The following is a 248,980-nucleotide window of genomic DNA, read 5'->3' on the forward strand; positions in this document are numbered from 1 at the left end:
GAACCCGGAGCTCGCGGGGCGCCTCCCGCCGCTCCAGGTGAGCTGGGGGCGCGCCGGCCCCCGAAACCCAGCGCGGGAAGCCGGCCGGGCTTTTAACATCTCCAAACTTGCAGCAGCTGGAGACACTAAACGCCGGAGCGCCCGGGATCCCAGCAGCGGCAGTGGGAGCAGAGGCAAAGCCTGAGACCGCCGCCTACCCGCACAGCCCTGCCCGGCGCTGGCTCGTCCAGGTGCGGAGTAGGCGGAGGAGCCCGGGAGGCGCATCTCGGCCCCGCCTCCGAGGGACCCAGGGCGCCTGAATGGGCCGGCGGGACGTCAGTCAGGCGACAGGGGCGGGTCCTGAGTGCGCCCGCCCCCTGGCCGGGCTATAATCGCCGGCCCCGCGCCGCGCCGCGGGCGGGTGGAGGTGTGCGCGGAGCCGGGGTGAGGCTGAGGGCGCGCGCGGCTGGTGCAGCCGGTGCAGCTGGTGCAGCTGGTGCAGCTGCCGCAGCTGCCGGGCGCCGACCCGCAGCGGAGACGCGGGGAGGAGAGGGAGGAGCGGGTGGCGGGATGGAAGGCACCCCAGGCTGTGCCCGTGTTCCGGCTGCACTAACTCCCGAAGGTGTTGCTTCCAACTTTTGCCTCCTTAGGCAGCAGGGAACGGTAGTGTCGGGAGATCTGACGCTAGACTGTCAGTGCCCCGGGCTAGTAACGTGCACACCAGCTCCCCACCGGCCCCATCCCCTTCCTTGCGGGGTCTCAGCTTGATTATCCTTTTTATTCATCTCTAGAACATGGACTTCGCCCGCCTCTGGCTAGGGCTGCTGCTGCCTTTGGTGGCCGCGCTGGATTTCAGCTACCACCACCAGGAAGAGATGGAAACGTTTATGAAGAATGTTGCCCAAAACTACAGTTCTATCACTCACTTACACAGTATTGGGAAGTCTGTGAAAGGTAGGGTCCGTCTCGTGCGCCTTTCCAAACCTTGCTTTCATTTAATACATAGACCTTAGCTTCGGGACCCCGCGCTATGAAGCTGCTGAGGAGCTCCAGGCGGGTGCACCACTGCCTTGCGTGTGGTGGCCTTGTGCTTTTGTGTGTTGTGTAATTTTATCTTGTTAGAGGAGTAGCAATAGGACGACCTGAGTTTTGCTGAATGTCTCCGCCGTCATTCGGAGTCATTCAGTCCTAGGAGTGGATGGTGTTCTGTCATTTTGGATCTTGCAGACATTGGTTGGCTGGGGTGTGTATTTCGGTTCCTTTTGTAGATAAGCTGCCAAGGAAGTCCATCTCAGGTTTCCCTTTTAGTTGACTTCTTTAAATATGACTCGGACTGTTAGTATCAAGTCTAAAGGTCTCTTTTAAACTGAAACAGTGCAGTTCTGTTGGTGAGATTTCTATGTCTTGTATAATTAGCCCAAATGCTTAAAGTGCAAAAAAAAAAAAAAGTGGCTCTGACACTGTTAAAGGCTGTTTTTATAATTATCCATTTGAATAAGACAGTTGCTGGATAAGAAATACGTTAGTAGTGATTGGCACTGCCTCTGCATTCACGTCTGTGGTTTCATTGCTTTCGTGATTTAATTTAGAAACTATATGTTAAGTATAAATATATAACTTTATATTAAGTAGTTGTCATTTTTATAGACAGGGATGTTGAATCATAAAGATATTAAGGATTTTGCCCCAGGTCACCCAGTTGATAAGTTTTACAACCAGGATTGGCTCTGAGATCAGTACTTCAGGGCTCGGACATTTGGGGGCAAGATAAATAATGTTATTGCCTATTCTTTTTTAATCTTCATTGTTGAAAGTATTACATAGGTCCTCCTTTTCCCCTCATTAACCTCTTCCAGCCCACTCCCATCCCTTCCCCACCCCCACCCCCACCCCCAGGCGCTCACCACACCATCGTCTGTGTCCAGGGTAGATATTACTTCTTAATCCCCTTTTATTGTACTGGTACCTACAAAGAGATTACCAAGAAAACTTGACCCTTAAATCAAAAGATTGTCAAGTTTATGCAGTTTTGTTGTGGGCAGCAGGAACCAGCACCAGGTGTCTGACTGGTGGGTGAGGCCAAACCTGGGTTCAGCAACCTCCGTACTTAGGTTCTGGCTAGGAAAGAATTCAGAGCAAGACCCACACTGTAAGAGAACATTTATGGGGTAAAGTACAGAGGTAGAAACAGGAATTCCTAGAAGAAATGGGCTCAGGAATCAAGTTATAGAGCTAAAGGAAGGGCCCTGGGAGCTTGGGAGTGAAGGGGCTAATGGTAACAGGCCGGGGGCGAGGAGGAGAAGAGGGAAGGGAAGGGAACAGAAAGGCCGGCGTGTGCTCCCAAGGGCCAGAGAGCCCTGGGTCCTTGGTCCTAAGGTTTTAAGGGTGGATATTTTAGGGGAGGTCCCAAGGGGAGATCTTAATAGAATTTTCAGCAGTTTTCCAGGTGTGTCCTTTCGGGGTTGTGGTCTCCACACTGATTGGCCGGCACTAGGGCGGGTGGTCATTACTCAATGCAGGTGGTTCTGACGGGGCTGTTTGTGTCGCTTATCTGATCCTGACAACTGAGGCATAGATGTTATCTCTGGGGAGGAAAGGTCAGAGGGCCCAAGCTCCTGACCTTCCATAGGGGAGGAAAAGTTACCCTGGGGGCAAGGTCCCTCCCTCCCAGTGACTGTCCACTAGGCACCTGAGGCTTTCCATCCCCATGACCTTCTGTACTCGGCTCATTGTTCTTGCTCTGCTCATGTATGTCTAATGCAGTGGTTCTCAACCTTCCTAATGCCGCGACCCTTTAATACAGTGCCTCATGTGGTGGTGACCCCCAACCATAAAATTATTTTCGTTGCTACTTCATAACTGTCATTTTGCTACTGTTATGAATCGTAATGTAAATATCTGATATGCAGGATGTATTTTCATTGTTACAAATTGAACATAGTTAAAGCATAGTGATTAATCACAAAAACAATATGTAATTATATATGTGTTTTCCGATGGTCTTAGGCGACCCCTGTGAAAGGGTCGTTTGACCCCCAAAGGAGTCGAGACCCACAGGTTGAGAACCGCTGGTCTAATGCCTACAACAGTTTGGATCTCAATTTTGTATCTTCAAACCCTACCTAGGTTTTACTCTGAGCTTTTCAGCCCTTGGGAGTCCCTTAATGACCCTATTCTTATTCCTTCCCCCCAAGGTTTATATTAAAGAAGTATTACATACATTTTGCTCATGTGCAATGCAAAATATAAATAAAAATCCTGGGCTTATGTGTATAATAGTGCCTTTGTTTTAAAACAACATTGCCAAAAGAGTTGGTGCTAGAATTGCTCTGTAATCCAAAATTATAGAGGTAGGATGCATGAGAAAGCATATCTTGAATCAGCATATGTATTCAACCTTTTGAAATCATTTCCCCTAAGGTTAGAGAAGGACAATTTTAGAAGACCTAAGAATACTAATTATATTAATAAAGAAAATTCAGACCACAGCTAGCTTGAGTCATTGTTTGGTCATCATTTAAACCACAAGGTGAGAGGGATGTTGTTAATTTTAATACTGGATTAAGTACTAGATTTGGTAAGTTCTTATTTCTTCAAGCACAAAGTGTTCTTGAAAGCTGGGGAGTCTCGCCGAAACCGGTTTGGCTCAGTGGATAGAGTGTCGGCCTGCAGACTGAAAGGTCCCAGGTTTGATTCTGGTCAAGGGCATGTACCTGGGTTGCAGACACATCCCCAGTGGGAGATGTGCAGGAGGCAGCTGATTGATGTTTCTCTCTCATCGATGTTTCTAACTCTCTATCCCTCTCCCTTCCTCTCTGTAAGAAATAAATAAAATATATATTAAAAAAAAAAAAAAAAGCTGGGGAGTCTCTTAATGCAAGCCAGCTATTTTGATCTGTCCTGTGTGATACCAGACCATAGACTATTATAGAATAGTAAGAAGCTAGGAAAATTCCAGGACAAACAGAATTGGGAAACTAAGTTACTTAAGCAGCAGTTTGCAGCCACCTAATAAATCTTATCTTCCTTAAACCAAGGACACTTAAGAGTAAATGGTTTGCACTTCTCCTCCCCAACCAGAGAGTAAATAGTTTAAATAGCCCTACTCAGGGAGACAGATAACAGAAATCCAAGTAGTGCCATTTTCCAACCACACCCAAGGACAGACAAATTAAGAGACTAAATCTCATTTTGGTACCTCAGCATAAAGCTGATGAATATTCTATTGATCTGCCCCTAAGACCTCGTCTAAACACTCGGCCTTTATTTATTTTTTTAAATATTTGTGTTGATTTCAGAGAGGAAGGGAGAGGGAGAGATAGAAACATCAATGGTAAGAGAGAATCATTGATTGGCTGCTTCTTGCATGTCCCCTACTGGGGATTGAGCCCGAAACCCAGGCAACACTCAGCTTTTAAAACCCCTAAAAGTGAAGGTCCCAGGGCACTCACCCTCCGAGGAGCATGCCCGTGCCATTCCCTCCCCCCACCTCCCACTTATCTGCTAATCTCTAAGGGACCCTATGATACTTGCAACCAGGGAGCAATGGGGAGCAGCAGCTAATCCAGGGCTAGCCCCTTGAACCTGTCTCCAAGGCCCCCTGTTCTCTGACTTCCCAGTGAGCCAAGGCAGCCCAGCCTGGGCTCTCCTGTTGCTTCCTCTAGGCCAGTGGTTCTCAACCTTCCTAATGCCGAGACCCTTTAATACAGTTCCTCATGTTGTGGTGACCCCCAATTTCACTGTTACAAATTAACATAATTAAAGCATAGTGATTAATCACAGAAACAACATGTAATTATATATGTGTTTTCCGATGGTCTTAGGCAACCCCTGTGAAAGGGTCGTTCGACCCCCAAAGGGGTCGCAACCCACAGGTTGAGAACCGCTGCTCTATGCCCTTCCTTGTTTCACTCTCCTGAGTATATTTTTGCTGCGCTCAATAAATTCTTGCCTGCTTGTGTACACTTTGTCTCTTGACTGAGATCTTTCCCGCAAGAAAACAAGAACGAAGATCTTCTTGTCTCTCCAGTGACAGGACCAGCAGGCTTTCTGTTGGTGTTGTTGTTTGTTATACGAGTTCCTGTGGTTAAAGAACTGAGGAGTTATCCTGTGAAGAGAACATCTGACACTGGCGGCCAAACGTTTGCACTGAGTATGTTCTGAGTAATTCACTCAGCTTGAGAAAAACCCCAAATCTGCTCTTGGATTCCAAGTGAACCTACACACTGGTAGCTGGGAGTCCGTGGCCGCGGCCGCAGCCTCTCTGCGTGTTAGTGGGGGCATTAAGGACAGTGCTCCTTTGTTGGCGCTCTTCACTAGATAGGCAGTTTCTCCCGGCCAATCTGCCCTCTAGTGTAAGATAAGTTTACTTAGCAAACAGGATCTATTATACGTGATGTTTATTTTTTCTTTTTCTGTTATGAACATGGGCAACCTACCCAGAAGGGGAAGTAATATTCCTACCTCACCAAATACATTTTTTTATTTTTGTAAATGCATATTTTATATATTTTCATTGTTGTAATGGATTCTACTCTGCCACCCCCCCCTTCTCATTATTTCATTGCATATTTTTATGAATTGACAAAATCTGCAGATGTGAATTGGTTGCTATATAGTATTTTATACATTTGGTTATCTGGATTTTCTTAGTCATTCACCTTTTTCGGGCATCAGTATAGTTTCTGATCTTTTTTTTTAAATAAACAGTGATGTTATAAAACCATTGATGCATGTCATAAGAATTGACTTCTGTTATATTTTTCAGTTTTTAATTTTGAAGTGTTTGAAAACCACACAAAGTTGAATGCACGTATACCCTTCACCTAGATTCAGACATAGTAGACTGACCATATTTCAGTTGAATCTTTTGGAGAAACCCCACTACCTAATGCCATAGTAAAAGAAAATCTACATGAAACGAGAGAAGCAACTCAAAACAAACAAGCAAAACAACCTGGCAAGTGAGTTGGGAAAAATCAGTAAAAGTACAATGGTCATTGGTTCATCCCTCCATTCAGTTAAGGAAGCTTCTCTCCCCGCCCCTTTTTAAAAATTCCTAATGCCCCTTGTGTAGCCGGATACCTGGTACATACTCAGTAATCTATGTTTACTTAATGAATATTTGCTGGGCAGGTACTGTGTGAAGCAATCAAAGATGCGTGCCATTTGTTCCTTGCCATCAGGTAGCCTGCTTTAAAATACAAATGTATTTATTGTGGGTTCCCACTGCTTGGCTCTTCACACTACCACCCCCCCCCCCCCCCAAAAAAAAAATTAGTTCTGGGACCTTTTATCTGATTAAGGAAGGTTGCAAAGGTCAAGGGGTAATAATAAAAATCTCTGTTATCAAGTGTTTTCTATGTATTAGGTATTTTAATACATTATTTCAATCTCAACAACTGAAAGTAGGCATTATCCTCATTTATAGAGCGGGTCAAATGAGACACAGAGAAGTTAACGTGCTGAAAATGACACAGCTGACAAGTGTTAGAGGGAGGGTTCAAACTCAGCTTCACCTGTCGCCCAAGCTCGTCTTTTCTCTTTAAAGAAGCAGCTTGACACGGATGTAGATGGTTACATGTCCACGGAGGCTGTGAGTGAAGGGTTTTAGGTCCGTGGTTTGGGCACATCTGATGTGAGAGTGCAGCTTCCGCCAAAGACCTGTAGCTGTGTTGTCCATTACACTACCCATTCGCCACTTGGTAATTGAGCAGCTGAAATGTGACTGTACTAAACTGAGATGCCCTGAAGTCACTTTGAAGACTTAGCACAGAAAAGTAAATTACTCCATTAATAGGTTATATAGATTAAATATTGAAATGATAATATTTTAATATGTAGTTTAAATAAGAAACACAATTTCATCTGTTTCTTTTTACCTTTGTTAATGTGGTTATGGTTACTAGAGCAGTTTAAATTACATATGTAACTATATTTTGATGGGCTGTGCTGATCTAGACAGAAATTTCTTTAAAAAAATATTTTTATTGATTTCAGAGAGGAAGGGAGAGGGAGAGAGAGATAGAAACATCAGTGATGAGAGAGAATCTTGATCAGCTGCCTCCTGCACACTCCCTACTAGGGATCGAGCTAGCAACCCCGGCATCAGCTCTTGACCAGAATCGAACCCGGGACCCTTCAGTGCACAAGCTGATGCTCTAGTCACTGAGCCAAACCAGCTAGGGCGAGAGAAATTTCTTAGTAATATTTTTCTGGGTACAAAAATTCAAGTTCATTTAGAAAATTTGGAAGATACAACAAAACACCAAAAAAGAAAATTAAAATCTCACCATCCAAAGATAACACGTGCCTTCCCCTCTCCCACTGAGCCACACATCTTGTTTGTCCATGAAAACATGTTATCTAGAAAACTTGGTATTTTAAAAAATATATATTTTTATTGATTTCAGAGAGGGAGGGAGAGGGAGAAAGAGATGGAAACACCAATGATGAGAGAGAATCATTGATTGGCTGCCTCCTGCATGCCCCCTACTGGGGATAGAGCCTGCAACCTAGGCATGTGCCCTGACCAGGAATTGAACTGTGACCTCCTGGTTCACAGGTCGATGCTCAACCACAGAGCCACGACGGCCGGGAGAAAACTTGATTTTTGATACCTGCTTTGTGTCCTATCGATAGATGTACTATTGCCTATTTAACTCATACCCCACTGATGGGCTTTTAGTTTGCGTCTAAACTTTTCCTATTATAAACAATGCCATAGTGAACATCTTTGTAGCTAAGACAGCAAAAGTTGACAGAGCACAGGCTTTGGAACCAAAGAGTCCAAGTTCAACTTCTAGATTCTTTACTTTGTAGGCAGTGTGACCCTGGGTTGTTAGAGTAACTCCTGGCACATAATAAGCACTACGTAAGAGCTACTGTTGGGGATACATTAGCTGCTATTAGGGATACATTTCCAAAAAGGGAATTACTGGGTCTTAAGCAGTTTTATGTATTTGATACATGTAACCAAATTGCCTTCCAAAAGGATTGTATTGATTTATAATCTCAGGAGAAATGTATGCTAAGAAAAAAACAACTCTAAATCTTATACCACTCATAAATCAATACTGGCCTTAATGGTTTGAAAGATTACTGTAGTATTTGTCAAAAGGTACAAAAGTTTTGGTTATATACGATGAATACATCTTAAAGATCTACTGTAAAACATAGTGCCTATATTTAGTAATACTGGAGTATATGCTTAACAATTTCTAAGAGGATAGATCTTGTGCTGAGGTGATGATGATGATGATGATGATGGAAGATTACTGTACTATCAATTTTTCATTGTGTTTAATGTGTAAGGAAGAATTTATTTCTCATGCTTTCCTCCCCAAGTGCTCTCACCTTCATGTATCCATTGAACAGATATTTATTTCATTCCTCTGCCAGGAATCTTTATACAATTTCAGATGCTCAAAAGCCTCCCAAGATTTGACTTAGATTCCTACCCCTAAGAGACACGTACTGTGTTCACATACACTGATCTCTCATTGTCTACTGCCCTCAACTGTGTAGATTTTGGCTGACGATTTGTTCTAGGCGGGTGGGGCATGTGTGTTAAATTTTGCCACAACACTTAGTTTAATGTGATCCTCATTTCTCAAGTGTGGTCACAAAGCCAGTTTGCTTGAGATCCTGTATAAATGCTCTTTGTGATGTAAAAGATCGGGACATATTGAGGAATGAATATCAAGAAAACTACTAAAATCTAGGAATTGCAGCTGTAATACACATGTTTGTGATTTAAAGTTACACTGATTTAGCAAGTCTTTCCCCTTGTTTAACTTGAAATGCAAATTTTCCCCCTGAAACATCTTTTTGGATATTGGCCTTGTTTTATAATTATTCAGGTTTGTTTTTTTTAAAGACACTGCTCTTTTTCTTTTCTTATAAGGAAACTAGAGGCCCGGTGCACGAAATCTAGCATGGGTACGGTCCCCAGGCCTAGCCTGCGATCAGGGCCATCTTCCCCAGCTGCCCGCAGCTGGCCCCGCCCCCCACCACCACCCACTCCGGTTCCCTGTTCACCATCAGTGGCAATCGGAGCCTGTGGGCTGGGGGAGGGACCAAGACGTTGGCCGGTCTGCCTGCTTGCCAGTCCCGCCCCCAGCTGCCACCCACCCCAGTTCCCTGTTCCCCATCTGGTGATGGGAGCCTGACGGCCAGGGGAGGGACTGAGAGGTCGGCGTTCCGCCCACTCGCCGGCCCCACCCCTGCCGCCAGTTGCCCTCTGTGTGTGGGGCGACCAGCTGGGCAGGGGCCTTGGCCTGGTACCACCCACATCCCCCGCCACCCACCCCAGGTCCCCGTTCGCCGCCAGCAATCAGAGCCTGCCGGTTGGGGAAAGGGACCAAGAGGTGGTCAGTGCAACTTATAGTGACTGGTCGGGCAGTCGTTCTGGTCATTCTGCCGTTATAGTTGCTGGGCTTTTATAATATAGGATGATTTAGATTTATCCTGTTTGTAGTATAATTTAAAAGAGAAAATTGAGACAGAATATCCTCTGTGCTTATACCTAGTAACCATTTTCTTTTTAATCCTCACCTGAGGATATTTTTCCAGTGATTTTTAGAGAGACTGCAAGAGAGAGGGAAAGACAGAGAGAAATATTGATGTGAGAGAAACATATTGATTGATTGCCTCCTGAGTGCGCCTTGACCAGGGCCCAGAACGGGGAAGAGCCTGCAACCAAGGTTCGTGCCCTTGACCATAATTGAACCCCAGACCCTTCAGTCCACAGGCCAATGCTCTATCCACTGAGCCAAACTGGCTAGGGCCATTTTTATTTCAAATCTCAAATATATCTAAACAGAAATAGTCTAGATACAAGTGGCATTTGAAACTTCAAAGAAAAATAATGACAGCCAACAAACATCAAGTGATTTTACTATTTGCCTGGCACTTTACATTTATGTTTCACTTAATCATGTTCATGATAGTATGAAATACCATCATTACCCCCATAGTAACATGTGAAGAACTGAGATAAAAATGAATTGTTTATAGTTTGTAAATGACAGAAGTGGTGATTGGAGCTAGTCTGTCTTGTGCCAATAGTGAATAAACCCTTAAATCTCTTTGCTGTAGAGAAAATTTTCTCGTTATCTTTTATTGCCTACCCTCTTCTACACATCTTGCCCCTAACCCCTGTGATTCTGAAAAAGTTGACAAGTATCTTCTATCATCCAAGCAAAAGCCTATATTAAATGTTTGTGTTTTGTTTTTAAGTATATTTTTATTGATTTCAGAGAGAAACGGAGATGGAGAGAGAGACAGAAACATCAATGATGAGAGAGAATCATTGATCGGCTGCCTTCTGCACATCCCCTACTGGGGATCGAGCCCGCAACCGGGCATGTGCCCTTGGCCAGAATCGAACCTGGGACCCTTCAGTCCACAGGCCAACACTCTAACCACTGAGCCAAACCGGCTAGGGCTTGTTTTTGTTTTTTGTGAGTGATCTGTGGAATTTCTTGAACCCTTTTTGGTATTCACAGTTTCATCCAAAGCAGTTTGAATTCCATTTTTTTTATAAACCTAATTTTTTTCTAAATGCAAAACTTTTGGATTGTGAGACAGAAGGCAGAGGTTCTGGTTTACACACCCACAGGACAGACAGAACACCATCCAACAAACTGCCTTCTTCTGAAAACAGTGGTTCTCATTAAGAGCAGTAGCCCCCCCTAGAGGGACCTTTGGGAATTGAGAGGAGTTTTAGGCCACATGAGTAGGAGGTTCATTCCTTGATGTATCCTCCTGATCTTGTTAGCAAGGCACAGAATAGCAAGGCACATGCATAGTGAAAAATGGCCCCCTACATTTTTTTAATGCCCTCCATAGAGGAAAGACCAGCTTACAATGACCTGAGCTGAAAACCATACTCTGTTTTATGTACAAACACAAAAATATTTCCCCCCCACAACCTTAATATATACTAAACTTTTCAGGAATCTAACTAGATAAAAAGGAAAATTTTGATTTTTGTTTTTCTCTGAACTTGACTGAGAGGTATTTCACATTCATAAAATTCTGACACCAGTGACCATACAGCTGAATTAGCCTGCATTTGTAATAGATGCATTCACCGTGATTCTCAGGAATAGTCAGCCCTCCTTATTATCGGGTTCTGCATTCCTGGATTCAACCAACTGCAGAGCAAAAATATTCAGTGGTGTGTGGTGGTGGTGGTGCGGGGGGGAGTTACATTGTTGCTGATGTGTACTGCATAGTTAGGCCTACCATGGCTGCATCTGTACTGAACATATACAGACTTTTGTTTTCTTGTCATTATTCCTTAAACAACTATTTACACAGCATTCATATTGTATTAAGTATTATAAATAATCTTGAGATGATTTAAAGTATTTAGGAGAATATGTAGGTTATATGCAAATATTACACCATTTTATATAAGGGGCTTGAGAATTCTTGGATTTTGTTATCCTCAGGAGTCCTGGAACCAATCACCCACCATACAGAGGGAGGATCATATAGATATGAGCATCTGATTTTTCTTTTCTTTTTTTCACTTTTAATCTAGTGCCCCTTTCTTTTCTTTTTTTATTGTTTAAAGTATTACAAATAGTAGTACATATGTCTCCTTTCCCTCCCATTGACCTCCCCCCGGCCTCCCCCACCCCTAGGTCTCCCCCACCCCCTAGTGTCTGTGTGCATTGGTTATGTTTATATGCAGAGCATCTGATTTTTTCATCATGTCTACTGGACCATGCCCAAATTTTTGCATACTGATATCATTTTTTATTATAAGTTGCCTTCCTTTTATTTCTCCTTTATATACAGCTTGAACATTAAATTGATCTTTTCAAAATTATGTTTATAAATATGTTATATTTTCTATGCACTTAATGCCAGCATGGTGAAGGGAAAGTTGTAAAATATTGGACATAGACTGATAGGTTAGGAACTGTTAGTCCACAATCACAGAGAGAGCTGGTCGGGACCCACTGCACATTTACGTAGCAGCGTCCAAAGGTGTTTGGTTTCTGTTCTTAATCAGCGAACATGTGTGTCTGGAGGTAACAGTGGTGACGGCAGGGTCTGGAGTTGAGAGATGATAACCACCATTAGCTGTTTCCTTCTTTTCGTTTGCATAGTTAGAATTTCCCTTTCTCTAAGAGTACAAAGCAAGAAAGTAAAGAAATAATTTTAAAGTAAAAAATTTAAAAAATATTATATTAAATACCAACATGCTTTTGGGTGAGGGGGAGGGGATTAAATGAACTCTTCCTATCTAGTGATTTGAAACCATCGATATGCTCCCTAACTTCTTAGCAGTTCGATGGAATGCAGTATAGCAGTTCACTGAGCGGTTTGTAAGTCCTCATTTGAGTATGTGTTAAAATAAAACAGACATGGATTGCACATTCAAAATGTTTCTTATCGCCGCGTGTCAGGTGTTTAAATTAAAGCACAAAATTTCTAGCCTGTGACCTTTCACATACGTAACTTCACACCGGAGGGCTTAGTCTTCACTGCGTCAGGAAAAGTGTGGCCAACTTCAAACACGTTGCCTTCAAACTGGCCCCACAGACTTATCATGAATTTACCCAGAGCTACAGATAACGGCCTTTTTGGTGGGGTATGCAGGCATTAACAACAGCGCTCACATATTTGGAGGGTTTACCCTATCGCTGAGCTCACCAGACGAAACCACCTAAGTAACTCTTCTATTTGTTTAAACAAAGAGCTTTCAATTAGTTGCTTTCCAAGTTTTTTACTTTCTCTGACAGGAATCTCTCTGAGGAAACTAGACCTACATTATGAAGCGTAGCTACGTCACAGGAACGGACAGTTACCCAAATGCATACCTAAGACGCCTTTCTGACAAAGTGCACAGGTGTATTATGAACACAGCAGGTGTGGCTGTGACAGACGATTTGATCATTTACTCAGTTAATTGAGGCTTATTTGTAAATGGCACCTCCTCCTGGAAGCCTTTTCCTAGTCCCCGGGGCAGAGTTAGAATCCCGCGCTCCTCTTCCCGAGCATCTTCCATCTATACGTTGCACCTGGAGAGCAGGGACCAGGCTCTGCCCATCTTTGTACTCAAGACCAATATGTGCTTATATGTAACACGCACTCTACGGGTCAAAGTTGAAGAGATTTTCTATATGTGGCAAGTGAAACATGAATGCACATATGCTTTTATACAGTATCTATATATATAAAAGCCTAAGCGACTGGTTGACTGGTTGCTATGACACACACTGACCACCGGGGGCAGACGCTCAACGCAGGAGCTGCCCCCGGTGGTCAGTGCACTCCCACAGTGGGAGCTGACCGATGGGCTCCAGATGCCGGGCTCACGGCTGGCAAGCACAGCTGCGGCAGCGCAGCTTGGCCTGCGGGGATCCAGCCGAAACCAGCAGTCCGACATCCCCTGAGGGGTCCCGGATTGCAAGAGGGCGCAGGCCAGGCTGAGGGACCCCATCAGTGCACTAGACCTCTAGTAGTATATAATATGTTATATTGTATAAGTATATTGTATAGGATGTGTATCTCTATGTATATTTCTATATAGTTACATATGCTGTGTGTAACTTTATATATAACTTTACTAGTGACACATATCGTAGGTAGTAAGTACTTCAGTCTCTCAAGAAAATGAACTTGTTTTTTGGCAATGTAAACTTTTTGGCTGCAGCTATTTTATGGTCAGTAATAGGATAACTTGGAGAGGTAGACGTGGAGGACTCATTATGCCACAGCTCAGTACGCTCCAGGAGTGGAGGAGGAGGCAGCAGGGAAGTTGGTGTGTCTCAGGCAGGAAAGGGCCTCATTCAGCTGTTCACTGACAGGTCTGAAGTGGTTCTTTCCTCCCCCGCAGCCCCCCAAACCTAACCAAACATGTCTCTAAGGAAGAGAGAGTAAATAGAGGATATACACACACCTCTGTTAAGCAGAGTTTAAGTAAATATCCCTGGTTTTATTTGAACAGCACAAGAATAATTCTCCAAATAATTTTATTTGGAGTTCTAAAAAGAAAAAAGCCTTTCTCTTTCTTCATGTGATGAAGACTTTCCCCCCAAAAAAGTTAAACAGATCTGAAGCCCCTCAATTTTAAGTCTTTTTTTTCTTTCTCTCTCTCTCTCCATACTCAGGAATGTTGTACAGGTTTAAGATGAAGGCAGTCGGCTTGCTTAATCATTCTTGCTGTGAGTGGTTCAGAAACACGCAGGTTTGGGGAAGACACATGTAGATAGACTGTTGAAGGTATCTTAACTTTAATTTTCAGGCCCTATTAAGTATCCACTCTCTTGCCATTGTTGGTAACTCGGTTGAGCCCAACCACTAAAATCCTCTTAATGTGTATGTGGGGTATTCACTCTGTGAAAGTGTAGAGACCTGGGACGCGGGGCACAGGTCATTTTAACATGTGGTAATTCCACAGGAGCTTTGCCATCAGTTTTATTTAGAGAAATTTATTTATACCTTAATAATAACACTATGTGCACATGGAGTTAAATTTCAGATATAGGTTGCTCCCCTGGGGAACACTTTTGTTTTTTTTCTGTTACCCGTAGGAGCTCAGAGGGATAGTCTTACTGTACTAGAGATAAGCCTAGCGGGTTTATCATTTGTTACTGGTGAGTTCCCTTCTGTTTATGAAGAAGCAGAAAGATAAGTTGGGAAAATACCTCGTTCTAGCCTTAACAAACATTTAATTGGGTTTGGTCATGTTTTGAGTTTTAAGAACATGTACTTCTAAATGTACAAAATCTGTTGTCAGGCTCTACAGCATCCACTGGTTCAAAGTGGAGAGGCGGGCGGTGAGCACAGAGGCCCGAAGGTGGAAAGGTGTGCTGTGCTCTGTAGAAAGGAGAGCAGAGGGCCCTAACTGGTTTGGCTCAGTGGATAGAGCGTCGGCCTGTGGACTGAAAGGTCCCAGGTTCGACTCCGGTCAAGGGCATGTACCTTGGTTGCAGGCACATCCCCAGTAGAGGGTGTACAAGAGGCAGCTGATTGATGTTTCTCTCTCGTCGGTATTTCTAACTCTCTATCCCTCTCCCTTCCTCTCTGTAAAAAATCAATAAAACATATTTAAAAAAAGAAAGAAAGGAAAGCAGAGGGGCTGAAGCCCACTGAGCGGGGGACAGGTGCTGGGTGGAGGGGGATGTGTGTGGGGACAGTTCATAGAGTGCCTTAGGAGCCAATCAAACATGGAGAGTTTGAATTCTGTTCTGAGAATAGAATCGAAGGGTTTCAAGCAGAATGCTGTAGTCCGATGTAGGTCTGAAAAAAGATAACTTTGGCTGCAGATTGAAGATTACTTAGGGGCCAGAATAGAGGCAGGGAGAATGATCCAATTAGAGTCATCCAGGCAAATGGTGATGGTGATATAGATTAGAAAAGGGGAGAAGTGGAGGGATCCCACTTCTGGAGATTTGTTTTGGGAATAAAACCAACAGTACTTGCTCACAGATTGGAAGGTGGGTGGGCAGGAAAAGATTGAAAAGCTAGGATGACCTTTAGGATTCACGCGTGGGCAACTGAGAGTATCAGGCTTTACTTACCCAGATGGGGAAAACTAGAAGAGAACACGCTTGAAGTGAAATCAAGAGCTCTGATTTAGGCAGTTTTTTATAACATTGAAATCCTTATTTCAAACAATGGACATCCCCACTGTAGACATACAATGGGGATGTCCAGTGGGCAGTGGGTGTGTGTGTGGAGTCTCGGGGAGCTGTTGGGCTGTAGAAGTAAAATTGAGATTCAGCCACATAGAGATGATATTGAAAGCCCTGGGACTAATAAAATAGTCTAGAGCGTGGAGATAAAAGGCCAGAATTAGAGCTGCAGGACCTTATGTCGTTTAGAGGCTGGTAGAGATAGAAGCCAGCAAAGGGGGCTGAAAGGAAGTCAGCAGGGAGGCAGGAGCATACAGCGCGGTATCACAGTCATCAAGGAAGGGCCACAGGTCAAGAAGGAGGCTGTTTCAGGGTCCCATGACCACCCCCTAGGGAACTGCCAGAAGCACTAATGACTCAGCATAAAGTCACACTCCCAGCTGAGAGTTACTAAGCAAAGGATGCAGCGCAGGAACCGCAGGATAATGACATACAGGGTGTTCCCAGAAATGTATACGCACTTTGAATGAATGATTATAAAGTCGTCGTTTATTGACATACAGTTCGTTATCTATTTATTTTTATTCTTTTTTTAAAATAATCTTTTATTGTTGAAAGTGTGACATATGCCCCCTTTTCCCCCCTTGACCCCCTCCACCCCGCCCCTGCCTCCCACCCCAGACCTTACCACCCTATAGTCTGTGTCCATGGGTTATGCATATATGCATACAAGGTCTTTAGTTGATTAAATTTCTACCCACCCTCCCTCCCCCGCCTTCCCTCTGAGATTCTACAATCTGTTCCATGCTTCCGTGATATACAGTTCATTTTCAAAATTTAAAAGATTCTACAGAAATGAATAATTTTGTGTGTGTGTCAATGCCTGTTTTCAAACTGATGACCATTCTGGTCCAGGCACTGCTGATAACTCGAAGCAGTGGAATCGCAAACATCAAGAATCATTTTGTTCGGTATTTGTGCCCCCTCAATTCGTCGGCTGTTGCCGGTTTTGTGCCATAAACTTTATTTTTTATATATCCCCATTAAAAAAGGTCTAGTGGCACGTTAGAGTAAATTTTCTTTGTTTAAAGCTTAGTTGGCTTCACCCATTATTTCAAATCAGTTAAACCTGAAAAGAAGTGAACATGGAATGAATTACCAGCTGTTAAAGTGTATATACATTTTGAGGGGGGAGGGGACCTTATATGTAGGCAAAGATGAGAGAAGTCAGCATAGGCTTTCTTCTCCCTCGGTGAGGATCCCACAAATGCACGTTTCTCTCTAGCCGTGCCTCCACCCGGGGAAGACAATTTAAGTGTTGGCCGTGCAGAGTTCTTCAAGGCTGTGCGACCAGCCAGGTGCCGGCCCACCATAGGCACCAGGTGCACGTCATGAATCTTCATGTTTACCTTAGTGCTCTCGGTTCAGTACAGCCCGACCACTGACTCGGGGGTACAAAGTAATGTCATTAACTAGTGCACATTTCAGGACTTGAGTGCTCAGTTTGGGTAAGGGTCCTTACTGTGACTGCAGGTGTTCCCGGAGATAAGCCAGGAGTGAACAGAACAGACTGGCCGTGTTAACACGTTAAGCGCCCAGCCTGTTTTGTCTTCCGGACGGAAAGCACAGTGTCAGTCACTGGTGACTGATTGGGCACTTAACGTGTTAACTCTTTCCTTGCTGAGGGCATGGTTAACCGTGTTGAATGCTGCAGTAAGTGAAAACCGAGAGCCATAAAGTTAAGTGACATGTCTCAAAGGATAGTTAGTTACTTTCTGTGTTTGTCTAGACAGGATTGATTTAATTTCCTCAGCGCACATTTGTTGAATGCCCGATATGGTTTGTGGCATGTGCTGGCCTAGGCATATGGAGGTAAAAGATTGGCCCCTGCCCTGATGGAGTTGACAGTCTGAGGGGTGGGTGGAAGAGTCATTCAATAAATACAGATGTGATTGGCCCTGCAGAGGGGAGGGGTTCTGTAGAGGGGGAGGGCTTACCCTGACTGATGCCAAAAAGATAAATAGAAGCAGCCAGGTGAGAGGGAGAAAGCAGAAAGCAAGGCAGTAAATAGCATGTTCAAAGACCTGGTCATGAGGGAGCATATTGCCCTTGAGGAACAAAAGGAATTCAGGGTGGCTGGAGAGGGGGAGGAGGCGGGAGGGGAGAGCACAGGCCGGGTGGGCAGATCGTGGAAGACCTTGTGCCATGGTTAAAGACTTTCTGCTTCATCCAAGGGGAGCCATAATCATCCTAGGGACTCATGGGTGATCAGAAAATGGGACATTTTTCTGGTGGAAAACTTTCCAATCATTTTATAATTCATCCTGCATCACAATAAAGATTCCCTTAAAAAAAAAAAAGGCAAAGCAGCCTTTTCTGCGATTTAAAAAAGTGAGAAAATATAAACACCCCAGGGTGAGAAAAGCAAAGCACCAACAAAATTCAATATTAAATCTGTAAAACTAGTAACAGCTCCTAAGAACAGGCAGTGTGAAGAGTTCTGATTTAAATACCATACTTAGATCATGTTGTTTGCTTAAATCAATACTGTGTTATACATGGTGTCTTTTCTTTTTGTCCTCACAGAGCACAGATCACACACACACACACACACACACACACACAAGGTTCTTTAATCGGTGATTTTGGAGACAAATTCTGTGTATGCCAACCATGCAGAAACTGATGAATATGAACTGAGCCTATAATTCAAAGAGAAAGCCAGAGTCCTAGGAACAGATACTTTTCCCCAGCTGTATCTATCTATCTATCTATCTATCTATCTATTTATATAAAGAGGTAATATGCAAATTTTCCAGGATGCCTTAATGTCACGACCGCTTAGGAGGAGGCTGCATGCGCAGGTGGGTGGGAGGGGACTGCGTGTATGGTAAGGCAAGCCACGGATGGCCCAGGCCTGGAGAGAAGAGGGCCTGCCAGCCGCGGCATGCCGGCAGTCCCACCTATGCATGTGAGCTGCAGAGGAAACACCTTTTCTGACCGCCCATTGGCTAAACTCCCGGTACGCCACTTGCAGTGTTCTTGGTAACTTGGGTAATAAGAATCCAAGAAGGTGATCTAGGGTTTTTCCACCTCACTCCTGGAGGAAAAAATGAAGGTCTGCTGCTGGAGGGGCTAAGAAATATCATATCCTGCCCTAGCTGGTTTTGCTCAGTGGATAGAGCCTCGGCCTGCGGACCGCAAGCTCTGGGGTTCAATTCTGGTCAAGGGCATGTACCTAGGTTGCAGGCTCCTCCCTGGCTGGGGCCCAGGTCAGGGCTCATGCAGGAGGCAACCAATCAAAGTGTTCCTCTCACATTGATATTTCTCTCTGTCTTTCTCTCTCTCTTCTATGTTCTCTAAAAATCAATGAAAAAATATCCTCAGGTGAGGATAAAAAAGAAAGAAAAATGTCGTATCCTGTGAAAGAGACATCTTGAAAATGCCTAAAGAAAGTTGTCATTTTTTTTGTGGTGAAGGGACTGGACTCCGTGTTGATGAAAACACCTTGGCAGCTGTGGCAGCCGGCAGTGGCAGCAGCAGTGGGTTGATGGGGGTGGTGCCTTCCCCTGATCAGCCTGGTCTCCTCCTGCAGAGGGAGGCCAGACTGCAGCTTAAGCCATCAATAGGACATCCCCTGAGGGCTCCCAGACTGTGAGAGGGGGCAGGCTGGGCTGAGAGACCCCCCCCCCCCCCCCCAGTGTGTGAATTTTCATGCACCGGGCCTCTAGTTGAGCTATAATTGTGTAAGCTTAAAGTGTAGGATGTGGTGATTTGATACACACGTGTATTATAAAATTGCCAAAACCGGTTTGGCTCAGTGGATAGAGCGTCGGCCTGCGGACTGAAGGGTCCCAGGTTCGATTCCGGTCAAGGGCATGTACCTTGGTTGCGGGCACATCCCCAGTGGGGGATGTGCAGGAGGCAGCTGATCGATGTTTCTCTCTCATCGATGTTTCTAACTCTCTATCTCTCTCCCTTCCTCTCTGTAAAAAAATCAATAAAATATATTAAAAAAAAATAATAATAATAAAAAAAAATAATAAAATTATCATAAGGTTAGTTAAGACATCCTTCCCTCACATAATTATTATTTTGTTGTTCTGATGGTAAGAACATTTAAGCACATAATGCAGTTTTGTTAACCATGGTCACCATGCTGTACATGAGCTCCTCGGAACTTATTCATCTTATAACTGGAAGTTTGTTCCCTTTGACCAATACCTTCCCATTGGCCCCACCCTCCATCCCCTGGTAACCACCATTCTACTCTCTGTTTCTGAGGTCAGCTTTTTTAGATTCCACATGTAAGTAAGTCATGCAGTATTTGTCTTTCTCTGACTTATTTCATTTAGCATAATGCTAAGTTTCATCCATATGGTAGCAAATGGCAGGATTTCCTTTTTTATGGCTGAAGTATTGTGTGTGTGTGTGTGTATGTGTATTTGCTTTCTTAACCATTTATCCATCTATGAACTCTTGGTTGTTTCCATGCTTCCATGCCTTGGCCTTTGTGAATAATGCTGCAATGAACATAGGGGTGTAGATAATCTCTTGGAGATAGTGAGTTTATTTTCTTTGGATATATACCCAGAGGTGGGATTGCTGGATCATACAATAGTTCTAGTTTTAAATTTTTTTGAGAGGCCTCCATACTGTTTTCCATTTACATTCCCACCATCAGTGCACAAGATAGGAACAGATACTTTCTACTTAAGAATAATTTTGGAACATTATTATTATGAAATACAACCCCTTGTATTTCAGCACTGAGAGGGCACTTAATCTTGGTCTCATGCTCTAGGTAAGCTATTCAGCACGAGCAACAAGGGTGGGAAAATGAAAGAAAAGCAACTCCTGTTCATTGAGTACCTATTATATGCCTGGCACCGGGCTAGGCCCTTTACAAATTTTTCTCCTTCAAGCTATACAAAAACTCTGTGACATGTTATTCACATTCCCAGGTTGGGGCCAAGAACAAATCGATTTTATAGATGAAGTAAATGAAGGATCCAAAATGGTATCTTGGTCACTGATAGATTTGAGTCATTAACCCAAATTTGTCTTTTTAAATTCATTTACATATTTGTTCAACACATATTTACTGAGCTCCTGTTGTCTATCAGAATCTGTGTGGAAGGATACAGAGGAGAACATGGACCTCCTCTTTAGGAACCAAGGCTGGGAGCCTTAGGCACCATCACTGTGGTGGGAAAAGCACTGAAACAGGCCTGGCCTCTAGGATGCTTGGTCCAGTTGAGAAAGGCTTTTCAGGGAAGCTGATGCTTGAACGGAGCTTTGAATGTTACCAGGCAGATTGGTGAGGGGTAGGGATTCCAGGTGAAGCGAAAGGGGAAACAGACTGGAGCCTAGGGGCCCGGTGGGCTGGTGCGGCAGGAAGCAGCCGGAGCCCTGTGTGCTGAGGAGAGGGAACTGCCCTTGTGCATATGGACAAGGATAAAGACTGGACGGCAGTTTCTAATGGATCTTAGCAGGGAGGGAACTGAGTCTGTGCTCACTGGAAAATATAACGTTTTAGGAGGATTTTCATCGTCATGGTGGTTTTCTTTTTTAAAACGGATTGTTCAAAGAACAGTGATAAATAGAGAAAATATTTTGACTCACGTAACTCTTCATTAGAAATGCAATATTTGCAGCCCCAAGAGAACTGTTTACATAGGACATTCTGTTCTCTATCCTTGGGAAAATGTTTTAAAAGGAATTAAAAGGGGTGTCTGAGGATTGGTAACGAAGTTGGACATTTTATTGAATGTTTACTGTGTACTAGCGACTTTCACATGGTATTTGAAATCCTGGCATCGGGGAATGAGGTAGTGTTGTCCCGGTTTTACAGATGGGAAACTGAAGCTTAGGGAAAGGTGACTTGCCCAGGACAACTTAGCTAGAAAGTGACAGAGGTGGAAACGCACACCCAGGTATGTCAGTATTCAAGGCCCCAGTTCCTTCAGTTTTCAAACGCTCTCCAGAGCCTACAGGCTTCTGTTGGGGAGACTTGGGGCACTTGAGCGGGTGAGGAGACTGGCAGTGTGGGGTTCCCTTCCTTAAACCAGAGCAGCTCAACTTTAACTTTCTACATTGGATTTTCACATAGACCTGATTATATAAAGGTTCCATGAACAGGAGTGGGTAGCATGAAAACTACCATTGACCATGGTACCTTTGCAAGAACAGACCGAGGAAGTGCCATAGGCTAGGCAGTGTGCCAGGCGCTCTGGCGTGTGCCCAGGGTATCAGTTTCCACCTTTTGGAACGTAATAGTCTTGTGGGACGTGTATAAGTGATGCTTTACAAAGGTTCAGTGCCCTCTGAAATGGATCGAAACAAGATTGTATCTATTAGAAAATATTGAATGTATTCTACATGTCAAGCCGAATGCTAGGAGCTTGTGTAAATAGCAGAGTGTCTCAGCTGATCATCTGTATGTTGAGTTGAGCAAAAGATCCCTTGACCTTCCCCTCATCCACTTCCTTGCTTTGCTCGGAGCAGGTACAGTCTCTCTGAATATCTCAAAATGCTCAGAAACACTTCACCACCTTTACTGGTTTTCTTGGGCTGAGGAGCTCCCTCCGCACAACTGAGACTCAGACTTACACAGGCTCTGTTGATTGACAAGGTGGAGCTGGAGAGTAGGGAGCAGAACCTGGCCATCAGGAACTTGGGTTTTCCAATGAGCACAGTCTAAGTAAGATACCTCAGATGCCAAGGCTGCAGAACACCTGAGGGAAGACATCAAAATTGATAGGACAGATTCCACTCAGCATCCTTAACATCTGGGAAGAGAAGATGGCGGTGCAGGATAGGGGCATTTGAGCTATGCTGACCAGCCTTACTCCTGTGCATCCTGTGAGTGAGATGGCCGGGTTAACACGTAACTGTCATTCCTCGCCACGGGGGTCCCACTTGCTAGCAGCGGAAAGCTTTTCCCTGCGTGCTAGAGATGGAGCTAGAAATGAGTTAAAGAACGAAAACAGAATAACCTTTTACATTGGGTAAATTAACAGAATGCCAGGCTGCCCGACACTGGGGCATGCTCCATGCAGCAGCAGGCCAGACTATATTTCCTCTGAGGGACACATCATGAGCTGGTATAATAGTGCATGTGGTCTAGTGAGAACCATTCCATTTTGAGGTGGGAACTCTAGGGAAATAGTCGGCTAATGGACCAGAGTGCTGTCCATTATGAGAGATGGTAACTCTCCAAGCATTTGAGTTCCAAAACATCTTAGGCTCCTAGGAATCCGGGTGTGATCTTAAAGTCATAAGTGACCAATGGAAGTGGAAAAATGCACTTTCCTATATTCATTGTTTACTGTCGCCACCTTTAAACAAGTTATCATCTGGCAGTCATTTTAAACATAGATTGAGTGCTTAGCAAAAACAATCTTAATTTTTAAAATCGTGGTAAGAAAAAGGTCTGGGTATCAGGTATTGAAATTGGGGTCTTTCCGAATAGGGGGAAATGCCATATTTATACCCACACCCGTAACTACACAGATATCTGTGAAACAATGATATGCCAGTTTAATAGTGGTTAAGGACGCAGACTCTGAAGAGTTCAAATTCTGGGTTCAAATCCTGGTTTGGCTATTTAGTCACTGTGTTTCTGGACCAGCTTCTTGCCTTCTGTGTGCCTATTTCCTCTTTTGTAAAATGGAAATAATAGTGTTTACATCACAGGTTGATAAGATCGTTGACTAAGTTAATAGATGTTAAATGCTCAAAATGTGATTGGCACATGGTAAATGCTACAGAGGTCTGTGCTACTGGTATTGCTATTACAGGAATAGGATACTTGGCAACCTGGAAGAGTGGCACTGCCACATGCTTTGGTGTTTAAAATACTTGAAGCTGCTGTTTACTGAGGGCATCTTTGGTGTCAGGCGCAGGAGAGGCAAAAATGTGTGCTTTATCTCCTTGAATTTCACAGCGACCTGTAAGATAAGTACCAACTGACAGCTTGAGAGACTGACTTGCTGGTGACTTGCCCAGGGCCCTAAAACAAGTAGCTGGCAGATTCAGACCTGAACTCCCAGTCTGCACAGCTCGGCTCCTACTCCCACCACACCTGCAGGTTTAGGCTGACCTCATTCCTGTCAGCACACCTACAGCCATACCAGCTACAGCATCCAGGCTAGACCCTCCATTTTTCAGAAGAGGAACATGAGACCACTGGAGTTTAAGTGAATTGCCGAGTGTCACCCTCTAATAAGACTGAAGTCCACAGTAGGAAACCAGATCTAATATTAAGGTGGTGTCTCTCTCTCTGAGGGGCCAGTTGGGCAAAAAGACAGATAAGCTGCCACATACCAGATAACTGATTCCACTGGGGTCTAGCATATGTACACTCAGATACTGGGTAACAAATCATCTTTTGCTTTTATTGGCTTGTATTTCTACACTTGACAATGTGAATGAACATAGAAAAATAAGAGTTTTTTTGTTTTTCCACTTTTGCATTTGCTTTGGAAAATTCCCTATGTTTTTACGAGGGTTCAAAGTCATGTGTAACAATAATGTAGTCATCAGGAAAAAAACAGCCCAAGGTTCTTCTTATCACTGGCCCTCAGCAGATGAGTTTTCCCTCCAATAGAAAACACATTTCTACAAAATATGTATGAGGGATAGATCTAGAGCATTATTTATAATAGTATGAAATAAAAGAGATAGTTACCTAATGAATGCTATTGAATTGTATACTTTAAATAGTTAAAATGACAAGTTTTATGTTGTACGATTTACACAATTTTTAAAAACTAATGTAACACATACCAAAACCATTGACTTGTACACTTTAAATGGATGAATTGTACGGTGTGTGAATTCTATCTCAATAAAGCTGTTAAAAAGAGTCAGCAATAGAGATTTGATTAGTTTATGCTATACCCAGCCAATAGAGCTTTATACAACCTTTCTAAAAAAGAATGAGGAAGCCCTAACCGATTTGGCTCAGTGGATAGAGCATCAGCCTGCAAACTGAACAGTCTCCCAGGTTCGATTCCGGTCAAGGGCACATGCCCAGGTTGTAGGCTCGATCCCCAGTAGGGGGCATTCAGGAGGCAGCCAATCAATGAATCTCTCTCATCATTAATGTTTCTATCTCTCTCTCCTTCTAACCTTCCTCTCTGAAATCAATGAAAATATATTTTTAAAAGAATGCGGTATATTTTTATGTTTTGACATGGGAAATGTCCAGATTGTGAAGGGAAAAAAGTTCACATGCAAACTTTTTTCTATGCATTTACCTAGATGCACTTGAGTATAGTTTCACTGTATCTGTGTCACTCAACTTACCTTTTTTTCTCTCTGTGTGTGGGGGGTTGGTACATGTAGGCATACCTCACTATTTTTAACTACTTCATACTATTTTCGATCTGATTTTATCATAGCTTATTTAATCATTTCCATAGTGATGCGTATTTAGGGCGTTTACAACTTTCAAGTATTCCAGCAATGCTGTGATCAATACCCTTGAACAAGCACATGAGCTCAGTCATTCCCTGAGGTAGGCATTGCTACGTCAAAAGGTACGTGCATTTTTGTTCTTGGTAGATACCGACAAATTGCTCTTCGATGAGATATTATTTCACTCCCAGTGCCACATGAGTATGCACATTTCCCCACATCCTAATTTCCAATCCAAGGGTGAAAATCAAAATCTCCATTTGAAATTGTATTTTCATTTTTAAAAATCAAAATGGGCATGTTTTTACTCTATTTCACATTCTATAAATATTGAGGTTGTGCTGTAGATGCTGGAGAGACATCAGTGAGCACACACAGATCCCTGCCCTTGTGGAACCTACTTGCAAAGCCTATTGGTCATTTATACTTCCTTGTGCCCCTAGCCCATTTTTCTAATTTGTAGGCTTTCTTAGACATTATTATATATGTGGCAAATATTTTCACCCATCCTGTGGCTTGTCTTTTAAACTTTCTTTTCAATGTCTTTTGCGTTACTGAACTTTTAAACTTTTATGAGGTCATATTCATCAACCTTTTTATTTATGCTTTTAAGTTTTATGTCTCATTTTAAAAGGCCTTTTTTTTTACCCCAAGGTCATAAATATAGCCTGTACTTTTTTTTCAATATTTTTATAGTTTTCGTATTTATATTTAGCACCTGAATCCATCTGGAATCTATTTTTGTGAGTTGAGTGGTGTATGGATAGATTTCATATCCTACAGTATATATTTTTTGAATGTTCACATTTTTAAAAAGCACGTATGATTTCTGTAAGCAGAAGGAGCTGTGAAGATTTTGAAAAGACACTTAGAGAGTGACTGTCCAGGGGCACAAAGGTGAAGTGATGGGGAAAGTAGGCTGTGTGCCTGTGGAATAGATTTGGGTCATAAGGGATCTAGATAGGGACAGGGGCAGAAAGATGAGCCCATGCCCGGCCTTGTGTCCTGGTTGTCACAGCGGCTCAGGAAATAATGAAACATCTCAAATATATAAAATGTCATAGCTTCAGAAAACAAGATAAAATGAACCAGAGATTGGATGCTGCAGTATTTCCAGTTGTAACAGAATTGTGAATCCACCATCTGGGACAAAATCGAGTTTGGAATAACAGCCTATTTAAAAATAACCCAACCCTGGATTAATGATTGACTTGATTCCCATTGGTTCTGGCTACCAGAGGTTAATAAAAGTACATTCCTAAAGTGTGTAGGCATGTTCATTAACACCTTTTAGATTTAAGAAAGAGAATGTTGTGTGACAGAAATATGGGTGACAAATGAGCAAACCTTCAGAAGATATAATTCTTTAAAGGGGAACTGGTCTGGGCTAATCCACTCAATCATCTCAGTACCTTTCTTCCTTTGGCACGAAACCCATAGGACCCTGTAGTCACTGGTGTCCATGTGACACCAGTGAGTTTAGAAATGCCAATTCATCTATCAGACACGCTTGCCTGCTTGCTACGTGCCAGACCCTGTTCTACGTGTTTTTCGAATGTTAGCTCATTTACTCCCTATAACAACCCCAAGAGGTACAAACGTAGCCTTATTTTGTGTGTGTGTGGGGGGGGGGGTGCATTTTTTCAAACTTTATTGAGATATAAATTATAGCCTTATTTTACTTACGTGGAAACTGAGGCTCCAAAGAGGTCAGTAGGGTGCCCAGGGCCACATAAGATGCAGCAGAATTACAGTTTGGAACTAGATAGTCTGGCTCCAAGTAAGCATAACCACTGTGTTAATTTAATGCCTCCAATGGGCTGGTTTGGCAGTTGCAATGAGCAGAACAGAATTCTACTCTGATGAGCCCTCCTGAGGCAGAGCTGAAAAGCCCGTGTCAGGAAAGGGTATGTGTTCCGCCTCTATGGTTATCAGACCACCTGGAAGGAGCCTGTGTGAAGTTGGAAGACAGCTGCTGCCATGGCCCATGTGACTTCAGTCACAGTGTGAGTTCCATAGTTCCTGGCGGAGCTTGACCTTGTGGCAAAAGGGGAGGAGAGTGCCTTCTGATATGAGTGGTGGCACATCCATGCAGGGACGGCTCCTTGCACTTCATTCTGGAAGGCAGTGGCTCTCAATTTGCTTTGCATCACACAATGGAATACTATACAGCCCTGAGAATGAGTGATTTGCATTTACACAACAGCATGAATGAATCCACAACAGGGAGTCGTGCCTGTAAGTAGGATAAAGGTACTTCTAGGGTGCTGGCTGCACAACTGTATGTCCACTTTATAAAATCCACAGTGAGCTGTATAATGTACCCTCTTCTATATGTACACTAGAGGCCCGGTGCACAAAATTTGTGTGTGTGTGTGTGTGGGGGGGGGGGGGGGGCGGTGGTCCCCTCAGCCCAGCCTGTACCTTCTCCAATCTGGGAAATGTTGATTTTGAGGTCATGGCATCCAAGAAAAGATGATCACTGTGGGATCAGGCCTAAACTGGTAGTCGGACATCCCTCTCACAATCCAGGACCACTGGCTCCTAACTGCTCACCTGCCCACCTGCCTGATCACCCCTAACCGCCCTCACCTGCTGGACTGATCGCCCCTAACTGCCCTCTCCTGCTGGCCTGATCTCCCCTAACTGCCCTCTCCTGCTGGCCTGATCGCCACTAACTGCCCTCTCCTGCTGGCCTGATCTCCCCTAACTGCCCTCTCCTGCTGGCCTGATCGCCACTAACTGCCTCTGCCTTGGCCCCCGCCACCATGGCTTTGTCCAGAAGGAGCACTGGATGACCTGGTCTAATTAGCATATTACCCTTTTATTAGTATAGATTATTTTACTAAAGAGTTTTTAAAAATAGTATATTCTGTAGTTAGCTGAGGTGTTGTAAAACACTCAAGCTCCTGAACTCACATCCAGAGAGTCCCATTCTGGGTGGAGCCCAAGAGTCTGCAGTTGTGATAAATGCCTCAGGTAATTCTGCGGCAGGTAGTGCAGAGATATGCCTGTAAGAAACACGGTGATGCTACTGACCTTGTCTGCTGTTGGTCAGCTTAACTCTGGCCGGCAGCAGGACTGCATAAGCCGAGCAAAAGATTGTTTGAGAATGACTGAATCCACACTATAAGATACAGCTTACATGAAACATCCACAACAATTCAGAAACACTAAAATGCCTGCAACAAGATTTCTCTGAATCCCTCTGATGCTTATATGAGAGCTGTTTAAAAATCTTCCTGCATTTTTTAAATATATTTTATTGATTTTTTTACAGAGAGGAAGGGAGAAGGATCGAGAGTTAGAAACATCGATGAGAGAGAAACATTGATCAGCTGCCTCCTGCACACCCCCTACTGGGGATGTGCCCGCAACCCAAGTACATGCCCTTGACCGGAATCGAACCTGGGACCCTTCAGTCCACAGGCCGACACTCTATCCACTGAGCCAAACCAGCTTCGGTGAGGAACTTTCCTGCATTTTAATGGTGTGGCTCTAGCCTACCAAAGTTTATCTCCATTAGATAGAAGTCATCCTTGTGTGACTAAATCACCATCCACACCCTCCACGGTTTCTTCTTCCCCTTCCACCCAAATGCAAAAGCCGTGGCTAAACTGATTCTCCCAGCTTTTCCCCGCTGGGCCTTCGTCATACCATTTTATGCCAACTTACATGTGTGGCTTGAACCGTACCTTATTATTGGCCTGTAAGAGCACATCTAATTCTGAGTGATGGTTGGGCATGTCTCAAGGTATTGCCCTATTAGTAATTCTTTGAGTATTGCCGATGTGTTGAGCAATGAGAAAACCCTGGAAAATCTTGTTGCCCGTCTTCTCTTAAGAATCTGCCTCATCCTTTCAGTCCAATCATTTGATTGAGTGTACGTGAATAAGGTCCCTGTCTACCAATTTCTTAAACTCAATTGAGGTAAACAGAGGCGCACTGTCAGAAAGGATAATGTCTGGCCTACACGTGCTGCAAATGATGGGTGCAGAGCTGTGACTGTGAGATGAACCAAGGCTACCTCCACCCATTGTGAGAAAGTGTCTAATAGAGTCAAAAAGCACAGCTGGAGTGGCTGCTAATGTTTATGTGGACTTTTCAGTCAGGTTCCTGTGTCACAGCCCTTGGAAACGTAGGTGCCTTTTAAGTGGCCTGACTTGCATCATACATTTATGTGCATGAAATCAATTCTAGGCATCTGGCCCACTCTTTCTTGGGAATAGTTTGCCAGTGAGCAATGTGCTATGTGACCAAGCTGTCTCATATCCTTTGTGAAATTGGCAGGGCATGAATCATTCATTAAATATATACAAACTAGCAAAGATCAAGATAAGATGTGCTTTAATGGGTGAGTAAGCTCAGGTGGCTTATTAACAACTGCATTTCCTCATGCTTCTTCTGAAATGGACCTAGCTCAACCCATATTTTCAGCGAGGAGCTGATACGAGATGAAGCTAATTATAGTATTGGATGAAGCTAAAGAGTTGGGCTTGGGAGATGTTTTGACCTTACGATGTTCATTGGCGGTGGCCCGGGTAACCTTGGGTCTGCTCTGACAGGCAGTTCAGAGCCTAAGCATTCAGTGTTGCTCCTAGAGACAGATTGAGCAAAAGGCAAGTTGGGGGTCATTGTTGAAGCTAAGATCTTCAGTGCAGGAAAGACTTACGATCAATGAATTGTAAATACACAGCCAGAGAAACTGTTGGGAAACTTAGTATCTTCCAAAATAAATGCTGGTTTCTTTGTCTTTGTGTGCACAGGCCTACTTTGCAGATAACATCGGCTTTGAGTGATGGCCAGTTAGTGTCTCAGAGCTCTTATAGACACAAAAGTAAGCCCATGGCATTCCAGAAAGCATCTTCTCATTGATGAATCTAGTGACACTGTTGAAGAAGTGACTTAGTAATAGTTGTTTTTGTCTGGTGGGGAGATGGACCTGGGAGACGAAGCTCTTGCTTTGTTTTGGGACTTAGAGATATCTCATGAATTTGGGAGTTAGATGCCTCAAGTTTTTGTTCTCAGAAAGACAAATACCTATTGCACCAAGGTGATTACAGAGGAAGTTATGTTTAACATTGGAGCAATGTGGAACAAACATTAATCTTAGAGTTAAATAAACAGAAAACCAGTTCAAAGCTACTGGTTTGAACTCAGTGTTCTCATCTGTAAAGTGAGGATAATAACATCTGCTTTACCTATCTCATAGGGTTTCTCTTGAAGATAAATAAGATGAAGTATATGAAAATACTTTGGAAATTATGTTAAATATCAGCATTTTAGGCAGATATGATTTCCTGAAATCTTTGAGGTTTTCCTCAGATTCCATGATTATGACATCATTTAAATATGCCACCCCCTTCATAATGCTAATAATAAAATTCTCAGTGAAATGCTGGCAATGTCCCAAATCATGAAAATTCCTCCTAAAGCAGCTCATCTTCTAATGCTCCTCTGAGTGACCATTGTCAATGGGTCTGCTGAAAGCATCGTTACCAATTGTTTCGTAAGCTTGAGAAATCTGTTGATAATTTTTAAAAGGTAAGGTGTTGTGATGAAATGAATGTGTAGGCACTGGTTCTTTTTTAAAAAATATTTTTTTTTATTGATTTCAGAGAGGAAGGGAGAGGGAGAGAGAGATAGAAACATCAATGATGAGAGAGAATCATTGATCGATTGCCTCCATGCCCACACTGAAATCGAGCTGGCAACCTGGTCATGTGCCCTGACTGGGAATGGAACCATGACCTCCTGGTTCATAGGTCGACACTCAACCACTAGGCCACAATGGCTGGGCCTTTTTTTAAAAAGTCAATATATTTGTATTGACTTGGCAATAGTAAATACAGTGGGGCCTTGACTTACGAGTGTCCTGACTAACGAGTTTTTTGAGATACCACCTGTCTCTGGGCTGATTTTTTGTATTGAGTTGATAGAGTAATTTGAGTTAACGAGCTCGGTCTCGGAACGAATTAAACTCGTAAGTCAAGGCCCCACTGTACAGCAAATTTAACAAGCTACTTTGTTATAGAAATTTGTTAATTGGTTTAAATGATCTAGGACTGTAGTGTTAAAGTCTGCTCATATTCTTGGCTTTATTAAAAATGAACAACAGGCCCAGCCAGCCTGGCTCAGTGGCTGAGCGTCGACCCAGGAACCAGCAGGCCATGGTTCGATTCCCAGTCAGGGCACATGCTCAGGTTGCCAGCATGATCCCCAGTGTGGGGCATGAAGGAGGCAGCCGATCAATGATTCTCTCTCATCATTGATGTTTCTATCTCCTTCTCCCTCTCCCTTCCTCTCTGAAATCAATAAAAATAAGTTTGATTATTTTGAACAACAACAAAAATGAGTAACAGAAAGGAAGTAAATCTCATTTTTAACACTCATTTGAAGGAGGTTGAGTAACTATCATATAGCTTCTTAAGTTTGTTGACAACAAATGTAGGCTATGACTTTGTTAAGGGATAAATTGAAAGAATCCTGGAAAGTCACAAATATGTGGCCCTTCATTGATGTCCTCTGGATAAAGCAGGGCTTCTCCTGAGTCTGCATACACAGGCTGGGTGATAGTCAGGCCCTACTTTCTCACACTCTCCTCCTCAGTAGCCACTGATGCTGCCTCGCCTCCCTCCCTCTCCTGTAATAGTCTTGCTGATCTGTTCTAACCAACGCCCAAGGGGGAGTGGTGATAGAATTGAGGCAGAGAGAACAATTTCAAGCATCTACATTTCTCTTTCTGAGACCCAAAGTCCAATCTTAAGGAAGAGATGAAAGTCATGATTAAATTGCCCAATCTCCGGCTTTACTGATTCCTTATTCATATCCTATGTTAATCGCTTGGACTTGGTTAGATTAATGAGTTGGTGACCAGAAGGCTCAATGATCACATAAATCATATAATCTAAAAATATTTTTATAGTGTTTTTTTTTCTGATTGCATAAAAATAAGAAATGTCTGTTCTTTAGTCAACATTCACATTTGCATCAAGATGATTTTTCTTTCTGAATCTGTAGGGAGATTAATCAGCTAAGGTGCCTTCATTTTGGATAATTTACATAGTAATGTCTACCCCTTCTCTAGTACAGTTCTGTGTTTTCCAAGGGAAGAGGCAGCCTGTGAATTTCTCACCTGGGGCTTCATTCCCTACGCATGACTTCTCGTTTCCGGTGATCAGCTCTGACTTCTCTTGATCCTGCATTTCACCTTTACAAGCTACGGAAGCCAGAAGCCAGATCAAACCATAATTTTTTTACCTTTACCTTTTTTAAACTTCCCTCTCCTCCCGTCAGCTTTTTATTTAAAAAATTTTCAAACCTATAGAAAATTTGTAAAAATAGTAAAATAAATAGTCTTCATGTAGATCCTCCAGGTCACATTTACTTTCTCTCTCTCATAAGCTCCATCTACAGATTTTGCTAAACTATTAGAAATGGTAAATGGCATGCTTATTTACTAAATCCTTCAGCATGCACCATCTAAAAATGACTTTTCTCTACCTAACCACAACACACCATTATTAAATTAAGAAAAACAATGATCATTCAATAAACCATTTTAAAGTTCTCCAGTGTTTCCAAGAATGCCTTTTATAACTTTTTTCCCCTCTTAGAATCCAAACAAGGATTGGAAACACATTGCATAGAGTGTCACATCTCTTTAGTCTTATAACCTGGGATAGTTGCCCTGCCTTTTGTTGCCATTGACCGGCTCGTATTGAGCCAGTTTTATGTCATTGACTGATTCCTAATGAACCAATTCCTCATTGCCAAGTTCCCAGGCTGTCCTCTCACAGTAACGAGGTGAAATCTCTCCTCCACGGCAGGGCCAGACTGGAAATCTTACATGGGTGAGCCTGGAGATAGTTAAAAATCTATGCAATGGCTTCAATCACTTTGGCAACAGACCCTGTAGGGAAATGTTGTGAAAGACGTGTTTATGGTTAATGTTTCAGCACAATTTGCCAAGGAGACCTGCTCCCGGGCCCAGCACTGTCCTCGGGCATTCTGTCCTGGGAATTCTCTGTGAGGGATTCTCCTGCTGTCAGGGATTCAGTCCTTGGGCTTAAAAAATAAACCCACCTGGATGTTTGTGTGCTAACACAAAGGACATGCTCTCAAGGTAGCCCCTTCTGCTTCCTGAATCCACGCTTCACTTTTTAAAAATCTTCCATGTGTCTGGTCTATCTGAACTGATCTGCAGACCCTCTGGAACATGCCTCTCTGCTGACTGTTGACATGTGACCTCTATCTATATTTTATGGACACAGTTTATATTTGAATTTTTAAAAAATTGCTCTAATACTGTGTCATCTGCTAGGGCCTATAGTTTTTCATCAGCCAATTCGGTGCTCTCAAGCCTCCAAACAAATGTGAGCTTACCATGTTTCTGGCACTCTTTGTAAAAAGTGTGAGGATTAAATGAGATCGAAACCCCATCATGCACAAGTGAAATTAATCCCATAACACAGATGAGAAAACTGATTCACTCAGAGAGATTTAACAACTTGCCTACTACCACATGGCTAGGGGTTTAAACTGGATTCTAGAACCTGCATACTTCAACTTTTTATGAGATGCCACTAAACAGGCACTGCATATCTTTTAAAAAATTTTTTTAAAATATATTTTATTGATTTTTTACAGAGAGGAAGGGAGAGGGATAGAGAGTTGGAAACATCCATGAGAGAGAAACAACTATCAGCTAGCTGCCTCCTGCACACCCCCTACTGGGGATGTGCCCGCAACCAAGGTACATGCCCTTGACCGGAATCAAACCTGGGACTCTTCAGTTCACAAGCCGACACTCTAGCCACTGAGCCAAACTGGTCAGGGCTCTTTTGAAAAATTTTAGATGCTGTTTTGAGATAGTGTGCTGCTGAAATACTGGTTTTGATGTCATTACTAAACTATTGAGCCATTGGTGGATTTAAACCTCAGAGCAATGGTACTAGTGAGAAGTCCACCGTTGTTGAGTTGAGCTCTTGAAGGAACCTCATGTTGGCAATGCCAGGGCTTCTCCTGCTGTCAGGGGCTCAGCACCCTAGTCTGGACCCTGGCTTGCTTCACTTTCAAATGAAAGCCTTTTAGGGCACAGACACAGGGAGTAGGATAATGGAGAGAAAAAGTTTTATTCTCCAAAGCAGTCTATGAGGACACTAGAAATTACCTTTTTTTTTTTTTTTTGCCACTAAAAAATGAGCCCTATGGTAGCAAAATATAGGCAATAAGGATAAGCACCTCCAACAAACTGCCTTTTCTTTGGGTCAAATGGCTATGAATTGACCTCGTCATAAACTATAGCCATGTGACACCTGCAGGAACTCACAAGAGATAAAACACCAAGTGGGGAGAAAGACCCAAAACATCAACACTGATCCAGAATGGCCCTGACCGACCATAAAAGAGAACCTTTAAGTGGACAATCAGTGTATAGGGTAATTGTCATATCTTTTAAAATAACATTTAAAAAAATCTCTTTAAGTACTTGTTGTACTTTGGGATAAGATGATGTGATTACATTTGCCTTCTCTCCCCAGGGACGGAAAACAGAAGTTCTCAGCTTTTTATAGCAGGCGGCCTCTAGGGGTTTTCACTTCGGTGACTTAAAAACAAGTTTCCTGTCTCTATGAAAAAAAAAAAAAAGATGAGAAGGGAACATGGGGAAATTATGATGGTTGGGACATGAGAATTGTGGCTGGTTTTCAGAACTCAATTTTTAAAAATTTCTTATAATGTCCTAATTTATAGCTTACAAATTAAAAATTTTAGAGGGAGGGGAACAGATTCATCAGCCTCTGACCTGGGAATAGAGTGGGAGGAAGAGAGAGGGTGGAGCTGGCAGAGGAGGAAGGCAGAGGAATTTTCTAGAGTCCCGTTTTGGTTGATGGTTGGTGATTAATGAGACAAGCCACTTCTCCGGGAGTCTTGACTGTCTTAAAATCAAAAAAGAAGAAAAGAAAATGTATTCCAGCTCAATGCATCTTCAAATTTTTCCTTTCTTTTTTTCAATTGAAAAAGAATCCCTGGTTTAGAAGTGGAGATTCCCTAAGCCTCTCTACTCACTTGTTCAGGAAGAAATAAAGCAGAATCTGACATCTGCATTTCTCGGGGATTGAAAAACATTAGTGCCCCAGGGCAAATGTGTAAGCAAATGAAATTTCATCTCCCCCTGAAGTCGGAAGAGTCTAACCCAAAGCCATATCGTTGGTTTAGATCTCGGCACTCTCTCACACGGAAACGCTCCAAGAAGGTGCCTTGCTCTGGGATTGACCTGTGTTCTTTTCAGAGACCACCTCAGTGTGGCTGTAGACTTTTTCATCAATACTGGCAAATAATCTAATCTAATTACTTAGATTAGAGGTGACCCCGCATCCAACTGGACTTCCTCGGTTGTTTATTATTTCATCCCGTCATTCCATCATTTAGCAATATTGGTCAATCAACTATGTATGTGGCAGGCTACTCTCAGTGCTGCCAGCACAGACATGCACAATCCCTGGCTGCAGGGAAGCCTGTGGCTTCCGGAAGTGTTAGGAGCAGGGTTGCAGAAGTGGCATCAGGGTTCAGAAGGGAGAGTAACAGGCTGTAAGAGATGGACCCAGGGAGGAGGAGGGTCAGAAAGGTGTTGGATGGAGGGGGCTTTTGGTTGAGCCTTGAAAAGGCAAGTGGACGTTGGCCCCTTTGATTGGGTGGACAACGGACTATTCATGCAGAAGAAAGAGAATGCATTAAAGGTAAGGCCGATGGTTGGCTCTTTCTGGAAATACACATAATTAAGAATGGCAGGCCGAGTCCCCTCTCCCCCAGAGGGACAAAAGGATCCCGGGGGCCCTGTCGGCCAGCAGCCTCTTGGAGCAGAGACCAAAAGGTCAAGGAAACAAAGGACAAATGGATCTGTACCCAAAAGGATGGATGAGATGGTGATGATTTGGAACCTTGCTTGAGCCCACAGGCCACGCCCCAATCATGCGTATACTGCCGTGTCAGATTGGCACTTCCCTAGTCACTACGCCTGCATCTGCATATCCAAACGGGGGAAAAAATGATCGTCAAGAGAATTAGGACTTTTTTCTTAATTTCATTGACTTCAGAAATAATTGTAGACTTGCAGTGTATTGGAATTTCACAAAAGACATAGGACTTAACTGGAAAATGGGGAAAAAAGAAAAAGAAATCCCTCTAGGTAGCTTAGGTGAAAAAAAATGTCCCTTCTGTTTTGCCGTTGGTTATGATTTCAGAGCATAATGCTTTGGGTTTTTGTTTGTTTGGTTTTTTTTACTATTATTTTTCGGATTTTAAAATCTGTATACGTACATACAGTTTTCTCTTGTTTTTAAACCCTTTCCTCCCCCATTGTGACATTTGCACTTGGAGAACACCCCAGAAAGTGGGAATTCCGTTTTTCCCTTCCAAACTGGAAGAACATTCTTACAAAGAATTTTTGTCTTGGAGAATTTAACAGTGTTCCCCAAGGCTGGGTCTTCAAGCGTGGTTCATTTTCTCTGACACTTGTTACTCACAGTAAAGTACGAGGAGTCCTCAGAAACGATCTGTTCCTGTACATTACACTGCTTGAGTCAGGATTAGTTTTGTTCCACAGCTAAGAACAGTGGTAAATTGTTGACAGAAATGCATTTGGGAGAGAAAAATCTTGTAAAGCGCAGTGAATGTTTCTTCAATTTCTTGTTCAGCCAACGAGGAAAAGACATTGCCTTTATTTTACCATTAGTCACTTCTCAATCAATGTAAGATCCTGTTGAGCATTAAAAATAAGAGAGAGCGCGAGGCTAGAGCCTGGTGTGTGGGGAGGACGGCGCTGAGGGGCCTGTGTGCCCCGGGAGGGGCTTTGCTCCAGCTCCATGCCCTGGAGCCGCCGCGGGATAAGCCGTGGAGCCCAAGGGCCGTTCACATTTGATTAACCCCCAATAATGGAGTCTTTACTACCAAACATTGTGCTGCTTTTGGACTTTATATTTTTCAAACGATGAAAGTGATGTCAGAAATACAAAATTGGTGTTTTTCTTGGCAATAAATGAGTGAGGGATTTACATTTGTTTCAGCCGACTAGAACTGGCTTGGGATAGGTAGTCAGTACCTATTGTTGAATGAGTGTGTGAGAAAACCAAGAGTTAAGCTTTTGTGTAGGATGGTTGCTTACACAATGGAAATGTATCTGATTTTTTTGAAAATTCACACCCAGATTTACCAATGAGTCTATTCACCTTGGGAAGCTGCGTTCAACCCCTCAAGGCTTCGGTGCAGGCGACAGTGTAAGTGCCACGCTCAGCTTTGTCTCGGACCTGTGGTCAGCCCGTCTTTGCTGTCCAGTTCCTGATTCCTGAGGTCAGGCACTGTGTTCCAGCACGTTCCTGGACTACCCTTGCCTGCCACCGTGTCTCAGAGCATCCTTAGAGGGCCTCCCTGCCCACCTCGCTCGAGATCGCCCCCTTTCCTTAACCATGGGGCAAGTGTTTAGGAGCTTTGGGTATCTTTTTTTATTTTCTCTTCATGCCCAACTTTGCACTCCTAGAATTGAAAGCATTACCTCAGCTCTGGAGTCATATCTGTCCACATACAAATACTATTTGATGGTGCATGTAGATATAATGAGATTATCCAGGGAAAAAATTCCAAGAGATAGGCTTTGCCAGTGAGGCCTTACTTACTATGTGGTATTTTTTCTTAATATAGTGTTTCCGTACCTTTAATAGTAATATATTGACTGTCCATGATCAGTCGACAAGTACAATGGATGTGCACGACACCTTACGGTGCTATAAGAACAAATCTGTACAACATGTTTGGCAGGTGATCATTTGGAATAGAGTCGCCCTGGGCAAAAAAAAAAAAAACTGCCCAGCCCCATGCTGCTTCCAGGCAGAGCAGAGCAGATCACTGGCTTTTATAACAGTAGCAGCAGGACTCCTGGGACCCCCGATTCCCTTCCAAACCCCTTCTTGACAAGTTCCTGTGTTCATGAACAAGGTCGGGAATTCCAGGCCCAGTGCATAGGAAACGACAGTGAAGCTTCATGGGATTACATGGCTGACTTGGGGGCTGTGTTTGCGGGGGGAGCATTGCATCTGTGTAAGTGTGGGTTCTCCGCTTTGCAAGTATGGAAACGGGCTGGGAGTTCACATGGGCTGGCCAGAACCCTTCGATTCCGTGCAGAAGCCACAGTGAGCCCTGGGCAGTTTGCCACAAAGCAGACATTTGCATGAATTTCGGGTTGCAGAAACAGGATATATAGGCTGCATATGGGTTTTGTCTATGTCTTTTCTTCTGTTGCTGCTTCATTCACTCTACTTTTTTAGCCTCTTTGTTGACCAGAGGCCAAACATATGGCGGGGAAAACACCTAGCAGCCATATCCCGTGAGGCGCAGCCACTCCAGACTCCACGACTGTGGGGCTTGCTGTGTCCTTACATAGAGGGCAACTTGGGGGACACGCCGATATACAAGCTTGCAAACCCCTTTTGGGTTTGCACACCAACGGGAGCAAACAATAGCTTTAACTTCTCAAAGACTCCTCAAGGGTCTTCTCAGCCTTCTCCTTCCTGGTCTTCGGTTGAGGGGAAAGAGAAATATCTCAGCACCAGAAGTGGTACAGAGCAAGCTTGGGTCAGGTTTCCTTAATTTTGTCTTTGATATTTTCCATCCCTCAGGTGAGTAGAGCATGCAGCTGAGGGGTTAAGAACTGAGCAGATTCTGTGGGTAGGTTACCCAACTTCATGCCTGGTTACAGTGGTTCTTACTAGTGGGAATGCGAGTCTCCTGGATTCTGATTAAAACGCAGGCTGCTGGTCCTTACCGCCCCCACCCCCACCCCCCCGCCGCCCCAGTGTCTGATTCGGTGCCTGAGGGGTGGAGCTCAAGAATGTACATTTCTGACGAGGTGCCAGGTGGTGCGGATGGACCACACTTGGAGAACCACTGCCTTAGGTCACTTAAGACTGTGTCCGCCCGTGTGAAAGGTAATGCCAGTACCTCCTGCTCATGGCTATCATTGTCAAGTGGATGTAGGTGAAATGCGTTGAGCTGTGAATACTGCTCTGCAAGCATAGCCATTCTGGAAACTTTTGCTGGTGCTTTTTGTCCTTGTTTTGTGTGTCAGTGTTTGGTGTGGGTTTTTTTTGTAATGAGCCATTAGCAGGTGTGAACTTTGGAAGCTGAGTTTATAACCTGACATAAGTAATGTGCTATTTTCAATTCTTTCTTCTTTCTTTCTTTTTTTTTGTAGCATAATTTATACAGTTATTTAAATACATCATTTAAAAAAAATTCTTGTAAGGGACTCATCCATTATTTAATTTAAGGCTTAATATGCTATGGCGCTATTTCCTTCCCTCGTATTTTTAAAACAGTCTGTTTCAGGTGGTTGTCATATAATTTTGTGTTCTGATTTCTTTCGCATGATAAAATGTTTTTATGTTATAAATTCTGTGCATAATCTCAGTGGACTTGCTGACATTTATATAAAATCATTTCTTATTGGACACGTACCAACAGAGCATTGGTTGAGTAAATGGTAGTGCATTTATGTATAAGACATTAAGCAGCTATTTAAAAAGATATAGAAGTATATTTGTTAACATAGAGACATTTTCATGATTATATGTAAAATGAGATGATTTTACCAAAAGATCAACTGCCTCCCAGATCTATTAGGTCATTTACCACCCCAATCTCAGCAGCTTTCAAACTTTAATGGGCCTCAGAATCACCAAGGAAGCCTAGTAAATGCAGGTTTCAGGCTTCCTGCCTTGAGTTTGATGTAGGAGACGGGACTCAGGGGCTGGCATTTTTACAAGGACCCAGGCGATTCTTTTTTTTTTTTTTTTTTTTTAAGGACCCAGGTGATTCTGATGTGGGAGTGACACTCCTCCCATTTCTACCTGTGGGAGCTAAACTTAATTTTCCGAGCTTCTCCTGCTTTCTTCTCAACACCTAGAGAACTTTGTGGCATTTCTTGCCTGCTTTCTTGTGTCATGTGGATCTTGATGAAGCCTTCTGAATGCTAAGACTTCCCAGTCCTCCAAGCAGGCCCCGTCGGGCTCCCCTGTTAGAGCCCTGGGGTTTGTGTCAAGCCCCACATGAGTCCCTGAATACAGATATTGAAATATTTGGAATCCAGTGTTGTTTACTTTGTAACGAGGCGAAAGAGTCCCAGCGTTTCAGAACTCTTAAGCACACCTGCTACTAGCAATAATCACCTTTCCAACCTTGATAGAGAGAAAAAAAAATCTTGTTTAAATGACCTTGGCAGTCAGGCTGTGAAAAGTAAATAGTTTGTCCTTTGCATATTAATTCTGGTCTAAGCCAGACATCCGGTGTTCATTGAGAGGGTGGTCAAAACCCTTCACGAGGCTTGTCGTTCCTAAAGCTTTGTGGGAGTACTGGTATCTTCCGGATTTATTGCCTGGTTTCTTTCTTAGACTTTGTGCCCTTGAGGTTTATTCAAGGTGAGTGTCACATCTTGTAGTTCACTTAGGGGCCATCTGTGCTAAAAGTGAGTTTCCCATTAAAGTATTTCGTAGGTTTTATAGGTTTGGTTTCTCTCCTTCCTTAAACCAAATCGTATTGGCTATCCATATCAGGTCAGGTTCTGTGTCTGACACTCTCCTTTGTGTAAGCAGGCCAGCTGTCACAGATGTAGTGTGATCAGTATAACAATTGGTAAATATTTTGTTGAGATTATTTTGAAATTTTCCCTTACCTATGAGGGGACTAGACCACATTTTGTACAAACCTGTGATTATCCTAGCCTTAAAAGCACAAATTGCCACCTAAAAGCATTCCCCAGGAGGAAACCTGAAGAGCCAGGTTTGATAGCTCGCTTCTCAGAAAAAGTTCTTTCTTGCTTCACGTGCAAATGTTAACTTTGTACAATTAACTCCAGATGACCTGCAAATTGGCATCATGGCCAAATAGGAGGTACTGGTTAATGAAATAATTCTGGCGGATTGTACTTGTCCATATGGCAAACTCAGAACCCTGTTCAGACATCAGATCTAAAACCCTACACCTGTAGAGTTTTACATGCTCCCCTTCCTTGGAAAAAGTTAATCATTTCTTTTATTCTACATCCACAACAATACCTTTCACACGGTTCTGTGATCAACTATCACAGTCTAGTGTAGTTATATGTTTGCATGTTGCTCTTGTCCACCAGGTCAGAAACTCACTGGGCATAGAGTGTGACCTACTTATCTGTACGAGCTAATCACCTGGATAAATGCCTGGGTAGAGCAGAATTCAATAAGTGCATGTATGAATGAGTAATCTGCAATGAACAAGTGGCATCAATCAGATAAACTGCATTTTGGGGTTGTTTTCTGAGAATTCCTGCCGTTACCAGATTTAAAGCTATCACCTTGTCATGACAAATTTCTCTAAAATATTGTTATAGTAAGGATAAATGGTGAAGCCCTAGCTCATCTGGCTCAGTGGATGGAGTGTCAGACTGCGGACTGAAGGGTCCCAGGTTCGATTCCGGTCAAGGGCATGTATCTCAATTGTAGGCTCCAGTGCTGGCCCTGGTCAGGGCACGTGCAGGAGGCAACCAATTGATTGATGTGTCTCTCTCACATCGATGTTTCTTTCTCTCTCTCTCTCTCTCTCTCTCTCTCTTTCTCTCTCTCTCTAAAAGTCAGTGGAAGAGTATCTTTGGGTGAGAATTAACAACAAAAAGAATAAATCGCTTCTTCCTGTATTCCTCACGGCAACTGTGTGTTCCCAGCCTGTGGGACCCCTGATTTAAGGAATAGAGCTGAAATTCTGTGGAAACCTGCTCTACATTAGCCCATTAGGTGCTATTAAATTCCTTTCCTGGGCTCTTGAATTCCACAGAAGGCTTAGCTATCACAGATATTTGAAGCATGTGTATATGTGGTAGACATCAAACACACAATCCCCAATCTCTAATCCTAAAATGTAAGCATTGAAAGAGCCAGATGATATAGAATTGAAAGGGACCTCTTCCTTTTCCTGACTAGGAAACCAAGCCTCTTGAGAGGGGCATTTTCGTTAGTGGAAGGAGCGCCAGAATTGTAATCAAATAGGCAGGATTCCGGTCTTGGCTCTCAGGCTCAAATCACTGTCTCCTCCTGGCTGGCTGTGCTATCATAAGCAGTTTACTTCATATTTTTTGAAGATCAGTGTTCTCATTTGTAAAGTTTGGTTGAAGACCCACCTCAGTGAGTTATGACAAGGGATGACCTGAGATGCTCTGGGCCGGGGTATAGACTGGTGTCTGCACAGAGCGAATCCCCAGAGACTGCAGTCTCTGTCCTTCCTGCCCACATCACACCCTCTGTGACACAGTTAGGACCTAGAGGTTCTCCTGGGGGTATTATTAGGGTATGTGTGGTTCCCAGTTTACAAGACGCCTGCACATCAAAGATGAACGTCAAAGATACGCGGACACTCACCGCAAAGGAGCAGTGTCCCACCAGCATTTGAATACAAGAGTCAGTTTCTCACCTTAAGAACAAGCTCCCTTCGGAGTTACATGTTTACTGGCTGTTGATTTTTTTTTTTTAATCTATTTTTCCCTTTCCTTGCCCTGAGAATTATGGCACCTCCCAGTCAACCATCAACTACAATTGAAGTTTGTGTAATTGTGTAAATTAGCAAGATTATATATATATATATATATATATATATATATATATATATATATATGATAAAAGTGTAATATGCAAATCAACCGAACAGCAGGACGACCTTCTGGACCACCATGTTATGACATGCACTGGCACCAGGCCAGCCAAGGCGGGTGCGATGCAATTGGTCAGGGGAGCCCTGCCATCACCCCCACGGTCGCCCTGCAGAGGGAGGCCCAGGCCACCCTCTGCACAGCGATCGATTGTGGAGCCTGGGCCGGGTGGGCAGGGCCTCCCTCTTTGGGGCAATCGATCTGGGGCCCCCACAATCGATCGCCCCACAGAGGGAGGCCCAGGCCAGCCAAGAAATCGCACCCCATGCCTGTCGCCTGCAGAGAGAGGCAACCAGTGGTGGGGAAGGGGGAAAACACCACTAGATGGCAAGCAGTGGCAGCGGCGGGGGTGGGGCCAGCTGCCAGCAGCCAGGGGAAGGAAAGCCCCAATAGGCCCTGATCACCAGCCAGGCCTAGGGACCCTACCTGATGGGTCCCAGATTGCAAGAGGGCACAGACTGGGCTGAGGGACATCCCTCCAACCCACGCCCCCTTGCATGAATTTCGTGCACCGGGCCTCTAGTGCACCAGGGGGCAGACGTTCCAACCAGTGGCTATGACATGCATTCACCACCAGGGGGCAGATGCTCAACGCAGAAGCTGCTGAGCTGCGGTGACTTGGTAACTGTGGTTCTTGGGTGACACACCTGGAACCAGAGAGGAGGGAGGCCAGTTCTGTGGTGCGTCACCTGAGAACCACCCTCTCACAATCCAGGACCCCTCGGGGTATGTTGGAGAGCTGGTTTCGACCCAATCCCTGCAGGCCAGGCCAAGGGACCCCACCGGTGCACGAATCTGTGCACCTGGCCTCTAGTTTTCTATAAAGCACTAGAAACTCAGAGCAAAGCATATAATAAGCATTTTGGAAAAACAAGATCTATGTCACCCAACAAGTCTTCAGTTTTTTTTAGTTTTGGTTGGGGTTTTTTTAAAATATATTTTTATTGATTTCAGAGAGGAAAGGAGAGGGAGAGAGAGATAGAAACATCAATGATGAGAGAATCATTGATCAGCTTTCTCCTGCACCTGCCCCCCCGCCCCCCCCCCCCCCCCCCCCCCCCCACTGGGCATGTGGCCTAACGGGAATCAAACCTGGGACCTTTCAGTCCGCAGGCCGACACTCTATCCACTGAGCCAAACCAGCTAGGGCTAGCCTTCAGTTTTTAAATATCACATTGTAAAATAGTAAGTTAAATATTTGTGCTGAAGTGAAGGGTCTGGGCTGGCAGCACACTGGGGGCCCTTTAAGCACAGCGGTGCTAGTCGTGAACTGGAGCATCATGAAGCTTTAATCAGGGGGAGAAGCAGTGGTTGTTTCCCTTGGTCATTCTCCCAGAGTCCATTTGTCATTTTAAAAGACAACTTATTTTTCGGTCTTTTTTTTTCCTTATAAAGGCAGAAACCTGTGGGTTCTTGTCGTGGGACGCTCACCAAAGGAACACAGAATCGGGATTCCAGAGTTCAAGTACGTGGCGAATATGCACGGAGATGAGGTATGTATGGGGCCTAAGTAGGTGAAATGTCACCACAGAAACTCCTCTGAGGTCTTTTGAGCTCTGCCTAAGTGCCAAGAGGCAGCACAAATTACAGCAAAGAATCTGGAAAGGTCTTCCTGTTGGGCCTTCTGAGAGAATCAAGCAACCAGAACCCAACAACCATCGCAGGCATTTGGTTGTTTACCCAGTGTCCTGCAAGGGTAGCTTGAGCTTCCATTGTATTGGGGCTGGAAGACCAACCGTGCCTGTACTCAACTGCCAGCCAAGTCCCTGAGCACCTTCCTGGGTTGATCCCTGCACCCCACTCCCCACATCAGCAACAAGGTAACCCAGCAAAGGAGCTACATTCTGCTTCACTTCCAAGCAATCGCTTGGAAGATCCCAAATCGCTATCCAAACTCATAATATCTGGGTTTTTAATGCTTTTGTCATTTGCTCTTCATCTAATACTCAATGTTTTCCATGCTCAAGTTTAGACAAAGTTAGGGTTCTCTATTAGCCACCATTCTACAAACATTCTAAAATTCCATTAATGCCTTGTCTCTTTTCCAACTTAGCAGGGATAAACTCTATTTTTATTTTGTTTTCTGTTATTTATTTTATATTTTGCAAAATACCCTTTTACTGCTCCTACCTGCCCTGCCATTCTTGCTAGGCATTTGAAAATGCTCACTGCTATTTCTCACCTTACATCTCAGAGTATTTTAAGAATATGATAGGTGGCCCTAGCTGGTTTGGCTCAGTGGCTAGAGCATCGGCCTGCAGACTGAAAGGTCCCAGGTTCGATTCCGGTCAAGGGCACATGCCCAGGTTACAGGCTCAATCCCCAGTAGGGGGTGTGCAGGAGGCAGCCAAGCAGTGAATCTCTCTCATCATTGATGTTTCTATCTCTCCCTCCCTTTCTGAAATTAATGTAAAATTAATTAATTTTTTTTAAAGAATATGACAACTGTAGTATTTTTTGTTCTCCAGGACTTCCTACAACTAGGCAATCAGATAGAAGGCAAAGATAGTTTATAGTCATCACATTCAGGAAAGTTTACGTAGGAATAATAAGTAACGCCCTGTAAAACACACTTAACTTCAAGGAATGTCAAAGTAAACGCATATCCAGTAAGTACAACCGGCAGGCTTGTTAAAACACTTCTGAAGTTGCAATCGTGTGGGTGGCTTGTCTAATCGAATGCTGAGCTTCCTGTTGTGGCTTAGCCCTCCCCGAACTTGGGCTCTACAGGGACAGGACACACGCACACACGCAGGCAGGCAGGCATGCTGCCCAACCTGTCCTGCCACAGACGGTTCTTCTGGAATCTGCAGCTATGATACAAACGCTTGCCTCCAAGAAAGAGGCTGATCTTTGAACCTGATTTGTAGTTGGGTGGAAGTTCAATCCCTCGGTGACTTTTTGAGCATAATGGGCTGCGCTTTAAAAGACTTGGTATTGCTGGGAGTCTGACCAAAGTTGTTTTTAGTAAAACAACCATTCATTATAGACAGCAGCCCAGAGTTCCTTTGCCTTTGCTATCTGGCCTATTGATCAAGGTCCTGTGCAATCCCTTTCTAATAAGAGACACATGACACTCATTGGCTTCCGTCATTTATTACTGAATTCCTGACATTTCAGAGGTTGCAGCCTGTTGCTCCAAAATTAATTCTCTGAACCCAAACTTCCAAAGGTAAACAGAGTCCTTTCCCTCGCTCACCTCTGACCATGCTTATTCCTTCCATGCACTTTCCCAAATTTCTGGCACCTTGCTCTCCAGGTAGTCAGTGTACCCCTCAGATCAGGGCTCTCTGGTTCACTTTGATCTGAGGACTGAGATCAGACAGGGGAAAGTCCCAGGGTGTTTTGGGGTGAGGACCTGAAGTCCTGTTTCCCCCTGTGTGTTCCTGCTGGGAACAGTGTTTGTGGTTCTCTAGGGGCCATTGAGAACCTTGTTATTCTGACTTTGAGGTCTTGCCTGTTCTGCCCTCCTGGTGCCACTAGGAGCTGGGCGACGTGGAGGCTTAACCCAGGAGCAGACGAGTCACTTGAGGTTGAGGTCTGTCACTTTACTCATCCTTCTTCTTCTCCCAGATCTTTTGGAATGAACATTTCAAAACCCACTATTAAAAAGCACCATAGTTAATCTCTTAGGGCCGTGACTCCTAACCTTCTTAGGATGGAGTCCTCTCTCTTCTGGCACAGACTTTGAATGCTGACCTCAGGGACTGTGCTCTTCCAGGATTTGTGGGCCCCGTGCGGAGAATCCCACAGGGGCACATGTGCATGGAGTAGTGTGGTGGACAGAATTAACCACACTGTATTATAAAATGTTTCCTCTTGCCTGGCTGGTGTGGCTCAGTGGTTGAGTGCCAATCTATGAACCAGGAGATCAATCAGTTCCCTGGAGATCAGGGCACATTCCTGGGTTGTGGGCTCGATCCCCAGTCTGGGGCATGCAGGAGGCAGCCAATCAATGATTCTCTCTCATTGTTGATGTTTCTATCTCTCTCCCTCTCTTCCCTTCCTCTCTGAAATAAATAAATATATTTTTAAAAAGAAAGAATCCTATATAATAAAGCGATTGTATGCAAATTGACCATCACACCCTCACAAGATGGCTGCCTATGACCAGGCCGGCAGGGGGGTTAGTGAGGGATGACCAAACGACTGAACAAGCAGGCTGCATGGGGCAGCCAGGTTGGCAGGGGGGTTAGTGAGGGATGACCAAACGACTGAACAAGCAGGCTGCATGGGGCAACCAGGCTGGCGGGGGGCCAGTTAGAGGCAACCAGGCCACCAGAGGGAGGCAGGTGGGGGCAACCAGGCTGGCAGGGAGGGCAGTTGGAGGTAACCAGGCCAGCGAGGGGGGGTACAGTTGGGGGCAACCAGGCTGGCAGGGAGGGTGATTAGGCTGGCGGGGGGGGGCAGTTAGGGGTGACCAGGCTGGGGGAGGGGTGGGGGGCAGGGGGCATTTAGGAGCAACCAGGCCGGCAGGGAGGGGGCAGTTGGGGGCAACCTGGCCAGCAGCGGGGGGGCAGTTAAGGGTGACCAGGCCGACATGGGGGCAGTTAGGGGTGATCAGCCTGGCACGCAGAGGCAGTGAGGGGCGATCAGGCCAGCAGGGGGGGCAGTTAGGGGTGACCAGGCAGGCAGGCAGGTAAGCAATTAGGAGCCAGCAGTCCAGTATTGTGAGTGGGATGCCTGACTGCCGGTTTAGGCTCAATCAAGTGGGATGTCCAACTGCCGGTTTAGGCCCAATCCCTGTGATTGGGCCTAAACCGGCAGTTGGACATACCCCAGGAGTCCAGATTGGAGAGGGTGCAGGCTGGGCTGCACCTTCCCCCCCCCCCATGTGTGTGTGTTTCCACCCCACCCCCCGCCCCGTGTGTGTGTGTGTGTGTGTGTGTGTGTGTTTCCACCCCCCCCCCCCCCCCGTGTGTGTGTGTGTGTTTCCACACTAAGGCCATGGCTACATGACAGTGGCATCAGCAGCATCAGGAAGACACAATTCTGTTGATTAGATCTGCCATGAATTTTTACTTTACCTCATTTTGCCTTGTTTTATAATCTGATCATTTTTAAATTAAAAATAAGCTGTTATTACAAAACCAACATATGTGCACCTTAGTAAAAAATACAGATATGCAAACAAACCTTGTATACTCACCTTCCAAAAATTAGGACTGTTAATTCCTTGCTATTTATGGTTCCAGATATTTGCATGTGCATTTATGTGCCTGTACTTTTACCAAATGAGCTACACTAATTTGCTATTTAAAATATTTTAAGTTAACACAACTCTCACTTCATGTCTCTAAATCTTTATCCTATTCTCCACTTTGTAGTTCCTCCAGTTTTTCTCAGAACATCCCCCAAATTGCCCAAATGAGGATCCAGTCTGAGACCATGTATCACATTTCGTTGATGTATCCCTTAAATCTCTTTTATTTCTAGGATTTAAAGAATCTTTTCATGACATTAGATTTAATAAAGAGCCAATCATTTGTCGGCCCTGCAGAATGTCCCACATTCTGAATATTTTGTTTCCTTCCTTACTGTAGTACTGAGCTAGTATATCTGGTTCCTCTATTTACTTCAAACAAGAAGTTAGATCTAAAGGTTTCTTGAATTTAGGTGAAATATATTTGGCTAATATATATCTTAGTAATTGTGAAGATGGGTTTATTTGACTGATAGCCTGCCTACACTCAGGAATGCAGAAAGCAAGTTGTGAGTAGCAAAATCAACTCTAAGTGGCCCATCTCCCAGCAAGTATTGTAACAGAAGCAGTGAAGTTAAATCTGCTCTTGTCTGATACTTGTCTCAGTCGCCTTGCCGTTGGCTCATATCCTGTTGACGGCACTGCTCGCTGTGCCACATTGAGCAGCTGGCCAGTCAGCTTCTGTGCAGTGCTTTACAGGACAGTCATAGAAGCAGCCTGCACGTATGGCGCACAGGCTACACTGAGTGCTTTGTGGGCGTTGCTTCTTCTGCTCACCTCTGCAGGTGGCGTGTTTGTTAGCACATTGGCCAGGAACGGAGTCCCGGTTTGTGTCTGGTCATAAGCTGTCTGAACCCAGAGCCCTGAGCTCTGCTTCCTTTATTCTCTCTGCTGCTTTTAGAATGTTCTGTTTTTATTTTCACATATAGGTCTAGGATTTACTTTTACATATAGATCAGATTAATTTTGTTTGTATGGATACCTAGTTGTTTCAGTGCCATTAACAAGATTTGGGCTAGCAAGCTCAGAGAATACTGGAATCAACAACTCCCAGTCACCTCTCTCTGTTCTTTTCTTTTATTGATTGATTGATTGATTTCAGAGAGGAAAGGAAAGGGAAAGAGACATCAATAATGAGAGAGAATCATTGATCAGCTGCCTCCTGCACACCCCACACTGGGGATTGAGCCTGCAATCCAGACATGTGCCCTGACCAGGAATCCAGCCATGGCCTCCTGGGCGACACTAACCACTGAGCTAAGCTGGCCAGGCTGTCTGCCCCTTTTTTCTCCCTACTCCGCCCCCCCCCCCCGCCCTCCTGCCGACTGCAGCGAAGTCACACTAGGTAGCTAACTGACATTTGATAAGCCTTGTCACCTGATGTTCATGCTGTTTCAGAATATGGGAGAAATATTTCTGAGTTTCTACCTTTCTCATTTTAATGAGACTAGCAGTGTTTTTCCAGACAACCCAGCCTCTCCTTGCACATCCTTTGGGGTGGTGCATTGTAGAAGCCCGATTCTAGGTTCACTTTATGCAAGCGCCTAAGTGGCAGTGCTGGCACACCTGAAGTCTAAGAATTGCTTTTAATCGCGAGGGATGATACCAGCGCGCACTGAGCGGGGCTCTGGGCCATTCTCTCACTCCACAGATATTCCCAGTGTTTGCGAGTGGGGCCTTTGCCTCCTTGCCCTGTCCCTCCACCTCATCCTGCTACTGGCTGGCTTTGTGGTAAACTGTAACCCAGTCTCTACAATCAGAGCTCTACTGAGAACTGGGACCATGCCCTGACACTGGGACAGCTAATACCCGCAGCCTAAACAGGGTGCCGGAGAGGAGCTGGGAAATCGCTGCTGCCTCCTTCCTCAAGTCCCCACCCCCCACCCACCCACCCACCCACCCGCCCCGTTTTGTGCCTATCTTCTATCCCATTTTATAAAAACCTTTGTAGAAAAAGATGTTATACTTGGGTAATCTCCAGACTGTTAATACTTGTCTAATTCCTCTCTAATACAAATATTGAAGTGAAGCCTCACTATGCGCTTAAAAAGTTGGGTGCCAGTAGATTTAAACTAATCCAGTAATAGGCAGAGCACAGGTCAGAAGCTGGGTTCACAAGGTGCCCTTGACCTCAGGACCCATGGTTGTAAGTAGTATTGGAGTAGGTGTTCAGAATAGGTTTGTTAAGCTTAACTGCATTACCAATTCTAATTTTTTTTGAGGGGGGGGGGGGAGTTTTTTAAAAACTTCTGTTTCTTAAACATCAATGCTTTTTTTTTTTTTTTTTACTATGATGGTTTATTTGGGTATAGACTTTTGAAATATCCACATCACACTTAGAATTTCACATTTGGTAGCATTAAGTTATATAATCAATTTGTATTCCAGATATATGGGTTGAAGGGAAAAACATTCCCTGCGTAATAGTGACCCTATTTTTCAACTTTAAAGACAAGTGATTTTCACACGCTCTCTAGATATGAGACAGCCTATGAGATGCAGTTGGTATGTCTAAATGTTTGCATTTAGAGGATATGCTCATGTTTCCCTGAACAACAGGACATACTATCTGAAGCCGTGCCTGTCCCGGAAGGTCTGGGATGTGTAGCCAGCATGCAGCAGAGGTTCCAAACTTAGTAAAACAAAACAAAAGATTAAAGCGTGAGAGCTTGTCCTTCCAAATGCCACTTCCCACATTTTCCCTCCACCCCATCCCAGATGGTAGGAGAATATCCTCAGTTTTGCAGTGTGGCTCTGGATAATTAATTCTTCTTTTTATTTTTGTTTTTTAAATATATTTTATTGATTTTTTTACAGAGAGGAAGGGAGAGGGATAGAGAGTTAGAAACATCGATGAGAGAGAAGCATCAATCAGCTGCCTCCTGCACACCCCCTACTGGGGATGTGCCCGCAACCAAGGTACATGCCCTTGACCGGAATCGAACCTGGGATCCTTCAGTCTGCAGGCCGATGCTCTATTCACTGAGCCAAACCAGTTAGGTCTTCTTTTTGGTTTTTGTTTGCTTGTTTTTTATTGTTTTTAATCCTCACCTGAGGATATTTTTCCATTGATTTTTAGAGAGAGTGGAAAAAAAGGGGAGAGATAGAAACATCGATGTGAAAGAGACACATCCATTGGTTGCCTCCCGCACATGCCCCGAGAGGGGCCAGGGATCGAGACTGCAACTGAGGTATGTGCCTTTGATCGGAATCAAACCCAGGATCCTCAGTCCACGGGCCGACACTCTATCCACTGAGCCAAATCAGCTAGGGCTAAATCTTCTTTTTGGATTTAGATAGAACTAATCTTTACTCCAGATGAAGTATCTCATCCCTTTTAGGCATATATTTTATATATATATCCCTTTTGGTGAGGCTGGGCTGGGTGACCAGAAATTCTGAGCCTTCAGCATGAGCAGAACTGTTAGCCCCATCCCTGTGCAGTTTGTTTAATATTGAAAATCCTTCAAAGGAAATAACTTGAGCGTTTGTATGTCTCCCCTCACTAAGGGACTGAAGTCCTCATGTTTTCAGAAAATTCCTCCTGGCATAGTTTTGACCTTGGAACAGACTTGTCGACAGTAATTTTTGAGTCCATGATATACCAGGAGCTGGGTAAGATCCCAGGGCTACCGAGAAAGCGAGCAGGATCCCTGCCCCCAGGTCTAGATGGTGGAGTGGGGCAGGGTGGCCAGTCAGGGTCGGTCAGGCCATTGTACCTATGTGAGCAGTGTTGGGATAGCACACATGTGCAGAGCTGTGGGACCACATAGGCTGGGAGGCCGGGTAAAAGTGTGCCGACACAGTCATCTTTAGGCTGTTTGAAGAGGATTTAGTCAGTCAATTGTAAATTAAATCTGTAACACCACTGTGGCACCTCAGAGCTAAGAGTGTACCATTTCCCAGACAGACTCCAGCAGGGGATCGCTGACGCTCCTGTGCTGCTCACACTCCCTCTCACACAGCACTGCCTGTGTCATGGGTTGCTCCTACAAAAATGTTTTCATTGTTTATAAACATTCTTGAAAGAGCTCACACACTCAGTTTTATCTGTCTAAATTCCAGCATGACCGAATTGAATGGAAACGGATGGGGCATTATTTTCTGTTTTCTGTGTTATGGCCGGTTCAATGGCCGGATGAGTTATGAGGGAAAGGCTGCCGGAGCTGGTGTGTTCAGCCTTTCGCTTTCTTAATTAGGGATTCTCTCCTTAAGTCCACCCTCCCCAGAAGGAAGTGAGCGGCCGAATGAAAGGCTGCTTAAGCTACTGGACACTGTTTTGACCACATTCTTTCTTAATATTTGAACTCTCTAAGGTTTCATATCCAAAGACTTAATTTTAAATGAAGGGAAGTTTATACATAAAACATGAGTGTTTGAGACATTTATATTAAAGTTGGGAAGAATTAATTTGAATATTATTTGGCATAAATCTGCTGTTACAGAGGCAGCAAAAATAGGGCCCAGCCAAAAAAAGAGGACTTTGTTTAACTCCCTCTGAAATTTCATCTGTTTACCTCAGCATTTTTTAAATCATCTGACTCTTTGCTAGTGTTTTATTGTATTTCCAAGATTTTTATTTACCCTCTGCAGTGAAGAACTTGGGGTTTGTTTTGGCATATGGAAACAAACAGAAAAGCATGGGGTTTTTTTTCCTCCAGTAACATAGGTTTTCTTTCATTTAAAAGTGACACTGGAGGCCTGGCCAGTGTTGCTCAGTGGTTGGAATGTCGACCTATGAACCAGGAGGTCATGGTTCAATTCCCAGTCAGAGAACATGTCCAGGTTTCCGGCCCGATCCCGAGTAGAGGGCATGCAGGAGGCAGCCGATCAACGATTCTCTCTCATCATTGATGTTTCTATCTCTCCCTTCCTCTCTGAAATCAATAAAAACTCTATTTTTTTAAAAAGAAAAGAAAATGAAAGTCCCCAGCCCCCTCTCACTGGTTTTAGGGTAGCCAGTAGAAGGCTCATGGAGGTTGCTTCCAAAAGTGCTTGAATTTCCAAAGCACAGAATTGGAAACCCAGTGTATGACTCGCTTAACTTTTCTGGTTATTAGGTTGTAAGGACTTTCTCAAGTGACAATTTTTATTGTAAAAACAAAAATCACAGTAGGGGGAAAAGATAGAAACTAGCAGGAAGAATTCGAAGCCAGAATTGAATATTTCCACTCTGAATGTCATGGCTACCTGTGAATAAATAATTGGCCTATGCCAAATTTTCTCAGTCCCAATTATTTTGTGTTTATTCATTCAGATAAAAAATTCATAAAAAGAGGTCTCTTTGCTTGCTTGCCAGTGAGGAGCAAAGGAATTGCTCATCCTTTGTCACAGCAATGCATTCCCACAGTGGGGTTGTAATGGAAGGGTCTTTTCTTCACTGCCTACATTAATGCCTCCTCAGCACTATCTCTATTTAATCTCCTGCTGCCCGGCTTCCCATCTCCAAACCCTCAGCAGCACCTGATCTTATGTAAGAGGTAGACATTCCTTACTCAGAAACAGGCTCCTTGAAGCCAGGGTTACAGGGAGAAATTGATAATCAAATCTTTCCATAATAAGGCTAAAATGTGAATTACTTAAAAAAAAAACAAAACAGTAAATCTCTCCAATCATTGCTGCATAAGATAATTTTAGGTGGATGTGATGACCAGAGTCATGCCTTTATTTTATTTTAATTGTAGTTTTTGTTAATCCTCACCCGAGGATGTTTTTCCATTGATTTTTAGAGAGAGAGTGGAAGGGGGAGAAAGAGACAGAGAGAGAAACATCGATGTGAGAGAGACACATCGATTGGTTGCCTCCTGCATGCTCCCTGGCTCCCTGACCAGGGCCAGGGACCAAGCCTGCAACCGAGGTATGTACCCTTCATTAGAATAAAAATTGGACCCTTCCATCTAATGGCTGATGCTCTCTTCACTGAGCCAAAACTGGCTAGTGCTTTTATTTTAATGTACATTAGAAACATACCCAGCAAAATGGTAGTGACACAGAGTTTTTAGTTATTTTAATTTATTTTGACATTCAATATTATTTTGTATTCATTTCAGGTGTACAGCATAGTGGTTAGACAGTGATATACTTTACAAAGTGTTCCCCCAACATCTCAAGTACCTACCTGGCACCATATATAATTATTAGCTATATTCCCTATGCTGTATTGTATATCCTCGTGACTATAACTATCATTTGTACTTCTTAATTTCTTCATCTTTTTCACCCAGATCCCCAGGCCCCCACGCCTCTGGCAACCTCAGTCTGTTCTCTGTATCTATTAGTCTGTTTCTATTTTGTTTGTTCATTTATTTTGCTCTTTAGATTCTACATGCATATACGTGAAATAATATGGTATTTGTTTTTCCCTTTTTAAAATATTTATTTATTAAATGTATTGGGGTAACATTGGTCAACATGAACATATAGGTTTCAGGTGTGGGTTGCTATGCCACAAGATCTGTATATTGCACCATGTGCCCGCCATCCAAAGTCAAATCTTCTCCTGTCACCATATGTTAGGACCCCACCCACCCACCCCACGTCTGGCAATGTATTTGTTTTTCTCTGACTTATTTCACTTAGCATAATACCCTCAAGGTCCATCCATGCTGTCGCAAATGGTAATATTTCATTCTTTTTCATGACTAAGTAATATATATATTACAGTTTCTTTATTTATTGGTCTATCGAGTTGGGTCACTTCCGTAGCTTGGCTATTGTAAATAATGCTGCAGTGAACATTGGGGTGCACATATTCTTTCAAATTAGTGTTTTGGGTTCACTCTAATCCTTTTTAAAAAAATAAATTATTTACAGATGGGTATTTTTAAATTAACTTTTAAAAGAACTTCTACTAATGAATAATTTCCTGCATCCCGTGATTGACGGCCACTCGCCAGTGTCGATGTGCTTGAGAAACGGGTCTCTCTCACAACTGGTTTTGGTAACATTACCACGTGTAGAGCCCCTTGCTGGGGGATTTGAACTGTTCTCCTCTGACCTAATGATACCCCCTTTCCCACATGCAGACTGTAGGGCGGGAACTGCTGCTCCATTTAATTGACTATCTTGTAACCAACGATGGAAAAGACCTTGAAATCACCCGTTTAATCAATAGTACCCGGATACACATCATGCCTTCAATGAACCCAGATGGATTCGAAGCTGTCAAAAAGCCTGACTGTTTTTACACTAATGGAAGGTAAGGAGGGACTAGTCGATCTTTATTTAAAATACAACAAAAAGCTCTCCACTCCCACCCCCTTTAAGAGAGTCCCTGGGCCCTGTGCGAGGAGTTAGGGGACCATCTCAGAGCTGAAACCTCTCCAGGGCTGCCTGCCCACTGCTTTCAGGATGAAAAGTGAAATCCAAATATGGCTGCTTTACTCCTGTGCCCTCCTTACTGCTGCGTTCGCCACTCCTCCTCCCTCACCTGCTTCAGCAGCTCTGGCAGCCTGTCTTCTGGACCTTGCGGTTCTTTCTCACCTCAGGCACTCTGCACTTCCCACTCCTCAAACAGCACGTCCTCAAAGACTCCTGCCCTGGCCTAGCGGGCATTAGGTCCCTAATGATGCCCATATCACCTGCACTTTATTCTCAGAGCACCATCTTCAATGTCCCATTTCCTGTGTAGTCTAAACTATACGCTCCCTGAGGTCAGGAATCCTGTCCATTGTGTTCATCAATCCCCAGGGCCCAGCATAGTACCGAGGCCCTCAATAATGACCACTGGGTTTATTAAGCCAGTACAAGAACTAATCAAAAAGAAGAGTGAGTCTTACAGTATTTTTTTTTAAGTGAACAGATCCTCAAGATTTTTCCTTCATCATAAAACAAAATATGAAGCTTAGAACCGGATCACTTGGCCCTTTCTCTCATCTCCTCCCAGTTCAAAATGCTTGCATCTCTTAATGGCCAGCGTTCTTTCAGATCCGCAGTTGGGTTCATCACATTTAATCCTCAGCACAATCTTCTTTGTAGTGTTAGTCTGCCCACCGTAGCCATTCTGCTGCCTGTCCCACGCCGCTGCCCCCGCGCACCCGGAGAACCCTGGCCTCGCCCTGTGTCACTTTGTGGGGTTGGTGCTGGCCACTTACAGAGTCCGGCGGGTTTTAGGAACATTCGCCATCTTGGTGAGAGCGCTGTCGGGATGGAAAGAAGTATTTCTGACTTAAACAGTTTATTTGGTTTCAAGCTGCCTCGGGCAGTTTGGAATTTCTCAAATGTCTAATATACATTTATATTCGTGCAACTAAAAGTTTGGTTGCTTCTACCCAAAATAAATAAAATCTCACCATGTGACCCCTTCAAGGTTCTCTAGCATATTTAAACACGGCCAGAACCCTTTCCAAGTAGCACCTTCCAGTGGTTTCTGTTATCAAGTACTTTGTAACAAACCACCCCAAAATGTTGGGTTTTAAAGCAACCTCTTTTTTATTTACTCTCAATTCTGTGAGTTAGGGATTTGGGCAGCGCAGCAGAGATTAGGGTTGGCTAAGCTTCGTGCATGGTGTCTGGGCCTCCGCTGGGGTCTGGCTGAGACAGCTAACGTGGGACCACGTGTCTGGAGTCTCGCTTCCGATTGTCCCCTGGGTTCCTCATTTCTCTGTGTGGACTCTCCACGTGGCTAACGTTGGGATCTCGGGGTTCCAAAAGGGAGTGAAAGAGCAACAGCCCCCAAATGGAAATACTCATCAAACCTCTGCTTACATCCCAGTAGCTACTGTCCGCTGGTGAGAGCAAGTCACAGGAGAGGGGGCTGCATGTTTTGTGAATGCCAGGTGTGGCTCCCTGGAGGCGGCCAAGGCAACCGTCCAGCGCCCTGCACTCATATTTGGAAAATCCCCTGGAGCCCAAACAAAATGTTTACACATTGCACGAATCCACTCCCGCACATGCCATCAGTAAACCCCCCAAAATTCTTTCTTTTAAAGGGAAAATAATAACTTCTATGACCTGAATAGAAATTTCCCAGATGCTTTTGAATTTAATAATGAATCAAGGCAGCCTGAAACTGTGGCAATCATGGAGTGGCTGAAAACAGAGACGTTTGTCCTCTCGGCAAACCTCCACGGTGGTGCCCTGGTGGCCAGTTACCCATTCGATAACGGTGTTTCAGGTAAGCAAACTCGGGCTGAGTCTCTGTCTCTGAATGGGGATTAGCTCTCTCCCTAGTAACTTCGCTGGCAGGGGTAGAAAGAACCTCATTTTGTCAACCCTGAGCCATCCTTCCTACAACTTATAAACAGTAACTGGACAGTATGGCTGAATTGACAAGCAACAACAGGATTGCTTGACATTCACCAGTGAAACAGTAAAATTGGGATTTCGATGACCTCACAAGAGGCAGCATAGCTAAGGGAAAATAAAACTAGAACAACTTACCTTTCTTTGCTAATCATCCTATATAATAAAAGCCTAACATGCTAAGTATCCAACCATTCATTCGACCCTTTGACCGGTTGCTGTGATGCACACTGACCACCAGGGGGCAGACACTCCAACCAGTAGGTTAGCTTGCTGATGGGGTCTGACCAATCGGGACTGGGCGAGATGGGCTGGACATGCCCTGGAGCCCTCCCACAGTCCCTCCCCTGCCCCCAAAGGCCCCAATCTGGATGGTCAAGTCAGGCTGGACACGCCCTGGAGCCCTCCCACAGTCCCTCCCTGGCCCAATCGTGCACTGGTGGGGTCCCTCGGCCTGGCCTGCACCCTCTTGCAATCTGGGACCGCTCGGGGGATGTCAGAGAGCTGGTTTTGGCCCGATCCCCACAGGCCAGGCCAAGGGACCCCACTGGTGCACAAATCTGTGCACCGGGCCTCTAGTATGAGTAATAATTGCTGACTCCTCTTAAAACTCTGCAGGATGAGGTATACCCAGGACCTAAAACATGACAGCAGTTTCATTTAACCCCTACAGCACCCAAGGAAACTTGGCCAAGCTCAGAAAATCGGCAGGAGTGACTAAGAGGATACTTAACTGTTTAGCTGAGGGAGGAGGAGTTTGGATTTATACATGGCTTATTCTGTGTGCTGTCACCTCATGTGTGCTCATTATACATTGGGAAGGAAGGGGAGGGGGCATTCACAGACGTGGGTAGAGGATTTCTCTCTAAGCAATGAGAGCCTTGGAGTGTGAAGTGCTGGTGTTCCTGCTCATGGCACTGTGTGCTGCCTCTGACCCTATGTCAGCACAGTGGTCTTGGTTTGTCTTTCACATACAGCAACGGGGACATTACACTCCCGGAGCTTGACCCCCGATGATGATGTCTTTCAATATCTTGCAAATGCCTACGCCTCAAAAAATGTCAACATGAAGAAAGGAGATCAGTGTAAAAACAAAATGAACTTTCCGAATGGGATTACAAATGGGTACTCTTGGTATCCTCTCAAAGGTGAGTTTCTCTCCATTTCTACCAGCTCCTAGTGCCTGCACCAGGGCTACCAGCTGGTTGTCATGTGTGTTAGGCACCGTGCGGTCCCTTCCATCACGAGAGCAGTGGGGGTGATGGCCGATTGAGAGATGCCCAGACATGTTCCTCACTGCCAAGGCCGCCTTCACTCACTCAGATGCTTGTTCAGCGTTTTCTATGATGAGTCAGGAAGGGGTGCCAAGAAAGATGAACAGGCCACAGCTCTTCACCCCCAGTTTGATAGGGAAGGGTGACATGCAAATAAGTCATTGCAATGGCAGTATAATTAAAATGAAAATAGAATTGAGAAAAGGTACAGTGTACTGGGGTGTAGAGCCAAAACACAGGAGGAAGTGGGAAAGACCTTGGAGAAACGTAATGCTTACGTCTCATCTGATGGGACAGCTGCGGCTTAGAGCCAGGGAACTGTTGTCAGGCCACAGCGAGTCCCAGTGCTGCCAGATCTTCCAGTTGATAGAACAAGCTGGATTCGGACATGAGGGCTCATGGTTTTAAAGCCACTTTGCAAGCTAAACAAAATACTCTTCAGACTGGATGCAGTGGGAGGGGGCCTCCAGTTTTCCAACCTCGGGACAGGATGGCCAGTGAGGGAGGGAAGGGAAGGAGACTGCCAGGTAGGGAACATGGGAGGAGGGATGCTCTATCAGAAGGAATAATATAGCCCTAGCTGGTTTGGCTCAGTGGATAGAGTGTCAGCCTTCGGATGGAAGAGTCCCGGGTTTGATTCCAGTCAAGGGCACATGCCAGGGTTTCAGGCTTGATCCCCAGTGGGGGGACGTGCAGGAGGCAGCCAATATGATTCTTTCTCATCATTGATGTTTCCATCTCTCCCTCCTCCCTTCCTCTCTGAAATCAATAAAAATATTTAAAAATAAAATAAATAAAAATAATAAAAATTTGAAAAGAAGGAATAATATAATCAGAAGCCCTAATATAAGGGATGTCAGAGAACTCATCTTAGTCTGGGAACTGAGAGATAATAGGGACCTAGGATGGAAGGACGAGAGGGAAAACAGGGTGCTGGAGCGGGTTTCCATGGCCTCAGTGGAAAGTGCCCCCTTTGAGGCTGGCTGGTCTGACTCTCCCAGCTGCAAACTTCTGCACACAGGCCACTTCCCCGGTTGTTCCTCTGGGTGCAGAGGTATCAGAAGTCTTGCATACGCTGGCACTGCGGTGTCTGGGTGCCTTCCTCCAGCTTTCCAGGTAATAGAAATAAGCATAGACCACGAGTGTTAGGCAGCAGGACCACCTAGATACCACGACATCCCAGACTTCTCTGCACTGTCCTACAGCCTCCCCACCTCCAGCTCGGGGCTCCAGCTTCATCCCTGCTCATCGCAGGGAGGAGAGGGCCCCTCCTGCCCAGTGGCAGAGCTGTGCCTCGGATTCACTGTGTGCACATTTCCTGGCAGATCCAGATGTGTGGGAAATTAGCGAGGAACCCGATCTTGCTGCCAGGAATTGTTCCAAGTGTGCCTGTGTGTGAGCTGTGTATCCTTCGGAGAGGAAAAGGCAGGCAGAGCCAGCTACTTTAAGGAGCTTGAAACAAAGCATTCCGGCTCGGCCTGGATGCTTGGCAGCCAGGCCTGACGGGCCTTGTCCAGAGGTGCACACACTCTCCACACTGGGCATTCTCAGTCCCCCGTGCTTTGCACACCTGTTTTACCCTTAAAGTCCTACCTACCTGAGACATAGCCATCCGCCAAGCACTTTTGTTTTGATTCTCTCTCCATTTTTTCCCCTCTTCTATTTCACAGTGAAAATGAGGTCGGAGAAATACAAAACTCTATTTTAAAAAATAGAAAGGACAGAGAAATTCTTCCTGGCTGGAATCTGAACCTACATAGATACTATTTAATATTCAAATAATATTTTGATTTATTTTGACCATTTTTTTTAGCATGAAATTTTTTTCTACTTTAGTACTTCCCAAATACCCTGATGGAGTTGAGAATATATATATTTTATTGGGCAGATATCAAGTATAACAAATTAAAATCTGGCAGAAACTACTTCCTTCAGAGTTACTATATGTTATCTCATCAAATCAAAAATGCCATTGATTGTAAAATACGATATACTGCCGAGAAAGAAAGAAAGAAATACTTCCAGCCAAACTAATGACACAATGATATTTTTTTAGCCATCAAATTTTAGACACATCCCAATTCAGAGATCTTAAAATATGAAAAGTTTTGCATCTTAGAAAAGATGAAATATGATTATAACCCGTTGAAAACAGGCTCTCCAGAGAGAAGAACTGGAAAGTGTGGGTACCAGCAACCCCGGAGCAGGAGGGCCTGGGCCTCTTGCCTCTTGAGAGTCAGCACAGCGCCCTTTTCCTTCCCAGAAACAGCTTGATGTCATGGCTGAGAGCACGGCGGCTTGAGCAGGAGCCTGTGCCCTGGTCTGTCACCCTCTGGCTAGAATCCCTGGGCATGTTACTCACCATCGCTGATTAAGTTTCCTCATCTATAAAATATGGGTAACAATTGCTCTGAGGCTTAGATGAGTTGATACAAAGCTCTTTAGGCAGTACCTAGCAATAGTGAACACTCATTAAATGTTGGCCGTGATTATTCCTCCAAATTAGTGTACTACTTAGCTTAAAAAAATTTTTTTAAGTATTTTTATTGATTTCAGAGAGGAAGGGAGAGGGAGAGAGAGATAGTAACATCAATGATGAGAGAGAATCATTGATCAGCTGCCTCCTTCCGCCCCCCGCCCCCCCGACCATTGGCCCGAAACCTGGGCAGTGTGACCTTGACTGGACTTGAACCAGGGACCCTTCAGTCCACAGGCTGATACTCTATCCACTGAGCCAAACCAGCTAGGGCTGTATGAATATTTTTAAAGAAGTGTCACTGTAGTGTACATTTGTTTAAAATGTAATTTAGGAAAGAAAGATAATTTGAAGCATCCTCCCTGCCCCTCACTTAATTTTAGGCACAGTTGAACTGCAATCAGCTGTGATCTGGTTACCCATATGGGAAGATTTAGGGTTGCCCGGTCATGCCTGGGTAATGAGCTGCCAAGCCCTGATTTTATATGCTAATATGCCAACTTCACCTTTTCCTGTTTACGTGTACTTTCCGTGCAACTGTCTGATTCATTGGTCCTCAAGGGCTGGGACTCTTGGCTCCACTCCAATTTTAGACCTTAAAAATATTGACTATGCTTGTGCTTAGGTGGAATGCAGGATTATAACTACATCTGGGCCCAGTGCTTTGAAATTACGTTGGAGCTGTCTTGCTGTAAATATCCTCGCGAGGAGAAGCTTCCATTCTTCTGGGATTCCAACAAAGCCTCGCTGATTGAATACATAAAACAGGTGCACCTAGGTTTGTACGATTTCCTGATTAGTTCCTGTTACAAAATATAACATCTAGCAGAACCTCTGGGCTGAGAAAATGCAAGCCCCTATTTGTGTTTTCTCAGTCCAGCCCCACTTTCTTACAGAACTAACGATTGAAAATTCTCTGTGTGAGCATCTGCACCGTGTGAGAAATGCAGTGCCCGTAGGTTCATATAAGAGAGAGTATGGTGTATGCTGCTTTAATGTGGGGATGTGATATCGAGTACTTCTCATTGTACATGTTGAGTGACCTGGAGAGCTGGGAAAAGATCGGGAAACGGGTTGTTACATCATCACCCAGTTAGAAAAGAGCCAAGTTTGCTTGTCACCCGCCAGGCCATGTCACAGACTGAGAGAACATCGGACATGCCGATGCTCCGTTAGCTCTCACCCCTCCCACCCTTCACGCTGCCAAATGGCCTGGCACCGGGCATCCTCCCAGCCCGTTTTTTGACAGCTCTCTGGCCTTGATCACAGATGGACAGACCGAATGTGGGGAGAGTGGTCGTTCTCAAACGCCAGCAGTCGACTCACCGAGGGGTCTGTTAAAACACGGATTTCCAGGTCCCTCCCAGGGTGTGTGTGATTCCGTGGGTCCTGCATGGTTACCATCTCCCAGGGGGATGCCGACGCTGTGGATCCAGAGAAACACCCGCTGGTGGTGGTGATGGAGTCACACACAGTTCACTGGAGCTCATTTGACAGCCTGTGTCTCTCTGGGCGGGGTGGGTGTGGAAGGCTCTTCATTGCCAGAGTTAAAGTTATTTTTCTCCATTCACAACAGCTTAGGGGAAGAAATATCGAGAATTGACACAAAAGTTATGCTACCACATCAAGCCACGGGGCGGGGGGAGTATGTTTGTGTTGAAGAGGCTTGTACTGTGTGCCTGCTGCATAATTGCATCATTCCTGTGACTTTGTAGATGCTTCCCACCTGCTACCAAGGAGGGAAAAGTAAGAAGCACAGAGGTACAGCACTGAGTACCAGGAGAATTAAGAGCTCTCCTTGACCACTAATCCAAAAAATGGGTGGCCCTCCATCTTTCATACCTATTTTCCCATTCCCATGCCCCCTGCCCAACACGAGTACACAGAGGTTACTGGTGACCTCCCAGGACTGTGTCTAACTGGCTGAGACATATATGGGATACGTCGATTCCCTGTGGCAGATGCTACAAAATTTCATCTTTCTTTTTCACTAGCATATACCATTTATTTATTTATTGTTAATCCTCCCCCGAGGATATTTCTTCCATTTGAATTTTAGAGACTGGGAGATGGGGGGGAGAGGGGCGAGAGAGAGAGAGACAGACAGACAGACAGACATTGATGTGAGCGAGACGCATAGATTGGTTGCCTCCCATACATGCCCCCAACCGGGACCGGGGACCGAACCCGCAACCCAGGTGTGTGCCTTGACCAGGAATCAAACCTGAGACTCTTCGGTGCACAGGCCCACGCTCTACCACTGAGCCACACTGGCCAGGGCATAACATTTATTAAGCTTATTATTGTGCCTTTCTCCTTTCTAACTGTCATCAAAGTTTGCTTGGGGTGCTCTCTTGCTTAATATTCTAGTATTTATCCACTAGATTTTCCTCATGAGACACATACCAGCTTAACCTTTCTACTGTATTTCTGACTGAATCAGTCCTTTAGTATGTACTCTGCCTACCTTTTCCAAAATTCCTCCTCACCAGCATCAACGGCAGAGGGTCACTGAACATGCACTGTGCCCCACGGAACTGCACCAATATTTTTGGAATTTCAACCTACTTGTCGAGGTTACTTACCAAGCACGGAATTAAGGCAGGCCCTGAAGGAGCTCATCGAGCTGACATAACATTGCCAAGTGAAGGGGCTTTGTAAACTGTTGAATAGCATGCAAACTATAGCATAGCTGTTGCCATTATTAATTTGGAAGGCGTACAAGTCCCTTTACACGAGGTCTTATAAAGAATCTGTATCTGTCTGGCTGGCTCTATAATGAGATATGCACAACTCACTTAAAAATGTATTCATCGGCACATCAACCCTGCCCCCTTGTGGTTTAACACAGAGGTGTCATTTTTTTGTTTTTTGGGTTTTTTTTTAGCTTAACATGAAACCCTATTTCAAAACACTGATACAGTGTCGTTATTGTTACTTGATAGACAGAAAGAAAGGTTCTCTTCATACTGGTGCCCAATAGGCAGCCAAAGAATATCCTTGTTTGTGGGTGATGGGAGCAAACACCTCCTTCTTGGTATTGTTCTGGTTTAAGGAAATTGTTGGTATTTGTCAGTCGCACTTGCTGGTACAGTTTCACCACTTGCTAAGGAAGATGCCTCAGCTTTTGATCCGCCTGACGCCTCTGGCCTGTCTTGCTGTAATGGAGGGGCCTGGCCAAGAGGACAGGAAGGCCCACGCTGTTTTGTCATCTGCCCATGTAAAACCTTGAGCACGCCACTTGTCCAAATGCAGTTCCAGTCGTTCTAGGCTCTCTCTTCTACCCCCTTGACCTATATATCTGTTAGGCCATATTGTTTTGATACTTATACCTTTCTTGGTACAGTTTGAAATCAGAAAGCGTGATCCCTCCCACTTTTTTTCTCAAGGCTTCTTTGTCTATTCAGGGTCTTCTGTGATCCCATATACATTTCAGGGTTCGTTCTAGTTGAGAAGAACGCCATTCGTATTTTAATAGGGATTGCAGACTTTCAGGCCAAGACAGCAAAAGAGGGCGAGTCTGATTCTAGGGGCCTGGCATGCTTGTCCCCCTCTCTGGGGAGAAGCAAAGATGAGCAGGACACCATGTTACCTGTTGCTGTCCTCTCTCCCCAAAGCAGACCTGAACCCTGAGGTTTGGGGGATGGCCTGCAGCACCCAGAAACCTAAGCAACCTGTCCTAAGAGAACCTGGTACGTGCTGAGTTCCGGAAGCCTGTGGGTCACAGATAGCTATCTGTCAATCTGTCACCCGATGCAGAGTAGGTGGCAACTGGTCATCCGGGGGAACAGGGAGTGGACACGCCGTCTCTGAGTCCCACCCAGCGTGGACTCTGCATTGTGCCCGGCAGATGCAGTTCTAGTTCTTGCCAGACACAGGCTTTCCATTCTCGAAGGTGATACATTTCCAAGGGAAGGGGAGCTTTACATTTCTCTACCTTGTTTTCAGCTGGGCCCACAAAACTCAAGTCTCAGATTTTATTCTCCTTTGTTTATTATCTGAGCTTTTCCCAGAATTTTCCTTTTTTGTTCCCCTGATGTAATAGTACCGGCTCTCTCTGCATCTCTTTGGAGCTACTGGTCTTTTTCCAATATTTCAATTTCAACATATAAAAATAAATTGTGTCTTCTGGTAAAACAATTACTCCCCTCTAAAGGAAAGGTTTGATGGTGCCTGGACAGAATATTGTAAAGATGTGTAAGGTATGAAGACAGCTTTTATTTGGCTGATGTATGGGGTTTCCCTCCAATAGAAATTCCATATTTAATCATGGTCTGTGTTTGTTCAGCAACAGTGACATTCAAATACCCCCAGCCTTCCCTAGCTTGAAGAACTGTCTCTAGGTTAGGAATGTGAAATATAGGATTTAAAATGAGAAGAGTTTAAAATGTAAATGGCCTTTTATTAACTAACCATAGTTCTGAAAAAAATTTTAAAATATATTTTATTGATTTTTTTACAGAGAGAAAGGGAGAGGGATAGAGAGTTAGAAACATCAATGAGAGAGAAACATCAATCAGCTGCCTCCTGCACACTCCCCACTGGGGATGTGCCTGAAACCAAGGTACATGCCCTTGACCAGAATCGAACCTGGGGCCCTTGAGTCCGCAGGCCGACGCTCTATCCACTGAGCCAAACTGGTTAGGGCCATAGTTCTGAAATTTTGAGGTAAGGGATATGGTGTTGGTTCAGTGTGGGCTCTGGAGACTAGCATGGGCTCACAGCTAGGCTATGCCACATAGTTGGTTATGTGAGTTTGAGAAGGTTGTTGAATAAGCCAATACCTTAGTTTCCTCACTGTGTAAAGCTGTGGTAATAATATTGCCTACCTCATACAGTTGATGTGAGGATTCAATGAGAAAATGCACATTAAGCACTTAGCATAGAACCTGAAATATACTAACTGATCAATAAATATTCAGTTATTAGTAATGATAAGACTCCATCAATCGATTCCATGCTCCCAAGCAACCCTGTGATTGTAATTTTGTTACCCATGTAGTTTGCCTTACGGCAAGACACTATTGAATCCCTTGCATAGATAATTACCCTGTTGTAAAGTAATACATTGGTGTTGTTGAGTTTTGTTTAGGATTTTATGGAATCTACCTGTGGCAAAGTCACAGTGCAGTTTGGTGACTGAGAAAACAACTTGAAAATGACAGGAATGGATTTAGGATTTTATGCTTTCTAATTTTGATATAACATACTTAACCTCTAAATCAGATTGGTAGCTTGATTGTATTTTAATTACATTAAACATAAGTTTACCAAGTTCTGGATCAAGGTGGTGATGTAGGAGGATCCTGAACTCGCCTCCTCCCACAGACACCAAATCTGCAGCTACAAATGAAACAAATTCCTCTGAAAGAAACTCAAAAACTACCTGACAGACTCCTACATATTGAATGAATGAGAAAAAAAAAAAACACATTGAAACTATTGGAGAGGCTGAGACACAATCTTGCCATAAACCTTATTCCAAGTACAGCACCCACAATCAAGAAGGAACTCACAACTCTGTTCCCTGAGGTGTGAAAGGTTTGAACCCCACACCTGGCACCCCATCTTTTAAGAACTGCACTAGAGAGATGAGCCCCCAAAACATCTAACTTTGAAAGATGAGGGTCTTGCATCCATGAAACCCACAAGGATATAGAAAACTAAAAAACAGTTCTTAGAGGCTCATAAGACTCACCTGGCTATCCACCCGCAGAGACAGCCAACTGAGAAATGCCCAGTCTCTCTTTCTCTTTGAAAGAAGCCTGTTTGCTTGTCTTAAAGCTTCAACCCAAGGGGCAGGCCTCTAATTTAACCCACATCCAGGTACCTACTGAAATATTCTCCATAGATGGAGACTAGCAGGTATCATCATTCCACCTCCCTCCTAGTTGCCAGTATCTCCAACCACACCCCCGCCCCCGCCAAAAAAAAAAAAAAAAAAAAAAATGTGACTAAAAAATTGGCAGAGGATCTAAATAGAGGTTTTTTCAAAGAAAAATAATAGCCAACAGGTACATGAAAAGGTGCACAACATCAATAATCATCAGAGAAAAGCAAATCAAAACCACAGTGAAGTGTATTGCCTCCCACCTGTTAGAATGGCTATTACCAAAAAGACCAGAAATGACATGTGGGTGAGGATGTGGAGAAAAAGGAACCCTTTTGCACTGTTTGTGGGAATGTAAACTGGTGCAGTCTCTGTGTAAAAACAGCATGGGGGTTCCTAAGAAAGTTAGCATAGAATTACTGTATGATCTGGAAATTCTACTTCACGGGGAAACACTAACTCGAAGAGATCTCTGCACCCCCATGTTCACTGCGGCATTACTTACAATAGCCAAGACATAGAAGCAACCTAAGTGTCCATCAACAGATGAATAAAGAAAATGTGGTATATATTTACTATGGAATATTATCCAGCCATAGAAAAAGGGTGAAATCTTACAACATGGATTGACCTTGAAGGTGTGATGCTAAGTGAAATAAGTCAGACAGAGAGATACCGAGAACACCTTGGTAGCTGCCAGAGGCAGGGGGTGGGAGAAATGTAGGGTCAAAAGGTACAGACTTCCAGTTCAAAAATAAATTAAGTCCTGGAGATGTAGTGCAGTGTGGTGAATATAGTTAAGAATACTGTATTGTCATTTGAAACTTGCTAAGAGAGTAAATCTTAAAAGTTCTCATGATAAGGAAAAAATTGTAACTGTTAACTAGACATATTATGGTGATCATTTCACAACATATACATACGTCAAATCATTATGTTGCATACCTGAAACTAGTATGTTAAATGTCAATTATATCTCAATTTTTTAAAAAGTTTTTCTTCTCAAACATTTTATTAACTCAAAACAGCTCATAAATATTGGGCATATTTTACTTAAGTAATTACAAGAAATTTTTTTCATATGCCATAATACATAGTATTAACATTTAATTCTCGTTTTGTCTTACAGGTATAAAGGGTCAAGTTTTTGATCAAAAGGGAAATCCATTACCCAATGTGATTGTAGAAGTCCAAGACAGAAAACATATCTGCCCCTATAAAACCAACAAATTTGGAGAGTATTACCTCCTTCTCTTGCCTGGCTCATATACGTTAAATGTAAGTACACAGTTCTAGTTATTGGTATTAAAATACTATAAAATTCACAATACTCACTCACCTAGAAGGAATATAAAATATGTCTGGCAAGTCCAAAAGTAGGACATGAGGACAAAGGAAAAGACAACATCAGACCTGCCTGTGGCCGGGACTGAGAGAGCATGATAGGAACAATCCAAAAAAAACTTGTTTTTTTCCCAACTGGCAGTTAATATTTTCAATAAAGGCTAAATCCTATTTCTTGTGATACTTTTTATGATAAAAAAAAGAAAAACAACCTCATTAATAATAATTAAACAATGTAGCTAGATTACTTGCAAGCTTTATGAAATACCATTTTAATGCCCATTTCATGAGACATCATTTCTGCTATTAAAAAATAGATTTGGCCCGGCCAGTGTTGCTCAGTGGTTGAGCGTTGACCCATGAACCAGGAGGTCGGTTGATTCCCCATCAGGGCTCATGCCTGGGTTGTGGGCTCCATCCCCAGCAGGGGGTATGCAGGAAGCAGCCAGTCAACAATAATTCTCTCTCATCATTGATGTTTCTCTCTCTCTCTCTCTCTCTTTCTCTCTCTCTCTCTCTTCCTCTCTGAAATCAATGAAAATATACTTTAAAAAATATATTTGGATACAATTTCCTTAGGATTCATTATAAGTAAAATTTGATGCACAATATTTAGCACTATATTAAGCGATAGACATATTTTACAGACTTTTCAAAAGCAAATGATAAGTTTTCCAACCAATGCAAGTAAAAGTTCAGGTTTTAATTTTAATTTAAGATGCATGTTTCTGGCCGTAACCGGTTTGGCTCAGTGGATAGAGCGTCGGCCTGCGGACTCAAAGGTCCCAGGTTCGATTCCGGTCAAGGGCATGTACCTTGGTTGCGGGCACATCCCCAGTGGGCAGTGTGCAGGAGGCAGCTGAGTGGTGTTTCTCTCTCATCGATGTTTCTAACTCTCTATCTCTCTCCCTTCCTCTCTGTAAAAAATCAATAAAATACATTTTAAAAAAATAAATAAAATAAGATGCATGTTTCTGAGTCATTTCTTCCTGGTAGGAAGCATGCACTGGTTTGAGCCCAGGTAAGCTTATGTAAATGAACTAAATGAATAAGTGTCTGATTTAGTTGTCCAGATTGTGTCTCTTATTCTTTGATGATATGACTTTCCTCTAAGAAATTCAAGATTCTCCACTTTGCTTAGTGGGTCTAATGTCAAGTGTAGCAGTTGTTCTGAGCAGAGCTACTCCTAGGAGAAGGTAGTCTATTCTGTAGGAAAAAATGGCTTTGCATTTCATTATTTCATCTTCAGGACATAATAAAGGCATGGCTTTCAGTTTATAAAACTATAGAATTCAGAGCCTCCCTGCTCCACAGGTTATTCCTACAGTGCCCAGCAGTGGAGCTCATCAATTGCTAATCCTTTTAAGAATCTCTCCTCCTACTGAGTGGCTAGAGCTGGAAACCTCAACTCACTGTGACTCTTTGTATAAAAAAGGCCCTTTACGCCCTAACCGGTTTGGCTCAGTGGATAGAGCGTCGGCCTGCGGACTCAAAGGTCCCAGGTTGGATTCCGGTCAAGGGCATGTACCTTGGTTGCGGGCACATCCCCAGTAGGGAGTGTGCAGGAGGCAGCTGATTGATGTTTCTCTCTCATGGATGTTTCTAACTCTCTATCCCTCTCCCTTCTTCTCTGTAAAAAAAATCAATAAAATATATATATATAAAAAAAGGCCCTTTATTTTCCTGTCGTGTGCTGTGACATTTCCATTCTATGGGGGGAGGGGGTTTCTTTGTAGTAAATTACTTTTATGTAATCCCATAAGTAAGCCACACCTTCATAGAACAGTTATGAATAGTTCATTTCCAATTAGACCAATACAGTACATGTTGGCTTTACCTACCAGTTCTAGGACAAGATTGCAAGGTTAGACTTTGGAAATGGAAATGAATGGCTAAAATACATACTGATTAATGGTTATGTAAATGTTCCATTCTTCTCTCTCTTCATCATATATATTAAAAGCATCTCTCAGTGGACATGATCTATAATTAGTTTAGCATTTGTTCTATTTTTGCTGATCATTTCCCCCAACAACAACAAAAAGTCTAGCTAAAGATTCAGACACACATGAACAAAACCAGGTAAAATTAAAGCTTTATAAGGAAACAGTAAACTTGTACACTTAGATCAGCTGCAAGGAAATGGAATAAATTAAGAAAATAATAATCCCACTTACAAAGGATCTTGATACCCAATCAGGATATCAAGTACAGACTTGGGATAAGAGAAACAGCTCTTTACCTTTAATCTCCATGAAAATGATGGGGCAGGATCAGTCTACCGCTTCCTCCTGCTGACTTACACCTCTAGAGGAAGGACCTGTCTTTATTTCACTTTGTAATCCTTGGCAACAGCATTAACAACTATGGTCCATATCAACCGACATTGGGTAACTCTTTCAATGAGCAGAACTGAAGTGGTTACTAGCCTGGGAGGCCTGGCAGGTTGTTCTATGTGTTTCATAAAGGCAGCATTTGAGTGGTGGATATTAGTGTTTGCACCACAAAACATCTGAAATCATTCAAATAATTGTTTCTTGTTTCTTCTCAGGTTACAGTCCCTGGACAAGAGCCACACCTCACAAAGGTGATTATCCCAAAAAAATCCCAGGACTTCAGTGCTCTTAAAAAGGATATTGTATTTCCACTCAGAGGGCAATTGGATTCTATCCTAGTATCAAATCCTTCATGTCCTATGATTCCTCTATACAGTATTTTGCCAAGCCACTCGGCCGCAACAAAGCCTAGTCTGTTCTTATTTTTAGTGACTCTTTTTCACATATTGTTCAAATAAAGCAAAATGTGAAACTCAACCCCACCACCACCTGGAATCAGGGATTACACACGCCAGGTTACTGCAAATCTAACTCCCTCTGTGAGACAAATGGCCAAACGCCACCGTCCTTCCCTAAGAAGACAAATGGTTAAATCCTGTAACGAGAAATGTGTGGTGATAACGAAAGGAATGATTTCGTTTTGATGATGACTAGAAGACACCCACCTATCAAGTACTGCCCACTTACACTTCATTTTAAAGTCATCTTAGAAATTTGTAAGAAGTTAAACTTGAGGAGCAAAAATGAAGCTCCTGCAAGAAGAAGAAAAAAAAAACAAGCTAATTCTGGATACAGAGAGACAGAAGAATATAAGCAACGAACATGAACATTTATTGATCACCTATCATATACAAGACCTTGCTATGAGTGCTATATATGAAGAGATAGTGCCATATATCATTAGTTCTCAGGACAGGGAAAAATGATAACAAGACTGGGAATATTTAGCTTTGCAAATGTTCTAAGGAAATATGAGAGAAAATAGGCAGCCATGTCTCAGTGGCCCCAGAAAATATGGGCCTAATAGGATGACAAGGTGTTGCCTACAGAGTCCCAAAAATATGGGTCCTTTAAGTGTCCCTGCCGTTCTGCACCTGGATGCCACAGTCCTCTGTCATGCTGATAACCCCCAAATGTGTAATCCTAGCCTCTCGCCTGAGCTTCAGACTCACATCCAACTGCCCACTGGATATATATCCACCTGGATGTGACCAGAGGTACCTCAAACTCATGCAAAAATGGAACATACTTTTCTCCCTAGAGCTGCTCTTCCTCCTGTATCCTGTCTCAATTCTTGGTACCACCAAACCTGGGAGTTCTCCTTGATACTTCTTCCTCCTCTGTCATCCCATATATTCCATCAATCACTAAAGACTATAATTATCGATTCTACCCTCCCTCCAGGACTACTAACACTGCCAAGTTCCGGCCGTCACAGCTCACCTGCACCACTGCAACAGCTGTACCGTCACTTGCTCCCAGCTTCCTCCTCTTCAGATCCATCCTCCACACGGCACTGGGGAAGGGGGTCTCTTTAAAAGAAAAGTCAACAACCTACTGACACCTAATTTCCTGCTGTGTCCCTGTGCCTGGAATGCCATTCTGACTCACATTTTCTGTCTCCTCCCTCTTTTACAACTCGGTTTAGGCATCGACTCCTCCAGGAAGCCTTTGCTGACCATCATTCCATTCCTTTCCATCTCACCTCCTCCCAGTCAATCTGGGAACCCTCCTCTTTGCTACCCAAATAGAACAGGTTACCTCTACTATTATAACACTGTGTTATAATCTTCTACTTCCAGGTACGAGTTTTCTCTAGTAGAGTGAGCTCTTTGGGACCGAGGGGCTAATTTGTTTGAAAAATGCATTTTTATATCCTCAGAACACATATTAGAAATTGAATGAATGAACAAAGGGTTCCAGCAATCTGCTACTCCCAGTCTCTCCCAGAAACTGTATAGGGCTTTGAGTTAAACTAGATCCCATGCTTTGGCAATTTCTGGTTCCTAGTAATGCTGACAGAAGAGTGTTTTCATATATGTATCAAGAAATAAATTCAAATACGGTGCTTTTACTGGACTTTGCATTTATCCTAAGCTTCATAGTAAAGGTATGTTACCTGTTAACTCTAAGGCTACCTTTTTTATTATTGGAAAACAAAATTTTTATCATTAGTACTCAATATGAAGCATTTATTCTCCACTATAATGACAGTTAACCTAACTTAAAACATTATATAAGGGGAAGTATCAAACAGAAAATGAAACTATACTTGGCTTGGAACATGGTGAATGCTTGAGAACCATACATGAATGGGAGGAACATAGGCATTTAGGACCTATTCTCGTGCCAAGCTTATTCTGTCTATACAAAATCACACATGTTTAATATAAACAAAATTTATAATCTTTTAATCACTTCTTTAAAATCTGTCAATAACCTAAATATCTTGATCATTTTTATTTAAATAAACCATAACTTATTATACTTGAAAGCATATGTTAATATATTACAGAAAATGATTTGGTATATTACATATAAAAGTATATGAAATTTGGCTTGATTTGCCATTAAGCCCTAAAGAATTTTTCAATCAGGCATTCTGAGTTCTAACTTTTCCTTTCCCAAGACAGCAAATTTTTTTTCTTTTTAATCTTATTTTTTACTCTTTTATTGTTAATTTCTAAATTAAATTTATTAGGGTGACATTGATGAACAAAATTATGGTAGCAATTTTTGAAGAAACATGAACCAAAATCTGAATTGGTTCATGAGCCATAATGTTAAGGAAATGTTTTTTAAATCAGAAATTTTATCAGAATCAAAGTTCTTTAGAGATGAGCAAAACAATTACAATAATCTCCAAGCCGAATCCACGCCAAACCTGAACTTAATTCTGAGCAGGTTTGGGGTACATATTTTCAGCAATGCCCTACGGTTTGTAGCAAGAGTTAGTAAGTACAGCTACACCCTCCACTAATCCAGTAAAGTGTCCAAGAGGAGAAACAACTATGGAATTCTGACCAGATCCCCACATCTCCCTGCAGAACAGCTTCCCTACTATTCCCACCCTCCTATGTTCCTCAGGTTCTATCTTCAGATATAACTTCTTTCATAGAGAAACCGATATGGTAAAGGTTTGCAAGATAGAAGAAAAGATAGCAGGTGGCAGTAAAATGATACTTAGGTGGGAGCCCTGGGTGCAAGCCCACCCTGCATTCAGTTCCCTTACCTGTAAAATGGATGCCTCTGCCTGCCTGATTCTGTGACTGTCAGAAGCGGCAGTGTGAGGGCCGCACTGGTGCTGTCTTTGGTGCTTGCTTGCTCAGGTGGAGGAAGGATAATTAACACGAAAGTGGTCAATATTTTGAAGGCTGTGTAACTTATCTAGGACCAAGTCTTTTGCCTCAGATACAAACAGAATTGGTCTGAAAACAAATGAAACGTTGGTTAGCTAGAACGATCATTTAATTACACTTAAGGAAACTTGCATGAAGTAACAGATTTTCTGATGTAGGTACTCGAATTATGTAAACATGAGCGAATCTTTAAAGAAATGTTGCTAAATCTCTGCAGGTAAGTGTCAGTGTTAATTTTGGTGCCTCATTTACCACATTCAGACTTGAGTGGTTGGATGTACTTGATGTTTTGTTCCAGGAGCAAATTTGCGTGTTGTACCTGTAGAAAGTAAAAATATCTGGCACTTGATTGGAAATAGCGTTTCCTTGGAAATCCAGAAAAATGAGCCTAGCATATTGTCTCACAGCAACAGGATAAGTTGCTCCCTGAGAAGTTTGATTCTTATTGTACACAGTGAAAACACAGTTAATGCCTATTTTATGACAGATCCCTTATACCTTCCTCGTGACTTTAGATTGAGAGAGAGGGAGAAAATGGTTAAAGAGAAACAAAAAAGTTAATAACACCTAAAACAGAAGTTTGGGGAAAGTCTAACTTTATTATATACTTTATGTCACCAACAAGCAGGTATTGTACTGTATTACTTACAAACTTTTATCATGCTTTAGCATATTAACTATTCCACAGTCTTTTATAGATATCTCTAAATGATTTTTGAAGTTTTCTCAGTGACTTTCTAATTAAGAACTTTAAGTGTACAAATTAAGAATGTAAACTTTTATTGGGTATTGGCCATGACTACCTCTGAACTCAGTAAATCTAAAATGTATCTTATTCTCAATAAATTAATATTCATGTAAACCATGGATGCTGTTTCTTTCCATTACACTACCTTGAAAACAAATACTTACACAAGTGTAACAAAGTCCACATACTAGAGAACTGATTGCTACCAAAGAAAGTCTGGTAAAGACCAGATTTAATGACCCTTTATGAAGCAATACTATAACTCTTCAAAGCCCAGGTAGTTCTTTCATAACTTTATGATATACTAGAAGCCTAGTGCATGAAATTTGTGCACGGGTAGGCCTGGCCGGCGATCAGGGCTGATCTGTGGGTGATCGGGGTGATGGGGGGGTCCCCCACTGGCACCCGCCTTGGCTGGCCTGGGGCCTGCGGGCTGGGGGCAGCTCCTGCATTGAGCATCTGCCCCTTGGTGGTCAGTGCACATCATAGTGACCAGTTGTTCCGCCATTCGGTTTATTTGCATATTAGGCTTTTATTATATAGGATACTCACCCTAATGTTATATTCCAAATTAATTTGTACCATGGGGTAGATAATGAAAAATGTGTCTTCTGGTAAAAAGAAAACAAAAAAACTGGAAAATTCACAATGCACATGAATGTAGTTAAAAGGTCTGAGAGCCCTGGCCGGTTTGGCTCAGTGGATAGAGCGTCAGCCTGCGGACTGAAAGGTCCTAGGTTAGATTCAGGTCAAGGGCATGTACCTTGGCTGCAGGCACATCCCCAGTAGGGGGCGTGCAGAAGGCAGCTGATCGATGTTTCTCGCTCATTGATGTTTCTAACTCTCTATCCCTCTCCCTTCCTCTCTGTAAAAAAATCAATAAAATATATTTAAAAAAAAAAAAAAAAAGGTCTGAGAAATCATACAACAAAGAAATAGGATTTCCCAAACATACTGAGCCACAGAACCATGCATAAATAATTTAGCCCAGTACCATCACTTTGAGCTTACTTTTCCTAGATTTCCAAACACACTTTGGGAAATGCTGATATAGAAAGAAGTCTTTAGTCCTAATTGCTAAATAAATAAATAAATGTCCTAAATAATAAAGTACTTTTGAAACACAGAGCATACTTGTAACTTGCCTCCTACAGGAATTGGAAAATAGCCCTTACCCTATGTCCATGTAACCCGATACAAATTTCTAGTCACAGAGAAATTGGGCTTGAGTATGTCTGCCCTCGGAAACATGCTAAAAAAAGGTTAAGTTTAAATGAGGAAAGGCCAGTAGGAAACAGCTAATTTACAGGTACCAATTTCTAAAAGTGATAACTCTTTCAATTTAGAAAATAAATTGGGAACAGTTTTCTTATTTACAAAAGAGAATTCATTTGCAGAAATTTCCTAGTATATTTTAGATAGACTTCAACATTTAAATTTGTGAGAGAAACCAAGATGGCGGCCTAGGTTAACACCGGAGATTGCTGCCTCACACAACCACTTCAAAAATACAACTAAAAGACGGAACGGACATCACCCAGAACCACAGGAAGGCTGGCTGAGTGGAAATTCCACAACTAGAAGGAAAGAGAAAAGCATACCGAGACTCAGAGGAGGCGCAGTGCGGAAGTGAAATACTAAGGTGCGGAGGTGCGCGCGGAGCGGGCTGGCGGCTGAGGGCACGGTTGTCTGTTTCAATCGGGAGGGAGTCTCAGGCTCTGAGCTCCAGATCCAGGCGAGTCTCTAGGGACCCAGACTCAAACGGGAGAAGCGGGACTGTCTGGCATCGGTCGGATCTCGAGGGCAGCTTTCTCTCTGAGGTTTGCAGCGGTTGCTGGGACACTGAGAGGCAGAGCCTCTGGGGACGGGACTGAGAGCAGCCATAACTGCTCGTTCCGCCTGCCCTGTTGATCCCCTGGGACCCGCCCCGCCCAAGCCCTGCACAGAGGCATTTGTGGGATAGCCTCAGGCAAAGGCTAGATTAGCACCTCCCTAGAGGACAGAAGTTCTCCCACTGCAGACACAGCTGATTCTCACAGCCAGTTGGCATGGAGGTCAAATCTCTCCCAGTGATAACTACAACAATCAAGGCTTAGCTACAACAAGACTGCGCACAAAGACCATAAGGGGGTGCACCAAGAGTGTCTACCTCAGGTAATTGGGACACTTAGCACAGAAAGCCACTCTATCGACACAGCGAAGCATAAAAAAATGCCCAGACAAAGAAACAGGACACAAATGACAGAACTGGAGGAAAGCAGGCTGCTGGATATAGAATTCAAAACCACACTTTTGAGGTCTTTCAAGAGTCTTCTAGAGTCTGCCGATAAACTTAATGAGATGTACAAGAAATCTAATGAGACCCTCGATGTTGTGATAAAGGACCAGCTAGAAATTAAGCATACACCTACTGAAATAAAGAATATTATACAGACTCCCAACAGCAGACCAGAGGAGCACAAGAATCAAGTCAAAGATTGGAAATGCGAAGAAGCAAAAAACACCCAACTGGAAAAGCAAAATGAAAAAAGAATCTGAAAATACGAAGATAGTGTAAGGAGCCTCTGGGACAGCTTCAAGTGTACCAACATCAGAATTATAGGGTGCCAGAAGATGAGAGAGAGCAAGATATTGAAAACCTATTTGAAGAAATAATGACAGAAAACTTCCCCTACCTGGTGAAAGAAATAGACTTACAAGTCCAGGAAGCGCAGAGAACCCCAAACAAAAGGAATCCAAAGAGGACCACACCAAGACACATCATAATTAAAATGCCAAGAGCAAAAGACAAAGAGAGAATCTTAAAAGCAGCAAGAGAAAGAAACTCAGTTACCTACAAGGGAATATCCATACGACTGTCAGCTGATTTCTCAACAAAAACCATGCAGGCCAGAAGGGAGTGGCAAGAAATATTCAAAGTGATGAATGCCAAGAACCTACAACCAAGATTACTTTATCCAGCAAAGCTATCATTCAGAATTGAAGGTCAGATAAAGAGCTTCACAGATAAGGAAAAGCTAAAGGAGTTCATCACCACCAAACCAGTATTATATGAAATGCTGAAAGGTATCCTTTAAGAAGAGGAAGAAGAAGAAAAAGGTAAAGATACAAATTATGAACAACAAATATGCATCTATCAACAAGTGAATCTATGAATCAAGTGAATAAATAATCTGATGAACAGAATGAACTGGTGATTATAATAGAATCAGGGACAGAGAAAGGGAATGGACTGACTATTCTTGGGGGGGCAAGGGGTGTGGGAGATGCGGGAAGAGACTGGACAAAAATTGTGCACCTATGGATGAGGACAGTGGGTGGGGAGTGAGGGCAGAGGGTGGGGTGGGAACTGGGAGGAGGGGAGTTATGGGGGGAAAAAAGAGGAACAAATGTAATAATCTGAATAATAAAGATTTAATTTAAAAAAAACATTTGCAACTCAGAGAATCCATTACTTCCTATCCCGACTCCACCCCCCAAAACAAGGCACAATCTTTTTCAAAATGTTTCAAGACCATGTTTTTATTTATTTTTAATTTATTGTTGAAAGTATTACAGATGTCCTCCTTATTTCCCCTCCACCCCACCCCCACCCCCAGGCTTTCACCACACTATTGTCTGTGTCCATGGGCTATGCATATAAGCATATAAATTCTTTGGTTAATCTCTCCCTCACCCACCCCCACCTTCCCTCAGACTCATCAATCTATTCCATGCTTTTATGTTCTGAATCTACTTTGTTCATCACTTTGTTTTGTTCATTAGATTCTACATATGATTGAGATCATGTGATACTTATCTTTCTCTTGGCTTAGTCCACTTAGCATAATAATCTCCAGGTCCCTTTATGCTATCTCAAAGGGTAAGAAATCCCTCTTTTTTACTGCTGTATAGTATTCCATGGTGTAAATGTACCACAGCTTTTTTATTCACTCATCTACTATGGGCACTTGGGCTATTTCCAGATCTTAGCTATTGTAAATTGCCCTACTATGAACATAGGGGTGCATATATTCTTTTTTTGTTGTTTTTGTTTTTAAAACTCTTTTATGTACATATAAACAGGTATTTAAGTGTTGAAAAATGAGTTTTGCACTTAAGAAAAAAACATACCTCTAGAACTTCGGGTTGGCCGTGGAAAATCATCATAGTACATCATCTCAACTTTCTACAAGAAGCTTTTATTTTATTTTATTTTTTTATTATTAAGGTATTACATATGTGTCCTTATCCCCCCCATGCCCCCCCCAGACCCATATATTCTTTCTGATTGGTGTTTCGGGTTTCTTAGGATATATGCCTAGAATCAGGATCACTGGGTCAAATGGGAGTTCCATTTTTAATTTTTTGAGGAAACTAGTGTTTTCTATAGTGGCTGCACCAGTCTGCATTCCCACCAGCGGTGAACTAGGGTTCTCTTTTCTTCACATCCTCGCCAGCACTTGTTATTTGTTGATTTGTTGATGGTAGCCATTCTGACAGGTGTGATGTGATACCTCATTGTTGTTTTAATTTGCATCTCTCTGATGATTACTGACTTTGAGCATTTTTTCATGTCTCTTGGCCTTCTGTATGTCCACCCTGGAGAAGTGTCTGTTAGGTCCTTTGCCAATTTTTTAATTGGATTGTTTGTCTTCCTTTTGTTAAATTGTATGAGTTCCTTATAAACTTTGGATATCAACCCCCTCTCGGGTGTATCATTGGCAAATATGTTCTCCCATGCAGTGGGCTCCCTTTTCATTTTGTTGACAGTTTCTTTTGCAGTGCAGAAGCTTTTTATTTTGATGTAGTCCCATTGGTTTATTTTCTCCTTAGTTTCCCTTGCCCTATGAGATGTTTCAGCAAACATATTGCTACAAGAGATGACTGAGATTTTGCTGCTTATAGTTTTTTCTAAGATTTTTATGGTTTCATGATTTACATTTAAGTCTTTCATCCATTTTGAGTTTATTCTTGTGTATGGTGTTTGTTGGTGGTCTAGTTTCAATTTTTTGCATGTAAAAACAAGGTACAACTTTTCAATCAACTAAATTTTAAAATATTAAACATAGTGGAAAAGGTAAAAGAAAATTAAGTATAAACAAGTGATTAGTCCATTTTTTAAAAAACTTCTATTTACTAGTTTTATAATGAAAAGCAACTGATTTAAAGAATGGAACCCCAAATTTTAGAAGCACCAGTTTACACAATCACTACACCTTCTTGCATATTCACTAAAGATTTCCAGACTTTATACTAGTGATTAACTTAGGTCAAAGTTAGTAAATTTTCTAATTGATCTCTCTCAATGCCAAAGCATAGTATTTTTATGCATAGTGAGTGTCTTATGAAACTCTGAAGGATAAACAGTAAAGGATTTCAGGACTGAAATGTGAAGCTTGCTTTACCTGGGAACAGAATTTTCATCATTTCTTTTCTCTCTAGCTCAGCAATCTCTCTCCTGGAGTAGTCTGCCCATAGTCAGGTCTACTCTGAATGCCTTCAGAGAACCCAATGTGGTGCTTCCACCTTGTGGTTTAAAACATGCGTAACTACGGACCTAAATAGATACTTTTCGAAAGAAGACAGAAGAAAGGCCAAAAGACATATGAAAACATGCTCAAAGTCACTAATCATCTGAGAGATGCAAATCAAAATGACAATGCGGTACCATCTCACACCTGTCAGAATGGCTATCATCAACAAATTAACAAATGACAAGTGCTGGCGAGGATGCAGAGAAAAAGGAACCCTTCTGCACTGCTGGTGGGAATGCAGACTGGTGCAGCCACTATGGAAGATAGTATGGAGTTTCCTCAAAAAACAAAAAATGGAACTCCCATTTGACCCTGTGATCCCACTTCTAGGAATATATCCCAAGAAACCAGAAACACCAATCAGAAAGGATATATGCACCCCTATGTTCATAGCAGCACAATTCACCATAGCTAAGATCTGGAAACAGCCTAAGTGCCCATCAGTAGATGAGTGGATTAAAAAACTGTGGTACATCTGCACAATGGAATACTACGCTGCGGTAAAAAAAGAAAGAATTCTTACCATTTGCAACAGCATGGATGGACCTGGAGAACATTATGCTAAGTGAAGTAAGCCAGTCAGAGAAAGATAAATACCATATGATCTCACTCATTTATGGAATATAATGAACAAAAACAGATCCAGAGACAAAGAAGCATCGAACAGACCGTCAAACTTTAGAGGGAAGGTAGGGGAGGGTGGGGGTAAGGGAGAGAGATCAACCAAAGGACTTATATGCAAGCATATAGGCCTAACCAATGGACACAGACAACAGGGGGGGTGAGGGCATGAGTGTGGAGGATAGGGGGTAATGTGGGGATAAGGACATATATGTAATAACTTAATAAAAAAATTAAAAAATAATAAATAAATAAATAAATAAATAAAGCATAACTAAACACTTGGTCTTCTCATGCCACTAAAAAATGATTGTGATAGAAGATGAAAAGTTTTTAATTTCAGAGGGATGTTTTGCTTTTTAAGAAAAGCTTTTCCAAATCAAAACAGCACAAGAAGAACCAAGATGGCAGCCTAGGTAAATGCCTGGACTCGCTGCCTCCCACAACTACATCAAAATTACGACTAAAATAAGAACAACCATCATTCAGAACCACCTGAAAGCTGGCTGAATGGAAGCCCTACAACCAGAGAAGTAAAAAAGAAAGCACATTAGACTGGTGATAGGGGTGGAGGTGCAGAACAGGCTGGCCCGACGTCCAGGTGTGCTATATTTTTCATCAGGAAGGAGACTGTCTGTGCAGAGGCCACCTGTGAGAAGCGCGGGGTCCCAGCCATATACCAGACCCCCACCGCAGGGCTCCAGAGCTGGGAAGAGAAGTCCCCACAACTACAGGCTATAAAAACCAGCGAGGATTGTGGGCTGAGAGACACGGAGGCTGCTGGAGACTCAGCTATTCCTTTCAAAGAGCCAGCACATGAGCTTACATGGCCCCACTTCTTCCAAGCCCCAGAGTCAGGGGATCCAGACACATACAGGGAGAAACTGAATTGTCTGGCATAAAGGCAGGAACTAGGGGGGTGGCTTTCTCCCAGACTGGAGTGCTCTCTGGGGTCATTGTTTCTGTGCTGGGACCTCCCCTGTCACAGGGCTGACTGGCACCCATATCTGAGTTTCCATCAGCTTGGCTCACACTGTTTGCTCTGCCTGGGGATTCCCTGAGACCCCACCCCATCCAATTTGCAGCCGCACCCAAGCTGCTATAGCAGCTTTTCCATATGGATGGCTTGTCCTGGCTCAGGCTTCAGACTTTGCTAAAAATTTCTCAAACAAGCTGCAGCTGGGGACAGCACGCCCCAAGCCTATCAATAAAAGGCCCAAGCCCCAGTTGGTTTGGCTCAGTGGATAGAGCGTTGGTCCACGGACTGAAGGGTACTGGGTTTGATTCTGGTCAAGTGCATGTACCTTGGTTGCAAGGGTGTGCAGGAGTCAACCAATCCATGTGTCTCTCTCACATAGATGTTTCTCTCTGTCTCTCCCTTTCCCTTCCACTCTCTCTAAAAATCAATGGGAAAATATCCTCAGGTGAGGATTAACAAAAAATAATAACAAATTTTTAAAAAATGGGAAGGGTCTATATTTAAAAAATAAAAATATAAATAAATAAATAGCCCAAGACCCAGCACTTGCTTCATAGCAGCCATCTACAGATCCCTCTGTAACCCCTACTGGTGGCCTCAGGCAGTGGCTGACTTTGTACCTCCCTGGAGGCCCTAAAGCCAGTGTACCCAATGGACAGCTTCAGCCCATAGCAAATTACAACTCTACATAGCCGTAAGTGATACACTCAAGAGGCAGACTCAGAGAGCATCAAAGCCCCATTATAGCAAGTCCTGCTCCATAGGGGTGTTTTCTGCACAGCAGCTCTCCTACTGTGGTCACAGCTGGTCCTCACAGCCAATTGACCTGGAGGTCAACTCCTCCCAGTGATGCCAACAGCAATCAAAGATAACTACAAAAAGACTGTGCACACAACCCACACAGGGGAACACCTAGAGTGCACAGGTCAGGTGACTGGGGGGACTAAGCCACTGGGCCCTACAGGACACCTACTACATAAGGCCACTTTAACAAATCCAGGAGACATAGCAGCTCTACCTAATACATAGAAACAAACAAAAGGAAGCAGCCAAAATGCGAAAACAAAGGAACATGTCACAAATGAAAGAAATGGAAGCAAGCAAACTACTGGACACAGAATTTAAAACCATGGTTATAAGGTTACTCAAGGATCTTTATGAGACTTTCAAGGATCTTAGTGAGAATGTCAAAGACATGAAAAAGGACCAGTCAGAAATTAAGCATACACTAACTGAAATAAAAAATAATTTACAGGGACTCAACAGTAGAGTAGAGGAGTCCAAGAATCAAACCAACAATTTGGAATATGAGGAAGCAAAAAACATCCAATCAGAAAAGCAAAAAAGAAAAATGAATGCAAAAATATGAAGATAAGTGTAAGGAGCCTCTGGGACAACTTCCAACATACCAACGTTCACATTATGGTGATGCCAGAAGGAAAAGAGAGAGAGCAAGTTATTAAAAACCTATTTGAAGAAATAATGACAGAAAACTTCCCCTACCTGGTAAAATAAATAGACTTACAAGTCCAGGAAGCACAGAGTACCAAACAAGAGGAACCCAAAGAGGACCACACCAAGACCCAAAGAGGACCACATCATAATTAAAATGGCAAGGGCTAAAGACAAAGAGAGAATCTTAAAAGCAGCAAGAGAAAAGGAGTTAGTTACCTACAAGGGAGCGCCCATACAACTGTCGACTGATTTCTCAACAGAAACCATGCAGGCCAGAAGGGAGTGGTAAGAAATATTCAAATTGATGAATAGCAAGAACCTACAACCAAGATTACTCTACCCAGCTAAGCTCTCATTTAGAATTGAGGGTCAGATAAAGAGCTTCACAAACAAGGAAAAGTTAAAGGAGTTCATCACCACCAAATATGAAATGTTGAAGGGTCTTCTTTAAGAAGAGGAAGAAGAAAAGATAAAAAATGTGACAAATAAAATAGCAACAAATACATCTCTAACAATTGAATTTAAAAATTAAATGAACAGGAAATTTAATGAACAAAATAAACTGGTGAATAAAATAGAATCAAAGGCATGAAAGCATAGAACAGACTGACGAATCTCAGAGGAGAGGGGGCTGCAGGTGGGCAGGGTGTGTGTGTGGGAAGAGGTTAACCCAGGGGTGGGCAAACTCTTTGACTCGAGGGCCACAATGGGTTCTTAAACTGGACCGGAGGGCCGGAACAAAAGCATGGATGGAGTGTTTGTGTGAACAATATAAATTCAAAGTAAACATCATTACATGAAAGGGTACGGTCTTTTTTTTTTAGTTTTATTCATTTCAAATGGGCCGGATCCGGCCCGCGGGCCGTAGTTTGCCCACGGCTGGGTTAACCAAAGATCTTATCTATGGACACAGACAATAGGGTGGTGAAGGCCTGCGGTGGGGTGGGAACCAAGTGAAGGGGAGAATTTGGGGGGAAAAAGGGAGATATCTGTAATACTATCAGCAATAAAGATTTAAAATTGAAAAGAAAAATGAAAAGCTTTCCCAATTGTTACAAATCTGACACCACACTGACTTTTAAAGATTACTGCTTCCAGCCAGTGTGGCTCCATGGTTGAGCTTTGACCCATGAACCAGGAGCTCACAGTTCAATTCCCCAGCAGGGCACAGGCCTGGGTTGCAGGCTCGATCCCCAGTAGGGGGTGTGCAGGAGGCGGCCAATCAATGATTGATCATTGATGTTTCTATCTCTTCCTCTCTGAAATCAATCTACACTAATAAAAAAGAAAGATGCAAATTGACCGTACCTTCACGACACCCACCATCCAACAAAGATGGTGGGTTAATTTGCATACACAGGCACCAAGCGACCAAGGATAGGGTGGGACACTTGTGTCATCGCCATGGTGACGACAAAGGTGGTCTGCACCGCCCCAGCCACTCCGAGCCTCTGGGCAGCGTGGGAAGGCGGAAAGGTGTCTCCAAGCCGGAATGAAGGCAGAAAGGTGGCTTCAGGCTGGAGCCAAGGCAGAAAGGTGGCTCTGGGGTGGAGCAAAGGTGGTGCCAGAAGCCAGGGGAAGGAAGGCCCATTCTTGCACAAATCTTTGTGCATCAGGCTTCTAGTAAAAATATATTTAAAAAATAAAGATCAGTTTCTTTATTTTTAGGAATTTTTGTAAACTGCCTCTTTTCCTAGTATAAACTAGGAAAAACTGCTTAGTGGCTTTCCTTGCCAATCAGTATCCTTTACTGAATGCCTACTGTCACACAATGCATAGACTAGGCACCTGAGGGAAGGTGACATGAAAGGATGTTATATTCATCTACTGTGGGAGAGTACAAAGAAACACATCAGCGAATGTGAAGAGCACTGAGTTGAAACAATGCAGGAAAAAAGATAGGGTTAACTCAACTGAGTTTTGGAATAGTAGTCATGAATGGATACAATGAAATTAAACAACTGTGATTTATTGGAAGTCCTTACTACCTGCCAGACCCCATCCTAGGCTTTATTATGCACTATTGTCTCTAATTCTGAGGGCACAGAGCAAGTAGCAGAAGTGCTATTAGAACTTAGCTCTTCCCACTCTACAGAATAAAAATTAAAACTCTTGGGAGAGTCAGGATGTAAATGAACTTTGTTGCACTAAAAATGGTGAGATTATGGTGAAAAGAAAGCACGTATTTGATAGAGCTCTAGAAGTCTAAAATGATCATGTAGAACATTTGAGATAATACCTAACAAGCAATGAAATTAAAGATATTTTTCCCTGTAAATGAACAAAAAAATGGGGGAGACCAAAGGAAGTGAAGTCAATTTAGGCAGATATTACTGTATTCTTGAAAAAAAGCCTAGCCGAAGCCGGTTTGGCTCAGTGGATAGAGCGTCGGCCTGCGGACTGAAAGGTCCCAGGTTCGATTCCGGTCAAGGGCATGTACCTGGGTTGTGGGCACATCCCCGGTAGGAGATGTGCAGGAGGCAGCTGATCGATGTTTCTCTCTCATCGATGTTTCTGACTCTCTATCTCTCTCCCTTCCTCTCTGTAAAAAATCAATAAAATATATTAAAAAAAAAAAAAAAAAAGAAAAAAAGCCTAATTTGGGGTGGCCTGGGTTCGGGTGTGAATCAAAAACACACAAGAGTACTAAAATTGAGCCAAAAAATGAATGAAATTCACCTAACATGACAGTAATGGAAAAATTGAACAATTATTATGGTTCTCTTATCCCAAATAGCATTATTCTAACAATATTTTTAAAGATATCATTCCAAGTACATTACCTACATGGGGTTTTCTACCTGCTTGTCACTTTACTACACTGTTCTTGTCCTATTTTCTGTTGGTTTTTATTAGATTCTGTTTATAGTCTATTTTACAATTTAACATATTCAACACTTCTGAATACTGATGCTTTTGGATATTTATCTTTTCAAAGCAGTGGTTCTCAACCTTCCTAATGCCGCAACCCTTTAATATAGTTCCTCATGTTGTGGTGACCCCCAATTTCATTGTTACAAACTGAACATAATTAAAGCATAGTGATTAATCACAAAAACAATATGTAATTATATATGTGTTTTGCGATGGTCTTAGGCGACCCCTGTGAAAGGATCGTTCAACCCCCAAAGGGGTGGCGAACCACAAGTTGAGAACTGCTGTTTTATTTTATTTTTTTAAATTAAATCTTTATTGTTCAGATTATTATAGTTGTTCCTCTTTTTTCCCCCATAGCTCCCTCCACCTGGTTCCCACCCCACCCTCTGCCCTTACCCCGCCCCCTCCGCACTGTCCTCATCCATAGGTGTACGATTTTTGTCCAGTCTCTTCCCGTACCTCCGACACCCCTTTCCCCACCGAGAATAGTCAGTCCACTCCCCTTCTATGTCCCTGATTCTATTATATTCACCACTCCCTTCTGGCCTGCATAGTTTCTGTTGAGAAATCAGCTAATAGTCGTATGGGTACCCCTGTGTAGGTAACTGATTGTTTTTCTCTTGCTGCTTTTAAGATTCTCTCTTTGTCTTTTGCTCTTGGCATTTTAATTATGATGTGTCTTGGTGTGGTCCTCTTTGTATTCCTTTAGTTTGGGGTTCTCTGCGCTTCCTGGACTTGGGAGGGAGATACAAGCTCCCGCTTGCTCTGAACTCCAGTTCCAGGTGAGACTTTGGGGGACCCAGACACATACGGGGAGAAACTGGACTAAATGGCATCAGGGCATGAACATGAGGGCGGCTTTCTTTCAGACAAAGGTGCTCTCAGAGGTCATTGTTCTTGTGCTGGGACCTCTCCGGTGCAGGGCTGACTGGCAATCATTGCTGTTTGCCCACCTTGGTGATTCCCTGAGACCCTGCTCCACCCAATTTACCCCACCCAAGCTGTGTGCAGCAGCTTTTGCATACAAATGGGAAAGAGAGAAAAATGTGAGAGAAAAACATTGATTGGTTTTATTCCACCCCTACATGGAATTGAACCTGCAACGTAGGTATGTGCCCTAACTGGGAATCGAACCCACAACTTTTTGATGTATAGGACAATGCTCCTGGCCAGGGCTGGTGGTTTCTTGAAGTGAGTCATTTTCTTTCTATCTCGATGTGGCTTCTTCTGTAAGTTATAAGACTTCTGCACAGTTGGTTATTCAGGTTGATCTTTCCATATTTCAGTTGTAATTCCAGTTTGGTACTGGGAGGTGAATGTGGTTAACATCCACCTAGTCTGCCACCATCTTGAATCTCTAAAGTATTTTTTTTAAAAGATCAGACACTTCTCATTTAAGAGAAAGTGGAAATTATTATCAAAATGAGGGCCAGGGTAAAGAATGAGCAATATATCCAATTAAAATTACATTAAAACTTAAATATCTACAGTAATAAAAGAGAAACATGGTAATTAGCGTACGACCGCTACCCTTCCCATTGGCTAATCAGCATATCCTTATGCAAATTAACTGTCAGCCAAGATGGCGGCCGGCAGCCATGCACTGAAGCGAACAGGGAGGCTTGCTTGCTCCAGTGACTGCGGACTCCAACGTTCCCCGCCTCACTTGCTGGCCTCTCAGCTGCAACTCTAAGCAACTATGTTGCAAATATAGAAGCTAAACAAAACCCCAGAAACCTGCGTTAGTCAGCCAGGCTTCAGCCAGCCGGACCGCAACATTGTATCAAATACAGAAAGAAAAACAAAGGCCAGAAACCGACTTTCAGCAGCCAAGGCCTCAGAGCTAAAGCTGGCCCAGAATAAAAAGAAAAAAGAAAAAAAGGAGCGGTTGGGAGCTTCAGTCAACCCACCAGCCTGAAAACAGCCCTCAGCCCCTCACCCAGACTGGCCAGGCACCCCAGTGGGGACCCCCACCCTGATCCAGGACACCCTTCAGGGCAAACCAGCCAGCCCCAACCCGTGCACCAGGCCTCTATGCTATATAGTAAAAGGGTAATATGCCTCCCGGCACCAGGATCAGCAGAGCAGCGAGGCCTCCCTGCACCGGGATGAGCGTGACAGGGGGCAGCGCCCAAACCCCCTGATCACCCTGCGGCTCTGTGTGTGACAGGGGGCGGGGCCACAACCTCCCTATCTGCCCTGCTCTGTTCGTGACAGGGGAAGGCGGCCCAACCCCCTGATCAGCCCTACTCTGTGCCTGATCGGGGGAGCTCCCCAAACCTCTGATCACCCTGTGGCTCTGTGTGTGACAGGGTGCGGTCCCCCCAACGCCGCCCCCCCCCCCCCCACGGGCCCTGCTCTGTGTGTGACAGGGTAGAGTCATAACCTCTCCATCGGCCTTGCCCTGAGTGTGACAGTGGTGGCGCCCAACCCCCTGATTGGCCCTGCTCTGTGGGTGATAGAGGGTGGCGCCCCAACCCCCCTCCACGGGCCTTGCTCTGTGTATAACGGGGTAGAGCCATAACCTCCCCATTGGCCCTGCCCTGAGTGTGACAGGGTGCAGCTCCCCAACCCCCTGATGGGCCCTGCTCTGTGTGTGACAGGGGGTGGTGCCCCAACTCCCCTATCGGCCCTACTCTGTGAGTGACAGGGGGGAGCTCCTCAACCCCCTGATGGGCCCTGCTCTGTGCGTGACAGGGGGTGGCGCCCCAACTCCCTGATTGACCCTGCTCTGTGTGTGACAGGGTATGGAGCCCCAACCCCCCTGATCGGCCCTGCTCTGTGAGTGACAGGGGGTGGCGCCGCAACCTCCCCATCGACCCTGCCTTGAGTGTGACAGGGGGCAGTGCCCCAACCCCCCAATCGGCCCTACCTTGAGCGTGACTGAGGGTGGCATCGCAACCTCCCGATCCGCCCTGCTCTGTGCATGACAGGGGGCGGTGCCCCAACTCCCCAATCGGCCCTGCTCTGAGCCTGACCAGGGGTTGCACCTAGGGATTGGGCGTGCCCTCTGCCACCCGGGAGCAGGCCTAAGCCAGCAGGTCGTTATCTCCCGAGGGGTCCCAGACTGCGAGAGGGCACAGGCCGGGCTGGGGGACCCCCCTGCCCAAGTGCACAAATTTTTGTGCACCGGGCCTCTAGTAAAATATAAACAGAAGTGAAATTTTCCCTCTCTCAAAGTAGGGAAATTACACAACACAAAACAAATTCACATGTACTATGATAATTTCTCCTTCTTTTTTTTTTTTTTTTTTTTAGTTAGGAGTCTTTATTACGTGTGGGCTCAGAGGGAGGTGTCTTCCAAAGACATAGAGGAAGTTTTCCTTATTTATACCTTTTGAGCTCTTTGTCTGCAGATTTTACAAAGAGCTCCGTGTAAGTTATTTTTGCAGACAGTTTGTAATCTTAGATACATAATGAACAAACACTTGGCATAAGAATATGGGAATTATTATCAGTATTTGCCTATTACATTAGACGGCTAACTTGCAAGGTCAGACAGTTAAGTTTTTATCTTTTTCTATTATTCAAACTAAAACAGTTATTTTACGAGAACCAAGATGGCAGCATGGGAAAGCTGGCTGAGTGGAAGTTCTATAACTAGAAGGAAAGAAAAAAGCGCATTTAGACTGGGTAGGAAGTGCGGAGGCGCCAAGAGCAGAGCCTAACCTAACAAACTGCAGCTGGGTCAGAGAGCTCCAAAACTTCCAAACCCCAAACAAAGAGGAGAAATCTGCAGATCTTGCTGTAGCTCCTGCTGGGTGGACTTACGCAGCAGCTGACTGCACCTCCTTGGAGATCCAGGAGCCAGTGTACCCAGTGGTCAGATACCAGATTTCAACTCCTCACATCCATAAGTGACACACTCAAGAGGCAGACTCAGTGAGCACCAAAGCCCCACTGAAGCAAGTCCTACCCAATAAGGGTGTCTCCAGCACAGCAGTTCTTCCACTATAGACACAGGGGGTCCTCGCAGTCAATTGGACTGGAGGTCATTTCCTCCCAGGGATACCAACAGCAATCAAGGCTTAACTACAACAAGACTGTGCAACCAGCCCACAAAGGGGTGCACCAAGAGTGTCTACCTCAGGTGATTGGGGAGGTTGAGCCACCGGGCCCAATCGGACACCTACCACACAAAGCCACTCTATCAACACAGGGAAGCAGCCAAAATGTGGAAACAAAGAAACATGTCACAAATGAAAGAAATGGAAGAAAGTAAACAACTGGATATAGAGTTCAAAACCACAGTTATAAGGTCATTCAAGAATCTTCTACAAACCCCCGAGAAACTTAGTAAGACCTCTGAGGAACTTAGTGAGACCTTTAAGGATCTTAATGAGAATGCCAAAAAAAATGGAAAAGGACCAGTCAGAAATTAAGCATACACTGACTGAAATCAAGAATAATATACAGAGATCCAACAGCAGACTAGAGGATCCCAAGAATGAAGTCAAAGATTCGAAATATGAGGAAGCAAAAAACACCCATTCTGAAAAGCAAAAAGAAAAAAGAATCTGAAAATATGAAGATAAGTGTAAGGAGCCTCTGGGACAACTTCAAACATACCAACATCTGTACTATGGGGGTGCCAGAAGAAGAGAGAGAGCAAGATATTGAAAGCCTATTAGAAGAAATAATGACAGAAAACTTCCCCTACCTGGTGAAAGAAATAGACTTACAAGTCCAGGAAGCGAAGAGAACCCCAAATAAGAGGAATCCAAAGAGGACCACACCAAGACACATCATAATTAAAATGCCAAGAGCAAAAGACAAAAAGAGAATCTTAAAAGCGGCAAGAGAAAAACAGTTAGTTACCTACAACAGAGTACCCATAAGACTGTCAACTGATTTCTCAACAGAAACCATGCAGGCCAGAAGGGAGTGGCAAGAAATATTCAAAGTGATGAATAGCAAGAACCTACAACCAAGACTACTCTACCCAGCAAAGCTATCATGTAGAATTGAAGGTCAGATAAAGAGCTTCAAAGACAAGAAAAAGCTAAAGGAGTTCATCACCACCAAACCAGGATTATATGAAATGCTAAAGGGTATTCTTTAAGAAGAGGAAGAAGAAAAAGGTAAAGATAAAAATTATGAACAACAAAGCAAAAACAAATACATATCTAAAACAGTTATTTTACAAAGTAAGGGACTGTCTAAAAATAACAGAGTTTGACCTATAGAACAAGGGACTGTCTAAAAATAACAGAGTAGTTTAAACATCAGTTTCAAACAGCAGTTTTCCAAAGGAGGGATTACTATGCTTAAGTATCACAGTTGTGTGGATTGCTCAGCTCCAAGATTAGATGCAGGTACAGCCTCCTGTCAGACCCCATGCTTTGCAGGAACTTCACTTACCATGGTCGTCCTCTCCTCTGCATCTAAGGGACTTCATGTATATACATGGGCAGCCCTATGAGCTTTATAGCCCCCTGCAGCTTCAGGCCGCCGTGCACCTCGGCGCGCTGCCGTGGCACGGCGTCCTCCTTCCCCATCTCCTTGCAGCCGCAGCGGCACGTGGGGGAGCTCGGAGACTCCGCGCCCCCTTTCGTGGGGCTGGGCTGGCCCTCCGCGAGGCGGTGCTCCGCCCGGGGCGGCAGCCAGTGGCGAGCCGCGCGGCTCCACGTGCTGCCCAAGGACGCGGTCCGCGGCAGGAGCGGGTACACGGGGGGCGGCATGGCAGGAGAAGGCGGGGGACTCGGGCACGGGGACGGTGATGAAGCGCCCGAGGGTTCAGGCGAGGCGCGCGGCTGCACCCACAGGCTTCACGCGCATGTCTACCTGCAGCTCCATGGGCGCCCAGCTGCCCGGCGCCGGCTCCCACGGCGCGGCCCAGGGCACCAGCTCGGTTCCCGCCGCCTCGCCGTCCCGGGGTTGCTCGGCTGCAGAGGCCACGGCGACCGCTGCTCGGGGCCAGCGGACAACTGGCGCGCGGGGCGAGGCGAGGGCAGCTTCTTCCCGCCCGAGAGGTCCTGGCCCGCTCCGGTCGCCACCTGCACGGCCGCAGCCGTGCTGCTCCCAGGACTTTCTGGCCGTCGCTCCTCCGCGGGGGCCTGCGGCTGCGCCAGCCCGGGCACCTGGCTTTCCAAGGGCTCCATTGGCACCTCGGCCCCGGCTTGGTCTTCTCCGGATGCCGCCGGACTCCCTCTATCCCGAGCGCGGAGCCACTGAGACGCACAGTGGAGCTCACCTGGGCCCAGGTAGGGTGTCCGTTTCGCCTCTCGGGTCGGAATTGGTCCAGCTGAGTGGAAGTTGTAGATCCACGCCCCTCCCCGTGATGCCCCACCCTCCAACCAGCTCCCCTCGGGGATTGGCTGTAGTTGGGGCTGGCCACGCCCTTCCAGGCCACCCGCCCTTCCTTCACCAGGCCCCGGGGAATGAGTGGATGAGAGGGGCCTGGGCGTGTGGTTTTCCGGGGAAAGGTCTGCAAATAGACTTGAGGGAGAACCCAGAGCCCCGCCTGAGTCTTCGCTCTTCTTTGTCCTGACTCCCACCCACTTCCTCTCCCACCCCAGCCCTCAGCCTTCAGCGGATTTGGAAAGTTACAACTTGGGCGGAGGGGGGTTGGTCAAGTCTTGTAGAGATCCTCAGACCTCAGAAAAACCATGGGCTCCAAAAGAAATGGGGCGGCCTGCGGAAAAGTTGCAAAGCGAATTGTCCGGACAATGTAGTGAGAAGGGGCCCACACCTGAGAGGACTCCCGACCCCCTCCCGCACAAGTCCCAGGGACAGCTCCTCTGGGGGCCTGACTCCTACTAGCCTAGTGGTCCGCAAACTGCAGTTGGCGAGCCACATGCGGCTCTGTGGCCCCTTGAGTGTGGCTCTTCCTCAAAATACCACGTGCAGGCACGCATGTACAGTGCGATTGAAACTTCGTGGCCCATGCGCAGAAGTATTTTGTGGAAGAGCCACACTCAAGGGGCCAGAGAGTCGAATGTGGCTCGTGAGCCGCAGTTTGCCAACCACTGGCCTAGCTCATTAAAGACTGAGGAATGAAAATGTGTCTTACCATGGTGACAGGAGCTGGTCCCCCACCAGCCTGGTGAAACGGAATTTTTGGACTGGAACCTGGATTCTTTGACCGCCAGAGTCGAAGAATGAATCCATGGACAGAGAGTAGTATAGCAAAGGTGGAGACTTATCGAAGAACAAGTACAGACTCCCATGTGTTGAGAGGGAAAGAGTCCCACAGAATGGACTCCCAAGTGGGGAGGGGGAAAAGGGTCCCCTATGATTTCTTGTTTTTATAGATGTAAAAAAATAAAATTTCATTTCTAAATTTTGTTTAAAAAAATTTATAGGTAGGTCGACTAGGAGAAATAAGTTAGCACAATCATTTGAATTGGTTGTCTACACACTGGACAGGGCTTATTTCTTTTTTTTAGCTTTTTTGCACATGTAAAGCATGCCATAAGATGTCCTGTTTTGCCATGGACGATGCAACCATTTTTAGGTCGGCCTTGGCAAATCACACAAGGCTCGATGGCATTATTGGGAAAATTAGAATCCACACATTCTTTGTCTTGTGTTTCTTCCCTCTCATACTCTTTGACATCTTCTTGGCTGCTATAAATGATGCTACCAGAAGTTGATGGCTGAGAATAGTCCTCACTTTCTTGGGATAGGGAGGCTTGTGTGATCTTTTCATCATTTTCCTCAACACATGATTCTTGGGAATCACTCACTGTACTTTTTTTACAATCAGGGACATCAAAGCCCTCTTCTACTTGTGTGGGGTTTTCTAGTTTGGTTTTCTCAGGCATGCTTCCTTTTTCTTTCCCTTTGTCCTCAGGAAGCCAATTCTCACGAAGGGCCCAACATCTGTTGCAATGTGATGGCAGGGGAGGATTCATTTCATTGCACGAAGTACACTTCCAATAATCCTTCAATGAAATAAGACAGTTAGTCTCTGTTACCCTCTAATGACTAGTCATATTAACACTAACTTTAATATGTCTAGGTCAAGGGTGGGCAACCCCTGGCACGCGTGCCAAACATGGCACGCCAGTAACTTTTGCTGGCACGTGAAACCCTCTCTTACAATCTTCCATTTACAATTTTTTTCTTAATCTCGACTTTTTTATTTTTCAGATAAATTCAGTGTAGGTGCATCTTAAATAATTTTACAGAACATGTATACATTAAAAAATAAATGTATTTTTCATCATCATATACTGTGTTTTTGTCGCTCAAATGAATTTTATTATTTCTTTAAGGTTCTTCACATATGTACACCTTAAGAGATATCAAGTAGGCGTAACATGTTCTCAAAAAATTAGGGTTGGCACGTAGAAGAATTTTGAATCAGAGATTTTGCTAGTTTTGGCACTCACAAAAAGATTGCCCATCCCTGGTCTAGGTAAAATGTATCACAAGGCCTAATTTTCAGCATTTCATGTTTTATAGAAAACATTCAACATTTAAACAGTCTTTCCTCAAATATGAGATTTTAAGTACTTTTTTTTTTCCAGCTAACCTCTTAACCATGCATCTCAAGTTATCTGTTGGAGGACACAGATACATAGTTCGTTCTGAGTTGAAACAAGTGCCAACTACTGGCATCAACTACTACTCTGTAATGAGACCTGTAACCACTCCACTCCCTTAAAGGCTCAATCCTGGATACTGTGCCAGAGTCCACCCATCGATCTAGATGAAACTCTCTCTCAATCCACCATGGACTCCCTCAGCAGTGCTCTAAAATTCAGGGCTCAGCTGAGTGTTCCCTAACTTCACCCACAAAAGCAATGTGGAAACATTCTTCAATAATCACTGTCAGCTAAAATCTGTCGTCATTGTCACTATCCAAAATGTATGCCCTTTACTTGTTTATCCTTTCCTGTGTTCTCACTCTGTAACTGCTCATTGCTTTTTCTTTATCCCAACTTATTTGCCAAAACTTTCCACCATCTTCAGCCTCTTCACTGAACATATCCTTATCTCCCTATCTTAACTGAAGCATGGTTTTCCCTGAGGACCCTGTATATGTAACACTTGCCACAAAAGGTCCTGCCTATCTTGCCATGAATAATGTACCATTTCTAAGTTGCCTAACAAATGACATAATACATTAGCAACAAGGGTGGAGAATGTTCATTCTTCCACATTGGTTCTTTCAAGTTGTTAAAGTAGGTTTCTTATAACTGATAAAACCGAAGACAAACATTTCGTAATATTAGGGGTTGAGATGCTTCAAAAAGTCCAAAAATTTGCAAGATCTATGTCTGAAACATTTCACTCAATTTGATATCAAATGAGTCTAGTTACTTGAATTATTTTCTAACTAGAGACTCGTACATGAATTCATGCACTAGTGGAGTCCCTCAGCCTGGCCTGCGGGATGGGGCCAAAACTGGCTCTCCGACATCCCCTGAGGGGTCCCAGATTGCAAGAGGGTGCAGGCCAGGCCAAGGGATCTCACCAGTACACGATCGGGCATGGGAGAGATGCGGAGGTTGGCCAGCCAGGAAGGGACTGCGGGAGGGTTCCAGGGTGTGTCCAGGCCCTCTCACTCAGTCCTGATCAGCAGGAACCCAGCAGCAAGCTAACCTACAGGTCGGAGTGTCTGTCCCTTGGTGGCCAGTGCACATCATAGCAAGTGGTTGAGTAGCCTTAGCATATCATTAGCATATTTCACTTTGATTGGTTGACTGGTTGACCAGACACTTAGCATATTAGGCTTTTATTATATAGAATATAGCAAAAAAATTTTCAAAATTTTTACAATTTTACTTTTGCATCTGGGTAATTGTTTCAACCCAGAAAAGAAAAATGAGATTTCCTATTCAAATAGAAATGGCAACATTAGCAGAAGTTAAAGCAAATATTCAGTTAAAAATACCTCAGGGGCCCAGTAAAGCATATAATATTTAAGTTCTGATTTCTTCTTTTCTGAAAATATATTTTTATTGATTTCAGAGAGGAAGGGAGAGGGATAGAAACATCAATGATGAGAATCACTGATCAGCTGCCTCCTAGACACCTGCCACTGGGGATCGAGCCCGCAACTTGGGCATGTGCCCTGACTGGGAATCAAACCACAACCTCCTGGTTCATAGGTCGACACTCAACCACTGAGCCATGCTGGCCAGGCAAATCCTGATTTCTTTAATGCATATCTTACTACATTCTAATGCCAAAATGTTTATATTCAACAAGACTGGCAAAATGTTGGTAACTATTAGAAGTTGGTGATTAGTACACTTGAGATTATGTATGCTATACATACTTAAAATTTTCTATAATAGTGTTCTTTTGCTGCTCTGGTTGGGTGTTTTCCTTTTACCTTGTCTTCCAAATTGTTTTGATCCTCTTCATCATCCAACCTTCTGTTTATTTCTTTGGTGTAGTCTTCATTTCTGACTGGTTCTTTTTTATGGTTTCTATGTACCTTTTATGTTTACTATCTTCTAGGTTAAGTCCTAATTGATTTCATCCATTCTCCTCCTAAGTCCCTTGTGCATTCTTATAGCCATTTTGAACGCTGTATCTGGTAAACTGCTTGCCTCCATTTCATTTAGCTTTTTCTGGGGATTTTTCCTGTTCTTTCATTTGGGGCAGGTTTGTCTCCCCATTATGTCTGCCTCTTTGTGTTTGCTTCTACATATTAGGTAGACCTGCTATGACTCTGTGTTGGTAGAGTGGCCTTCCCTAGTAGGTGTCCTGTGGGATCTTGTGGCACAGAGTCCTTGATCACCTGAGCTGGATGCTCCAGAAATGTCCCTTGTGGGAATTATGTGGGCCCTCCTGTTGTAACTGTCTCGACTGCTACTGGCCCATTCATGTGTGGGGTCAACCCTTAGACTGGCTGTGAGGATCGATCCCAACCACAGAGCATGAGCTGCTGTGCAGGTGCTGACCACTCAGAGTGGAATTTGCCTCAGTAGAATCTGGTGCCTGCTGAGATCTTTGGATATGCTGCTTTTGAAGCTAATTGAATCCTGCTCTGATGTTGTCTGACACTGGCACTGGGTATACTGGATCTGGGGACTCTTGGGAGGGACTCTGGTACAGGTCAATGTCAGACGCTGCCAATGACTGGCCCTGGGCAACCTGTTTAAAGCTGCAAAGTGATTCATAGTTTGTGGCTGCCTATCCTGGGATTGAGTGTGCTCGGGGAGGATTAAGCTGTGTACCAAGGCTTACTTATACCAGCACTGTACCTAGGGGCCAGTCAGCGAAAGTCGCTAGGAACCTCCAGGTCTGCCTCCACCTGCCTCCAACTGTTAGGCTCAGTCACTGAAAGGGCCTCTAGCAGTACTCAAGTTGCATGCAACAGGTTCTCAGTGAGTGACAAGGTGAGAGGTGTTCTCCATATCTATATGAGTCCAATCATGGTGCCAGAGCTGGGTCGGAGAACACTCAGCAAATGTCCCAGGGTATACCAAGTCTAGCTGCTCCTGCTGGGTGCTCGCATACCTTTGTGGTGGGCAGGGTCTCAGGGAGTCGTCAGGGTGAGGCCAGCAGAGTTTATCAGGCCTAAACAAGCCAAGATTTGGCCCTGTGAAAGGAAGGCTCTGCACCAGTTGGACGTGTGAGAAAAAAATTTCCCCCGTCCAAGAGCCATGCAACAAAATTTGCCTGAATCCTGCCTCTCCCTGGCAGACAGAAATCCCGCTGCTTTTCACAGCCAGATGTTATATGGGCAGCTCTTCCTGGCTCTGGTGCTCTGGGCTTAAGACCCCATACTTATCAGGGAATCCCCCTGCAGCTGAGATACTCCCCTGGAACCTCAATTGCCGCCTGTGGGAGCAGGGTCAGTCCTTTTACTCTCTGCACTTCCTACGAGTCTCGAGTCTTGATGTGGACTCTTCTGTAAATCCTTGGTTATAAGACTTCTCTTCAGCTGGTCTTCAGTTAGTTATTCAGGTTGATTGCTCTATATTTAATTGTTTGGTCCTGGGAGGAGGTGGGTGTACCTCCCACCTATTCCACCACCATCTTGGATCACCTTTCATAATAATGTTCTTTAAGTTTCAGCTCAAAAGTTAAAAAAATGTAGCAACATATCCCAACACAACAAATAAAAGAACAAAACACTTTAAATAATTAAAATTTTAAAGATTTTAACTTTATAAAAATTGCCTCGTCAGGAAGTAGACTAGATATATTCTAATCTTGATTTCAATGTTATTTTTTGATACCTTAAAAACAGATGTATACTTACAGCTAAGGAAATTTCAGGATCATCTTCAAATGAGTCTGTATCACTCTCCCCTGCGTGATACACAGTAACTTGATATACCTAATAAAATAAACCCATTATTTTTTTTTCAACCAGAAAGGTTTCTTAATGGTAAGTCCTAAATGAATAACATGTGCTACTATATATCGGAAATTCTGAGACAACGGTCAAATGGAATAAGAGCATAAAGGGGGAAAAATGGAGATCACTGAGCCAATATGGTAAAAACTCAGATAAGATAATATGCAGTACAAGCATCTTATTTTATAAATAAGGTATTAAATAACAATGAAACAGCTAAAAATGTAGGCAACAGATCTAGAGATACTATGTGACTTTATATAACTGCATGCATGCGTCACTTTTATAAAAAGTAAATTAATATTAACAGAGGGGAACTGAGTTAAATATTTTTAATGAGCTGACTATTATAACAATGCTCATTAAGGCCTACATACTTCTTGGCATATTTATAAAAATATAAATCAGACAAGGAACTACAAAGCCTCATTTCCACATAACAATATTCCAGTTTGAATAAATCAAGTTCAAGTATTTCAAGTAAAATCTGAATACATTCTTTCAATCTCATCAGTCAACAAATTAAAAAAAATTTTAGAATATAATTAGAGAAAATAAAACTACCTCATCATCTTCATCTGAGAGTTCTTGTCCTTCTTCACTGAGGTTATAATCTTCTGAATTAAAAGACTCAACTTCAAATTCTACACTGAATCGATCTGAAACTGAATCTTGATCCAACCAATCACCTGATTGTTCACTTACACCAGCATCAAGATCCTAAAATCAGGGGTTGAGGGGGTGACATTGTACATTACTTGTTGGCCTATATAACAGCTTCCTAAATCATCCCTGTGCCCCTAACTCTTCCTTAATTCTATTCTGCACACTGACACTAAACTAAGATTCTGGATCCCCCAGCCAGTGGGGCTTAGCAATTGAGTGTCGACCCAGGAACCAAGATGGTCTATCTTCCCATGAGGACAAGGATCATATCTACCTTGACTACCACAGTATCTCTAGTGCCAAATAAAACCTGGAAAAGAAGACACTTAAATATCTACTGAATAAACTTGTTCTACTCATGCCATCTAGTGGCCTACATAAGTAACAGCTCTTCTAAATACTAACTGTAAAGTTCACATCTGTATCCATAAAATTACTGCTTTGGAAGAGAAAAACAAATACTAGCAACAAGAATACATAAAAAGAATAGGGTTAATATCATAATTGGTTCAGTCCCTTATATATTCTAGAAAACTAAAAAATGATCATTTGGATCCAGAATAGTGATCAGGAGAAACTGTCATATCACAAATAAATGTTCTAATTTTAATTACATTTTAAAGACCATGTTAAATGACAAGAAAGAAAATATTCCATTTTTCAAGTACTCTTGCTAGCAAAAACTTCTTTACAAAACTTCTTTCAGTGACATCGCTTAAGAATTTTACTCCTGGATTTTTATCAATCCAACACTTCAGATTTTTATCAATCAAAATGTACTGATATGTCATCCATGCAATATTACACCCATTTCACAGCATTAGTATCAGACCTTCTTGATGTCTAGTCCTACATATCGCAAATGTAAAGCTCAGACTCTGCCAATTTACTTGCTGACAACTATAGTAAAAAAAATTTATTCTAAATATTTAACACAAATTTGCCTTAGAATCTAAAATATCTAACTAAATCAAATTTCCATTTTTGTTCCCTTACTTTATTTTTTATTTTTTTATTGATTTCAGAGAGGACGGGAGAGGGAGAGAGAAACATCAATGATGAGAGAGAGCCCTAGCTGGTTTGGCTCAGTGGATAGAGCAGGGATCCTCAAACTTTTTAAACAGGGGGCCAGTTCACTGTCCCTCAGACCGTTGGAGGGCCGGACTATAGTTTAAAAAAAAACTATGAACAAATTCCTATGCACACTGCACATGACTTATTTTGAAGTAAAAAAACAAAACGGGAACAAATACAATATTTGTATTTGCATGTGGCCCACGAGCCGTAGTTTGAGGACCCCTGGGATAGAGCGTCGGCCTGCAGACTGAAGGGTCCTGGGTTTGATTCCAGTAAAGGGATTATGTCCAGGTTTCGGGCTCGATTCCCAGTAGGGGGCGTGCAGGAAGCAGCCAATCAATGGTTCTCTCTTAACATTGATGTTTCTATCTTTCCTTCCCCCTTCCTCTCTGAAATCAATAAAAATGTATTTTTTTTAAAAAAATGATGAGAGAGAATTATTGACACTAGTTCATTGACACTCAACCACTGAGCCACACCAGCCAGGCTATTCTCTTATTTAAAAAAAAAATTCTAAATTCTCAGACTATCCTATATTCCAATTTAATTGAACTTATATTGGTGTAGTGGCCTACAAGATTCTCTAACATATAGGATGACATTAATAACTATTAATATTGGTACTAATTTTACCAACCCACCTCAATGCTACTCTGCTATCTTACACCATTCTCCCTAAATCTAGGGTTGGAGTAGGGAAGAGCTATACTTGTTTATTTGGAAAAAAAAAAAAAAAACTTACCGGGAGCATTTGAGATCTTGCTCCCTGGCATATGTCACCAGTTTGGCTTAAACAAACTCATAAAAATAAAAATTACCACTGTATAGCAGTAATCACAAATACATGTACATCCTACCTGAATGCTTATTAGAACTGCCAAAATTAGATTGAAAAAACAAGTCTTATTAAGTCATTTTTTACTTAAGCAAGAAGATTACCGGATTTGATGAAGTCCCTGTTGATTCACTACTACTACTGCTTCTTTCACAGCGTATCTCCCTTATTACACACAGAGCAAGGCTTTCATCAAAGGAAAAGGAAATACTATCAGATCTGTGGCGCTTTCTTTGACGTTCACCAGATAATTCATCTGAGTTTTCTTCTGGATATGTAAGGAAAAACAAATTAATTAAATTACTACACAGTTTATTTTAGAAATTAAGCTGTCATGAGTACCTATTTGTACTGAAATTTAGTTCCAATGAAATTAAACCTGTTTCAACAGTTAATACTTTCATTGGATCTGTACAAAATAATAGCACAATACTATTTTTAAAAGCTTTTTAAGCTTCTTTCAGAATGTTATCCCCATTAAATCACAATTTAATCTATCCCTAGCTTGTATTAAACAATCTAGGATTTCTGTCATAAGTCAATATACTCAGAAGGTACATCTGCAATTCACTTCAGCATAAGTTAATAAAAATATAAATTGATTCTCTCCCCCCAAAATAACTAACCTTTTGTTCCATTCCCATATATTTACTAAGACTCCTCTGCCCTTACTACCCTCACATACAGGATTTTAGTCTGGGTTTAACTATTTCATTGATCTTCTTTCACCTGATTCATATACTTTTGGTTATAATGACTTTTGATTAGGCAACAGCCTCCTCATCCACTATCTTTTAGCTGCAAAACTGTTCAGCTATTTTCTTTATCTTGTTTTTATTTCTAAGACGGTATTTACCGTTTTTAAACTCACTGATATTTTATTACTTATTAAAAACAATTACAATACTTTAACTACTAAGGTGACTAAGAATAATGAGTTTATATCTTTGTCCTCTATTATCTTGAATGGAAAACTGGCTAACTATAAAATCCAGGGGGGGCGGCAAAGTAAACTGCAGTCAACCAGAAAAATGTTGCTCAGAAAGCAATTTTTAAAATCAAACAAATCACATAAAACTGAGACTAAAACTCAGAAATTAATTCATCTAAATCAAAAAAAGCACAATTTAATTAAGCCAAAGTGTATTAATTTCCTAAGAAAATGAACACTGAAAAGCTGTTTGAAAATGACAATTAAATATTCACATATACCTGTCTCACTAATTGTTCTCCTTCTAGATGAGGTAGATGGTCTAGAAACCAAATCTGAAGATGAAGGTTTCTCTTCCTGAAGCTCTCGTACAGAGTCCTAAGAATTCAAGGGGAAAAAGACACACAAACTTAACTTGTAACACCAGAAAGCTAATTCCCCGTTGTAATAACATTTCCTATTTTCAAGAATTATACTAGAATGAGTTAATTTCAAAATTACCTTTTGATCACTCCCACCTTCAAGGTGACATCTGTTTTCACTCACAGATGTACCTGAATCTGATGGTTCTGGTGGAAAATAAAAACAGAAAAACACAAACTAAGAAAGGGCTACTCAATATATAGTCCAGGACAAAATGCTCACACAATTTAACCTTTCAACAAATATTAAACATGTGTCTCCCAGCCTGGCTGGCATGGCTCAGTGGTTGAGAGTCAACAAATGAACCTGGTCATGGTTTGATTCCCAGTCAGGGCACATGCCCAGGTTTTGGGCTCGACCCCCAGTGGGGATCAATTAAAAATATACATATTAAAAACTAAAAAATATTTTTTAAAAAAACTGACTTTCTAGTGCACAGCAAGTATTTTATCCAACAAGCAATAAGAAACCCTTCCCTAAATGGTCTTTTTATAAATTATTTTATTTATTTCAGAAAGGAAGGAAAAGGGAGGGAGAGAGAGAGAGAAACATCAATGATGAGAGAGAATCATTGACTGGCTGCCTCCTACACACCCCACACTGGGGATCAAGCCTGCAACCCCGACATGTGGCACCCCACCCCCCACCTCCCGCCCACCCGCCAATCCCACTGGGAATCAAATCTCAATCTCCTGGTTCTAGCTGGACCACCAGCAATGCCAGCTGGGCCTAAATGGTCTTTTTATGCACAGGAGTGACAAATCACTCAGGCAAAATATAAGGAAAAGAGAGCAGAGGCAGGAAAACCAGTATTGGACAGCAACTGCAATACTACATATAAAAAAGTATTAAAACCTAAACTAAGCCATGGAAAAAAGATAAATTCCAGAGAAATTAAAAAGGTAAAAACCAGGGTGTCTGACACACAAGGCAAAAGGAGAAAGGAGTTAAGGATTCCAAGATTCTACCCGGGATGGATAAATGGGTGGTGCTATTCATCAAGACAGAAACTGGAAAAGATGAATAGACTTGGATGGGAAGATAGTGAACTAAAGGGGATGAAACTCAGGTAGGTAATTTTAGTTTTTAACTGGATGTGTAGACATGGAGCTCAAAAAGTCAGTTTCAGTTACAGAAATTACCAAACATCATAATCAAATGCGCTTTACTGCTCCCTGAGACATTTTCACCTTAGTAGGGAAGTCAGGACTGAGCATTAACAATTTGAAATGATATACAATGTCGTAACAGTTTATTTCTTCTTTATATTATGAGCAAGGTATTATACTTATTTTAAGTTGTACGTGTACATTTTATATTTTTAGTGTAACAGGTATTACAAAGCAGATATAATAAAAAAGGAAGCACTAGATATGACAAGGTTTAGAACACTATGAGTTCTACAGTTAATGCAACTAAACTGAAACCTGAAACTCAGAATGGAAATAACATAAGAAATTTACGAATTACCATCTCATTAACATAATGTTCCTAGTAATCCACCAAGGTTTATTTACTTTTTTGTCCTTTTCAAAATGTATTTTTATTGATTTCAGAGAGGGAGAAGGAGAGAGAGATAGAAACATCAATGACAGAGAACCATTGGTCAGCTGCCTCCTGCACGCCCCCTAGTGGGGGTTGAGCCTGCAACCTGGCACGTGCCTGGACTAAGAATCAACTGACATCCTGGTTCACAGATGTAAGCTCAACCACTGAGCCACAATGGCCGGGCTTACCAAGATTAATTTACATGAATGAAAACATCAGAGATAATACTTCAGAAAACTGAAAACACTACTACAGATACTATCTATAGTTGTTTATGTGCCCTCATTTGATTTCATAAAGAGCTTTGTAAAACAATAAAGTCACCAGACTAATAATCACCTCTATTCCAAATAAGATAGATGGTGATGCCCTTTTCTGGGTCTTGAATCCTAACTTTGGAAGAATAAGTATTCAACACATTTACTAAGCACCATATTAATAAAACACTACTATGTGTGTGATGCAGAATATAGACCTGAACAGGACATAAGAAAGCAATATAAACAATTATAAAAAGAAACATATCAATAAAATTTAAGTACAGAATAGTAGGAACATAAAGGAATGGTCTGTTCATTCTGGGAAATAAGCTTCTGAGAACAGTTTTTTGTTTTTGTTTTTTGAGAAGAGTTCTTAACTGACTTTCTAGGATGGGCTTTAAGAAATCTGTGGTGTACTGGAGCCAGCTCCTACCATCACTCAAACCCAGACTGTGCACCTTTCTTCCCAATTCTGTGTTTGTACCCTAAAAATGGCCATGGTGGGAGTATTTACACCATGGAAATCAGCAACCAATATAAATCAGGCCTTTTCCCCTGGAGAGTGGATTAAAACACTTACCAACATACCACTATCCTATATAATAAAAGGATAATATGCAAATGGACCCTAACAGCAGAACAACTGGGAATGACTGGTCACTATGACACACACTGACCACCAGGGGGCAGACGCTCAATGCAGGAGATGCCCCCTGGTGGTCAGTGCGCTCCCACAGAGGGAGCTCCGCTCAGCCACAAGCCAGGCTAACAGCTGCCAGTACAGCGGTGGTGGTGGGAGCCTCTCCCACCTCCTCAGCAGCACTAAGGATGTCCAACTACAGCTTAGGTCTGCTCCCTGCTGGCAAGTGGACATCCCCCGAGGGCTCCCGGCTGCCAGAGGGATGTCTGACTGCCAGCTTAGGCCTGATTCCCTGGGGAACAGGCTTAAGCCAGCAGGTGGACTTCCCCCGAGGGGTCCCAGACTGCGAGGGCACAGGCCGGGCTTAGGGACACCCCCGAGTGCACAAATTTTTGTGCACTGGGCCTTTAGTATATGTATATTTTTCCAGAATGAGAATCCAGTGCTTTTGTCACATTATAAAGGGGTAAGTGACCCAAAAATAACCTGTTAAGAACAATACGTCTAAAGGCAAGAAAGTACAATGCCACTTACCTAAACAAATTGGTAAACAAAGCTTTGTCTATTATAAAAGTAAAAGCACACACACACACACACACACACACACAAATACCCATCCTTTCAAATGGTCCTATCTAGGTATATACATTACTTCCCGAAGCCTTTCAATACATTTCAGGTTTGATCACATCTCTACTTAGCAATAACTTTTGAAATTATACACATTTCAAAACAAATACTAACCCTCATATCCCAAGGCCTAAACAGAGGTAACAAGACATTTAACCTTACATATCATAAATCTGCATTAGAGCCTTAGTGTTACGATGTTTTAGTTCAGTGGTCGACAACCGGTGGTCTGTGGACCACTGGTGGTCCATGAGGTCCGAACGGTTGATGACCACTGTTTTAGTTCATATGTAGTTCTTCCCATTAAATTTATCATATTCTTTTATTACAGTTAAACGTATCATTAAAGCAACTTTTAAAGAGAATCACAATTACAAAATGACTAAACATACACAAAATGTCTTAAAATATTTTCATGGTATATGTTTATGATATTCAAAAATTAACTTACCTGCCTGATTGACTATTACCAAGTTTTTGTAGATCATTGTGTATATTTTCCTTGTAGGGAGAAGAAATAAGAAATGTACATTTTAAAATAAATGTATCAAATTGGCCTTAACCAGACTTTTAAAAGTATTATTATATTTAAGTGCACAAAGACCAAATTTTAAATCATTGAATTCATATTATATCAATGTTCTAGGTCTTAAAAGCACCATAATTAGTTGTAGAATGATTACATACAGCTACCTTTTACAATCACTAAAGTCTCTCTAGTTGAAAGATTTTATGTTTCCATCTCTTGAAATGTGCCTTGTTTGGACTTTACCAAACAATTCCAGAGAATGGGTATAAATGCAGAAAGCGGGTTAACATATGTACTTATTTTCAAAGAGAAATTTTCTAGCTTTGTTTAGAAATAGACTACCTAAAAAAAGTAGTGTGTTATAAAAACCCCACTATAGAAACTTGATTCTAATTTTGACTCTCATCAACGCTTGACCAGTCATCTAATGGATTTTCTTTCTTGACCTTAAAATTTGTTGAAGATAAAACAGTATTATTCATCTTGTAAATACAGACTGAGAACCTACTATGTACCAATCACTGTTCTAGAAACTGGGGGGAAAGAATACAAAAACCCCACCAATCTCTGCTCTCATTGAACTTACATCTTAAAAGGAAGGCAATTCACTTATTCCAGTCTTCATTGATATCATAGTGTTTTTTGTTTTTTTTTAAACCAATGATTTTAGAGAATGTTTTTGGTCACAAGACATCATTTCTAATTCTCAAGGTTAAGAGAGAAGTGCCAAATCCAACTATTTCTTTTTACCCTTGGGACTGATGATACAGCTCCTTAAACTCACAAGTCAACATTTTTATTCATATCCTTTTTCTAAGTCAGCAATTTCCCCAGTATGTAACCTCTCAACATATCAGAATTCAAGTCAAAGATAACTTTAATACCAGAAATTACATCTCCAAATAATACAAGAATAAACTGTGTTTCTCGTACTCACAACTAAAAACCTACTTTTGCCCCCCCCCATATGCTATATTGCTAAGAAATTAAAATTTAGCATCTTTTACATATAACAATTTTTCTCTGACAAAAAGGAGGGTGGAGGTGAACTGAAACATTTAGCCAGCTTGTTTTTTACAATAGACTAAACTGAAAAACTCACCTGTGTTCTTTCACAGAGAAACTTGGCACTCCAAACAAATCCCCTAGAAGGTCATTTGAACAATATACAATATGCTGTTGCTTCTCATCATATAATCGCTTCTTCATAATATACTGGCCAAGATAAAATATAACCTGAAACAGAAATATGATTTCTGAGGATTAATGAAAATTAAATGTTAGTTTCAAATACATTCAATATCATTTATCTGAAGAGGGTTAAACCAGCAACCATATTCACAACCATCAAAAATAACAACCCTATAAAAAGCTGCTTTTAAATCTTTTCCTTTTAATTTGATGGATGCAGAGACATTGCTTCTGATTTAAATAAAACTTTAAAATGTATTTTTTCAGACCTTAACTGCTCAGATATCTAGGTACTACACATTAGGAAAAGAAAAGGCAGCAAAATGCTAGTAAGACATTAGTTATCTCATTAACTCTTAGTTCAGCTTACCTCTTTCATAGTATAAGTGTCTTTTTGTGCACCAACAGATTTTAACAACTTCAAAAGCAATGGCTTTGGTCTAACCTATGAAAAAGAGTTGCTATTATACTTCCAAATTTATTACAGAACTATAAGCCCCATTGCAAACATGTCCATAATTTCAATAAAGATAGCAGACACTACATTTAACAATCTCACAAGGTTATACTTCAAAAAATAAGTCACAATGTTTTCACTAAATATAATAGACTATATAAACTGAATACCAGACTGTCTGAACAGTTTGAAAAAAAATGCTGGGACCTAATTATTACACAGTCAGACTTCTCAACTGTTACCAGTTGTCATCAAAACAGGTATCCATGCCGATGCAGTGAAAATTATGTTTTTTCCCTCCAGCTGTTTCTGTCATCAGCTTATTATCTTACAAACTCAGCCACATAAATGGAATACCCCTATGAGCTTACTGTAAACTAAATTACAAAACCCAAGAAAAATAAACCTTTAGTGTGGGGCCTTTTACCAATCTTTTCCTTCTACAGATTAGGTTCCTGAAGATTGGAGAATTTAAATAACCAAACCAAGGTGACAAGATAATTAAGAGCAGATCTGAGACTGCCACTTATGCCCCTCAATTACAAGCCACCATTTTCTTCTGACTCTATCATGCTGCCTCTTAGTTCAGCGGTTCTCAACCTGTGGGTCGAGACCCCTTTGGCGGTCGAATGACCCTTTCACAGGGGTCGCCTCAGACCATCCTGCATATCAGATATTTACATTACGATTCATAACAGTAGCAACATTACAGTTAAGAAGTAGCAACGAAAATAATTTTATGGTTGGGGTCACAACATGAGGAACTGTATTTAAAGGGCCAGAAGGTTGAGAACCACTGTCTTAGTTGGTCTTCATTTCAATTATCTACTTGATAAACATTTACTGAGTTTCTACCATGCACCAAACAGTGACAGGTATTGGCAAAAAATAAATAAATAAATAAAGGAAAACATATGACCTGTATTCCAGGGGCAGTTAACTACACTGAAGGGAACCAAAGTTTTGCTACCCTGAAGCTGCTTTGGGGGATACTGATTTTAAGCTGTTTATTAAAAAACAAAAGATTCAGAAAGACTTTCTGACCCTCCCCTTCTTTCCTTCCCAAGAGATTCAGAAAGAAAAACCTGCTTCAGGAAGGAGATCGCAGGATGTGTCTTAGCCTCATTGAACTGAGGGGGTAGTAAGAGGTATCAGGCAGGGGCCGGTTAGTAGCTGCCCTCCGTGCCCCACTGTTTCTGAGTTGCCTAGCAAGAATTTTCTGTTAAAGTAAGGGAAATAGCCGAAACCGGTTTGGCTCAGTGGATAGAGCGTCGGCCTGCGGACTGAAAGGTCCCAGGTTCGATTCCGGTCAAGGGCATGTACCTGGGTTGCAGGCACATCCCCGGTGGGGGATGTGCAGGAGGCAGCTGATCGATGTTTCTCTCTCATCAATGTTTCTAACTCTCTATCCTTCTCCCTTCCTCTCTGTAAAAAATCAATAAAATATATTTAAAAAAAAAAAAAAAAAAGTAAGGGAAATAAGTGCGCTCCGCTCTTCCTCAACTACTTATAAATGGCCCATTCTCACTTCTGAAATCTAATACCCCATCCCCCGTTTTCTCCTTCGTCCAAAAATGTCTTATTCACCCCATGTTGCCTCACTGTCTTTGGAACTTTCATACCCATGCCCATGCATTAAAACTTTGATTTTTCTCCTGTTGATCTGTCTGTTAATTAGCCCAGCCAGAAGAACTTAGAAGGTGCGAAGAAAAGTGTTAATATTTTTTAGCCTCACACTATTAACAGTCTTTCGGTGAGCTAGCAAGTTATCAGTAGCAATCAAATAGTATGCATATAATTCAAGACCCATGAGTTCTCCCATAAAATACTTTTACAGAAATATTCAAAAATAAGTCATAACCTTTTCATTAAATGTATCCTAACACAAAGCAGCACTATGTGTAATACTCAAAAATTAAAAGGCAATTAAAACAGTCAAGGCATAAATTTTTTAAATGGCATACTGTTAAGAAATACTATACAGCTGATAAAAAACAATTCTGTAATTTTATTTGACAGAGATGTACCTCTAACTTAATGTCATCTCACTAGAACAAAACAATACCATTAAAATTCACACGTGCACATATGTATGTGGTTATCTACACTTTAAAAAAATCTAAAAGACATAGTCAAAAGGCTAGGATTTTCGGTTGTGACTTGTCTTCATTTCTGCCCATGCCTCAACTCTACCGGCATGAATTACTTTTGTGACTTCTAGGAACCATTTAAAAAGTTAAATACTAACGAGTCAACACGGGGAAAACCTCTGTCACATAATACATGCCACCACCTAGCAGAATCTAAGCTACGTACACACCATCCCACTCTTAAGGGGCCCGGCAATTTTGGGTGGGTCGACCTAATTCAGCTGATCACATCACCAAGGAAAATATTCTTAAAAGTTACCCTTTGAGACAAAATACCAACCAGGGTCTCTTGTTCAGAAGCCGGAATCTGTGAGGTGCTCACAGCACCATCCGTAGACACAGACATACTGGTATTGCACATCTGCCTGAGAGTAGGGGGAAAAGATAAAACACCGTCAATACTTAAAACAATACCTTTCGATAGCAACGCGTTTACAGAAACTGAGGCCACCTGCAAGCGGGTCCTCACCTGGTTCGCTAGAGATGGAGCTCCGTGTGTGCGCCCGGTGCCAAAGTGCGCACAGCTGGCAGAGGTCCGGTTTAAATCCCCAGCTGCAGACAAGTCGGGGCTTAGCTCCGGGACTGCGGGCTCGGAATGTGTCCGAACTTGACCGGCCCAGCAAACAGCTGAGTCAACCTGCCCGAGACCCAGCCCACTCGCGCCCAGGCTCCCCGCCCGCTGCAGGCGGGGGGGCCACGGAGCAGGCACCTGTCATTACGCTCACCCCCGCCCGGGCCGCCGGACCGCCGGCGCCGCAGGGCCCCCAGCCCCGCGACCTCCGCCCCGCCGCCCGCACAGCCCTCCGCCCGCCGGTCCCCGCCCCCCCAGGCCGGGAGCGCGCGCGGCCTGGAACCCAGATGGCAACCAGCTCGCCTCCTTCCAACAAAACCTCCCCGAACCCACGTGCTCTGCACCCCCCACCACCAAGTGCACAAAGCCTGCGTGCAAGGGGGCAGGCTGGCAGCCACGGCAGCGAGACCGAGTCCCGGCGCCAACCCAGGACTGCCCGCGCGCTTCCCGGCTGGAACCTGTTCTCACCCAGCCCGGGCGGTCCGCGCCGGGAGTGGGGTGGGGCGTCCCCAAGGTGACCCAGGGCCCTTCGCGAGCGCGCGGCAGCCCTCCACCCGGGGCGTCCACTCGCGGGCCCGGCCGCTCCACTTACTCTGTGCGGAGGAGCAGGCCCCTGGCGTCGGAAGCGGCCGGGCCTCGGTCCGCGGGCTTAGGACCGCCCCTCGGGCTCGGCTTCTTGCTCCATTTCCTTCTGGACGCACAAGCCCGCACATGCCCCACGGGGAGCGCAGCTGGACTAGGGGCACCGAAACTGCGACCCCTACCGCCCGAGGGCGCCGCGCCGGAAACCGCGGCCCATCCGGGCCTTCCAGCGCGCGCGGCCCGGACCCGCCGCCTCGGCCAATGGGGGCCGGGCCGGGGCGGGGCGGGGCAGGGCCTCCGCGAGGGCGGGCGGCGGGCTCTGCGCGCCCCCGGCAGGTGGCGAGGGGCGCGGGGCGCCGGGCGCCTGCAACGGGCACCCCCGGGCGCCCCTTTCCGCTGCCGCCCGGTTCGGCGCGAGACGCTGGGACGCCTTTGTCCGTGGTGCTGTTTTTTGTATTTCTTCTCTTTTTCTCCGCCCGACCGGGGTGGAAACTACAGGCAAATGCATAGCTTCGTGCGGTCACCGAAAGGGAAACCAGAACTGACAGCTGTGGGATATATTCAGCTGCGCGCCCGCCGCCGGAGCCGGATGCGAGGGAGTTATTTCGAGACTTGCGTTTTTTCAAAAGTACGACTGACATTAGCGCCATGTGGCCTTGTACCGCGGATGCACACAGACGGCCCGGTTACAGAAATGAGAGACCGGCGGGATGAAGAAGAGCGGTCACTTTTCATTTATGCTTCCAGAATATTTGGCTTTGTTTGTACAACATCTGCGTTCATCCCCATTACAAATGTACACGTATGAAGCACTCATACTGACTCGCCGACTTGCCCCTTGGGGCCACGCAGACGTGGCCATCTCGACAATGAACAAGGACGTGAGAATTGAGTGGGTTCAGCCTAGAAAGCGCGGTCATTGGCAAAGGCCAGCCGCTGCTTCTTCGCCCAGAAGCGATTAGTTGCTTGTGAACAAGGACCTTTTATATCTTTCCCTTCTTCCATGCCCTCGCTTTCTAGAAAAGAATCTTCCTTAAACATAGTGGCCACTCAGTTGATTTAATCAGCATTATTTAAGGATGATTGGGTTTGGTTTAAAAAAAAAAAACTATAACAAAAATAAACAAAGAGCCAGCCAGTTGCTTAGTTGGTTGGAGCATGTCCCAGACACCAGAAAGGTTGCAAGGTTGCAGCTGGGCTCCAGGTCAGGGCACATACCTAGGGTGTCGGTCCATCCTTGGTCCAGGCATGTACTGGAGGCAGCCAATCTCTCTGTCTCTCGCTGTCTGTCTGTCTGTCTATATGTCTCTCCCTCCCTCTCTCTCATCAATAAAAACATATTCTCAGATGAGGGTAAAATAAACAATAAACTAATAAACCAAACTCATACAAGGAACAAATTGTTAGTCCCCAGACTGGGGAGTGTATGTGAAAAATGTGAAAGGGATTAAGAAGTACAAATGACCAGTTATTAAAATAGTCACAGGGATGTACAGTACAGCATACAGAATATAGTCAATAATGTTGTAATAACTTTGTATGGTGTCTCATGGATATTATACATCCCGGGCTGATTGCTTCATAAGTCTAATCACTATATGGTACACCTGAAACTAATGTAATATTGTATGTCAGCTGTAATTGAAAAATAAAAGTTATTTTTAAAATACTTTTTTATTAAAAAAAATTACAAACTTGAGAAAATAAACAAATGGGACTATATCACAATAAAATGCTTCTACACAGCAAAAGAAACCATCAACAAAACAACAAGAAAGCCCATGGGAGAACATATTTGCCAATGTTATCACCGACAAGGGTTTAATTTCCAACATTTACAGGGAACTCATACAACTTAACAAAAGGAAGATAAACAATCCAATCAAAAACTGGGCAAAGGACCTAAATAGACACTTTTCAAAAGAGGACATTCAGAAAGCCAAGAGACACATGAAAACATGCTCAAAGTCCCTAATCATCCAAGAGATGCAGATCAAAACAACAATGAGGTACCATCTCACACCAGTCAGAATGACTATCATCAACAAATCAACAAAGGACAAGTGCTGGCAAGTATGCAGAGAAAAAGGAACACTCATGCACTGCTGGTGGGAATGCAGACTGGTGCAGCCACTGTGGAAGACAGTATGGAGTTTCCTCAAAAAACTAAAAATGGAACTCCCATTTGACCCAGTTATCCCACTCCTAGGAATATATCCCAAGAAATCAGAAACACTAATCAGAAAGGATATATGCACCCCAATGTTCATAACAGCACAATCTGCAATAGCTAGGATTTGGAAACAGCCTAAGTGCCCATCAGCAGATGAGTGGATTAGAAAACTATGGTACATCTACACCAGCGGTTTTCAACCTGTGGGTCGAGACCCCTTTGGGGGTCGAACGACCCTGCCGGAAGCCGGTCCATCCTTGCTGCTTGACACAGTCGCTGCAGGGAAGAAACATCTGCACAGCATGTTTCAAGGGACCTGGCGTATATGGCATACTGTTCTTAATATGTTTGCTCCCCTTCTTGGCGCTATGTGTTTTAACCAAGGTCACCTCTCTGAGAAAGGTTGCTTCCCCAGGTAGGGATTTTTCCCTGAAGTTAGGGAGGGAATAAAACCCCTTAACTAAGTGCCAGTGGGGTAGTTAATCACTTTACGAACAATCACGATTAAGCTACATAATCTTTACTGCCTGGAATGGAGATAAGAAACGCCCTAACCTTTGGAATAGAAATTGATAGGATTAAAATCAACTGGTATAAATACAGATGTAAAAAGACAATAAAAGACAGCACTTGGCTGGAGATCCTGGCTAGGCTGCTGATCAACTGAACGCTGTCTCCGTGTCATTCCTTCTTCGCTGACTCCATCCACACCTTTGGGAACCCCTGGACCTGCTGGGGCTGGACCCCAACACGACCCTTTCGCCAGGGTCGCCTAAGACCAGGGGTCCTCAAACTTTTTAAACAGGGGGCCAATTCACTGTCCCTCAGATCGTGGGAGGGCCGGACTATAGTTTAAAAAAACTATGAACAAATTCCTATGCACACTGCACATATCTTATTTTGAAGTAAAAAAACAAAACGGGAACAAATACAATATTTGTATTTGCATGTGGCCCACGGGCCGTAGTTTGAGGACCCCTGCCTAAGACCATCGGAAAACACATATATAATTACATATTGTTTTTGTGATTAATCACTATGTTTTAATTATGTTCAATTTGTAACAATGAAATTGGGGGTCACCACAACATGAGGAACTGTATTAAAGTGTCGCAGCATTAGGAAGGTTTAGAACCACTGAACACAATGGAATACTAGGCTGCTATAAAAAAGAAGGAACTTTTACCATTTGCAACAGCATGGAAGGACCTGGAGAGCATTATGCTAAGGGAAATAAGCCAGTTGGAGAAAGATAAATATCACATGATCTCACTCATTTGTGGAATATAATGAACAACATAGACTGATGAACAAAAATGGATCCAGAGACAGAGAAGCAGCACTGAACGGACTGTCAAACCTCAGAGGGAAGGCAGGGAAGGATGGGGAGAGTGATGTAAGAGGTCAACCGAAGGACTTGTATGCATACATATTAGCATAACCAGTGGACATGGACACTGGGGCGGTGGGGGCTTGTCCTGGGGGTGGGAGTGGCCAGGGAGGAGTCGATGGGGGGAATAAAGAGACATATGTAACACTTTAAACAATAAAAAAAGAAATTTAAAAAAATTTACAAACTCTGACCTTTATCACAACAAATATAATGAAGTTTCTGATTGTGAGAGCATGTGCTTGACACAGGAGAAGAGAAAATCACAAGAGATGAAGAAAAATAAGCATAAAAATATAAATTACACAAGTTGGCATTTGTTAAATGAAGAAACAGGTGTGTGATGTAAAGTTCAAAGTCAGGATTGATCAGTGAATATCCGGGTAGTTCACAAAGGCCTCAGAAAGGATCAGAGTATTTTGGGCTTTGAAGGACCGTGAGACTTAAAACAGAGGAGAATATTATAGGCACAAGAGAAATATTATTTAAAAAGTCCAGAAATGAAAGTGTAAAGAGCTGTTGGTGAGACAATAAATTAATTTGACTTGCACAAAAGTCAAGAAAAAAAGTTTTAAGAACCTGGAGGCTCCTTTAAATTCAAAGCAAGGGAATGGGGGCTTTGGACAGGGAAGGTAATAGACAGGTTGGGGGAATGTAAACAGGAGAATTGCTTCCAATTGTGTTTCTCAAAAGACCACCATAAACAGATTCAAGCTCTGAATAATCTGGCCAGCCCTTTCTGGACCAACTTCCCCCCTTCTCATTAGCCCTGGGTTTTGAAAAAAATTTTGTTCAAAAAGTTTTGTAAAGCAGAAACAAAGGGCAGAAGTGATGGGATTAGTGCTCTCCTAGTGGTGGAACCATAAATGAAGGAAGAAGTGATCATATTTACAGCGTTGGGGAAAGAGATATGGCTGAGGCAAGGATTCTATCTATGGAGGAATTGGTATTGACAAGGAGAAAATTCTGAGATGTCCTAAATTAAATTATAGCAGGACAGAGGGTGGAAGGAAGAGACAAAAAGGGGTTAGTCATTAACAACTGCAGTGCAAAAGCAACAGAAGACGGCAAACACTCCTTAATGTATGTTTGAATTATTAAATTAGCCTGCAGGTGGCTAGTTCTGAAATTATCTAAAAGGCAAGACTAGCCGGGCACCATAGAACCCAAGGAGCCTCTGCTGCTTGTTTACACAGGAGTTTTACAGACTCTGCTGCCCAACTCCCAGAACGAGACCCGATTCACCTTCTCCTACCTCTTTGTTTATAGATAATGTAAATGCTTTCTGAAAGGCGTTCTCCCTGCTACTTAATGTATAAAAAACACTTGCAAAGTCCTCCAGAATCAGACATGTTGTCTTTCCTACATGGCCATGCTGCTGGTGGTTTAGACTCCATGTGCCAAGACCGATCTTTTTTTGCTAGCAATGGCCTAATAAACTTTTTCTTTAAAAAACAAAATAACAAAACAACTTTCAGCCGTGTAAGTTAAAATATTTTTTAACAATATTAAAAATTTTATTAACCAATATCACCACAACAAATTCAGTTAAAAAAGAAAGAGCCTGGTCAGATTCTATGCCAGTCAGCATCAAAAGCTCTACCTCCTAGGCAGCCATTGGCTCCTTGCAATTTACCCAGATTTGGTTCTCAATGGTTGGTTTCTATGCCAGTCAGCGTCTCTGGGCCTATCTCAGGGCCTGATCGGAGAGGCAGGGCTGATCAGCAGCCGCTCCAGGCTGCTGGCTAGCAGGCTGAACTGCTGACCTCTTGGGGAGAGAGAGAGGCAAGGCTGCTGTTGAGGCCCTGGGAGAGAGAGAGGCAAGGGCGAATCAACAGCTGCCACGAAGGCTGCGGATCAGACCCTGCTTCTGTCTCCGGGCCTCAACTGCCTCTGCCTGCCTGCCTGATCGCCCCTAACTGCCAGTTTGATAACTTTTACCAAAGAAAGTTTTAAGGGAGGACCAGGAGCAATATAGGTCACCTTTTGGAGGAATAAGGAGTTTATATCCCCCACATCCCCCAACCAAATCTGACACTTATAATCATGTAACCTCAGAATCATGTAATGCTCAAATGTTGCTATTCTGTTTAATGAAACACTGAGTTGCTTTTTGGAGACAACAGACCAAAACTTCAAGTCATGCAGCTAAAGCATCTGCAGAGGAGAGATCTTTGATCTCCAGCAGCCAGGAACCAAAGTCTTGCTTCACCACCCCTCACTTCACCCCCACACTCCCCCACACATGGAATCAAAGGATTAGCAGTGGTTCTCAACCTTCTGGCCCTTTAAATACAGTTTCTCATGTTGTGACCCAACCATAAAATTATTTTCGTTGCTACTTCTTAACTGTAATGTTGCTACTGTTATGAATCGTAATGTAAATATCTAATATGCAGGATGGTCTTAGGCGACCCCTGTGAAAGAGTCATTCAACCGCCAAAGGGATCGCGACCCACAGGTTGAGAACCGCTGGATTAGGGTATAACTAGACCTTGAACACCAGAACACTTTCAGAAGCAGAGGGTCTGGTTGTCCAGGAAGATCCTGTGTTGGTGCTCCTTATCATAAATGGCCAAGCTCCAAGGTCCTCCGATAAAACTTGCCTCACCAATGCTTCCACATACCACAGTGTTCCACTGAAACCCTTTAAATCCCTGTCCGAACCCTGGATCAGGGAGCTTGGACTTCGAGCATCAGATTCCTTTTCTCCTGGGTGGTGCCATCTCTATATAGAAAAGCCTAAGCAACCATTATGACCAAACGACCAAAACAACTGGAATGACCAGATGACCAGCGGTAGCTATGACGCGCACTGACCCAGATCTTGCTGCTGGGGCCCTGACAGCCCCAAATCTGGTTCACCCACACCCCGGACCCAGACAGGAGGGAGGAGGGAGCCCAATTCCTTGTGGAATTGGCCATTGGTCAGCTTGCTGCCAACGCTAACCTCCCTCGGTCCCTTCCCTCAGCAGGCTGCCCCCCAACCCCCATCAGCCTCGATTGCTGGCCAGGCCAAGGGACCCCACCCATGCACAAATTCATACACTGGGCTTCTAGTTCATAATAAAATAACCAATCTTTCTCCACTGCAATTCTTAGTGTTTACTGTTTGGCTTTGCTAGCGCAAGATGAACGAACTCTTTCTGTTCTGTAACAATCATATCTTGTATGAAAGTTGCTGAGCTAGTTAACTGGCAAAAAAGACAAGTGAGTTTGGGTAGCCTCCACCCTCCTTCAGTGTGGAGTGGTTGCTAGAGTTTCCTGCAGAAAATGGCAAGGTTTAAGGAATTTTGCTGGTAGTCCCAAAGAGGACCACTGCTTTGGCAATAGAATCTTGGCGGCAGCAGGAGTTCTATTTGATCATGGCATTGGAATGTCTATTGGTGGGATGTTCTGAGTTGGGGCAAAATTTCAGCTTCATTTGGATCCCTGTTTTCCCTCCCTCTCACCTCTCCACCCTGCCCCATTCCTCTTCTCTCCTGACAATAAAGAAAATATAGTACAGACATGCTTGATCAATTTTCTACCTCTGACTTTTGTAATACTTGATAGAGACTATAAGCTCCACAAGGCCTAGGTCTTGTCTGTTTCTGTTCACCTTTGTACCCCCAGGACAGACACAGTGCCTGGCGTGCAGCATGTTTTCAATGATTATCTGTTGAATGATTGAATGCTTAAATGAGTGGTTTTACTGGACACATGAAAATAAACATACATGTAGTAAAAAAATTATTTATTCACTTGCTTTTTATTCACTCTTCCACAAATATTTACTGAGCACTTATGACAGACACACAGTTAGATGCTAGGAGTACAAAATCCCTGAGTGAAATAATCTAACCCAGGGGTCTTTCCCAACGAGGTAAAGTGAAAGAAATAGTTCTCTATTCAGTTGGTAGAATGACTCGAGTCCTCTGCATATAACTGTACTAACCCCAGAAAAGTGGAAAGAAATGGAATACATTTCCTTTCATCACAGCACTCTCAATCTGCAGTCCAGAGAACACAGCCGGGTGCAAAATACTAAACTTTCATGCAATGACACATTCACGAACAAGAAAATTATTAATATACCAACAACTGGACCAAAACACTGGAGCTCTCTGAGTAATTCAGTGATCATTACTCATAATGTGTCTGTCAGAGTTTCCATCTGCCCACCAAGCTCACCCCACCCTCTGCCACAATGACTCCTCTCATGCTGAGCTCACAGTCTGTGTCTACATCTGTGTCTACAGGCCCCTGTTAGTCTCTCTTTCAAGAAACCAGTTTTTTTCCTTCTGAAAAAAAACGCAAATTGTATTTCCTTTGGAAAAATACAATATGCAATTACATATATATATATATATATATATATATATATATATTTTTATTGATTTTTTTCAGGTGAAGTTTTTAATTCAAAGATAAATCAGTCCTTTTAAGAAACCAAAAATATTTTGACAGGTTTATGTTTGACTTTCAAAATCAATACCACTTTTGTATACTGAAAAATAAAATCTTTAAATTGGACTTGTTGGTCCCATTCTTCATCTAGTAATTAATTTATTTGCTACTATTTTTTTTAAAATATTTTTTTTAATATATTTTATTGATTTTTCACAGAGAAGAAGGGAGAGAGAGATAGAGAGCTAGAAACATCGATGAGAGAGAAACATCGATCAGCTGCCTCCTGCACATCTCCTACTGGGGATGTGCCCGCAACCCAGGTACATGCCCTTGACCAGAATTGAACCTGGGACCTTTCAGTCCGCAGGCTGATGCTCTATCCACTGAGCCAAACCGGTTTCGGTTATTTGCTACTATTTACAAATAAAAATGTATCTTTTTAATTCCTTTGCTAAATCCTAGTCCTCTATGTATTAACCTGAATAAGATGCATATTTTAATTTTTAAGGCAGATGGTAAACTTTTCAATAGGTCTTGTTAGATTTCATTTCATCATGGGGCAAACACTTTTACAAAATGTAATAATTCCTTTTTTAAGGTTGATGTAAAGAGAACTTGAGCAACTAAATAGCAAAAGTACATAGGCAGTATATATGTTGCCTAAGATGCTATGATTATGTTCTCTGCTTTTCCATTTGGCCAGGGTGGCTACAGTTGACAACAGGAACTGGTACAAAGCCTGAAAATAAAATGTAAATCCAAATCTCAAGTGCATTTTAGGAAAAGTACCAATTGCCCAGCTACCTCTTCACAGCAGCTGCAAAGGAAGAAATGTTCTTCTCTCATAAGACTTTCAATTCCATGACGTTACATTCACACCTGCTAACCTGGGTGAAGAGCTTTAGACCAACTTAAACAGCAAACTACTTTTGTTAATACTAAATACTATTTTTCTCTCTCTCTCTTTTTTTTTTTTTTTTTTGCTGAGTGGTGATAAGCTTCCTACTTAACTTTTTTATAATTTATTTCTTAAAGTATTACAAAGAGTATTACACATGTCTCCTTTTTCCCCCTCTTGACATTCCCCCGGCTTCCCCCACCCCCCAGTGTCTTGTGTCCATTAGTTATTCTCATATGCATGCATATAAGTCCTTCAGTTGATATCCTACTCCCCCCAACCCTCCCCAGGGTTCCCACTGTAGTTTGACATTCTGCTCAATGCTGCTCTGCCTCTGTATCCATTTTTGTTCATCAGTCTATAATGTTTCTTATTATCCATAAATGAGTGAGTTCATATGGTATTTTTCTCAGCTTCCCAGGGGCCGTCTCAGTCTCACAGGGGCCATCTCAGCCTCACAGGGGCCGTCCCAGCCTCACAGGGGCTGTCCCAGCCTCATGGGGGCTGTTTCAACCTCACCGGGGCCGTTTTGACCCCACCAGGGCCGTCTTGACCTCACCTGGGCCATCTCGACCTCACAGGGGCCGATTCAACCTCACAGGGGCCGTTTCAACCTCACCAGGGCAGTTGCAACCTCACTGGGGCCGATTCAACCTCACCGGGGCCGTCTCAACCTCACCGGGGCCATTTCTGCCTCATCAGGGCCGTTTCAGCCTCACTGGGTCCGTTTCAACCTCACCAGGGCTGTTTCAACCTCACTGGGGTGTCTCAACCCCACTGGCTATTTTTCTCTTAAAGCAAGAAAATTCTGGCATTTCCAGTGTCAGGAAGCACAAATACTATTAATCATTCTTTGCACTTAGAAGTTCCTCTTTATCCTGTCCTGAAGGATGAACAAAAGCTTGAGGTGTACGGTTCAGAAGGTAAACTGCAGCATGAAGACCGCCTATGTACACCCAGACAGTGTGCACTTTACACCATACCATGTTCCATTCCAGATAATGCCTTTGTAAAGCATTTCTTGTCCTGAGTAAGTAGTGCAGCTCGGCCTGTCCCTGGTTTACAGATACGGCTCATCTCCTATAGGCAAGCTGGGTAAAGGTTCCAGTTTCTTTTCTTGGAGCCCATCCTTTTTCCAAATGGCATGTCTGTTACAATAATGTCCACAGAGCCAGTTCTTAATGGCAGATTGCAGATATCCCACTGAATAGCATCTATGGGCAAGCCCCCGGACAATTTGCCTTCTTTAATTTGGCTCTTTGTCAGTAAAGATGAGATGTTATTTGCTGCTCTATTCACAGCTAATGGATTATTATCACCAGCAATATGAAAGCAGTTAGACTATTCAGTAGCCCCCTCTATTGGTATTGCCCCTGTTCCACACATCGGATCAACTATTATATCAGAAGGTTGAGGAGCACAGAGCCGGAGCATCCCATAAGCAAGAGTAGATCTTAGAGTTGTAGGTCCAAAATGTGTGATATTTCTTCGGTGGAGACTCTCTTCTGTCAATGCGATGCCCACAATGACTTCATTATCATGGATATTCAAAAGCACCTCCACATCAAAGTTGGTCATGTCAGCCTTCCACTTAAAATAATCTTGAACAGCACCCCCAAAATCTCTTGCAGTCTCATTTGAGGAAAAGCAATGTTTCTCTCCTGCCCTTTTTTATTGATTTTTTTACAGAGAGGAAGGGAGAGGGATACAGAGTTAGAAACATCGATGAGAGAGAAACATCGATCAGCTGCCTCCTGCACACCTCCTTGTCAGGACCAGCCTGACAGGTTGAGCCGGGCTGAGGTAGGGAGGTGGGAATTGAGAAAAGAAAGAAAGACAGGAGAGTGAGATTGGGAGGACTGCAGCTCAATCGAGGAACTGCAGCAAGTTTATTAATCACACAATGCTATTTATACACAAGACACTGAATAGGAGGTCTGTCAAGAGGAATATATTCTTTGTTCCTCTTAATCTCTAAGGGAGAGACAGAGCAGAAGGACAAATTCTCGGTACAGCAAATCTCAGTAAATAGTTACAGATTTCTTGGTAAGCCATGAAAGGCTGTTCTCATTCTACAAAGGTTGCTCTCATTCTACTGATAACTGCCATCCAAACAAGCCTGGGAAAACTGTGGGTAAGGGTCCCAGCCTTGCTAGCCCCTTCAGGTGCAAGGACCCTGTCAGCTTACACCTGGTCTCCAACACCTCCTACTGGGGATGTACCCACAACCAAGGTACATGCCTTGACCGGAATTGAACCTGGGACCCTTCAGTCTGCAGGCCAACACTCTATTCACTGAGCCAAACCGGTTAGAGCCATATATATATATATATATATATATATATATATATATATATATATATATATATTTGTTTCTAGTCTTTCTACTTTACTAACCTACAAGCTCCAAAAACAGGAAAACTTTGTTTTAATCAGGCTATCTTTCAATTGCCTTGCACTGTGCCAATAAATATTTGTTAAAGATATGAATTAAAGATCACAGCCAGATCTGCAGCTGGCTGGGCACCGTTCTGGGATCCCCGTGCCCCACCACGACAGCACACTCCTTCGCTCTCAGGTCATCATCTTCACCACTTTCTGGGGCCTCATCAGCATCAAGGCATCCAACCGCCGAGAGATCATCACCACGCTGGTAGCCACCGCTGTCTGCTGTTACCTCTTCTGGCTCATTGCCATGCTGGCAGCTGACTTCCCTGTTTGGGCTGCAGCTGAAGAACAGACCATCTGGTATGTGCACTTCCTGTGGGAGTGACCACTGCCACTTCAGCCCAGGTGCCCCAGCTCTCTGGGTGACCTCGGCTCAATGGTCCCTGTAGACCCCTTTGTCCCCACCCCCACAGCTGTACCCTGGTCCCTCTGTGCTCCCTCACCCAGGGCCTTCCTGGTTCCCAGAGGTACCCCTTCCCCAGCCAATCGGACTGAGCTCAGAGTCAGGCTGGATCAGGAGAGAGCCACCCTCGCACTTTCACCTCCCCTTTCCAGCAGAACCTGCCCAGGAGTTGACAAACCTGGGATCTTCCCTGAGCAATGGGGAGCCCATGGAAGGCCATGTGTCCTGTGGAGAAGGGCCACCAGCCCAGGGAGATCTGAGCCTGGGGTGGCCAGACCAAAGAAAAAGCTCTGGGTGGGAAGCAGGGGCGCAGTTACCAGGTCTGTCCCATTCCGGAAGCCCCTCTGCCTCCAGGCCTCCTTACCTGGGCAGTGGAGGGAGGGGCTCCTTCCAGGGTGGCAAAGACCTTTCTGGGAATTCTTGAATTTTCTGTCACAGCCAGATGTGGAATTTCTGAAAATGTTGAAGTAATGGAAAAACATTCACACCAAGAGCACCATAGTAATTTGGGTCCAGACTGAAACTTGTATGTTTAATATTCTTTATAGTTGTAAAGTCACTTAAATTGTCCTGCTCAGAAAGTTGTACCTTCTCAGAATATCTGGTTCCATTCTCCTCCCACACCTGCCCGCCCCGCTCTGGGGATAAGACCCCACCTCCCCCAGAGACTCAAAAACAGGCAGCTCCTGCACCTGGGGGGGGAGTAGGATGGTGGGGGAGGGAAAGAATCACTGCCATATTCCTTCTTTAGTTATCTTGATACCTGTCTGAGAAGACTGCAGTGCTATTGCAAGAAACTCCCAATGTGACGGTTAGCATAGGATTTATCCTTCCACATTGAGCTAAATGACTGTTTTCACCTATGCTGGACAAAGACATCTTATTTATTTATTTATTTATTTATTCATTTATAATTGCGATAAAGACTCTAGTTTGCTTTTCAAAATTGGTATTTAAATTTTAAATGATTCATTTCCACATTTAAGTGATATTGGCTTTACTAAAATTTTAGAAAAAAATTTTTAAAGGTCCACTGACTTAGAAGAACATATCACAAATCAAGCAAATTATATAATTACTAGTGGCCCGGTGCATGAAATTCATGCATATTAATAGGGGATTAATTAGAGGAAATATTTTAATATTGCTATTTGCCCTTTCTCTATAATAGAAGTGTCAGAGATGAAAGAAAATTAGTAAAATGTATATGAAAATCTTTCTCCTGTCAGAGTCTGGGGTGCACCGCGGGACCTAGAGTCAAGTCCCTGCCCAACCGCGGTGCCTCAAAATCACGCGAGACCCAGACCCAGCCGGCCCCACCCCCATTGGGCGAGATCCAGACCCAGGCGGCCCCACCCTTGTCAAGCCCCACTGTACAAGGGGCGGGGCTTGAGGTCCCCCAGCCAGGCCCAGGGCGGAGGGAGCACCTTGAGGTCCCCCGTCAAGCCCCGCTGGGTGGGGGCATGGTCTGAGATCCCCCATCAAGCCTCGCTGGGTGGGGGGCATGGTCTGAGATCCCTCGTCAAGCCCTGCTGGGTGGGGGGCATGGCCTGCGGTCCCCCATCAAGCCCCGCTGGGTGGGGGGCATGGTCTGAGGTCCCCTGTCAAGCCCTGCCAAGCAAGGGGTGCAGCCTCAGGTCCCCCGGCCTGGCGCCAGATGGGGGGTGCAGCTTCAGGGCTCCCATCAAGTCCCACCTGGTGGGGGGCAGAGCCTCAGGTCCCCCAGCGCCAGGGTGGGGGGCGCCACCTGAGGTCCCCGGGCCTGGGGCAGGGGGAGCAGCCTATGGTCCCCCAGCCCAGCACCGGGGAGGGGAGTGCACCTTGAGGTCCCCTGTCAAGCCCCACTGGGCGGCGGGGGGGGGGGGGGGGGGCGGGGCGCGCAGCCTCAGGTCCTCTGTCTCAGCCCAGCGCCACACAGCCTCAGGTCCCTGCTGATTGCTCATTAAGGCTCGTTACGGGAACTCAGCCTGTGCTGTGGGTGCAGCCCTCTTGTGTTACAGCAACCCCACCTCCGCTGTGGGCACAGCCTCTTTGTGATGGTGTGATGGTCAATTTGCATATTCCTTCTTCATTAGATAGGATATATTAAATAAATACCATTGGGTTGTTTGTTTTCTTTTTTACTTTTCTTTTTATTGAGATAGAAATGACATATAACATTGTGTAAGTTTAAGGTATACAGTGTGTGGGTTTAACACATTTATATATTGCAATAGGATGACCACCATAGTGTTGGCTAGCCTTCGCCTCACATAATTATCATTCTGTGTGTGTGATGTGAACATTGAATATCAAGTCTCTCAGCAACTTTGAAGTACACGATACAGCACTGTTGATTGCAATCACTATGCTGTGCCTTCGAGCTCCAAAACTTATTCATCTTCTAAATGCAAATTCCTACCCTTTGACCAACTCTCCAATTGCCCCAGTCCTACTTAAAAAACCCCCAGAATCATTTCATTAAAACAACAACCCCATTAATTTTTGTTCCTATTGTAATGTGGTGTATTTGTGGGTTTATGTCTTTAAATAACTTACATATGATGAGGACACTTGTAGGTAAGGTGATGAGAGAAAACATCTATTCTTTACTGAGATTTTAAAAACAGACCACAGCCTCTAAGCTTGAAAACAAAACCACAGTTAGATTGTGCCATATTCTGGTCTTTAGAGGGAGCCATTGCTACCATTGGCTTTCTAAATCTTAAACTTGTTTATAGAAAAAATTCTCTCTGTTTTCTTAAAACCAAAGCCTTTTGAAAGTATTTAAATTAGATTTTAGCTCAGTGACTTCCCTTAAATGGCAACAATCCTAAGAGGTAGGAAGAAGTAAAAAAATTAGTCGATTGACTAACATTGTAAAATACAGGAACGCTGCCTATTAGAATTTGAATTTATGTTTAGATTTTTTTCAGAGAGGTTTAAAGGTCCTGCTGTATTCACTAACAAAACATACCACCAGTTAGAAAATGAGGAAGAGAACCTTTTGAAAGGAAGATGACTAACCTCTCAGGGTCACAGCCTTAAGATCGTGGTGAATTAGCAAATTGCAACACATGGATTTTGCCCTAAAAAACAAAACAAAACACAACACAAAGAAACATTCTGTACTGACTTCTCATTTTGACCCCAGTAATTACTTCTCAGCCTATAATTGTGCTTGCCCTTTAATTTCCTCCTCTGGTGATAAAGGAAGCTGCAGTTGGTAAACGTTTGAGTTGAAAACATCAAACAGGACAATTACATGAGAAAATGGACAAGCTGGGGCAGAGATGAAGGCAGGAGTCTGTGCCCTCTTGTTCCTCCATTTTCCTTTCTCTTGTTCTTTTTGCCATCATTTCTTATCATATTACCTTTTTTTCTTAACCTTTTCTGCCAGTCTTTTTCCCTTCTATCACACCTCTTCCTTAAGCTCACCAGTTAAAGCGCTGGAGAACACTTTCAACTTGGACCCCAGTGGTAACTACAATATAACATAAAGCACATTCCTTTCTGTAGAAACATAACCCACAGGTTATTCTGTCTACAATAGCCCTGAAATGAGAATTTTTAACCTATAAAATTGTTTAACATTTTGTTTTACTTTTCATGAAAACCTGCAAATCCATATCTTTACAATTTAGTATAACCAAGGGTATGGTAAAACAAATAACCTCTTACATCAGTCGTAGCACTGTAAATTGGCATACCCTTTCTTTGATCCAGAGAATCCACTTGTAGGAAGGAGTTGGTCGTAGGGAAGTTAAGATGTACACAAGGGTTTTTGTCCAGGGAAGTTTATCCCAGAACTACTGATAATAGCAAAAAATTGGAAATCACCTAAATGTCCAATAGTTCTTGGTCCAGTGATCTTTGAGATTCCCCAGTTTTCTGGAAAGGCCTGGGGTTTTTACTTTGTACTTAGCACCTGAAGCTCAGTCGGTTAGGTGAAACCCCGGACGCCATGCATCTTACAGTTAATGACTGCTGGTCTTCTGAGTACTTAGAACTTCCAAATACTTTCAGTTTTAGCCCCCACTACTAATATAAAAAGCTAGTTCTTTCAAGCCACAGAAAAGCCTGGGAATTTTTATGTATTTCTCTTGTGAATTGATTATTCCCATGCCAGACAATCATGATCAAATTCTTACTATTTAATTTCCCCTTTTACATACTTCCTGTATATAAACATAACCCACCTTTACTATATATTATTCCATACAGGCTCTAAAATAACTAAGTTACAATTTTCATTTTAAAGACACATCCTGCTCACTTAGATGAGTCCTGGGTATTTGTCTTATTTCAGCACTCTATGTGTGTGCCTTTAGTGGGTGATTCCTGAAGATGCTAGTTCACCCAAGTTAGGGAAATACTAACAGTTCAGTAAATGGCATTGGAGCAATTGATCATTTGTTTGGTAAAAATAAAGTTAGATTCTCTACCTAACACTGTTCAAAAAATAAATGCTGGAAAGATTAAAGACCCAAACATAAACTACAAAATCCTAAATATATCAGAAAAAAAATAGGAGACTATGTTTATGACATTGAGAAACTTGAAGTCCTTATAAACCAGACCCTAAGTGCAAAAGACATAAAGGGATTCAATAAGTTTGACTCCATTGCGACTGATATATTTGAAGTGCATGTAACGCTTCTCTACTCCAAAAAGCATCATAAGCAAAGTTACAAGATTGATAAATTTCAACAACACGAACAACATGTTTAAGCAAAGTTAAAAGACAAGTGACAAATTAGGAGATAATATTTGCCACATGTACCATACAGAAAGAACTAGTATTTAGATCTATAGAGCACTCTTACAAAAAAGAAAAAAGGAAAAAATACTCAAACCAATGGAAATATGGAAAAATAATAGGATAAGTTATTTATAGGAAAATAAATACAATTGGCCAATGAACATATGATAGCTGATCCTCACCAATTATCAAGAAAAATTGATTGATTATATATATTTTTAAATGCTTATTTATTGATTTTTGGAGAGAGAGAGAAAGGTGGGGAGAGAGAACATTGATTTGTTGTTCCACTTACTTATGCATTCATTGATTCATTCTTGTATGCGCCCTGACTGGGGATCAAACCCAAAACCATAGAGTAGGTAGACAAGACTCTAACCAACTGAGCTACCCAGTCAGGGAAAAATTGATTATATTTAGAACACTGAGGTAATTTTCAACCATTACATTGGCAAAAATGAAACACATTAATAAAATATTGACATGGGTGTGGGAAAGCATGCAGACACTGCTAATGGGAATATTAAATTGATATAGCCATGTTGAAGGGCAGTTTAGCAATATTGAGTAAAATAAAAGTACAAAGTAGATTATGATCCAGCAATTCCAGATATCAGTGTCTACTTTTGCAAAACACTGACATTTTGCACAGGAAAACATGTACAAGCATGTCCATTGCAGAGTTCCTCATAAGGAGAAACTGGAAAAACTGAACCACGAATAGACAAATGACTAAGAAAGGGGACATTCAAACTATGTATGCAGTGGTATGAGGCAGCTAAAAGAATGTGGTAGGTCTGTGTCAAACTGGATAGCTCTTCACAGCGTCCAGCTGGGCAAAAAAAGCAAGTTATAGATATATTTTTCTATGTAAAAAGAAAATAAAGGGCACTACAGAATGAAATTACATATTTCCTAAGGGACACGTGTAAATATAGGTAAATGTTGAAAGAAGCACTGAGAGGATGCTAACCTAATTGATAACCCAGATTTCCTCTGGGGGAATGGGGTGGGGCTTGAAGGGGATTTGTCCTTAGCTATAATGTGTGGGGGCTATAAAATATGAATACTTTTCCTCCCACCTTTTAGTTCTTCTGGCTGGGCCAATACAAAATTAACAAGACACATTAACAGGAGAAAATCTAGTATGCATGGGGAATTCACATCAGCATGGAAATGCCAAAGACAGTGAGGCAAAGATAGTGGACAAAAGGAAAAGAGGTGTCAGAAGTGAGAATGGGCAATTTACAGGGAGCTGAGGAAGAACAGAACACACATGGCAGAAAAGTTCCTCCTAGGCAACTCAGAAACATGGAACACAGGGTTATCTGAGGCCCCTGTGTGAAGCCCTCTACCTACCATACTTAATTCAAATTAGGCTGAGGGGACAGCCAAAGGTCTCCTTCCTGAAGCAGGTTGCTCTGTCTGAATCTGTTAGCCAGGAAAGAGAGGAAGGATTAAAGGTTCTTTCTCAGTCTTGTTTCTTAATAACTAGCTTAAAATCAATATCCCCAAAAGTAGCACTAGGATGGCAAAACTTTGGTCCCCTTTAAATGTAATTCTCTTTTATCACAAGGAGAATTTATGTATTACTTATTTAAAACTAGAGGCCCGGTACATGAAATTTGAGTGCGGGTACAGTCCCTAGGACTGGCCTGTGATCAAGGCCATCTTCCCCGGCTGCCAGCAGCTGACCCTGCCCCTCACCGCCACCCACCCCTGGTTCCCCATTCACCATCAGGAGATCAGAGCCTGCTGGCCAGGGGGAGGGACAAAGAGGTCAGCTGTTCCCACCCGCTCTCCAGCCCCACCCCCACCACGGGTCTCCCTCTGTGTGTGAGGTGACCCGCGGGGGCCTTGGCCTGGTGCTGCCTGCGTCCCTTGCCATCCACCCCGGTTCCCTGTTTGCCATTGGGCGATGGGAGCCTGCCGTCCAGGGGAAGGGACCAAGAGGTGGTCAGTGCGCCTCATAGTGACTGTTTGAATGGTCGTTCTGGTCATTTTGCTGTTAGGGTCAATTTGCATATTACCCTTTTGTTATATAGGATTTATTTGTTTAATTAAGTCAATTTTCTGGTTAATAACTGGTATAAATAAAATATGTATACTCCCTTTAAACATATAAAGATGCTGACTAAAATGTCAGATAAAATTTAAATAGTATAAACTTATAAATATTAATTTAAATATATACACATATACATGTATAGCATAAATTGAAATAGATTTTTTCATTTTTATTTATTTTTTATTTTTTACTTATTTTTTTTGTTCTTGTTAATCCTCAACCGAGGATATTTTTTCATTGATTTTTAGGGAGAGTAGAAGAGAGAGGGAAAGACAGAGAGAAACACTGATGTGAGAGAAAAACATCGATTGGTTGCCACCTGCCGAGCGCTGACCAGGGTCCAGGCCGAAGAGGAGCCTGCAACCGAGGTATGTGCCCCAACCACAACTGATCCTGGACTCCAGGTTCGTAGGTTGATCAATCAATGCTCAACCACCGAGACACACCGGCCAGATTAGATGTTTTCTTTAAAAAAAATTTTTTTTTTTTAATTTGAGAGAGAGAGGAAGGGAGATAGAAGCATCAATGTGAGAAAAGAAACATTGATGAGCTACCTCCTGCACACCCCGTACTGGGGATCAAGCCCATAACCTGGGCATGTGCTCTGACCAGAAATCGAACCTGAGACCTTCTAGTACATGGGATGACACCTGACCAATGGAGTCACACCGGCCAGGGCTAGAGATTTTCTTTTGTAGCAGAAATAAAAAGGGAATAGGATTAGACTTCATTAGTAGGGACTGGACATTCACTGTGGGCTGCAGTGTCAGAAGCCAACAGAGTGTGGATTAACCAGGTAGACAAGAACATCAGGCTGGAAAAGTGGATGAGAGCAGAATTGACAAAGAACAGCACATGGCTAAGAGCAACTCCCAACCCCAAATTCTAGAATAGCAACTTAGAAAAGCAGGGGATGGGAGAAATTTAAACCAAAGACTGAACATTTCTTCCTATCTATCTATCATCTATCTATCTATCTATCTATCTATCTATCTATCTATCTATCATCTATCTATCTATCTATTAAAAACCAGAACATTTATTGCACAGCTAATTATTAAAATCCTTAAGATAAACTGTTAAATATCACAAGCATCTATGAATATTCCTATTTAAAAGAGACTGGACATTGTCTAAATGGACCATTTAAATCAGGGGTCCTCAAACTACGGCCCATGGGCCACATGTGGCCCCGCCGGGTGTTTTTGCCGTGGCTGCCTGTCCTGCTTAGTAGCCGACTCGTCCAGGGCCCGCAGTGCGCATGTGTGGAATGTCTGAGGGACAGTGAACTGACCCCCTGTTTAAAAAGTTTGAGGACCTCTGAAAATGATCAGATCCAACCAGATTTAAATAATTAGTTTTCCTATTAAGTTCCAGGTTCAGCCTCAGGAATAATTGTAGGCAAAATTAAAGTGTTATATTTTTATTTGCCTGAGTTGTAATGAGTTGAATGTGCAACCCCACGTAGTTTTCAGAAGCTTAGAGCAGGGCTCCTGGGTGAGCGGGAACCACAGTCTACTACCAGGGCTAAGTACAGATGGCGAAACCCTGGGCTGAGATGAGTTTGTTAGTAAGGAACGTGATTCTGTTGCAATCCAGATGCCAGAGTGCCTAGAACCAGGAACTAAGGCAGACCTTGGATGGTAACCTTTGAGCTAGGTTTGACCCTTCACTCTGTGCCTGTGGGTTGGCACTCAAGAATGTGACAAGGGTGGTCTCATTGTCTTTGTTTGGGAGAAGGCTGCACTTTCATACCAAAGCTGACAGTTAGGTCCCCTTACCTGTGGGTCTAAGGTGAGGTTTGCTCCTAGAGAGGGAGTTACACAACCTTCTGCCTCCCTGCATATATTAGTGTAGGTAGCTAGTTAGTATTAATAAGGAAAGGAGCAAAGGGAATCAGACCTTAAACATCATAAACTAGGGACCTGAACTGGACAGTAAGCCTGCTTCACTAGGAAGTTGCAGCCTAGACTACTGCATCTTCTGCCCTGGGGACCTCATACCCATGTGGGCAGGATTGTTACTGGTCATTAGCTGTGATTAGCTAGTGAGAAATAAAAACAGCAGAGAAATTCCTCTGCTAGGCGCACGCTCAGGGGTGTGGGGAAGAGATTAAACAAAGACTTTACATGCATATATGCATAACCCATGGACACAGACAATAGTGCAATGAATCCCTAAAAGCGGGGGAGGGTACACGGTGCAGGGTGGGGCCGGTCAATGGGGAAAAGGGGGGCTTATCTGTAATACTTTCAACAATAAAGAAGAAAAATGTTTCTAAAGCAAGTGACTCCAGCTCACAGCACAGTTAGGGAGGTTGCTCCTTGCACACTTCGGTGTGCAGCAGAGTGCTTTCTGTGTACTTCCCATGATATCACACAGAATACTGGCGAGCTGTATATTCAAGGGTCAAGGCGAAGTGCAATGAATACTTTTGACTGCTTCTAGGACATTCTTAGTTGACTCTTAAGGAAAACTCTTTTTTTCTTTTTCTTTTTTAACTGTGAGTGTGTGATGGTGAGGAATAATACAATGACTGCTAGTAGAGCTGGTGCCACAGCCTTGATTTATGCCAGGTGCCAAGCATTCTACCCACCATCGGTGTAAATGTCAACAAGGTAAAAAGAAGCAAATAAAGGCTTAATATTATTATGAAAACAATTTAGACTTTACAAAAGACCACACTTTGAGAACCTCTGCCCTCAGCTTTCAGGATGTCACAGTGAACAAAACAACGAAGTCCCTGCCCCGGGTGGAGCTCAAATCCCAGGGATGGTAGACAATCAAGAAGTAGAGAAGTAACAAGGTGATTTCAGAGGTAATGAATTCCATGAAGAGAATAAGCAAGGGCAGTGAGAGCAGGGGACTAGGCATGGGGGAGGGGCTGCCTTGGCGAAGGCCCTCCCAGGTGGTGACATCTGAGAGGAGAGCTCAGTGATGAAAGGGATCCACCATCAGGAGCATGTGGGAGAGATTTCTGGAAACATGATACAGCAAGGCCCACAGCCCTGGGGCAGGAATTGGTATTTGAGAGATGGAGGAAGGCAGACAGCCAGGTCTGGACAGGGAAGTATTTTTTATGGTCCTTACCATTTCTTTTGGGGATTTCATGTTATTATTCTGAAAAATGGTAACAGTATATGCATTAACTTTAATTTTAGCAACAATCTTGTTATTATCCCCCATTTTACAGATGAGGAAACTGAGGCATGCAGAGAATAGGAAAGTAGGTGTCAGAGCTAGAACACCGAGGCAGTTTGGCCACAGAACCTATACTCATAATGTTTAGAGACTCTTTTTGAGAAAACAACCGCTCACTAGGTTAAAAACTTCCTTGTTAGTGCATATAAAAGCTACTGTGTGTGTGTGTGTGTGTGTGTGTGTGTACTTTATCTAATGCAGTGGTTCCCAAACTTATTTGGCCTACCGCCCCCTTTCCAGAAAAAATATTACTCAGCCCCTGGAAATTAATTTTTTTTAAATTTTAATAGCAGTTACTCATCGCCCCCAAATGCACCTGTGGCCATCACCACCCCCCTGGATCGCTGCAGCACCTAGCAGGGGGCGGTAGCGCCCTCTTTGGGAATCACTGATCAAATGTATCCCTTTTCACTTTGGGTTTGGGAGCTGGAAGCTCAATCACTTGAGGAGTAGCCAAAGCAGTGGAAAGGAGTTTCTCTGAATAATTACCCTGAAAAGTGTCTCAGCTTGAGCAGTCAGTCACCTTTGCATTGATTCTTTGAAGCTTTTGTCTTATCTTTATATTATAAAAGCCTAATATGCAAATTGTCCCCACAGGAGTTCAACCGGGAGACCAAGCGCTCACTATGATGTGCGCTGACTACCAGGGTGTGGTGCAGAACTAAGGAAGGCCCTGGCCAGCAGCTGAGGGGGCAATTTGCATATTGGGCTTTTATTATATAGGATAGCCAAATTAAGACTAATTTATTTATTGCATTCAGGATATTTTAATTATTTGCATAAACATAACAAGAATAGCAATTGATCATAAAGGCTCCCTTAAATCAGCTTTACTGCAATCTCACAAGGAATCTCCAGACTGAACTTTAATTAAACTCTCAAGACTAAGAAGTCCATCCACATAGTTGCCATCAGGCTTTGCCTGAAATACCTGTAGATATTTTACTTGTCTAAATCTCTCGGGCAGGAAAGGGGGGAAGGTCAAAGGGTCTTTCTGAGTCTTTTGTTTCTTAATAAAACAGCTTAACGTCAATATCTTAAAAAGCAACTTCATGGAGGCAGAGTTTTGGTTTCTTCTCTACTTATACTAACACTTTAAGGATTTTGCTTTTTCCCTTTAATAGAGAATTCTTGCTTATACAGAGAATTTTCAACATGAAGGCATTTAGAATTAATTGGAAAGAGGCAACACCACAGATATTCCTAATTCTAAAGATTTTGTCAAATTTGCAATGAGAACGCTAATTAGCTTTTTGTGCCTCTGTACACGTATTGTCATATTCATCCCCAAAGTCACTTAAGTTTATATTGCAATCACAAATCTTATACTTTTGAAAATAATGCTCTTAATAAATTCAACCTGAATTCCTCAAGGATGTTCACCGCAACCACAGTTTAAACAAGATTTTTCTTCTTTCTCCCTTCTGTGTTGTGAATGCGCATTTATTCTGGGTTAGCCCAGAGTCTAGGTTTGTTGCCTCTGAATCAATGCTCTGTCTAGGAGGTAGGTGCTAGAGAAGACAAGCCTCCCTTTCATAGATTGAGGGCAGCAAAATAAACTCTTTCAACCTTAGGTCTGATGGCGAAAGTTCTCCAAATTAAAAAAAAAAAAAAAGAAAACAAGGCTTTCAGAATAGCATACTAATTTTTATTTTATTTTAATAAAAAGTGTGACTTTAAAAATCATGTATTGATATTTTAAAACAAAATTATAGGACTAATTTAAGTAAAAGTGTTAGCATAGATAGCTAGACATTAATAAAGGAAGAGAGCAAAGGGAATCGGGGAGAATATGCTTCCCTAGGAGTTTACAGCTCCACACACTTCCCAGGGAACCACCGGTCCACTCCCCACAGGTCACTGAAGGAAGGGATAGAACAATGAAGGAGGAGTAAGCACCTGTGCAGTGAGAACCAAGATGGCACCAGAGAGGCCTATCAGTCTAGCATGGAAAAGGGATCAGATTGGATAAAAGAAACAACCCAGAAGATCTAGGAAAAAGATTTGTTAGAAGGTGGACCCATCAGAAGCCCATGAAAGCTTGGGAAGTTGATTAGTTATTTTGGAAAAGCACCTCACTGCCCTGGCAGGTATGGCTCAGTGCGTTGGGCATTGTCCCATGCACCAAAAGGTTGCCGGAATGTCAATTTCAGGTCAGGGCACATGCCCTGGTTGTGGACTTGATTCCTGGTGGGGGGCGTGCAGGAGGTAGCCGATTGATGTTCTGCTCTTGTGTCAATGTTTCTCTCTCTCTCCCTCTCTTTCTAAAATTCATTAAAAAATGTGTATATTTTATAATGCACCTGGACCTTCCCAAGCCTGAGAGAATATAATCCCAGTTAACAAAACCCCTTTTTCTCTCTCACTCCGTAACTGGTGCTCATCCATTTGTTCGCATGTTTTCTTTATAGTGGCCATGTGACCCTAGCAGCCTCCTGGGGCCTTCAGACACCACACAGGCTCCAAGTGAGGGCCTGGACCCAGTGCCAGCCAGGGCACAGACTAAGCTGGGTGGCCGGGGAGAAAGACTGGACTAGCTTTGGCATGGAATCTCTGGACACTGGCCCTATTTTGGGGCCTGATGAAGGCAAGCTGGGACTTTTCCCATGGCGAGACGGATGGAAATGGGACATTGGAAACGCAGGGAAATTCCTTTGATTTTTGCATCTGGTGCCACAAGTAAATCTTACCACCTCCTCCCCCACCCCCTCCCCATGAGTCTCCTGGAAGGCTTTCCTGCGACACTGAAACCCCACTTCCACCAGCCACAAAAGGAGGAACTGATCTATAACAATCAGATGTCCTGCATTAGAAATAATCTATCTATATATATATATAAAGCCAGTGACCGGGACGCCGTAATGACCAGAACAAATGGTCACTATGACGCCCTCTGCGGCCAGGAGACCAGCCCGATCGGTGGGGTGGGGCCGCAGCCAAACTCCCATGGCCGATCAGGGGTGGGCTGGCCCGCTCCAATTGGTCCGATCATGGCCTGGCCAGCTGGGGGGAGGGGCCCCCCAGCCAGCCCACCCCTGATCGGCCTCTCCCACCCTGATTGAGGGTGGGGTGGCCAGCCAACCCCGCCATGGACCTTTCCCCCAGCCCGCCCCACCCTGATCGGCCTGCAGCCCCTCTCACCTGACGGCCCCACCTCTGATTTCACTCCCCACCCCAATAGGGGGCAGGGCCGGCTGGCCAACCTCCTGCAGCCCCTCCCCTCGCCTGGCCCCAATCCAGATCAGCCCCCTCACCCCAATTAGGGGCAGGGCTGGCCAGCAACCGCCTGTGGCACCTCCCCCTGGCTAGCCCCATCCCCAGTGGGCCCCCACCAACCCGATTGTCCCATGGCTCCTCACCCCAGTCAGCTCCACCCCTGATCAGCCCCCCACTCCCATCAGGGGCAGGGCCAGCTGGCTAACCACCCATGGCCCCTCCCCCAGGCTGCTGGCCCCCAGTCAACCCCTCCACTGCAAACAGGGGTGAGGCTGGCCAGCCAACCTCTCACGGCCCCTCCCCCTGGCTGCTGACCCCTGATTGGCTCCCCCCACCTCATTTGGGGGTGGGGCCTACCAGCCCACTGCCTACAGCCCCTCCCTATGGCCAGCCCCACCCCCAATAAGCCCCCCAACTCCAATTGGGGGCAGGGCCCACTGGCCAATCACCCTCAGCCCCTCCCCCCAGCTGGCCAGGCCATGATCGGACCAATTGGAGCGGGCCAGCCAGCCAACCTCCAGCCATCTCCTCTGCCCTGATCCACCCCAAGTGGGGCTTGGTGAGCCGGATCCCCCCATGCACGAATTCGTGCACTGGGCCTCTAGTACTAGATAATGGAAACAGCCCCAAAGATTCACCAAAAAACTATTAGAATTAATAAATGAATTCAGTAAAATAGCAGAATACAAAATTAATATTCAGAAATTGGTTCTATTTTATACACCAATTAATGAGCTATCAGAAAGAGAAATTAATAAAGTAATTCCATTTACAATTGCATAAAATGAATAAAATATCTATGAATAAATTTAACTAAAATGGTAAAAGACCTATACTTGGAAAATTATAAGACTTTGAGGAAAGAAATGAAGAAGATACAAATAAATGGAAGCATAAGCCGTGCTTATGGATAGGAAAAATTAACATCATTACAATGTCCATACTACCCAAAGTAATCTACAGATTCAAGGTAATCTCTACCTAAATACCAGTGGCATCTTTCACAGAACAAATAATCCAAAAATTTATAGGGAACCACAAAAGAACCCCCAAAAGCCAAAGCAATATTGAGAAAGAAGAACAAAATTGGAGCTACCTGATATCAAACTATACTACAAGACTATATAGTAAGCAAACAGCATGGTACTGACATAAAAACAGACACACAGATCAGTGAAAGATAAAAGAAAGCCCAGAAATAAACTCATGCTTATGTGGTCAACTAATCAATGTCAAAGGAGGTCAGAATATACAATGAGTTAAAGACAGTCTCTTTAATAAATGTATTAGGAAAAACTGGACAAATACATGCAAAAAGAAAAAATTAAACCAGACCACTGTCTTACACTATATACAAGAGTAAACTCAAAGTGGATGAAAGACTTAAATGTAAGACCTGAAATCATAAAATTCCTGGAAGAAAACACAGGCAGTAAACTCTTTGACATCATTCTGAGCAATATCTTTTGTTTGTCTCTAGGCAAGGGAAACAAAAGAAAATAAACACATGGGATTACATCAAACTAAAAGGTTTTGCCCTAGCCGGTTTGGCTCAGTGGATAGAGCATTGGCCTTCGGAATCCCGGGTTTGATTCAGGTCAAGGGCATGAACCTCGGTTGCAGACTCAATCCATGGCCCCAGTCGGGTTGGATGCGGGAGGCAACCAATCGATGTGTCTCTCTCACATTGATGTTTCTATCTGTCTCTCCCCCTCCTTTCCACTCTCTCTAAAAAAAATAAAATAAAAAATAATTCTCAGGTGAGGATTAACAACAACAGTCATGGAGATGTAAAGTACAGCATAGGAAATATAGTTACTAATAATGTAATAACTATGTGTGGTGTCAGATGAATACTAGACTTATTGTGGTAGTGTTTTGCAAGGTACATAAATGTCTAACTACTATGTTGTACACCTGAAAGTAATACAATATTGTGTGTCAACTGTAATTGAAAAATACATTTTAGAAAAAAAAGGGAATTCTGACCCATGCTACATCATGGATGAATCGTGAGGACGTGTGCTCAGGGAAATAAGCCAAATAGTAGTACAGCAACGGAAATACAGAGTAGTCAAATTCATAGAGACAGAAAGTAGAATGGTGGTTGTCAGGAGCTGGGGTGGAGGGGGAATGTGGCATTACTGTTTACTGGATATAGTTTCTGTTTTACACGATGAAAAGAGTGCTAGAAATGGCTGGTGGTGATTTTTGCACAACAATGTGAATGTACTTAATACCTCTGAATGTGTACTTTAAAAAATAGTTAAGATGTTGAATTTTATGCGTATTTCACTACAGTAAAAAATTCAAAAAATTTTAGATATTAGAAATTGGAGCCAGAGAAGTGGCCCAAAATGTGCTTCTGAGTCCACTCCCTGTATGCTTAGCAGCAATCCAAATTTACTGTTGAACTTTGAACAATGCAGAGGAGGGGAGTAGGCGTGTCTCCCTTCTCCCTCACACAATTAAAAATCCATGTGTAACTTTGACTCCCCCAAAACTTTATAGCTAATAGCTACGGGAATGTAAAAAAACTATTCCCCCACCTTTTAAGTTCTTTTAGCTGGGTTCATAATCAAATCAAGACAGATTAATAGAACATATCCAAAATTTATTACGATTGTACATGTGGGGGTGCTATAAGTATCTAAGTCCTGATTTATATGCCATTTTGAACAAAGGAGAAGGGGGGCAGGGGTCTAGGATGAGAAGAGAAAAGAGTAACATGTAATGAACAAATTTTTGCTGGACCACCCATAAACAATGGTTCACAGAGGAAGTTCAGGAAGCAGGCTCTGCTGGACTTCTCCCTGTCTGCCACGTTTCCTTTATGTGATGCTAGGATGATGTTCCCTTCCTATAAGGAACATCTAAATTCCTTTAGGCACCTAAGGAGGAAGGTCCAAGTTCTTTTCTGAGTCTTTTGCTTCTTAATAAAGAGCCTAAAGGCTGGCTGGCGTGGCCCAGTGATTGAGTGTTGACCTATGAACCAGGAGGTCATGGTTTGATTCCAGGTCGGGGCACATGCCCGGGTTGGCGGCTCCATCGCCAGTGTGGGGCATGCAGGAGGCAGCTGATCAATGATTCTCTCTCATCACTGATGTTTCTATCTCTCTCTCCCTCTCCCTTCCTCTCTGAAATCAATAAAAATATATTTTAAAAATAATAAACAGCCTAAAATACATTTTCCAAAAGGCATAGTATTTTGGGGTGGCAAAAGTTTGGTCCCCCTCTTTGCCCACTGATGACTAGAAGCCTTGCCAATAACAAAAACAGCCGATTAACACATTTTTGTGTGCTATATGTATTATGTATTATTATATTCTTACAATAACATAAGCTAGAGAAAAGAAAGTGTTATTAAGAAAACCAGGAGGAAAACACATTTACAGAATTTATTGAAAAAAATCCATGGATAAGTGGACCTGCACAGTTCAAACTTGGGTGGTTCAAGAGTGAATGGTATTTATTAATCACACTTATTATTCTTTTAACTTTCCTGCATATGGCTTCATCCGTTCCCTCCTCCTGAGCAGTTCTCTTGCTTATTCTGGTTCCAGCTACATATCTTGGGGCAGGATCCAGATCAAACACTTAATCTCACTTGTAGAAGCTTCCAAAGCCTCCTGGGAGGCACAAGATCACCGGGTTCACTACCTGCACCCTGAAATGTAATCATTCACTATTCTAGCATATTCTCAACATCAGGTATCTTAAACTAGTAAAAGATGGTTTATTTTTTTAAAAAATATATTTTATTGATTTTTTACAGAGAGGAAGGGAGAGAGATAGATAGTTAGAAACATCGATGAGAGAGAAACATCGATGAGAGAGAAACATCGATCAGCTGCCTCCTGCACACCTCCTACTGGGGATGTGCCCGAAACCCAGGTACATGCCCTTGACTGGAATCGAACCCGGGACCCTTCAGTCCGCAGGCCGGCGCTCTATCCACTGAGCCAAACCGGTTTAGGCAAAAGATGGTTTAAATAAATTATTTTTATAATTGTACAGGAAACAAAAAAAACCTCTTCACTTAAACTTACCTATAATGTCATCTCCGCTCATCTGTACTGTTGTCACTGTTCCAAACACTTGAAAAGATGTGTGTTCTTTGCTTGTTGAGTTGCAGGGTCCTCGATACAGCTTATTAGACAAGATCACTAGCTTTCGGGCTACTTGCACTATCAATTTCTTTTTAAAAAAAATATGTTTTTATTGATTTCAGAGAGGGAGAGAGAGAAACATCGATGAAGGAGAATCATTGATCGGCTGCCTCCTGTATGCCCACTACTGGGGATTGAGCCCAAAAGCCAGCCATGTGCCCTGACCTGGAATCAAACTATGACCTCTTGGTTCATAGGTCAACAATCAACCACTGAGCAACACCGGCCAGGTTGCGTTATCAATTTCTAATGGAGTTATGTTTAAAATCTCAATTTTTCTTTCACTTTTATTAGTTTGTTATGTTACTCATGATTGTTTATGTTCTTGGTGAATTGTCCTTTAAAAAATGACCCTCATGATCATGGTATCTCCCCTGTCAGGTTTCAGAGGTCCCAGGAGATCTCAAAAGGCTAATTTTTTTTTAGTCTCCCACCTCCTGGGTTAAGGTCCACCCGTCACGCTCCTGCACCAAACGGCCAGCTGTAATTTTAAGAAAAGGAGAATTGAGAAAACAGGAAACTGACTTTTTTGGGAGTGTAAGTACAAACAGGAAAAGGAAAATGATGACATTTGGTTGATCATTTAATTGTAAAAGGAAAAATAATCTCTACGGGTAACGAAAAATTTCAAAATTTAGAAATGCATGTAAACCTAAAACTGCTCTTAAAAAAATAAAGTCCTTGCCCAGCTGGTATAGCTCAGTGGTTGACTGTCAACCTATGAACCAAGAGGTCACGGTTCAATTTCTGGTCCAGGTACATGCCTGGGTTTCAGGCTCGATCCCCAGTGTAGGGTGTGCAGAAGGCAGTCGCTCAATGATTCTCTCTCATCATTGATGTTACTATCTCTCCCTCTCCCTTCCTCTCTGAAATCAATAAGAATAAACTACCTCTTGACAGCAGAAAACAAACAAACAAATTAATTCATTAATTAAAGACCTTAAAAAAAATGCATAGCTCTGGCTGGTTAAATAAGTATGCCGGCTTGTTCTTGTGGCATACATAGTATTTATGAGATATTTTTAAATAGAAAAATGTGAATTACTATGGTTTTGGGTGATGTGCTATTTTCCATATTAAAAGCAGCACAGCAATAACCATAAACAACTAGTTGAATGGCAATAATTTACCTCCCAATGATTTCATATGATGTGTGAAGCAGCTTAAGTCAAATGAATCAACACATGTCTTCTAATATAAAAACTATGAAAATAAGTCACATTTAATGTTTTGCATATACTTTCTAAAAACAGAACCCAAGAGTAAAGAAATGCTCATGAACAAGAAAATCCTTATAAGAATTAAATAAATTCTTTCTCGTTTACGTAATCAAATCCGCTCTCCATAAAAACAAATGAGACATTATAAATTTAGTCTAAGAAAGCAGAACCAGGGGATTTTATAGCTAGAGAGCCACTTGAAAATCATCTGGATCCAAGCTCTCACTTTACGGATGAAACAGAACTGAAAGTCAGGTGACTCGCCTAAAGCCCAGGGTATCCCAGTACACAGCAGAGTCTGGACTGGGAGCCACAGTCCTGATGTGCAGGATGGCCTCGCACCACAGCACTATACTGGTTCCCAGACTGACACTGGCCTTTCTCTTGGCAGGTTCTTTTTCTCTTTAACTTAGCAGTACTACGAACAAGAAAATGCATGACTGGATCAGCCGTTAGTGGTTCACAAGATTGTTTTTCCAGAGTATCTGCAGTTGGCAAAAGTAACTGTTGATTTTATTAATAGCAATCCATATGACAAGAATACATTCAGGAGCTCAGGAGCCAGAAATAAAACCTCTTTTCAGAGCAAAAGATCATCGCTGTCACAGAAGCATCTGCCCTGTGCCTAGGGGTACTAGGATATTGGGTACTTCACAGCTTCAGTTCTGTAATGATAAGTTACCATCACAATAAGTCTTAGGCTCACTCACAAAGAGCCCCAGTTCTTGTCAAGCAACACTCAACACTGCTTGTAACACTGCGTGTAATTAGCCACAGAATCGTCTACACTCTTGGACTCTATATCCCGACCTCTCACACACTGACTAAGCCCAATCCAATCTGCTTTTTTGCCTCCATCACTCCACTGAAGCAGTCTTTCTAAGGTCAAGAATAAACTGTCAATACAACTGCTATTTTTCTTTTCATCTCTACCTTGATTTCTCGGCAATATTACCACAGTTGTCTACCCTCGCTCCCATTACACCGTCATCCTCACTTTCCCTCTACCCTTCTCTTCCTTTTCAATTTCCTTTGCAGAATTATCTTCCTCTACCAATATATGCTGGAGTTCCTCAAGGTTCAGTAGACTTTTTGCTTTATACCAAGCTCATCCTGGTCTATGCTTTCATCCTTATTGGGAATACTCCAGTAACTCTCCAAGTTTTATCTCCACTCTAAGTCAAACATTTCCCAACTCCTACATCTGTATATCTGATTATTTGGTCAACATCTTTAATCGGAGGCCTGAAAATCAAGATAGCTGTGTCTGAACTCATCACCTTCCTCCACCCTTGTTTTTCCTAAGAGAATGGCACCATTCTCTATCAGGCTGTGCAGATCAGACATGTGATTATTGACTTCACCCTCTCCTGTGCCCTTTATTTCAGTTCATCTCAAGTCCAGGGGATTCCATCGACTAAATTCTCTTTAATGTATCCAATCCTATCGTCTCACCACCACCCTTCCAAGCCATCACATCTACACTAATAAAAGAGAAACATGCAAATTGGTGTCACTCCGCCACACGCATCAGCCAATCAGGACGAGTATGCAAATTAACCCAACAAAGATGGCAGTTAATTTGCATACACAGGCACGGAGCGAAGACTGAAGGCTCTGGCCCGAGTGAAGACTGAGGACTGAAGACTGAAGACTGAAGAGCCCTAGCCTTGCTGTGGCTGGAGGGGAGAAGCCTAGTCTTGAGGCTTGGCTTCTCCACTGCGGCCGGACCAAAGGCCTGGGTCCCAGGTGCCGGAGGAAAATCGGTGCCGGCAGCCAGGGGAAGGAAGGCCTATTGCGCGAATCTTCGTGCAACGGGCTTCTAGTCTTACTATAGTCATCACCCAACTGGTCCCCTGGCATCTCTCTGGTTCTCCTTCTTCTGTTTCAAAACAATGGGGCTGACTGTGCCATCCATCAGAACACACCCTCTTGCTCTTCCTAGATTTCTCACATAGCCTACAAGATATTCTATGGTCTCAGGCTGGTCTGCCATTCCAGGCTCATGTCACACTCTATCTCTCCCCTTCCCTATACTCCATCCTTTTTGCAGTTCTTTACACTCATAATTCCTCCCACCAATGGGCCTCTGTATGTGCTATGCCCTTTTACCAGAAATGCAGTCCTCTCCCTTTGCTTAGCCAACTTCTATGCATTCATCAGATTTCAGCTCAACCATCCTTTCCACGTGGGTGCCTTCACTGACAGCCAATCCTGGGCCAGGTTATTTGGTTATATGCTCCAGAGAACCATGTTCTCTTCAGCATAATAAACTCAGTTTGTTTTTATTTAATTAATGTCTATCTTTTCTGCTAGACAGATGTCTCTTGGAAACAGAGCTGTCTTTGCACAGTGCCTAGCACAGTACCTGGTACATAACACACATTCAGTAAAACTTTGTTGAGTGAATGAAATTATTGTGTTCCTAATGTTCGCAAGTATAATCCAGTTCAAGTTTGGAAACAGAAATGCAAAACAGGGTATGTTTAATAAACCTGATTTCCATTCTTTTAATCAGACTTTCACCTTTGGCCATTCTGCATATTCACTCACTCAACTATTGACTGACAGAGCCAATGTGAAGTGCTTGATTAATGCTATTGTTCTTAGATAAATTAAAAAAAAAAAAAGATATCTAATGAGCCTGGCCAGTGTGGCTCAGTAGTTGAACCAGGTCAGGGTTTAATTCCCAGGTCAGGGTTTAATTCCCAGACAGGGCATATGCCCAGGTTGCAGGCTTGATCCCCAGTAGGGGGCATGCAGGAGGCAGCCGATCAATGATTCTCTCTTATCCTTGATGTTTCTACATCTCTTTCCCTCTCCCTTCCTCTCTGAGGTCAATAAAAATATATTTAAATAAGTAAATAAATATAGCAAAGTGTAAAAAGTATTTTTAAAGATGAAACAGGAGAAAGCTTGGTTCATTTTAGAGAGAGATTCCTCCTTTGGGTTATTTTAAAAGGGACAATAGGATTTCGCTTCATTAGATTCCGCATATTTGGGAGCTGGACAGGCCAGCGTTCCCACCGTACATACACAGTGTGCGATGCTATCATTCTTCCACGGGTTCTAATACACAACACGAAAGTGAAAACATCAGGTTCTCTTTATTTTACAGGTAAACACTGAAAGTCCAGTCATGTAACATAGGATAAAAAACAAGTGCAGTTATATCTGTAACAGGATGGCGGCGTCCTCTACAGCACCAAGCTTCCAGTGTGCCTCTAGGCTGGTCCTGGTCATCTGGAACATTTTCCCTGGGAATTTCCTTCCTTGTCAATGGGAAGACCGTCTTCAGGGTCAAATCTGTTCACCAGCCTCTAGGTCCAGGAGTACACATTTTATTCACTTACATATATGTACCCCTCCAACTTTCTCACTGCATTCCTACTGACATCAGTCATTCATTATAACCCTTCCCCAACATTTACTATAACCCCCCCCCCCCCAACTTGTATTTACAGTTAAGGAGAATGTGTACATGGCACAGGTTAACTCAGCTGCTAGTGCACAGACACCACATGATCCTCACTGTGCTGACATACTTTTCCCCAGCTTTGGGGAAATAATTATGTACACAGAGAACCGCAGTTGACAAACAATGCCTGAGGCTCATCTGCTAAGACAAATTGTTCTGTACTTCTTAGCACAGTAAGATACATTTTCAGAAACTGAGAACCAAAGATTATTTAAAACACAAGCAGAAAAATCACACATACTAATCATACAACAGATTGACTGATAACACTGAAATTCTGTCAAAATAGATTTTCCTTGAGGCTTTCATTTCAAACAAGTCAGGAAAAAAAAATCCTAAAAAACCCACATGGCTTTGTCCTCTTAAGAGTTGCTTTCTCATTTAAAGTTTAAAAATAATATTTAGAAAAAGAATTATTTATTACAAGAGGGTTTATCTGTCTCAGTCAACTCATTGTGAGAGGTTAACAACAATTGCTTTTAATGTTCTAATGTCAAGAAGTTGGAAGGCAGAAATAAATTTTGCAATTAAATATATGGCACTATGTATCTCCTAGGGTGGGACTTTTTTATTTCCCCTATAGCCTAATTTAAAAAAAAATTATTCCTGTCCTGGCTGGTGTGGCTCAGTTGGTTAAACGTTGTCCTGTGCACCAAAAAGTGGCAGTTCGATTCCTGGTCAGGGCACATATCCAGGTTCTGGGTTCGATCCCTGGTCAGGGTGTGTTTGAAAGGCATTGATCAATGTTTCTCTGTCCCAGTGTTGTTTCTCTCTCTCTCCCTTCCTCTCTTTAAATATCAATAACATTTAAGAAAAAAAATTAAAATTAAAAATTGATTCCTTTAAAAACTCATAGAACTAAACATTGATCATTTTTCTACTTCTCTTTCAAATATTTCCTAACATTTTCACCAAGTTTTTGCTTCGTGTTTGGATAGCATTTGCCATGACCTTTGTGTAAGAATTTTCCTCAGCCACCTTAAGGCTGGACAGTCCACTCCAGATACTCAAGGCAAAGGAAGCCCCACTAATGCCTCAAATGGGGGCTGGGGTGACTGGGGCAGTAGGAAGTAACAGCAGAGGGGTGGTATTAAGAAATTACTATCATGAGCTCAGTTGGCTGGAGCATCATCCTGTACAGCGGAAGGTTGTGGGTTCCATTCCTGGTCAGGGTACATACCTGGGTTGTAGGTTCAGTCCCTGGGGCACATATGGGAGGCAACCAATTGATGTTTCTCTTGTACATCAATGTTCTCTCTCTCTCTCTCTCTCTCTCTCTCTCTCTCTCTCTCTCTCTCTCAAATCAATGAAAAACATATCCTTGGGTGAGGATTTAAAAAGGAGAAGAAGAAAAAAAAAAGAAATTGCCAACATGAAAGGCTCAAAGAGGCCAGGAGAACAGTTACCAAGATAATAAGAAACCTGTCCAATTCCATCTATAGTCTTTTCTTTGGGCCATTTGAACATGGAGCTATTTTGTTTTTTAACTTCACAAACCCTTTGTAGAGTTCTCTGAGAGCTTGAAAACAAGAGAATACCTATAGAAACTGTAGGGGGTTTTTTGGATAATGTATAACTTTTTACATCAATTTTCCACTGGAAAAACAGTACTATTGGAATTGGATTTTGTTTTATGGTTTTCTGTCCTACACTTTGTTTTCTATAAATTATATTTCACTAGAAGCCCGGTGCATGAAAATTCATGTACTGGGGCGGAGGGGGGGGTATCCCTCAGCCCGGCAGTCCCCTCTCACAGTCCGGGAGCCCTCAGGGGCAGGAGGCAACCCGGTGATCAGGGGAAGGTGACACCCCCATCACACCTCTGCTGCTGCCACTGCCGGCAGCGCAAGCCTCAGCTGGCCCTGGTTACCTGAGCCTCGGGTGGCCCTGGGCGGCTGGGGGGCTGAGGGAACTGGGCGCTGCCATCTTTGAGGGTGTGGCAGTCAATTAGCATATTCCCTCCTTATTGGCTGTGGACGCCGCCATCTTTGCAATGGTGTGAGGGTCAATTAGCATATTTCCTCTTTATTAGATAGGATTTCTACAAATGAATTAAGCAGGAAGTTATACTAAACCAACTAAAACAGAAATGCTAGGTTTAAATTCTGACTTGAATGCTGGCCAAAATGATAAGAGAGCTCACACTGGGGACCACCCACAAGCAAGCAGAGAAGTTCTTGAGTCCTTCTTTGGAAGAGTATGAACACTTAACTCCCAGGACACATCTGTGGTTTAGTGATATGAAGTCCTTTGTCGCTGTTACAGAACTTTAAATTCATATACTTCATTTGTTATAACCAAACCTACATACTTCATACAATCATGACCTTTGAAAAGAGGCGTGAATTAAGTTCTTAAAAATAAAGGTACTCTAACTGAAAAAGTCATATAAAATTTCCCTTTGTGTTACTTCTTGTAAACTACCATTCATTGAATTCTGCAATGTAATTTTTTTTCTTCTTTGAAAGCAACTTGCATGCTTAACATTTTTTTAGTCTTCTTGGGGTGATTTTCTTTTCTCCACAAAAAAACAATTAAGGACGTTGTACCAATTTACTCTTACTTCCTTCCTGTTCATTGAGTTTAAAGTGGGTATAGGCGAGAATGCCAAATAATGTACATAACATGCCAAGACACTGATTAACTGACAGCGGATCCTTAAATAAAACATAGCCTCCAAATAAAGTGATGCAGAACTTGAAGTGTCCAAACATGTTGTAGCTGAGGTTTTTGGATAAGGATGAAAAGGAGTAACAGGCTAGGTGCTATATTCTCTCTCTCACACACACACACACACACCCACACACACACATACATACACACACACGGGCAAGGGCTTCCTGTGGCAGGAAAGAACTGCCTGACACACAGCCGGAACAGCTAGCTGTCCACCCTGCCCCTCGTCTAAAGAACAACAGGAGCTTCAGTGAAGTGCTGGGTCAAGCCTAGTTCCACAGGTAGGTTTCAGCAATGAGCCAGTGACAGGAGACTGCGTCAGCTATTCCTGCTCACCTCTCCGAAGAGAGAAAAGGGGCTAAAACAGAAGGTTAGGAAAGGAATTCCGAGCAAGGTAGAGGGAAGACGTTTTGTTCAGCAATTTATGACTGTTTCGAAGTGCCATTTCTAATAATAACTTCCCTTGGCAAGTGAGGTGAGATGCGATGTGTAAGGCACCAGAGAGCTGCCTCAAGGCAAGCTCACCGTATGCTTATTCAGGAGGGTGTGGGGGGAGGGGAAGGAAGCAATACTGAGCCCCAATGACATGCCAGGCACTAAGCACCCTATGTGTTAGCTATAGTAATAGTTATCGGCAGCAGTATTTATGCATAATATACACTTGTCAGGTGGTGCCTGACACATCATTTCGTAGATATTACTTCCCCCATTTCATAAGTGAGGAGAGGGAGGTCCGAGAGCTCTCACACCTTGCTCAGGCCCACAGGTAGGGGCAGAGCCGGCGTGCACACCTGATCTGCCTGACCTCAAAGCCTAGGCTCTTTGCTCTGTTCTGGGGCCGACGGAGCAGCCTGGAAGTTCCTCTCGGCAGGAAAGCGCTGGCGTGTCACAGGGTTACCTGAGCTTGCCTGACCCAACAGAGGTGACTTCCTCAGAGACAGGATCTTCCAAGGATTGTCATGAGAACATGAGAACTATGCTTATTTCCAATGAGGACCTATCTTCAAGTGCACTGCCGCCACCACGTTGGCATTCCTTTATCCCCCAGCCTCTTTTAAGTAGATTATGATGTGTTAAAGATATTTATACATGAGGGAAGGCTAAGTTAAAAAAATTCTTCAGTGAATCCTTTTGTCAATAAAAAGAGGAGCAGCTATACTTGGTATTTACAATTCCTCTCTCCAATTTCCCACTCGTTAACTTTCACTTCGGCACCCTGAAAGCTCTTCTCAAAACTGTCAGGACCTCCGCCTTGTGAACCCCCTCCATGGATTACCAGTCTTGCTCGCACCTGACCTGTCGGTGGCATCCCTCCTCACTTGGTTTCTGCAGCACTCTCCTTCCTTTCCACCTCGGTCGCGCCTTCCCTGTCTCTTCCACCTGGCTCCTCTCATCCCTCTGAGCTCGAAACACTGAATGGCGCAGGATTCCATCTTTGGGCGTCTTTTCTTCTACTGTTTGCTTGGCCTTCTCAACCAGTCTCACCACTTTAAACCACTGGCTCTCTCTGGACTCTCCCCAGCTAAGACCCTGAGCTTCCAGACTTGTTCACCCAAAACTGAGCATGCGCTGTTCCTCCCCACCCCCAAACCTCAGGGCTGTCCCATCCCCGCTGATGGTAACTCCATCCCACCATGTGCTCAGGACAAAACCAAAGGAGTCCACCTTGTTTTCCCTCATATTCTCCACATCCAATTTGTCAGAAAAACCTGTTGGTTCTACTTAAATATATCCAGCCCTGGCCAGTGTGGCTCAGTTGGTTGGGCGTCTTCCCATGCACTGAAAGGTCACTGGTTCAATTCCCAGTCAGGGCACATGCCACGGTTGAGGGCTCGATCCCTGGTAGGGCGTGTGCAGGAGGCAGCCGATTGATATTCTGCTCTCACGTCAATGTTTCTCCCTCTCCCTCTCCTTTCCTCTCTTTCTAAGAAAAATCAATAAAAATATTTTAAGAAATATCCAGAATCCAATAACGTCTCACTGTATCCACTGCTACCACCCTGGAACCAAACCACTGTTACTTCTAAATTAGAATATTGCAATGGCCTCGACAATTTCCTTTCCTGCCCTGCTTCGTGCAGTCCAGTGGTTTGGTTCAATGGTAGCAGTGGATATAGTGAGGGGTGGACTCTGCCACCTAGACAAGGTCTGATACATAACTGGGGACAGGGAGTGCTACTGGCATCTACAGAGGCCAGGGACCCTGCCAAACATTCTACGATGCACAGGACGGCCCCTGCAACAAAGAGTTGTCTGGTCAAAAAGGCCAATAGCACTGATTTGGGAAACCCTGCTTTACTCTATTCTTGACACGGTGGACCAGAGTGACCTTATTAGAACATAAGTAAAATCATGTCATTTCTCTGCTCAAAACTCCAGCAGCTTCCCTTCTCACTCAGAGGGATGGTCCTTCTGGAAGAGCTCTGCCCCACCTGGCTCCTCACCTCTCAGTCCTACTACACACCTCTCTCTGCGCTTCCTGCTCCGACCACAAGGGCCCCCTTGTTGCTCCTTTGGGCTCCTCACCCAATGCTCCTTTGTTCCTCGCCTAAAATGTTATTCATCCTGATCTGCCTAGTAACCTCTTTCCCTTCAGGTCTTTACTCAAAAGTCCCCTTCTTACAGAGGCCTTCCTGACTTCTCCTAAAATTTCACTCTGTCCGCAACATTCCGTATCCTCATCCCTGCTTTATTTTTTCTCCCTGGCACTTAACACTATCTAACACAAATCTGTATATTTTCTTTTTGTGTTTTGTTGATAGTCTATTTAAGCCCATGAGAGCAAAGATTTTTGTCTATGTCATTACATCTCCAGTGCCTGACATATAGTAGATATTCAATATGTAAACAGAAAGTCAATGAACAGTTTACAGTGGGTGTTCAATAAATGTTTGTTGAATGCATAAATGTTCTTATTAAGGGCACACACTTGGATGCCTTGACGTGGCAGCATGGTGCAGGAGTTTGGGGACCAGACTGCATGGTTTGAAATCTAGATGCAGCACTTCTCAGCTACACGACCTCAAGTTATTGACACTCTCTGCACCTCAACTTCCTCCTCTGCAAAATAAAGTAATAGAATTTACCTCACAGAGCTGCTGTGAGAACTAAATGCCTAACATACCCACGGTGATTGGAAAAGTACCTGGCACAAAATAAACATTTATTAAGTGTTGTTCTTTTAAAAAAAATGATTATTATTGCTGTTATTTATTGATAGTTGGCAAGTAGGATGCTTTTTTACTTTGATGACATCAGTGTTCACTCACTTATATAAATCAGTCCACTATGACATAACATTGCTAAACTACCTCTCTGATGTAAAGAAGTCCATTCTTTGCATTTGCCTAAGAGTGGAGCAAAGTGAAATGAGAAAAGAAACAGAATGACAAGCAGAATGTTAAGAACTGGTAGTTGAGTTTGATTCAGACCTTCAGGGTATGACTTCATTTCTTAAATACTGAGAAAAACAGGCACACCCATATCCACATACGTACAAAAACATATGCTAGAATTCAGAGGTCACATGCCAATTTCAGAGGCCTGGTTATATTTTGTTATGTGGATAACCACACCTCTACTTTATTACTATAGATAACTGAGACTTGACTGAAGACCCAAGCATCCATCCCATTATTCAACCCACAAACATTTATTTAACCCCACTGTGCAAGAAATGGTTTTCTATGTTAATTTTGATAAGGGAAATGGTCATCTATGACATGAGAAAATGAAAGAATGTTCATGATACAGAAAGCTAATGCATTTTCCCAGTTCGCATTTCTTTAAGTTTCTACAGACTTTAGTGTGGAATGAGATGATTAATGATTAAAAATAACTCACTCTACTCAAATTAGGCCATGCAATAGTAATGGTCAGACTCAAGGAAGTTAATGTGATGGTGTTTTAGAAAAATATAAAAGACTATGCATTTTTAAGTCATTAGAAAAAGGATACGTGACTGGTGAAGTGTTTCCAATGATCCAATAAATTGATAAGTTCACCATGAAAGCTATTACTCCAGATAGAAGCACCATAAGCTACAAACAAAGCAAAAGAATCATTAATGCAGCTTCAATCATTATAATCTTCAAGTGAAAATACATTTCATTAAGCATTTCTAAAAACTCAAATATCAACCATTAGGAACAAAATTTTTAAAAAGAATCAATTTAAACCCTGGCCAATGTGGCTCAATCGGTTGGGCGTTGTCCCTTACACTAGGAGGCTGCCGGTTTGTTTCCTGTTCAAGGGCACAAACTTAGATTTGGGGCTAGATCCTCAGTAGGGGGTATGCAGGAGGCAGCTGATCATCGATGTTGTGCTCTCACATTAATGTTTCTCTCTATCTTCCTCTCCCTCTCTCTAAAAATCAATAAACTATTCTTTTGGTTGGTTTTTTTTTTTTTTTAAAGAATCAATTTGAAAGACAACAAGAATTGAAGGTAAAAGAATAGAATAAATAATATTCAGAAATGTAATTTTGTCTAAAAAAACTGAAAGGAAAATCTATACTAATAATAGAGGAATGTGTAAATTGTCCGGGATGCTGTCATGTAAGGACCAATGGGGGGAGGTGGGCCGAGGCGGAGAGCTCTCAGCACACCTGTGCCTCGGGTCCAAAGGGCGAGGAGAGGAAGGGAGAATGGACAGGCAATTAAGGGGATCAGGCCAGGAGAGGAGAGCAGATAGGCAGTTAGGGGGATCAGGCCAGGAGGGGAGAGCAGTTAGGCTGTTAGGGCAATCAGGCCAGGAGGGGAGAGCAGATAGGGGGACCAGGCCAACAGGGGAGAGCAGTTAGGCAGTTAGTGGGATCAGGCCAGGAGGGGAGAGGAGTTAGGGGGATCAGGCTGGCAGGAGAAAGCAGTCAGGGCCATCAGGCCAGCAGGGGAGCAGTTAGGGGCATGAGGCAGACAGGTAGGTGAGCGGTTAGGAGCCAGTGGTTCTGGATTTTGAGAGGGATCCCGGATTGGAGAGAGTGCAGGCCAGGCTGAGGGACCCCCCTCCCTGTGCATGAATTTCATACACGGGGCCTCAAGTTCTCCAATAATATCCTGCCTCTGAATGTGAATATCCAAGTTCATTTTCTTATCCATCTGAAGAAAAATAACTTTTAAAAAAAATTTATTATTATGAAAGTAATACATGTTTAGCATAGAAAACTCAGAAAATAAAGATACACATAAAATAATTCTTATAATCCCAACCATCAACCACTGTTAATACTTTAGCATTTTTCTTCCAGATCTTTCTTCTATTGAATTGCTCATATTTGTTCTTATTTAAATTAAATCAATATGTATTCATTGGATATCTACAAAACGAGGCCACGGCTTGTGAGGAAGACAGTATGTTCTTGTCCTCAAAGAGCTTAGAAAACACTTAAGGACACAAAGTCATGGTAATCATAGCTTACACTTACATAGTCATTATTATGTGCCAAGAATTGTCCTAAATGTTTTACATATATTACTTCATTTAATCCTCACAAACCCCATGAGGTAGTAAAATATTATCCCTTTTATAGACGAGAAAACAGGACACAGTGAGGTGAAGTAATCTGCCTGAGACCACACAGCCAGGAAGTGGCGGGCTGAGATTTAAACCCAGCATTCTGGTAATGGAGACCTTGCTCTTAACCCACTTTCTTATGCTACCTCTTAGCCACATGAAAGTGAGAGTGCAATGCAAGATTTCTGGCTCAGGCAATAAAAGAATATGAGCTACCTCACTTATAGGCAAACAGACAACATAGATTCTATATGAATCTCTAGGCAGGACACACCATTTTGGGCTGGGATAATGAGAAAAGTCTTTGGATTTCAAATGTATGTGTCCATTAAAGAAAAAAGAGGGGGCGGGGTTTCAAGCAGAGGGAACAGTATGGGTCAAAGCACGGGGGCATGAAAACAAAAGGTACATACATAGCAGAGTGAGTAAGACAACTTGGCTGAGGACTGGGGAACAAAGTGGGCGGAACCACTGTATACGTATACAGCATTCTGTTCAAACCTATCTCACACTTTTATTTTAAAAGTTATAAAGTCATTTTTTTTATTTCTAAAATAAGAGAGTTTAGATAAAATATTAGTTATGATTTGAATTAGTAAGTAGTTTACATTCCAAAGAGATGAATAAGTCATATTTGAAGATTCTTTCTGTCTCATGTGGGTTTTTTCAGTTTCAGATCAGCACAGTCATAAGAGGCCTAGTGGAGTTGGATTTGTGTCTTACTTAGGTAAAAAGAGTAATCTGTCATTTGTTTAATAAAAGTGAGGCCCATTACGTTTTCTTTCTTTATCTTATTTTTTTTATTAAATTGATTGGGGTGACACTGGTCATAAATTTTCAATTAAGAGAAACTTGCTCCTTAAATATTTTTAAAAATATATATATTATTGACTTTTACAGAGAGAAAGGGAGAGGAATAGAAAGTTAAAACATTGATGAGAGAGAAACATCCATCAGCTGCCTCCTGTACGCCTCCTACTGGGGATCGAACTCGCAACCAAGATACATGCCCTTGACCAGAATCGAACTCTGGACCTTTCAGTCCGAGGGCCGATGCTCTGTCCTCTGAGCCAAACTGGTTAGGGCAACTCCTTGAAGATTTTAAAAACTGTTTCTAGAAATATATCATTGTTAATTTTACTGAGTTCACAGCATGTCACATACTTAGTCTTGATGACTTAGCATTAAAAATACAATTATAAGCTCTACTTTGAGGCAATGATGCCCTCTAGGGACATTAAAGAAGGAAGGTGACTTTCCCTTACTTAAATGGCCTTGGACTGCTGTGCACTAAGTTTCTTTGACTTGCCTTATGGTTTTTCTGCTGCTCTCTTCTTTCAAATCTGTCAGAGGACCTATGGCAAAAAACCTCTCCCTTTCTAATTTAACACTTGGAGTGGGGGAAACGAGTTAAGTCAGCTCGCGTGAATTGCGCGTACTCCGCGGGAGCCGTCTTAACTCGGTTCATATAGATTTGCGGTGGAGTGCGGGAAACGTGTAAACTCGGGCCGATTGTAACTGCATATTACCAAATATTTGTTTGTTTGCCGTTCACAAAGATACCTACCTGCGTATGCGAACCGTTTCATACCCATTGGGGTAATAGGTATCATAAAAATCCCTGATTTTGCGCGGGAAACCTAAATAATTGCCCGCGCCATCTTATATTTTGGCGGGAAATTCACCCCACACCGGAGTGTTAAGATGTCTACGCTGCAATGGTTTGAAGACCAGATCACTAAGATGTTTAGAACTTTTGTAAGATTAACAGGAAATATCTGACAGAGGGGACAGCAATTTCTACTTTGGAAAAAAGGGTTTGTGTTGGTGGGGGCTTGCCCGGGGTGGGAATGGCTGGCAGGGGGAGGGAGGGGTGTCAAGAGGGAAAAAGGAGACATACGTAAAATTTTAGACAAATAAAGAAGGGGATTTATGTCAAAGCATGTGAATTTAAAACAACTATCAATCTGCTTACAGGCAGCACAGTGGACTGGTTAAGAATATGGACTTTGGAGCCAGAAAGCATAGATTCAAATTCTAGCTCTGCTTACTAGCTGTAGGATCTCAAGTCAGTTACTTAACTCTCTGTCTCTGTTTCCTCATCAGTCAATATAGGGAGAAAATAGCATAGATCCACACAGTAAAATTGTTATAAGCAAGTTAATATTTGCAAAGTGCTTAGAACAGAGCCTAAAATAGACTGAGGGTTATGAAAGTTTGATAAGTTAACACCACTAACAAAAAAAGACATTCCTATTGACTGTGTTCCAAAGGTTACACAGGAAGCAGACGTTCCTTCCCTAAGTGGGGGATTATACTTTCTAACTTAAAATATCACCAAAGTACTATCCCTTTGATCTGGCAATTCTACTCTTAGGATTCTATTTCATTAAAAAAAAGTACCAGTTCACCCTAGCCGGTTTGGCTCAGTGGATAGAGCATCGGCCTGTGAACTGAAGGGTCCCAGGTTCAATTCTGGTCAAGGGCACATGCCTGGGTTGTGGGCTCGATCCCCAGGAGAGGGTGTGCAGGAGGCAGCCGATCAATGATTCTCTCTCATCATTGATGTTTTTATCTCTCTCTCTCCCTTCCTCTCTGATATCAATAAAATATATATATATTTAAAAAAGAGTTACTTTAAAAAAAGATACTTTCATGAGATATTACATGAGAAAAGTTAGATACAGAAAATCATGTGATATGATGCCATTTTTGTAAGCAAACAAACGTTTATTTATGTATAAATACATGTGTGCTTTGTATATGTTGATATATAGGTATGTATACCAAGGAGAAAAATATGAAACAACAAATACTAAAAGTTGACATGTTTTACTTCAAGGGACAGGAATGGGATAATAATATGTGGAAGTGTGCATGGGGAAAAGGAATCCATTATGAAAAAAAAAAGCATATATGGTAAGGATCCATGCATATAAAATTATATATCCACACATACAAACACACATACGTGTGTGTCTATGTATCTGAAAAATAGATAGATGAAATAATCACAAAACTGATAAAGGTGATTATCTTGGTTTTAGAGGACCTTCACTTTCTTTATACTTTTATGTATGTTCAAAATCTATACAATGACCATGTACTATTTATATTATCAAACAAATCCAAGCAGCAAGTGAAAGTTAACTATAAGGGAGCTCCCCTAAGACTGTCAGCTGATTTCTCAACAGAAACATTTCAGGCCAGTAGGAAATGGCACAAAATATTCAAAGTGATGAAAAGCAAGGGCCTACAACCAAGACTACTCTACCCCACAAGGCTATCAGTTAAAATTAAAGGAGAAATAAAGAGCTTTCCAGGTAAGAAAAAGCTAAAGAAGTTCATTACCACTAAACCAACATTATAAGAAATGTTGCCCTAACAGGTTTGGCTCAGTGGATGGAACGTCGGCCTGTGGACTGAAGAGTCCCAGGTTCAATTCCTGTCAAGGGCATGTACCTTGGTTGCGGGCACATCCCCAGTAGGGGGTGTGCAAGAGGCAGCTGATCAATGTTTCTCTCTCATCGATGTTTCTAACTCTCTATCCCTCTCCCTTCCTCTCTGTAAAAAATCAATAATATATATATATATATATATTTTTTAAATATATTTTATTGATTTTTTACAGAGAGGAAGGGAGAGAGATAGAGAGTCAGAAACATCGATGAGAGAGAAACATCGATCAGCTGCCTCCTGCACATTCCCCACTGGGGACGTGCTCACAACCAAGGTACATGCCCTTGACCGGAATCGAACCCGGGACCCTTCAGTCCATAGGCCGACGCTCTATCCACTGAGCCAAACCGGTTTCGGCAATAAAATATATTTTAAAAAAAGAGAAAGAAATGTTAATGGACTTCTTTAAGAAGAAAGAAGATAAAAACAAAATCAATAAGCCTATATTTTCACTGTAAAAAAGTAAAATAGAAGTAGGTGCCCGAATTATTTGTGGGCTATAGCTTTGAGTGGTCAGAACAGTAATCAGGCATTAGCAGACCTAAATTTTAGGCCTGGTTTTGTCACTATCTGTCTGACCCTAAGCAAGTCCCTTAATCTTCATGCCTCAGTTTCTTCATCTAAAAAATAATCCTTACACCAAACCAGTTTGGCTCAGTGGATAGAGCGTCAGCCTGCAGACTGAAAGGTCACAGGTTTGATTCCGGTCAAGGGCATGTACCTTGGTTGCGGGCACATCCCCAGTAGGAGGTGTGCAGGAGGCAGCTGGTCGATGTTTCTCTCTCATCGATGTTTCTAACTCTCTATCCCTCTCCCTTCCTCTCTGTAAAAAATCAATAAAATATATTTTTAAAAAAATAATCCTTACTTTGTTTCCCTGAAAGGATAATGATGAATATTAAATATGAGGATGGATCTGAAACACTGCTCTGAACATTAAAATTGCATTAGTAATGGAGGGATTTTTATTATTTTGTTTCTTAGACACAAAAAAACAATTAGAACTCACCAAAGCAGAAACTGACCAGGGGCTGAAGAGTCCTCCTTCTCCAAACAGTGGCTCAAAGAAGGGCACTGCAACCAGCAACATGCCCGATGACATTGGAGCCTGGTAGTACAGCAGCTGCATTGAGTTAACTTGCAATTCATGCTGTTTGGCTCCTACCCACTGAAAATTAGGAGATAAAACCAGTTAGGCAGAAAAAAAATAGTATTACTCACTATAAAGCAAAGATGCAACTCTAGCCACAAAGATGGAAATGTGGGGCACAGGGCTGGGGGAAGAGGAAATGCCTGATTATTCTACAAAATTTCAAAGATCAATAACATATACAAATGTTCTTAAAGCATCGTGGATGAGAAGAGCTTTATTAATTCAGTGTCTGATCATGTATTTTCTTTTTTTTTTTTCATTTTAGTTTTTTTTTCTTTCTTTTGATCATGTATTTTCTTCTGAATTATAAAGAAGAAGAAAAAGATCCTCTCTTCCCTCCTGATTCTAGTATGCAGGGATATCCATGCATACATGAGCCCACAAGCATAAGAGATCTCAGGAAAATATGTCAGGAATGGAAATTTTGGTCATTAGTAGGAATACAGATGCAGTGTACGACTTCATTTCTTTCTAAAATGCGCCCCCACAAAAAAACTGGGGGAAAGGGCAGACCAATTAGAGACAGACAGGAACCTCAGTTACCCCAGGTGGCTGCCAATGTATGTGGCTAGAAAGGTGTGTGAGGTCTTTCAATTCACTTTAAAAAGCCCCATCAATGGTAAAAGGACTGAGGTCTTTCAATTCCTCTTTATGGATGACTTTTCTGTGGGTAATCTCCCACTAATACACGTCGAGAAATGAGATGATCACAAACCCTAAACAACTATGTCATTCAGCAGAATCAGCACCTCAAAGCCAAATCCCACCAGTCCTCTAAATGCTTCACAATTATAACTGCTTAAAGAAAGCTTGATGGGGCGGTTTGAATAAGATCTGGCAAAAACAGCCAGGCCTTTGAATAACTGCTCCTACATAATTCTTTTTCCTGTCGGTCTGGGTATCCCATTACATATACTCTAAGTCTATAGAAATCCACCAACACAAAAATAAAAGAGCAGGAAATCTGACACATACTCCTGCCAGCCTTAACTCACAGTCTTCTGTGACCATGAAGGACAAAGAATTGATTCTTCTGCTGCTGGATCCTTGGGGCACCGCGGTGAGCAAAAACGAAGGCAGAGTGTACCCCTGTCCCTCTGGCAGCCTCGCCAGGCAGCTGGGTATCTCTGACACAGACCCGCCTGGAGAGTCAGGGCCTCTACTTCCTCTTCTTGCAGCGCAGCCTGGCTTCTGCCCACCACCCCTCTAATGCAACTGCTCCCTCAAAGGGCACCATCACCTCCAGTAGCTCCATCCAAAGAACTCCCTTCCAATCTCCTCCTGCTGGAGCTCTCTGCAGAATCTGAAAATTTCTCTTGGAAGAACCTGACCTCTGGTTTGCACTGCTTCCTTCCTCACCCCTTCCTTCACTTACTGTTTTTAAGGTTGGTGTCTGGCCTTCCTCTTTTAACTCCCTAACTGATTTCTATTACTATCTGCTGACATCTATAGCTCTGACTTCTTCCCTTGAGCATCCTTAAGCTCACATCTTCAACAGTTTATGAGTCATCCTCACCTGAAAGCATGTCAAACTCGCAGCTGGTGGGCCACATGCCTTGTATATTTAAAGAGGAAAATTCCTTTTACCATCAACGGGGCTTTTTAAAGTGAATTGAAAGACCTCACACACCTTTCTAGCCACATTTATTTAAACGAGGCATGCGGCCCGCCTGTTCCGAGTTTGACATGCTTGAATCAGGACTTGTTTAAAATCAAGCTCATTTCTTCCTCCCCCAAATTAATTCCTCTTGCGTTGCTCCAATAATTGATATAATCTCCTCCAAGGATCAGACTCCTTGCTTTCCTTGCTCTCACATTCAGTCAGGTCCCACTCATTCTTTCTTTAAAAGGTTTCTGGAGTGTTTTCCCTGACCTATTCCACTACCACTGTGCTTCATCAGCACCCTCCTGTCTTCTCCTTGAACCATGGAGAGCTTCCGAATGGTTACCCTTCCTTCCCTCTCTTATTCATTCTTCATTACCATGAGTTAATTTTCTAAAACACAGGGAATGATCAAGTGACTCTCCTATCCACACTCCTTTCCTGCTGCCTGCAGGGTGAAGAGCACACTTCCTTCTCATGACAGCTAAGAGTCTGCCATCTGGTCCCACCCACCCCTACGCCTTGTCCTTCCACAACAGTCTCACCAAACAAATCAAGTTCTCCAAGAATGCTCCATCACTGCAAAGAAAGACCTCTGCTACATTTATTTGCTAAGCAAATTCGTCTGTTCTTCAATGCAAATTGTTCACGTTTCTATGAAGACTTAACCCACCACCTTCTGGGGTAGAACTGCCACTTCCTCCCTGGTGTACCTCAGAACTTTCCTCATACCCTGAGCTATCCTACTTGTGATCAGCTGTCTAAATGTGTTTCTACAATACTGGATTATAGCTGCTTTTCATCTTTGTATCCTCAAGGCTAAGCATAAAGCAGAAGAAATGTCTGCTGAATGAATCAACAGTCTTTCCACAACAGTATTTCTACAAAGCTGACCACTCATCTTTTAACTCCTTTTAATGCCCCAGCAGAAATAACTGAGAAATTATACCTGGATACAATGGGAAAATGCAACTTTCTTTAAAATGAATTTTGGAGAAATATACCTATTTTGTAACAGTACTTTTACCACTTACTAATAATGAAGAACTCTGCCCATTTGTTAGTCTACAATCATTCCTTAGTCACTCTCATTTCAAATATCCACCTGAGATATCGAATTCTTTGATTCTAATCTATAACATGTTGGGACTTGTGTGGACAAAAATGTTCATATTGGCATGAACAGTGAGTGCTCTGAATTTAAATTATATATAGTGAATACAAGAAAGTCTAATGTTCAACAAAATTTCTTGCCATATTTAATAAATATTTAATCCATACTGGGCAAAAAAAAAAAAAGTTCATTTAGCAGAAAAGAATGCTCACTTACTTTATCTAAAACAAAATTTAAACTCACTGCAGTACACCCAGTATAATGTTCTTAAAGCACAAAGCTGAGCTTCCTCTGGTTACTCTCTGCAGTAAAAGATAATTTCTGGGAGCCAAGTGACAAGACTGAGTGGGTGCTCATCCTTTCATACCACTGGTGTCTTTTTCATATTGCTTCTCTGCCACTAAAATATGTATTCAACCCCAGAATGTTTACATAACAATGTTTCTGAAATGATCAGTATTATAAAGTTTAAGATGCTAAGGCTGTATCATTAAACTTCTAACACTCAGTAAGAATGCCTTAGTTCATAACTAGTAAATGTTTGCAAGAAAAGTAAAATTGGTTACACATTTTGACTCTAATTTCCCCATGCAGGCACACCCAGAATTTTCAGTCCAAGGTTTCCAGTATAGAGAAAATACTGTTTCACTGTACCCTACACCAAATTACTTCCCCGCCCGATATAAAAAACAAAAAATATACTTGTTCAGATTTTATGGTAATGAAGTAAGTGGATCCATGAGCAAATTTTTAATGAATGCCTGCTATATAGGCAAGACACTGTGCTAGTACAAGAAGTGAAATACCCATTGCTATAAAATATTGATATAAATTATTCGAAGCCAATATACAAGTTGTAACAGTAGCATATTTTTTGAGGCAAAGATTTATAAATCTGTAATTTTCCTTCCCCATTCAAATTTTTGAAAGTGTACTCACTCCTTTCATAATGTTATAATTTAAGAGTAAATGATACATGTAACCCATGAACTCAGTCCTCAAGCAAAAAGTCTTATTACTCATTTTGTGAAGAATTCCCAGAATATGCAACACCACCCCAAACTCAAACTGTTAAGCATGGGTATTATACACTTACAAACAGGTAGGTGGGTATTTGGTGAGCATCATACACCCAAGTTTCTCTGTCTCCTTTCTTCTCTTCACCTTGAGTCAGACAAGTTATGCAATGATGCTTTCTTCCTAACAGTCTATTGTCTCTATACTGTATTTTATAAACCTTGGGATACAGCTTCAATTATGAAATCTGCTAAAAAGGCACATAAAGAAAAAAAATTACCAACCACTTGATAAAGGGATGTAACTAAAACACCAAGAGCAGCAAACACCATTCCAAGGAAATTAAACTTCACATCGTAATAAGAATTTAGGATTACACCTAAAGTTATAGGAATCTGTAAAGAAAAAGAGGTAAATGTTGTTCAGATTAAGTTCAAGAGTATTCCTTTCATGGTGTCTTACAAAGTTAATTTAAAAAAAAATCACTAGGAAACAATGAACCTCTATACATTTTTCTTTTCTATTTGAAAACATTGACTGTTAATCCTGTTTCCTTAAAGTTAAATATGATAGTTCTCATTGTGTTCACATTTAATTCTATTTAAAATTTTGGGTAAAGTAATGAGTTAATGCATTGCACTTTGCAAGAAATGAATACCATATGCAGGGACATAGGAGGAAAAGAACCCTCAAATTAGTGCCTAAACAACATATAAACATAAACATGTAACAATAGCATTTGGATCTTAAATATTGTAAATTATTAAGAGCTAAGATTATTTTAGTCCATTTCCTTCTATTTATAGATGCAGAAATCACTGCAGAATGTCGCCGCTGACATAGTCTGAGCCATATTTTATCTTAAACCTTTAACGTTTATCATACATGGTTTGGCTCCTCTGGGGGAGGTGGGCTGTTTTCGGTTTGAGATTTTGCAGATATCTAATGGACTGAATTGCACCACCCAATGCAGCTTTCTTTTCTTACCGATCACAGCATTTAAGGATATCCAACAAACAGTAGTTATTAAAACGCACAAGCACACTTGTAGGCTAAGAGCCCAATGGAGTGTCAAGATGGCTTTTTTCCATCTCCCCCAAGTAAGCCTTAAACTGACATGCTCACAGATGACACGGGTTGGATTTCAAGATGATGAAAAAACGCGTGGCCCAAGGTTAAACATTCAAAATTCCCGGTGAAAAAGACAGTCCAGGAGGTGGGATGCTAGAGGAGCGCCTTGCGAAGCTGAAGCTACTCACCAGCGTGAGCTGTATTCTGGTGGAAAAGGTTTTCTTGTAGCAGAGGGTCTGGATCACTATGATCACCGGCGTGGTCATGGCCTTGGCCAGCTGATAGGTGCCGATGGTGTTGTTCTGCAGAGAAAGGTTGGTGAAGACCACGAAGCCACAGAAGCTGAGGGCCAGGAGGAGGAGCTTGGAAGGCGGCAGACTCTTGGGGGCAAAGATGTTCAGCTTCTGGCAGAGGTACAAGCCCAGCCAGGTGACCACAAAGTGCACCAGGGTCAGGCTCATGTTGGGGAAGCCGTGGTGCACATAGATCCATTTGTTGAGGAACACGATGCAGATGGACACCAGCAGGTTGAGCAGGAGCCCGGCGGCGATGCGCCCATTGCCCCTCATTCTCTCCGCCAGCGATGCCATGACCCCCACGAAGCCGGAGCCCTTCAGCCTCCGAGAGGGACGTCCGGCCTGCCTCCGGCTGTCCTTGGCCTCTTCCTCCGCGGCCGTGTTCCCGCAGCCGCTGGCTTCAGCTTCTGGCCGGCTAGAGGGTCCCAGGCGAGCAACAGCAGAGTACACATGCTCTGCCACCGCCCATTGAGCCCGCGACGACGCGGCGGCACGTCCCGCGCGCCCCGCCCCTTGCCACGTGACTCGGGGCGCCGGCGATTCCGCCCCCAGCTGGGAGCCGAGCAGCCGCTACCCTGCGCAGGCGCACTGGGCTCTTGGTGTGCAAAGCTGCTTTCTCCATTCTGTGTTCCCCCTTGATTGCCTAACCTGGACCCTGCGGGGCCCATCTGAGTTTCTTTTGATGTTTGGTATTTTCTGTGTGTCAGTTGACTCGACTTGCTAGACTGCTGCTCTCAAGCTGATGGAATGGGCTGTGCACACGGTTGGTCAGCTTTATGTATGAGACAGGTGCTGAGCAATTTTAGTCCTCCAAATGTACAGAATAGTCAGTATGATGAAACTTCATATATTCTTCATGGTTCGTAAACAATGCAGATTTTCTTTTTGTTTGTTCTTTTATTATTCTAGAAAAGTATCCATTTTACTTAAGTGTTTTAATATACTTGGTTAGAGTTGTAGATAATATTCTATCATATTTTAAATTTATTTAATCTGTTGTTATATCACTTTACTTATTCTAAACATTATGCATTTGGGGTTTCTCTGTCCCTTGATTAGCCTTGCCAGTGATCTATTTGATGGGTCTTTTCAAAGATTACTTCTACTGATTTTGTTTCAAGTCATTACTTTTTTCAGTCCAACTCCCCCCCACCCCCAACTTCCCAATCTCTTGAATAGAATGTTCAGTTTGTTTAAAGGATTTAAAGCTGTGAGTCCCCCTCCTCCCCCCCAAGAACAGCTTTGCCCACAGTCCTCTGGACAATGTAATATAATCATTGTCCTTAATTCCTAAGTCTGATTGAATTTTAAGAATTATTCAGATTTTGAGCACCTGCTTGGTGCCAAGCACTGTATTTGGCACTTGGAGATAATGGAGAGTAAAACCAATCCAGACCCTTTCTTATAGAACTTAGTGAGAGAAACCTGGTACTCAACAATTATAAACCGTAATGAATGAATGTTGTGAACAAAATATGGTCCTATGAATGTATAAGAGAATTTGATCTAAACTTGGGGAGGCAAAGGTGGCCAAGAAATTATTCAAACTAACATTTGAGAATGAGTGAAGTTAATTAGGCAAAGTCTAAAGTCTAGCTTTCTTAACATGGTCTTTCTGATATGCTTTTTTTTCCCTATCAAGCCAGCAAACTCTATCATACTGTGTTATGTGCCTTTCCATTGTATACTTATATTGCCATCCTCCCTTCCAGTTTGGACCTGCAGATCTCTACCTGATCAAGGATTTATCATCTTTACCCTCACCTGTTTTCCAATTAAAAGCCTAGGCTTTAATTAGCCTATCTTTGTTGTCTCCTTGTGATTATAGATTTGGACTGATAATCTTAGCATGGATGATAAATTATATTTTTATCATTCCTCTATTTCTTATACTGTATTTTGAAAATAGTTAAACTATGAGCTCATAGTTTAAAATATCCAGTTAACCCATTTTACACATTCAACGAGTTCCATGCCCTTTTCACTCCCCTAATAAAAGCTAGTTTATAAGAACCAGTGTGTTGTTTCCCAGGGAAGTTCCTCGTGTCATCGGGCTAAAAATAATAATTTTTAAAGTCCACTTATTTGTTCTGTCCTTAGTGCAATTGTATTATGTTTCTAAGTTAACTATTAACAATATACATAACTTGACATCATTTAAAAAAGTTAAAAATATCTAGCAGATTCCAACTGCCTGTTGGGTTAGGGTTACAATACTGTCATTCAAGGCCTCCCTTAGACTGATGCCATCTTTGACATTCATCCAATTTCCCAGTTTCAGACTTTTACCTCTCCAGGCTGATTTAGTTGGTAAGTGGCTTTATTTCCTTCAGCAAAGCACAGGAGCCGTAACCCTTATCAACCTGAAATGTGATTATCTTACTCTCATTTTTACATGTTGAAAATAGAGGTTCATGGATGTTTTCTTGCGGCTAAAATGGGATGAGGATAAGGTTCAAACCCAAATTTCTCTGGCTCCCTAACCCATTTTCTTCCTTTTTGTTATGGAAAAATGCAAACTTGTGCAAAGTTAAAACAGTATGGTAAGCCCACTTGTACCTATCACTTGGTTTCACCAACTGCCATTCTTGTTTCATGTATACTCTCTACCTTTCCATTCAGTTTTTAAAAGGTATATAACTCTTAAACTGTACAACTGTTAAAATGTTTTTTATTGATTTTTAGAGAGAGAGGGAGAGGGATAGAAATATCCATGAGAGAGAATATCATCGATCGGCTGCCTCCTGCACACCCCTTACTGGGAATCGAGCCCACAACCCAGGCATATGCCCTGACTGGGAATAAAAGTGTGACCTCTCAGTTCCTGGGTCCAAGCTCAACCGCTGAGCCACACCAGCAGGACGAATTGTACAATTTTTGACAAATGGATGCACCAATGTAATCCACACTCATTAAGCTATAGAACATTTCCGTCACCACACAAAACTCCCTAAATTCCTGCCCACACCCAAGAGGAAGCCACTGTTCTAATTTTTTCACCAGTTCTAGAACTTCATATAAATAGATCATAGTATGTACTCTTTTTGTGTCTAAGTTCTTTTGTTGAGTAGATCAATTCTTTCCTTTTTATATTGCTAAGCAGTACTATTTTTGTGTGTGTGTGTTTTCAATCTTCACCCGAGGATATGTTTTTCATTGATTCTACAGAGAGGAAGGGAGAGGGAGAGAGGGAGGGAGGGAGGGACACACACACACAGAGACGTGGATGTGAGAAACATTGAGAAGTTGCTATGCACTCCGACAGGGATTGAAACCACAACCTGGGTGTGTGCCCTGATTAGGAATTGAACCTGAGAGTCTTTAGTGTATGGGACAATGCTTAACCAAGTGAGCCACACCGGCCAAAGTAGTAGTACTGTTTTATATAAATACTAGCGGCCCGATGCACAAAATTCATGCAAGAGTAGGCCTTTGGAGCTCTGGCTTCCTCGGCCTCGCAGCCCTGGCTTCATCAGGAAGGTCGTCCGGACGGTTGTTCTGCTGTTTGGTTGATTTGCATATTATTCTTTTATTATAGATTCCACAATTTGTTTAGTCATTCTCCTAATGACAGTATATGGTATAAAGCGGGGGTCAAGTTTATTTTCCATATAGATATTCTGTTGTTCTGTCACAATTTCTCAAACTCCACCCAAATTTTTCATTTTGAAAAAATTTAAATCTATAGAAAAGTTGAGACTAGTATAATAAACATTCTTGTGCCCTTTCTGTAGATTCACTAGTAAGCATTTGGCTGTATTTGCTTTATCTTTGTAGACTTTTATTTTAAAGCCTAAACCATTTAAAATTAAAGTGTAGACTTCATGACCTTTCATTTATAAATATTTCAGCATGCATCTCTCCTACCTAGACACAATACCATTATCATACCTAAGAAAATTAATATTAATTGAATTATCCCAACTAAAATGCAATCTATTTTCTGGCTGGAATTTTGATGGGAATTATGTTAAACCTGTATATCAATTTGAGAAGGGATATCTTTACCATGTTGAGTCTTCTAGTTAATGAACATGGTGTGTCTCTCCGTTTATTTTACTCTTCTTTGGTTTCCTTCATCAGTATTTTGTAGTTTTCAACATACAAATCCTATACATGTTTTGTTAGATTTACTCTTGTTTATCAGTTCATATGGCTCTATCACATTTAAAAATGGATACATAGTAAGATATAAAAATTAAAAGGTTTTGATAAGTAAATATTTCATCTTTGGATCACTTTAGCTAGAAAATGAGGCAGAGTCCATGTCTCTATTATGATCAACAGTACACTGCTATCTGCTTTAGGTTCAGGAGGAGTACCAATACCCATTTCTGATGTAAGCCAGAATGACTCAAACTTAGCTATTTAGAAATCACCCATAGCTTCATTTAAAAAATACAAATTCTATGATCCCATTCCAGGCTTCCCGAGCCCAATGTCTCTAGAGCTGGCACCTATAAATACATATTTAACAATTCCTCAGGAGATTCAGATGATTAGCCAGTTTGGGTAGTTATTAACCTAGACCATGTTTCCTATTAGACTCACATTGTCTCTCCCTTTCTTCTCATTTATAAATCCTACACTGTAGTCAATGTGGCATATTTGCCGATTCATAACATACAGTGCTACTATTTCTCGGTCTTGCTCATACCGCTTTCCTACTCTATAGTGCCTCACCCTTCTTGTGCTTTAACTTTGCTTTTGCAAATTGAGTGCATTAACTCAGATCCCAGCCCAAACGCTACTTCCTCGGGGACCTTTTAGCTGGAAATAGTTTCTTCCTGCTCAGATTGGCTGTATTTCCTAATGGCATTTACAATGTATATTGATCGTATTTCCCCTCCTAAAAGGCTGAATTAGATTTCACTCATTTTGCATTCCTCAAGTCATTCAATTTACTGTGTGCTGGGTCCCACACCAAGTCTGTACATGCGCCATTTCAGTGGCAGGCTTGCTGAGAGTTACTAAACTGGAAATGTCTTCAAAATAAAGAAAACAATAGCTTAATATTATTTTAGAAAACATTCTTCCTATATTCATCTTCTTAGCTGTACTATTTAAAGAAATACTAAATTTTATGATGAGAAATTACACACCTGGCTTAAATCTACTTTCCATCCTCCTCATAATTTTAAGATATCAGAGTACTTATGATCATAGGAAAAAAATGGAATGGAATTTTAATTACTTATTATATAACAGAAACAATCCTGGAATTTGTAAGAAAAGATTTTAATTTTTACATAATTTTATTAATAAACACAGGGAAATACTGATATAATACACTAAAATTTCAGTGTCACCATAATATTCTGAAAAGTACAAAATTCAAATGTCTACTTTTTAAAAACATTTCTCCCCATGATAATGCAAAAGAAAAGCCCCAGTAATTACAAATATGTATATTTTACAAAAAACTCCATTTACCATGGAAATTAGTAAGATTATACAGAGTAGATGAGTTATGACTGAATTTCATATCCTAATGGGTCAAGTCCCTGGTCTAGAAGCATCAAAGAGGATTCTCTTAACTTCTGTAGCAATTTCCTTAGTTCTTCCTTAGAAAATACCTGATTTTTAAAAAAGAGAAAAATGTTAAGAATGAGAACAAAGAAGAGTAGGAACTTATAGTCAACTAATCAACCTGATTAGCTTAATACAAGAAGACATTCCTTTTTAATATTTATGTAGCCAGAGGCCAGTACATTAGCATAGTTAGGAATTTCAAAGCTGTTTCTCTGAGCCAGTCTATATACCTCTAACTGCTTAGGAATGTATACATATTTTGAAAAAACAAAACAAAACGAAAAAACAAAAACAAAAACGGGCACAATCATTAAAATGAGACTATTTAAGAAAATCTAAGTATAGCTGACCAAATCACTAAAATTTAGAAGCGCAGATGCTCTAGAACTTACCAGATACAGTTTGTGGCGCTCAGAGGATACCATATCGGCTAACTGCAGGCATTCCTGATATTGACCCGTATTGTGCAATATGGTGTGAAGCAGAAAACACAACATTGGCAGACAAAGCTTTCTCAGTAGAACCATCTGATGTGTTCTTTCATGGTCTTCTTCAGCATCCTACAGACAGACATTAAGTAGTCATAAAATTGTTAAGAATGACTACCTTTCAAGCATCCTGTCCAGATACCTTCCAGGCAGAAGTAACCTTTTTATTTCCGGAATTTACAGAATACTCAATTTGTGTGTTTCTCATGGCATTTAGTACTTTTGTAACTTATTCTCAACCCAGCCCACACATTAAAGCTCTCTAGGCAGTTAACAAAACAAAACAAAAACCCAGCCCTACCTTAGACTAATTAAACTAGAAACTCTGGGTGTAGAACCAAGCAGTCCAGGAGCCCTTGGGGGATGTCCGACAGCTGCGGAGGCGAAGGGAGAGGCTCCCGCCACCACCGCTGCGCTCGCCAGCCATGAGCCCGGCTTCTGGCTGAGCGGCACTCCCCCTGTGGGAGCTCACTGACCACCAGGGGGCAGCTACTGCATTGAGTATCTGTCCCCTGGTGGTCAGTGCATGTCATAGCAACCAGTCGTTCCGTTGTTCGGTCGATTTGCATATTAGCCTTTTATTATATAGGGTTACTCATACTACTAAGACTTATCTTTGTATCCCTAAACTGAGTTGGATACATGTATAATTAAAAATTTTGGTCCAGGCCCTGGCCAGGTGGCTCAGTTAGTTAGAGCAGTGGTCGGCAAACTCATTAGTCAACGGAGCCAAATATCAACAGTACAACAACTGAAATTTCTTTTGAGAGCCAAATTTTTTAAACTTAAACTATATAGGTAGGTACATTGTTATTAACTTAATTAGGGTACTCCTAAGGCTTAGGAAGAGCCACACTAAAGGGGCCAAAGAGCCGCATGTGGCTTGTGAGCCGCAGTTTGCCAACTACGGGGTTAAAGCATTGCCCTGATATGCCAAGTTTTGGGTTCAATCCCTGGTCAGGACATATACAAGAATCAACCAATGAATGCATAAATAAGTGGAACAACAAATCAAAGTTTCTCTCTTCCCCTGAGTGAAGATATTAAATCTGAAGAAATAGTTTACCCAAAAGTCAAATATTTCCATTCTCTAGCTTGTATTTTTAGTTTAGGTTTAAATTATGGGATGTTCAGTTATAAGAATAAAGGTTATATAAGAAGTATAGATGCTCCTATTCTGAAAAAAAAAACAAAACTTAAAAAACAAAATAAAAAACTTCTGCCCAACCAGCATGGCTCAATGGTTGAATGTAACCTCTGAACCAGGAGATCATGATTCCACTGCAGGTCAGAGCACATGCCCGGCTTGCAGGCTCAATCCAGGAGGTAGCCAATCAAGGATTCTATCATTCATGTTTCTATCTCTCTCTCCCTCTCTGAAATCAATAAAAATATATTTAAAAAAACAAACTTGTTTTTTGCTTTTAGCTACAAACAATACACACAGCTTACCTCTCTAACATCTACCATCCAGCCTCCATCAACAAACAACAGGACATTATACATTTTTTCCTTCACGTCAGCAGTTAGGGCATCCAAATGCCCTTTCCAAATACCATAATCCATCTGCAAAACAAACATAAGGCAGATATATCGTGGACGAAAACCACTAAATAATGTATTTGTAAAGTATAGACAGGAATATATATGTGGAACATCATTCACAAGCAGCGATTTTCAACCTTTTTCATTTCACAAAACACATAAACCAATTCTGCAGCACACCAAAGTTACAGTTTTTGCCCATCTGACAAAAAAAAGAGTATAATTTTGATTGATTTACCAAAAAAAAAAAAAGTTATTACTATTTTTGCTCCAAAGTGACTTTTTAAAAAGTCAAAAATCAGGTGCCTAGCCTGGCCAGTGTGGCTCAGTGGTTGAGTGTTGACCTAGGAACCAGGAGGTCACCATTCTATTCCCGGTCAGGGCACATGCCCGGGTTGCAGGCTTGATTCCCAGTGTGGGGCGTGCAAGAGGCAGCCAATCAATGATTCTGTCTCATTATTGATGTTTCTCTCTCTCTCTCTCTTCCTCTCTGAAATAAAAATATTTTTAAAAAAAATCAGGTGCCTATACTTGAATATAAGGATTTCTGATACCAAGTATTAACCAATCAGTCCTAGCTGTGTGGCCCAGTTGGCTGGAGCATCATCCTGTACACCAAAAAAGGCTTCAGGTTTGATTCCTGGTCAAGGCACACACCTAGGTTGTGGATTCCATCCCTGGTTGGGGCACGTATGAGAGGTAACCAATTGATGTTTCTCTCTCTCAAATTAACAAACATATCCGCAGGTTGGGATTAAAAAAAAAAAAGAATTAACCAATCAGATGCAACCTTATTATGCAACGTGATCAATAAGATACAACTCTATTATCTGACCTATATATTTATGATTCGAGACAGGGCATTCATACCAGATGGCCATTGTTGTGTTGGCTGTTGTCATTTTTTTATTTGACAATTTAAGAAAAGAGGTCAGTGCCCCTGACTAAATAGTTAGGTATTGCAGATTTTAAAAATTCTTGTGGCACACCAGTTGAAAATCACTGTTTTAAATTGTTGACATTCAGTTAGCCAAATATAAAAATAAACATCAACAGACTGCAGTTAAATAAAACACTAAAATAACAGCTTTGTACATGAACATTACTATCACCTGAAGGTAGGTTTCAGGTCAAATTAATTCTCTACAGAAAGTTTTTTTTTTTTTCAAAATAGAACACAAACAGCAAGATCATCTGTTATAATAGGAATATTGTTGCTGAAAAATGACCTCTTTAAATATACGGCATGTGTTGTTAAGGTACAATACACAGGTTTTAGCTATAGTCAACTTACATCATATTTCTTTTCTTTGTGCTCATGAGCCGTTTTCTCAATAAAGGTTGGTTGAGGTACCAAACTAGGTTTTTGTGGGGCTGAATTCATATGTTTAAACCACTCATTAAAGGTTTCATGGGCTTCCTAAAAATGAAATAAAATAGAAAAATACAAAAGAAGTTTTCACATATGTTCAACAGTTTTTCAAATTTGGTTCTTAGAAATAATTTTGCAGCATCAAGAAATAAAACTTTAATATTTACTTTTTATGCAAAATAATCATTGGAATAAATGTTTTGTTGAGTGACAAACACTAGTAAGGTTTATATTATACTAGTAGTCCGGTGCACGAAATTCGTGCACATTAAAAGGGAATTAATTGCCCTAACCAGTTTGGCTCAGTGGACAGAGCATCGGTCTGAGGACTCAAGGGTCCCAGGTTCGATTCCGGTCAAGGGCATGTACCTTGGTTGTGGGCACATCCCCAGTGGGGAGTGTGCAGGAGGTAGCTGATCGATGTTTCTCTCTCATCGATGTTTCTAACTCTCTATCCCTCTCCCTTCCTCTCTTTAAAAAAATTAATAAAATATATTTTTTTTAAAAAGGGAATTAATTAGCAGAGATATTTTAATATTGCTATTTGCCCTTTCTCTATAATAGAAGTGTGAGAGATGAAAGGAAATTAGTAAAATGTATATGAAAATAATAAATTTATTAATAAATAAACAGTAACAAAAGGATATAACAACAGAGACATGATATAAAAACGACAAAAACATGATATGAAAACAACAGAAAAATGATATGAAAACAATAAAAACATGATATAAAAACAACAGTAATACAAACAATAACTGATAAAGTGATTAAACTTATTCTAATATCTCCCTGTACACCACATTAAGAGTAAAAACACTTTCAGAGTGCTTGACTAGTTTCCCTTGTGATGAAGTACTTAGAACTTTAACTGTAACATCACATGCTCTTCAAACTTGAGAGAAAGCAACATATAACTGACCATGTGCAAAAACGGGTTCAGGTAGGAATATGCCTATTTTGTCTAGAGTTTGTCCTTGTGATTTATTAATAGTCATCACAAATGCTGGCATCACAGGAAACCGTCGTCGAATCAATTTAAATGGGAGGCCAGTGTCAGATGGGGACAAATTAATTCTTGGAATCAGAACAGCCTCTCCCTCTGCAGATCCTGTTAATACTTCAGCTTCGATAATGTTAGGTCGTAATCTTTTGATAATAAATCTGGTACCATTACAAAGACCCCATTTACTATTGAGATTTCTCAATAGCATGATGATTGCACCCACTTTCAATTTTAATTTATGACACAGCATTCCCAAAGGAGTAATACTATTAAGAAATTCGATGGGAAAATTTTCCTTTTCAGCATCATCTGTGGAATCAATGGAATCATCACTCAAATATGTGTGAAAATCTCCATCAAGTATATCCAAATTTTCTTCATTTAATTTTTGAACATGCTCATTTTCTGGACAAAGAATTGCACATTTAGATATATTTTTAATATTATCTATAGCAGGGGTTCTCAACCTTGGCTGCACATTAGAATCACCTGGGAATCTTTTTAAAATCCTGATTCCTGGGCCCCATCCTCCAGAAATTGTTTCTTTGTTACGGGGTGGGGCCACAACATTAGTAACAAAGAAACAGAATTAAAACTTTATTGTGGGGAGCTGCTACAGTATTTTGGACAGGTTCAAGCCTTGGACTGATGAGAGGGCACACTTCTCTCATTGCCACGTGCAAGTCCCAGCTTGGAGGGCAGGGCCCTCCCAGCACAATTATAGTCAACAGCTATAGTTGTAAGCTTGAACCTATGGTCCGAACACATGGCCCCATGTGCCTGAGTGATGTAGGCTTGATAGAGTTCAGGTGCATGTAGTTGAGTAGGATTGAAACCCAGGAGAATTTGTAAACATCTTGGTCACGCTCTTACTTTGCCTCATAGCATCTGTTATAAAATAAAGGCATGGCTATGGGCGTGGTCGCTGTCTCTCAGAGAAGCAGCGTCCCACCGAGGCCCAGGTTTCATTCTCTTGTCTGTCTTTTCTAAGTTTTTCAGCCTCCCCCACCCAGGTTCACCCTTGGCCATGCTGGCATGGTACACTTTAGAAAGATCTGCCTCCAGGCTCCCAGGGCGGGTTCCTGCCTCAAACCCTGCCCTTACAGGAAAAAGCTCCGGGAAACAGCTCGGGGGAGGGCGCAGCCATTGCCAAGACAACCCCTGCAAGACTGACTTCCTTCCACTTGGTCAGGGCGGTTCTGGTCATGATGAACACCACCCATCGTTTTTATATAAGTAGATAGATAGTAGAGGCCCGGTGCACGAATTTGTACACTGGTGGGGGGGTCCCTCAGTGTGGCCAGTGATCGGGGCCATCAGGGCTGGACGGCAGTGGGGAGGGACCGTGGGAGGTTGGCCAGCAGTAGGAGGTTGGCTGTGGGAGTGCACGGACCACCAGGGGGCAGCTCCTGTGGTGAGTGTCTACCCCCTGGTGGTCAGTGCGCGTCATAGCTACCAGCCGGTCATCAGGTAGTAACGGTCGCTTACACATTTATATATATATATAGATATGTGTTTTTTGGCACTTATTCCTATCTTAGCATCCTGATCACATATGTATCTTGTATTTGTCACTCTGTAATGTTATCACTCTGTGATGTATGCATGTTTACTGTCTTTTTTATTGGTCTATTAGTTTCTAGAAGGCAAGGACAGAAAGCCATCCACAGATTTAGCCCTAGAACATAAGCCCACTGTAATCAGTTCATTATTTGTTGAATAGATTTTGAATGAGCTTGTTATTTAGTCATAACAAATAGAGAATATATTGCTTTTCTCAGTTATTGCCCAAAACAGAAATATTAAAGACAAAGCATTCAAAGAATCTTAAGAAAACATAAGTTACAGATATCACATACACTATGTGCCATGTGAGATGTTCTTAATTAGCAGCTCATGTTAATGAAGACAAGGTCATGATTTCAATGCCCATGTGGATCAGTCAGTACCACAGTCACAAGAGAGATGATAATGAGCCAATCATCATTTCTGCAAACAGTTCAAAGTCTGAGAGTGAACCAGAAAATCATCATGAAGATAGGCACATTTGTTGTTTTCTTTACAAACTCACCAAATAAGCTCTAATGCACAAATATTCTCTGATAGCATTATCATCTTCAGGGGGAAGTGGACTTTCCATTCCTTGCTCTTCCCACTGATTATAGATTTCTGCTATAGAATCCTGAGGAATTTTCACAAATACTTCTTTTGCAGCTTCATGCTTTTTTGATGCTGTGAAAAAGATACAAAAATTTTCAATATATGTAGATTTATTTCTGTATAATGGTTTATAAAAGGGAGTCTAATAATTAGTTTGCAACTTTTACAGTGAGCTGTAACCATTTCAGGTCCCAACATACTTAAGGGTCTGGTGATCTTTCTGCCTAATGCCTGGAGTTTTTCCTTCAATGACATAATCACAAAAGGATTTATTAAATACAGTTATTTTTACACACATCTGTGTCTTATAAAAAAGGATTACATTTTTCAAAGCCTTGAGATTATATGCAGAATTGAGTAGGATGTGAAAATTCACTGTAAACATTTTGTTTCATAACGTCAGGTTTGATACAGGAGAGGCTGTTTTGTGCTCTCCCTTATTGAAAGGGTTAGAAAAACAAAAACAAAAACAAAACAAAGTTTAAGAATATATGGATTTGAACAAATACTTTAAAAAAAGAATATAAAAAATACAGCATACCCAAGAATTTTCTCATTATTGCATTGCCTTGTTTTAACGCCTCCGCCCTCTGTGCTGGGTCAAATACCAACCAGTCAATTACATCAATTTTTAAACGGTCCTCCTATTCATTTAATTGAAAAAGAAAAAACAAAACAAAACATCAACTTTATTATTTTCTAAGATATTCTGCAAATTAGTAAAATTAACTTACACCTGCACTTTAATGAACATCATTTTCCCTCCAGTTATACAAAACTGTGAAAGAATCTAGCTTTCTTTAGTATATTTTCACATTTAATAGCTTTCTATTAAATTACAGAAAAACTTACTGGACTGTGAATCTGGAATTGTATATTCTATGACCCACCAATTTAACCGTGATTCCTTTAAATACTACTCTTAAATTTATTTTCTTTCCTAGACAAAACTTTCATTCCTTTCTGAAAATAGTAGTAAGAAAGCTACATAAGGGTTAGTATCTAGAATAATCTGATGAGCAAAAATCCAATGCTCAGGTTTTTTCTATTAAAGAAGCTTCCTGTAACATAACACTAATATAAGTAAGCCCTTACATAAGACCTTAAGCTTGCTCCCAATTTTTGTAATTTATAAGGCGTGGCTGACAAAACAGAATTCTTAAAAAAAAAAAAAAAAGCAGCCAGAGTATTTTAAGGCAGAAGTTCACCAAAGCACAGCACTTCCCTTCCCTTCTGCTTCATATTACCTCAGTAGTGCCAGTATCTAGGGCTGGGGCCAGGTCATGATGACTGAATTCACCATTATCTTTCTTTCGAATATTCTCAACTACAGTTTTTGTTATAGTAGCAATATCCAGATCTAAAGAATTTTTTGAAGAAACAAAAGCAAGAATTAATTGTTCACACTAATATTCTCTAAACAGATACAATAATTTGGTAAATTTGGGATAACCATTTTTTAAAAATATAACATAAAGCCGAAACCGGTTTGGCTCAGTGGATAGAGCGTCAGCCTGCGGACTGAAAGGTCCCAGGTTCGATTCCGGTCAAGGGCATGTACCTGGGTTGCGGGCACATCCCCAGTAGGAGGTGTGCAGGAGGCGGCCGATAGATGTTTCTCTCTCATCGATGTTTCTAACTCTCTATCTCTCTCCCTTCCTCTCTGTAAAAAATCAATAAAATATATTTAAAAAAAAGAAAAAAAATATAACATAAAATAAAACACATTTTTAAAATGCCAAAATTAAAAGATATTTTACCCATGAGTTACAATGCATTTTATTCCTAAAACAGAATTTCATTGAAATTCTCTCAAGAGAAATAAGATTTAAAAGTACAAGGATAAATGTTACTAAAATCAAAATGATAATTTGCCTACAAAGCTCAATAGATGAAGTTCTCAATCATTCTTACCTGCTTCTTTAGCCAGCTCCAGGCAATGGTGGCGCTGTTCAAATTCTGTAACACCTTCCAAAAATAATGCATACTGGGCAACAGCGAGGTCTTGAGGCAAATGACAGGTATAAAATGCTACAAGATTTGTATGTTTCTCATTTATTAAAAGCTAAAAAAACAGAAAAAGATCAAAGTATGTAACCAGTTAAACAAAAGTTTTAGGATCAGTGGTACTTTTTTTAAAAGTTCATTTCAAAATTTCAAACATATTTAGGAGAAATTCATACAGATTTGTGCTGCTAAACAGAATAATTTTGAACTCTAAAAAAATGAGCTTAGGATAATTAAAAATCTCTTATGGATTCTAATGAATTTCCTGTGACTGGGTATTAAAATATTATCATTTTTTTTCATTAAAATAGTAAAAAATAAAAATAAAGGACCATATTGTGGATTCTTAAAGTTTACCTGTATGTATGTCTTTAAGACCTCAATGGAAACTTCTTCCTTCATAGGAAAAAAAGATATAATTCAATTATAAACACAACTGCTTATGTGTATCAGCAATACATCTAATAAAAATTCTGCTATGAAATGATTTAATGATTCAATATTTAACACTGAGCAATAACTAGTGCTTAGCAAAGTCCATGCATTGCCTGATTTAACCATACCATATTCTCTGTGAGTAGTTACTATTATTCACATTTTACAGAGAAAGAAATTAAGACCTATGGAGGTTTTATTTACCCAGAATTACAAAACTGTAAGCTGGTGGGTAAGGCTGTAAACCCAGGATTCTTACTCCAAAACACAAGCTTTTAACTACTGTATCATTCTGCCTTCTACATGTACTCTAACCAAAATGTTATTAATCATTTAGGAAAAGAGAAAAAGAAAACAAAGGTTTACAATCTCATATAGAACTTAGTCTGGTTCAGTTAGCTTAGTTGGTTGATTCAGAGTTGGGTATTACTGAGGATTAAAGTTACGAATTTACCAGAAACCGGAAGAACATCAGCATTCTGCAGCCGAAGATTAGAACCCTAAGGGGTCACCCACAGGGAGACTGTACAGAATACTATGGCACCCCCATCACCAATTCTAGAAAACCACAACAAAAAGCAGTGTTTTCCTGATGACAGGTGTAAAGCATCAGCCTTCCAGAGAAGGGTAATGGTTCACTTTTATTTACTTTTGTCTGTAGTCCCAGCGTGCGAAAAAACAAAATGAGATGAGTCATGAAGCGGAGGAGATGTCCAGGCAGATTATTTCTGCTTTTGGAAAGCCATTTGCTAAACTCATCCATCAAACCTATAAGCCATCAAAGCAAAGATTCAACAATAGGGATAAAAAACAACAACAAAAAAGCTAAATAAACATCACTAAAAACATTTACCACATCTTTCTAGTGCTATGAAATTATTATCTCATTGTTAATAACCATCACATAACACAGTCTCTGGATGAAACCCAAACTTTATCTTATAACAATTAAGTAGATAGTTGCATTTAAATAGGCTGACATTTATACAGATTAAAAGATGAGGTAAGTCATATGCATTACTTTGACAACTTTTTACAACATTACTATAAGACAACAAGGAATTCATACAAAGTAAAATAAAATTATAATATCTTACCATCAATGTCTCCCAGGATAAGGAATTTTTGAACTATATGATAATGCTCTTGATTCTCTTCCAGAACTCTCTGAAAAAAATTTTTACATTTTCCATAAATCTTCTAGTGGTCATTCTGTAGTATGTACTCATTGTTAAACTAAAAATGTTACAAACTTCTGAAAATACATATATAAAGAAAAAGTTGGAAATGAAAGATTTTAGAAAACTAAAACAAAATAAAATATGGGAAGAATTCTGCCTCTGAATATACTTAAGACTTACAAATCTAGGACTGAACAGTATTTTTGAAAGCAGAGAAGTATGATAAAATGACTTAATCTCTGTGAATGCTATTATTAAACTTTAATTTTTATATTTTACTACTATTTTCCTTGGCACTCCATGGTGGACTAGAAAGGAAGGGCTTTAGTGAAATAAATTATAAAGATTTCTATCAACATGAATAGCATTCTTTGGGTAGTCTCTTCAGCACATGGCACTAAGGGTAATAAAAAACCATCAAATAGTGATTAGGCAAAGAGGAGAAAAAAAACATTTACAGGTCACTGGGAGATGGATTTCTTGTAGCAAATAGTTTATTTTTTTGTCAAATATCTAAAATTTTTATTTAGTTGTTCACATTTTCTTTCAGTATTTATTCTTTTTACATTTGAACCATTGCTTCATCTGGAATTTATTTTAATGCATGGCATGAGGTAGGGATCCTGCTTTGTTTTCTGTCTGGATGGAAAGTCAATTATGCCCATACTGTGAATCTAAAGAAACCATTCCTTTTTCTCTAATATGAAAGGTTACCAGTATCATTTATGTTCTCTTCTATACTTGGATTTCATATGAACTTTTGTATTCCTGTGTCAATGCTATACTGTTTTCCTTTTTTAAAAAAATCTTTATTGTTGAGAGTATTACATATGTCCCCCTTTCTTTCCTCATTGACCCCCTCCAGCCTCCCCCCGCCTCCCACCCCAGGCCTTCACCACACTATTGTCTGTTTTGCTGTATCTCTATATTAAGTTTTATTATGAAAACAACTATCCCATAACTATTGTTCTTTTCTAATTTTTCTTCTTTTTCTTATTCTTCTATTTGGAAATTTTCTGTCTAGAAATAATCCCCTAAAGCACTAACTTTCTATGTTAATTTTGGAATGAATGACATTTACTAATGATTAAGTCTTCTCATCTAGGAATATGGTATATCTATTTATCTGTGTTTTTCTTTTTAATTTTTATTTATTGATTTTATAGAGAGGAAGGGGGAGAGAGAGAGAGCAACACTGATCTGTTGTTCCACTTATTTATGCATTCATTGGTTGCTTCGTATATGTGCCCTGACTGGGGATTGAACCCACAACCTTGGCATATAGGGATGTCGCTCTAATCAACTATCTGACCAGGGCCATCATGTTTTTCAATAAGATTCTACAGTTGTCTTTAGGAAGGTTCTCAAACCTTTGGTTAATTTTTAATTCTAGGTATCTTATAGTTTTAGTCAACAATTTAAATGTTTCTAGATTTACATTTTTATCATATGAAAATTTTCCCTCCTTTCCAATATTTAGATCTATTCCTTGACTTTCTTATTTTATTTTCATTAGCTGGTATCTCCAAAATAATAAACTGGCAATAAACCTTTGACAGAAAAAGCATTAATTTCCTTACTATACAAAGAACTCATTATACAATAAGGAAAAGACAAAACCCAATTGAAAAATAGGTAAAAGATCTGAACAGGAAATTCACAGGTGGTCAATAAACATAGGAAAACTTGCTCAGCCTTCTGAATGCACAGAAAAATGAGTAGAACAGTACACTCCTATTTTCTTTTTAAAAAAAATATATTTTTATTGATTTCAGAGAGGAAGGAAGAGGGAGAGAGAAAGAAACATCAATGATGAGAGAGAATCATTGATCAGCTACCTCCTGCAGGGCCTCTGCTGGGGATCAAGCCCACAACCTGGGCATGTGTCCTAGACTGGAATCAAACCCGGGACCCTTTAGTCCACAGGCTGATGCTCTATCCACTGAGCAAAACCAGCTAAGGTGATACATTCCTATTTTCTACCTAATGTGATGGATGGGCAAAAAATAAAAAGGGTGATATCTGGGACCAGTGAGAATGCAGGGAAATGGACACATAAATAAATTACTTGTAGGGGTATGAATTAATTGCTACAACCAGTTAATAAATTCAATATACATACACCTTTTAACCAGCAACCCTCCTTTAAGGAAACCTATCCTAGAGAAACAGGACTAGTAGATAAGCACATACATATATACACACGAATGTTCATTACAGTGCTAGAAACAACCTAAATATCACCAAAAGTGGGATGATTTAAAAATTATACATCATTATACAGAACATTATGTATCTATTAAAAAGAATAAGTTGGGTTGTTAAATCTGTATCTACTAACTTGGAGTATCATTAAATCAAAAAACACACACAATAGAAGTTGTAATGTATATGTAGTATAAGAAAAGCCATAACAAAACCCAAAATCGTACAGCAGAATATCTCCATTTCTACGTATTTGTAAGACTACAGAGAAACATATGGCAGAATATATATCAATTTGCTTTACCCTCTCAGGGGAATGAGAATAACCACAAAAGTGTTGAGAGGAAATTATAAAAGTTTTATTATTGGACTAGAGGCCCAGTGCACAAAATTTGTGCACAGGGTGTGTGTCCCTCAGCCCAGCCTGCACCCTCTCCAATCTGGGACATCCCTCTCACAATCCAGGACTGTTGGCACTGAACCACTTGCCTGCTTGCTTGCCTGATCACCCCCTAACCACTCCCCTGCCAGCCTGATTGATGCCTACCTGCTCCCCTGCCAGCCCGATTGCCCCTAACTGTCTTCCCCTGCCAGCCTGGTCACCCCTAACTGCCCTTCCCTGCTGGCCTGGTTGCCCCTTACTGTCCTCCCCTGCAGGCCTGGTTGCCCCCAACTGGCCTTCCTTGCTGGCCCAGTCACCCCTAACTGCTTGTCCTTGCTGGCCTGGTCACCCCCAAATGCCCTCCCCTGTTGGCCTGGTCACCCCTAACTGCCCTCCCCTGCCGGCCTAGTTCCCCCCAACTGCCCTCCCCTGCAGGCCTGGTTCCCCCCAATTGCCCTCCCCTGCTGGCCATCTTGTGTCCACATGGGGGTGCCATCTCTGACCACATGGGGGCGACCATCTTGTGTGTTGGAGTGATGGCCAATTTGCATATTACCTTTTTATTATATAGGACTAGAGGCCCAGTGCACAAAAATTTGTGCACGGGGGGGCGGGGTCCCTCAGCCCGGCCTGTGCCCTCTCGCAGTCTGGGACCCCTCGGGGGATTACCACCTGCTGGTTTGGGCCCGCTCCCCGGGGGATTGGGCCTAAGCTGGCAATCAGACACCCCTCTGGCAGCCGGGAGCCCTCGGGGGATGTCCATTTGCTAGTGGAGAGCAGGCCTAAGCTGCAGTCTGACATCCTTAGTGCTGCTGAGGAGGTGGGAGAGGCTCCCACCACCACCACCACTGTACTGGCAGCCATCAGCCTGGCTTGTGGCTGAGCAAAGCTCCCCCTGTGGGAGCGCACTGACCACCAGGGGGCAGCTCCTAAATTTAGCGTCTGCCCCTTGGTGGTCAGTGTGTGTCATAGTGACCAGTCATTCCCAGTCTTTCTGCTGTTAGGGTCCATTTGCATATTACCCTTTTATTATATAGGATAGAGGCCTGGTGCATGGGAGGGGGCCGGCTGGTTTGCCCTTCAGGGTGGGGGTCCCCACTGGGGTGCCTGGCCAGCCTGGATGAGGGGCTGATGGCTGTTTTCAGGCTGGCCACACCACCTTTAGGGTGGGGGGGGGGGTCCCCACTGGGGTGCCTGGCCAGCCTGGGTGAAGGGCTGAGGGCCATTTTCAGGCTGGCCAAGCCTCCCCAGTGACAGAAGCTCCCAGCCTCTCCTTTTTTTCTGGGATTTATTTACCTTCTATAATTGAAACTTTGTAGCCTGGAGTGGAGCTCAGAGGGGTGGGTGGGAGGGAAAGCCTCCTACGCTCCAGCTCCGTGGCCACGGCTGGCTGAAAGCAGGTATCTGGGGTTTATTTGTCTTCTATAATTGAAACTTTGTTGCTTTGAGTGTAGCTTAGAGCAGGCCCCAGCAGGTGGGGAACCTTGGCTTCCTCCATCACTGGAACAAGCAAGTCTCCTGCTTGTTCCAGCTCCGTGGCTGCTGGCCGCCATCTTTGTTGGCAGTTAATTTGCATATCTTGCTGATTAGCCAATGGGAGGCATAGCGAAGGTATGGTCAATTACCATGTTTGTCTATTATTAGGTAAGATTATTTTGCTCCAAGGATATATTCTATTACTTTGGTCATATAAAATTTTTTAAAGAACATTACTTTAAAAATATTAGATTATTTTGAGATCTAGGAAAAGTTTTATTATTTTCAATTATGTGTCTTTATTTTTCAAAAGAAAAGGGATAAATTAGCTTACATACATACTGTATATTTAGGTGAGACCAATCCTAAACCAAAGAAACAGAAATGTTGTATTACTTAAATATGCAATTACGCTTTTTTGCCTTTAAAGACTATCCCTCATTTGGATAATAGGTGAGGAAAAGAAGGGAGAAGATAACAAGGTTTCACATATTTTTTTGCCTCCCAGCTACAGTGCACAATAGCAGAACATTTATTGTTTCCTATTTCAGCTAATGTAAAATATTCATATTAATATTTACCTTTTTATCAGTAGCTTGAAGTTCTTCAAAAACTTTTTCTAAGGTCCAACTTCAAGAGAAAGAACAGGAAAGGGATAAAATAATATTAATAATATGAACATAAGAATAAAAAATAAAACTTTAGAGTATACTAAAAATCACCATGACTATAACAAACCAACAAACTCACTTTGTTTCCAAATATTCTCTAGGGAGTTCTTCAGTTTCATCCAGAGTTATTACTGATGTCCGGATCTCCTGTTCCACAAGACTGTCCACCATCACTCGAAAATAGGCCCACACTGTGTCTTCCCAGGTGTCACAGACGGGAAGAAGCTTTTCCCCCAATCCAAAACAAAAACACGTAGACACAGTCAACAAAAAAAAGAAAGGAAAGCAGTTACATCCATGGATACGAACTATAAAATCACTATAATCACAAAATATTGCGGACTGCAATGTAAAATAGCATAACAAACACCCCACCCATTCCCTGCCAAACCACATCTTCTAAGTTTGAACTATTAAGATTATTCCATACTGAGTTCAATTTTCTATGCTGCTATATGATAGGATTTCCACTAATATAGCATACCTTAAAATGGATGTAAAATGCATGGGGTAGTGAGGTTACACATAGGATTGTTAGACCTCAGTGGTACAGTTCTGCATAAAGCTATGCAATCTATAAGTCATCAGTAAATGTATATTGTAATTAAACTTATAATTCTTAGAAACTGAAGTCTGATTTCATGTATTAAAGCATCATTTAGAGTATGGGGTACATCATATCAAGAAGCTTGAGTCATTCTATTGCGTGATTATTTTTATCATTGTTACTCTTAAAAAGTAGCTTAAGTTTATGATTTATTAATATAATTAGAATATTTTATGTATCTGATTTCATTCCATAGGAAAAAAAGATTAAAATAGATTGCATACCTGTTTGAGATTTCCACTTAAAGCAGCATAAATTGCTCTCTCATATCTATTAAAAAGCTCCTAAAATAAAATAGAAATAAATTTGGAGAACTATTTTTCTTAACATGTCAATTTCTTTCATAATGGAGTTTGGCAATATCTTCCAAACTGAACTTATTTATTTGATAGTTTCTAAACTTTAGTGAAAGATCTGGTGGGGTAATAAGAGAAAGGATCCCACCAGGCGTGGCTCAGTGGTTGGGCATTGACATATGAACCAGGAGGTCACAGTTCGATTCCCAGTCAGGGCACATGCCTAGGTGCAGGCTCAATGCCTGGGGGCCTGCAAGAGGCAGCCAATCAATGATTCTGTCTCATCATTGATGTTTCTATCTCTCTCTCTCTCCCTTCCTCTCTGAAATCAATAAAAATATATATTGAAAAAAAATAGAGAGAGAGGATCCCTTAGTCTGATGATATAGTCAATGCTGACATCTTTAGGAGAAGACAAACATCTAACTTTCAAATACAGGATAAAAAAAGATCCAAGTCTAATGGATTCTTTATTTATAGTAGTCCAATTTTAGTCCAAATAGAATGTGTTTAAGTGTGGTCAGCTAGAAAGTTCCTAAATATCTACTACTACCTGATACTGACCTAAAAACATCAAAACAAAGCACTTGGACCCGCATCAGTTTGCATCAAATTCCTAAAGAGAATTCATTATATTCATCAAATGATTCCATTTTACTTCCAGAATCTATTCATGGTACTTCCAGTTTTCTAATCATCCACACAAGAGACTTCAGAGACTCTCACTATCTGAGCCCTCCTTCTGTCTCCAATTACTTGTCCTGACCATTCTTGCTCCCTCCCTTTCCACTTTCAATATTATTCTAGGACAGGTCTTTATCACTTAGTATCTGAATAATTCTGACAAGTTCCTATATAGTTTCTTGGCCTTTAGTCCAATCAATTATAAACCTATTTTCCACTGTCAGGCTAATCTTAAAACTGCTGTCACGTGTCCCCGAGGTTTCAATGGTTCACCACTATCTATGATAAAAACCCTCTCATTCCTTAGAACAGCACTCGAGGACCACACTGCCTGTTCTTAATTCACCTCTTTCATCATCTTTCCATTACAGTCAGTTCTGCTACAATGCTTGTTTTGAAAATGTAAATTTGTTTCAATGCAATTGATATATCAAGGAACAATCTGAACAAAATGCAATTTTCCCATTTGCTTATGTACAATTTCATCCTCAAGAAAGACGAAGTGAATGTAGAAAACTACACCCAGCTGAACTGGCTACTTAGACATATACAAACATCTATCAGCTACCTCAGTTCATCAGGTGTGTTATAAGCTAAACTGACCCACAGAGTGTTATAATTTTCTGTTTGATTTCAGATAACTCATAAGTTAGAATCCTCTGACCCCCAATTCCACAAGCAAACTTTAGGTCTCTTTCAAGGTAAAGTGCCACATTTATTATAGTATTTATGTCTTTCCTAACCATTTAACAGTGTGAAACTGTTTCTATTAAGTTTTTATCTTTTTATGTATCACTGGTGGTTTTTTAGTATTGTATTCTTAATTCCTTTTCCCCCAAAGTCCTGAGGGTTTTTGTACAATTTTGCATGCTACAGTGAATTTTAGGAATGCACAAGTCACATCATAACCTATGCATCCTAGCTAGAATTCCTTATTTTCATGCCCAACAGCCCAAATCCTACTAATTGTTAAAGGTTCAATTTAACTCTCTCTCCTGGGAATCAGCTTTAGTCCAAAGCTCATTTTCAGGATTCACTGGTCCTCCTTATATTTTTGCCTTATATCAATTTTTAATCCTTATTACTTACTGTCTGAATAATTCTGATTAGCACTTAAGTCTGCCAATTCCTCAATATGATTGAAAGTTCTTGAAAGCAAGAACTTTAACCTTACACTATTCTGAGCATCTAGTAGGCCTTCAATTAATTAGAGTAAGAATCAGTAATAGTAAATATTTTATTATATCTTACATCTTCTGCCATTCTCCAACAGCTTATTTTCCAAATGCATCTATATGGATTCCCTTCAACAGGCTCTAATTCTGTTCCTGTAAAACAGTTAAAGAAATAAAATATATAGTTTAAAATGAGATCGTTCATTGATTTCTAAAAACAAAAGCTATATTTCACAAAGACTGGCATTTAGAGCTAAGAAACTATATGTCCCCACCTCTCAGAATAAAATCTACTAAAATACCTCCATTAACATTAGGGTCATGATAGAGCTTCCAGCCTTCAAGTGTTGCAGCTCTCCATGCCTGACCACAACGTTTACAGAGCCGCTGTGCCTTCAGAAACAAGAAGAGCAGTTAGTCATATAACCAGTGCAGTGCTGGGAAAGTCCTAATGCTTTATAGAAAAGTGTAAGCGATGTATGACAGGATTAAGTAACTTATGACATGTTACAAAGGATAATGTGAACAACTAGAAATGGCATTTCACTTTATCACCATATGCATGTCTTACTATTTTCTCTGCCTTTCTTTTCCTAATAATCCCTTTGCTCTGATTTTGGACTTATCAACAGGTTCCCATGGAGCCCACAGGCATTTAATTCTGCTAGAGACAAATGGGTCTAAAGAGGTTGATTACCCTCGATTTATGTAAAAGTATTACAAAAACATTGTTAGTTTCTAGAATGACAGGGTGCTATTGTTCATTCACCCTATTGACAATATTTCTTTATGTTAAGTGTGGCCAATCAAATGAGCTCACTATGACAGTCAGATAGGTTTTTGTTGTTCCATCATCTCCTCAGGAACTTTCTCTTCCCCATTCTTACTTAGCTTATATGGTTTAATCCCATGTCTGAACTCTAGGGTTAGGCATATGATTTAACAAGAATCACCCAGGGCTCTTGCTGAAGATGTTGAGAAAGAGATATACTCCTTCTGCTGGGATTGCTAGCTGGCAGGAAGATGTACACTGCTGGTGGCCATCACAGATGCAAGAATTGACTTCTTGAGAATGAAGTCAGAGAAGAAGACGGAGCCAAGAGACAGTATCCTAATGACATCTTCTGAGTCCCCGAATCCTGCTTCAGCCAGACTTAACCCTCTGTACTTCCCTGTCTCATGAGCCAATTAATTTCCCTCTTGTAAGTAATATAAGTTGGGTTTCTTGAACCTAAAAAACCTAATGAATACAACCTGTAAAGAATATCTCAAACACCACTCTGGATTGGTGACTTTAAAACATTATGAAATAAATAAATTACAAAAGCTATGCAGAAACGTGGAAAAATGTTTTAATAGGTTATATAAAAATAAGATTAAAAACTGAATCTAAAACCTTAAAAATATTCTAAATGAAATAAGCCAAACATAAAAGGACAAATATTACATGATTCCACTTATATGTAACTAGAGGCCTGAAACTCGTGCAAGAGTGGGCCTTCCTTCCCCCTGCTGCTGGCACCGGCTTCCCTCTGGCACCCGGGACCCGGGCTTCCCTCCGGCCTGCCAGCAAGCACCCAGGAATCAGGCTTCCCTCGCAGCCCTGGCTTTGTCCAGAAGGACATCTGGTCTAATTAGCATATTTCGCTTTTATTATTATAGATATCTAGATGAGGCAAATTCATAGAGACAGAAAGTGGGTTAGAGCTTAGCAGACACTGGGAAGAGGGAAATGGGGAGTTACTGCATAATAGTTAATAGAGTTTCTGTTTGGGGTGATGAAAACTTTTGGATATAGAGGCAATAGTTTCACAATGTTGCAAATGTAATTAATGCCACTGAAATGCACACTTAAAAATAGTTTAAAAGACAAATTTTGTTATATATATATATCTTGCCTCAATAAAAAAAATTAATATTATACTAAAATCATTGGAGTATGTACCTTAAATGGGTGAATTGTATGGTATGTGAATTATATCTCAATAAAAATGTTAAAAGAAAAACAAACGCTGAATGTATACTATGATTACAATTATGTTAAAAAGTTATACAAGAAAAAAGCTTTAAGTAAATACAAAAACCTACGATCTGGGGTAATGTAAACGTAGAGGGACCTGGAAAGTTCTTGTTTCTCATGTCTTCAGTAATGTGATCATTTTCTGCTTTCTGTTTGCCCTTACCTTTCCTAGTTCTTACACACGCCTGGCAGAGTGGCTGGGACTTAAATATTTTCTGAGTAAATGAATGTATGAGATCACCTTCTTTTATTAACTAAAAGAATGATGCTTATTAACCCAAGACTATTAATAAAAGAAGTTACTTAATATATGCTAATGGTTTATAACCCAGAACAAACAACAGTTTGAATTCAAAAAGGACATCACCAAGAGTACTGCAAAAGATGTACAACATAATATCTAAAGCTTGAAGCTCCCATGCATCAGACTGCCTCATCTACTAAGTTGTCTAATTAGATACTTAACATTCTACAGGCAAACCTCATTTTATTGTGCTTCACTTTACTGCACTTCATAGATGTTGCATTTATTACAAATTGAAGGCAAGACCCTCTACCATCAAAAAGATTACCACTCGCTTTATCGTAGTGTTCTGGAACGGAACCTGCAATCTCTCAGAGGTATGCCTATACATTGAAGATCTTAAAATTCACAAAGGAGATTAATTTTAAAGAGGTGAGATTAAAAGGAGGAAGTCTGAGGGCCATGATGATCTTCAAATGCATAAATAGTGTCACCTGAAAGAGCAATTTGGGGCAGGCTTGTTCTCAACTCTTAAAAATCAGAACTGGAAATAATAGAAATATGCCTAGGGAGGCAAAGTCTGACTTCTTAAACATTTTTTTCTATTAAGAGTTGTGCAAACTAGAGTGCAGTGCCCTGAGGCAATGTGTTTATCACTGAAAATGTTCAAACAGCAGTTACATCTAGATACACTGAGAAGGCATACTAGGTGGTCACGAAGATCCCTTTCAACTTAAGAAGAGTCTATGCCTTTTTACAATTGGACAAGCACAGAGTACACAATTTACCTCTTCTGTCATTCCAGCACGGATTAGAGTGAAAAGATATTTGAGTAATCTAACTTCATCTTCTCTATCCAGATCATCAAGGGGCATTTTCTGTCTTATGGGAGCATCAGGGTCCTATAAAAACAAAAAAAACCACCAACTGTAAGTCCTTTGTACTCACATACATTTATTTATTTAATATATTTTATTGATTTTTTTACAGAGAGGAAGGAAGAGGCATCGAGTTAGAAACATCGATGAGAGAGAAACATCCCCCTACTGGGGATGTGCCGGTAATGAGGAATCAAACCTGGGACCCTTCAGTTCGCAGGCCGACACTCTATCCACTGAGCCAAACTGGTTAGGGCTGTACTCACATACATTAAACACATCAAGAGATGATAAGTCTCTCCTGAATATATTACTGAAATAAATTCACTTACGATTTAGTTAATTAACAGGAATGGAAGTGTCACAAGTGTTCCAAATAGTCACACAACTGCCTACTGCCCATTTCAAACAGACTCCTTTGGCCCACAAAGGTGTATGCCTAGGTCAAGAAAAGTGGATATACCACTAGCTTAGCCCAGCCCAACCAAGTAACTCTAGAATGATACGCATAATTCAAGATGACTTGATCTTTACCCTGATACAGTAGCAACTACATGGCAAGTTAATTCTAAAAAATGAGCACAGAGGAGAAACGGAAGGAATCTCAATCTATTTTGTGACTAGAAAGGGCTAATTGGTAGTTTCTGATAACTTATGTGAAGAGAGCCCATTATGGGGTTAATGCTAGATAAAACACACCAACACCGAATGAAACAAACAGATTTTGAATAAATAAATCCACTCCCCCCCCGCCCCCCCCCCAAAACCCAAACCCATCAGTTATTCCTTCCTACTACCTTTCACAGATAAAAAGAAATGTACTTTTTAACATTTGGGATAATATAATGTTCTCACTTTTAAGCCAAGAGCACCATGATCTGCATATTGAATTTTACATGGAAAACTATTTTAATGTGACTTAAAAAAGGAAATAATTCTTATTCCAATGCTACTGTTTATGGCAATATGAATATACAGAAAATGAAATGCATAATAGGTTTGGCTATTTTCACAAATATTTTGCAGACAGATATAATCATTCAATTTTGGAATATGGTCTCTTTCTGGAAAAAGGAAACCACTACTTTCCAGATAAGAGAAAATTACTTTCAGTTGCTTGCTACTAAGTAGTTTAGCTATAATTTATTCCAAACTCTTCTAACAGTTTCCAAACAATTTTCATCAAAAATCACTTTCGTGCCTGACCCATGTGGCTCCGTGGTTGAGCGTTTGACCTAATAATCAAGTGGTCATGGTTCGATTCCTGGTCAGGGCTCATGCCCAGGTTGCGGGCTTGATCCCCAGTTGGGGGCATGGGGGAGGAAGCTGATCAATGATTCTCTCTCATCATTGATGTTTCTCTCTATCCCTCTCCCTCACTTTTGTTACCAAGTACAATTTTATCAATTTTTTCAACTGTTACTTATTTCTCCCACTGTTCACTATAAATATTTATCACATGCTGCCTCCTGTCACAAAGCTCTATTCCTTTATTTCTATAGACTCCTGTTCTTTTCAAATCCACTGTTACTCATGTCCGAGAATGACCTTTCTAACCTCAAGCTAATTCACGAAGCTTTATTTTTCCCCCTGCTTTCTATATGAAAGAGCTTTCATAGGTCACCATCAAACAGTTCAAGAATCAAACCTTGCTCTAAGACCAAAATTAATTTGTTTTTAATGCTGGAAAATCAGGAACACTTCTATACCTTCTTTTAAAATTTATAACTTATAGATTACAGATATGTTCAAATACATGTCATCAAATTTAAATGCATCTTAGTAGTTTTAGAGTTAGTTTGTGCAAATCTTCAGGAAACAAAAACAAAGATCCAACTCTTAAAAAAAAAAATCACCTGCCGAAACCGGTTTGGCTCGGTGGATAGAGCGTCGGCCTGCGGGCTGAGGGGTCCCGGGTTCGATTCTGGTCAAGGGCATGTACCTGGGTTGCAGGCACATCCCCAGTAGGAGATGTGCAGGAGGCAGCTGATCGATGTTTCTCTCTCATCGATGTTTCTAACTCTCTATCTCTCTCCCTTCCTCTCTGTAAAAAATCAGTAAAATATATTAAAAAAAAAAAAATCACCTAACTTTGAAGACAACTTCCTTATTTTTCTTTACTTTTTCTTCTTTTTTTTGAAGAGAACTTTCATTTCAAAGAACACTTACCAATTCAGTGACAAGAGTACGGACACTTCCTATATAAGATAGCTGCCGCTGTTTCAAGGTATGCAGAGTATTTTCCCTGAGAGAAAAAGAACAATTTCTTTTTAAGGAGCAATTCTAATAGTAGGCTTATTTAAAAAAAAAAAAAATCAAGTCAAAGTTAAAAAGAGTATAAACTCAGAAAAACAAGCAAAAATGCTAAGTATAAAAGGGCATTTTATATTTTAGCACAGATGAGTAATGATATTGAGCATTTTCATGTCCTTATTGGCCATTCATCTACCGTATTTGCTTTTGTGAGGTATCCATCTAAATCTGTGCTCTTTTTATTATTGGGTTATCTTTTATTACTGAGTTATAGTTCTTTATGAACTATGGGTTCTATGTTTCTTCCAGTCTGTGGCTCACCACTAATTTATTTTCTCAATGCCTTTTAGTGAGAAGTCTTAATTGATGAAGTCAAATCAATTTTTGACCCCTGATTATTGCTTTCTGTGACCTAAGAAAGAAACACTTGCCTATCCCCTAGTCATAAATATTCCTCCTATATTTTCTTCTAAAAGCTTTATGGTTTTGATTTTTACATTTAGCACTATGATCCATCTAGAATTAATTGTTCAGTATTTTTCACATAGATACCAAGTTTTTCTCAGTTTGTTCAACAGACAGTCCTTTCCTCATCTGATTGCTTTGACTGCTTTGTTGAAAACCAAATGACCATATAAGTATGGTCTATTTTGGAGTTCTCTATCCTGTATTTATTTAAAACTTGCAAAGACCTTAACAGGGCATTTTAACTAAAATTTTTTTTCTGAAAATGAAAATTCCTGTTTTGCTCAGAAAAATCACAAATATTGAAGATTTAATTTTAAATAAACACTTAGTAACACTAATTACCTAGTTCACCAGAGAAAAAATATAATTGACTTGCAGACTTTGTACATATAATATTACTGAATTCAAAGGCAATCTGAACTTTTTCTTCAAATCTTGAAATAAATTGTCCCTTTAACCTAAAGGTGCTTTCTGGTTTCAAGGGCATACAATAACTTAAAAGTATTGAAGGGTATGGGGAAAAAAATTTAAAAAAAAAATTATAAATAGCTAGAAACATAGTACAAAGTGTCTTTATTAAAAAAATATTTTTTAAAATTGATTTCAGAGAGGAAGGGAGAGGAAGAGATAGAAACATGAAAGAGAATCACTGTTTGGCTGCCTCCTGCATGCCTCCTTTGGGGATCGAACCTGCAACCCTGGCATGTGTCCTTGACCAGAATTGAACCCAGAACCCTTCAGTCCGCAGGCTGATGCTCTACACAGTGAGCAAAACCAGCTAGGGCCAAAGAGTCTTCTTGATCAAATAATGATTATTAAGAAAATATAGCAGGTGATTGCTTGAGAACGTGAATCAAACCATATCACATTCTTTTACTCTCAAGGTTTCCCATCACATTTAAAATAAAGTCCCAAACGCTTACCTTTGCCTGCCTGTAAAAGTCCTACGTGAGATGGCTCTCTTCTCTCATTTCTTATTATTCTTTTCTTTGCCGTGTTCACACTGGCCTCCTTATGAACAAACATTTTACCTTCTCAGGGACTTGGCAATTTCTGTTCTTAACCAGAACACTTGTCCCCCATATTTTTGCATGGCTCACCGCCTTTATTTCTTAAACGCCTCTTGCTCTTAACTACCTGTTACTTCCTCAGAAAGGCCATCCCTAATCACTTCTTCTACTTAAAGTAGTACCCATTATCATCCTCTATCCAGCAACTCTGATTCTTTTTTTTTCCAAAGCTCTTAATACCTAACAGGATATGTATTTGTTTTTCCTCTTAAACAATTACAAATCCCTTAAAGGCAGGGTTTTTATCTATTTTGCTCACAGACTGAATAAGTAGTAAGTGAACATTCATCTTTCAGTATTTGCTGGAAGAATGAATAAACAAAACCAACTTTAAGTCTTTGGAATAAAAGTTTTAATGACTTACCAATATACTGATTTTGCATAAAACTCAATATTATCAGAAAAATCTCCAATCTCATCTTTGGCAATGCTCTCTAACCAATCCACCACCAACTAGGAAAGTTAAAAAAAGAAAGAAAGTATTAACTATAAAATCTGTTAGTATTTTATTTGTAGTACTCCTACACTTAATTTAAAAAAAAGTTTCTGATACAAAAATACCAAGTAACAATTTTTCTAATCACTATTTTTACTTTTTAAAGGTATATAAATATTATGGCAAAAGAATGAAATTTTCCACAGGAATAATACAGTTCTTAATAGGCTTTCCTGGAAATACTAGGGTTATTATTTGAAAACCAAAAACAAGGTTCTTAATTCCTTTTAATTACAAATAAAAAGATCAAAAAGAAAAATTTAAGAAAAAAAGTTTTAAATTAAAACACCTTCATTTCTGTTTCATAAAAAATATTTAAAAATTCTAGTCATACCTGACTTTGTCGGACAAGTGAATCTCTCTGAAATAACGCCTCCACAACTGCTTTTTCACTAGCATTAAGAGCCTATTAAAAAAATATTAAAGGAAGAAAAAAAAAAGATGCTCTAAGAATATTATTTCAACAGGAAGGTAAAAACATACCTGAAATAAGGATATTCAACCACCATAAACATTTTACTACACAACAAATTGGTATATTTTTCTAAGAAAAGTTTCTGTAAATAAATTTCAAATTGCTATATCAATGTGTGGCTGCTTTTACTTGATATTTTAGTTCTTTAGCTTTACTTGGAGTTTAAAATATCTATTTTCCCCAGAGATATTGTTTTAGGGCAGTGGTTCTCAACCTTCCTAATGCCGCGACCCTTTAATACAGTTCCTCATGTTGTGGTGACCCCCAAACATAAAATTATTTTCGTTGCTATTTCATAACTGTAATTTTGCTACTGTTATGAATCGTAATGTAAATATCTGATATGCAGGATGTATTTTCATTGTTACAAATTGAACATAATTAAAGCATAGTGATTAATCACAAAAACAATATGTAATTACATATGTGTTTTCCGGTGATCTTAGGCGACCCCTGTGAAAGGGTCGTTCGACCCCCAAAGGGGTCGTGACCCACAGGTTGGCGACCCACAGGTTGAGAACCACTGTTTTAGGGGAAAATAAAATACAGAACAAAATGAAACAAACAAACAAACAAAATCATAATAAAGAGATGGATTCAGTCATGTGACATGTTAGAAAATTAACATCTAGAAACTTAAAAATCTATTATTCTACACAGCAGAAATTGAGAGGTGATAAAACTTAACAATCCAAGGCTCTTAAGACCAACTTTAAGGACACCTTGACAAAAATATGAGTAAGTAATATTAAACAGTATATTAAAAGGATAATAGTCCAGCTGATGTGGCTCAGCGATTGGGCATCAACTCATGCACCAAGAGGTCACTGGTTCGATTCCCAGTCAGGACACGTGCCAGGATTTTGGGCTCAATCCCCAGCAGAGGGCTTGCAGGAGGCAGCTGATCGATGATGTGTTTCTCTCTCATCGACGTTTCTATCTCTCCCTCCCTCTCCCTTCCTGTCTCTCTAAAAAACCAATCAAAAAATATATTTTTTAGAAAAGGATAATAAGTAGTGATAACCTATAATCAATCTTATTCAAAGATTCAAGGAGAAAAGCCATAGGAACATCTGGATAGATGACAAAATGTCATTTGATAAAGATATCTTCATAAATTACAAATAGAAGAATATTTTCCTAATATGATAGACTACTAGCTAAAGCCTAGAACAAATATTACACTTAACTCTAAAACCAGAAGAAAACACACACAAAAACCTAAGTAGTAGTAGATACAGAAGAGTCAAAGTTGTCACTATTTTTAGTTAATAGGATTGCCTACCAGAAAACCAAGACAATCAGTGGAGAACTATTAAAGCTACTAAGTTCATTAAATAGCCACAAGTAAGATAAATATTCTTCCTAGACATGTATATCACTTGGTTGGCATAAAATAAGTATTTGCAGAATAAATAAATTAAAAGATTGAGAAAGCAACAAATGAACACAAAAATAATAAACAAACAAAAATTCATAAATAGACAACAGTACAGTGATTATCAGATGGAAGGGGGGTGGGAAATGGTAAAAGGCAAAGGGGGTGAAGTATATGGTGACTGAAGATGATTTGACTTTGGATGGTGGGCACACAATGCAGTATAAGATAATGTATTACAGAAACGTACACTTGAAATCTATAGAATCTAATTAATGAATGTCACCCAATAATTTTAGTTAAAAAGTTAAATTAAAATAAAAAAATTTAGCTGGTTTGCTCAGTGGATAGAGTCAGCCTACCGACTGAAGGGTCCCGGGTTCGATTCCAGTCAAGGGCATATGCCTGGGTGGAAGGCTTGATCCCTAGTAGGAGGTGTGTAGGAGGCAGCAGATCAACGATTCTCTCTCATCATTCATGTTTCTATCTCTCTCTCTCTTTTTTTAATATATTTTATTGATTTTTTACACAGAGGAAGGGAGAGGGATAGAGAGTTAGAAACATCAATGAGAGAGAAACTTCAATCAGCTGCATTCTGCACACACCCTACTGGGGATGTGCCTCTCTCCCTTCCTCTCTGAAATCAATAAAAATATATTTAAAAAAATTTTTTTCAACCCACAGGTTGAGAACCACTGCTATATAATAAAAGGGTAATATGCAAATACACCAAACGACAGAACAACCAAACAACCAATCAAAGCATAATATGCTAATGATATGCTAAGGCTGCTCAACCACTGGCTATTACATGCACTGACCACCAGGGAGCAGATGCTCCAACTGGTAGGTTAGCTTGCTGCTGGGGTCCAGCTGATCGAGACTGAGCAAGATGGGCTGGACATTCCCTAGAGCCCTCCCGCAGTCTCTCCCCAGTTCGATTGTGCACTGGTGGGGTCCCTCAGCCTGGCCTGTGCCCTCTCGCAATCTGGGACCCCTCAGTGGATATTGGAGAGCCAGTTTCAGCCCAATCCCGCAGGCCACTCCCCTTGGGAGGGCACCAGATGCAGGGCTAATGGCTGGTGAGCACTGCTGTGGCAGCGCGAGCCTCTCCCGATCGGGACTGATTGGGCATGAGCCTGCGGCAGGCACAGTGGGGATGGGATGAGCAGGAGCAGCAGGTAGGATCTGCAGGTGGCATTGGACTGCAGGTTTCAGCCTGATCCCTGCAGGCCACCCAGAGGGACCCCACCCGTGCACGAATTCGTGCACCAGGCCTCTAGTTATAACTTAAAACAGATAACTATAGAAGCTAAAAATTAGCTATAGAAGCTAATAAATTATAGCAGATATTATAGAAGCCAAAGAAAACATTTGACTGCATTCAACATCTATCCCAACTCTTAGCTAGTTAGGAGAAAAAAAAATCCTTAATCTGTAGTAAAACAAAGTCAGGAACACTAACTGATATAATTGTATAGATGCTCCTAGTCAATGGAATAAAGGAAAAGAAGTAAGAAATTAGGAAGGATTAAGGAAAACTATTTGTAAAATATTGCCAATATAGAAAGCCCAAGAAAATCAATGAAAAACTTATTAGAGCTAATAAAAGCTCCAAAAAATGTCCAATTATAAGTTTCACACATAAATCATTGAGCTATCTGACAGTTATAACTAATTATAAGATGTAATAGGAAAGAGAATCCATTCACAATAGGATTTACATAGACTTTCATAAAGAGCACAAATCTATATAAACTGTATAAGATCTAAATAACTGGGGAGACATGCAATGATCATAAACAGGAAAATTCAACATAAAAATGTCATTTCTCCTCAAATTAATTTACAAATTCAATATTACTGCAATAAATATCCCAATTAACTTAAAAAAAAATGGAAATTGTAATGTTCACCTGGAAAAAAAAAGTGTGCAAAAATAACCAAACATGTTTTTTAAAATGAAGGAGACTAACCATCTGAGATGTCAAAATTTCTGAGCTAGAGTGACTCAGGTGAGTAGTATCGCCTTTCAAATGAATCAATCAATAAAACAGAAAAGATCCATGCATAAGTATGATAAATATATTTGTTTGATAAATGGTGTTGGGATAATGACTTTTCATATAAAAAAGTTAAATCCCTTACATCTTTTTAAAAAATATATATTTTTATGATTTCAGAAAGGATGGGAGAGGGAGAGAGAATCATTGATGGGCTATCTCCTGCATGCCTCTACTGGGGATCAAGCCCACAACCGGGGCATGTGCCCTAACTGGGAATTGAACTGGGACCTCCTGGTTCTTAGGTCAATGCTCAACCACTAAGCCATGCCGGCTGGGCTAAATCCTTTGCTGCTTCAGAGACAAACTTACTCCAGATGAATCCAAGAGCTTATTATATAGAAAATAAGATTTAGATCTGGAAGAAAAAATTGGAAAATATTTTCTTAAATAGATAGCAAAGGTCTTCTTTAACAAGACAGAAGATAGTGAATGACAAAGGAAAATATGACAAATGTGATCAGTTAGATATGGAAATGTCAGCTTTACAAAGACCCTTAATCAAAGCTGAAAGACAAGTGACAAAAAGATGATTATCTTTAATATATACAAGAAAAGAATTACTTGGAAAATAAGCTAAGGATATGAATACAGAATTTATATAATATAAATCCTTAAGAATGACAAATATCCCACCTCACCACTAATTGTCACTGACATGTATCTTAAAATAATGAGAGATCTTCCCTCCAATTGGCAAATTCAAATGATTAATATCAGAGTAAACATTTTCACACACTGTGAGAGTGTATGTAAATTGGTACATTCCATTACCAAACTTTGACCCAACAATTTCACTTCCAGAAATATAGAAAATACTCAAGTACATAGATACGTATGAAGAAGAATATTCATTGCATTATTGATTGCTATAGCAAAAAATACTGGAAACAACCTACATATATATCCAGCCAAATGTCTGAAAAAATTATGGTACATTTATGTTCTGATATACTATAAAAAATAAGGTAGCCCTAACCAGTTTGGCTCAGTGGATAGAGCGTCGGCCTGCGGACTCAAGGGTCCCAGGTTCAATTCCGGTCAAGGGCATGTACCTTGGTTGCGGGCATATCCCCAGTAGGGGGTGTGCAGGAGGCAGCTGGTCGATGTTTCTCTCTCATTGATGTTTCTAACTCTTTCCCTCTCCCTTCCTCTCTGTAAAAAATCAATAAAATATATTAAAAAAAATAAGGTAAACATAAGTAAACTGACATGAAAAGCAACTAAAAATACTGATAAATAAAAACTCTCAGAATAATGTACAAATTAAATCATACCATATGTTAAAAAAAATCTGTGTGAATAGAGCCTGGGAGACTAGATGAAAGCTACTGCCGTAACCCCTGCAAAGAATGATGATGGCTCAGGCTGAAGTGGTGGCAACAGAAACAGAGATGAGTGGTCACAGGTGGGACTGAAGAGATAGAAGAGAGTCAACCAGACTTGATGATGGATCACATTTTGGAGAGACAGACCAGGATCTACACTCTTGCTACTCCGAGTGTAGTATACAGAACAACAGCATCGGCATCACCTGGGAGCTTATTAAAAATGCAGAACTGCTCTAGCTGGTGTGGCTCTGTGGATAGAGCTGCGGCCTGCGGACTGAAGGGTCCCAGGTTCAATTCTGGTCAAGGGCACATGCCCGGGTTGCAGGCTTGATCCCCTGTAGGGGGCTTGCAGGAGACAGCTGATCAATGATTCTCTCATCATTGATGCTTCTCTCTCTCTCTCTCTCCCCCTCTCCCTTCCTCTCTGAAATCAATAAAAAAATATATTTTTTAAAAATGCAGAACTTATGCCCTGACCAGTGTGGCTCAGTTGATTGGATGTCCTGTGCACCAAAGGTTGCCAGTTCGATTCCCAGTCAGGGTACAGGCCTGGGGTTGCAGGCTCAATCCCTGGTAGAGGGTTGTGCAGGAGAAAACCAATCCATATTTCTCTCTTTCCCTCTCCCTTCCTCTCTAAAAAATCATAAAAATATGTTTTTTAAAAAAATGCAGAACTTAGGCCCCACACCAGAACTAGTGAATCAGAATCTACATTTTAACAAGATACCCAGGTGACTCATGTGCACAAAACAGTTTGAGAAGTACTGATTTAGAGGACATTCAGGTTCCTTGGAAAACTGGCTATGGTGCTGTCCAGTGAAAGACAAAATCGGGTTTGGCTTTTGGCAGGTTTGAGTTATGATGCTTGAAAGTTATTTTGAATAGAAAAGACTAGACTAGATTAGACTAAAGTAGAATTTAAAAAAGGTGCTCACTCTTGAAGGGGAGCAGTTTATAAGTTTCCCTGAGTCTACTAGGGGGCAGAAAAGAAAAATATGGGGAAACTATTTATAGAATAAACAGAGCCAAGGGACACATTCCTTTCAGGCTCTATCTTCTTTCTGCTTGGAGTCAAGAAAGGAATACATTCCAGCATTGCTGAGGAGTCTGCACAATTCAATAACTTGATACCCTTGCTAGGCACCAAGTCATTGAATCCTGCAACACTTTACCGAGATTGTATAAAAAATAAGCTCTTGAGCTTCTGCTGAACAGCCTGAGGGACAACCCCCTTTAAATTTTCTAGAGGTTCAATGTTTGATACAGAAGACAGTGAAGCATACCCCTCTTCACCTTTGAGATCCCTGTTTGAAGGAAGAGATCTCTGGAGCATACAGTGGCTCTTTCCAAGAGTTAACCAAGTATTTCACAATGAAACTCTCATCTTTATCATTTAAGAAACCCCAAAACAATAACAACAAAAAAGAAAACTATGTTTGTATATATCCTATGTAATCGACAGAACGGTGGAATGACCGGTGGCTATGACGCGCACTGAGCAAGCAGGCAGGCAGGCAGAGCGGTTAGGGGTGATCAGGCAGGCGAGTGGTTAGGGATGTCCCAAGGATCGGGCCTAAACCGGCAGTCGGACATCCCCGGATTGCAAGAGTACGCAGGCCAGGCTGAGGGACCCCCCACGCCCCCGTGCACGAATTTTGTGCACCGGGCCTCTAGTGCATGTACAAAAATGCATAGAAAAATGTCTGATAGGCTAAAGTTTTCACATGGCAATAATACCAAACTCTTAGACTGAACAGTAAGAGAAATAAAGTGGACTTTTATCTTTTATTCTATAATATAAATAAGTATTTGATTATTTTATCTTTTACTCTATCTTTTATTTACTTGAAAAAATATTAAAATGAAGAAACTCAAAAATCAAATTCTAATACTAAAAACATTTTATTTTTTAAGCATTTATGAAAAAAATTAATATAAAACTTACAGTAACTGCAAACATATTTTCATCTTCTAAGGCACACTGTATCCTGTCTCTGGGGAAAAATAACACAAAATTTCACATAAGTATATAAAATCACCTTTTAAGCTATATGCATGCACAAACCTACAATCTAAAAAGTGGGTTTCAGTTACTTTAGCCATCATGCTTTAAACACAAGATATAAGTAGTAAATGCCTTCTGAATTTTACCCAAATAAAACTGATATTTCTTAAAAATACACCCTGCAACAAGCATATCACACTCGCGGCCCACAACTAATATTTTTGCAGCCCAGCCAATATAACGGTATGTAAGAAACATTTTAATAAAAATTTCATAACTTAATTTTTACAATATCCTGTTATACATAATTATTAATAAGGAACTACAACGTTCGCTAATGACTGATTTACTATAATCGTGTTGCATTCATTTCCCTATGCACCTTACACTCAGGCGCACCATTTCTTTCCATTAATACCAGCAGCGAATATTTTAGCAGCCAATTGCCACATCATTAGTCTTGGACTGACTTGTTTGGTGTGTGCAATAGGAAATATTTCGCTTTCGGAGAACAGGAAAAAAAGGTTTGTTTGTGTTGTGCTTATTAATTTGTGCAGTTATTCAGTGTCTGGTAAGTTAATGTTCAAGAAAAAATATTAATTTTTATTAAAATGTGTATTATTTTATGTTAATGATTATTCATTTATTTCAGCCCTTTTATCCAGCATGTCTCTATCAAAATGAACCTACGTTTCTATGAAAATTGAAGCTTTTGTTTTTTTGCGGCCCACATAAACTTATACCTGGTTTATTCGGCCCGTGTTAGCTTTTGAGTTTGACATGCTTACCCTACAGTCTTTAACAACTACCTGCTGATGCATACACCTAACTTTTAAATACAATGTTTTCACATGGCAAAAATAAAATTATGATTTTCTTTCAAGATTTTCTCATAAGGATGAGTGAGTAACAATGAATCAAAACCACTGAGCATCTGAGAGAAGAAAAATTTGGTTTACTTCTTTCTAACATCCACATTACATAAATCATCAGTTTTTTCTTTTAATCTATCCTCTCCCAAGTATTATAGTATTTTTAGCACTTTCCTTAAATCTTTATACATATCCAATTTTTAGTAGCCACCAGCTTTATGACCTGATATTCAACTCCTCCCTCACTCACTCCTAACAACTAAGGCATCAGAAATGATAAGCCTAAAGAATAGCAGAACCTATTTCCAAACACATCCTACTCTAACTTTTAAATTAATTTCTCTGTTGGTTTGTGTTTATTTTATTCATGACTTGTACACCATTTTACCTGTACAAAGAAGCCAGCAGCCTCCACGTGACCATCTCCTGTTGAAGAAGCCAGAGCATACTGGCTGTTTTTGAAAACTTTTGAAGACCAGGTGTTGCTCGGTTCACTATTTTACTCAGTATATTCACCTGGATTATAAACACAGACATAAGGAAGTTTCCTATAATCCTGAATAACAACTTTGTATTCTTCAAGTATATTGTGCTAAAACTAATTACATAACTAGTATGTATGTACATAATCTACACTAATAAAAGAGAAACATGGTAATTGGAGTACGACCGCTACCCTTTTTATTGGCTAATCAGTGAGTATATGCAAATTAACTGTCAGCCAAGATGGCGGCCGAAGCCAGGCCAGGATCAGCGGAGCCGAGAGGCCTCCCGGCCCCTGGATCAGCGGAGCTGAGAGGCCTCCCAGCCCCTGGATCAGCGGAGCCGAGAGGCCTCCCGGCCCCAGGATCAGCGGAGCCGAGAGGCCTCCTGGCCCCGGAATCAGCTGAGCAGAGAGGCCTCCTGGCCCCGGAATCAATGGAGCCGAGAAGCCTCCCGGCCCCGGGATCAGCGGAGCCGAGAGGTCTCCCGCACCCGGGATCAGCGGAGCCGAGAGGCCTCCCGGACCCGGGATCAGCGGAGCCGAGAGGCCTCCCGCCCCGGGATCGGAGCCGAGAGGCCTCCCGCCTCGGGATCAGCAGAGCCGAGAGGCCTCCCGGCCCCGGGATCAGCGGAGCCGAGAGGTCTCCCGGCCCCAGAATCAACAGAGCCGAGAGGCCTCCCGGCCGCCTGGATCAGCAGAGCCGAGAGGCCTCCCGGCCCCGTAATCAATGGAGCCGAGAGGCCTCCCAGCGCCGGGATCAGCGGAGCCAAGAGGCCTCCCGGCCCCGGGATCAGCGGAGCCAAGAGGCCTCCCGGACCCGGGATCAGCGGAGCCGAGAGGCCTCCTGGCCCCGGGATCAACGGAGGCCTCCCGCACCCGGGATCAGCGGAGCCGAGAGGCTTCCGGGCCCCTGGATCAGCGGAGCCGAGAGGCCTCCCGCCCCGGGATCAATGGAGCCGAGAGGCCTCCCGGCCCGGAATCAACGGAGCCGAGAGGCCTCCAGGCCGCCTGGATCAGAGGAGCTGAGAGGCCTCCCACCCCGGGATCAACGGAGCCGAGAGGCCTCCCGCCCCGGGATCAGCAGAGCCGAGAGGCCTCCCGGCCGGGGATCAACGGAGCCTGATGGAAGCTCTGTGTGTTTATGCACCCTGGGGGTGCAGAGGTCCTGTCCTAGGCAGAGGCCTATGGCGAAAATTTCGACTCTGAGAAGCAGCCTACGGAAGGCAGCTCCTCTGACCTCAGTGCTGGAGAAGACCATTAAGCAGAAAACTAAAGAAACCGATTTTACATCATTTCTCAGGTGGAGAACAGTTGGCATGTAAGCCCCTAACCAGTGCCCAGCCTCTCCTCTGTCAGTCTATCTCACTCTTAGGTACCATGTTCTTTGTTCTGTCTTAACTGCAACTCATTTTTAAACTAGATTGCTTTTAAAAGAAGACTAAATAAAGTTTCCCTTAAGTTATTTAGGTGGTGCTGGGGCTGCTGGGGGTATCAGAGACACAAACCCGCAGGCCCGGCACCCAGCAGACCCAAGGCCTTCCTGGCAGAACTTAGGAGCAGCAAGTCAAGCCGTAGGAAGCAGCAAGCAGGTGGGCAGTAACAAGGGAGGGGTCCCGGACTGCAAGAGGGCACATGCTGGGCTAAGGGACCCCCCACCCATCCCCAGTGCACGAATTTCGTGCACCGGGTCTCTAGTCTATATATATAAAGCCAGTGTCCCTAATGACCAGAATGACCAAACGACCGGTTGCCATGAGGTGGCATTGACCACTTCTTGGTTCCCGCCTGCCCCCCAAACCTCCCGCAGGCTCCGATGAATCAGCAATGGTGAATGAGGGAATAGGGTGGGTGGCGGGAGGACCGGGCTGGCTGTCAAGCTGTTGGGATCACCAGCTTATCCCTGGCTGCTTGGGGGCTCAGGCCTGCGGGAAAGTGGGCGCTGGCAACTTCACCTCCATGTGTGTGCGCCAGGCCGGCCGCTGATGGAATGCACTGCCCGCTCGGGGCCGCTCACACCCGGACAGGTAGGTTGTGGGTGAGCCCCGCAGCCTCCGTCAGCGCCTCCAGCCCCAGCAGCAGTGGCAGCGGTGGCAGCGGCGGCGGCACCCACATGAGCGGCCCCCGAGCAGGCAGCACGTTCCATCAGAGGCCGGCCTAGCACACGCACATGGAGATGAAGTCTCCGAGCAGCTGGAGATGAGCTGGTGATCCCAACAGCCTGACAGTCCGGCAGTGGGGGCAGCATTTGGCTGGGGACTGTCGAATGGGCAGAAGATGGCTCTGATCGCAGGAGGCTAGGCCTAGAGACCCTACCCGCATGATTAAATCATGCGCTGGGCGTCTAGTTATATTATAAATATGTCCTGCCTATCTATGGTCTTTTTTAACTGAATGTAATATAACATTTCCATTAGAAGTGGTCTTAAGGTAAGGTGTGTTTATGTGAGTATATATGTAAAAGTTTAACATAACCTAGACTCAACAAGAACAGCTTTGGGTACATTTTTTTCTCTCTGTATATTACCCAGAAGAGAAGCTAACTCTAACCTACACCTAACAAAATCATAACATGAACCAACAGAGTAGCAATGAAAATTAAAAATAAGATATCTTCAAATTATGGCTGATAAATTTATACCATATAACAAGTCAAAAAAATGTTTTCTTAAGATTGGCACCAAAACAATGCCAATTCTAGCCAAAACTTCAAAGTAAGTCCCTCCTTGTTCTAAAACAGTTCTTAACCTTTTTGGGACTGAGGTACGTGTGGAAAGCTAGTGAAAGATATGCATGTTCTCTCCAGAAACACACACAAAATTTGTTTATCAGGAGGTTTAAGTACTCTGGGTAAAAGAAACCTTTCTCAAAGGTATTAATGAGCTGGCACAAAAAGAGCACCCCCTTATCTTATCAAAGGGAATAAAGAAACATGATTATTCTCGTTCAAAACTTGAAGAATCACCACCACAACAGGTTTCCCTCCCTTTGAAAAGTATTCACAAAGTAATGTTACTTCTGTCTTAAGGCCAGTTTTTAATAAAAGTGTTACCTATACTCTCATTCATTGAATTCTTTTTTTTCCCCTTTTCATTGAATTTATTGGGGTGACACTGGTTAACAAAATTATACAGATTTCCGGTGCACAATTCCATAATATATCATCTGTTCACTATATTGCGTGTTCACCACCAAGTCTCCTTCCATTACCATTTATTTCCTCTACTAGAGGCCCGGGGCACAAAATTCGTGCACTTGTGCGTGCGTGCGTGCGTGTGTGTGTGTGTGTGTGGGGGGGGTAAGTCCCTCAGCATCGCCTGCGCCCTCTCAGTCTGGGAGCCCTCAGGGGATGTCCAATTGTCAGCTTAGGCCCAGGACATCCTTAGTGCTGCTGCGGAGGCAGGTGAGGCTCCCACCACTGCCACTGCGCTCGCCAGCCATGAACTCAGCTTCTGGCTGAATGGCGCTTCCCCTGTGGGAGTGCACTGAGCGTCTGCCCCCTGGTGGTCAGTGCACATCATAGCGACTGGTCGTTCCACCATTCGGTCCATTTGCATATTAGCCTTTCGTTATATAGGATACCCTCCTCCACCTCCTCTCAACCCCTACCCTCAGCAATTACCACTGTTGTCCGTCAATGTCCCTGAGCTTTCTTTTTCTCAATCCCCCCAACTCTCTTGTCTCTTTATGGCATGATAAGCTTTTAACACTGAATACTACTCTATTGTCTGAACCCAGTACCATAGTTGATTTATCCATTCACCTACTGCAGGGGTGGGAAATGTCCAGCCTGCTACAGACCGTATAAGGCCCACGAAATTATTTGGTCTGGCTTTGCCAAGGCAACTGCAGGTGGGACTCAAAATTCAATAAATCTAGGAGTTTTCATAGCAGCATACATTTATATTAAGTGAATTTATATTAAGTGAATGATGTTATAAATATCCAATTAGTCCTTGGCAGAAAAAAGGTTCCCCACCCCAACATACTGAACGGCATCTTGGTTGATTCCAAATTAAGCCAATCCTATATAATAAAACCCTAAAATGCAAATGGACCAAACAGTGGAACGACCAGTCACTATGACGCGCACTGACCACCAGGGGGCAGATGCTCAACGCAGGAGCTGCCCCCTGGTGGTCAGTGCGCTCCCACAGAGGGAGTGCTGCTCAGCCAGAAGCTGGGCTCACAGCTAGTGAGCACAGCGGCGGTGACGGGAGCCTCTCCCGCCTCCATGGCAGCGCTAAGGACCCCTAGGGGGATGTCCTGGACTGTGAGAGGGCTTGGGCCGGGCTGAGGGGACCGCCCCCCCGCCCCCGCCCTAGTGCACGAATGTCGTGCACCAGGCATCTAGTTATGAATAAAGCTGCTACAAACATCTATATGCAGGTTTTTGTGTAAACATAAATTTTTAACTTATTTGAGTAAATACTAGAGTATGAACGTTGGGTCGTATGTTAACACTTGGAGTGCGGGAAACGAGTTAAGTCGGCTCGCGTGAATTGCGCGTACTCCGCGGGAGCCGTCTTTAACTTGGTTCATATAGATTTGCGGTGGAGTGCGGGAAACGTGTAAACTCGGGCCGATTGTAACTGCGTATTACCAAATATTTGTTTGTAATCCACCCTTTTGGTGGATGGAACAAAACCAAAAGACAGAGCCATCTTATATTTTGGCGGGAAATTCACCCACACTCCAAGTGCTAACAGTATGCTTAGATTTGTAACAAACTGTCTTCTAAAGTGGCTGTACCGTTCTGCATTCCCACCATCAATGAATGAGAGTTCCTGCTACTTCACATCCTTGCCAGCATCTGGTGGTTATTAGTGTTTTGGATTCTTGCCATACCAATAGTACTGTGCCATCTCATTGTTTTAATTTGCAATTTCCTAGTGACATCTAATGTTGAATATCTTCTGATATGCTTATTTGCCACTTGTACATGTTCTCTGGTGAGGTGTCTATTAACATGTTTTGTCTATTTTTTTATTGGATTGCTCATTTTCTTATTATTGAGTTTTAAGAATTCTTTATATATTTTATTTTATTATTTTCTTTTTGTTAATCCTCACCTGAGGATATCTTTTTCATTGATTTTTAGAGAGAGTGGAAGGGAGAGGGAGACACACAGAGAGAGAAACATCAATGTGAGAAAAACACATCGACTGGTTGCCAGGGACTGAGTCTGCAACTAAGGTATGTGCCCTTGACCAGAATCGAACCTACGTCCCTTCACTGATTCTCTACCCACTGAGCCAAACTGGCTAGGGCTAAGAGTTCTTTCTTTATTTTAGATTTTCCTTTTTTAAAGCAGCAGAATCCCTTTGACTCCAAAACAAATCTGATACGGACCCTCAGTATGTAAAAAGCAGAGCTACTTTGGCTGATGTGCCAACCATGCCATCCCTGCCATTATAGCTAAGACATCTCTTTTAAATAACATATAGAAATTCACAGGTTGATGCTGTTAAAAAAAACAACAAAAAAACTAAGCATACTGAAGTTTGACCAACAATGGAGTGAATTAACATACCTGAACACTACAAATGTTTTCATACTCTTCTACAAGGTCAAAAACTGTAGTTGAAGAGTGCTTCAAAAAAGACTGCAGGAAATCAGAAAACATACTCATGGATGCTAGAACACATTAAAAAGAAAAGGAATAAAAAACATTAAATGACATACTTCTAGGTAATTGTTTGAAAACTTAAAAGCATAGCTATGAGTCTTTTTTTTTTTTACTGCAATATGTTTTAAAAAATCATAATTGTGGTAAAATACACACAAAATTTACCATCATAACCATTTTTAAGTGTATAGTTCAGACTAAGTACATTCACACTGTTGTGCTACCATCACTATCTATTCACAGAACTCTTTTCATCTTGTAAAACTAAAAACCTCAGAATAGTCAAAACAACCCTAACAAAGAAGAACAAAGCTGAAGGTATCACACTTCCTGATTTCAAACTATTTTACAAGGCTAGAGTAATCAAAACAGTATGGTACTGGCACAAAAACAGACACACAGACCAACAGAACAGAATAGAGACTCCAGAAATAAACTCCCACATATATAATCGACTAATATTTGACAAAGGAGCCAAGAATACTCAATGGGAAAAGGATAGCCTTTTCAATAAATGGTATTAGGAAAACTGGATATCCACATGCAGAAAAGTAATACTGGACCCCTATTCTACATGACTCATACAAATGATTAAAAATAAATTAAAGACTTAAACATAAGACCTGAAAACGTACAACTTCTGAAAAAAAAATATAGGGAAAAAGCTTCTTGTCATTAGTCTTGGAAGTAATTTTTTGGATATGACATCAAAAGCACAAGCAACAACAGCAAAAATCAAGTGAGACTATATCAAACTAAAAAGTTCTGCACAACAAAAGAAACAATAAAATAAAAAGGCAGCCTATGGAATGGGAAAATATATTTATGAACCATATACCTGATAAAGAGTTAATCTCCAAAAATACACTGAGTGGCCAGATTATTATGACCGGCCAGATTATTATGACCACCCCATCAGTACTTCGTTGGGCCACCTTTTGCCTTCAATACTGCGGCAGTTCTTCTTGGCATTGACTCCACGAGATGTTGAAAGGGGATGCGAGGAATCTGACACCATGCCTGATGAATAGCACTGTCCAGTTCTGTGAGATTTTATGGTTGTGGAACCAGCTGCCTGATGGCTCTTTTAACTTCGTCCCAAAAATGCTCAATTGGATTGAGATCTGGTGATTGTGGGGGCCACCTAAGCAAGGTAAAGTCTCCCTCATGTTCCTGAAACCACTCCTGCACAATACGAGCACCGTGGCATGGCGCATTGTCTTGTTGGAAGAAGCCATCTCCATTGGGATACACCATCAACATGATAGGATGAACCTGATCAGCAATGATACTTAGGTATGTTGTGCTATTCAGACGTTTATCATGATATGGCCCTCTAGCAACGTCAGCGTGAAATTATAGCTAATTTGCCTACAAACGTCAGGTGGACATAATAATCTGGCCACTCAGTGTATATATCATTAGCATGCTGGCTGATGATGATGATAAAATTGTGAAGAACTTATATGATAATGTGTAGATACAGAGACACTAAAAGCAAAATTTTCCCCAAAAGGGAATGGTAATAACTAACCTAAAACTAGAAAGGTCTCAATACTATTTGAAAAAACAACATTCAACATCCAGGCCAAAGCAAGACATGTCAGCAGTGTTAGATAAAACTAAACCTAAAGAAAAAGAGAAGTTCTTTCAACAGCACAAATAAGAAAAGAATAAAAATATCAGAGACCCATCTACTAATAAGCTAACAGGCTGCTTTTTACACTGAAGGATAAAATGGCAACATGCTGCTCCAACTGAGAACTAAGGTGACGTTCTCAAACTTCTAGAGCTACTACATCAATTGGCTTAGCCATTATCAGAGCTAATTAGCTCAACAAAAAAATATTTTATGATGACATTCAGGAACAGGAGGGGATAGCTTCCTTGACCTTAGTAAAGTGACAGGCTACCTTTTGTTACAAAGCTCAAAACCATTTACCAGCTTCTCCAGGATCATCCTCACGTAACATCACAGCACTGAGGGTTACATCCTCTGTTACTCCATGGGGCTCTAAGTTTGTGAAGAGCCCTGAACGCTGTGTTGAGAATGCAGCAGTCCAATTACTGTCGTCCAGATTAGTTACCTTATAAAAAAGGAAGATACAAAAAAGGAATGGAGTTATTGCCTTTGAGTGAATAAAGACATTAATGCTGTTACGTTTTTTTAAAACATTATGTATATTTTCCATTTTCAAAAGATAGCCATAAGGGCTATTTTGTGAAGGAAAGTGTGGCTTTTTAAAATTGCTTTCTTCTTTGTACTACTCCAGCTTTAAAAAAAAAAATAGCCAATAGAGATTACATCTTGTAATATTTAAGCTGATATAAGTAGGTAAGTAAGGAATTCCTACCGCTCTAAGTTCACATTAATTTTTACGTTGGGGAAATTGTACTGGACAAGTGACCCAGCTTCTTCAACAAATAAATAGTAATTTTTAAAAAAGATGAGGGAGATGCCCAGCCAGCGTGGCTCAGGGGTTGAACGTCAACCTATGAACCAGGAGGTCATGGTTCAATTCCCAGTCAGGGCACATGCCTGGGTTGCTGGCTCAATCCCCAGTGTGGGGTGTGTAGGAGACAGCCGATCAATGACTCTCTCTCATCATTGATGTTTCTATCTTTCTCCCTGTCCCTTCCCCTCTGAAACAAAAGAAAAAAAAAAAGATGAGGGAGAAACTTAAGAGATTTAAAAGACATATCAAGCAAATGCAATATGGTGACCTTGTTTGGTTCCTAATTTGAACCAACCCACTTAAAAAAAATTGACACAACTCAGGAAATGTGACCAGTTAATGAATATACAATAACAAATATAAAGTAGATATGTAAAATGAAAAAGGAATTAGTCTCTATATGTTTGGGGGAGGTTTAAATGTTAGAGATACTGTAGGTTTAGTCCCAGACTACTGCAACAAAGTGAGTCACATAAATTTAGGGGTTTCTCAGTATATATAAATCATGTTTACACTATACCGTAGTCTATTAAGTGTGCAATAGCAGTATGTCTAAAAAAATAATGCACATACCTTAACAAAAAATACTTTATTGCTAAAAAATGCTAACGATCATCTGTGCTTTCAGTGAGTCATAAATTTTTGCTGGTGGAGGGTCTTGCCTTCAATTTGTAAAAAAAAAAATGTAATATCAGTGAAGCACAATACAATGACGTATGACCTGTATGTATTGTCTTTATGTTATAGAAAGTGTCGCTCTGTCTCAAAGGTATGTACTGAAGTATTTATGAATGAAATTCCCAGTCAGGGCAGAAGAACCTTTCAGTGCACAGGACAATGGTTATAAAATTTGAGAGTTGTAAAGTAATATAGGGGAAATGCCATGGTATAGATGAAACAAGATCAGCCATATATTGTTAACTGTTGAAACTGAGGAATGAGCACATGGGGGCTTATGCTACTATTCTATTTTCGGATATATTTGAAAATATCCATAATAAAGTTGTTTCTTAATCCTCGCCTCAGGACATTTCCACTGATTTTTCCAGAGAGAGAAACACCAATGTGAGAGAGAAACATCTACTGGTTGCCTCCTGCACTCACCCGGACCGGGGTTGGGATTGAACCCGAGACCTTTCAGTGTACAGTATGATGCTCCTACCAACTGCGCCACACTGGCCAGGTCCATAAAAAAGTTTTTTAAAATTCACCTTTATTTAAAATCCAGGCATAAGCAACAATAAAACTAAACCTTTAAATCAGTCTCCCAAGGAAAATGCTAAAGATGGGTGGTGAAACCCTATATACTCATGAGACACTAACTATGGGCTGAGGAGAACTCGGTTTCAACTATTAGAGACTGATTAACAGTTCACTCCCTTATCATCATTAGTTTAAGGATCAAGTGAAATCTTACATAGCAATGACATTTTGCATTCGGAAAAATACTTTGCTCCGCAATCAAATCTTGGTAAGCAGATATATGGTAAAATTAATGTAGAAATTTTACTTCCTTCAGGCAACCTACATATCCAAGGCCACCTCTTATAGCCAATATTACAACTGGCAAAACAAATCAAGAAAATACATTTGACTGCACAGTAATTCATAAACATTTTATAATAATCAATACACACCTTATTCTACCCTTGCCTTTAAGAGAGTAACAACTTTACTATTAATATTGCAGCTCTGAAGCTAGTAAATAATAAAAGTCATCTTTTGCTTAAATACCTTCTAAGATAAAGATAGGTTTAACAAGCAAAACCGCTCTTCAGAAAACACCAAATTTAGACAATTTCAAGTGCGTGTAAAATTTGTGCCTTTTAAATAAGCACAGAGCCAAATACAGAAGAATTGTTTTTATCTCATTTTTGGAATTAAATGTGCCTACTAAGTCCTCTACTCTTCCAACAAAACTCTTCTGTTTTTATCCTTCTTCCTAGTGAGATACAATTCTTTTTTTTTCTGTAGTATTTAAACTAGGTCAAGTCATTCTATATCACAGTTTATATGACATTTCTTCTGCTATTTTAAATACTGTACCATAGTGATTCCTAGAGAGCATCATATCATACTTTTATGAAAGGGAGAAAATTTCAGTCTTATATTTCAACATACCATAGATAGATTTCCCAATAACCCTGAAGACTGTGTAAACCGGGGAGACCTCCCTCCCGTTCCAAGAATGCAGGAAACATCTGGCTGCCTGAGAAAGCTTCGGTTTGGTGGAGTAACTACAAACAAGAAGTTAGTAAAAAGAATCCAGAGTGCATAAGCACTGATCATGAAAACAGAACAAGCAAACAAACAATAAAGAACAAATAACATTCAGTTTTCAATTACTTCAATTATAAGCAAATAAATACTTTATATATTCATTTCCATATGAAGAATTTAACTTATTTTGGTAATATTGAGCCCATCAAGAAAAATTTTACTGCAAACAGAGATGCTTTCATTATAGCATAACTGAGCAGTAAAAAAGAACATGAATGAGTCAATGGATTCTTCATATTCTAATTTTATAAAATAGCACACTGAAGAGGCAGTACAGTGTAGAGGGCATGGCCTTTGGAGTAAGCAGATCATTATCTGAATTTTGGTTCCAATACTTACATACTTACTTGGCTATGTTATCAGCATTAATTAACTTCTCCAGGTCTCACTTTCAGTTGTGGCAAAACAGAGATAATACCTATATCACAGTTATTGTGTTTTTATGTAAAACAGAGTTAAAATAGCAACTGCAATCGTTATTATTTGTTCTTAATTATTGATATTTCAACCAATATAATTTATGTGTATCATCAGTGTTAGCTACTACTACTACTACCACTATTAAATGCTTTATAAGCAGAAAATCTTACAAGGCGGTCGAAATGAGCTGGGAGTTCGAGGGGTAACCTGGTTTCTTGGAGTGGTATTGGCAAAAATTTCATCTTGGGATGCCCGAACTGTAGGAAGTTAAGAAATATTTTCCATGTACAAAATACATCATTAAAGTTAGAATTAACCATGTTTACACTATACAAAATATATGAATACATTTTTCAAGGACAAGGGATTTTATGTCTATCATGTTTTCTATGCAAAGAATAAATAATTCTCTCTACCATTTATGTTCTCAGATTTCAGTCTTAGATTACTGCACACTGAACTAAGAGTTCTTAGTCACATTTCAAATTAAAAAAAAGATAATCCAATCTCAGCAGAAGCTAACCACAATATGACAGTTAGCAGTAAAATGGAATATCCTTATTTTCAGGGAGACATAAATCTTAATCTCACTGAATTTCAGCATACTTACCAAATAGCATATCTGAGAAATCAAAAAATATTTTCTGCAGCATTTTATTATTACAGCTAGTGTTTAATACCTCTCATAAAAAGAAAATTCTATAATCCTGATCCCAAACATGCTAAAATTTTTATAATGATACTTAAAATGCAAAGGATACTTAAAACTCTTTTTTGAGCACTCTGTTTCCGTGCAGTCCGTGTCACCTCTGCCTCCCGGATCACAGGGGATGGCATCTCTCCAAAGCCACTCCTAAAACAGCATAATCAAGCTCATGTGAATGAAATGAGAATGTAGCATTTGCACAGAACTTTATCATCATGATTGGAGCAAAAGATCCTGAGTTAGTCAAGGTATAGATCATCACAGTAGCTATGTCTTTGCTTCTTGTTGTTGTTGTTAATTCTTACCTGAGGATATATTTTTCCCCCACTGTTTTTAGAGAGTGGAAGGGAGAAAGGGAGCAGGAAGAGAGAAACAATGATGTGTGAAAGACACACTGATTGGTTGCCTCCTGCACATGCCCCAACCGGGGCCAGGGATTGAACCTGCAACCCAGGGAACTGAACTCTTTGGAGCACAGGCCCATGCTCTAACCACTTAGCAATCTTGGCCAGGGCTCATCTTTGCTCTTTTTGTTGACAATGCCCTTCCAGTTCTAAATCCTGCTATCCCTCAAAGTCCTGCTTAAATTTTACCTGCACAAAGACTTCTTGGCTTTCTAGCATGCAGTACATTTTCTCCTTTGCAATTATTCCAACACTTGGAAGAGCTTTTCCTCCACTTAAAACCTTCAGATAACTACTGCTGGCTTACAGAATCAAGTCCAAGTTTCCTCCCATGGTTTTTACAATCTGACCCCGGCTGACCAACTTCAGCCTTATAGTCAGTCACAAACATCACCCCCATCCAAACATAAACATGTGACCACTTAGCTACATAAGCATGCACTTTCATATCCACACACCTTTGTACACGCTTCCTTTACAGAGGCGGACGTTTGCCCACTTGGTCTGCCTGGTGAACACTTACTCACCAAACAGCCTCCAGGAGTCTGGAGACTCCCAGATCCAGGTGGCAACTTGGTTCTTCTATTAATAGCTTCCTAACTTTGACCACGTTCCTTAACCTTTTAGTCTAGTGTTATCTATGAGAAGAGGATCATAGCATCCATCCTCACAGGGCTGTTATGAAAATTACATGAGCTAAGATATATTTGAAGTGTTTAAGGCACTCAACCTTTGGCTACTATTATTCAAAGACCCACTAGAACAGTGGTTCTCAACCTTCCTAATGCCGCGACCCTTTAATACAGTTCCTCATGTTGTGGTGACCCCCAACCATAAACCTATTTCCGTTGCTACTTCGTAACTGTAATTTTGCTACTGTTATGAATCGTAATGTAAATATCTGATATGCAGGATGTATTTTCATTGTTACAAATTGAACATAATTAAAGCATAGTGATTAATCACAAAATCAGTATGTAATTATATATGTGTTTTCCGATGGTCTTAGGCGACCCTTGTGAAAGGTTCGTTCGCCCCCAAAGGGGTCGCGACCCACAGGCTGAGAACCGCTGCACTAGAAGGTTTCCTCCATTGAGAGGTCTTCACGATTCCTCGCGGGACAGGGAGACTTAACTGCTTCATTTCTTTTCCCACAGAGCAGTACAAAGCTGCTTGTACTGCTTGGTTGTCTCCTCCACCACAGACCTAATTCCCCGAAGGCCAGAACCTTGAACAACACCTTTGTCACGGCGGCTAGCTTAGTGTCAGGGTCCGAGGAAAACTCAAGTCCATCACTATCGGATGCTGTAACGTGTAATCTGAAAGTGTGAGATGAGAGTCCTAGTTCTGCTATTCACTGGCTTGGTGATCTCGGGCCGGTCCCTGGGCATCTCGCCGGCAGGGCCACCTTCCACCCCGCCCACCCCAGGAGCCGAAAAGTGCTCGGCAAAGGCGCAGAACAGACGGCAGAGCCGCCGCGGGATTAGCTTTCTCCGCATCCCTCTCCCACCCAAGCGGTCCTTCCTCCATCAGCTGCCGTCCCCCGGCCCGGGAAAGAGTCCTAGGGTCGACCCGCGCCCTGCTTGGTCTCGTTCTGCCGACAAGCAGGAGGGACGAGTCTCCACGCTCAGCAGACACCACCAGAACTGACCTGTCCATGGATACAGCCTTCTCCACCCAGAACCTTGTTAATTGGATTTCAGCTCGGCTACCGCGTTTCAGCCTTCCCGCTCTCCGGAAGCAAACCCTTCGACCCGGAAGCATGTTCTGGCTGTGTCGCCTTAGAGGGGGCGGGGGGCGGGGCAGAAACAACTGCGAGCGCAGGGGCAACTTCCGCCTACACGGTAGGCTCAGACGCGATCCGCGCAGGCGCGAAGGTGTGTCTGTGTGGGAGGCGGGGCTAGCCGGACAGGGGCGGGGCTAGTCAGGCAGGGGCGGGGCCTGACAGGGTTGAGCGGGCTGCGGGGCGGCCACTTGGCCTGACTGGCATTTGTGGGCGTGACCGAGGCGCCTGGTTGTCCTACTGGGAAATTTGACTTATACTGAGAGCTTAGAAAACACGTGAAGTCATTTCCTGACATTTCCTGAGAGAGAGAGAGAGAGAGAGAGAGAGAGAAAGAGAGAGAGAGCCTGCACTTGGAATACAGACGCGCAGGCTCTGCCCTACGCCTGCCTCGGGAGGTGGGGGTGGGGATGGGGGCGTCTCTGTCTCTCTCTCACTGTACTCACTTTGTTTGAACTGTAGTGTAAAACCCCTACAGTTTTTGCAATTGTTTCTCATAATGGCTATTTGTTCTTTACGTGGTATGTTTCCCTATGAAGGAGGAAAGGCTTACCTGCCCTAAAAACCATAAAAGTACTTCAAGGAGCAATATGGGTAAAAGTAGTGTATTCTGGCCCCGAGGGAAGCAGTCCAAGTGTTGTCGTGGGTATGTATCCACATTCTGCTCTAATCCTGGTGACATCCCTGGAACGGCCTCTTCACACCTGTCCCCGCGGAGACAACTTCGCCTTCTGAACACAGGTAGGCGCGGCCACTGCCACCGTGGAAGGGAGATAACGCCTTCACGCAGGGTTCTTGTGAGGACTGAAAACGAGATGTCAGATATTCACTGCGCACAGTCGTCATTCTCCTTCAATAACTTAACCTGACCAGTCCCACCCTGGCGCGCTGTCCTCCCCATCGCCTCCTTTTCCTGTGCGAAAGTGCACTTCTCTTTTGCAAGGTGAATGGTGACCCTCATGATTGTTGTCAGTGTTGTGGCAAGTTTACTCAAAGTGTGCGCCAGGGGTTCGGGTTCTCGCCATGCTTTTCCTGGCACTGCCATCCCCGGGTGCTTTATGCGTATAATGTACTTGAAGGGATTGGCTATAAGGCACACAATTAAAAAGGAAGAGCAGTTTGGGGCAAAGGATTAGCCCAATGCTCAGTTCATATGCAAAGAGAGGACACTTGTTGAAAAGTGCCCTGGGGTTCGTTTTTGACACAATCAAGTAGATATGAGCACCATGCCATCCTAAAATATTTCAAAATATGTCCATTTGACTTCTTTAAAACTACTTGAAATAAATCCTTGTGTACAATCCTTAGATTGTATACACTCTAAGTTTGTTTTGAGGGTTTTTGGGTTCAGTGACAGAAATTCACTGCAGCCAACTTAAGAAGTGGGGATTTTACTAGGACCCATCAGGAGCTCACAGAATTGGTGAGAAGCTGGAGAAAAGGCTTGGGAGAGAACAGCTGCTCAGGAACATAGGTCCGGTAAGTAAGCAGCCATCCTCAAAACACTCAAACCTGACCTGTCCGATGGGGAGCACCATTTCCTCTCCCTCACCCCCAACAGCTGAGAAGATCAAACATCATTGCACCCCCCAACCCACCGAATTTTTAATTTGAAAAATTTCACAACTACAGAAAAGCTGTAAAATAGTACAATAGGCATTAATATACTCTTTTTTATTTTGTTGACAGTATTACAGATGTCTCCTTTACCTCCCTCCACCCAGCCCCTGCCCCCCCCCCAGATCTTCACCACCCTATTGTCCATGTCCATGGGCTATGCATATCTATAATAATAAAAATGAAATATGCTAATTAGACCAGACATCCTTCCGGACGAAGCTGGGGCTGTGAGGAAAGCCCGGGTCCTGGATGCCAGAGGGAAGCTGGTGCTGGCAGCCAGGGGAAAAAAAGGTCTAGTATTTTTTTAAAATAATATATTTTATTGATTTTTTACAGAGAGGAAGGGAGAGGGATAGATAGTTAGAAACATTGATGAGAGAGAAACATTGATCAGCTGCCTCCTGCACACCCCCCACTGGGGATGTGCATGCAACCAAGGTACCTGCCCTTGACTGGAATTGAACCTGGGACCTTTCAGTCCGCAGGCCGATGCTCTATCCACTAAGCCGATGCTCTATCCAGAGTCAAACCAGTTAGGGCAAGGCCTACTCTTGCATTATTTCATGCATCAGACCTCTAGTAAGTATCTAAGTACTTTGGTTTATCTCTTCTCGTCCCTGACCCCCACATGGAGGTATGTCAGTCTGTTCCATACTTCCATGCTTCCGGTCTTATTTTGTTAGTCCATTCATTTTGTTCATTAGATATACTCTTTTTTAAAGCAATTTTATTGATTGATTGATTGATTGATTTTAGAGAGAGAGTAAGGGAGAAAGGGAGAGAGAGAGATCCATTTATTGTTCCACTTATTTATGCATTCATTGTTTGCTTCTTGTATGTACCTTCTCCAGAGATTAAACCTGTGGCCTTGGCATGTCGGGATGACACTCCAACCACCTGAGTTAACTGGCCAGGATGGCTTCAATATACCCTTCGCCAATTGCTAACATTTCTGCACAATTGCTCTCTCCTTTTTGTTTGTTTTTGCCTGAACCATTTGGAAGTTAGCTGTATACATCCTGACACTTCACCCCTAAGTACTTCAGAATGTATATTTTAAATCAAGGACAAAACATTCTTCTACCTAATACAATAGAATAAACACTCAGAACATTTAACATTGACAGAATATATATTCAAGTTTCTGCAATTGTCTTAATAATGCCCTTTTTAACAGCCCTCCTCCAAGACAGAATCCAGGAGAGGATTATGCATTTAGTTGTCATGTCTTTTTGTTCTACTTTAGTTAAGACTAGTCCCCAGACATTAAAAAAAATTATTAATATATCTAAGAGTTCAGACCAATTTTTGCAGAATATTCCTCAATTTGGAATATTCTCTGATTTTAAAAACTATTTGGAGGGACAGGGTACAAGGATACCTCCTAGGTATTGTTGAGTATTTCTCATTTACTCACATCAGATGGTACATGAGGTCAGTTTGTCTCAGTTCAAAAATCTGCCTGACCTTTCGTCCCCCTCAAAAGGAAGTATCCTTTCACCCAGCACGCCTTTCTGGCTGTTGTCTTTTCCCTGTCCTTCCCTTCTTAGCCAGACTTGCTTTGGTTGCATTGTAAAACATGCAGTCTTCAGGATCCGATTTGCCTGTCTGACACTGGCATCATCTTGCCATTATCTCTACCTCAAATTCTATGTTCTAGCTACATTCAACTACAATTCCACAAACATTCCATAGGGGAGGCTGTGCAAATTGCGGGGGAGAGGGAAGCATATGGGACATCTCTATTCCTTCCTCTCAATTTTGCTGTGAACCTAAAAGGGCTCTAAAAAAAAAAAAAAATTAAGTCTTAAAAAATATCTGAACAAAGATCATGCCAAATGTTGATAGTGGTTGTCTTTGGTGAGACTCGATGATTTTGATGTTATTGTCTAGTTCACTGTGCCTTGTTTTATTTAAGGCAATTTATTTTCATAGTATGATCCAATTGAAATGAAAACCAATATTTTGATAAATTCATTAAGTACCCCAATGAGTCAGATGTGAATTAAGTAAGTTATGGTAGATGCTTAAATATTTTTTGCCATGTCCAAAAGTTAGAAGAATATTGAATATAGTATAGGGTACACTGCAGATTATATAAAACAAAAGGAAGTACTTAGATTTTAACAGCCTGTTCAGATTTCAGATTTTTAAAAAATATTTGGAGAGCAGTTTTCTTCTTTGAGCTCAAAACATTGAAAACATGCTATAATAATTTCATAATATTCTTTTCATCTAAAGAAGTAGAATTGCAGAAAGATTAAGTAATTTATTTCAGGTCAGGGACTTGAACTAAATTGAACCACATTCTAAATAACAGCAAATCATGACTTAACACAAATACCAGTTTTTGGCTGAACCATAAACCAACCACATTGTGTAGTTTTAAAACATGGCTTAGCTCAGGAGACAACATTGCCTGGAGGTTAAGAGCTGAGTCTGGAAAATCAGGCTTTCCAGGTTTGAATCTCACTCAGTTCTACAATTTTCCAGCTGTTTAACTCTTCTAAACCTCATCTCTTTAAATAAGATATAATCTTAGCATAGTTATGAGAACTAAGTATAAAAATAGCAATAGAGCAAAGTGATCAAAAGCTCAGACTTGAACCTGATCGGCGTGGCTCAGTGGTTGAGCATCAACCTATCAGCCAGGAGGTCACAGTTCAATTCCCAGGCAGGGCACATGCCTGGGTTGCTGGCTCGATCCCCAGTGGGGGGTGTGCAGGAGCAGTTGATCTATGATGCTCTCTCATCATTGATGTTTCTCTCTCTTCTTCTCCCTTTTTCTCTGAAATCAATAAAAATTGTTAAAAATAAAAATGCTCAGAATTGAGAGCTGGATTGCCTGGAGTCACATCCCAGTTCCACGGCTCACTATGTGACCTTGGGTGCCAGTGTGCCTCCATTTCTTTTTTGGGGGGTGTAACAATAGTACTAGGTCATGCGATTAGTATGAGGATTTAATTAGTTAATATGTGTATGGCCTTAGAATAGTACCAGGCATTATAATATACTAGAGGCCCGGTGCATGAAATTCGTGCATGGGGGTAGGGGGGTCTCTCAGCCCAGCCTGCACCCTCTCCAACCCGGGACCCCTGCCGGCCTGATCCCACTAACTGCTCTCCCCCACCACCTCTGCCTCGGCCTCTGCCACTGTGGCTTTGTTCAGAAAGATGTCCAGAAGATGTCTAGTCTAATTAGCATATTACCTTTTTATTAGTATAGATGTGGCATATTATGCATGTTCAAAATGATCTTATTCTTACTCTTATAATAATTATCAATTCATTTGACAATATCAAACTTGAGACATGGTGTTAGAGGCATTAGTAACATATATTCACTTGAACCAATTCCAATCCTTTTTTCTGTGATGCTACAATAAGAGCAAAATATTTTTTTCTTTCCACATGAAGAACTCACTATAATTAATACTTTATGTTGGTAAATATAGATATGATGGCAGAGTCTCCTTTTGTCCTCCATATAGCGGTTCAATGGATATAATCCTGAAGAATCCTTTGTTCATCCATTCACAAATATTTACTTTGTCTACGATGTACCAGACACTGTGCATGGGTCTGTGAAATACAGATTGGGGGGAAAAGGAAATTCACTCATTTAAAAAATCATAGGATTTGGGAGGAAAAATGGCGACCAGCAGGAAGGTAGGGAGGGAGAGAGTGTGAGAGCGCAGGGAAGTGATAGAGGAGTGTGTGGACGTGTGTGGTCTGTATGAGCTAGGGACAGTTAGATTCTGCAGGTCCTCTAAGGGGCTGCTAAACCCGGCAGTCTTAGGCGGCGGAGTCCCGCTCCCGGCGCGGACACTCCTGGGCGGCCAGCACAGGCACAGCGACCACGCCATCTTGGGAAACTGAGCTGCTTGAGACTAGGATCCTGGCCTCAGCACCACCCAGTCTGATCTCAGACGCATACCAGGACCCTGCAGCCACTGGGGACAGAGACCTGTGACCACAGCTACAGACCTGCAGACACCAAAAGTAACAGAGCCCATCCCCCCTTCCTGCAGGCTCTCGGGCAGCTCCAGAGTAACTAACTGATAGACCCACCCCTTGCCGGGGCCTCAGCACTGCAGGAACTTTGGCCTGGAAGTGCGCGAGCACCTTGGAACTGATCCTTCGCGCACTGCCGGCTTCGGAGCCCTGAGCTGGGAGCAAACGCGCAAACGGGAATTTGTCCGCCTAGCACAGGCCCAGGGACCCCGTTTCTCGGGGCAGGAGGCAGCACCAAGCACCAGTGACTTGACTGTGTTTCTTATCACCTGCGCCTGAGATCCTGATTCCCTGTGCATTCATACTAAGAGCCAGTGAATCCAATTCCTGATGCAAGGGCACACAGGGACCCTGATTCTCAAGGCGAGGTTGCACGAAGCAAAAGAGACTCTGATACTGGTCTCTTGGGGAACTCTGACTCCTGGCGCATGCTAGGGGGCTCTGGTTTTCAACATGGTGCAGGCAGGGTCCCTGATTGTAAGGGCAAGTACGAGGCTACATTGTGCGCTGGCAACACTGACTCAGAGCGAGCCTGGTTCCCACCAACCAACAATAACCACACATCTTAGTGTCAGAGCTCTTCAGTGACACTAGGGTGGTGGGAGGCTCCCACTGCACACGGCCCAGGCCCATGCAACTCGACGTTTGAACCATCAGGAGATAATCAGAATGAAGAGACGACACAACACTCAGAGGAAAGACAATGAGGAATCACCAAGAAAGGAAATTAATGAAGTTGAAGCATGCAACATGACAGAAAAAGAATTCAGAATAATGGTTGTACAATTCATTCACCGGATGGATGAGAAAATCAACAACCTATGCAAGAATCAGGAAGAAATGAAAAGTGATATAGCTACAATCAAAAACACCATGGAAAGTTTCAACAGCAGACTAGAAGAAGCAGAGGACTGAATTAGTGAGTTAGAAGATAAGGCAGAGAAACAAGCTCAATCTGAACAGCAACTGGAGAAAAAAATTAAAAAACAGGAGGAGAGCCTAAGGGAGCTTCAGGACAACATGAAACGAAGTAACATACGTATAATAGGGCTGCAAGAAGGACAAGAAGAGCAGCAAGGATTAGAAAATCTATTTGAAGAAATAATGACAGAAAACTTCCCAGATATGGGGAAGAAAAAAGTTACACAAGTACAGAGAGTCCCAGGCAAGATGAACCCCAAAAGACCCACACCAAGACACATCATAATTACCATGGCAAGTGTTCAGGACAAAGAGAGAATCTTAAAGGCTGCAAGAGAGAGACGGAAAGTTACATACAAGGGATCTCCCATTAGACTATCAAATGATTTCTTAACAGAAACACATCAGGCCAGAAAAGAATGGACAGAAATTTACAAAGTGATGCAAAGCAAAGGACTGAATCCAAGAATACTCTACCCAGCAAGGCTATCATTCAAAATTGAAGGGGAAATAAGAAGCTTCACAGACAAAAAAAGGCTAAGGGAGTTCATCACCACCAAGCCAGCAATGCAAGAAATGCTAAAGGGACTGGTGTAAAAAGAAGAAATAAAAAGCCCAGAAAGAAAACAGCCACAAAAAAATAGAAATGGCTACAAACAAGTACCTTTCAATAATAACTTTAAACGTAAATGGACTAAATGGTCCAATCAAAAGACATCGAGTGGCTGAATGGATAAAAAAACATGACCCATACATTTGCTGTCTACAAGAGACCCACCTCATTAGAAGGGACTCACACAGACTGAAAGTGGAGGGATGGAAAAATATCTTTCAGGCAAATGGAAATGAAAAAAAAGCTGGGGTAGCAATACTTATATCGGACAAAATAGACCTCAAAGTGAAGGCCATAACAAGAGATAAGGAAGGCCACTTCATAATATTAAAGGGATCAATACAACAAGAGGATATAACCCTGATAAACATATATGCACCCAATGCAGGAGCACCCACATACATAAGAAAACTCCTGGAAGATATCAGGGGAGAGATCGACAACAATACAATCATAGTAGGGGACTTTAATACACCACTGACATCACTGGATAAATCCGCTAGACAAAAAATCAGCAAAGAAACAGCAATCCTAAATGACTCACTAGATCAGATGGACTTAATCAATATCTTCAGAACACTTCACCCCAAAGCCACAAAATATACGTTCTTCTCAAGTGCTCATGGGACATATTCAAAAATAGACCACATATTGGGTCACAAACAAAGTCTCCCCAAATTCAAGAAGATTGAAATCATACCAAGCATCTTCTCAGACCACAAAGGCATAATATTAGAAATAAACCACAATAAAAACAACTCAAAATACTCAAACACTTGGAAGCTGAATAGCATGTTATTAAATATTGATTGGGTTATCAATGAGATCAAAGAAGAAATTAAAAACATCCTGGAATCTAATGACAATGAAAATACAACAATCCAAAACCTTTGGGACACAATGAAAGCAGTCCTGAGAGGGAAGTTTATAGCTCTACAGGCCTACCTCAACAAACAAGAAAAAAAGGTAGTAAATCATCTAAATCTACAGCTCAAAGAATTAGAAAGAGAGAGCAACAAGAAAAGCCCAGAGTGAGCAGAAGGAAGGAGATAATAAAGATTAGAGCAGAAATAAATGACATAGAGACCAAAAAAACAATACAGAAAATCAATAAAACCAAGAGCTGGTTCTTTGAAAGGATAAACAAGATTGACAAACCTCTAGCCAGGCTCACCAAGAAGCAAAGAGAGAGGACCCAAATAGACAAAATCAGAAATGATAGAGGCGAAATAACAACAGACCCCACAGAAATACAAATGATTGTTAAAAAATACTATGAACAACTTTACTTCAACAAACTAGACAACCTGGAGGAAATGGACATATTTCTAGAAAAATACAACATTCCAAAACTTAATCAGGAAGAATCTAAAAATCTCAACAGGCCTATAACTCTGGAAGAAATTGAAGCAGTCATCAAAAAGCTTCCAGCAAACAAAAGCCCAGGGCCAGACGGCTTCACAGGGGAGTTTGACCAAACATTCAAGGAAGAACTAAAACCTATCCTCCTCAGACTACTACAAAAAATTCAAGAGGAAGGAACACTTCCAGGCTCATTCTATGAAGCCAGCATCACCCTAATACCAAAACCAGGTAAAGACAACACAATGAAAGAGAATTACAGGCCAATATCCCTCATGAACATAGATGCCAAAATCCTCAACAAAATCTTAGCAAATCGGATCCAGCAGTACATCAGAAAGATCATACACCATGACCAAGTAGGATTTATCCCAGGGATGCAAGGATGGTACAATATCCACAAATCAATAAATGTGATACATTACATAAACAAATTGAAGGAAAAAAACCACATAGTCATATCAATTGATGCAGAAAAAGCGTTTGACAAAATCCAACACCCATTTTTGATAAAAACTCTCAGCAAGGTGGGAATAGAAGGATCATACCTCAACATAATAAAAGCCATATATGACAAACCCACAGCCAACATGATACTCAATGGACATAAACTAACACCATTTCCCCTAAGAACAGGAACAAGACAGGGATGCCCACTCTCACCACTTCTGTTCGACATAGTACTGGAAGTATTAGCCATTGCAATTAGAGAAGAAGAAGAAATAAAAGGCATCCAAATTGGAAAAGAAGAAGTAAAACTGTCCTTATTTGCAGATGACATGATATTATACTTAAAAAACCCTAAAGACTCCATCAAAAAACTATTAGACTTAATAAAAGAATTCGGCAATGTAGCAGGATACAGAATTAATGCCAAGAAATCTATGGCATTTCTATTCACCAATAGTGAACTTACAGAAAGAGAGACTAAAAAAGTAATCCCATTTACCATCGCACCAAAAAAATTAAGCTACCTAGGAATAAACTTAACTAAAGAGGTAAAAGACCTCTACTCAGAAAACTATAGGATGTTGAAAAAAGAGATAGAGGAAGACATAAACAGATGGAAGAACATACCGTGTTCATGGATTGGTAGAATCAACATCATTAAAATGTCCATACTGCCCAAAGCAATCTATAAATTCAACGCACTTCCCATTAAAATACCATCAGCATATTTCACAGACCTAGAACAAACTCTCCAAAAATTCATCTGGAATAAAAAACGACCCGAATAGCTGCAGCGATCCTGAGAAAGAACAAAGTAGGTGGGATCTCAATACTAGATATCAAGCTGTATTACAAAGCCACTGTTCTCAAAACTGCCTGGTACTGGCACAAGAACAGACATATAGATCAATGGAATAGAATAGAGACCCCAGAAATCGGCCCGAACCAATATGCTCAATTAATATTTGACAAAGGAGGCAAGAACATACAATGGAGTCAAGATAGTCTCTTCAATAAATGGTGTTGGGAAAATTGGACAGATACATGCAAGAAAATGAAACTAGACCACCAACTTACACCATACACAAAAATAAACTCAAAATGGATAAAGGACTTAAATATACGACGGGAAACCATAAAAATACTAGAAGAATACAAAGGCAACAAAATCTCAGACATATGCCGAAGCAATTTCTTCACCGATACTGATCCTAGGGCATTGGAAACTAAAGAGAAAATAAACAAATGGGACTTCATCAAAATAAAGAGTTTCTGCACAGCAAAAGAAACCATCAACAAAACAACAAGAAAGCCCACTACATGGGAGAACATATTTGCCAACATTATATCTGATAAGGGCCTAATCGCCAACATTTATAGGGAACTCATACAACTTAACAAAAGGAAGATAAACAATCCAATCAAAAAATGGGCAAAGGACCTAAATAGACACCTTTTAAAAGAGGACATTCAGAAAGCCAAGAAACATATGAAAACATGCTCAAAGTCGCTAATCATCCGAGAGATGCAAATCAAAACAACAATGAGGTACCATCTCACACCTGTCAGAATGGCTATCATCAACAAATCAACAAACAAGTGCTGGAGAGGATGTGGAGAAAAAGGAACACTTGTGCACTGCTGGTGGGAATGCAGACTGGTGCAGCCACTATGGAAGATAGTATGGAGTTTCCTCAAAAAACAGAAAATGGAACTCCCATTTGACCCTGTGATCCCACTTCTAGGAATATATCCCAAGAAACCAGAAACACCAATCAGAAAGGATATATGCACCCCTATGTTCATAGCAGCACAATTCACCATAGCTAAGATCTGGAAACAGCCTAAGTGCCCATCAGTAGATGAATGGATTAGAAAACTGTGGTACATCTACATGATGGAATACTATGCTGCTGTAAAAAAGAAGGAACTCTTACCATTTGCAACAGCATGGATGGAACTGGAGAGCATTATGCTAAGTGAAATAAGCCAGTCAATGAAGGAAAAATACCACATGATCTCACTCATTCATGGATAATAGAGTCCATTATAAACTTTTGAACAATAATAGATACAGAGGCAGAGTTACCTCGAACAGACTGTTAAACTACATCAGGAAGGCCGGGGAGAGGGGGGGCAGAAGGGGGGGAGTAAGAGATCAACCAAAGGACTTGTATGCATGCATATAAGCATAACCAATGGACATAAGACACTGGGGGGTAGGGGAGGCTGGGGGATTGTCAAGGGTGGGGGAAAAAAAAGGAGACATATGTAATACTCTTTGTAATAATTTAAGCAATAAAAAAATTATTAAAAAATCATATAAACTTACCTATTCAAACATAATTGATCATGAGTACATACATATTTTAAATCACTACTGTAGTTACCAAATAAAATTTAGCTATTACTTTCTTAAAATATTCTTACTTCAAACCTTTTTATGAGGTAAAACTATTATAATCTTGCAAATTGATATTAATGCTTGGTTGCCAATATTTTGTTCTTTTTCCCTCCTCAATGTCAACTGGCTCTTTTATTTATTTTTAAAAATTGTGGTAACATATACATAAGATAAAATTGACCATTTTTAAGTGTGCAGTTCAGTGGCATTAAGGACAAGGCAATGTTTTAGTCATATGACTATATATTAGTCATATATGTTATACATATGTAACTATATATTTATATATTGTTATGGGTTGGCTCAACGAGATAGACCACCGACTCAATTTAAATTTGAAAGCCTTTTTATTAAGCTGGCCAGCTGACCACAGCCCGTACCTTCCCCCTCTGGGAAGCCTCGCGGCATGTGGCAAAGAGCAAGTGTGCATTATGATTTTTATAGCAAAACAGTGTTACCTTAGAAGCTCACAGAAAGTTCATAAGCACAAAGGGGGGGTAAACAGAGTCACACCTGACTGGTCTAAGACAATCTAGCAATTTTTCTTCTATGGTTCCTAACCCTGCAACCCCCCTCCATACGTCAGTCCCTCCTCCCAGCACATACACAATCCTCATATCCTGGCAACACAATTCTTCCTCATACATCCCCCTCCCTCCGAGCACATTCAATTTCTCATGTCTCATTTCCTCCCCTTAGCACATTCTGTAACCCTTCCATGCCGCAGTCCCTCACCCTAGCACAATATAAACTATATATATATATATATATATAGTCACATATATGGCATATATAGTACAAAGTAAACCCCAAATTATTTATTATTTAATTTGGTTTCCTGCTCAAGATGTGTCAGATCTTGGTAATCAGAACAAAATTCTGACATACACTTAGGCAAAAGTAGCAGTGATATTGCCAAGTAGTTAAACATCAGTGTCGTGAAGCAAAACAGAACTTTAAATGTATTTTAAGGGGAATTTGCAAGATATAAGTTTGATCCAGATACATTAAGTAGCTAAAAAGATAGATTTCAAGAAGTTTATGAATCAAGGGAGGAAGAAAAAGAGATAAGTTACTTCGAACAGTGTTTGGTATATAATAACCACTCAGTAAACATTGACTGTTATAATGCACCACATATGGTAAATATTCAGTATAGGCGTTTGTTCTTTTGTTCAGCTCCAAGAAGGCAGGGACCCTATGTGTTTCATTCACCACCACCTTTTGTCACTTGGTAGGTGCTCAAATTTTTCTTGAGCGAGTGGGTCCTTTCCAATCAGTACAGTTGCATTCAATTTCTCAAAAAATATTCTAGAAAGAGTATCTACATTTGTATAATCAGATTGAATTTATTCTTCTTCATATTAAATTATATGATACTTTACAGTACTCTCTACCATTTCAAAAGGTTTCTTTATCATCTTAACCTTGTAGATCTTAAAAACAGGAAGGACCCTTGAATAATTTATGTGTTATAGCTTCTCTTCCCTCTTAATTCTTTCAAACTGTGTTCAATTTGAAGAGGAAAATAGAACGGCGAGATGTAAAACTTTGCAATTTCAAGTTACTCTTTTATTGCTGGACTGTGATTTAAACATTGATGTCTAGGAGATTTTTAAACATAAAATCAAATATATTATTGCTTCATAGAATTCTAACAGTAAGGGTTATTTCAATATAGGTTTCATTGTGGCTCGTGCTTCTAGTGCAGAAGTTAACAACCTTTTTTTGGCCATGCCCCACCTAAGCATCTCTAAAATCCTGATGCCCACACCCCCGCTCCCGCCCCATGATATATAATTCTTATTATTCAAAAAGTGAACTCCTATTCATGTGGAGGAAGCCTAAAAGGCCATGAATTTTGTCTAAACAAGCTTCCAAAGAACATGGCATCCATGAAAGAGAAAAATGAAAGAACGAAAGGACAGTTGAAGTACTGAGGAAGAAATTATTTAAAAAATAATAACAACATGAAGTGATATGAAAAAATAGCAAATAAAGTTTAAAAACATATGATAACTGAAATGCATAAGTATGTCACAATATATATTTATATACTGTATATGAAGCCCCTAGAACTATAAGAAATGCAAAAAATTCACTGTTAATGACTCATTCTCTAATTGCCCCCCTTAAAAACCAAATTGCCCCCTTATGGGGCGTGTTGGGAACCACTTTTCTAGTGTCTTAAGCAAAGAGTAATTAGTGACATTTTCAAGGTACTGAGGAATTTGCTGACAAAAAGTTTGCCAGACAAATACATTAATTGCAATGACTCCTCTTTACAGACATCTTAGGCCTCATCAATAGTGAAAATGACCTTGGTGGCAATTGAAAAACTAAAATCATGATTCCCTGTTGATATGGCATTCTCCAGCTAAACCACAAAACTTTTATTGCAGCTTGCACATTTTACCTTGCTGTTTTCACATACTTCTCTGCTTGGCATAGAAATCTTGTAAATCAAACACACATTTGCGTTTCTGAAGAATGACTTATTACATCTCTGACTTCTCTAAGTAGTACGATTTATATTGCTTAGATTTTATTATGAAAAGAAGGTAGCTAGTATGAACCTTTCCCCATAAATTTGACTGGGTAAGAAAATCACATTATTATTATTATTTTTTTTAATGTGGTCTTAGTTCTGACTGAGCCCTCCTCATCCTGGATGGTTTGATGGGTTGAAGGCAGGAAATTCAACCTCATCTAGTATAGGGGTTTTCTCCTCTTCTGAGGTTTGCATAAGAATCCAGAGGATGGCTTTCGTGGTGCTAAGAACACAGATGAAGACATTCAATCTTCAGTCCACTTCATCTAATGGGGGTCATGTCCACACCTCAGTGTTTGGCTCACGTGGGAGGCGCGTGTTGATTGCATACTGAGATAGTTGGAAGAGGGTAGGGAGGGGGAAAACAAACATACATCATCACCTGACTAATGATAACCTTTTGAGAAATAATGTAACAAATAATTAAAATTTTGAATAGGTAATTGCCATATATGTACAGCTTTCTTTGTCTTTAAGATCTCATAGCATGCATGATCCTATGAATCTATTTTTTAACAACAAAATTTTCAAGGTGTTATTTTAATGATTAAAAATGTAGTATACTTTAAAAAAATGTAGTATATTTATTTCACAAATCAAGACCAGGAACTGACTTTTAAAATACTTTGAGTATAAACATATTGACATATAAGAGCAAACTATGCAGGTTCTATTAATAGAAGTGCATTAAAAAGCATAAACTGATAGAATGTAAATATTGGCAGTGCAATATAATGCCAAGAAAAAGCTGTGGCTGTCTTGAACATTGCCCTTGAAACTTGAGTCTGTGCTGCAAAAGAGCATTAGGTAAATGTGCTTCAAAATCCATCCTGGCTTCCTATTTGCAATTTTTAAGTGATTGAGTTTAATCTTTAGGAAACTGCTTGCCATCCTAGGGGAGCCCTTCTGCTTCTTTGTCCTTCACAAGATCAACGGAAGATTTTTAGCTTTGCAACAAGGTTGAATTTCAGGTAATAAAAGAAAGCTAAACTCCTTTGACTTTTTGAATGATGATTTCCCCCCCAATTTAAGTACGAAGTTATGATGATTTCTTAATGACAAAATTTTTAAAATTTATTTTTATGTAAAGGTAGCAAAACAATGTTAGGGCAAAGTAATTCAAAAGTCATCCATATTACTACTGCTAGCACAATAATTTTTATAATTATACATTATACTCCTCACATGCTTACATTCATATTTTACACTAGAGGCCCAGTGCACGAATTCGTGCATGGGTGGGGTCCCTAGGCCTGGCCAGCGATTAGGGTTGATCGGGGCTGTCTTGTCCAGTCCCGATTGGGACCAGGCCAATGGGGGCCTCCTGGCCAGGGAAGGAACAGGGGGAGGGACTGCATGAAGTTGGCCGGCCACAGGGAGGGACCAGGGGAGGTTGGTCTGCTGCAGGAGGTTGGCTGTGGGAGTGCACTGACCACCAGGGGGCAGCACCTACATTGAGCGTCTGCTCCCTGGTGGTCAGTGCATGTCATAGTGACTGGTTGACCAGTCATTCCGATCATCCTGCTCATTCTGGTCGTTTGGTCATAACAGTCACTTAGGCTTTTATATATATATAGATATAACATTCATATAGCTTTTAATATTTATATTCCAGAAACTTATTTAGTTGCTACTGACAATGAAGATTCTCTATACCTTTGTCCTCCTGTTTTTCCCCCATCACTGTATTTTTGCTTTTCTTCTCCCACCTGCTGAGATCTCCCTAACTTGCTCACCCTACCCTCCTTTAGCAATTTAATTTGTGTAAAATATTTTAATCTTAAAATAGCTTTCAAGTTTCTTGAATTGGGCTAAGGTCTCCCCTATCTCTAGACTACACTTCCAGTCTCTTAGAGTTTCTTCTAAAATTTTTGTTTTGGGGGTTGAGGAGGTGGCAATGGGGGGATAAAAACACGTATTTAATACCTTAATCAATGAAGGAAAAAAAATAAAATTTTTGTTTTACTTATAGCTTGAAATTTTTCAGTATATCTGCAATGTGCTTTTGGTGTGATATAGAGGTCAAACTTTTATTTTCTTCATAAATATTTTCTAGCTTGAATATTTACTTCAAACTAGTTATGCCAGCATCATTTACAAAATAATATTCTTTCTTATTGAAATGTTTTTGTTATATGTTAACTTTTGTTATATACTGGAATCTGCTTCTGGACTCAATTCTAATCTACTGGTTAATGCTATTTCCTCTTTCCCTTGAACTTTAAGATCATTTAGTTCAATTTCAATTTTAAAATCACCCTGTTGAAATTCAAATTGGAATCATATTACATTAAATGTTAACTTGGGGGAATTGGTATTTTATGACATTGTCACTGCATTCAAAAATATTTATTCAGATCTTGATTTATGTCATTTAATAAAACTTTATAATAGCTCTCTTGTTAGCTTTATTCCTTTAGACATTTATAGTTTTTATCTGTCATAAATATTTCCTCCTGTATCAACTTCTAAGTGCTTATTGTGACTTTAGGGAAAAAAATCTATTTGTTTTTGGCATATTTATCTTGTATCCAGCCACATTTCAACTTACTGAATAATTCTTAGATTTTTTTAGCTTTTGAAGTATTCATTTAGATCAGCAAAAATAATTTCATTTTCCAGTGTTTATAATGAATATTTCATTCTATTGATTTGATGCACCATTAGCACTATTAGGGGATACTAATAGCCCCTATTTCATGGCATTGTTTTGTGGGCTGAGACAAACACATTAAGTCCTTAGAGTAGTGGGTGGCACATAGTAGGGGGGCCCAAGAAATAACTAATATTATTACTTCTTAAGTATCAGAGCTTGTGAGTTGTTCATAGAAACATCATGCTGAAGAACCAAGAATTAAGCTATCATTTGCTGTTTTTTCTTATTCTTTCACTATTCTCCTTTTGTGATTCTCTTAAAATAGAATAGCAGGAAAGAAGAGCAGAGAAACAGTCTATGTATGGAAATGATACTGCAAACTATCATTTAACAACCTCAGATTATTTTCCTTTGGGAAAGAAAAGTTAATAGTCTAATTAAGATTAAGGTTAGATATTGAATATATTTTGATTTAACTCAAAAGGTGTTTTAGGGTTCATTTGTGCAGATCAAGACCTGTCAAAATTTTTTGCTTCCTATAATTTGTCATTTTTCTTCTTCAAACTGATAAAGCAGTTGAGCCAATTGTGACAAATTCTATTGCTCCTCTAAGTAAGTTTTACAAATAACTGATTTAAAAATTCCTCCCTTGAGAAACCAAGATGGCGGCATAGGTAAACACCAGAGATTGCTACCTCGCACAACCACTTCAAAAATACAACTAAAAGACGGAACGGACATCATCCAGAAGCACAGGAAGGCTGGCTGAGTGGAAATTCTACAACTAGAAGGAAAGAGAAAAGCACACTGAGACTCAGAGGAGGCGCAGTGTGGAGGTGAAATACTAAGGTGCGGAGGTGTGTGCGGAGGTGCGTGTGGAGCGGGCTGGAGGCTGAGGGCACGGTTGTCATTTTCAATTGGGAGGGAGTCTCAGGCTCTGAGCTCCAGTTCCGGCGAGTCTCTAGGGACCCAGACTCATACGGGAGAAGCGGGACTGTCTGGCATCGGTCAGAACCCGAGGGCAGCTTTCTCTCCGAGGGGCTTGCAGCGATTAATGGGACACTGAGAAGCAGAGTCTCTGAGGGCAAGACTGAGAGCAGCCATAATTGCTAACCCCGCCCTGTTGATCCCATGGGACCCGCCCCGCCCAAGCCCTGCAGGGAGACTTTTGCTGGATAGCCTCAGGCAAAGGCTAGATTAGCACCTCCCTAGAGATCCAGGAGCCAGGAAGCCCAGAGGTCAGAGTGGGACCATCCAGTTTGCAGCTCCGTGGAACCATAAAAGACACACTTAGGGGGCAGACTCAGTGAGCACCAAAGCCCCATCGAAGCAAGTCTAGCCCCAGAGGGGTGTCTCCAGCACAGAAGTTCTCCCACTGCAGACACAGCTGATTCTCACAGCCAATTGCCCTGGAGGTCAATTCCTCCCAGTGATAACTACAACAATCAAGGCTTAATTACAACAAGACTGTGCACAAAGCCCACAAGGGGGTGCACCAAGAGTGTCTACCTCAGGTAATTGGGACACTTAGCACAGAAAGGCACTCTATCGACATAGCGAAGCATAAAAAATGCCAAGACAAAGAAACAGGACACAAACGACAGAATTGGAGGAAAGCAAACTGCTAGATATAGAGTTCAAAACCACACTTTTAAGGTCTTTAAAGAACTGTCTAGAAGCCACCAATAAATGTAGTGAGATCTTCAAGAAGACTGGTGAGACCGCCGATAAATGTAGTGAGATCTTCAAGAAGACTGATGAAACCCTCGATGTTGTGATAAAGAACCAACTAGAAATTAAGCATACACTGACTGAAATAAAGAATATTATACAGACACCCAACAGCAGACCAGAGGATCGCAAGAATCAAGTCAAAGATTTGAAATACGAAGAAGCAAAAAACACCCAACTGGAAAAGAAAAATGAAAAAAGAATAAAAAAATACGAAGATAGTGTAAGGAGCCTCTGGGACAGCTTCAAGCGTACCAACATCCGAATTATAGGGGTGCCAGAAGAAGAGAGAGAGCAAGATATTGAAAACCTATTTGAAGAAGTAATGACAGAAAACTTCCCCCACCTGGTGAAAGAAATGGACTTACAGGTCCAAGAAGCACAGAGAACCCCAAACAAAAGGAATCCAAAGAGGACCACACCAAGACACATCATAATGAAAATGCCAAGAGCAAAAGACAAAGAGAGAATCCTAAAAGCAGCAAGAGAAAGAAAAGCAGTTACTTAAAAGGGAGTACCCATATGAATGTCAGCTGATTTCTCAATAGAAACTTTGCAGGCCAGAAGGGAGTGGCAAGAAATATTCAAAGTGATGAATACCAAGAACCTACAACCAAGACTACTTTATCCAGCAAAGCTATCATTCATAAGTGAATTATTTAGAAGTATAAAGAACTTGAGGGAGGAGCAAGATGGCGGCGATATAGGCAGACGCGTCCCAGGTCTTGTCCCGGAGCAAACGGAATAAGCAGCTGAAACTAATAACACCCACCCCGAATTGGCAAATTTACTCAGCTGGTGAGATGGTTTGCAGCCGGGAAGGGCAGACCTCCCCTGGAAAGGTTAAAAACCAGGGATCTGGGCAGGAAAGTTTGCCAGACCTGAGCCCAGAGGGTCGGAGGGAGACCGCATGGCAGACAGCCGCGTCTCTTGGGACAGACACAGACCCTGACCGGGCAGATCCAAGCAACAGCAGCCCCCTGATCACCGCAACCTCCTGATCACCACAGCCTCCTGATCACCACAACCTCTGTCTGTGGAACAGCAGCTGTACGTGAAGCCTCCCCCCACCAGCCAGAAGAGCCAACACAGCTGTGAACAACACCCACCAGAGGAGCTGCTGCCAACTGGAAAGCAGCTGCTACCACAACCATCTGAGCAGCAACCACAACCCAAGGAGCCCCTGCCACCCAGGGAGCAGCCACTGAACATCTCAACATCTACATATGTCAGCGAGATCAAACATGGGTAGGCAAAGAAACCCCCAAAGGAAAGAAAAGGAGGACTCGCCAGAAAAGCAGCTAAGTGAGACAGAGGCATGCAACATGACAGAAATAGAATTCAGAATAAGGGTCCTAGCATGCATAAACCGGATGGAGGAAAAAATCAACTACTTATGCAAGAAGCAAGAAGAAACAGATGAAAAAATCAATAACTTATGCAAGACCCAAGAAGAAATGAAGAGCGATATAGCTACAATAAAAAACACCTTTGAAAGCATCAACAGTAGACTAGGAGAAGCGGAGGACCGAATTAGTGAATTAGAAGACAAGGAAGCAAAACACTCCCAAACTGTACTGCAATTGGAGAAAAAAATTAAAAGACAGGAGGAGAGCCTAAGGGAGCTTTGGGACAACATGAAGCGAAACAACATACGAGTAATAGGGGTGCCAGAACAACAGAAAGAGGAACAAGAATTAGAAAACCTATTCGAAGAAATAATATCAGAAAACTTCCCTGAGGTGGGGAAGAAAAAAGTCACACAAGCACAGAGATTCCCAAACAAGGTGAACCCAAAAAGACCCACACCAAGACACATCATAATTACCATGGCAAGCGTTCAGGACAAAGAGAGAATCTTAAAGGCTGCAAGAGAGAGATGGAAAGTTACATACAAGGGATCTCCCATTAGACTATCAAATGATTTCTCAACAGAAACACATCAGGCCAGAAAAGAATGGACGGAAATCTACAAAGTGATGCAAAGCAAAGGACTGAATCCAAGAATACTCTACCCAGCAAGGCTATCATTCAAATTTGAAGGGGAAATAAGAAGCTTCACAGACAAAAAAAGTCTAAGGGAGTTTAGCACCACCAAACCAGCAATGCAAGAAATGCTAAAGGAACTGGTGTAAAAAGAAGAAATAAAAAGCCCAGAAAGAAAACAGCCACACACAAAAAAAGAAATGGCTACAAACAAGTACCTTTCAATAATAACTTTAAACGTAAACGGACTAAATGCTCCAACCAAAAGACATCGAGTGGCTGAATGGATAAAAAATCATGACCCATACATTTGCTGTCTACAAGAGACCCACCTCATTAAAAGGGACTCACACAGACTGAAAGTGGAGGGATGGAAAAATACCTTCCAGGCAAATGGAAAGGAAAAGAAAGCTGGGGTAGCAATACTTATATCAGACAAAATAGACCTCAAAGTGAAGGCCATAACCAGAGATAAGAAAGGCCACTTCATAATACTAAAGGGATCAATACAACAAGAAGATATAACCCTGGTAAACATTTATGCACCCAATGCAGGAGCATCCAAATACATAAAAAAAACTCCTGGAAGATATCAAAGGAGAGATCGACAACAATACAATCATAGTAGGGGACTTTAATACACCACTGACATCACTGGATAAATCCTCTAGACAAACAATCAGCAAAGAAACAGCAACCCTAATGACTCACTTGATCAGATGGACTTAATTGACATCTTCAGAACACTTCACCCCAAAGCCACGGAATATACATTCTACTCAAGGGCTCATACAACACATTCAAAAATAGACCACATATTGGGTCACAAACAAAGTCTACCCAAATTCAAGAAGATTGAAATCATACCAAGCATCTTCTCAGATCACGATGGCATAATATTAGAAATGAACTACAGAAAAAACAACCCAAAATACTCAAACACTTGGAAGCTGAATAGCATGTTATTAAATATTGATTGGGTTACCAATGAGATCAAAGAAGAAATTAAAAGCATCCTGGAAACTAATGACAATGAAAACACAACTATCCAAAACCTATGGGACACAATGAAAGCAGTCCTGAGAGGGAAGTTTATAGCCCTACAGGCCTATCTCAAAAAGCAAGAAAAAATGGTAGTAAATCATCTAACTCTACAACTCAAAGAATTAGAAAGAGAGCAACAAGAAAAGCCCAGAGTGAGCAGAAGGAAGGAGATAATAAAGATTAGAGCAGAAATAAATGACATAGAGACCAAAAAGATAATACAGAAAATCAATGAAACCAAGAGCTGGTTCTTTGAAAGGATAAACAAGATTGACAAACCTCTAGCCAGGCTCACCAAGAAGCAAAGAGAGAGGACCCAAATAAACAAAATCAGAAATGATAGAGGCGAAATAACAACAGACCCCACAGAAATACAAATGATTGTTAAAAAATACTATGGACAGCTCTACTCCAACAAACTAGACAACCTGGAGGAAATGGACAAATTCCTAGAAAAATACAACATTCCAAAACTCAATCAGGAAGAATCTAAAAATCTCAATAGGCCAATAACTATGGAAGAAATTGAAGCAGTTATCAAAAAGCTTCCAGCAAACAAAAGCCCAGGGCCAGACGGCTTCACAGGGGAGTTTGACCAAACATTCAAGGAAGAACTAAAACCTACCCTCCTCAGACTACTACAAAAAATTCAAGAGGAAGGAACACTTCCAAGCTCATTCTATGAAGCCAGCATCACCCTAATACCAAAACCAGGTAAAGACAACACAATGAAAGAGAATTACAGGCCAATATCCCTCATGAACATAGATGCCAAAATCCTCAACAAAATCTTAGCAAATCGGATCCAGCAGTACATCAGAAAGATCATACACCATGACCAAGTAGGATTTACCCCAGGGATGCAAGGATGGTACAATATCCACAAATCAATAAACGTGATATATCACATAAACAAATTGAAAGAAAAAAACCACATGGTCATATCAATAGATGCAGAAAAAGCATTCGACAAAATCCAACACCCATTTTTGATAAAAACTCTCAGCATGGTGGGAGTAGAAGGATCATACCTCAACATAATAAAAGCCATATATGACAGGCCCACAGCCAACATCATACTCAATGGACAAAAACTAACACCATTTCCCCTAAGAACAGGAACAAGACAAGGATGCCCACTCTCACCACTCCTGTTCAACATAGTCCTGGAAGTATTAGCCATTGCAATTAGGCAAGAAGAAGAAATAAAAGGCATCCAAATTGGAAAAGAGGAAGTAAAACTGTCCTTATTTGCAGATGACATGATATTATACATAAAAAACCCTAGAGACTCCGTCAAAAAACTACTAGACTTAATACATGAATTTGGCAAAGTAGCAGGATACAAAATTAATGCCAAGAAATCTGAGGCATTTCTATACACCAATAGTGAACTTGCAGAAAGAGAGATTAGAAAAACAATCCCATTTACCATCGCACCAAAAAAATTAAGCTACCTAGGAATAAACTTAACTAAAGAGGTAAAAGACCTCTACTCAGAAAACTACAGGACATTGAAAAAAGAGATAGAGGAAGACATAAACAGATGGAAGAACATACCGTGTTCATGGATTGGTAGAATCAACATCATTAAAATGTCTATACTACCCAAAGCAATCTATAAATTCAACGCACTTCCCATTAAAATACCAACGGCATACTTCACAGATCTAGAACGAACTCTCCAAAAATTCATCTGGAATAAAAAAAGACCCCGAATAGCTGCAGCAATCCTGAGAAAGAACAAAGTAGGTGGGATCTCAATACCAGATATCAAGCTGTATTACAAAGCCACTGTTCTCAAAACTGCCTGGTACTGGCAGAAGAACAGACATATAGATCAATGGAATAGAATAGAGACCCCAGAAATCGGCCCGAACCAATATGCTCAATTAATATTTGACAAAGGAGGCAAGAACATACAATGGAGCCAAGATAGTCTCTTCAACAAATGGTGTTGGGAAAATTGGACAGATATATGCAAGAAAATGAAACTAGACCACCAACTTACACCATACACAAAAATAAACTCAAAATGGATAAAGGACTTAAATGTACGACAGGAAACCATAAAAATTCTAGAAGAATCCAAGGGCAACAAAATCTCAGACATATGCCGAAGCAATTTCTTCACTGATACAGCTCCTAGAGCAGTTGAAACTAAAGAGAAAATGAACAAATGGGACTACATCAAAATAAAAAGCTTCTGCACAACAAAAGAAACCATCAACAAAACAACAAGAAAACCCACTGTGTGGGAAAACATATTTGCTAACGTCATATCTGATAAGGGCCTAATCTCCAAAATTTATAGGGAACTCTTACAACTTAAGAAAAAGAAGATAAACAATCCAATCAAAAATGGGCAAAGGATCTAAATAGACACCTTTCAAAAGAGGACATTCAGAAAGCCAAGAAACATATGAAAACATGCTCAAAGTCACTAATCATCCGAGAAATGCAAATCAAAACAACAATGAGGTACCATCTCACACCTGTCAGAATGGCTATCATCAACAAATCAACAAACAACAAGTGCTGGAGAGGATGTGGAGAAAAAGGAACACTTGTGCACTGCTGGTGGGAATGTAGACTGGTGCAGCCACTATGGAAGACAGTATGGAGTTTCCTCAGAAAACTGGAAATGGAACTCCCATTTGACCCTGTGATCCCACTTCTAGGAATTTATCCCAAGAAACCAGAAACACCAATCAGAAAGGATATATGCACCCCTATGTTCATAGCAGCACAATTCACCATAGCTAAGAACTGGAAACAGCCTAAATGCCCATCAGTAGATGAATGGATTAGAAAACTGTGGTACATCTACACGATGGAATACTATGCTGCTGTAAGAAAGAAGGTACTCTTACCATTTCCAACGGCATGGATGGAGCTGGAGAGCATTATGCTAAGTGAAATAAGCCAGTCAATGAAGGAAAAATACCACATGATCTCACTCATTCATGGATAATAGAGACCATTATAAACTTTTGAACAATAATAGATACAGAGGCAGAGCTGCCTCACACAGATTGTCAAACTGCAGCGGGAAGGCCAGGGAGGGTTGGGGGGCAGGAGGGAGGGGGTTAAGAGATCAACTGAAGGGCTTGTATGCATGCATATGAGCATAACCAATGGACATAAGACACTGGGGGGTAGGGGAAGCCGGGGTATTGTCAAGGGCGGGGGAAAAAAAAAAGGACACATATGTAATACCCTTTGTAATGCTTTAAGCAATAAAAAAAAAAAAAAGAACTTGATAAATTAGATAGTTGAGATATAGCAAATATTTACTTCAAATGTAACTATTTCTTATCCTTCAACCCTAGCAGATATCTCATTGATGGTAGTACTCTTAAACAATTGGCCTAAATTCTGCTTCAGATTCCTTCTCAGCACAAGAATTTCAAACAGCTGTGTTGAACTAACACAAGAATTAAAACCTGTTTGACAAAAAAAAAAAGAAGTGAAGGCCAGATAAAGAGCTTCACAGATAAGAAAAAGCTAAAGGAGTTCATCACCACCAAACCAGTATTATATGAAATGCTGAAAGGTATCCTTTAAGAAAAGGAAGAGAAGAAAAAGGTAAAGATACAAATTATGAACAACAAATACATATCTATCAACAAGTGAATCTAAAAATCAAGTGAATAAATAATCTGATGAACAGTATGAACTGGTGATTGTAATAGAATCAGGGACATAAAAAGGGAATGGACTAACTAATCTTGGGGGCGGGAAGGGTGTGGGGGGTGCGGGAAGAGATTGGACAATAATTGTGAACCTATGGATGAGGAGAGTGGGTGGGGAGTGAGGGCGGAGGGTGGGGTCAGAACTGGGTAGAGGAAAGTTATGGTGGGAAAAAAGAGGAACCAATGTAATAATCTGAACAATAAAGGTTTAATTTAAAAAAAAATAAAAAATAAAAATAAATAAAAAGCCACTTTTATGAGATTAAAGGATCACACATCAAAAGCCCATTTATTGCCATTACTATTAATGATAACATGGGTGTTATGTTTTATGGGATTTTGGCCTAGAAGAGCATTCCTCATCCTCAAAGCACTTACAAACGCTGACACACTTAGCGTATAAGATTTTAATAGCTTTGAAGAAAAATATTTAATGGTAAAATATGATTTTATAATCAACTTTCCTAATGCTTATTCACAAAATAATGTGACTATGAGTGTCAGTATTGTAATAGTATTTGCCACAGAATGACAATTAGCAAATTTATGGTGAATATTAGTACTTTCCATTTAAATCATTTTTACTCATAATGACTATCTAGACTTTCCTCATAATCAAATCTCATTCCATTTCAATTCATTAAGATGTTTATGTCCACTAAAATTGCAGCAGAATGGACCAACAACAAAGCAAAACTATTTTTTTACAGGAAGCAACAGTCTAGACAATATTTTTTAATTGCACTGAAATAAATACCACATTCAGTGTTCCTCAAATCTTTATCCCAATACCTTAGTTAAAAGCTCCATTTAAACGTGATGTTAATAGATCCAGAGAGATGGAAGCATGGAACAGACTGTTGAATCTCAGAGGGAAAATGGGGAGGGTGGATGGGCAGGAAGAGATCAATCAAAGAACTTGTATGCATTTATGCATAACCAGTGGACACAGACAATAGGGTGGTGAAGGCCTGGGTAAGGGGCAGGGTTGGCTAGGTGAAGTCAATGGGGGAAGCAGGGAGACATGTAATACTTTCAACAATAAAGATTTTAAAAAGAAACAAACAAATAAACATGGTGTCTAGCATCTTATCTTTAGCAAATCCCTATTTAAATGAATGTGAAATACAATGTTTTCTGGTGTTTACCTGATGGTCAGTGAAAATGTGCACATAAGTACATTTACATAAATGCCATAAATCTGATCGATCTAGTTCCTATCGTACTTTGTTGCTTAGCAAGTAGTCCAGACTTGTCTGAGGAACCACCTCCCTAATTAGTCTCTCCAGGGACCCACACAGTGTGAGCGGTTCCTGCGTGTGGCGGGCCTGCAGCGCAGATGCCCAGGCCTCCTGTGGGATCACCGCTCTGGCAGTGCTTCTCCTCTGCTGACCAGCTGACTTTCTCCTGCTCACTCTGTGCAGCCCATGGAGCTTCCGGATCACTGGGCTCCAGGTTCACCTGGAGGGCTGCATGTGGTTCTGTGAACACTGAGGAAACAGGGCCATTTGAATGTAAAGGGAGGAACAGGTAGCCTGGAAGACCCTATATTGGGGATGGTCAAACACAGCTTCAACCTGTCCATGGAACTACTAATCCCTCCCCAATATCCAGGCCCAGCTACCCAGCTGCACCTGATTGGCCAAGACTCTTCTGGAATTCTGAGTTATTGTGTAAGCCCCAGTCTGACTCTGGTGGAGACCTCGAGTCCATCAGAAAACTCAGAATTCAATTGTGGAAACTGTTCCATGGTGCTGCCCTCCTCTATGCAAATCCAAGTTCACAGTCAGGCAGCTGTTTCAGTGCCTCTAAAGCAGTGGTTCTCATCCTGTGGGTCACGACCCCTTTGGGAGTCAAACGACCCTTTCACAGGGGTCACCTAAATACATCCTGCATATCATATATTTACATTATGATTCATAACAGTAGCAACATTACAGTTATGAAGTAGCAACCACAATAATTTTATGGTTGGGGGTCACCACAACATGAGGAACAGTATTAAAGGGTCCTGGCATTAGGAAGCTGAGAACCGCTGCTCTAAATAGTCCCCAGCAGTTAAGAAGCTCCTTAGGGGAATTCTCAGGGGCATGGCTCTCCCTGGATACCCCCAGAGCATCAGGATTTCCCATCAGATGTCCACTGGTTCCTGCTGAGTGATTTGCTTCCATAAATTGGAAATGCCTGATACTTAGAGTGCTTAAATTATAAATATTACCATGCTGTGTGTTACTCTAAACCTGAGCACTAAATGAAGCTATCAAAATATAATAACAGGATCTCCTTTCAAGATGAACATTGGATTTAGAGTGGCAACAAATAGATTTCATTAAAGGAAATGAAGGGAAATATAAATGGGTATTTCCTAAATCCCTATGATGTTTTAAACTCTATACCAGGTGCTTCTATAAGATAATCATTTCACACGTTAGGATAGAAAGTATGTTCTGAAATGACATGCTTGTACTTTAGAAACAGCAAAAATATCCTCTAACTCATGTAGCATAGTAAAAAAACAATCAATCAAAAATAACAACAACGACAACTTAGGCTCTATAATCTGACTACCTGGGTTTGAATCACAACTCTGCTATTTACTGCTTAAATTCTCCCTTTCCTTAACTTAAAAAGAAGTAACTTTAAAGCCTTCTTTTGTAAAGAGTTCCTGCTACTAAAATGAAATTGGCATGTGCTCATTTTTTACTAGTAGAATCTTCGCCTTATAAATTAAAAATGTTCAGGCATAATTAGCAAGTTTTTGTTGGAGAGGATAAATTCTGTCTTCCAAACTGAGGTATATCCTTACTAAATAATAAAAGGGTGATATGCAAATCGACTGAATGGCGGAACGACCGGTTGCTATGATGCGTACTGACCACTAGGTGGCAGACGCTCAACACAGGAGTTGCCCCCTGGTGGTCAGTGCACTCCCAAAGGGGAAGCACCTCTCAGCCAAAAGCCTGGCTGATGGCTGGTGAGCGCAGCAGCCTGCCTCTGCAGCAGCACTAAGGATGTCCTACTACTGGCTTAGGCCCGCTCCCCGCCATCAGTTGGACATCCTCTGAGGTCTCCTGGACTGCAAAAGGGCTCAGGCCAGGCTGAGGGAACTGTCTCCCCAAGTGTACAAATATTGTGCACTGGGCCTCTAGTAAGAGAATAAAATCCTCTAACACTTAAGAGTCCCTGCAGTCAAGGTCAGCCCTTCATCTCTCAGTCTCAGGGCTCAGGTAGGATTTGCTGTTTTAATATAATTCCTTATCTTATGAGAATTATTCATAAAGCCAACACTTCTTTTTCTTTGTCTTGCAACTAGAGCCCATTCTACAAACTATCTGAACTGACAACATCCAATGGGCCACAATGTCCCACTTTGGGTGCTGATTTCTCTCCATGTCCACAGACACCTTGAAAACGGTGTTGCTTGGTTTGGGGACTCCAGTGTGAAGACCGTGCCCATATACCTTGTGTGTGTGTGTGTGTGTGTGTGTAAGGGAGGGCTGTGCTTCATGAAATCAGGTGTGTATTCTGGGAATCAGGCATCCTGTCCTCGCTTGAGTTAAGTTCTGCTGAGTCAACATAAATTCCCAATGGATGCAGCGTCCATGCTTCTGGTCTAGGCCTGTCTTGTTTGTACCTGAAGAAAAAGTGCCCCTGGTCCCCTATACTTCACCCTGCAACATCAGTTCCCTTGGCTGGAAGCCCCTCCCCTCCCCCTCCCCACCCCACCCCACCCAACCCCGCCCACCCAGACTCTGGTCTTGAAGTTTGCCCTCTGGAACTGTGTGCTCAGGCTGATCCTCCATTTCCAACTTTATCCTTCCTCTCCACCCCAGTGAAAGAGTATAGTTCTTGCTTCTCATTGCAGAGCAGTCTCTTCATTTTAGAAAAGATGTGATAAACTGATCTACTCCAGAGAAGTAGCTGCTAATTGCATGGTCCTCCCCTAGCAATGTTGTTCATTTGCCAGGGAATTATGAGTGTAGAAGTGTTGACCTGAAAGGCCTACCAAGTGCCCCTCCGGTTTCTCAATGCAGACAAGGGAGAACAAGGCAGGGATCTCTTCAAGTGGCCTCTGGGACCGCCTTCCTCACCCTCCTCCAGCTCTGATATTTGGGAGTTTATGTTTCTGTAGTATCATTCTGTGGCAATGTTTTCATTCTTTATATATTGTAATGTTCATTATGCTTTGTGTTACTATAATTCCTCATCTATTTATGAGAATTATTTGTAAAGCTAACACTTTTTTTTGTCTTGCCCAGCCACTATAAAAAAACAGAAATGATTTAAATCTCTATAGCTATTTGTAAATAATACCCTCTTAGCTGTTGGCATAATAATAACTGATTTGTAGAAATTCAGTTCTACAAATGTATGGCTTTACTACTCAGTAAGTGCATGGAGAATTTAATTCTATGATTTCTGCAGAGGTTAGCATTTCTCCCCTTTCTTGCCCATTTTTCACCACTTCCCCAGAGGGCATATCTTGATGGAGGTCTTCTCCTAATGGCCATGTAGCATTTAGGAGATAGTAGCATTTACTCCTGTCAACTTCTCCTTGAGCATCCTTCGACTCAGTGCTCAGGAACTGGGGGCAGCTGACAGCTTCTGTCTGCACTGACCTATCTCACTTCCTTCAGCAATCTGGGGCCAGTGGTCTTCACCCCACTTCCTTTTCATGGCTCTGTCTAGTCACATTGTCCCACACGATGCTGTCCTAACTGTATTATGTTCCATCCTGGAACATATATCTACCAAATGAAAAATAACTCAATTAAAGCTGGGCAAAAATCAGGAAATGTGAAACCCTTTCATTGTAATTTTACTCCAGCACAGAGCCCACAGCGGAGTTTTCCTGTCAATTCTGAGACTCCCAGACAGTTTTCCACTGCACTGATCAGCTTTCCATCGGTGGGACAAATAGGAAGGAATGAGGGATGCCTAGAGTAGCAGGCGTAGGAACCACAGTTTCTAACGGAATATTTAGAAAATGGGGCCTATTAATATCAAAGAATATGCAGGAAATTTTACAAGATGCCTTAACTAAAATCATTCCTTAATCCTGCAGGACTCAGGTCCTCACCTACATAGAGGAAAATGGAGCTAGTTCTATAAAAATAGACTAATGACTTTGGTGTTGATTTATGTTTATTGTAAATATATTAGACACGTCATTGGCTAAACATGTGCAGCATTTAAATAGTTCTAGAGAATGACAGAGCACCTCCTCATGGGATTGTGTTTTCACATCTTGTAACCAGTGCATCAATTAGATTTTAGGAAAAACACTCTGCGAAGAAGCTGTTCTTTCAATACAAGCTTCTCCAAGTCTTTTGGGGAGGGCCATGATTACAATTTTTGTAAATTCAATCATTGTTATCTTAGAAAGGCCCTCATTTTATTTTAACATTTTTTCCCTTTTTTATGAAAATAAATGGTTTGAAGATGATTTTTGTATGTGTGTCATATTGCTTATTCGGTGTCAGTATATAACACAAAACGAATGTGTGTACATACAAGTAAAAACATATACATTGGAACATAATTCAGGCACACAAACTGAATTTTATAAAACTGGTTTTATAGAGAGAGAGCCATAATGGAATTTTTCAAAACACTGATGTAGGTTACTATTAAGATCAGTAGGAATGAGCAAGTTCTACCTGGGAGATTATGCTAACAGACTTCATTTGCACAGCTTAGGAAGGCTGGAGTGTTTATCTGGAAGATTCCATGTAATTTCTGTGGGTACTTTTAACTGGAGATTAGTACTAATGACCTCTTAGATTACTGATACCAAAAGATACAGAAAAACTGGAAGAATCTATGCTAATAAAAGCCTACGTGACCCTCCGGCCCTTGGACCCTTACATCATCACAAGATGGACGACAAAAGATGGCTGGCAGGGAGGGCAGTTGGAGGTGAGCAGGCAAGCAGGGGAGGGCATTTGGGAGCAAACAGGCTGGCAGGGGAGGACAGTTGGGGGCGATCAGGCATGCAGGCAGGCGAGCGTTTAGAAGCCAGCAGTCCCGAATTGTGAGAGGGATGTCTGATTGCCAGTTTAGGCCCAATCTTGGTCCCAGATTGGAGAGGGTGCAGGCTGGACTGACCGACACCCTCTCCCTCCCCCCACCCCAGTGCATGAATTTCATGCACCGGGTCTCTAGTAGTATTAATATTAGCCCCCTTACATCCAAGGATATTACTGCTGCAGATCCCTGCTCCTGGGAGTCCCCAAAGGGTCCTTCCTTGTACTTAAGGAAAAACTTACCTTTTTAGGAAAAAAATCAGCACCATGTGAAGCCTAAGTGAATCAGGGCTTCTTTTTTACTGAAGTGCATTTCTAATCTAGTGATATGTAAAAGTAACCTTCATTTTCTGATGAAAAAAAAAGGCTTGCTAGTGATCTTCCTAGGTTCAGTGACTGGTACTCCTCCCCATTTCTAAGGCATGTGGTGTGCTGTACACTGTGTTTAACTACAAAGGAGATGAGACATACCTTTATTTAGTCATTGATTATGTAAATATTTATTGGATACCTACTGTTTGTTGGGAATCTATTTGTGCTAGATGCTTTTGTAGGAGTGAGGCAGAGACAGACTCAGCCTCCTGTAGCTTATACTCTAAGAGGGAAAAAAGGTCCTCAAATACGTAAATAAGATGCTTATAGATCACTAGAGGTCTGGTGCACAAAATTCGTGCACACTTGGGGGAGGGCCCTCAGCCTGGCCTGTGCCCTCTTGCAGTCCGGGAGCCCTTGGGGGGTGGCTAACTGCCTGCAGAGGGACCCATGGGGAGCGTGCCTAAGCTGGCAATCCTTAGTGCTGCCATGGAGGCGGCAGAGCCTCCAGCCAGTGCCACTGCACTCTCCAGCTGTGAGTATGGCTTTTGGCTGAGAGGCACTCTCACTGTGGGAGCACACTGACCACCAGGTGCAGCTCCTGGGTTGAGCGTCTGCCCCCTGGTAGTCAGTGAACATTATAATGACCAGTTGTTCCACTGCTCAGTCTATTTGCATATTAGCCTTTTATGCCTGTGGGATCTGGCCAAAACCAGCCCTTCAACGACCCCTGAGGGGTTCTGGATTGCAAGAGGGCACAGGCTAGGCCAAGGGACCCCACCAGTGCATGATTGGGGCTGGAGAGGGACACGGGAGGTTGACCAGCTGGAGAGGGACTGCAGGAGGGCTCCAGGGTATGTCTGGCTTGTCTTGCTCAGTCCCAATTGGCCAGACCACAGCAGCAAGCTCACCTACTGGTCTGAGCATCTGCCCCCTGATGGTCAGTGCTTGCCATAGAGACTGGTTGACAGATCAACTGTCTCCCCCTGGTGTTCAGTGCATGTCATAGTGAGTGGTTGAGTGGCCTTAGCATATCATTAACATATTACTCTTTTTAAAAATATATAGTTTATTGATTTTTTTTACAGAGAGGAAGGGAGAGAGATAGTTAGAAACATCAATGAGAGAGAAACATCGATCAGCTGCCTCCTGCACATCTCCCACTAGGGATGTGCCCCCAACCCAGGTACATACCCTTGACCGGAACTGAACCTGGGACCTTTTAGTCCACAGGTCAACGTTCTATCCCCTGACCCAAACTGGTTTCGGATTACATAGTACATTTTGATTGGTTGAACAAATTACCGGATGACCGGCCACTTCGCATATTAGGCTTTTATTATATAGGATAGTCAATGCCATGAAGGTGATTTAAAAGGGCCATGCCCAAGAAGGTATTGCGGTCGGGGGTAGTGCTAGTTTACGCAGGATTGTTAGGGGTGACATGCCGAGAAGATGGCAGTTTTAATCAAGATCTGAACCAGGAAAAGCAGCTCATGAAAACCTGATGTAAAAGCACATTCTCGACAGGGGTAAGAACAAAGGCAAAGGCTCTGAGGCAGGAATAAACTCAGCATGTTCACAGAAAAGAAAGCGGGCCAATAGGACTGAAAGGTAGTGAATAAAGGGGAGAGGAGGTAAGGATCGGATTCTATAGGGGCTTGAGGAGTATGGCAAGGATATTAGATTTTCTTCTGGACCCAATGCAAGTCCCTGGAAAGTTCCAGGAAGAGGATTGACATGATCTGGAGCAAAGGACCAATGAGCTTAAAAGTGTTTTGGAATCATTCATATCCCTGAGCATTCCTATCACCAGTTTATTTTCTAACCAACAGTCTGGGCACATGAACTGAAAAGGCTTATGTGTGCTTATGGGATCAATAGGACAGAATATCTCAAGTCAGAAATGTTTGGAGAAAACCTAGGATGAATGTTCACCCTGTCTCTAATTATGCTTAGCGTTCTTCATCTTGTCATGGGGAATAAAAAGACTGGATTCTTTGGTCTGTCTGGTTTAGAGGAGGTGTTTCTTAAGTGTTATTTAATAGAAATTTGAAGGAGTTCCCAAAGGAGTTGGGAGCAGATGACACAGCAGGGCTCATAAACAGGTTTTTATCAGTGTCACCACCATTGTGAAGCAATGGGTTGAGAGTTCACCCCTTCCCACTCCTCTCACCTTCTCCATTATCACTGTTCCCTTTGCACCTCACTCTTTCTCTTTCACACCCTATCAGCACTCTATTACAGTTGAGGAAAGGTCTTACCCAAATTTCAGCTTTCTTC

General features: G+C 41.8%; 4 protein-coding genes and 3 pseudogenes across 6 annotated transcripts; 2 read left to right on the forward strand and 5 right to left on the reverse strand.

Moving 5' to 3' along the window:
• Positions 1-773: 773 nt before the first annotated feature.
• Positions 774-74,650, forward strand: CPM (carboxypeptidase M). The gene is made up of 8 exons (XM_070409765.1): positions 774-933; positions 44,119-44,216; positions 54,952-55,124; positions 56,857-57,041; positions 58,147-58,317; positions 61,545-61,697; positions 67,879-68,027; positions 70,645-74,650. The coding sequence occupies exons 1-8, from the start codon at positions 774-776 to the stop codon at positions 70,885-70,887; spliced, it is 1,332 nt and encodes a 443-aa protein (XP_070265866.1). The 3' UTR covers positions 70,888-74,650.
• Positions 74,651-91,368: 16,718 nt separating this feature from the next.
• Positions 91,369-92,782, reverse strand: LOC139006365 (killer cell lectin-like receptor subfamily G member 2; annotated as a pseudogene).
• A 471-nt stretch (positions 92,783-93,253) lies between these two features.
• MDM2 (MDM2 proto-oncogene) lies at positions 93,254-110,842 on the reverse strand. 2 transcript variants are annotated; one of them, XM_070409766.1, is made up of 12 exons: positions 110,753-110,842; positions 110,059-110,141; positions 109,870-109,954; positions 107,353-107,427; positions 106,894-107,027; positions 105,714-105,763; positions 102,263-102,330; positions 102,043-102,139; positions 100,935-101,098; positions 98,817-98,972; positions 98,154-98,231; positions 93,254-93,870 (listed from the first exon to the last, which is right to left on the reverse strand). In XM_070409766.1, the coding sequence occupies exons 3-12, from the start codon at positions 109,948-109,950 to the stop codon at positions 93,298-93,300; spliced, it is 1,476 nt and encodes a 491-aa protein (XP_070265867.1). In that variant the 5' UTR covers positions 109,951-109,954; positions 110,059-110,141; positions 110,753-110,842; the 3' UTR covers positions 93,254-93,297. The 2 variants fall into 2 exon arrangements, with proteins under 2 accessions (XP_070265867.1, XP_070265868.1); XM_070409767.1 differs by lacking the exon at positions 110,059-110,141 and having other exon boundaries at positions 110,753-110,834.
• A 9,595-nt stretch (positions 110,843-120,437) lies between these two features.
• LOC139006366 (tRNA (guanine(6)-N(2))-methyltransferase THUMP3 pseudogene) lies at positions 120,438-121,318 on the reverse strand (annotated as a pseudogene).
• A 330-nt stretch (positions 121,319-121,648) lies between these two features.
• Positions 121,649-122,368, forward strand: LOC139006367 (V-type proton ATPase subunit e 2 pseudogene; annotated as a pseudogene).
• Positions 122,369-144,149: 21,781 nt separating this feature from the next.
• On the reverse strand, positions 144,150-162,867 carry SLC35E3 (solute carrier family 35 member E3). Of its 2 annotated transcripts, XM_070409768.1 has the most exons (5): positions 162,332-162,867; positions 161,357-161,467; positions 157,195-157,353; positions 151,173-151,255; positions 144,150-147,260 (listed from the first exon to the last, which is right to left on the reverse strand). In XM_070409768.1, exons 1-5 carry the CDS (start codon positions 162,731-162,733, stop codon positions 147,074-147,076), a joined length of 942 nt encoding a protein of 313 aa, XP_070265869.1. In that variant the 5' UTR covers positions 162,734-162,867; the 3' UTR covers positions 144,150-147,073. The 2 variants fall into 2 exon arrangements, with proteins under 2 accessions (XP_070265869.1, XP_070265870.1); XM_070409769.1 differs by lacking the exon at positions 161,357-161,467.
• A 4,737-nt stretch (positions 162,868-167,604) lies between these two features.
• Positions 167,605-215,318, reverse strand: NUP107 (nucleoporin 107). The gene is made up of 28 exons (XM_070409771.1): positions 215,242-215,318; positions 213,242-213,333; positions 212,651-212,737; positions 211,902-212,017; positions 209,267-209,411; positions 207,229-207,332; positions 201,603-201,730; positions 200,283-200,331; positions 193,425-193,496; positions 192,959-193,047; positions 190,973-191,048; positions 188,714-188,827; positions 185,964-186,054; positions 185,738-185,814; positions 183,731-183,790; positions 182,979-183,124; positions 182,810-182,858; positions 178,082-178,151; positions 177,634-177,752; positions 176,907-176,945; positions 176,457-176,607; positions 175,790-175,902; positions 175,084-175,186; positions 174,454-174,614; positions 171,299-171,424; positions 169,912-170,025; positions 168,364-168,531; positions 167,605-168,015 (listed from the first exon to the last, which is right to left on the reverse strand). Exons 1-28 carry the CDS (start codon positions 215,247-215,249, stop codon positions 167,908-167,910), a joined length of 2,775 nt encoding a protein of 924 aa, XP_070265872.1. The 5' UTR covers positions 215,250-215,318; the 3' UTR covers positions 167,605-167,907.
• Between the last annotated feature and the right edge of the window lie 33,662 nt (positions 215,319-248,980).

The sequence above is a fragment of the Myotis yumanensis genome, unplaced genomic scaffold (assembly GCF_028538775.1).
Source record: "Myotis yumanensis isolate MYYU_CA2020_CCGP unplaced genomic scaffold, mMyoYum1.0.hap1 SCAF_3, whole genome shotgun sequence".
NCBI classification, from domain to species: Eukaryota; Metazoa; Chordata; class Mammalia; order Chiroptera; family Vespertilionidae; genus Myotis; species Myotis yumanensis.

Coding starts and splice junctions, on each gene's coding strand:
- NUP107 (XM_070409771.1), bottom strand. Junction 201,731..207,228: donor AAAACATTTGTAGTGTTCAG/GTATGTTAATTC, acceptor TTTATAATCCAG/GTGAATATACTGAGTAAAAT. Junction 175,187..175,789: donor TAGATACTGGCACTACTGAG/GTAATATGAAGC, acceptor TTAAATGAATAG/GAGGACCGTTTAAAAATTGA.
- CPM (XM_070409765.1), top strand. CDS start 774: ATGGACTTCGCCCGCCTCTGGCTAGGGCTGCTGCTGCCTTTGGTGGCC. Junction 934..44,118: donor TATTGGGAAGTCTGTGAAAG/GTAGGGTCCGTC, acceptor TTCCTTATAAAG/GCAGAAACCTGTGGGTTCTT. Junction 61,698..67,878: donor CATAAAACAGGTGCACCTAG/GTTTGTACGATT, acceptor TTTGTCTTACAG/GTATAAAGGGTCAAGTTTTT.
- MDM2 (XM_070409766.1), bottom strand. CDS start 109,950: ATGTGCAATACCAGTATGTCTGTGTCTACGGATGGTGCTGTGAGCACC. Junction 101,099..102,042: donor GAGAACAATTAGTGAGACAG/GTATATGTGAAT, acceptor TTACATATCCAG/AAGAAAACTCAGATGAATTA. Junction 93,871..98,153: donor ATCCTGAAATTTCCTTAGCT/GTAAGTATACAT, acceptor ATTTCATTGAAG/GATTATTGGAAGTGTACTTC.
- SLC35E3 (XM_070409768.1), bottom strand. CDS start 162,733: ATGGCATCGCTGGCGGAGAGAATGAGGGGCAATGGGCGCATCGCCGCC. Junction 157,354..161,356: donor TTACATCCCTTTATCAAGTG/GTTGGTAATTTT, acceptor CCTAATTTTCAG/TGGGTAGGAGCCAAACAGCA. Junction 151,256..157,194: donor CCTGGTCAGTTTCTGCTTTG/GTGAGTTCTAAT, acceptor CTTTGTTTGTAG/CTTATGGTGCTTCTATCTGG.